Below are 229,403 nucleotides of genomic sequence, written 5' to 3' on the forward strand. Positions count from 1 at the left end.
GGATGGAGATTCTACCTGTGCCCTGGGCAGCCTGAGCCACAGCCTGACCACTCTTTCCATGAAGAAATTTTTCCCAATATCCAAACTAAACCTGCCTGGCACAGCTGGAGGCTGTTTCCTTTTGTCATGTCCCTGTTGCCTGGGAGCAGAGCCTGACCCCACCTGGCTGCCCCCTCGTGTCAGGGGGTTGTGCAGAGCCACAAGGTCCCCCCGAGCCTCCTTTTTCATCCCCTGAGAAGATCAGGCACAGGCATGATTTGCCTAAGACACTGTGACTGTCACAACAGGAAAGGTGTGATCAGATCAGGTCCTGTGGACCTGAGCCAACTCTCAGAGACTCATGCTCAGCTTCCCCTCTCGAAGGGTTGGCTGTGCATTTGTGAATAAAACAGAACAAAAAATCTAATTTACATAAGAGGCTGCACTGGGTTAACTATGAAGGGAAGTCGATTGGGCCCCTGGTTCTCTTTTTCCTCTCTTTCACTTTGTCTCACAAGTTCAGCTCCAGGAATAAGGTGGGATCTAAGGACTAGTGAGAGTCTGCTCTTGTTCTCTTCCTCCCTCTTTTCTGACTTTATTTCACAGAACCACAGAATGTCCTGTGTTGGAAAGGACCCACAAGAAGAGTCCAACTCCTGGCCCTGCACAGACACCCCAACAATCCCACCCTGGGCATCCCTGGCAGTGCTGCCCAAACACTCCTGGAGCTCTGGCAGCCTCGGGGCTGTGCCCATTCCCTGGGGAGCCTGGGCAGTGCCAGCACCCTCTAGGGGAAGAACCTTCCCCTTATACACAATCTAAACCTCTGCTGACACTCCAGGATCCAGCCATTCCCTCTGGTCCTTCCCTGGTCACCACAGAGACGAGATCAGTGTTTGTCTCTTCCCTTCACATGGAAATTGTAACTGTGATTAGTCTCCTGTTAGTCTCCTCCAGCTGAACAGAGCAGTTGCCCTCAGCTGCTCCTCATATGTCTTCTCCTCAAGGCTGTTTACCATCTTTGATTCCCTCCTTTGGATGCTCTCCAACAGCTTAATGTCTTTTTTATCTTGTGGTGGCCAAAACTGCTCCCAGCGCTCAAGGTGAGGACAGAGCAGAGCGGGACAATCCCCTCCATGCCCAGCCAACAATGCTGGGCCTGATTCCCCCCTGGACAGGGATGTCCCTCCTGGCTGCCAGGGCACTGCTGGCTCAGACCCAACTGGCCACTGACCAGGACCCCTGGGTCCCTTTCCAGGCGCTGCTTTCCAGCCTCCTATTCCCCATTCTGTCCATACATCCAGGTTTGCCCCATCCCAGCTGCAGAATCCAGCACTTTCCTTTGTTTAACTTCATACATTTGGTGATTGCCCACCTCTAATTTGTTGAGGTCTCTCTGCAGGGCTTCCCTGCCTTCGAGGGAGTCAACAGCTCCTTCACAGATTTGTATCATCTGTGAACTTGCTCAGTATCCCTTCCAGTCCTGCATCCAAGTCATTTATGAAGGTGTTGAAGAGCACAGAGCTCAGGTGGAGACCTGTAGAACCCCAACAGTGACAGGTCCCCAGTCTGATGTCACCTCAGTTACTGTTACCCTTTGTGCCTGACCCGTGAGCCAGTTGCTCACCCATTCCATGATGTTTTTATCCAGCTGTGGGCTGGACATTTTGTCTAGAAGGATCCTGGGAGAGACAGCGTTGAAAGCTTTATTGAAATCCAAAAATATTCCATCAACTGGCTTTCCTGGCTTTCCTGGGTCAGCCAGGTGGGTCACCTTGTCATGAAAGGAAATCACATTGATAAGCAGGATCTTCCTTTCATGAAGCCATTCTGGCTGTGACCAATGAAAAATTTTCCATACACAGTAACCTTCTCCATAACTTTACCAGGCACTGAAGTGACACTGGCAGGTCTGTAGTTTTCAGGGTGCTCTGGAGCTGCTCCCTTGCTTTGCCTGGGCAAAGCATGCTTTTCACATTCCATCCTGTGCTCTGTATGGAAGTTGGATGTGGGAGTTGGGAGATTGAGTAGTGGTACCATGGCTTGTGAGCCAGCTCCTCTGAGGAGTTTGTTGTGGGAGTTGACAACTCATTGAAGAAAAGGGCACAAAATTAAGGGCTTGTAGCCACCACTCCTGTGGAAGTGCATTGTCAATATTCAAGAGCTTGTTGGTCAACACCTTTGGAGTTTATACTCTAGACTGAGCTGGCTGGTTGCTGGAGCTGAGGCAACACTACAATAAAAGCACAAGAGCTCCTTGACCTTTGTTCAGTCTGATGAGGTTTTACAATGAGCCAACCAATGGGTCATGGCATCCCACAGCTCCCTCAGCTGCTCCTGGTGCTCCAGATCCTTCCCCAGCTCCATTCCCTCCCCTGGACATGCTCCAGCCCTTCGATGTTTCTCTTTCCAGGAGGGGCCCAGAACTGGACACAGCTTTACAGCTGCCTCACCAGAGCACCTTGTTCTACCCAGTCAAAAGTTTTTTCTCCTATTTCCTTATTTTCCCACCTGGTTCCTAAGCCTAAAAAATGAATGAGGTTAGGTGTCTGACTGAACTGGAAATACAGCATCCAGCACGTTCTGTACGTCACCTGTTCCAGCACAGACAGGTAAAGGCTTTGAGAATAAGTTTTTGCTATTTCCCAGGATCGCTATCTGCCAGCAGTATTTACTGCTGGTCCTTTTTAGCTAAAGAATGCTAGCTGGTCTCTTGGAAAATTCAAATTCATTCAGATTTGGGTAATTTTTGCTAAGTCTTTCAACTCTCTTGAATTGGCAAAGTCCTCCAGCCTCTGGAGGTCGATCTTTGCCTTCCTCATTTATGAGATGTCAGGCTAACAACTCCTCTTGGGTTTTTTTCATGGTCAGAAATTTTCCTCATGTTGAATCCAAACATGTTGAGCAAGGTCTAACTCAGCTTCCTCTAAATTCCTAACCACAGAGCCACAGGCTTCAAACAAACATTTTGGGGAAAAAATATTTCAGCTGACTGTCTCCTCTCCTGCCTGTTCATTTGGCATCATTTGGGTTTGACTTTGAGGTCTGGTGTCAGCAGAGACTTGTGTGCAGAGATGATTAGCTATTTATTTGTCAGATGTTGGTCCAGTCTGCTCTCAAGAGGGTCGCTTTGCTCCTTGGCCTGCAATTTCAGCTGGAAAAGCAGCCAGACAGATGCATCCACTGCCTGTCAATAGGGATGCTGTGAATACTTGCTCTTGTCAAACTTGGTGCCACTGAGATATCATGAGATGGAAAATTGAGCTGTAACAGAACTAATGCCAAAATTCATCTGGAGCCTTGAAAGCACCAAATGATACCATGCGCTCCCTATTCAATATGTATTACGTCAGTTATAAACTATTACAGTTCTCAGTGCAATATTTAGGACTGAGTCAACAAAGCCATACCTGTCCTACAAGGGCAGGGCTCCACCTCTTTGAGGACACATCTGAATTCATATTTTCCAGAACGTAAAGCAAATTTGTATATATAAAGTTGTAAGACTGGCTAAATTCACTGCCAGTTTTGCAGCTTGGAAAGGTAGAGTTGGCATAAGACGCACAAAAACATCATTCAGGGTTTTTAAACCATAAAAACTGGCTGAGGGCAGGGTTACATGGGATATTGGGAAGACATTCTTCCCTGTGAGGGTGCTGAGGCTCTGGCACAGGTTGTCCAGAGTAGCTGTGGCTGTCCCTGCACCCCTGGAAGTGTCCATGGCCAGGTAGGACAGGGCTTGGAGCAACCCGGGATAGTGGAAGGTGTCCCTGCCATGGCAGGGGTGGGACTGGATGGGCTTTAATGTCCCTTCCCACCCTAACCAGGCTGAGATTAGTTGATCCCATAATTTTAATTAAAATTGGACTTTATGGGAGTTCACAATAATTTTACATTCCACATCTGATTTCTACACATTAAGCAAATGAATGCTTGAAATTCTATTCAAGGCCCACCAAATCCTGTGTCATAGTGCTTATTGTGTTCAAGATATTTCTTTGTCCAATTCCACTCAACCACAAAGAATTAAAATTCAAAACTCATCCAAAGTCTGAAATGCCAATGGACTGTTTGAGGATCCATCACCATCATGCTTAAAGTTTTAGGATTAAGGAAAACCAGTTGAGTAAAAAAGGAAAGTTACAATTTTGACAGGACAATTTGGACCATGAAAAAAATTAATTGTGGGCAAAAGTCCCATTTGGGCAAAAGGCCCAATTGTGGGCCTGGGCTCCACTGCCTCCCACTGGTGTTTACTGCACAGAGGAGGGTAATTATTGTTCCTGTTAATGAACTGAATAAAATACGGAGTAAATTACTTGGAATTCAAAATCTCATTTTTAAAGTGATATCTCACTTAACCATGTAATGTAATGAAAAACATTAGGATACAGATTTCTGTGGTCTTGGAGTTTAGATATGGGAAAGGATTTAAATTTAGCTCAGACAGAACGATTAATACCCAGAACTTCTCCCATCAGCAGAAACCTGAGAAAACATAGTTTACTTATCCATAAAAACACAATCAGTCTAAAACTCATCTATTTCTCCCATAAACATCCATCCTAAACAAGACAGTGCTGACTGGAGGACAGGCAGGTTGTCCTTCCCTCTCTCCAGCTGGTGAAGGTTCAAGGGCAGCACAGAGGCACCAGCCCTGCTCAGCTGGAGCTGTGGCTCAGTGCATTGGGCTCACAGTGAACAGGTTTATTCTGAAAAGGATCATCCATGGGAGGCCTGGAGAGGTGGTTCTGGTTCAAGGGTCAGCTATGGCTTCGCGTCAAGCACCTCCCTGGAGGCTCTTGTCTTCCTCACTCCCGGCCAGGGAGGGCTGTTTGAGGCCCTGTTCTGCAGAAGGGAAGGTGTTGGGAAACAAATGCTCTAGCACTGGAAGTAGAGCACCACCAGGGTTGGTCAGAGCACAGCAGACCCTGTGACCTGGGGGGACCATATCGAGGTGAGGGGTGGGATTTCCTTCTGCTGTCACTGCCGGCAAAGTTCCAGCTGTCACCATACAGGAGCAAGCCCTCAGGGATAAGGTTACATAATTGTTCCTGTTTTTGGCCTGTGATTTCAGTCCTTCAACACAGCCAGTAGAATTGGCTGAGCTGGTGAATGTTTTTAATCATAGAATCAAAATATTTTGAGTTGGAAGGGACCTGTCAAGTCCAATTGCTATTTCTGCACAGGACACCCCTAAGAATCCCACCATGTTCCTGAGAGAAAAGGAACTTCCAGCAAGGGAAGAACCAGTCAGGTGGAGATGCAGCTGGGGCAGAGGGAGCAGGGCCATCATGGCATATCCCATCCTCAGGCACACCAAAGTGGAATACAGAGGTGCTGTGGAGCCAGTGCCACTCCAAAAGCTCTGCTGTCACCATCATGTGTGACATGGCAGGATGCAGAGAGAGCCCGGCTGCAGCTGCTCAGGGAGCAGCTGCTTTGATCACCTTCCTGTGCCAAAGGAATTGGGGCAATAGAATCACAGAATATCCTGAGCAGGAAGGGACCCACAGGGGTCATCCAGTCCAACCCCTGCCCTGCACAGACACCCCAACAATCCCACCCTGGGCATCCCTGGCAGCGCTGCCCAAACACTCCTGGAGCGCTGGCAGCCTCAGGGCTGTGCCCATTCCCTGGGGAGCCTGGGCAGTGCCAGCACCCTCTGGGGAAAGAACCTTTCCTGATCTCCAGCCTGACCCTGCCCTGACACAGCTCCAGCCCTTCCCTGGGGTCCTGTCCCTGCTCACAGAGAGCAGAGATCAGAGCTGCCCTTCAGGAGGAGCTGCAGCCCCCCAGGAGCTCTGCCCTGTTATGGGAAGTGAAAGTTTCGTCAATAGCCAGGAAGGCAGATAGCTCATCAACTCCACTGTTGGAAAAATACTAAATCAACTCTGAAAATGCTGAATTGGACAGGGCTTGGAGCAACCTGTCTAGTGGGAGGTGTCCTTAACCATGGCAAGGAGTGGAATGGGGTGAGCTTTAAGGTTCCTTCCAACCCAAACCAGTCTGGGATTCCATTAAAGGCTCCCTAGAACACAAGTGACCCAAAAAAGGTGACTTAATTCATGTCTCGCTCTCATTTCTGCCAACGGTGACTCAGGAAAGACACTTAAAGCCCTAACTCACAACTCCCAAATGAAAACTTTACAAGATAAATCTCATAAGGAAGCAAAAATGAAAAAGAATATCACCCAGGCATAGAGAGAAGCTTTGGGCATGTGGGTGAAGGGGTGAAGAAGCCAAAGAGGGGGGACAGGAGTGGTCAAAAAAAAAAAAAGATCAAACAAAATCAACACCATCAGACACATTTCCCTCTGTAAGTCTCTGTCTGAAGTTTCTCTCATCTGCCTCACGATTGTCATGAAAGGACAGCAACTGGGATGACCGAAAAACACCCTGGTTGGAATCCTGGTCTTGCTCGAGATGGTTGCTTGCCAAGATCCTGAGGCCTGAGCAGAGCTTCTGGCCTGCCAAGCTACTGTTTGCAAGTGTGTTTGCTGTATTGGAACACTGAACCTAGTGAAAGAAGGGGCACCTTGCTCTTTTTCGCCTACACTTGCTTTCCCAACAATAGCCCTGGAATTTCCCCATCTCTCAGCTTGGCTGGACTTTTCTGGGGTAACCTTTGGTGGTCCCCACAGAAGATCCTTCATCTGTTCTACAACCACAGTGACAGATGGACTGAGATGGGAGAAGCCTCTCCCTCAAGGACTGAGACTGAAACCCCTAACGTGGGGAGGTGTGCGAGGGAGCTGACCTGACCAAAGCGAGATATTTGCCTGCAGATGTGACCATTGGACCAAGAAGACAATGGTTCTTGCCTACTGCTGAGAATATGGGTACTGTGTGTACCCTTCTTCAATGCCTTCTCTCTCCTCAGAAATTTCAATAGACTATTCTTCATTGTACTTGATTCCCCCCAGTAATTCGAAGACCTGTTTTCCCCCTACCAAAAAAGGACTATAAAGAACCTTGACTTGACCAGTGTCTTCAAGACCTCCCTGACATGACCAGGCGAACTCCATCAACTGGACTTTGAAGGATTTTGTCATTCTATGTTTGGTAGCTATATGCCTTCCTTTCTCTTCCTCCCTCTCTTTTCCCTATTCTTTCCCTTTTCCCCAATCCCCCCCTAACACATTTTGCTGTGGTTGCTCAATAAAGGTGCATTTGTTCTTGATTATTACTGCAAATCCCCTCTCTGTGTCGGTTTTTTGCACTCTGAGATCAACTGACGAACCATCATGAATTCCCTTCGTAAGAACGGATCGTGACACCCTCCTATAATAAAAGCACCTAAGGCGAACCCAAATCCAGCTGGAGCGGCTTTGAATCATGCCAGAAATGCCCAGCAAAGATGCCATTACTTGTCTCCACACCCCAGAATTCAGAGTTGCATCAGGTTTTGTGGGTCAGTATCTGAATAATTCCACATCAAATCCTGCTGCCTCCAAAGTCAGATCACCTCAGCAGAGAAAAATGTGCAGAGACAGAAACACTCTGCTATTGCAGTCAAGTAGAAAAATTATAAAAGAAAGGCCTCATAAAATCAGACCTGCTCAGTTGGATGGATGGCTGGCCTGTCATTGCTTCTAAGTGCAGCTAGCACTTTGCAATTTCCCATGTGAAAACAATCCTTGTGTGAACAGTTCGTTAACATAACAATCTATTCCTGGGTGAAAAACAACTAACACTTCCATAAACATTAAGTCTATCACATGAGAACCAGTGAAGAAAATATGTAAACAATTTAAAAATAGAGAGATTTGATAGACAAGTAAATGCCTTTACCTTTTACTAACCAATAGAGCAATTGGCAAGAAAGCTATTAACCAATTAGCTATTAACCAGTTAAAGTTGCACATGAGGTCAGTAAAAACTGTATAAAAATGAGTTGTGTGAAAAAAGAATTGGCTTTTTCCTGCATGAAGAAATGGAGTCTCGCCTGATTCATTCTGGTACTCTTGCCAGTAATTCATTTTTACAGAGCAAGTCTCTTGGCCATGAGATCATAAACCAGCTCAGTCCTTCCAAGTGGCTGCTGGAGAAAAGGACCTGGGGATGCTTGTCTGGCCATGGTGTGTCCAACAGGACCATCCAGTGACTGTCCCCTCTATGGGTGAGGCCCCACCTCAAATCCTGGGGTCAGTTTTAAGCTCCTCACCCCCAAAAAGACCCTGAGGGACTGGAACATGTACCGGGGAATGGAAATGGAGCTGTGGAAGGGTCTGGAGAACCAGGAGCAGCTGAGGGAGCTGGGGGAGGGCTGGAGGAAAGGAGGCTCAGGGGGGACCTTCTGGCTCTGCACAACTCCCTGACAGGAGGGAGCAGCCAGCGGAGCTCAGGCTCTACTCCCAGGGAACAGGGACAAGACAAGAAGGTTCAGCACTGAAAATAAAGACTTTACAAGTGCCCCAGGGGAGATTTAGGTTGGATATTATGAAAAATTTCTTTCTGGAAAGGGTGGTCAGGCCATGGCAAGGCACCCCCTCACCTGTGGCAGTGGTGGAGTCACCACTCATTAAAGTGTTAAAAAAGTGTGTGGATGTGTCCCCTGGGAACATGGATTAGGGCGTAGATGGCAGTGCTGGGGAAACATTTGGACTTGGTGATCCTAGAGGGCTTTTCCAACCTCAAGGATTCTGTGACTCCATGATTTTACTTCTTTCAGAAACTTCTCCAATGCTACTTTGTCAGCCAGAAGCAGAGGTCAGACTCCAACTGCACTTGCTGTTTCTTGCTCAAACACAGCTCCTGCTCTCACAGCAGCTCCTTTGCAGGCCAAGTCCTGTTCCTTCCAACCACAGACCAGACCGTGAAACTGCTTTGCAACAACAGAAGTTCCAAAGAGGCCTTGAAAGGTTGGTGAGGTCCTAGCACAGGATGCCCAGAGCAGCTGTGGCTGCTGGAAGTGTCCAAGGCCATGTTGGACAGGGCTTGGAGTAACCTGGGATAGTGGAAGATGTCCCTGCCCGTGGCAAGGGGTGGGACAGGATGGGCTTTAATGTCTCTTCCCACCCAAACCAGTCTGGGATTTCACAATTCTGCTGTACTACACAGCCCCAGAATTCAGTGAAGCTCTGAACCAGGACACTCAGGTAGAGACTGCTACTTCAAGGTAGAAACATTCAGGAAAAAAGACCAGCCCCTTTAGGGCTTGAAGGCAAAGACTGTGCCTTGAAACCCGAGGCAGGAGCCAGATCTGCATTCCTGGAGCCCCTGCACTGGACCAGGCTGCAGACACAGAATCACAGAATAAACCAGGTTGGAAAAGACCTTTGAGATCGAGTTCAACCTGTGACCTACTACCTTACCAACTAAGCCATGGCATTGAGTGCCTCATCAAGTCTTTTTTTAAACACCTCCAGGGACAGTGAATACACCACTTGCCTGCGCAGCCCATTCCAATGCTGAACCACTCTTTCTGTGAATACTTTTTTTCTAATATCTAACCTAAACTTCCCATGGTGCAGCTTCAGGCTGTGACCTCTCATCCTGTCATTGGTCACCAAGGAGAAGAGACCAACCCCCATCTGGCCACAACCACCTTTCAGGGTGGTCACTAGAGAGTGATAAGGTCCCCCTGAGTCTCCTTTTCTCCAGGCTGAGCACCCCCATCTCCCTCAGTGGTTCCTCACAGGGTTTGTGTTCCAAGCCCCTCACTAGCCTTGTTGTGCTCCTTTGGACGCACTCAAGCATCTCATCCTTCCCAAACTGAGGGACCAGCACTGGACACAACACTCAAGGTTTGGCCTCACCAGTGCCAAGTACAGGGGAAGAGTGACTCCCTGCTCCTGCTGGCCACACCATTCCTCATCCAGGCCAGGAGCCACTGGCCTTCTGGGCCACCAGGGCACTCTGCTGGCTCATATTCAACCGGCTGTCACCAGCACCCCCAGGTCCCTTTCTGCCTGGGCACTGTCCAGCCGCACCGTCCCCAGCCTGTAGCATTGCAGGGGGTTATTGTGGCCAAAATGCAGGACTGGGCACTTGGACTTAATAAAATTCATCCTGTTAGATTAAACCCATCCATCCAGCCATTCCAGGTCTCTCTGCAGTGCCGTCCTACCCTCAAGCAGATCAACACATGCTCCCAGCTTGGTCTCATGTGCAAATTTACTGACAGTGGACTCAATTCCTTCATCCATGTAATCAATAAAGATATTAAATGGAACTGGCCCCAGTACAGATCCCTGAGGGACACCACTGGTGACTGGCTGTCAGCTGGATGCAGCCCCACTCACCATCACTCTCTGGGCCAGCCATGCAGCCAGTTCTGAACCCAGCACAGAGTGCTCCTGTCCCAGCCCTGGGCTGCAGCTTTTCCAGGAGTGTGCTGTGGGAGACAGTGCCAAAGGCCTTCCTGGAGTCCAGGCACACAACATCCACAGCCTTTCCTGCATCCAGCAGGCAGGTGACCTGGTCATAGAAGGAGACCAGGTTGGTCAGGCAGGACCTGCTCCTCCCAAACCCATACTGGCTGGGTCTGATCCCCTAGGCATCCTGTAGGTACCAGGTGATAGCACCCAAGATGATCTGTTCCATTATCCTACTGGGCACTGATGTCAGGCTGGCAGGCCTGGAGTCTCCCAGATGCTCCTTCCAGCCCTTCAGGGATGCTGTAAATCCCTTCAGGCACAGGAAGGAGCCCAATGACAGAGGGAAGGAATGCCAGGCAGCTTTGAAGCAACAGATCTCCCCAAAGAAACAAGCACCACCTTGGAATTCTACCTTCCATAAAGGGGGAGGCAGAAGGCCTTTCCTTCTGGCCATCCCTGCAAGTTATTACGTTTGCTGGAGGGCTGAAGTATCAGGGAATATGGGCATCTCCAGGAGCTTGATGCAGGCTTGGAGCAGCAGAAAGTTCCTTGCAGCTTTTTATTTACACCTCACTGTCCTGCTGCCAGCATGGTCTGTCCTGACAGTTTCTGCAGGTCTCTAGCAGCATTGAAAGATCCTGCAGTTACGGCCTCCTCCTGGTGCTCGTGGCTCCTGTGCTGCTCCTGCACTAGATCCTGGGATGCTTCCAAGGAGTTTGGATTGCTGCTGGAGCTGCTGTGCCACCAGGTTTCCCGAGAGGACCGATGGATATTGTGATGACAGATTGCTTCAGAGTCCTTGCATTGTTCATGTCAGAAATAAGTTTTATTTCTTTCCAAACCCAGAATACTACCTGCAGCCATGAAAACCCCACTGCACTTCCCCACCCCCAAACCCCCAATCATAATTGACTAATCCAGCCTTGCCAAACATCACAACAATACATTTCAGCGGAAGGAGAAATCTTTCCATGTGGTACATGATAGAATTAATCTCTGCCCTCCAGTTCTAGTTAGCCAAGGAAGAGAATTATGGTGACCAAGTTATATATTAGCCCTAATTCAGTGAGATATTTTCAACTTTGTCCTTAAAATCCATAATAATTCCTACTTATGACTTAAAACCTACACAGAAGCTACAAGGGGCTGCACTCTGTCTCCCCAAACTGGGGACTACAGTCATAAACTAGGAACTTAGAATAAATAATCTGAACATCCCTAAGTTTGTTTCTACAAGGCAAGCAAATCAAGGTCCTAATACTAATGTGCAACCACTTTAATGTGCACATGGTCTTCTGACATTAAGATATTTTTCACAAAATCTATTTATACATGTGCATGAATAACATGGACTTGAAGGATGCTGCAGCAGCAGGACCTGCCACAACCACGCACCACTTGCATTCACCCAACAGCTTCAACAAATGGTCCAGAAGCCACTCAAAGATAAACAATTCCATACAAAATAACTGCACTAAAACTACTCAAGATCCAACACATCTCCTGAGGTCAGGTCGCAAGCAAGAGGCACCATCAGCAGGGCAAAGTATGGAGGACAGTGGTTGGCCAACTCAGCTGGCCCCGGCTCTCCTCTCTTGCCTCTTTTGGTACCCAGCAGGTGACCCCTGAGGGAATTTTGGTTTATTCTGCTGTTCGGGCCACTTTTCCTTTTGAAATGTTTTCTTCTGAATGGTCACGTTTTACCTTTATTTCCATGGGGTCATCTGCATCATCTACAGCAAGAAATAAAGAAGGATTACAGTTTGCAAAGTCTTCGCCGACTTCAGTCAGATTAAGATACAAAGTATCGCAAAATGCTTCTGTTCATAGGCAACAAGAATAATGAAATCCCAGGATGGTTTGGGTTGGAAGGGGCCTTAAAGCTCATTTCATTCCACTCCACACCTTCCAGACTGTTCCAAGTCCCATCCTACTCCTTAGCCCTTACTCTATTCCAATATCTGCTCCCCTGTATGAGCTAGTTTTCATACTGAGATGGGCATTGGGATAACACTTGGAGTCAGGGACTCTCAAAATTTTGGCTTTCCCAACATTCAGTCCCTGGTACCACAGGGCTGCTGGAAGAACTGCCAGCATACAGTGGTTATATCTGTACTATTCCAGTGTGCAACATCATGGACACATTAATAGGTATCCATTCCAAGGTTTCGAAAAATTAATTCCCTCAGATTAGAGGGGTGAAGGAAAGAACAGTTAAGGTTCCCCTCAGCTGCTGCATGTTGGTTTTCTATAATATAGAGAGGCTGTTGTGGCCCACTCTTAAATAGAAAGGTATTCTGTCACCTAAATTCCATTATGGAGCCAGGCTGGGAGAACTGGGAATGTTCAGCCTAGAGAAGAGAAGGCTTCCAGGGAGACCTGACAGACCCTTCCTAAAGGGGCTCCAAGAGAGCTGGAGAGGGACATGGGACAAGGGCCTGGAGGGACAGAACAAATGGGAATGGCTTCCCATTGCTAGAGGGCAGAGTTAGGTGTGATACTGGGATGAAATTCTTCCCTGTGAGGTTGTTGAGGCCCTGGCAGAGGCTGCCCAGAGAAGCTGTGGCTGCACCTGGATCCCTAGAAGTGTCCAAGGCCAGGTTGGACAGGGTCTGGAAAAACATGGGATAGTGCAAGGTGTTCCTGCCCATGGCAGGGCGTGGAAACTGGATGAGCTTTAAAGTCCTTTTCCACCCAAACCAGGCTGAGATTCCATGTTTTACTGTGAAGGATTCCTCTGAGCTCAGCACAGGCCCTGGGACTTCAATTTTAAGAGCACAGGTGCCGTAAGTGACCCATCTGTGTGACTGGAAATACCTAATTAATTAAGTACTTCAGGCTTGGCACAGTTGGAGTGTTCTAGCCTTACCTGATAACTACCTGTTTGTTATCCACAGGGTTAAGCAATGCAGAAAACCATGCCAAAGGGTAAATTTCTTGGAACAACTCAACTCTCCAGAGCTTTATGCTCAGTGGGCATCTCAATTTCTGCTATGGCATAAGGCAGATCATGGTACTAAGGACAAGTAAGAATGTTCTGGTTTACAAGAGGCATGGGCAGAGCTGCAGAGATTTCTGCACCTTGGAGACACACTCAGCCAGCCTGGGGCTGGGGGGTCAGGGCAGGGGGAGAAGATCTGGTTTTGGGAAGGCATTTCTACAGCAGGCAGGAGGATGCTCCAAGGGGACAGGGAAGGAAGAAAAGGCTCACACTCTTGTTCTCGCACTTGAGACAGCATTTTAACAGTAACCAGAAGAGTTGCTCATGATGTTAGTATCCAACATGGAAAAGCATCCTGGAAAAGCACCCAAAGCCGAGCCCCAGAGCCCAGGTTCCTGAGGACAGTCTGTGTGTCACAGCACAGGGAATGTGGGTGCTGCAGCATCTCTCACCTCTCGTGAGCTGGACTGTTTTGTGCTGCTCTTCTCTGACCTGTTTCATCAACTGCAGGTTGTGGTCACTGGCTTCCTTGTGGTTCACCATGGGGAAGGGGTAATCCTGACCTGGTAATGTGGAGACAGAGCCTTTACCACACTCGGCAAAGACATTTTCCCTGGATTCGGAATACTTCCAGCTTTTCTTAAATGGAAGTGTCTAATCCTTTCCATCAAAGAGAACAGCTCCCACTTTGACCTAAGAGCCTTCAAAGATGTGTTAGACCAGGAGTAAAAGCACAAGATATTCTGATATTATTTAAAGCAGCCAAGCATCCAAGATAAATAAATTTAAAGGCAAAAGTATGGAGTGATCCAAGAGTTTTAGGACATAAAGATGAAGCAAAAATATGTACTGTGACATGAGACTCCTATAAAAAAATGTTAATGGAGAATGAACAGAAGGAAGGCTGTTGGATTCATCCATTTTCAGAAGATAAATGGCTTATGTTGGAAGCGTGATGCTTCCATCTCATACACATTTATTTTGGATAGTTAGCAGCAGAAAAATCCTTAGCAAGGAATGTGAATTAATTACCTATGATACATCCTGCTTGCTTCTGCTCCTCTTCAGATGCTGTCCAGGGCTCATAGATGTACTTGGAGGGAAAGTTCTTTAGTATGGGCAAGTATTTCCTAAAAATAGGGATAATAGGGGGGTTTATAATCCTGCAGGTAAATATTCATTCATTCAGAGAAGTGTAAGCCAACCTGTGCCATGTTAATATTGAGATTACAATCTGTGGGAAAGTTCTGATTAATTCTCCACAAAAAAATCAGGTTTATGTTCTCAAATCTCCATAGGTGGTATCTTCCAAAAGTTAACTTCACAGCGTAGAATAAATGGGGTGATTTAAACAGTACTTCGGTTTTGATTTCCTCCAAAGTATGTTTTTAACATTTTCACTGACATTTCATCCTAAACATTAATAAATTTTAAAAACAAACTAATCTTAAAAAATTATTGCAGAATGGCAAAGTAATTTTTGTCCCACTCTGAGGTACCTCAGCAAAGGCTTCTCCTTGGCAATACCCAAATCTAGACAAGATGCAAGGAAGAGATGTGGGGAAATTGAGCTGTGCTGGGGGTTGGGTTTTCTTTCCTTTTCTTTCCTCTACTCGCGGCGCGGCGGTATTTTTTCCCATTGTGTTGTTAAGTAGCACTGATGGCTGTGTGCTTGAGACTGCAGGAAGGGGGAACTCCTGATTTTTGGGAGCTTCTCTGGTAGGGACAGAGACACCCCGGGATTAGAAGCAGGTAAAGGACGGGGGCAGTTGCGGATCTCTCGCTCAATCTGGGCTTCGGAGGACAGTGGGACCCGCAGCCTGGGAAAAGGAATTCGCTGCCACGGCCACAAGCCAGCTGGGAGCTGCTTTTCTTCTGCTGCTGGGCCCCGCACCCCTGTGCGCTACTGGGACGTCCAGCAGTTCCAGCTCCTGCCGCAGATCTTGACACATCTCGCCCACCACGCGGGGATTTTTCACTCATTCCTGCTGTTCCAGCCTAGCGTTTCTCAGAGTCCTGTGGGGGCACCGGGACTGACTACCCCGGGGTTTGTGGAGCAAAGCCTCTCCTCCATCCCTCCCCGTCTGGGCCCAGCAGCCATTGCCGCGCGCTCGCCGCGCCGCCCCACAGCGCCCCCTGCAGCCCCGCGGGGATCACTGCACCGGCCCCGCCCGCCGGGAGCCAGCAGCGCCCCTGCTGGCCGTGCCCGGAACTGCATCAGAGGGAAAGCACCGCAGCCCCAAGGCTGGGACTGGGCTCCTGCTCTGTTATTGCTGATGCTGCAGTCGTTGTTGTTTGTTTGCCTTGTTATACATACTAGTAAAGAACTGTTATTCCTAATCTCATATATTTTTGCCTGAGAGCCCCTTAAGTTCAAAATTATAATAATTTGGAGGGAGGGGCTTCACATTCTCCATTCCAAGGGAGGCTCCCACCTTCCTCAGCGGACACCTGCCTTTCAAACCAAGACAAGCTGTTTGCTCAACACTAACACAGTGAGCCCAGTGCTTTGAGAAAGTCCATCAGCACATTATGGAGAGACAAAAAAATGAGACTCTGAAGCAAAGAGGACTTAGAGTGGAAAATAAAACCTATGTGTGGGCAACTAAAGAATGGCAGGGTTAGGTTGGATATTGGGATATTCCTCCCTGTGAGGGTGGTAAGGCCCTGGCACAGGTTGCCCAGAGAAGCTATGGCTGTTCCATCCCTGCAACTGTCCAAGGCCAGGCTTGGAGAAGCCTTAGGATAGTGGAAAGTGTCCCTGCCCATGGCAGGGAGTGGAACTGGATGAGGTTTAAGCTCCCTTCCAAGCATATCCCAGAATTCTATGAAAAGCAAGAAAAAAAAGTGCAGGGAGCAGAAGCAGGGAAGCGCAGTGGAGCAGGGAAGCTGTGGGAAGTTCTTCTCAAATCCTTTGGAAAGAGGAGCCAGCCTAGTGATCAAACATGGTACTGGACACAACAAGTGCTCACAAATGAACACAAGCCCTGCTCAGCCATCACTTGGAATAACAGATATCTCTCTGCTTCTCCATGCCTCAGTTTCCCCAAGTGTTCAATAAAACCATTGCTATGAGTCCTGTTTACCAGCTGTGTGTGTTTGAAACTGATCCAGTTCCTGCTGTTCCTTCTCAAGAGGAGCTTGAGAAGCTCTCAGGGAGGTGGTGAGGTGGGTGTCCCCTGACCTGATGTAGTCGCCTTGGGGGTCTGTGCGCTTCCCGAAGCGGACAGGGCAGAAGATCCGTGTGTACTGGTGGAAGAAGGCGCTGGCTGACAGCCACATCCAATTCCCAGCGTTGATGCTGTAGTCAGCATCTAAAAGCAGCTCTTCAAACACCTGCACATCAGGGATGGGAAGAGAAAAAGCCCTGAAATGGCTATATAGCAAAAACTAGGCAAAAGCAGACTGGGAGGCTGCTACTGGAAGCACAGCACTGTGGGGCCAGGGCTGCCTCCTCACAGGCACACTAGGAATGCTCTCCATAGACAAAAGACAGAGCAACCCAAAAACTCTGGGTTTGGAACCTGCTAGAGACTGAGCATGTCTCCACCAGTATCCTCGTTATCCAAAAATCACGAGGATTTGGGGAAGGGAATGAACCCTCACCACTGCACTGAGTGACAAACAAAGATATTCCATAAAGCCTGAGATCCACAGGAAGGGGCAGAACCAAACCCTGCTCTGTAGAACTGTCCACTGCTAGACTCAGGCTGTGCAGGGTTTCTCGGGGCTAGGCAGAACAGAGGAAAATAAAAGCCAGCAGTGAACCTTCATTCCCTCTTCCCAGCTGATCCAAAGGTCCCCTCGTGTCAGGAAGCAGGCGACAGCGTGCCGAGCCAGGTGATGGATCCAGCCTTCCTGGCGCAGCTGGGTCATAATGGCATCGATCCATGGGAACCCTGTCTGTGCCTGCAGCAGAACAGGAACATCAGCTCTCCCCCATACACTGCTTTCACAGAATTACAGACTGGTTTGGGTGGGAAGGGACATTAAAGCCCATTCCACTCCCTGCCATGGGCAGGGACACCTTCCACTAGCTGAGGTTGCTCCAAGCCCCATCCAACCTGGCCTTGGACACTTCCAGGGATCCAGAGGCAGCCACAGCTGCTCTGGGAAACCTAGGCCAGGGGCTCACCACTCTCACAGGGAAGAGCTTCGTCCCAGTATCCCATCTAACACTGCCCTCTGTCAGCTGGAAGCCATTCCCCTTGTCCTGTCACTCCACTCCTTGTCTCAAGTCCCTCTCCAGCTCCCCTGGAGCCCCTTTAGGCACTGGAAGGGTCTCTAAGGTCTCCCTGGAGCCTTCTTTTCTCCAGGCTCAACATTCCCAGCTCTCACAGCCTGTCACACCACTGCAAGATGCATTCAAACTGCCAGCAGGGACAGATCAAGGGAAGAGGAAAGCTCCAAGCTCCAATGCAGCTGCTGTGGCCATGAACCTCATTACCGTCTTCCATTTGTGGAGCCTCTCTGCATCCTTGTACCAGCAGATCTGGAGGCAGATGGGGTTCCCAGCCATCTGGGTGAAGTTGGGCGTTGCTGATGCTACTGTATAGAAGAATTCCCTCCACAACAGCTGCCCTTGGAGCGACACTGGAGGCAGAGAGTGATGCTTTGCCTGCAAAAGACACAAGGTGACAGCTTCAGTTCATACATATCATTGCAGCTTCACTCATTTTCTGAGTGTCAGGCCTATAAAATAAAGATTAATCTGACTAAAATACTAGTTTCAAGGTACTTTAGTGTTCAAGTCAAGGAAATCAAATATCTGAGGCAATGCTGTCTGGGCCAAAGCAAAACCAAACTGCCAGACTTCAGTGTTACCTCAAACATACTCTATCTACCTTGCAAAACTGTGTCACACTGGGATTTCTTACACCAAGCATATGTTTATTAATGTGTTAACTGAATTCAGGTGGCTCAGCCATGTCTCAAATTATAATCTTAAGGTGGAGGTAAAGGAGGTTGGTTTTCTTGGGCTGGTTTAAAGCTCACTTTTTCTTAAGAATCAAACAAGATTTCAGAAAGTGGTTTTTATTTATGCAACAATTAAAACTTGTCTAAGATAAAATCAGTTGATTTCCAGAAACAAAACTGTATAAACCAATCAGAAACTTCCCTTAACCACCAGACAGACAAACTAAATCCTTGAAATTTAGGAAGGTTTGCCTGGACTTCCATGCTGATCCTAGGTCTGCTGGTTCCCTATTCATAGAACCATGATTTGGGTTGGAAGGGACATTAAAGCCCATTTCACTCTACCCCCTGCCATGGGCAAGGCCACCTTCCACTAGCCCAGGTTGCTCCAAGCCCATCCAACCTGGCCTTGGACACTTCCAGGGACGGGACAGCCACAGCTTCTCTGGGGACCATGTGCCAGGGCCTCACCACCCTCATAGGAAAGAATTTCTTCCCAACATCTATTCCAAATCCGCTCTCTTTCAGTTTGAAGCCATTCCCTATTGCCCTGTCGCTACAGTTCCTGATGAAAACATGAATTTAGAATATTAATATCCTGTTTCTAAAACTTAATTGGGAAGAGCTGCAGACATTCTGTGGCTGTTTCACAGAACATGAAGCCACTCCACAGATTTCATGGGAAACTGTGAGAAGACACTAACAAAGCAGCATTTTTTGATACACCAAGTCTCTACCAAGATGATCCGAGTGTTAAATCCTGCCTCCCATGCCAGACTTGTCACAGTTTTGGATTTGCTTACTTAGGACCAATTATTGGCTTACCTGAGCATAAATGTTTGACAACCTATAAAAAAATGTCCGAACTGACAGACAGCCCATACTGAAATATGGGCTCAAGCCTGTGGTGCTTGGAAGCAGCGAGTTTGGGATTGTCCTTGGTTTAGTAAAACTTGTTACCCAGCCCTGAAATGAAAACAGAAATTTGGGTTCAGGCAGCACAAGATGACACACGGCCAGTAATAAACAGAGGAAAGCTCTTGGAACTGGCTTAACTATCAGAGGGGCTTGTTTGATGTCATGCCTGGAAAACACTCCCACTTCCCAGAAATCAAGGAGAACAAAACCCGAGCCCAAGCTGCCACCCTCCTCCAAGCCAAGCCGGGCACTGATCTCAGCCTGGGTTCCATCAGGGCTGACCTGGTCAGTCAAGTGTTGCTCCAGGCGCTGCAGCCCTTCAGTCTCCCCTCCTCTCCAAGGGGAAAGGCTCTCTGGGGAAATCTTCAAATCCACAGGGAGAGGCACCCTGTAACACTCAGCCAGGCCCGGGTCCGGGGCCCTACATCTCCTGAGGTGAGAGAGAAAACTCTTTGAAAGGAACAACAGGAGCCAGAAGATAGAGGCAGTCCCTGTCGATGCACATACCAAGTATCATCTATCACAGTCCAACCAGAGCACAGAGAATGAAAGCACAGTGAGAAATCCCAGGCTGTACTCTCCTGGGGGAGAAGAGTTCATCCTGCAATTGCTCCAGGGAATTCTAGCCAGAACTGGGGAAGAACAGTCCCACCAAGTTACAGTGCTCAGAACAGTCAGCTGCACCCCCAGCTCAGACCCCTTTCAGTTCCCATGCCCTACACAAGGCTCAGAGGCAGCTGCTCTCCAGTTCCTCCCAGCTGTCACATCCATCCCTAGGAGGGAACCAAGAGCCTCCTCAGACCCTAAACACAATTATGGCGCTGCCTCCAAATGCCACTCCAGCTCCTCTGAGTGCCTCTGAGGAGAGGTCACTCTGGAGCCACACAATCCCAGACTGGTTTGGGTTGGAAGGGACATTAAAGCCCATCCAGTTCCCCCTCCTGCCATGGGTAGGGTCACCTTCCCCAGGTTGCTCCAAGCCCCGGCCAACTTGGCCTTGGACACTTCCAGGCATGGGGCAGCCACAGCTTCTCTGGACAATCTGTGCTAGGGCCTCACTACTGCAGAATTTCTTCCCAACATCTAATCTAAACCTTCTCTCTTTCAGTTTCATAGGGAAGGAAGCAGGAGAGGGAAAGGAGGCAGGAGAGCTGGGCCACCCCAGCTACTCATTCTTAACCAAGCTGGGGCCCCCAAGCCCACACCCCTCAGCAGCCCCCCCCATCTCCTCAGCCTCAGTTGCTGAAGCTTCCCAAGGCCTCTGCTCCCCATATGGCTGGAAGAGCATCAGTTTGGTTTTTCTTCCATGCCATAAAACACAGATGAAGAGGCCCAAGGAAGTGCTGATGACACAGACACTTCTCACAACCCATGAATTAACTCAGACATCAACAGATCTTTGTACTTACCTGGACAAACCTGAGCTCAGCCCTGCTGCAGACACCTACAGAGGTGGGGCCAGTGCAGCTCTCAGAGCATTGACATAGCTCAGGCCTGCTGGGAAGCATGTGAACCTCTTATCTCTCATCAGCATTAATTTTAAAAGTCCAAACGAACAAATCAGGCAAGAAAGGGGGAAAAAAAGAACAGTGCTAGAAAAAAATACAGGAACTTATATATTCCAGTACTTAAATAAGTCTCGTTATCAGACTGTCTCAGGACAACATTCAGGAAGTAACACGATTCCCCCAAAATGGGAAGATCCAAGCCTGGGTTGGTGGCACTGAGCTGAGGCCATGCAGGAGGCACCTGATGTTGAATCCCAAGCACCTGCAGTCCCATTCCAGCTCTCTCCTGCTTGTCTTACCTCCCTTTGAATCACTAACCTCATGGAGAGCTAAACACAAGACATCCTTGACTCTGAGCTACTTCTCAAGTCCTGGGAGACAAGGGCTCAGTGTCTCTTTCCCATATAGCAGAGGGGAGCAGAGATTTAAAGCCAGGAGGGAACAGTAGGATCATTCCATCGAACTTCCTGCATAAAACAAGCTATTGTGGTTCATCTAATTCCTGTCCAAAATCTTGAGAGGAATACAGAGCATGCCTTTGAGTTAATTCCCCAGGCTTTCCTCTGCAGGAGTTTGACATCTCTTAAAAGCTTTTCTCAAGGTGTGTCTTAGGTTACAAGATATGGCTGGGGCTGTGTATCCTATTGCCATCTGTTAGAGGTGGGGCAGTTATCCTCTGTTCATTGGGCCACCTATTTAAAACCAGGTGGGGCAGTTTTCTTTGTATCTTCACACTCTCCCTCTGGGGAGATCTCTTCTGTTCATGGCCATTGAGTGTCCCTGCATGGCTGATAAAATTATATCATCCCATTGGGAGATGTTCCACCCAGGGGAGAAGCCAAGCATTCCTACCTGGGTACAATCTGAGGTTTGGAACAGCACAGTCAGCCCTTTCCCACTGCATTTCCAGAGGAGCAGCTTTCTGCTGCCCTGCATTGCCAGAGGGAGCCCAGGCCCATCTCCAGCAGCCCTGGAGCTGCAGAGGAAAACTCCCCCCTTGTGCAGGATCCCTGCTCCAGCAGAACCACAGCTGGCACTGCAGGAGGGCTGAGCCACCATGGGATGGGGCTGTGCCACCACCCTGACACACAGGGTGTCAGGTCATATTCTGACTCTGTCAGTGTGTTGGTTGTTTTTTGGGGTTTTTTTACTATTTTATTTGTATTTTTAATTTTCCTAGTAAAGAACTGCTATTCCTATTCCCATATCTTTGCCTGAGAGCCTCATAATTTCAAAATTATAATAATTTGGAGGGAGGGGGTTTACATTTTCCCTTTCAAGGGAGGTTCCTGCCTTCTTTAGCAGACACCTGTCTTTTCAAAGCAAGACAAAGTGCTTTGCAAAAGCTTAAGACTTTTATGGAATCATAGAATCATTAAGGTTGGAAAAAACCTTTAAGTCATTGAATCCAACCATTACTTTGTGAGGTGTCCCACATGGTGAGAAATCTGCACAAACACAAAAAGAGATGAGTATCAGACCATTCTGCCATCTGCTCTCCCCTCCCAACAACAGTTACATCCCCTGTATATAGAATCAATAACCCTCCATGCACAGAAATAAAACAAGAAAACATCTAAAATGCCTCATTATCATTTGGGCCTGGCTCTTCTTTTGGGCAGAGAAAGAGGACCAGCGATTCCTGCTCACAGGCTGGTACTTACTGGAAGTCTTCAGCTGTGAGGTTTCGGACAGGCACCTCAGGGTCACCAAGCAAAGACAGAATGTGAAGGAACCTCTTGTACGTTAATGGGGGACTCCCACCATTTAGGTCCAAAATCCTTAAAAAAAAAACCAAAACAACAAGATCTCTTCTCACATAACAGAAACCAAGGAAGAAGCTGGAATTGCCAGTGGACAGGAAGGTGACATCACAGGCTGTAACAACTCCATTAGTGCAACTGAATGTAGAAATTACAGATTTTACAAGTGAAACTCCCCTGGGTGAGTGTGCATCTATCCCAAGAGCAGTTTCTCAGGACCTAAGACAACAAAACCGGGATCAGGATTCCAGCCATGGCCTCACCTGCACAGCCACATACAGCCAGGACACACAGGGCAGGGCATGGGACACCTCTGGAGTCACAAAATATAGGTTCAGGGCAGTAAATAACTGTCCTCTCAGAGCAATGACCTGTGCAAACAGCTTGAATTCAAGACAGCAAGTTACACATGTCCATTCATTTACATAATTTAGGGGTTTTGCAAAATTGGAGTGTTAGGGCTGGTTTAGTTATTACTGCTTTCCTTCTTAATAATTTCAATATCTTCAGTCATTCAACACTGAGTAACAGCTTGGATCCAAGTGTATTCAAACACCAGTGAAAGCTGACTTGAAAGAGTTTGAAAAAATCTGACACCAAAAACTCTTACCATATTCAATAGAACTTTTACAAGTCCTACTAAAGGTGTTAGAGAATTTCTTCCACTCTGTTTAAAAGAGTAAGTTTTTAGGTGAATTAAACTGCCCAAAAGGAAAAAGTTAAGCAGCTGTTTGGGCTGAAATTCTAAAACCTGTGCACAATCTCTTCTGTTTCTTCCAAGGGAGCAACAAAGTTCTCCCAGCAAACAGCACCACGTTCACCTCAGACAGCTCAATTTCCTCCAAAGGAAAAACCAAGACACTTGGCCTTTCCTCTTCTAAAATGACCTCCCTGGAGACACTTGTGGGTTTGGGGCAGTCACGTACCGCTGGGTATTGTACAGGCTGTGGCTCACCAGGGAGAGCACCTCAAAGCCCAGCTCTGCCCCCAGGCGCTGGATGTTGGCCTCCATCTCCTTGTAAAACGGCTCCATCTCTGCATCCAGTGTCACTTGAGTGATATTCCACTTCTGGATGTGATCCCTGAGCACGAGCTCATACTCCCCTTGAATAACCAGCAAGCAGGAGCCCAGCTTGCCCAAGTTTTTGTGGAGATCCTCAAGGGACTGGAGCAGGAAATTCCAGCGCAGGGCCCCGATATGCATGGAGGAGGTCAGGAATGCTCTGTCCAGGATGTACACGGGGTACAGAGCCTCTGAGGACTCCAGGGCAGCCAGCAGCACTGGGTTGTCGTGGAGCCGGAGCTCCTTCCGGAAAAGGTGAATGGTGCGATGCAGCATCCTGGCTACAAGAGGAAGGGAACCCTTGGCTTCCAGGATACCAAATCCCTATAAAGAACAAGATCAATTAACAATTAGAAATAGAGCTCCAAAAAATCCTCTGCAGTTTTTAGAACAAACTTCTTGCTTTGATAAGTTTTCATAAGAGAGATATGCAGGAACAAGACCAAACCTCTCCTCTGACCCCATCATTCAGCAGCAGAATCACTACCCAGCTCCACAGAGAATGGCCTCTGCCCCAAATGAGTCAATCAAATGCTTAAATTAAATCCCTCAATGAAATCACATCCCAATAACACTCACCAGAAGGAAGGAATCAAAACAGATGGAGCTGCCAGAGCTCCATTTAGTGCACAAACACTTTTTAACCCCACAGATGTAGCTGTCAGCAAATCTTCTGGAAGTCATCAGCTGATTTCAAGGAGGTCCTCTGAGCAATCAGCTCATCAGAGACCTGGTGCAATACTCCGTCTGTCAGGCGATTTTAGGGGACATCTGAACTTATGGATTTCACAGAATCCCAGACTAGTTTGGGTTGGAAGGGACATTAAAGCCCATCCAGTTCTACCTCCTGCCATAGGCAGGGACACCTTCTTCTGTCCCAGGTTGCTCCAAGCGCCATCCAACCTGGCCTTGGACACTTCCAGGCATGGGGCAGCCACAGGTGCTATGGGCAACCTGGGCCAGAGCCTCACCACCCTCACAGGGAAGAATTTCTTCCAATATCCCATCTCATCCTGCCCTCCGGCAGTGGGAAACCATTCCCCCTTGTCTTGTTCCCCCAGACTCTTGTCCCAAGTCCCTCTCTAGTTCTCTTGAAGCCCCTTTAGGCACTGGAAGGGGCTCTGAAATCTCCCCTTTTCTTTTCTAAGCTGGGCATCCCCAGCTCTCCCAGCCTGCCTCCAGAGCAGAGCTGGGTGTGATAATGACACAAAACTACTCTTGATTTATACATTTATTCCCCTTTGAGCCACTTCAGCTGAGTTCAGAGGGTTAGCAGGAGTGCTGACCTTGCATCTGAGGCCGAAGCGTCTCAGGGTACAGTTTGGAAAGCAGCTCCCAAGCTCTGGCTGCCCTGTTCAGGACAATGGACACAGCAGATGCCAGGAAGCAAAGAAGGAGCCCAGCTGACACCTTGCCTGCACCAAGCCCAGCAGCACCTCCTAAACTCGCTTTCCCATGTAAAATTGGGAAAGTTCAACACCCACCTCCCAGGTGAGTTCCTACCTGATGCTAATTTCCAGCCTTACCCCCAAAGGAGATTAGAGATTAGCAAAGAACCAAATGACAACCCCTAATCCAGCTCAGCACTTCCAGCCAAACAGCTCCATTCACCCCCTCACAATGGCTGCACCAGGCAACTCAGCCCTTGCCCCTGCTCAACCCACATCCAGCAGCTTTTCCATAAATCTCATTTGCTCCATTCCCAAACACATGCACCAGCAGCACCCAGACAGGCCCATTTTGTTACAACTCCCCAGTAAGGCCCCAAACTCACAAGCAAAGGGTGCAGCCCAGTGCAGGGCTGGGCTGTGTGGTGTGCTCTGCCCTGCACCCACTTCCTGGGAGAACTGGAAAAACAAGGTGACTCTTGCTGCTCAGGGGAGCACCCAGATGGCATTTCTGAGTACTAAACCATGCAAAGTGTGCTGGAAGAGTCCCCTGCATCCTATGCACCAGCTAGGCTCACTGAGGGACCGCCCCAGTCAGGGGCTCCAAGGCCCCCACAGCCTTACAGCCTTTGGGGCTGTCCCAAGCCCTGTGGCCCCACATGGTCTGCAAGGTCACCCCAAATCCAGGGCCCTGCAGCCCCCTGATATCTGTGGGATCACACTCACCTCCATGCCCCTTCATCTCACACGCCTGGGACTGCTCTGAGCCCAGTGCCCCACACAGCCCATGGGATGGCCCCAAGATTCGTCCCTAGGCAGGACACATCCCTTCCAGTGATGGCATCCTTGCAGGAGCAGTGGGGAGCAGGACCACGCAACAACACGGACTGGGCACAGGGCAGGCGGGCCCCAGGCCAGGGCCTGGGTGGGCTGTAGGGTCTGGGAAAACAGCAGCTCTGGGGATGCTACTAAAGGGGACTGGGGGAATCAGAGCTGGGAAGACAAGGATTTCATTAAAACAGGCTGGGAGGAGCAGAGGCTCCATTAAAATGGGCTGAAGCTCACTGGGGAGGGTGGGAGCCCAGAGCCAAAGAGGTGTCAAAGCTGGGTGAAGAGCTGAGAGCCCCTACTGGATGGGAAAGAATGGGGAGGGGGATCACTTGAGCAGGCCATGGGTGGTGTCAGAAAGAAACTGAGCTCTTGGACACTCCTGTTGTGTCACAAGGAAAGGAAAGATGCTCTGGAATGTTGGAGAAGGCAGAGCAGGTGCTGTCTGTCATTGACATCATGTTGAGATTTATCTGCTGTTACTCTTCCACCTCTCCATGAACGAGCAGCTCGAGTCTGTTCACCCATCGAGTCTGTTCACTCCCCGTCATATCCAGATCACATCTGCTCCCCAAAAATCAACCAGGCAGGCAGAAAATACACCTCACACAGGATTCATCCCTGTACTTTGGGACAAGTACACCACGACAGAAAGCACAGAAATCTAGGCCTTACCTTGAGGGTTGCACAGCTGATGCTCCAGGGTCTTTACAACATATCACCCCAAAAAGAGGTCACATGGTCACTGATCCCAGCTCTCCTGCTGCTGAGCATTTCTCTCCACAAGCAGGAATGTGCTGGAGGGATGCAAAAGCTGTCAGTGGCACTTTACAAAACCCACTGTGCTGCCCCTGTTCCTACAGGCATCCAGAAATGAGTTGCCCAGTTTTAAACACCAGTAAATACCATAAATATCTGCACGGATGTGGATTCTGCATCAAAGATGGTCTAAGCCACACAAGCCTTTGTGTAATTCCCAAGAGTGAAGGAGGAGGATTGCAGGCAGCTCCTCTCTGGTCCCACTGGCCCTTGGAGCTGGCAGAGCCAGATGGGGCAGGGACAGACCAAGGCCTAAGGAACTGGGAAGAGAAATTTTTAACAGTTTAATTTCCTCTGTGGGACACTCTCCATTGTCAAATGCTCCTTTACTATATTTTGGCTGCTTCAGAGGCAGTAGTGAAACAGATAAACAACGGTTTATCTGGAGAGAGCAGCCTTACACCTGCTCTCTCAAACCACAGTCTGGGCTTGGGAAGTGGAATAACGATCACCATTAAGTTGTTTAATGTTATTCTGATTTGACAGGCTCGAGAACAATTCTTAATTGGGATCTAAGAATTAATTTTTTGCATAAATCTGGGTCCATAATCCCACTCTCCACACTGAGCCAGACCTGAGGCTACTGTTGATTCCAACTTCTAGGTTCTTTCCCCTGTTTGAATACTTTAGGTGATAAATACGGTGCTGGATATAGCTTTGATGCAAGAAAATGGCATATTGAGTCAGAGGAGGAATTAAGTCCCAAACACATCGAAGTGTAGGGGCTTGACTGGGGCTTCTCCGGCAACGGGTCGAGAACCACACCCGAGTCTCTACCCATGGGGGATGGGGCGGAGGGAGGACGGGCTGAGGCCCCAGGAGCCGCTGCCCGGGCCCCTAAGACGGACGGGAAGTGGCAAGGAGGCAACGGGGGAGGGCGGCCCCTGCGCCAGCCCCGCAGCAGCTGGGGGCGAACGGGCCAGCCTGGACTCCCACCGCCTCCCCGGGGGGCTCCCTGAGCCCGCCTTTACCTCCTTCCCCGCGGCCTGTGGTGGCGGCGGGCGCGGCAGCAGTTCCTCGCCCTACGGGGTCGGTTACACAACACCGGCTGGGACAGGGGGGTTATGTAAGGACCGCTCCCAGCGAAGCCCTGCCCGCTGTCCGCGGAGGTTTAACGCGGTTCAGGGTGGGAGGGTCCCAGGGCTGGAGCATCCTAGAGCCGGGGATCCGGGGGGGCTCCCGGTTGGTCCCGGAGCTCCTTCGGCCCCGCCCCCGCCTCCCCACCACAACCTCAGGCCACACCCCACGCGCGCACTTTAATGAGGGCGGGGCTTGGGTTCCCGCCCGCAGCGCTCGCTCAATGGCAGCGCTCCAATTCAATTGAGGGGGCGGGGCTGAGCGCCAGGACAGCTCAATCAGGGCCCGAACGGCGGCCCGGGGGGTCGGGCTGCCCGCCAGGAGCCCGCCCATTGCCAGGCGATAGCGGAAGTCCGGCCCCCGCCGCGCGCCGCCTCACGGTCTGTGCGGCGGGAGCCCGGGGATTGGTCGTTGTGGGGGAAACTTAATTAGTTAGAGTGAGGCGGTAATTAGTAAGCAGAGAGGGTGGAGGTCGTTCCGAAGGGATTGTGTGGGGGATCTTGGAGGGGTGAGGCTGTGGGTGGCCGTTCCCATCCTTGGGGAGTGGGGACTGGGAAGGGGGGCGCACCTCTTGTCCGTGTGCGGGGGTAATTAGGCTGAGGGGTATTTAGTTAGGCTGATGGAGGCGGATGGAACGCTCCTTCAGTGGGATAGTCAGGCTGGAGGTGTAGTGAAATTGAGGCGTGCTCGGGTGAGCAAGTCTGTGGGGTGTTTATGGTGCCTGAGGGAAAGGATAATCCCTGGAGGGGGCAGTTAGGCCTCGGGGGGTGTCCCCCATCCTCAGGGTGAGTGGTTAGGGCTGTGGTGGGTAATCGAGCCAGGTTCCTCTCAGGGTGTGCCTATGTCCCTGTCTGCGGGGACTGAGGGGCAGACCACTCCTTTGGGAGTGTCAGGAGCATTGCTGGGCTAGGGGGAGGCCCATCCTTGAAGCAGCTTTCAGGTCTCCCCCTGCACAGGAAGGGGAGATGGAGCCTTTGAGTAGGAAGGGGCATTGGTGGATGGCCCCAGCAGGGCAGTGGGTACCTTAACCATGTGGTGCCAGGGCAGATGTTACAGTCCCGTAAGGGGTTTGGAGCCTGGTTATGGCCTCCCAGTTTATTAGGGTTTGTTAAACCCCAGGGTTTATTAGACTCAGCTGGGGACTGAGGGGATGGGATGGACTATAAGGGGTCTCATGCCCCTGCCCCAGCTGGGTGCAAGAGCAGCTCCAGGAACTGGCTCAGCCTCTCTGTGACGCTGATATCACATCAGGCTAACAGCTCAAAACCCAGGTCCTTAACCAAAAAAAATCTCAATTTAAAGTGCTGTTTTTAAAACTCCAGGTTTGTCAGAAACAGAATTTGGTCTCAGAGCTCCAGCACCATGCAGAGAGCTTCACGGCTGGCAAGGGAGCTCTCGCTCCTGGCTACGGAGCCACCTCCGGGCATCACTTGCTGGCAGAACGGGCAGCTGGATGATCTACGGGCACGTACGTACCCTGGGGGTTCCCAAAGGCGGGGCTGGGCTGCAGTTTGCTGTTAGGTCTGTGATGCTTTGGGCTTTAAAGGCTGTGTTGAAATGTGAGATTGTAGTTTCCTTTAAACATAGCTTGGCCTGTGCTTTGGCTGGTCTACCCTTAGTTTTGATTGCTGGGGGGTGGAACTGGTCTTACATAAGAAGACATTTGATGACATTTTTTATTCCTGGATTCTCCCTAGTGAGGGAAGTGAGGCCCTGGCACAGGTTGCCCAGAGAAACTATGGCTGTCCCATCCCTGGGAGTATCCAGGTTAGATGAAGCTTGGAGCAACCTGGAATAATGGAAGGGGTTCCTGGAACTGGGTGGTATTTAAGGTCCCTCCCAACCCTTAACATTCTGTGATTCTGTCACCTGAACAGCTCTGTAACTGTGGGAGGTACGTGGGGACTGCTGGACAAGATGATCTTGAAGGTTCCTTCCAACCCAAACCATTCCATAATTCTGATTTTAAATGTAATTCTTGTATTTTCATCTTGCTCTTAAAGAAATTTTAGGAGGTGTGGACACTCCATATGAGAAAGGAATATTCAACCTGGAAATCATAGTTCCTGAAAGGTAGGTGGGCAATAGACTCTAGTTAGCTCAATTAAGGAGTTCTCCCCTGTGAGGGTGGGGAGGCCCTGGCACAGCTTGCCCAGAGCAGCTGTGGCTGCCCCATCCCTGGAAGTGTCCAAGGCCAGTTTGGATGGGGCTTGGATCATCTTGGGCTAGTGGAAGGTTCCTGCCCATGGCCGGGGGTAGAGTGAAATGTGCTTTAAGATCCCTTCTAATGTAAACTAGGCTGATTCTCTGATTAAATAGTTGGTATAGTCCTGCTTTAAGTATTAGTAAACTGATAGAAGGTATTTGCTGTAAATACTGACATGAGTCTTCATCCTCTCAACAAGGAATTGAGACCCTCTTTTTAAGGAATGCAATTTTTATAGTAGCTGATACTTATTTTGCATTGAACATCAAAGATGTGTGATTAAAAACCTAAAAGTGCAATGATAAGACTTTTGCCTCATCATACTGTCTCAAAGCTTTCTGGAAAGAGCTTGTTCATCTGTACAACATTTCTTATGTTCTTCCCCTTGTGGAAGGCTATCCAGGGAAGTGTTAGTCTGACACAGCTGGAAGCAGCATAGGCAGAGCACTGCCTCTGAAGATTTTTGGGGAAGGGTGTCATGTAGGCTGGGAGGAGGAAATTATGGCATTGCTTGGGTGACAAAACAGTTGGTCCTATAGATATAACAACTTTTGTTTCTTAATGCTTATCCCTTCAGGTACCCGTTTGAGCCGCCAAAGATTCGCTTCCTGACCCCCATCTACCATCCCAACATTGACTCTGCTGGAAGGATTTGCCTGGATGTTCTTAAGTTACCACCGAAGGTAAAACAGTGCTTGGGTGCGGGTAAGTGAGCCTGGGCAGGATAATGAACTCCTTATCTGCTTCTTGTAAAAGCCTGATTGAATGTCTCTTTGCTCCTGACTTATTTACAGGGAGCAGGGAATGAAGTTTTAAGTGGCATCTTCTTTATTTAGAGCCAGAACATGATGGTTTTTGTTCCATATAAGTTTCCAAGGCTTTAAAGATTGGAGTCAAAAGGCATTATGTCTGAAAATGAGTTGCCCCAACACAGCAGAGATGTGCAGGGTACAGCCCGTAGAATTATGGAATCCCTTGAATTGGAAGGATCATCAGGGCCACAAGCTGGATTTGCACAGGACAAGCCCAAAGTCCCACTGTGTGCCTGGGAGCTTTATCCAAATGTTCCATGAGCTCTGGCAGCCTTGGAGCCATGACCACTGCCCTGGTTGTCAGTTGGGCTTCCTTGGAGCCTTGTATTGAGAGTGGGTCTGGTGTGTTCCATGGGGCGTTAGGTGCTGGAAGTCCCAAGGCAACTGTGAGCAGGTTGTGTTGAAGTGCTGTAGGTTCTGAGGTGTTTCTGGGCTGCAGTGTGCTGGTTTCTTTCTCCGAGCTGCTGCTCTTGTCCTGTTTCCTTACAGGGTGCATGGAGGCCTTCCCTGAACATCTCCACCCTGCTGACCTCCATCCAGCTGCTGATGGCAGAGCCCAACCCTGACGATCCTCTCATGGCCAATATTGTACGTGAGCTCCCTCTCTCCTGGCCATGGACATGGGTGGGGAGGGAGTGGGGGGCTGGACTTAGGCTCAACTTCTGCTTCACTCACTCTGGATTGACACACTTGGAGCATGGCCTGACCTGGATCAGCTGGGGCATCCCTGGGCTTCCCTGAGGCAGCTGAGGCCAGAAGAGATGGTCATGGTCTTGTCTTCAAGCCACTATCTTCAGTGCAAATGGCAGCACAAGTTCTTCAAGCAAGCTAAATGAATTTTACACTTCATGCTTGTTGCAGTTTTAGTCTGGTTTAGGAGTCCTAAAGCCAGACTTGGTCCCAGCTTCTCAGTGACATGTATTCAATCAAATCTCTGTCTTTGTCTTGCTCTTCCCATTTAGTCCTCAGAGTACAAATACAACAAGCAGCTGTTCCTGCTCAATGCCAGGGAGTGGACCGAGAAATACGCAGGGCAGCCAAGGGTAAGGCTCATGTTCTGCTCACTTGGTATGGCTCCCTCTTGGTCTACAGTCCTTTTGTCTGTTTCCCTTTCACAGTTGCTTTGTTCTTTCCTTCCTCACCTTCTGCTCTGTGTTTTGGATCTGTATTTAATTTAATGATATTTTTTTAAGCTCATTACAGTCTCTCCTTCCAATTAAATGTGCTCATTCACTAATAACTGCCAGGCTGCTCAAGGAGGAGGAGGGACAGATGGATGAACCCTTCCTAGGGATGCTGTAGCCCTGTTCTCCTTCAGCTCTGTTCCCTGCCTACCTGTGCCTGATGCCCACCTGTGCCTGTTCTCCACCTGCTCATCCATTCACTGACCGGTCTCCCTATTCCCTGATGGAGTTCAGCCTTCCTCCCATCATCCTTCCTCTCCTCCTGCCTCCTTTTCTCACTGTCACCTCACCAATGAGTCTCATAAAAATAAAATCACACTTAAGCAGATCAAAGCCTCTGCCCAAAAATCAGTTACCTTTGGGCCTTCTCCCTTCCCTAGGTGCCTTTCCTCCCTTGCACCTGATTTGGGTAACACCCTTTCTGGGATGGGGATATCTTCCCTGTAGGATCCATGCTCACTGCTCCAGCTCTGAATGCATTTCCAAGTTAACTGTGGCTGTCAGGAGGGCACAGAGTGAAGCCATCCCTGCAACAACACACAGAGCCCTGGAGCAACCTGGCTCATCTATATGTGTTCTACTGCCCTGCTCAGCCATTATCTTGCTCTCCTGTCATCCCCCTTCCTAAAAATCCCAGCAGTGCGAGCAGAATAACAAAGGCTCACTGCGTAAGAGCCAGAGTACAATCGGCTCTGACCTTGGTGGAGCACAGGGCATTCCAATGGCTGTAAAATTAAATTATTCACAACTCTTTTATTTCTTGGGCTATCACAGGCTTCCAAGCCTTTGGAAGAGAAAATCAGCCAAAGTGAAACAAGCACCAGCAGTGAATCGACCATGCAGAAAAGAAAAGGGGTTGACATCAGTAGGAAGGAGAAGAAATCCCGCCCAGATTCCTGAGGGGTTTTTGTTCTCTTTGGGCTGTCACTGTCCCCTTCCCCTCACACATATAGAAGGAAAGAGTCTGCCTTTTAGAGGCTGCACCAGCTTTGGGTTTCTGTTTCGTTGGGTGTTATTTTTTTGTGAAAAGTTCCATTATATTAATAAAATATAAAGCTTTTATTTATATCTACTTTTCCATTTTGTTGAGTGGAGGTTTTGGAATATTCAAAAGAAAAGGTGAGTTGATGTGGTGCAGCATGGTTTCTGGTAGTGGGAGAGGGCCACAGGAGTAGCTTCTGTGAGAAGCTGCAAGAAGCTTCCACCATTTCTGAAAGAGCCAGCCTCTGATGGCTCTGAAGATGGACATGCAGGGCCCAGTTAGAGAGGTTGCTAATGCCTCTGTGATGACATTTAAGAAGAAAGTCAAAACAGCACACAGGGGCAGTTTTTCTCCAGTGGTGGCGAGGCACTGCCTTGCTGGTGTGGCCTGTGGTGAGCCTTGCCTGCCTGGGCACCCCTAGCCAACCAGTGCAGACAGAAGTGCAGGGGCAGTGTCTTCCCCTTCCCGATGCCCTGCATGAGGAGAGGTGTTAAATGGTGCCAGCGCTGTGGCGGCCACTGCCCACGCAATGACAGCCAGGCCAACTAGCCACTAAGGGAAACAGGGCAAGCAATTCCCTGATGTGGAACCTAGATCAGGGAACCTAGGAGATCAGCTTCTCTGCACTGCAGGATCTTGCAAGAATTAGAGGGACTTCTTGGCAAGAGTACCTACAAGTAGCAGGTTTTTCTAGTCAGAGAAGAGGAGGAAGTGAGAACATGTGAGAGAAAACAACATGGCAGCACCAAGGTCAGTGGGGGAGGAGGTGCTGCAAGTGTCGGAGCCAAGGTTCCTGTGCAAGCCATGGTGAGGACCATGGTGAAACTAACTGTCCCCCTGTAATGCGTGAAGTCCACAGGGGATGCAGAAATTCACTTACAGTCCATGAGAAAAGGGCTCACGCTGGAGCAGGTGGATGCCAGAGAAAGCTGTAATCCAGTGGGAGACCCGAATAGAGAGAGAGGGTCCTTGATTCCAAACTAGAGCAGCCTATCATTATAAGACTACATGCCCATGGATAAGTGAGCCACACCACAGCAGTTTTGGGAAGACTGTTTGCCTGTGGAAGGGACCACACAGCATAGCAGAGAAAAAACTCTGTTCCCTGGGCAAACAGAAGATCTCAAGTGAAAAACTGACCAAAACCTCCACACCTTGTCTCCTCACACTGTCAGTGGGAAAGAGGGAGGGGCTGAGGGAGGAAAAATGTGGTTTAAAGGCTTCTTTTAATTCTCATTCTCCTCTTCTGACTCTGTTTACTTTATACCTTTAAATTTAAACCTGTTTTGCCCTTAGTGGTTTTTTCCTCCCAGTCCTTATCTCAATTCATGAGCCCTTCATTTTTTCCCTCTCCTCTGCTCAACAGTAGCAGGAGAGGGTAAGCAAATGACTTTCAGGCCTGGCATTTGGCTAGTGTCAAACCATGACAAAAGGAAAACTGGAACCACTGCTTCAGCTTCCAGTTTCCAACTTTCAGAGATGTGGGAATAGTGCCAAGTAGTTCAGTTTCTATTTTCATGACCAACTGAGAGCAGGAGCTGAGCAGCAGACAGGTCAGAAACAGCTGGTGGGAATCCTTTCCCAGGAATGGCTTAGTTTTCCATGTAATCTTAAGGGCTAAGTCATTAAACTCAAGTCTTACAACTCTGGCTCTCCAGAGCAGTCTGTTAGGTTCCAGTTGGACCATTTAGGATAACCTGGATGGTGTCTTTGCTCTGTTGTGACTCCAAGAGGTAGGCAGTGACAAGAACCAGCTCACAGCAGGTGAGGAAGAGCCCAAAGGATTCCCAGGGATCTGGGAGGATGGATGTGGAAGAGCAGGATGTCAGCGATGTGATGTGCAGGGTGAAGAGCGCAAGAGGATTAGGCCAAGGAGGACAATTCTTGGTGCTTCCACAGACCCAAAGAAGAGGGCTGGCAGCAGATTGCAGTAGGAGCAAGTCAGGTGCTTGGCCTCTTGCTCTGCAGGTTCTCTGCTGGGAATTTAACCCATGTCCTGTCCTTGCTCCCAGAAAAGTGAGTCAGGCCCATCTCTGGAGCAGAGAGAGAACTCAGTGAGGTTCCCAATGCCTGGGAAGCAATGAAGCTCAGTGATGTTATGAATAAGGTGTAGTAATTGGCTCATGGAAATAAGGAGGAGTTATTAAGTATGGTGGGAAGAAGTTCTGTTAAGGTTTACAGTTCTTTTGACACATACTTTTGTTGTTCCAGTTTGGTTTTGAACAGTTTTCTGTTCACACCATCACACCAGAAGCTGTTTTAACTCTATTACAATATCTTTTATAAATTTCTTATCCAGTCAGCTATTTCCACAAAGCTCACTAGCATCTTCATAAAACAATCATTCCTTGCTGTTTTATATGATTTTGCTGCAATACGTCTCTTTTTATCCAATCAAATAACTCTACAGAAACTTATTGCTCTATCTTCTACTTTTTACTAACTCTATAACAAGCATAAAACATTTTTCTGATTAAACTACAAATCTTTATTCTTACTCTGTGTCTGTTTCACTTTTGTATTCTAAATCTTCAAACCTTCTCCAAAGTCTTAGGTTAAACACCCTATCCATCTGTCTCCAAGCTTGTATGTTCAAGGCTTTGGGAGCTCTCTGTGCTTGTATTCCCTACATCTCCCCCTTTCTGTCAAACCACAAATACTCCCTTAACAGCTTTATCGAACATCTGCCACACACATTGAAGCAAGCAAGGCACCATTATTAGCACAACTACTATGTCAATTAATATATACATGCCTATTTTTAGAAGTTGTTTCAGGCAAGGTGCGAAACTCCATCTCTTGAACAGATCATCTAACCAAGTTTTATCATCAACCCTAATTTTGGATACGCCTTCTTTCAATTGCTGTATGCTTTTATGGATGGATTCTGAATGATCAGACAGATTCATATAAGACATTCCATCAAAATCTCTGCATCCGTGACTATGTGCCAATAAGAGAAAATCAATTGCCCTGTTTTGCAGAGTTGCGTATCTTACACATTTGACAACTGCTAACAAATCATTTAATACGAGAGAAGTAGCATTGGTTTGTGATAGGTTTCTCCTTGAGCCAGGTCTTATGAGCTCTCAGAGAACCTATCACACCTGAGATAGCTCAGCTACCTCAAATGGCATAAAATTAGCAGGGTGGCTTCTGAGGTAGTGTTGGAAACAGAAAAGTTTTAATAAAAAGCAAAATAACAAAGCTCTTTCAGAGAAAAACTGAGCCAGGGGCAAGAGTGTTGTGTTGTGTCTGTGTAAGTTGGACTGTTCTGTTCCCCCTATCATGCAATGGTTCTGCCCTGGTTCTCCCTTCCCTCCTTTATGCTGCCAGTTATCCCAACTCCTCCCCAGTTGCCTTGGATATTAATGTACCCTTTCTCAAATCCCTCCCCAGTGCCCTGTCCGTCACTTGGCGCTCCCACCCTTCTCTCTAGAACTCTCTAGAAACTTCCAGCTAGAGGGTCGAGTGATTGGCTCAGGGGCCGGGCCCCGACCCCCAAGTTATCCCCATTGGGGTTTTCCCTAAGTCAATCTTTTGTATCCCACTCCCCTCTGAAACCTTATTCGTCCAAGGACTGACTCCTCCCCTGTGTCCCTCCCTCCTTATAAGCTGTTGCAACCCCTTCCTCTCTCTCTTCAGTTGTCGGTTTCCCTTGGGACTCAATAAATCTGGATTCACCACAGCTGGAGAGCACTCTCTTCTTATTTCTGCTGACTGCAGCCATAAGCCAAGCCACGTCCTACCACAAGGTCGCGCTGCTGTCATAGCACAGAGCCTTTGCCTTAGGTGCTGTCCCGAACCACGGAGATTGGGATAGTGCCCCCCTACTGCTAGCGGTGCTGGATAGCCAGCCAGGATGTCCGAGAAGGACAATCTTTCTCCAGCTGGACCGCTTCACAAGAGGTTCTTGCTCCTGCTAAAACACTCTACAATAGTGATTATTTCCTTTGTTCACTTCTTTTTCTAGTGAATTACCGAGGCAGGACCTTTTGGCCTCTGTCCAACTGGGCAGCCCCAGGTTTGAGGTGAAGTCCCAAAGGTCCTAAGAGGTGTCTTTTTAACAAATTGAGGAGAGAAACTTCTGGGCTTTTTTGCCTTTTTAAGCAGACAAAGAATAATTTGGTCACTCCGTCAACAGGGGGCACATTCCTACAGGTTTGTTTACTTAGCCAACAGCCTATTAGATCTAGTTGCTTTAACACTACTGCAGAGGCAAGTTGAGGTAAAAGTACAGATGCTGAAAACCTTTTTCCTAAACTCCAAGGGTTTAAAATAATCTTTACAATCTGATTCATATTGATGAACAAACTTCTTACCTCTGCATCTATTGTCAGTGATCATTTTCATACTTGGTGTTAGCAAAGTAAGTCTCCCCAAGCTACACGGGTCACCTATGATGTGTGATGGAATGGCAGGCCAGGCTCTATCTCGACAGATAAGAAACATCCCTTGGGGCAACTGTAAAGGTGTGTCAATAGACCTTTGTACTGGACAAGTATAATTTCCCCAAGAAATTGGGTTATACACTTGGTGACAGGGAGAAAAATCTTTAATCAGCCATGACTCTTTCCCTGTGTAGCTGAACTTAATAGAAAAATCCATTTTTACTGAGCCAAGGAGATCAATCTCCTGACACTCTAAGGATGTTTGAGAAAGTTCTCCTGCCCAATAATTCCAAGCGTCTACAGAGTTGTGATCCCAATCCCATGTGCTGCCAGCACTTTTACCTCTTAAAACACAAATAATTTTCTCTTTTATTGGCCCTATGTCCACGGGCAGCCTTACTAAGCAAGTTGAAAATGGATTTTCTGGGGTTGTAGTGGCTAAGCATATGGTGTCTAAGCCTGATGCATTAGCTAAAGTCACCCAAACATTTGTTTTGGGTTGCCTAATGGTAAAAGTTGCGCTATTAAAAGCAAACAAAATAAAAATACATAAGCATATCATTTGATTTAGCTCCACATTCCCCCAGTTAAAACAGTCACTTTCTTGCTTCCTATTGGCCTTCCTCGTGGTTTTCTTACTAGCTGTGTTTTTACGTCACCCTGTGGGATAATGGCTATGTTCCCACTATCTTCCTGTAGCTGTTTCTTTGGTCTCCCCCTCTTTTTCTTCTGGCCTTTGGTCAGTATAGATGAGACAGGATTCCCTGGTTCCTTGTTGCTCATGTATGCATTGCTAGATGTAGTCTCTGTTCCACTCATGTCTGCCTGCTTATTTCTCTGCTTGTGGGGTTGTCAGCGTGTTTTTGCACATGATATGGCTTTACGTTCTTTGCTGGAATCCACTTAGGTCCTCTACCTGTCAAAACACAAGCATACCCTTTGCCCCAGGTTATTAAAGGAAATGGACCCTCAATTTGTCCTGTTTCTAATTAAAACGAAAGGATTTTCTTTCAACTTTCCCTGTGGGCTATTAGAAAAATGATGAAAAAGCAGTGGGTCAGGTTCTGCAAGAGCTGTTTAAAAATTAAAGACATAAAGTTTATTCAATCGCATCTGTGGTGTTGCCTGTGTTACTCCCCCTTTTTGTTTATCCAAGATACGTTCCAAAGTGTGATGTGCTCTTTCACTTGAGCCGTGGGAGAGTAAGGAATACCAAAAGTATGGCAAACATCCCAATCCATCAAGAATGTGGCCAATTTTTGAGCTGTATGTGCAGGACCATTGTCTGGTTTTATTTCTTGAGGTACACCTAAGGAAGCAAATGCTTGCAAAAAATGTTGACAAACATAATTGGCAGTTTCTCCTGTATGTAAGGAAGCAAAAACTGCACCTGAAAAAGTGTCCACTGACATGAATGTTTTTATATTTCCCAAAAGATGGATATTTGATGATATCTGTCTGTCATAATTGCAAGCTTTGCAACCTTTGTGGGTTGACAGTTCTTGTGGACATGAGAAGCTGCACAAGTTTACGATCAGGGCAAGCATTTATAATAGCTTTTGCTTGATCTTTAGAAATACAAAACATTCACATAAGTGCTTGTGGATTTTGATGAAAAAAGGCATGACTCAATTTTGCTTGTTCAAAAATATTGGGTAAGGTATTTGCAACAACTGTTGTTAATTTGTCTGCTCTTGCGTTTCTTTCTGCTAAAAATCCTGGAAGCAAAGAATGTGCCCCAATACGGGAAACAAAATATTTGTTAGTTCTCTGTTGTAAAATTTAGTAAAGCCATGTGAGATAACGATACAGGTTATCATTATTAACAATTTTTAAAACTGATCCTTCTATTCTTCTGACCACAGTAGCAACATAAACAGAATCTGTAATCAAATTAAACAAACACCTGAATAATTTAGCAATGCAATTTGTAAGTCTTCTGAATGTTGTAAAGCCCAATCAAAATATTTCTTTTTCAAAGAAGGTAAATCACAAAAAAATCTTGTCTGCTGTAGTTAGCAATCATGCACCGGCTCTGATTATGATCTGAGCCATCATTTCTAATGTTGTAAAAAATTTTTAGGGACTTGTAAGGTAAAAAAAATCCACTCTATTATCAGCAAAAGATCTTTTTTCAGAAGTGTCCCATTGAAATATGAGACCATAAAACTGCATTTTTTCTCCTAATACTGCAAGAAAAAAGGGTTGTGGTATTACACAATAGTGTGCTTGTCTTTGTTGAAGAGCTTCAGTAACTTTTCAAAGGGCTTTTTGAGCTTCAGGTGTAAAAATTCTAGGAGATTTAATGTTACAGTTTCCTCTCAACAAATCAAGAAGTGGTACAAGTTCATCATTAGTAATCCCTAAGACAGGTCTAATCCAATTGATTTCTCTTAAAAGTTGCTGTAAATCTTGCAAAGTATTAACACTGGTCTGAAGTTGTATTTTTTGTGGCATAATTTACTGTCCTGCTATTTTCCATCCTAAATACTTTGATGGTGAGGATTCTTTTATCTTTAACGTAAGATTTTCTAGTCCAGCATTTTGACCTTCTGTGATTATGCAGTCATGAGCTTCTTCCATCTCCTTTTGTGTTGGTGCTGCAATAAGAAAATCATCCATATAATGTAAAATCATGGCTTGAGGATGCTTCTGTCAAGCTGGAGACAAGGCTCGTGCTACAAACCATTGGCAAATAGTGGGTGATTTCTTCATCCCTTGAGGGAGAACTACCCAGTGATATCTTTGCAAAGGCTCTTGTCTATTGATGCTTGGAACTGAAAAGGCAAAAAGAGGGGCATCTTCTGGATGAAGTGGAATATTGAAAAAATGATCTTTTAGACTGATGATAACAAGAGGGCAATCTCTTGAGATTGTTTAAAGAGAAGGAAGTCCCGGTTGTAGAGGTCCCATGTCTTCTATAATTTCATTAATTCTTCTAAGATCATGAAGCAATTTCCAAGAGTCAGAGTTTTTCTTGTGTATGACAAATACTGGTGAATTCCAGGGGCTGTTTTTTTGTTTGATGTGGCCCTTTTGCAGTTGTTCATCTACCAATTTTTTAAGAGCACTAAGTTTCTTATCTTCTAGGGGCCACAGGTCCACCCAAACAGGATTGTTGGTTTCCCACAACAGCTTTAGAGTGGTGAGTGCTGTCGTGGCCCCATCAAAAACTCATTTCTATTTTTGTTCCCCACTGGGACAGCAGGTCTCTTCGCCACACCATGATGGGTTTTTGTATGACAAAAGGACACATGGCTGCTGTTTTCCTTTCAGGCCCTGTAACAGTAATCATGTGTTCATTCTGTAATCGTATTTTGGCTCCCCCAATCACTGTGAGAGACTGTTATTAACTTCCAATCTCTCAGCCAAAACATGTGAGATATAATTGGAACATCTGTGCCAGTGTCTTGCAAGCCTGTAATTGTAATTGTCTGGTTATTATGCATCAGTAGCAGGTCATCTGTGGTTGATCATGGCCTATGCACTTTATCCAAAAGACATCAGTCTCCATGTCAGAGCTTTCAGGTGGTGACTGGCATTTTGTTAACCAAACTCACTCAGCCAGGTTAGAATAGCTGTTACCATTGGAGTCTTTTCTAGAATTACTGATGGTGGTTGATATGCTTGAGTTAAGACTGTAAGTTCTTCATTACAGTTAGCTGAAACAACGGTTGGATAAACAACAAGTCCTAGAAAGCAGTTTCTATCTTTCCCCATAATTAAAAAATCTTGTCTTTTCTGCAATTTTCCAGTAACTCCTGTGGGAACTGCAACATGAATCTCATTCATAAAAAGTATTAATTTGGAAGTTGCCAGTTCACGTTGTGCCTCTGGGGGCAACAACTTGGGGCTGCTTGCAAAATTACTGATAATTTTGTAAATGGTATCTGGCCGAAGTTTCCAGTTTGATTCGCCCTTATGAAGTTTTCGCGTTGTTGGGCTGCCACTACTGGTGTCGTCACGCAGTGCTACTGCGCGTTCACTTTTGAGTTTCCCAACGAAACTTCCAGAACTTTCCCAACAAAGGCTTCCCAGAATCATCAAACTTTGAGTGGCATTGACTTACATAGTATCTTCCTTTCCTGCACTTAGGGCAAAAAGTAAGTGTTTTTGTGCTTTCTGTGGGCTCTAAGCAGCTTTTTATTACGTGTCCAGGCTTTCCACATCAGTAACATACTTTTTTAACAGTCTCTGCTTGCATTACTGCCTTAAAAGTATTCTGTTGAGGTGTTAAGAGCAGTGAGGGTTTTTATAAGTTACTGGTCTATCACTTCTGCCTGTGGTGCAAAGGCTTCTTCAAGTCTCTTTCCTAAAGTGTCTGCTTGAATTGTAGCTATATGCTGTGGACTGCCTATTTTACTACAAACTTCAACCATCTGAGGCAGGTCTGGCTGTATATCAGCCAAGGTACAAGTGATCTTTTACATTCTTCATTAGCATTTGCAAAGGCAAGATTACAAAGCATACAAGCATACATGGAAGGACTAAATTGTCATCAGACTGCCTTTCAATGGCCTGTGTTAAGTGATCTATGAAGGTGGTTAATGGCTCAGACATTCCTTGCCTTCTTTGTGTGTAGACCCCTTCAGGGCTCCCTGCCAGCTGAACTTGCAGGATAGCCTTACCAGCAGCATCTTTAGTGTCAGCAAGCACAACCCTAGGTAATTCAACTGCTAGATCCTCTGCTCTGTTGTGAGGCCAACCTCCAGCCAGATGGGCAATTGTAAAAGCAGCATTTGCACCTCCTGCATAATTTTTTATCATCCTATTAAGAAGCCTTCTCCACTTTAAATCTCACAAAACATATTGCAAGTCCATTAGAATGATGGATGAGACATAATGACAATCATAAGGTGTTAAATCATAATTACCATAAATGCCTTTCAACAGCATTTTAAAATATGGTGAGCCTAAGCCATTGTCTTTAATAGCTTTTTGCAAGTCTTTAATCTTGTCATGTGTCATTGGCTTGGATTTATGTTCTGCCTGCCATACTTCACTGGCATAGCTAGGAGCCAGTCATGCGCTAAGTCAAAGTTTCTTTCTTTTATTGCTTTGCACCATGTTTCAGCCCAATCAGTCAACTTTAAATTGTTTTTTGAAAAATCCTTTGATTTGGAAAGGAACGGGGAGTCTCTAGGGTCAGGAGGGAACAAGTCAAGTTTTAAATCTGGGTCTGTGGGACCAGAGTCTAGCAGATCAATTTCTTCTTCAGAAGTATGATCATTTTCTGGCTCCTGCACCCCCATAATTTGTTTAAAAGTTCCAAGCTCCTTCTCATCTTTCCCTCCTCTGTGGTGTTAGAAGAAGCTAAGGGCAGCATAATTGGAGCTGCAGCTGCAGCACAGCTGCTGCCAGGGCAGCAGGAGCAGAGGCAGGAGGGAAGCACACACAAGGCAGGGGTGCAGCCAAGCAGGCACAGCCACAGTGGCCGGCAGTGGGCTCTGTGGAGCTGAAGGAGTTACAAAAGGTGCAGCTGGACTAGACTACTTGCTGAATATCTCAGTAAGCACATGACACACTGGGAGCAACTTAGCAGCCGTAAAATCTCAATGGGAGATTGCATCATAAAGTTTAACTCCAACAGCATCCCAAAGAGACATAGTAAAAGCGGACTCAAGATCTGCAATTGCAAAATTTTTTTGTACCCAGCTTAAAAGATCTTTTAAGTTCTTGCTTAGGTATGGCATGGGAATTAGATCTTATCAGGATTTTTAAACAGGTATAAACGTTTCTCTGTTCTTCGGACATCTCTTGTCCTGTTCCCCAGAGCTCACCTGTGCTCTCTTCGCAAGTGATCCAAGTGGAGCTCAGGCCGGGCTCGATCCAGCAAGCACAGTTATTCTTCTACCTCTCAGCAACCAAATAGGGCTCGACTCACCCTCATCTCAGGTGTACATATTCCACAGAATCTGCTTCCTTTCAGCAGCCTTTTAATTGTCCTCTGGGGTGGTCCCAAACTGAGACAAAAAGTGTTCTTCCTCACATGGTGGGCAACAATTATTTGGGATACAGAGTACACGGGGTCAGCTGATGAGGTGATTAAAAGATGGTTTATTGCAAAATCAGTCTCATGGAAGGTGAAACCATAACATTGTTGCATCCAACACCATCACACCAGAAGCTGTTTTAATTCTAGGTACAATGTCTTTTATAAATTTCTTATCCAATCAGCTACTTCCACAAAGCTCACTAGCATCTTCATAAAACAATCATTCGTTGCTACGTTTTATACTATTTTGCTGTAATACGTCTTTTTTTATCCAATCATATAACTCTAAGGAAACTTATTGCTCTATCTTCTACTATTTACTAACTCTATAACAAGTTCCATTACTAGACTAAAATTTTCTACTATCTTGCATAACATATTTATTCGCTTACATGAGGCATATTTCTCCTTGCATAAAACATTTTTCTGCTTAAACTACAAATCTTTATTCTTACTTTGTGTCTGTTTCAATTTTTTATTCTAAATCTTCAAGCCTTCTCCAAGGTCTTAGGTCAAACACTGTATCCATCTCTATCTCCGAGCTTGTATGTTTGAGGCTTTGGGAGCTCTCTGTGCTTGTATTCCCCACATCAGGGTAACATCTCACCACCAATCAAGATGCAAGAGGGGCTCCACCAAGGAGAGGCACAGAGGGCTAACAGACAGACCTTGGGAGGAGCCAAATCTACTTATAAGAATGAGGTCATGGACCCTAGGAGGAGCCAAGTATATATATATGGGCAAAGCCACGGGCTGTGGGAAGTGCTGGGAGGACATAGAAGGACTGTGTATGAATACTAATGTGGCTGATGCAACCTGGAGTGCATAAAAGGCAAAGATGCCATTTTGTGAGCTGAGCCTCTGGTGAGCAGAGAGAGTGTCACTATGCTCCTAGCGCTGTCCCCTCTTTGCTTTGTAACTTATCGGGTTCTAACTAAATTTTATTTAGTCATTCCCACCTGGGGTCTGAGTCATTTCTAACAATTTTGGGGGGACTCGTCAGGGATATTTCCACTGATTATGAAGACCCCTCAGGTCACTTAAGTGGGAAGGCCGGCCTCACTGATTTTGGGGGCCCATCCCACACCTCTGGTGGGCCCTTGGACTCTAGCTGGATAACTGGGAATGAGGAGAACCCATAAAGCAAAGGTAAAATTCCTCCTTTTTGCTGTGGTAATTTTTTTTTACATGCATGGAGACCTGACACGAGCAGACAGGAGAGGTTTGGCCAGTGCCCCTAATCCGGATGTGGGAGCCACAGCTCCAGTAGCCTCACACAGGACCTGTACCAGAGTCCATCGGAACAAGGGGACACTGGACAGTTGGGCAGGTAGCTGGAGAGGCAGGAGTCTCTGGCGCTAGGTAATAGGGAGGTGGGGAAGCCCTGGGCAGCAGGACAATTGGGATGAAGGCAGGGAGACCTGAGGAGGCAGGACACAAAGGACAAAGGTGGGGAAACCCTGGGAGGCAGGACACTCAGGAGGGAGGCAGGGAAACCCCAGGAGGCCAGAGGCAGAAGAGAGGGAGCAGGGAAACCCCCCCAGTGGTGGGGAGGCACGGAAGGCAAGGTGATGGCCACTACAGCAGGAACATGTGGGATGTGCGGAGGGCACAGACGCAGTGGAAGCGTGCAGGATGTGCAGAGCAAGCACAGTAGTGATTAAGCACACATCGGGAGGCAGAGGGGATACGACAAGCCACAGAGGGAGGAGTGCAGCCCCAGGGGAGCCCTGAAGAGGGGGCTTGGTTACCAGGCAAAGGGGCAGTGAGGGGGAGGAGGATCCCAAGGGGGAAATCTAACTGCTAGACAACAGGGCAGAGGCAGGAGGAGAAGCAGAAGGTAGTCCCAAAGTAATAACATGGGACAGGGAAAGAGCAGGGAAAAGCCTAAGGAAGAAATTAGGAGGGTACCTAGGAATATGCCATCAGATAGCCCCCTGGAATTAAAATGGGACCATCCCCCTGATACAAGGGGAAGGATAAGGTCAAAATTATACGGTACTGCATGATAGAGTGGACAAAGGAGGAAATACGACCCGATCATATCTTTTAGCCTCAGTGTGGGTCACTTGAGGGGTGGATTTGCCAAGCCCTGCAAATACATGTTAATGCCAAAGAACCATACAATCAGGAGGAAGGTGAATATGTGCCCTGCTGGAAAGGGGAGATTTTTTCCCTTAGAGGTCAAAACCTTTAGTCACAGAAAAAGGAATGGGATCCTCTAGATAACTTACCTCTGCCGTTTCCCATGGCTCTGAATGCACTGGTACTTCCAGCAGTACCAGCCTACCCTATTGCCCAAAGTGCACCAATATCCCCAGAAGTGCCAGTGTCCCCAGAGAAAGTGGTAACCCTAGATGAGCCTAGCCAGAATACCGGAAGTAAAGCAAAATCAAGGTGTGAGAATGAAAACAAGAATCATCAAGTCAGGGTATATCCCCTTAGAGAAGTACTGGTGGGTGGGGCGCAAGGGGAGGATGGGGTTTGTGAGTGCTCCTCTCAACTCTTCTGCAGTGCAGGCTTTTAAGAAAGAGTTTAAAGGATTGTTAGATGACCCTATTGGTTTGTTGGAACAGGTGGATCAGTTTTTAGGATCAAACACCTATACGTGGGACAAAATGCAATCCTAGGCATATTATTTACCCCACAGGAAAGGCAAATGATCAGGATAGCAGGTATAGGAATCTGGGATAGAGAGCACCAGAATGGACCACAGAATGGGGAGGAAAAGATGCCCATCCAACATCCCCCCTGGAACCACAACAACAAGGAGGGGAGATGAAATATGGAATATAGAACATTGATAATTAGAGGAATAAAGGAGGCTGCTCCACAAAATCAAAACATGAGTAAAGCTTTTGATGGAATGACAGTGGAAGGACGAAGCCCCCATGGAGGAAAGACTCGGAAGGAATGTGAGACAGTACTCTGGCATCAACTGGGAATCAGCAGCTGGCAAGACACTATTAAAGGTTAGTTTTGTCATGCATGCCTGGGCAGATATCCGAAGAAATTACAAAAGCTTGATGATTGGCAGGAACAAGGATTGAATGAACTGTTGAGAGAGGCTCAGAAGGCTTATGTGGGAAGAGAAGAGGAGAGGGCAAAGACAAAAGCCAAGGTTATGGTGGCAGCAATAAGAGAAGGAAGTCGATCTGTTAGGAGTAGGACTCCTCAAAAGGATGGAGGGGGATGTCAACCGAGGATATTCAGGGACAGTGATAGGCAGGGTGGAGCAGGAACAACAGAACAAGATCAAGGCTTCATGTGTTTTTATTGTAAGGGAAAAGGACATCTAAAGAGGGATTGTCCTCAAAGAAGTAGAGATTTGGATAGTGGAGTGAGAACAACTGTTGAAGATTGCAATGCAAGTTGTTTTCCATTACCATCTGTATGGCAGATTACCTTTGTCAAGTGGGCAGTTTGCTTTATCTCTCTCTTTGAGTGACCACAATCACACCTCCCTGGGGAGGGGACATCTGCTGATAACAGACTATTGAATGTCACTGCATGACTGATAAGAACTATAACATCCCATTGTGAGATGCTCCGCCCAGAGGGAGGAGCCAAGCATTGCTACCCAGATATAATCCAGAAATTTTTGAGACACCAGCATGGCTTTCTCCACGGGATTCCCCAGAGAAACAGCAGCTGCCTCTCCTTCCACTGGATCTTCAGAGGCAGAATACATCCTTCTCTACAGATTCCCCTTGCTCCAACAGAACCACACCTGATACTTCAGGAGGACTGCAGCCACATTTCCAATTGGACTGCCACCAGCCCTGACCTGTAGGGTGTCAGGTTGGGTTCTGACTCTGTCAGTGTTGTTCTAGTGGACTGCATTGTTTATTTTATCCTTTTTTTTTTCTTTTCCCTATTAAAGAACTGTTATTTCCTGCTCCCATATTTTTGCCTGAAAGCCCCCTTAATTTAAAATTTATAGCAATTCGGAGGGGTGGGGAGGGTTTACATTCTCCATGTCAGGGGAGGCTGCTGCCTTCCTTAGCAGACTCCTGTCTTTCCAAACCAAGACAACAACAAACCAAGATCAGAATTTCAGGTGTTCTTATTGTAGAACAAAGGAACATTTGAGGAGGGACATTTGAGGACAAAGGGACATTTGAGGAGGGATTGTCCTCAAAGTATAAGGAATTTAGACGTGTATAGAGAAGCACAAAATGAGACAGAGGACTAGGGGTGTCAGGGGCTCTATTTTCTGGGGACAAAATACCATCATGAGCCCTTGATAACCCTATACTTATTTCCCCCCAGAGAAGAAGTTTTTTGAGTTTTTAGTTGACACAGTAGCTGAGAGAACATGTGTACAGAAGATTCCAAAAGGATGTGAGGAGAGCCAAGAGTCTTTGCAGGTAACAGGAGCAAAAGGAGAAGGTTTTCAGGTGCCTGTTATCAAACAGGTAACCTTTGATGGGAGTCATAAAACAGGAATGGGAGACATATTATTGGTACTGGGAGCAGGATCATCTCCTTGGGAGGGATTTGCAAGTACAATTAGGAATTAGGGTGTTACCAATAGAAGGGGAAATGGTAGTGAAACTGTTCAAATTACAAGGAGATGATGAAAAGAAAATAAACTCAATTGTATGGGCAGGACCCAAGAATCAGGGAAAACTGGACATGATGCCCATTGCAATTACAATAACTGATTAAAGTTGCCCAATCCAAGTTCGTCAGTATCCTATCTCCTTGGAAGGGCAAGGAAGGTTACAACCCATTATTGACTGTAAGATCAGGATGCAACCCTGGAATCATGAATGTCTCCTCACATTACCCTGATTCTACCCATTAGGAAATCAAATGGTGTACCTACAGACTGGTACAGGATCTGAGAGAAGTGAATAAAAGGACTGTTGACTGATATCCCATGGTTCCTAACCTATACACTCTCTAAAGTAAGGTTCCACCTTCACATCAGTGGTTCAGTGTATTAGATCTTAAAGATGATTTTTGGGTTTGTCCTTTGGCTGAGGAGAGTCGGGACATCTTTTCTTTTCAGTGGGAGGATCCTACCATGGGAACAAAACAACAACTGAGTTGAATGAGGTTACCCCAAGGGTTTATGGAATGCCTGAATTTGTTTGGGCAGGCCGTAGAGGAGAGCTGGTGATCCTCTACCCTGAGTCCTGAGATTAAACTCATACAATACGTAGACGACTTGTTACTTTCCAGGACTGAGGAAGGAGAAGTTAAGGAAGCCACAATAGGCCTTTTAAATTTTCTAGGAACTCAGGGATTGAGGGTGTCAAAGAAAAAAATCCAATTTGTGGAGCAGATTTGGGTCATAGAATTAGTAATGGCAGCTGACAGTTACATCCAGGAAGGGAGAAAACCAAAAACAAAGAAAAGATAAGGCAGATTTTAGGATTACTAGGATATTGCTGATTGTGGATTGAGGGATACACCAAGGCTGTTAAGTTTTTGTATGACAAGTTAGTTGAAGAGGAGATAATCTGGACAGAGGAGGATGAAAACAGATTTGAAGGATTAAAACAAAAATTAGTAACTGCCCCCACCCTCAGCCTTCCTGCTCTTAAAAAGCCCTTTCACCCATTTGTGAATGTGGACCATGAGGTGGCCCATGGGGTCCTAACCCAGGACTGGGGAGGATCTAGAAACCTGTGGCATACTTGTCTAAATTGTTGGATCCTATTAGCAGGGGGTGGCCCTTGTGCATTCAAGCTGTAGCGGCTGCATCACTGAGGGTAGATGAGAACTGGAAATTAACCTTTGAGGAAAAGTTACGAGTACATATACTCCCCATTCAGTAAGAAATATCTTAAACGAAAAGGCTGAAAAGCGGCTTACAGACTCTTGGATACTCAAATATGAGGCCATATTAATAGATAGGGATGATTTGGAATAAGTTATAGATAGGTATTTAAACCCAGCTCAATTCCTGTATGGGGAGCCAGTCAGAGAATTAGAACATGACTGTCTGGACATAATTGAATAGCAAACCAAGGTGAGGGAGGACCTGACTGACCAGCCTCTCCAAGGAGGAAAGATCCTGTATATAGATGGCTCCTCAAAGTATATACAAGGGTGATGGAAATCCGGGTATGCCATCAAAAATGAACAAAAGATGATGGTAATTGTAAAAGGGAACTTGCCCTCTGACTAGTCCACTAGCCTAAGCTTGTGAGTTTTATGCTTCAGTCCAGGCTTTAAAACTACTAGACCATGAAAAAAGGACAATCTATACTGACTCAAAATATGCCTTTGGAGTAGTGCACACCTTCAGAGAAATAAGGGAAGAAAGAGGGCCGCTTAACTCATGGGGGAAGGGACTGATACATGAAAGGTTGATCCCGGAAGTCTCAGAAGCCCTGAGGTTACCAGAAGACATTGCTGTAGTCCATATTAAGGGGTCACCAGAGTCCTAACATCAAAAGACAAAGAATCAGGGATTCCAAGGTTTAGTAAACCATAAGAGGACAGATTGAGGGAGATAGGGGCAGAGAAGAACGATGCAGGTATCTGGAGGCTCCCAGACGGAAGGCAAATGTTAAATAGACCCCTTACCAAAGAAGTATTAGACAGACTACACCAAAAGACCCAGTGGGGTACCCAAGCCCTCTGTGATGAGTTTTTAAAGAATTATGGATGTATAGGAGTCTTTGGAATAGCAAAACAAGTAATTGGTAAATGTGGAGTTTGTCAAAAGGTGATCAAAAAGGCAATAAGAAAAGTAACCTCGGGAGGTCAGGAACTAGCCCTAGACCCTTTCAAAGTATACAAGTGGACTTTACTGAACTTCCCAGATCCAGTGATGGAAATACTTACTGGTCTTAGTGATCATTTGAGTTGCTGGGTTGAGGCTATACCTGGGTTGAGGCTGTGTGCTGTTGTATTGTCTCCAAGATGCTGTTAGAACAAATTACTCCCTGGTACGGGATGGTGAAGAGGATTGATTCAGATAGGGGGACACACTTCACTTCCAAGGTTTTACAACAGATAGTCCAAGCAGTGGGAATAAAAAGGGATTCACATACACTATGGCACCCACAAAGTTTTGGATGGATTGAGAGGATGAATCAGACCCATAAAATAACCTTGACTAACTTAATGGTAGAGACTCAAATGTCTTGGATAAGATGATAACCCCTAGCATTACTATGGGCTAGAATACAACCTTGGTCCAACCTAGGTGTATCCCCTTATGAGATGATGTTTGGGTTACCCTTTTTAGCTTCAACCCATGAAGCTGCAACCTATGAAGAGGGGGAAGTAAATGTCATGAAATATGTTAAGACCATAGCCCAAAATCTAGAGGACTTGGGAAAATGAGGAATGATTCTCCAAGTTTCCCTTCTAGACTTCAAGATACATAAAACCTGGGGATTGGGTGTTAATTAAATCCTGGAATGAACAACCATTGATACCATAATCGGAAGGTCCCTTTCAAGTGCTAATAACAACTGAGATGGGCGTCAGAACCACTGAACGAGGGTGGACCCAAGCCAAGTCAAAGGACCTGTGGAAGAACCCGAGGAGGGGACTTTAACATCTGAACCAGGTGGTAAAACTGACTCTTAAACAGGGATTAAGAGGGAATGAACTGAGGTGACCCAAATAATCCAGAGAATGTTCCAAGGAGCACAGAAAATGAGGAAGGACAGCCAAGTTTGTATGGTTTCTGAGACACCTTGATTTCACACCAGGGAAAGACACTTCAGCTCCCAGCAGAAAGACCAGGATTGTATTGGTCAAAAGGGAGAGGGTGTAATGTATTGACATTAGTATGTGGTGTATTACTGTGGTTCCATCTCTGGATGGAAACTACTAGACTCTGTTAAATGGGAAGGCTCAGAGCACCAGGAAAAGATCATAATGGAAAAAGTACTAAAGGCAGCTAAAATTGGAAGGTGGCAAAATTGGGAGAAGTAACAAAGGGATGGAGGGCAATACTGGGTTGGAAAATCATACACACCTGCTATAGGTAGCAACCCTATAAGGCATGGTGGGTGGAAGTAAAAGCCATACCAGACCTCTGTTACTCCCATTTTTGTCTGTCACTTGCCTTTTATTACAGAGGACTACCCATGTCATGAGAGCCATCAATCATTTTCTCAGGGAGACATAAGGTTTTTGCTGCCCTGAACCGTGTCAACAGATACTGTTAGGACTCATTCAAGTACAGTTTAAGTTGATCTAATCAGATATAAGGAGAAGAAGTTAAGAGAAGTTGATTTTCCTAGACAATATATGAATTGGATGTTGTAATATGGTTGATGTTGGGTTGGAAAATTTTAAGTAAATATGATTAATGTTGGGTTGGTCAATTTCAAGTATTGTAATGAAATTGGAAATGAGACTCATTTGCATGAGCCAAATAAATGAGGCATCAAGAGAAAAAGGGGGGATTGTAATGAATAAGGTGTAGTGATTGGCTCATGCAAACGAGGAGTTATTAAGTATGGTGAGAAGAAGTTCTGTTTAGGTTTACAGTTTTTTTGACATGTACTTTTGTTGTTCCAGTTTGGTTTTGAACCGTTTTCTGCTCTCCCTCCAATCCTCCCCTCCCACAGTGTGGTTGCTGCCTGGCAGCTTTGGCCAAAAATGCGGGGGAGGGCCACATGTATACCTGCCCCTTGCAAGAGGTGGCAGGGAGTGGGGGACACTTGTGGCTGGGACTCTTGTCAGGGTAACATCTCACCACCAATCAAGATGCAAGAGGGGCTCCACCAAGGAGAGGCACAGAGGGCTAACAGACAGACCTTGGGAGGAGCCAAATCTACTTATAAGAATGAGGTCATGGACCCTAGGAGGAGCCAAGTATATATATATGGGCAAAGCCACGGGCTGTGGGAAGTGCTGGGAGGACATAGAAGGACTGTGTATGAATACTAATGTGGCTGATGCAACCTGGAGTGCATAAAAGGCAAAGATGCCATTTTGTGAGCTGAGCCTCTGGTGAGCAGAGAGAGTGTCACTATGCTCCTAGCACCGTCCCCTCTTTGCTTTGTAACTTATCGGGTTCTAATTAAATTTTATTTAGTCATTCCCACCCGGGGTCTGAGTCGTTTATACAGTGATGAGCTGATCTGTGCTGGGTGATGAAAGGCTGTGTCCTCAGCTGCTCCCAAAGCCCTGGGCGTGTCCCTGTCCCACTCAGTCGAAGTTGTAGTAAAGGCAGAAGGCGAAGAACATGGCAAAGATCTGGAATGATGGAGATGGGAAAGGGTCAGCCCCATAGCAGGGCCGGGCCAGGCCAGGGGCAGAGAAGGGCTGGAGGATCCCTGTGTGCCCCTTGAGGGGCCTGGGCCAGCTCTCCTGGTGCTGCACAGGGACACCAGGGCAAGGAGACCCAGGGGGAGTAAAACAAACCCTTCCCTGTTCCTTCACCTGCCCTATCTGCAGCAGAGAGCAGGCTCTGTACCCCGGACAGAACTGAGCCCATTTGTGCTCTCTTTCCTCACTGAGCAACCCCCCTGCCACAAAGAGTGGACGTTCCTCCTGCCCTGTCCCTGGTCCCCCCTCATTACCTCAATGCCTAGCACGGCTAAGCTGCAGGTCCCAGGGAGGGAGATGTACCTCTGCAGGGTCTTGCCGAAGGTAGAGAAACAGCCCTGGGGCAGAGAGAGGAGGGAAGGGCTCTCTCATGTTCCTCATGGCCACAGGGAGCCCAGAGGAGGACTGGGTTGCAGGGGGATGTGGGGGGTCCCCTGTGGGGAAGGATGAGCTGAAGACTTTGGGAGCCACTGGACTGTTGAACCACAACCAGGCAATGTCCCTTGTTTCTGTCCCTCACGCTCTCCTCCGTGAGCCTGGCTGAGGCTGGGACACATACACAGACTCAGCAGAGTTGTGCCGTACCTGCTCATGGATGTAGCCAGGGCTTCTCTCCTGGCACTGCTCCCAGCCCAGCAATTCTCCCACCTGCAGAAGCCCATCCCGGGCACAGCATGCCCGTGGCCATGGCATCCCTGGGTGCAGCTCTTGGAAGCGGGAGCCATTCCCAAAATCCTCGGGTCCTAAAACACCACAGCACGAGAACTGGAACAGAAGGGAAACATCATCACCATGGTCACCCTTGGTGGATCCTGTGCGTGCCCCAGGAGCCTCCCAGCTGCTCACCGTGACCATGAGGGTGTTCCAGGCTGTGGAGAACACCTCAGCACCTTCGTCCCCACCGTAGTTCCTCTGCAGCTCAGACAGGAAGTGCTCGGGCTGGACCTGTGGAATTGGTGCCAGGGCTGGGACTGTTCCTCTGTTCCTCTCCCACTCTGCTCAGGACAAGCTCCCTTAGAGGGGAATTGGGCACCCAATGGATCCCCCCTACCTGCTTTGCAGTTTGTATTGTGGTGCTGATGATGGAGGTGAGGGGAAGGGTGTCCCTCCACCAGCCCCAGTTGCCTGGTGGACTCAGAGCCATGGCTATGGCATGACAGAGGGAGGATGGTGACACTGGGGATGGTGTTGGTACCTGTTTCCAGTGCACCAGGAAGAGAACGGCCCCAATGAGCTGCATGAGGAAGACGAGGCTGACGAGGATGAAGAACTGGAAGGCAGCAGGTGAAGGAGTCAGAGACAAGCCTGATCCCACCAGCAGCTTGCTCACGTTATCCCTGCCCTCCTCTGCACCAGCCCTGCCTGTGCCCTGTGTCCCCGAGACCAGGGACATGAGTACAGCTCCTGGGGACGGATGCCACATCTCTGACCACTGTGGCTGCAAGACAGGGGTTAAAAACAAGCAGTGTCTGCAAGAGACTGAGGATGCTGAAGAAATGGGGGTCTTGGTGCTCAAACAGGCATTTTTCTGCCCCTTACCAGCAGTGGGGTCATCTTGGAAATGCCATGTGAGAGAAGCCAGTGGCTTCAGAGAGAATTGACCCTACTTGGTGGCTTTATAAATCCTCTGGGCTCTAAATTGAGACTCACGAGGTGGGGAGTGGATGGCAGGACATGTTGAGGATGAGGAGCACCAGCTCCTCGCTCCCCCAGGAACACCTGCATCCCAGGAACACCACTGTTCAGCCCATGACTCCTGCCCCCAGTGCCCCCTGGCCATATCCTGTAGCCCCTTTCCACCCATCCTCCCTCCCTCCCTCACCAGCAGCAGGAGCGGGCGGCTCCGGCGCAGGGCCCCGCAGCAGCCCAGGAAGCCCAGCAGGGACAGGGCGATGCCCACGACCAGCAGCAGCCATGCGCCTGCGCTCAGCACGGCCCTGGTGGCCACGATGTCCTGGAAACCAGCCGGGTCCACGGCCACCCAGACTCCCATGCCTGCCAGGCACGTTCCCCCAGCCTGCAGGGGGAGGTCAGGAGATGATCATGGGCTCAGGGGATGTCCCAGGCTTGGTCCCCTCCCTGGGAATGGATGTCACCCACCCCTGAGCCAGACAGAAATGTCACCCCATGTGGATGGGGGATGCTTCAACCCTTGGTTCCCTCCCTGGGACTGGTGTCACCCACCCCTGAGCCAGCTGGAGTTACTGGTCCCCAGGCACAGGTTCCCTCCATCCCTGCACCCCACAGGGCCCAGGGGGACTCACAAACACCAGCATGTTGAAGATGAACATCAGGTACTTCATGCAGCTCAAGACACCCATGGGGACACCAGGAGGGGGGACACGGCAGTATTTGTCCCTATGGAGAGGAGAGCAGAGCCTGCCCACAGCCAACCCTGACTTGTCCTGGACCCCATGGCTCCAGCAGAATGTGGGGGGATGCAGCTTCCCAAAATTCCCAGATCATCTTCTATCCCCACCATCTCCCATAACACCCCAAAAAGCCCCAAACCTGTGTCCTCTCCAAATACGTGTCCCCTCCCAAACACATGTCCCCTTCAAACCCCATGTCTCCAGTCCTCTGTCCCTTCTAAACCCGGTGTCCCCTCCAAATCTTGTGTCCCCTATAAACCCATGTCCCCTCCAAACCCATGTCCCCGCTAAATCCTGTGTTCCTTTCAGCCCCCACACTACTCACCCTGCAGGGATAGTGGGCGACCCAGGTACCTCCAACCTTCCCTGGTGCTGCCAGCACCTATATAACATCATGAAGGTCGGAAAATCTCTCCCCCCTTGCTACTCCAGCAGTCCCCAAGAAATCTCTTCCAGCAGCAAGGCCATGAATGATTGATGGGGAACAGGATCCACCATTGTGCAGCCAGCGGCTGGGAGTCTCCTGCTCTTGTCAGCCAAGGAAATTAAACCTGTAGGCAGGGAAAGACGAGCCGCCCCACCAGGTCGGGGGTGACCTCGGCCATTGATAATTGCTGTGGCCGTTCAGGAAAGCCCTCAACGGCCACACGTGGGCGGGCAGGTGGTGCTGCAAGGGCTGTCAGCTGTTGGGACACTGGGACATCCCAGATGGATGACAGGGTCTGTTTCCTCTTGTTGCCTACTTTAGGAGCTCTCTAAACACAGAGTCACGATAGAAAGGAAACATTATTTATTCTGCACCCGGTACAAAGAGGAGGTTTCCACAAATCAAGCACACCGAGGGGCAAAAGGTTAAATACAGTAAAATTTACATGAACCCGCATATCTAAAGCATATTTTTTGCCTGCCTAATGAACCCGCATATCTAAAGCATATTCTTCGCCTGCCTAATGCATATTTGTTTTGGTGATGTAACTTTACTCAATGCTTGAAACACAAAGTTCTTCATTACAGCATCTTCTGATGGAGAAATTGAATTATGACAGTTACATTTGCAAAAGGTGAGAGAATTCATCCCGGGGGCCGATAATTCAGACGGACGGCGGTGTCGGTGTCACCGTGGTGTCACCCGGGGCGCTAGGGGCTCTGTCCCCCCGCAGTACACCGGGCTGCCACCAGGGGGCAACAGAGCGCGCAGCCACAAAGCTGCGCCGCGCGGCCAGAGCGGCTTCCGCCGGCACCCTAGCGGGGTAGCTCGGCCAATCGCAGTGGGCGGTGGCCGTTGGGGGGGGAGAAAAGAGAGACGGACAGTGATCTTGACCAATCATAGAGCGCTATTTTTCGGGGCGGGGCTCTGGCGGGGGCGTGGCCCCGAGGCCGGAACCAGCGCTGTGCGTTCCCGTTCTCTCAGCGTTGCTTCCGGTGCCGCTGCCGCCGCCCGCGGGATGTAGCGGCCGGTGAGGGACGGGCGGGGGAGCGGGGCGTCCGCTGTTTCCAGACCCTGGGGAGGACCCTGCCGCCGGCCCCCTCGGTCCCGGTAACTCTGCTTCTTTCCCCCCCAGCGCGGCGGCAGAAGGACGCGGAGGGACCTTCACCGGCTGCCTCGGAGCCGAACGCACCCGCCGCCCCGATGGCGTCCCGCAAGGCCCCCGCCGGGGCGGGCAGCGGGCTTGCGGCCGCCGGCCGAGACCGGGAGCGGGACCGGGAGCGGGAACGGGCGCACCTGGAGCTCGCCGAGCTGGGGCCGCTCCTAGAAGAGAAGGGGGACCAAGGACCCACCGGCGCGGCCAGCGTGAGCCCCTCCGAGACCCCCGGGCGGGAGGGGATCCCGAGCCTGGCTCAGTCTCCTCGCTCCGTCTTCGCGGATTATGCCGGGAATCCGCCTGTTATCCCATTAAGAGCTAGAGGAGAAGGGCTCCGTGTTGTTCCTCGGGCCGGTCCGTGTTCCGAGCCAGCCTAAACTGCTCCTGCCGTGCAGGCATGGAGCCGGGATAGTCCTTCACAGGGATGTCACCGGGATCGCTATGTCTGTACCGGCTGTTTCCAGTGCCCCAGCATTTCCACAGGGCCGGGAATCACTTTCCCGAACTCCTTCCCGGCTGAGGAGAGCGGGAGCTGTACCGGGACCCAGAGCGTTCCCAGCTCGGAGCCGCCTCTGCTTGGGTGGGCCAGCTCGGGTCTCCCGGCTGGGCCAAGCGGCAGTTCCAGCCTTGGTTGTAGGGATGAAAATCCCTGGTGCTAATCTCACTTTTCGACAGGATAAATCTGGGATTAGCATGCCCGGGATGGGTCAGGCAGCAGTGTGTTGCATAAACGAGGGTGACGGGCGGGTCCTGCCCATCCCGTCAGAGGGGTGAAGCCCCAGGTGCTCTCAGAAGGGCAGGGATGATTCCTCTCCCAGGGGCTGGAACGATTCCCTCCTGGCTCTTCTTGCTGCAGGCTGAGGACCCGCCATGCCCAGTGGCCCGCGAGGAGGAGGAGGAGGTGGTGCGGGTGCTGACCCTGCCTCTGCAGGCTCACCATGCCATGGAGAAGATGGAAGAGTTTGTGTACAAGGTACCGGAGCCTGTGGCGATCCCCCAGTCTTGATTTTGGAGCAGATTCTCCAGTCCCTGGGTTTAGGGTGACAGGATGTGTCCACATAAAGCTCCACGTGGCTGCAGCTGGCTCCAGCTCTGCTGGGCTACTTCCAGCAGCATCCCTGGAAATGGTGTGGGAAGGGGATGGCTGGATGGGGGTTGGCCCAGCCATGGTGGGTGGAAACCTGGGAGCAATTCAGATGTTCCTGCGGGTCTGGGTGGGGCCCAGGGGTCCAAGTGCCAGCTGGGGTGTCACCCAGTGCCTGCAGTCACTGTGGCTCCTGTGCTTCTTCCCTGATCAAATGGGAATTCCCACTGCAGGGAACAGTCTGTGGATGTGGAAGGGTTAAATCTGAGGGTATTAATCACCCCTGACTTCCTGGGGAGTCCTGGAATCGCTCCCTACTGGGAGTCAGTCTTTGTGGTAACTAAGGTGGGGGTACAATCACTCCCTGGGGCCACTAGGAATCACTCCCTGGGAAGTTATGGAGAGCAAAGGGCAGGATGTGGGTGAGTGCCTTACAGGGTCCCACAGGGCACCTGATGTCAGAGAAGCCAAACTTCCTAAGGAGCATCCCAGGGCTGGGCTGTTCCCATGGGTTTGGGGCTCTGGGCTGCCCTGATCCCCTGGTGTGTTGCAGGTGTGGGAAGGGCGCTGGCGGGTGATCCCGTACGACGTGCTGCCTGACTGGCTCAAGGACAACGATTACCTCCTGCACGGACACCGGCCCCCCATGCCCTCCTTCCGCGCCTGCTTCCGGAGCATTTTCCGCATTCACACCGAGACCGGCAACATCTGGACACACCTGCTGGGTGACTGTGGGGAAGGGGGAGCCCTGGGGCTGGAGGTACTCAGATCCTGCATTAGGGTCATAACGGGCTCGGTGCCGGTTCCTCTCAATGCCCAGGGCTCCCTGTGCAGATCCTGTGCATGCATGAGGATCAGACACGGAGTGCCTGGAGCTCCTGGAGCCCCTTGGGAGAGAGGGACCAGGGCTGGGCTCAGCCTCTGCAGGAGTGGGACAGGGAAATGTGTCCTGGGCAAAACAGGGGAGCCTCAGAGGATGTTCCTCTGAAATGAGTCAGAGGAGGCCACAGAGATGCTTTGAGGGCTAGAGCTCTTCTGTTTTGGAGTTGGGCTGGGAATGCTGGAAATACTTAGCCTGAAGAAAGCTCCAGGGAGACCTCGGAGCCCCTTCCAGTACCTAAAGGGGCTCCAGGAGAGATGGAGAGGGACTTTGGACAAGGGCCAGGAGTCACAGGACAAGGGGGAATGGCTTCCCACTGCCAGAGGGCAGGGATAGATGGGAGAGTGGAAGAAATTCTTCCCTCTGAGGGTGGTGAGGCCCTGGCCCAGGTTGCCCAGAGAAGCTGTGGCTGCCCCATCCCTGGAAGTGTCCACAGCCAGGTTGGACAGGGCTTGGAGCAACCAGGGATAGTGGAAGGTGTTCCTGCCATGGCAGGGGGTGGAATGTGATGAGCTTTAAAGTCCCTTCCCACCCAAACCAGTTTGTGATTCCATGACCCTGTGAAACAGCAGCTCAGCAGCTCTTTGCCCTGTGCCTGCCCCTTCCCCTGACCCCAGCCCTTCTTGTTTGCACAAACAAAGGCCTCAGCCAAGGACCCACTGTGGGTTACTGAGCACCCCTGGGATACATCCAGCACCTCCAGGAGCATGGCCAGGGCTGTTCTTATCCTAGCTTTGCTGAAATTCCCCACTGTCCCCCTGACTTCCCTCTCCATGTGTTCCTGCAGGGTTTGTTCTGTTCCTCTGCCTGGGGATCCTAACCATGCTGCGGCCCAACATGTACTTTATGGCTCCTCTCCAAGAGAAGGTGGTGTTCGGGATGTTCTTCCTGGGAGCAGTGCTGTGCCTCAGCTTCTCCTGGCTTTTCCACACTGTGTACTGTCACTCAGAGAAGGTCTCACGGACTTTTTCAAAGTGAGTCAGCATGAGTGTGGTTGTGTGGTCTCCTGGGAGGTTTTGGGTTTTTGCAGCACTTCCTCTTGGAAAGCACTGCATTCCCAAATGTTTTATCCCTGGGGGAAGAGAGCGAAAACCCAATCCAGCATGGAACTGAGGGGAACCATAACAGGGTTCTGGAAGGTTCTGCCTGAGCACCTGAAATGTGCCAGGTCAGGGGCCTCGAGTGCATGATAAAGATCCTGGGACCCTGCAGCTCCCAAGGGAACAGGATCTTGGCTCCCACAGGAATGGCCTCTGTGCTCCGAAGGGAACAGGCTCTATGCCCCTTATAGTAGTGAATTGAGGAGGGGTCTCGCTCTCATGGGGCAGCTGGGGGCCATGGCCAGTTTGGCAGGTTCCGGTTTACTGGGTGCTTTTAAAAACTTCTGGTTTGGATCCAGTTTGGACTGAAGCCAAATGGAAAGAAGAAACACAAACAGGATTCCCAGGAGAATGGGAAGGCTGGTCAGTGGTTTATGCCTGTTCCTGGGCTGCTCCAAGGGTCAAGCTCCCATCAGCCTTTGCAGTGAGGCTCTCAAGTGACATTCTGCTCCCATATGGCTGTTAAAGGCATTTATTTGGGTGCTGCTTGCTGGGAATCCTGCCCATCCCCTTTGCACAACTGCCAGAGATCCCATGGGATTCTGTCTCCAGAACAAATCCAGCAGGAATGCCCTTGTGTTGCTGGGAAGGCAATGGGGGCAGTTCAGGGGCTATGTTTCTGTGGTGAGATGAGTAGAGGATCACAGATCCATGTGCACAGGGATTTTCTCCCAGTGCTTTGAGCTCCATCCTCCTCTTGCACCCCCCCAGCATTCCCACTGTGCCCTGGCCTTTTCTCCTGTCACACCTGCCCAGCATACCCGTCCTGCCCAATGACTCCACTCAGGTGCAGGCTGGACAGTTCCCACACATGGAGGGGGTGGATTTTGGGGCTCACCTGTGGCTCTCTGTCATTGCACCCTGCCTGCAGGTTGGATTATTCGGGAATTGCACTGCTGATCATGGGGAGCTTCGTCCCATGGCTCTACTACTCGTTCTACTGCTCCCCACAGCCAAGACTCATCTACCTCTCCATCGTCTGTGTCTTGGGTATCTCTGCCATCATTGTGGCACAGTGGGACCGATTTGCTACCCCCAAGCACAGGCAGACCAGAGCAGGTAGGAGCTCCCTCCTCCCACGAGTCCTGGGTTGCACTTTGGGCCGATCCCATTTGGGAGAAGCTCTGGGCACCTGCAGGATTCATTCCCCCTGAGCAGCACACAGGACTGTAGGGAGTAGCCTCCTGTCTTCTCTTGCTGTGCTGGGGATTCATCTCCTGAGCAGAGCCTGAGGCTTGGAGTTTAAAAATAGCCCTGGGCAGGCTGGGGCTGTGCCTTTTCTGCCTTCTCTGGGAAGCAGTTTAGCAGCAGGAACCTGCAGCTGGGGTGGAGGAGAAAGGCATTCCTGAGCTCTTGCCTACCAGGCTGGCTGGTCCCTGCCTTCCTGGGAGTGGAGTGGGGGGCTGCCTCCAGCCCCACACCCCAATTTACCCCAATCTTAATGGCAGATCCCATCAGCCTTGCTGAGCACCAGGAAACACCTCCCTCCCCCAAGTCCCAGGGGTCCTGAAGCAAATGTCTCTCAGAACACTGTCCTGGCTACATGAGTGAGGAGGGACCATGCTGAGACAGAGGCCACTTGAGAGCCCTCAGATGAGGGCAGGGGACAGGCAGGACTCACATCCCCATGGCTCCTCTCCACTTCATCTTGTGCCCCCAGCATGAGCAGGATCCAGCCGAATGCCACCCAGAGCCTCCCCAGGCCAGTGTCACTATGGTGCCACTTGTTCTCTGCCAACTCATCAGATGCTAGAGTTGAACATTTCAGCTGCTGCTGAGCTCCTTCCTCAGGAGCTGCAAGAAATTACTTTCTTGGAAGGGGTGGCTGTGTTCCCAGTGCAATCCAAAAGGCTGGCACCTTCCAAAATGTCCATTCCCGTAGCCAGGAGTGGGAGCTGCTGCAGTCGTGCATAAGAAACACTGGGTGGGTTCTGCCCAGTGAGCATAGGGGCTGTTTACCTGGGATGTGGAGCTGTGGGCCCCTCATTTTGTGAAGGATAAGTGCCGTGAGGATTGGAGAGGTTTAAGTGCCTGGACAACGCTTTCAGGCACTGCGTCAGATTGTTTGGGGGTCTCCAGTGCAGGGCTAAGAGTTGGACACAATGATCCATATGGGTCCTATTCAGCTTGAGATACTCTATTAATTCAGTGAAGAAAAGATGCTTCCCTAGCACAGGATGAGGGATCAAGGGGAGTTTGTGGGAGGAGTGGCTCCCCCTCCACACTTGAGCTATTTTCCCTGACCTCCTCTCTGGGCCGCAGGCGTGTTCCTGGGGCTGGGACTGAGTGGGGTTGTGCCCACCATGCACTTCACCATTGCCGAGGGCTTTGTGAAGGCCACCACGGTGGGGCAGATGGGCTGGTTCTTCCTCATGGCTGTGATGTACATCACGGGCGCCGGGCTCTACGCTGCCCGCATCCCTGAGCGCTTCTTCCCGGGCAAGTTTGACATCTGGGTGAGTGTGGGGGTGAACAGGTTGTCTGGGGGCAGCTCTGGGGTCAGGGGAGGGGGCACTGAGGGGCTGGAGGCTGGGGGTGTCCGGCTGTGCCTCAGCACATGCTGGTAGCCAGACCTTGAACAGTTCTGTGCGTGGGCAGGGCAAAGTACAGGGTGGAAATCGCTGCTGGGTGCAAGAGTGGGGAGCAGAGCACAGAGGACAGTCCTGGAGCAGCGAAGCGGAAGAGGAGGTGTTGATAATGTTGCTGTCCCCTTTGATGTGGTCTAAAGGCTTTTTTGCTTCCCTGCAGTTCCAGTCTCATCAGATTTTCCACGTGCTGGTGGTGGCTGCAGCCTTTGTCCACTTCTATGGGGTGTCCAACCTGCAGGAATTCCGCTACGGCCTGGAAGGGGGGTGCACAGATGACTCTCTCCTCTGAGAGCGCCTGGTTTTAGTACAAGCTTCCTAAGTGCTTTTTAAACTCTTGTCTTTGCTAAAATCAAAGGAAGACTCAAAACCATTTGGGGTTGTTGGTTTGTTGTTTTTTTTTCTTAAAGAAACAAAAAAATAAGAATTGGATAAATCCTTTAGCAAAGTTGTTGACCAAATCCTCAGCCCCTTCCCCACGCAGTGTGCTGGGGCTGCAGGGGCACTCCCGACTCCTCCAGACAGTGTTTTAGCTGCACCGGGATCACCTGCTGCTCCGACAGCACAGGGAACAGCTTCCTGCTCCCACACAGCCAAGCACATCCTGCTCCTCACACACCAGGAGTTCTGCATATCCCCTACAGCAGTGCCTGGCTGGGGCGGCCCCAGGCATGGGCACACACTCACGTAATTTAAAGTTTTAATTGTCCTTTTTGTTTTGTTCTGTTTTCCTTGACAAAGTAATGTAAACATAAATGAAAGAATATTTAATATTTAATACTAAGCTTTAAGACAACGCGCTGCCACCGCAGTCCTCGGCTCCCTCACTGTCGGGAGGAAGGACAGTGTTGTAGGGAATGTAGAGCTGCTGTAGCTGATTGAAATAAAAAGGTCAATAGTTCAGTGTCACTGCTGTGTCTGTGTCCATTTTTGAGGTGGGGAAGAGAGGGCTCTGGACACCCCAGGAGCAGGGCAGGAGTGCCCCAGGGCAGTGGGATCCCTCCAGCTGCGGTCAACTCTGAACTGGGCTGGAATAAACCAGGAAACTGGGCATTGTGGTGGTGACAGGGCAGGAAATGGCCCTGGTTGGTGACAGCTACAGGACTGTGACTTCCCTTGGGGCTCAGTAGGGCAGGAGAGGTGTCACACACAGGTAGGGTGGGGGCAGTGCAGGACTATGCTCCAGGCAGAGGCTTCTCCTGGTGCACATTGGGACAGTGATTATCAGGGGGTTTGGAGAGGCAGAGGTCAGCACAGTAAAGCCCAGCTCAGGCAGTAGAAGGCCACTGCCTAACCTATGGGTGAAGGAGTGCAGGCAGAGCCGCTAGAGCCCCTGTGCCACCTGTCCCTGCCATCCCTCAGAGGTGAAGGTGTCCTTTTGCTGAGCAGTTTGGATGTAGCCCAGCTTTGGAAATCCCCCAGGCTCCATACTGTATCAGGAACTGCCAGCAAGCAACGGTGTCAATTAGTTAATTAACGAGTTACAACAAAAAAACTCACTGGATGTGATTCTGTAACTGCTGGCAAGAGGGAAGGGGTTTCTACAGCTGGAGTTTAAGAACAAAACCACAGAGCAGATATGGTCACTCTGCTCAGGCCAAGAAAAGCAGGAGGCCGTGCTGGCAGCAGGTACAATGCTTCTCCCACCAGCCCCATAACCTAAATCTAACAGGGAAAAGGCTACATTCCAGCTGTGTTCACTGCAGGCACAACATCCCAGAGGAGACTCCAAGACTTTCACTCCAGTTTGTGTCCAAAGGATGACAAGACTCCATTTGGTCCTTGTCTCAAACTTCCTTGTATTCTACCAGACATGTGTAACATGACAGCAATGGAATATATCAGGAATAAATAGATTTTCTTTTCTAAAAGTTCTCCTGAGCAGTTTGATGTTGAGAAATGCTGCAGGTCCTCCTCATGTGGTGTGTAAGGGACGACCACTGGTGTTAAGTATAAACCCCCTCCGCATCCTCCAGGTGGGACCACTCAGGGACAGGGAAGGAAGAGAAAAGAGGAGGAGGAGGGAGGAGGAGGAGGGGGGAGGAGGTGGTCGGGGACCATCATTGATACTGTCGGTAGTCGCTGAATGGGGGTGGCTGGAGCTGGGATGGATCCTCTGACAACTGTGGGCCTGGAGGAGGGACAGGGGAAAAGGCAAATAAATACCAAAATGCAGGCAATTCTTCCTATGAACAGAAATCACAGCTGGTTTGTTTATATAAATCCCTCTTAAAATGAATCATAAACCCTGGAATTGTTTGGGTTTCATAAAAAGTTTCAAAAGTTGCATAGAATCAAAGACTGGTTGGGCTTGGAAAAGACCTTAAAGCTTATCCAATTCTACCCCCTGCCATGGCAGGGACACCTTCCACTATCCCTGGTTGCTCCAAGCCCCAACCAACATGTCCTTGGACACTTCCAGCATTGGGGCAGCCACAGCTTCTCTGGAAAACCTGAGCCAGGGCCTCACCACCCTCAGAGGAAGAATTTCTTCCCAACATCCCATCTCACTGTGCCTTCTGGCAGTGGGAAGCCATTCCCCCTTGTCCTGTCCCTCCAGGACCTTGTCTGAAACCCCTCTTCAGCTCTCTTTTAGGAAGAGTACACTGTTCAAGCTGCTCCAAAGACAAACCACTTCTCTCCAAGTTTCATAGAATCCATGGAATTGTGGAATGATTTGGGTTGTCGCAGCTGGTGGGTGAGCCCACCAGGGGAGGGACTATGTTAGATCTATTATTTGCAAATAGAGATGGGTTGGTGGGAGATGTGGTGGTTGGAGGCCACTGGGGGCATAGTGATCAAGAAATTATAAAATTCTCAATATTTGGTGAAGTCAAGAGGAACATTAATAAGACTTTTACACTGGACTTTCGGAGGGCAGACTTTGGTCTATTCAGGAGACTTATTGAGAGTTCCTTGGGAAGTAGTCCTTAAAAATAAAGGAGTTCAGGAAGGGTGGGTGTGCTTCAAAATGGAGATCTTGAGGGCACAGGAACAGACTGTCCCTGTGTGCCAAAAGACAAGTCGACGAGGCAAATGCCCAGCCTGGATGGGCAAGGAGGTTTTGAAGGAACTCAGGAATCAAAAAAGGCTATATTATCTTTGGAAGGAGGGTCAGGTTTCTCAGGTAGTATTTAAGACGGCTGCTAGAGCATGTAGGAAAAAAATTAGAGACGCTAAAGCTCAGTTTGAACTTAAAATGGCGACTTTTGTAAAGGATAACAAAAAATGTTTTTATAAATATATTAGTGGTAAAAGGAAGAGTAAGAACTAATGTTTGTTCTTTATTAGATGCAGAAGGGAACTTAGGAATGCAGATGAGGAGAAGGCAGAGGTGCTTAACGCCTTCTTTGTCTCAGTTTTTAGTGAGAAGACTTGCCTTCAGGATAACTGTCCTCTTGGGTTGCTCAATCAGGGAGCAGAATGGTCCCCCCATTTTCCAAGAGGAGGCAGTCAGAGAACTGCTGAGCTGCTTGGATATTTATAAATCCCTGGGAGTAGATGGGATCCACCCCAGGGTGATGAGGGAGCTGGCAGCTGAGCTTGCCAAGCCAGTCTTTATCATTTACCAATAACCCTGGCTCACTGGTGAGGTTCCAGATGACTGGAAGCTGCCCAATGTGACACCCATTCACAACAAGGGTGGGAAGGAGGATCCTGGTAATTATAGGCCAGTCGGCCTGACCTCAGTACCCAGTTAGGTCATGGAACAGTTTACACTTAGTGTCATCACACAGCATTTATAGGATGGCCAGGGTATCAGACCCAGCCAGCAGGGATTTAGGAGGGTTGGGTCATGTTTGACCAACCTGGTCTCCTTCTATGACCAGGTGACCCTCCTGGTGGATGCAGGAAAGGCTGTGGATGTTGTGTGCCTGGACTCCAGGAAGGCCTTTGGCACTGTCTCCCACAGCACACTCCTGGAAAAGCTGCAGCCCAGGGCTGGGACAGGAGCACTCTGTGCTGGGCTCAGAACTGGCTGCATGGCTGGCCCAGAGAGTGGTGGTGAGTGGGGCTGCATCCAGCTGGCAGCCAGTCACCAGTGGTGTCCCTCAGGGGTCTGTGCTGGGGCCAGTTCTGTTTAATATCTTTATTGACAACATGGATGAGGGAATTGAGTCTTTCATTAGTAAATCTGCAGATGACACTAAGTTAGGATCATGTGTCCATCTGTTGGAAGGTAGGAGGGCTCTACAGAGAGACTTGGAATGAATGGATGGGAAGAGTCTAACAGGATGAAGTTTAATAAGTCCAAGTGCCCAGTCCTGCATTTTGGCCACAATAACCCCCTGCAATGCTACAGGCTGGGGACAGTGTGGCTGGACAGTGCCCAGGCAGAAAGGGACCTGGGGGTGCTGGTGACAGCCGGTTGAATATGAGCCAGCAGAGTGCCCTGGTGGCCCAGAAGGCCAGTGGCTCCTGGCCTGGATGAGGAATGGTGTGGCCAGCAGGAGCAGGGAGTCACTCTTCCCCTGTACTTGGCACTGGTGAGGCCAAACCCTGAGTGTTGTGTCCAGTGCTGGTCCCTCAGTTTGGGAAGGATGTTGAGACACTCAAGCATGTCCAGAGGAGGGGAATGAGGTTGGTGAGGGGCTTGGAACACAAACCCTGTGAGGAACAACTGAGGGAGCTGGGGTTGTCTAGCCTGGAGAAAAGGAGACTCAGAGGTGACCTTATCACTTCTCGACAACTTCCTGAAAGGTGGCTGTGGTCAGGTGGGGCTGGTCTCTTTCACCAGGCAGCAACTGGCAGAATGAGAGGTCACAGTCTCAAGCTGCATCAAGGCAAATATAGGTTGGATATTAGGAAAAAGTTTTTTACAGAAAGGGTGATAAAGTTCTGGAACGGCCTGTCCAAGGAGGTGGTGGAGTCACCATCCCTGGATGTGTTTAAAAAAAGACTGGATGTGGAACTGGGTGCCATGGTTTAGTTGAGGTGTTGGGGCATGGGTTGGACTCAATCTTTAAGGTATCTTCCAACCAGGTCATTCTGTGAATTCTGTGACCATAAAGCTCATCTTGCTCTACCCTCTGCCATGGGCAGGGATACCTAGCACTAGACAAAGTTTCTAACGGGGAAATCAACCAGAGGAGGGAGAGGGAAACCTTTCCAGTCATCTAAAGGAGCTGGAAACTTGCACATTAGTGCTTTTGACATGACCATGGCCCCTCTGGAAAGGTTTAACCATGGTGACTTGCCTGACAGTAAAGTAATCAGTGAAATGGAACAAGTGTGGAGTCAGCTTCCTGATCCACTGTGTGCTGCTGGAGGGAGCAACACAGCTGTGGTGGGACAATCCAGAGAGAATTAATTGTCATGGACAGATGATACACTTTCTCCAAGGCAAATTAATTTTCAAACATCTTTAAAAAACAGAAATTGTCATAGATTGGATGAAGAATATTGTTGAACAAACCCAGGAGAGGATTCACTTGGAAATTAGTGACTTGCTACTCATCCAACACTAGTGGTTTGTGTTCTTCCCAAAATAAGGTGGAGCATTTTCTCCTATGAGGAAAGGCTGGAAGAGCTGTCAATGTTAAACCTGGAGAGCAGAAGGCTTAGAGCCCCTTCCAGTGCCTGAAGAGGTTTCAAGAGAGCTGGAGAGGGACTTTGGACAAGGGCCTGGAATCCCCCAGAATAAGGAGGAATGGCTTCCAACTGACAGAGGGCAGGGTTAGATGGGATATTGGGACAGAATTCTTCCCTATGAAAGTGATGAGGCCCTGGCCCCGGCTGCCCAGAGAAGCTGTGGCTGCCCCATCCTTGGCTGTGTCCAAGCCTAGGTTGGAAAGAGCTTGGAGCAACCTGGGATAGTGGAAGGTGTCCCTACCTATGTCAGGAGGTAGAATGAGATGGGCTTTGAGGTCTCTGCCACCCCAAAGCAGTCTGGGATTCTTTGACAGAGGTATTTAGGATTTTCCACAGGAAGCATTCACACAACAGTCTGTGACTCAGTGAGATATTAAAGCAGTTTAGAAGAGAATCACCACCACCCTTTTTGGAAATCATGTATCTGTACCTGCCAGGTCTTCATCTTCTCATTTACGTGGGGTTCCCCACACAGACCACAGCCTGCCAGAACCACCCTCTTTTGCCTAATTTGCTGCCTGCCATTCCCTCAAACGATTGTGTCTCACCCCTGAGTAAAACCCTTCTGCCACTATGTGTGTGGCAGAAGCCAGGGACAGCAGGAATATCCCCGCTCTCAGCCATGCTACCTCCCATCTCCCAGCAGGAGATAATCTCATGTCATCAGCACCTGCAGCTCCTCCTTGGCTTTCCACAGCCACAGGAGCTGGCAGGGCAGTGCAGATTCACTCTAGGATAAGATGACTGCCAGGGGCACATCAGCAAAGCAAATCCTTGTGACACATCCTCTGCCGGCTCCTTACCATTTGGGAATTGTGTGGAGGCAAATCTAGTCAGCAGAATTCCAGCTCCTTCGATCAGGGCCAGGAGAATTCCTCCCATTGCAGCAGATCCAACCATGGCAACAGGGCCGTCTGGAAATGAAAAGCACAAACCAACACTTAATTTCTTTGCTGCATGTTAGAATCCATTGAATCCCAGGATGGTTTGGGCTGGAAGGGACCCTGAAGATCATTTTGTTCCACCCCCTCCATGGGCAGGGACACCTTCCACTATTCCAGGTTGCTTCAAGCCCCATCCAACCCAGCCTTGGACACTTCTAGGGATGGGACAGCCACAGCTGCCCTGGATAACCTGTGTCAGGGCCTCACCACCCTCTTCATGCCTTAAACTCTCCTAAAACAGACTCAGAGCAGTAATTTTGCGTCCATTAAGCTGCATTAAAGGATAATTACTGGGCAACTCCCCCCGTCCTTCCTTCAAGGAACACTGGGAACATTTGGGAGCCTGATTATTACTTTCCTAAGCACAGGAAAAAAGTTTCAGATTATTTTTCAGCATCTGAGACAGCAAATGCCAATTAGGGTGTCACAGACTGTTGCTTTGCTATACAATGAGAACTGAACGTTTAGAGAATAGGAGATTTTCAGTTGATATCCCCAGTTTCTTACTTCTTGCAGCTAAAATGGCTCCAGTCAGGGCTCCACTTGTGATGGAATTCCAGGGATCTTCCTTCCCTCTCATTCTGACCATACTGCAGTCAATCATGGAAAAGAGACCTCCCCAGACAGCAAAGCTCCCTGTTGCAAATCAAACCAAAGCCACTTTGGAGAGAGCAAAGAAGCCAGTTATGCTGCACAACAGATGCTGTGGTGTTACTGTGCTCCCTTTCAGACATGAAGTAAATTCATACTCATAAAGAGCCAAATACAGGTTAAAATCAATACAGGGAAATTTCCAACTTGACATATCATCATTGGCCTCTCGCCCCATTTTACATATGATCTCACTAATCTATAATTAACTACAGAAAATTTATCAAACTGTGATTATAAAGGAACTTTCATCCTAACAAAGTCAGATTAGCTAAGGGAACTTCCAGATTTATCCCCTTTTAACATACTTCCTTACAGACAATGATGGAGTGTCATGTCACACCTCACCCAACCCTGCTCCTGTGGCCTCAGGAGCTTGGCATTCTACAGCACATGCATGGATATCCCCAAGGTCTATTTTTCATCCAAGCTGGATCACTTCTTGTAATGAGTTAGTTTTATCTTAACCCCTTCCACACCATGAAGAGGCTCCAGGGAGCTCTGCTGTTTAAGATACGACCAGTTATTACAGCTGTCTTATCATTCCAGGAACATGGACTGTTTCCTCCCCATCCAAACCACTTTTGGATATATCAGAACTGTATTTACCCATTGCTTGGGCCAACAAACCTGCTGAGACTCAGCGCAGGTGTCAGTGTAGCTGCACCATGTTACATCCCCAAACTCTGTTATCTAACAACAGTCAATTCTGTGCAACAAAACCCCAAAATTCATTACCTCCCAGTTGTGGAGCTCTGGTTTTAATAGCCGTCAAACTGCCCCGCAGCCGGTGGTTTACACCCTAAAATAAGATAATTCAGTCAAAAGAAAACAGTAAAATCTTACAGCCAAGCTGAGTCTATATTGCAAAACCCTGCCACAGACCCAACACATTTCTGAGTGCCCTCAGCAGCTGTAAGGAGCTGAGACAAAGTGTACTTTACACTATTTCACTATTTATCATTCCCATACAATATTCCTGTCAGGTACAGATGGGAATTACAGTCACCAGGCAGGAAACAATCTGGGTTCACAGTCTCAGTGGGACTGAAGGAGGCATTACAGTAACATTTTATCAGGATAAGCAGTGATTTTTCACATGTACAATTTTTTCTTCCCAGATGCTGGGCAATCCCACTAGTTGTCCTATGTTTAGTCATTCCTGCAGGTGCAATTGTAGGTGTCTTTGTAGTCAAGAGAAACAAAGTCATGCTGAGCCTTCCAGAGTCCAATACTCAACATGTCACCCAGGACCCCACAGAACAACTGCACATTCTCCCAGACTTTAATACAGTTTAAAGAATATCCACCAAGTTTTATTTTTGTTACAATCACTCAGAAGTGGGGATAGGTACATTAAGCAAGTCTTAAGCAAAATTAAGACTCTAATTAAGCACATAGTCCTTTGCAAGTGAAGTGCCTGCAGGATCTGACTAGTTTGGAAACAGTTATTTATTAAACCCACCTCAAACCAACAGCTTACTGTCAGACTAATATCAAAAACACCTTATCTATGAAGTCAGAGAAATTTTAAAATTAATGTTCAAGCAGCAACTGAATCTTAATTTATCAAATGCCTCTGCAATGGGTTTATAGCCAAGATTTTGTAGCAGATATTCCAAAAGTGAAAACCGACTTGTATCAGCAAAACTTCACTTCCAAGTTTACTCACTCCTGCATTGAAACCAAATCTGAGCATTAGAAATAGAGCTAATAAAAATGGCAATGATTAAAAAGAGATTAATTAAAGAAAAATATACCCTTTAATATAAATCTGAAGGAGAAAAAGATTCTTTGAGTCATTCCATGTTTTAAAAGAAAGGGAAAGGCCAGGAGAGGAAGGAGAGCCTAGGCTTCATGTCCCTCCATGCAGACAGAATCACAGGCAGATGAATCTTTCCTGCTGCACTTCCTATCCTGAGGGAAATGATCATCAGTTAGAGAGGAACAAGCAACCAGTGTCCCACTGCGGACACCAGAGCAAACGGGGAAGCAGCAATTTTATCCCAAAAGATGAAGAAAGATCTTGAACCAGGACAGATTCTCATGGTGTGGATTAACAATGTAGAGGTCTTTAATTAGCCCTGCTCCCTGCACAGGGATTTATTCTCCTTCCCCTTCACTGCCACACTCCCTGGGGAAGGACAGTGGAGGCAGGACTGCAGTCAATGCACCTTCAGAGGATTTTACTCACCACTGGGGAATTTCGGAAGCCTTTGATAGCCTGGAAAATGCCCCCTCCTATGGCCCCCATGGTGAAGGCCCCTCCACAGTCATCCACTATCCTCCAGGGACTAGAATGAAAAATAGAGATGAAAATATTAAATCCCATCATGTTAAACCATTAAGTGAGTGGGATGGATCCAGCACTTCAGCACTGGTATAACTGGGGTGAAGATTGAGCCTGGTGGTTATACCATCTCACATCCAGCTAACTGAGCAGGCAGCAACAAAAAATCAAGAATATTACAGCAAAACAGACTCAACCTTTGCCAGAGTCTCCTGGCCCACTTCCCCGGAGTAGGAAGTACCAAATATATAGAAATGCCTGAACTCCTCACACAAGGCAGAGAGACATACTTCCATCATGGAAAACTCCTGAAGAATTCCAGCTCTGCCTTACACTATTTACATAGTGTAAATAGCTTTTAATTCCCTGATCCCATTCTTCTCTTGACCTACAGAGAACTGAGGTACCAAATTCCATGAGACGCAGCTCCCAGGTGGCACAAAACACTTTTTCTTGAATCACTCGTCCTTTTCATTAGCTCTGCCGATTTAAGTGAGACTTCAAAGTCATCTTTGCAGAGCTGGAAAGGTTTTTCCTGATGCATCCTGGATCTTTGAAGTCCATTCCAACAAAAGAGATCTCTCTTCAGAGGTATAGCACCCACAATTCCTGCTCCAACACCACAGAGCAGCCAGGAAAACCTTGCATAGAACCTTCCTGCAGCACAGGCTGTCAGTATCTGACAAGGGACCCTTATTTACAGGTTCAGAACCTCTGCCAAGAACTGGAGCATTGCAACTCTAAACCAAACTCTTGAATTAGGTGAGCTTTAAGATGCCATTAACTTCTGGTGTCACTGTGGGTAATTTCAGAGCACAGAATAACAAAGTTGTTCGGTTTCTTTCATCTTGTCTCTAGATCTTCCAGCCAAGCACTCAGGTGATTTAACTCCTACACTGCCAATCATCAGAAAATGCAAAAATCAGCCTACAACAGCATGCAGGTCACAAATCGGAGCACCATGGCAAGCTCAGTGTTTCTGTCAGGCAGGAGCATCAATGAGCACTTCCAATTTCACTTGTAATGTCATGTTTCTGTTCTTGAGGATCCCCTACAGCTTCCAGCTCCTGCACATGAGGACATCATCCCTGACCTGCCACTTCCCCGCCTTACAGACCTCCCCTAGCGAGGGGTGATAAATCCCCCTCATTGTGCTGCAGGCTTTGCCACAAGGTGTTTTCTTCCAGGAGAAAGTATCTCTAATTTTCAGTCCCTCTCCCTGAGTGTTCTCCCAGGCTCTTCATGTTCACAACCTACTTCCAAACCTCCTCCTCTGCAGCCAGCCCTGCCCCCTACAAAGAGAACCCCTGCGTGCACAGGTCACACTCAACGTTGGCTTCGCTTTTGTACCTTGGATCGCTGGGTTGTTCCCAAGATACCAGGACCACACCCAAGTGTCACCACTGAGTGTCCCCAGTGACAACTAATCCAGGTCCCAAACCCACAAGGCCTCAGGAAGCAGGGGGGGTGTATGTTACCCTCCACCACCTCCTGTTTGTCTGCCATATGCCTGCATATGGTCTCATCTTATCTCATTACAACCCCCTCAGCCCTAACTGCATTCAAGAATTCAACAATTTCTTTTCCTTCCACTTTTTCCTGCATAAGGAAAAGGTTCCAGACATACTCTCGTCCAATATGTCAAGATGAAAAGAAACTCACATCATTTTTCTCAGGGATTTTTTTTTGTTTTGTTCTTACATCTCCTGTGCAGATTATTATCTCCTCGCTATGAATAAAACATCCCAACCCTCTTCCTTTGTTAACTCTCTGAGAGTGATCTCGTTAAAAGGCTTTTTGGAAATCTAAATGGATTATATAAAGTGGGCTTCCCTTATGCATAAAGTCAAGGAATTCCAAACTCCAAATCATGGCTTCTTTATTCTTGAAACCTTGTTAATGAGACCCCAATCAGGGAATGCTTCCCTCTTTAACCTCATTAACTGTTACCTTCAGGGTTCCTAATTTTCCTTTTAAACTATTCTCCAAACTTTTCTGAGCAGCTTTTAAATGAGAGAACAACTTTGATGCCAGCACAGCCAGCATGTGTCAGCTCCTCCAAACTCCCTCAGAGCTGATGCAAAATACCTCTAGCCCTGGCACTGCCTGACCTCATAAAGAATTGGAGAAGAAAAGAGATTATTTCATTCTTAATCTGGCACTCATCTACAAGCAGAACATTACTGTTAATTGTTTCCCTGACTCGGAGGGGAGCCCTGACTATAGGGAAATGACAGGTGGAAGAGGTTGGGTTCCTGCTCCTGATGGCACCAGAAATTTCCCAAAGATGAGGAGAGCAGAGGGCAAGACTTCACTTTTCCCAGGGCTATGGGACAGCCACACACCAGCTCTGGCTGCCTGGGAGAGGGATGAGTCCTCCCTCCAAGCCCCACAGCATCCTGCAGCCCTCCTGAAGGCTGCATAACTACTGGAATCAGAGGCCGCCACAGTTTAAATGAACAAAGGGACCTTTTCTCTGTGCCAACGGTTCACAGGGACCCAGCCTGACCCCAGGACAGCAGCTCCAGGGCTGGGTAACAGAAGGACCACAGGGTGACCAGCAGCCAGAACAATGGGGGACACCAACAGCCCCACACGGCTTGGCAGCAAAACATCCCAACTGCACAGCATTAAGGACACAGCTTCATGCTGTACCTGGGGAGGGTGAGGACGATACCAGGAGGAATTTCTCAACAGAAAGGACTGTCAGGCAGTGGAAGGGACTGCCTAGGGAGGTGGTGGAATCCCCATCCCTGGAGGCGTTCAAGGAATGACTCGACACAGCACTCAATGCTCTGGTCTGGTTGACAAGGTGGGGTCACGGGTTGGCAATGGGTCACAGGTTGGACTTGATGGTCTGAGAGATCTTTTCCAACCTAAGTAATTCCGGGATTACCTGGAGTCCACAGCAATCTATTAATAAACACTATTTACTTTGCTCATGTCCCAGATGTTATGCTGTGAAAAGGCAAGGGTGATGTTTATGGACAAACTTAATGCATGTCAGCAGAGCCATCTGCAGAGTTTGGGAAAAGCCTCATGAACAGTCGCAGGTCTCTTGTCTGCAAAGGTGAGCAGAATCTCAGACTGGTTTGGGCTGGAAGAGACCTTGAAGCTCATCCTACTCCTCCCCCTGCCATGGGCAGGGACACCTTCCACCACCCCAGGTTGCTCCAAGCCCCAGTGTCCAACCTGGCCTTGGACACTGCCAGGGATGGGCCAGCCACAGCTTCTCTGGGCAACCTGGGCCAAGGCCTCATGACACAGAGAAGAATTTTTTCCCACAATCCCATCTAACCTTGCCCTCTGGCAGTGGAATGGCATTCCCCTCTGTCCTGCCTGTGACTCCAGGCCCTTGTCCCAAGTTCCTCACCATGATGAAAAACTTTGCCCATGATTCAGTAACCCTGCACCTGAGCTTGTGTTTAATCCTTTTACTACTACAAATACAACCTTAGACTTGCAACCAATGTGCCTGTGTAGGTCTACAAAGACAGTCCTGAACCATAACAGGATTCAGACATTGCCAGCTTGGCATGGAGCGGGCCAGGCTAGGCTTATGGAAATGGAGAGGGAGAAGGGCAGGGGCACGGGAGGCGTGAGGGGAGCCTGGGGGGCCAAAGATGAGGGAGGACTTGGGGACTGAAGGGAGGTTGAAGACGAATTAAGGATGAGAGAAGACTGAGGTGGGATGTGGGAGAGACTGAGAGTGAGGTGGGCTGTAGATGAAAGGAAGGCTGAGATGGGAGGCTGAAAATGGTAGCACTGAGAATTGGGAGGGCTTTGGATGAGAGGGAGGACTGAGGATGGGGGGACTGAGATGGTGGCTGAGGATAAACGGGGGACTGAGGACTGGAGGGGTGTACATCGTGGGGAGACAAGAGGCGAGCTGAGAATGAGAGGCGATTGAGGACAGATGATCTGAGATGGGGAGCAGAGGGGGAGGGGAGCAGCCTGTGGGGGATGAGGAAGAAACCGAGAATGTGAGGAGATGAGGATAAGGGGGAATTGAGGATAGGGAAGCCGATGATGTGGGACTGAGAATGAGGAGGCACTAAGGATAAGAGAAGGCTGGAAGGGAAGCTGAGGATGAGGGACGGAGGCAAGGCTGCGAGTAAGGGGCTGCTGAAGGACCAAACGTGGGACCGTCAGTGCAGGGCCCGCCGCCCCCGGAGGCGCGTGGGCCGTGCAGGCCGCAGGACCCCGCCGGCTCCTCGCCGCTCCGGGAGGCCGCGCGGGGCTCGGTAGCAGAGGAGTTTGGCTGCCCAGGCTCCGAACGGGCCCCGCGGCACGACCGGCACAGCCTCCCCCGCCTCCCTCAGGGGGCCCCACCAAGGTCAACCCCGCCCCCCCGACGGGGAGCGGCCCCGAGGAGCGGCCGCGGGTGCGCCCGCACCGCTCCCCCGCCCCGCCCCGCCCCGCCCCTCCCTGGCGCTCGCAGATCCCGATCCCGATCCCCATCCCGATCCCTGATCCCCGATCCTGATCCCCTCACCAGGGCTCGCGAGCGTACTCCTCCATCTTGCTCGGCCCCACCGCCTCCCCGCGCGCGATTGGCTGCGGCGGCCCCGCGCCGGCCAATGGCAGCGGAGGGCGGGACGAGGAGACGATTAGGGACGTGTCTGCGCATGCGCCATGCCCTGGCCCCGCCCCCGGCGCTGAGTGACAGGCGCAGTGACGGTGGGAGGGTTGCCGAACCATGAGGAGAGAAATGTCAGCGCGAGGGATGCGTTGGGTGCGATGGCCCTTAAATTCCATCCAGTGTCACGCCTCGCTATGGGCAAGGACACTTTTGCATTATTCCAGGGCGCTCCAAGCTCCGGCTATCCTGACCTTGGACATTGCCAGGCATGGGGCAGCCACAGCTTCTCTGGGCAACCTGGGCCAGGGCCTCGCCATCCTCACAAGGAGAGGAATTCCTTCCCAATAACCCCTCTAACCTTTGTCAGTGGGAAGCTCTTTGTCTTGTCACTCCAGGACTTTGTCCAAAGTCCCTCTCCAGCTCTTTTAGAAACTGTACCTGTGCAAATTGCTCCAAGGACAAGCAACTCTGCCCCAAATTTAATGGAATCAAGGAGTGGTTTGGATTTGAAGGGACCTTAAATCTCATCCCATTCCCCCCCCACCATGGGCGGGGACATCTTCCACTAGACCAGGTTGCTCCAAGCCTGTCCAGCCTGGCCTAGAACGTCAGGGTCCAAGCCCACATTATTCCTGATGCTGCTGCATGAGCTGAGCTGACCTCGCATGTCCCAGGGGATGTTCTTGTGGTCCTGCATGCAGCTGGAGCTGGGACTTGACATTCCTATCACCAGGTCAGTTTCCTGGGCAGGCAGAGCTGCAATCCAGGGAACAGTGTTTGTGCCAGCAGAAAATTCCTGGGCAGCTTGCAAAGCTCTCAGCACAAGATGAGGGTGTTCCCTCTTGTCCCATCACTTTTTCCCTGGAACCAGCTCTACCCCCACCTGGCTCCACCCTCCTGTCAGGGAGCTGTGGAGAGTGAGAAGGTCCCCCCTCAGCCTCTTTCTGCCTTGAAGCCTTGCCCAACCTAGTGGTTTGCAGCCTCTCTAAGTTGTAAAGTGCATATTCTTTTCCACTCCTAATTTAACAGTACACACTCTGCTCTCTTTGAAGGGCAGCAAATCATTCGGTAGCAAAAACTGAATGCAAAACAAGTTGCTCTCCAGCGACTTAATTGTTTTAATAAGTAATGGTCTGAAGCACCATGAAGGAGCTAGAATGCTCCACCTGCTGTGTTGGTTTTTGATGCTTTAAAAGACTCCTACTGTTTCATGAGCAGGTGTGTTTGCTTCACCTCCATTTAAGGTGGGGGAGTAGAAGTGATGCAATTTTGGAGATTCCTGGGAATCTCCAGGTATAGTGGTATTGTTGTTTCTGCTTTGGCCAAGAAGGAGAGATGGGAAAAGTAGGAAATATTGGCCTCTCTCAGCCACTGGAGCAACTCTCCCTACTCCTGTGTCCTCTGGCACTGCCGTGACTTGATCCCCCTGTGCAGGGCATTGGTGAGGCAACACCTCCAGTCCTGGGATCAGTTCTGGGCCCCTCAGTTCGGGAAGGACATTGAGGGGCTGGAGCATGTTTAGGGAAGGGAACAGAGCTGAGGAAGGGGCTGGAGAACCAGGAGCAGCTGAGGGAGCTGGGGAGATCAGCCTGGAGAAAAGGAGGCTCAGGGAGGACCTTCTTGTTCTGCACAACTCCCTGACAGGAGAGAGGAGGGAGGGAGGTGTCAGGTGTCAGGCTCTGCTGCCAGGGAACAAGGGACAGTCCAAGAGGAAATGGCCTTAAGCTGGGCCATTTTAGTCAGTTTGGATACTGGGGAAAATTTCTTCCTGGAAAGGTTGGTCAGGCACTGCACAGCTGCCCAGGACAGTGGTGTGATCACCACTCCTGGAGGGATTCAAAAAACATATGGATGTGGCACCTCGGGACATGGGCTAGTCGTGGCCTTGGCATTGCTGGGGAAATTTACAGGGCTTTTCCAAACTCAGCAATTCTATTATGTTGTGACTGATCCAACCCTTATCAGGGTGGCAATCCTTTGCTGTAGCCCATATTCTTTCCCCTTATGAGTGGTAGATTAAATCAGGCTAAATGGTCATTCTGGTCCCACCTTTCACAAGCTGTAGGAGAGCTGGAGAAACATGATGAGTCCCTGAGGTGCAGGAGCTCCTGCATCATCCAAGGGACTTTGTGCCACCCTCGGGCAGGCTCACAGAAGATATCCAAGGGCTTTCTGGGATTTCTGAGTTTCCCCATAGCCAGGATTTGGTTAGTTTCCCAAAATATATCACCTTCTCCACTCTTGTTGTCATGTAAGCATGTGTCTGGAGAGGAGGTTTTGGATAAAGATGCACTGGGTTTGGGAGAGAGGAGATTTCTCCCCTGGCCACAAGACATCCACCGCCTGTTGTGGCCAGGGGAAATGTCACTCTTCAGTGAACAGCTTAGAAAATGATAAAAAGATCAGTTTTCAGCCTCTCCTTCTGTGGGCTCTGAAAGAAAGAGAAAGATAACAGGCTAGAAAAATCCATTCAAAGTTCAGTTGTCCTTTATCAGCTAATAGGGAAGAATAAAAGCAGATGGATTGTCCCAGGTGGCGATGAGAGAGGTGTGGGCACAGAAAGTTTTCACAGCTCTACCAGAGTTTGTAAATATGCCTGGAAAAGCTGCTTAATCTGACTCTGTCTCTGTCCCTCCTCTTTAACGGCTTGTTGTGGTGCTTCAAAGCCAGTGGTTTGGAAATACTCATTAGTGCCCTCAAGGTGTTGTTTGCTATGGAGATGGGACTCCGATAAATCCAGGACTAATGGATTCAGAGCTGCCAAGAGGGCCTGTGTGCCAAGCCATACAGCATCCCAGTGCTCTGAACCACACAGGGCCTGGAATCTCTCTGATGAGGAAAGACTGCAGGAGCTGGGCCTGGTGAGTCCAGAGAACACTGAGAGGGGATCCCATCAATCCAGACAAATACCTCCAAGGGGTGTCAGAGGATAGTGATGGACTCTTTTCAGTGCTGCCCAGTGATAGGATGAGAAGCAATGGCCATAAACTAAACCCCAAGAAGTTCCACCTCAACATGAGGAAGAACTTCGCTGCACGGAGGAGGGCAGAGCACTGGAACAGCTGCCCAGGGAGGGTGTGAAGTCTCCTTCTCTGGAGATACCCCAAACCCACCTGGAAGTGTTCCTGTTTCACCAGGTGACCCTGCCTGGGCAAGGGGGCCAGACTGGATGATCTCCAGAGGTCCCTTCCAACCCCAGAAATTCTGGGGTTCTGGGATTCTGTATATCACTATTCCACTGTGGTGGCTGGAACCAGCTTCAGAGCATGGCCCAAGGGTCTGTAAACACATCCCCCTTCCCAGCTGTTGGTAGCCCATGAAGGACCAGTCAATGCAGACATATCCAAGCTTCTCTAATTCTGGGGTGAAAACACAATTTTTTTTTCTACTGTTTTCTTTATACAGCCCCAAGAACCCTGTGGAATATGGTCTAACAGAACTGTGCCAATATCCCAGTTAAAAAGGACTGTGTGACAGCCAACATAAATCACAGTGAGACCATCCACTCCGAACCATGACAAGTTTGAGGTGTCCCCTGCTTCTCTCCCTGACTTTCTGCTAATGTAGGAATATTTCCTCACAAAATTATGCTCTGTGCTACCTCTGCCTGGCTCTGCAGTGCAGGGGAGGAGTGGGTGATCTTTTCCTAGATCAGGAAAGGATGGGTGATCCTTCAGGAGAAACTTGGAGTCTCCCAGGCCACATTCACAGCTTCTTAGGGAATTTGGTGTGCGGTACCTCTCATCACAAGAATCAAGGTTTGGGAATGACAAAATAGAGATTTTATCAAGGTGTTGATAGCGATTATATTCTGTTGAAAACCTAGTTACAACACGGGAAAGTTTACAACAATTTACTATGAAGGAAAGGCAGACAGAGAAAATTCAAGATTTCCCTTTTAGCAGAAGGATTCTTTCTCTAGCTTAGCACTGCAGATTGTCCCTGGGGCTGTCTACATGTCCTGTCCCTTGAGCCAGGGATGGCACACCTGGGAATGCTTGGATTGTTCCAAGAAGAGGCCGACACAAAGATGTGATTCCTCACTACCTTTTTGTTGTGTGCTTTCCAGCTGGGAAATTAGCTTCCAGTTTGTTGCTCACCTCTTATAAGCACTTGATGACTGAGCACAACAATACCATAGAAATACTGGAAGGTTGGACATTTATAGAATACAATAATAGGCTTGTATATATTGGAAAAGCCTTCTAAGATCATCAAGTCCAGCTATTGCCCCAGGACTACCACTAACCCAGTAAATTCCTCCAAGGAATAGGGACTCCACCACTGCCCTGGGCAGCTGTGCCAAGACTGAGAAATCCTTTCAGGGAAGAAATTTTCGCAATATCCAACCTAAACCTCTGCTGGTGCAACTTGAGGCCATTTTCTTTTGTCCTGTCTCTTGTTCCCTGGGAGAAGAGCCTGACACCCACTGAGGTCCACCCTAGGTCAGTTAATTTCTTCCACCCCCAGACTCTGTAACTCAAATTTCTCTTCCAAAACACACAGTGTTAAAACATGTCCAGCCTTGTATCCTGAAAAGGGACCAGACAGGACCTTAAGAGAGATTCAGGGCTGTATTAAGGTGGAACAAAAAAGACACTCACCTGGCTTCTTCAGGCAAAGATGGCACCAAAAACCATCTTTCAGGTAAATTCAGGCAATTTCAGGCAAATTCAGGCAAAGACTAAATTCAGTGTGGTTTCTGTTGCCCTCAGCACTGCCACAGCTGTGGCAGCGTTGGGGTAGGAGAGTTGAAGGAGATGGAGAGGAACTTTTCATCAGGAACTGGAGGGACAGGGCAAGGAGGAATGGCTTCCCACTGCCAGAGGGCAGGGTTACATGGGATATTGGGAGGAAACTGTTCCCTGTGAGGGTGGTGAGGCCCTGGCACAGGTTGCCCAGGGAAGCTGGGTCTGCCCCTGGATCCCTGGAAGTGTCCAAAGTCAGGCTGGATGGGGCTTGGAGCAACCTGGGATAGGTGGAAGGTGTCCCTGCCTATAGTAGGGGCTGGAACATGGTGAGCTTTAAGGTCCCTTTCCAACCCAAACCATTCCATGACTCTGTGTGTGAAGCCAGCTGGGGAAGAGAATGCCTGCATCCCTCCTAGTGCAAGCAAGCACTAAGACCCCCTGGTTGCAGGATCAGGGAAACAGAAGTGAGGGAGATGGAATTCACCACAGCAGTGTTTAAGTTCGTGCACTTAGAAACTAAAACCAACAAGTTCTTTTACAATCTGGAAAAAATCTCAGCCGTGCTGATGAGTCATAGGAAGGATATGAGCACGACCTGGGCACTGCAGTGCTGGAGATAAAGGAAATTCTGGAATGCACCAAGAATGTACATTTCCTGTCAGGATGGGGAATGTCTAGTTTGTCACTAGGAGATTCATCTGGAGCACCTAGTGCCTGTGTGCAGGGTGGGATCTGGCCAGGAAGACAGGCAGAGGAGGTGATTAGGCTGAGGAAAATCCTAGGGGAGCCTGTTTTGTCAAAAAACACCAAAGGGTTCCTTGCTTGGATCAGCAGAGAGAGGCCTGGGAGCAGGCAGTAAATATTAGGAGGATGATAAAGGATGAAGAAAACCAGGATGAAGCTGGCAGGATAACAAATGTATACAAAATGCTGGACATGGGGTAAGGCTGCCTGTAAACTTGGAGAGAAAAGCCTGTCTCCTATCCCTGTGGGAGAACTGCCACGTGCCAGTTCAACTTCTGTATGGATTAGGGAAATGGAAAGGTGGTGCTGCCAGCTAAAGTCCAGGCTTAGGTCACTGCCTGGACCAGGAGCAGGGGAGATTCAGGAATTCCCTCTGTGCAGAAGGGATGTCTTTGGGGCTTGGTGAGGGCAGGTGGGAGTGTGTGAGGAAGAGCAGCTGCGGGAACAGCCCCTCAGGGTCTGCGGGTCGGTAGGAGCTCTGACAATCCCCGTGGAGTCAGGTATGCAGAGCCCGGAGCACTCGCTACCTGCTGCCTCCATCCCTCCGATGGAAGCAGTCTGCCTCACCGCCACCACCTCCAGCCCTTTCCTGTGGGGCAGAGCGCGTCGGCTAACAGCACCGATCCCATGCTGCAGCGGGAGAAAGAGGAAAACTTCCTCTGGAGTGGGTGCTTCCTTGCCGATTTTAGCCAAGAGCTGTCACTGTTACAGCAGAGGCTCCCCCCATCCCTTTGTAGCCACGCTGCCCACTTTAGTAGCCCCCTATCCTCCATGACACAGGCTGAGGCTGCCTCCTCCACCCCCCATTCCCGGCCTGCCAGCTCGTGCATTTTTCCCTGTTTTCTCACTAGGTTGGCCCATTGCCTTTAAAAGGCGAAATGCTCCGGACTAAATTTGGTCATGTAGCTCTGCACGGTTCCCTGGAATGTCCTCGGGTTTCAGGCTCCTCTGATAGCACCATTCCCCGCCTCCTGCCGGGCTCCATTGGCTTCCCAGCGCCCGAACCGCCACTGGATCCTGTTATTGGCCAACTCTTGGACCGAGGGGTGTCCCCTCTGGATAACCACCGTATCTCGGGCTGGAGAGCTGCTGAGATTTAACACTTCAGCACCTGCTGCCGTTCGGGAAGCAGCCTTGGAGCTTCGGCTTCTTTTTTTTCTCCTGCTTTGGGTACCACACAACCGCCACCGTGTCTCGCCAGAGAGCCAAGATGTCCAAAGTGGCCAAATACCGGCGACAAGTTAGTGAAGATCCAGATATAGACAATTTATTGTCTACTTTGTCTCCAGAGGAGATGGAGGAGCTGGAAAAGGAGCTGGATGTGGTGGATGCGGATGGGAGCATCCCCGTGGAGCGCAGTCAGACAAACCAATCAGAAAACTCCTTACCTGGCCCACAAAACTGTGACACGGCGCTCAACCACCACGACAAGGACACCAGGAGGCTCCTGCAGCGGGAGCACTCGATAGACGTAAGTCACGTCCCCCACTGCTGCTGCGGGAGCACACCTCAAACCCCCCCCTTCCCCCGGGCTGAGTGAGGGACGGGATGGAAAACACAAAACCTGAGAAAGGCGTGCACTTGCTGAGGAAGAATAGCTGTCCTGGAGAGACCAGGGAGCTGGTCCTGGCACTCCGGGAGGAAACAGGGTGTCCCATAAAATCCTGGTGATACTAGTAAAGCCAAAACCTGTGTTGGTGCCAGGGATTTTCTACCTGCCCCTTCTCTAACATCCCTGGGCAGGGCTGGGAGCAGAGCTGGGATTCGCAGGAGGCTGCTGTAGGGGCCGGTGCAGTGACAGCAATGCCACGGGCTGCATTTTTTCTTTTCTTTTTTTTTTCCCTCCCTCTCCTTTGGAGATCTCTGGACTCTTGATCCTTTCAGTTCTTCTTATGCAAAAGATTAAACAGTCTGTGGTTCTTGTGGAATAAAAATGTTTCCTGCTCTGTGGAAATCACATTGAGAAGCAAGTTTTACCCCGTGCCATTTGTTTTGCATTTATTGTTCACTTAAAATTCCTTCTTTTAGTTTGATTTGGGTATATTTATCTCCCTCTCTGCACCTGGCAAATCCTTTAAGAGTTTGCTTGGAGCTCAAGAGCTTCATGTCAGTCCTTTTCCTCTTTTTGTGTTGTGCCTTAGTGGGAGACAGTCCTGCTTTTCTGTAACATTTATTAACCACAGTACTAAGAGTATTTGCTATGTGCTTTGTGCGTGGAAGCCTGGGAAGTGTCTGGTTTCCCTAGTTTTCATGGCAGGCTGAACCAAAACATGAAAAACGGCAATTCTGCAGCAGCTGACCCATGTGGTCATGGGCTGGTTTCATGTCGCAGGCAGGATTCGCATCTGCTGTGCCAGAGCTGGAGAGTTTTGGCAGCACAAGCAGTGCCAAGTATTGTGGAGCACTGCTCTGCTCTGGCTCTGATTCCAGATCTATTCCAGGTCACCCAGCTGTACCCTGGGTCTTCCAGCTGGGTGATCAATCTGTAACTACCACAGAGCACTTGGATATTTCTCTTTCTGGATATTTGTGGAGTTTATATAGGAGGGTCCTCTCCTGACTGTGGCATAGATACCCTTATTCCCTTCTAAATATTGGGATGAGCGGGAATGAAAATTGCACCAGTAGGAAAAATAACTGAAGCTTGATTTTGGAGAGCTGAACAAGGGGTTAAATTGTTCCTTCCCACCCCTGTCCTGGGCAGCCTAGGACCTCACTCTGGCTCTGAGAATAAAGGAGCAGCTTTCACCTTCTATATGTGGTGCTTGACATGGGCTGGGGGACAGTGAGTGCCATGCCCCTCACCACAAGGGCTCTGCCTTGATTTCCTCACCAGTGGAAAATTTCCCTGTGGTGCGGAAGTGCAGGTGCTGCAGGACAAACCTGCCTGGAGAGGGAAATGCTTTTATGTAGGACCAGTCATCCCAGTGACCACTGTTTTGCAGGTGATCCCAAGAGGTGACACTAAAAAATTTGCTTTTTCAGGTGAGGGGGACATTTGGGTTTGACGTGATTTGTTGCTGTTTCAGTGTTAACTGTTGGAACATGAGGGCTTGCTTGGGAATTGGCATAGGGAAGTGTCCATGACCAGGAGGAAGGGAGGAAATTTGTGAAATTTGTTAAAAAGATTTTTTGTTAAAATCTGTCAAATTGCCTGATTTAACATAATGTTGTTTGGAAATGCCTGAGAGTGTGTGTGCAGTGGGAGAAGACTTGGGGTGTGGAAAGGGGTGGCCTGGGGAGGAGAGACACCTGGGTTATGGTGTAGGGCTCTGGCTGGAGGGGAGGGCAGCACAGGGGTCCTGGAAAATCTCCTGCTGCCCTCTGAGTTAAGGAGGTTCAGGCTGTGGAAGACAAAGCAAATTGGCAACAGGTCAAGTTTGTCAGTGAAAATGGCCCAGTTTAATTGTGTTGCAGTAACTGGATAGGACAGAACTGACTTTCATCTTCTATTTCAATCCCTGGAGGCCAAGGAAAAAAAGTATATCCTACACCCCTTCCTCCCTGCCATTGTTAGGATCTGGGATTAACACCTAGAAAATGCCAGTTTACAGCGCTGGCACAGCAGATCATGCTGGTGGTGGAGTAGGGCTGTCTTCTGCCATGGGGTGGGATGGGATGGGATGGGATGGGATGGGATCATCAGACCACAGGAACAGTCAGAAAAAACAGTGCAGGAGGCCAATGGTCCCCTCTGTCCAAGGAAGTCCCAGGGCTATGTTTTGCTGAAGGATGGAATAAAACATGGAGCCATCCAGAGCACCCCAGGCAGGTGTTGAACTCTCCCCCAGCTGTTCAGAGCTCTGAGGTCTCCAATGACAAATCCCTCTCATGTGTCAGCAGATTCCATGTTGTGCCAGCCAGCACAGGCATGGTGGCTGCCCTCCCACGGGCTTGGCAATCCCCCAGGGTGTGTAGGCATCACCCCATACATGTCCATCCCAGCCCCTCTCATCAACAGCTCTCAGTATTCTGAAGCAAATCCAGAGGAAGTCACAGAGATGCTCTGAGGGCTGGACCTCTGCTGATCTGGAGACAGGCTGGGAGAGTTGGGGATGTCCAGCCTGGAGAAGAGAGGGCTCCAAGGAGATCTCCTGAAGAGACATCACAGACACAGGATAAAATCTTCTACATGTGCACAGTGCAGATGGTCCCTGTATTTTTGTCTCATGAAGGCTGGACCGCCTTTGCACACGAGAAGCTGAGGTGGTTCAGTTATCTTCCAGCACCATTTCGCTTTCTCTCAGATATCCCATTCCTCTGCAGGCAAGACCTCCTCCTGTTCCATGCATCCTTATCCCTGCAGGCTCCTGGGAATGTCTCCGTGTCCCCAGGCTCTCTTCTTGGAGGCTGGACAGGCTCCTTATGGCCTGGTCTGGATGCAGAGGGAAAAGCAGTGAACTCAGAGAGTGTATTTAATCCAAATTCTGTGTATCTGAAGGATGCTGGTGCCAGAGGACAGCAGGTCCTGGAGAAGGATTTGTTTTTACAAGAGCTTGGGAAGGTCTTGTAAAAAGTCCTGCCTTCCTTTCTGACTCTCTCAGGCTTGGAACTTGCTGCTGGGTGATTTTTAATCCTATGGAAAGTGGAGTGATTTTTAATCCTCTATGGAAAGTGGGTGATTTTAATCCTGGGTGATTTTTAATCCTCTATGGAAAGTGGAGATCCTCAGCAGTGAGCCCTTCTTCAACACCACGGGCAAGCAAGTCAGGATTTAAATTTTTTCTTAATGCTCAAAGCTTGCCATCTTTTCATTAAAATATCTGGAGGGAAGAAAGGAGCTCTTTATTTAACTTGCTGGTTCAGACTTGAGGGAATTTGCAAATGAGGGTACAGCAGGAGTTATATCATTCCTTGAGCATCTTCCCAGTTTGTCCCTAACACACGTACTGAAACTCTGCTCTTCTGTTTATTAACCAGTTCTCAGTTCTCAGTTCTCTTGACTGCCAAGACTATTCCTGCTCCCTTCCAAGAGTCTTCACTAATTCTCAGCTCTTGCCTTTCTTTTAGCCATGTCCTGACCTGGTCTCTTTTCCCTCATCAGAGAATCTTTATGATTGGAAAAGGCCACTAAGATCATCAAGTTCAAAGAATCCCAGAATCCCAGACTGATTTGGGTGGAAAGGGACATTGAAGCTCATCCCATTCCACCCAGCCCTGCCATAGGTAGGGACACCTTCCACTATCCCAGGATGCTACAAGCCCTGTCCAGTCTGGCCTTGGACACTTCCAGGAATGGAACAGCCACAGCTGCTCTGGGCAACCTGTGCCAGGGTCTCATCTCTCTCACAGGAGAGAATGGACCATAATAAATTGTTCTGAACAGCTTCTGGCCCCCCAAAAGAGATGAAAGGGGTGGGTGACACTGGGACATCCATCCAGAGGCTTCTGCAGTGGCTTCCGGCCCATGGAATGAGCAGTGGGTAAAGCTGTGGGTACTTTCACTAGCACACAGAGAGGAATAGAGCTGGCAGCTTCCTGGGCTTTGCGTTCCTCCATGGATGATAGCCAGGATATCCAAACTAGTCACACATTTGGAAAGAAACCAAAGGTATTGAGCCGTTCCTATTTGGTCTTTAAAGGAGGCCAAAGATGATCCCTCCAGCTGCACAAGTCACTCTCCAACTCCCTGACAGGAGGGAGCAGCCAGGTGGGGGTCAGGCTCTGCTCCCAGGGTTCAAGTTGGACATCACAAGGAATTTCTCCATGGAAAGGGTGGTCATATATTGAACAGGACAGGACTGCCTAGGGCAGTGGTGGAGTCCCCTTTCCTGGAGGTGTGCAAGGAATGCCTGGATGTGGCACTCAGTGCTCTGGGCTGGGTTACAAGGTGGGGGGGATTGGTCACAGATCAGACTAGGTGATCTCAGAGGCCTTTTCCAACCAAATTGATTCTGTAATTCTGTGAAGTCCAGGAGATCCCTTTCATTGCTCAGAAATGAAAACTCTTGTCTGTGCTCTGTGTTTCATTCTGAGTTTCTGCAAAAGTCCCAACCCTGTCACAAGAGGGATGAGCAGCAGCAGCAGGAGCTGTTACCTGCAACAGATGATAAAACAACCCTCCAAGGTTAACATAGAAGCATGAACAATCCCATGACAGCTCCCAGAAGGATCTGCATTGTGGAGAACAGCTGAAAAATGGGAAGCGAGAACACAGGCATCTTTGAGCTGCATTCCTAAAAAAATGGTGTGAGAAAGACCTTCACAGCTGGATCAGTGTTTTTGTGATGCCCTTGGGGGCAGAAGCTTTGCTTTCCTTGTTTTTCCTTTTGTGACCAGGGTGAGTTGCAGCACAAAGCATTCCCAGTGACTTGGAGCTCATGCCAAAGGCACACACAAGTTTGGGAGATCCACGGTCCATCTAAGGGCACAAGCAGGGAAAGAAACCCATGGATTTCTAGTCAATTGGGAAAAAAAGAGTAAAAATCCAAGTTCTATGTTTACATAAAGCACAACAGGGATACAGATAAGTCCATGGAAGTGTTTGGAGTGTTTAGCTTATATGGGCTGAGCTGCCCAGGAGGTTTAATATGTGTTTATGTTGAGCTGATAAATAGACATGGAGGAGGAGAAGAGCTGGGTCCGTTATGTGTCCCTCTCTTTCGCAGCACTATGACATCACTTGTGTGCTAAAACCATCTCAGTGACTCAGCTTCCAGCAGGACGCTGGGATTAACCGGTCATATTGCTCCAGCCCACCCTTTGCTGTGTGGGAATCGTGGCAGGATGGAGCAAGAGGATCTCAGTGGCAGGGCATATGTTTTGAAGTCAAGGTGTGGCTTGCAGGATGGTGGACACACCTGGAGGGTGAAGGGTCCTGCTCTGTCCTTTCCTCTGCCCAGAATGTGGAGCAAACAGGGATGAAAACAGAAAGGAACTGGAGCTGTGGAAGCAACAAGAGCCTGTCCCATCCATGGTGTGGCAGCAGGACCAGGGCAGTGCCCATGCCCTGTGCTGGCACTACTGGTGTCACACCTTCAATCCCTGTAACAGTTTTGGGCTGCTCAGGAGAAGAAAGTCATTGAGGGGCTGGAGCAGGACCAGAGAAGGGAACAGAGCTGAGGAAGGGTCTGGAGCCCCAGACCCTTCAATCCCTGTAACAGTTTTGGGCTGCTCAGGAGAAGAAAGTCATTGAGGGGCTGGAGCAGGACCAGAAAAGGGAACAGAGCTGAGGAAGGGTCTGGAGCCCCAGAAGTGGCTGAAGGAGCTGGGGGTCTCAGCCTGGAGAAAAGGAGGCTCAGGGGGGACCTTCTGGCTCTGCACAACTCCTGACAGGAGGCTGCAGCCATGTGGGAGTCAGGCTCTGCTCCCAGGGAACAAGGGACAGGAGGAGAGGAGACGGCCTCAAGCTGTGCCAGGGAAGGTTCAAGTTGGAAACAGGGGGAAATTTCCCGCATGGAAAGTATTGTAAAGCACTGGCATAGGCTGTCTAGGGCAGAAGTGAAGTCACCATCCCTGGAGGGATTTAAGAGCTGTGTGGATATGGATGTGGCTGTTGTGGACGTGGGTTAGCAGCGAACATAGCAGTCCTGGGGGAATGGCTGGACATGATGAGCTTAGAGGGCTTCTCCAACCATAGTGATTCCATTATTCTGTGATTTCCTGAAACACAACTGGAGAGGCACCAGCCCAGGTCATAGAGGTGTCCTGTGCAACCCCTTGACCATGTGTTGAGCAGCCTAGGGCTTATGCACAGTATTTGGATCAGGATTTATGCTGCATGCTTCTGAGGGCTCCAAGGGTCCCTCCTCCTGACAGGGGCACCATGGCATATGTTGGACATGCCCAGCACAGGAATGAGCTCCTGCATAGCCATGGCAGCCTCTGCCAAGGAGAGTGATTTGCCATTTTCTTCCTTACAGGGAATTCCCCAGTTCCCAAGAACCAGAGATGGTGACCCCTGGCATGCCTGGCTGTATGCCTACTAAGTGCTCTGTCCTGGGATGCAGCTCCCATGTGGTGCCAGAGCCTGAGGAGCAGGTGCTCCTGTTTCCCACAAACTATTTAAGGGAATGACCAGCAAAACTGTCCAGATTTTCCAGGTAGGCACCTGGAGCTTGGCTCATCTCACCTGCTGCAAGAACCTGGGATCATCTTCCAGCACCAGGTGCCCACTGCCAGGGGGTATTTGTGATGGTTCCATGGGCTGCTGCATGGAATCCATTGGATACTTGCACCAGCAAGGGGCCCGGAGATGTGCCCATGTGTTGCCAAGAGGCTGGGAGCAGTGTCCTGTTCCTTGACCATCCAGCATTTATGACACAGAGGATGGAGATCGGATTAAGACTTGCTAGGGCTGAATTGCAATTCTGCTGTTCCTAAAAATCCAATGAATGCTTTATTTGGGCTTCCCACAAAGTGCGCTGGGCAGAAATCCAGCCTAGAGGTGTTTGTAGTGTTAATTGCTTGGATTCCCTGCTCTTTTCAATCCCTGATGAAGAGGAGACAACCAGGGAGAAGGTCTCATCTTGGAAATATCCAGTTCAGCCATGGCAGTGCCAGTAGAAGGGCTGGGAATACAGCAAATAGAAGAGAAAAACCTGGACTTCTAAAACTTGATTTTGTTAGATGAAAAAAAGTTTCCATTTGCATAGTATTCAGTGGCTTTACAGCTTTCTGGGAAATGGCTGCATCTCCATGGAAGGGCTGGAGCTCTTCTGTTAAAGGAAACCAAGTTAAAACATTTATTGCCTTAATTCAGGGGGAAAAAAGAGGCATAATCAGGGCCAGAAGCTGCCCAGTCTCTGGAGATCTGCATCTCAGAAAGGGGACTTTTTAAAAACATTGGCCTGAGACGTGCAAAGACACAGTGATATTTGAGGTCAGAGAGATCTGGGCAGAAGGGAAGGGGAAAAGCTGAACTCCTTGTGAAAATGACAGGATAATATGTGAAGCAGGACAGGGCAAGGAGTTGCTTACATCTCTCTGGGCTTTAGCACACAGAGCATGGCCAGGGGTCATGTATGTCCCAGTGCTGAAAGCTGAGGTCCTTTCAACCTTCCTTCCTGCCAAAAGAGCCCAAATGTGCCAAGAGAAACTCTTGGCTGCCTGATCCTCTCAAGAAGCCCCGTGGATGTGAGCAGGGTCTCCCACAAATCTTTCCATGGTATTTGCTGAGGAGCAGGAGGGTTGTCCAGGGTGTCCCAGAGCCAGCAGAAGCCTCACAATCCTGCTTCCTTTGCAGGTCACTGGCAATCCAGGTTCAGCAGCTCCCAGGACTCAGCCAAGGACACAGCATTCTTTCTGGAATGTCCTTGGCTCTGAGTTGTCCCTAGGCTACTCAAAACTGGCTGAGGAATGGAGGAAAAGAGCTTGGGCAACTTGTTGTGGTTTGGCTTGACTCTAGCAATCCTCTCCAGAAGTAGGTACCCAAATACCAGGAACATCAAACAACCTGCAACCCCCCTGCTTTTGCCCCCAGCCACCTCAATGGCTTCTCCATGCAGTGGGACAGTCTCAGAGGACATCCCTTTGGAGCTCACACAGGGCTCCTGCTCAGCCTCCTCAGCCCTAGGGTCACACTGAGGGGTGGAAGGATGCTGGTGCCTCGCTCATGGGCTCTGGCTGGGATTTGGGATAGGTGGGTGGGACAGAGGGAACATAGGAGTCTTCAGAGTCTGGCAGGTAGGCAGGTATCTCCAGAGAGTGATTCCCAAAGTTAGAGCTGCGGATTCAATCCTAGAGTCTTGTGGTAGCTTTGGAGACTTTATAGGGCTTGGCAGCAGTCCTATAAAGGGCTGTAGGACAGACTGAAACCCCCCAGGCAGTGAAAGAAGATTGGCTTGTTAGTCATGGATCATAATTATCCCTAAATCTGCTAATTTAAGTAACTCAACACAGTTTCCTTCCCTCACCAGTGTGGTCTAGGACCCTCACAGCTGACCAAGAGATTTTGGTGAATTGTCTGTCTGTGTATCAGAGATCCCACCTCATTCCTGGGCTTCCCCACTTCCCCATTTTTCCACCACCAAAAGCTACTCAGGATTTGTGTGGGACCAATGGAATTGTGCTGGTGTTGTCCAAGCCATGCCATGCCATGCCAAGAGATGATCTGGAAAATGTCTCATAGGCTGCAGGAGGAATTTATTATCCCAGCAAAGGCTGGGAGAGAGAACAACCCCTTGGCCTGGGTGTTATTCCCAAGTCTGCAGCTCTGGAGGGATTGCAGTTGCTTTGTAAGGAGCTTGGTTCTGGTGGGACAGTCTTTGTTGGTGGCCAAATCCACGTGCCAGACAGCCAGCATGGCCCTGCCTGGGAAGCTGCTGGAAAGGAGGGACGCAGTGGGTCCCCAGAGGAGGGTCGTGGTGGGCTGCAGTGCATGTGCAGAAACCACTATCAGCCACCTTGGAGCTGACCCTAGATTTCCCAGCAGTACAGATGATTGGGATGGACCCGATCCTGGCTCAAGCTTCCCCTGTTGTGCTCCTGAGGTTCTCATATCATCACAGGATGATGTCTCATATTCAGCTTCCAGAGGCCCCTAGAGCTGCAGGTGACATTAGAGACCGAGCCAGGGTCATGGCTGCAGGTTGAGTTGAGTTCACTGTTCCTGGAGCCACTTTCACAGGAGCTGCAAGTGCAGGTTTGGCCTTTCCTCATGGGGACCAGCATGATTCATGTCCCCAGCAGTCACCTGCACAGAGGAACCTGTGGACTCTTGAATCATGGCATGGTCTGGGTGGGGAGGGACCTTGAAGATCATACCATTCCAGCCCTGCCATGGGATGCCTTTCACTGTCCCAGGTTGCTCCAAGCCCTGTCCAACCTGGCCTTGGACTCTTCCATGGATGGGACAGCCCCAGCTTCTTTGGGCAGCCTGGGCCAGGGCCTCACCACCCTCACAGGGAGGAATTCCTTCCCAGTATCCCACCTATCCTTGCCCTCCAGCAGCGAGAAGCCATAGTCTGTTTCTCCAGACCCTTGTCCCAAGTCCCTCTCCAGCTCTCCTGGAGCCCCTTTAGGCACTGGAAGGGGTTCTAAGGTCTCCTCAAAGCCTTTTTTTCTCCAGGCTGGACACTCCCAGCTCTCCCAGTCTGTCTCCAGATAAGAGGAGCTCCAGCCCTCAGAGCATCTCTTGGCCTCCTCTGGACTCACTCCAAAAGCTCTGTGCCCTTCTGATCTTGGGAGTCTTCTGGCTTCCCAGCCAAGCCCTCCTTGAACCTCAATGGGGTACTCCTCCCTGGAGCCAGCACGGAGCTGCTCATGCTCCCAAGATTCCATCCTCACCTCTTGTTCTTTGCCTGAGCCAAGCACATCCTGTCGTGGTGAGACCATGAGGGGCCCTTCCCAGGACATACCTCTGAAAATAACTGCAGGCTGGGGAAAGCTGGCCCCTTACAAAGACTAAACTTGGGCAAATGCATTTCCATGTCTCCTCTGCCAGGGACTGATGTACCAGCAGCTGCCTCTCCTCTCCTCTCCTCTCCTCTCCTCTCCTCTCCTCTCCTCTCCTCTCCTCTCCTCTCCTCTCCTCTCCTCTCCTCTCCTCTCCTCTCCTCTCCTCTCCTCTCCTCTCCTCTCCTCTCCTCTCCTCTCCTCTCCTCTCCTCTCCTCTCCTCTCCTCTCCTCTCCTCTCCTCTCCTCTCCTCTCCTCTCCTCTCCTCTCCTCTCCTCTCCTCTCCTCTCCTCTCCTCTCCTCTCCCTTTTGTTTGGAATCTGCTCTGGGCACAGCAGGGTGACTGTGCCCACCTTCCGCCTGCTAAACAAGCAGCCAGATCAATAACTGCCATTAAACCAGCCATTTTCCACCCCAAAATGAGCTGTGGGGCTTTGGGGGCAGGAAGTGAGACCCTCACTCCACCTCCAGATTAATTTTCCCCATCCCCAGCTCTGTCCCCAGCCCCATCCCTTGCTCAGTGCTGGAGTGAGTGCTTGGATTCCAGGCAAGAAGCTCCCAGTCTCCTTTGCCTTTTAAGGCAACATTTGAGTGGGTTAGATGGTTACAAATGCTAACAAGCCATGGCAATGCTCATTTTAGTCTATTTAGAGGAAACGGGAAGGCATTTCAGTTCATCAAAACACTGGTGATTAATCAACCGACTACCAGGCTGTTTTCATTAGGCTTATTTTTAAAGGTCTGACATGCTGTGTAAAAATATTCCCCTAATAAATGTGCTTGTGGCAGAGGGAATGGCACAGAGTGCATGCAGCAGCACTGGTTTCCAGGTACCCAAGGTAAATATGCCTTGGTGGGCAGAGAGAAATGAGCAGGCAGGACTCAGGATAGCCATGAAGAGGGGACAGCTGGCCCTGGGCTGCAGGAGAAGCTGTGCTGGTGGCCATGGGGGCAGCCAGGGGTTCCAGAGCAAGGGAACGGTGCTTATCTCTCTCCTGAAACACAGCTCTGCCTCCGAGCTCCACTTCCAGTTGCACTTCCAGCCTGTAGGTGAGGACTTTGGAATTATCACCAGTGTGGGCTGGTGACACCTGAGGCTGGCTGCTGCAGCATGTGCTGGGCTGGTGGGACACACTGAGAGCCCTGGGATGGTGGAAAGGCAGGAGGAGACAAGGACATGTTCCCTCTTGGGCACCCATGCGGCCTCAGGCAGAGCCTGGAGCAGACCTGCTTTGGAGATGACCCCAGGCTCCAGCAAGGGATGGAGCTGGGCCACAGTGACCCTTGGTTTTAGAAACACAGATCTGGTTTCTTGCCTGAACATTTTTTTCCTCCCGATTCCTGTCCCTCTGCAGCCACTGGAGCTGGGTGCGTGCCAAGTGCTCTCCCAAGGCAGTTCCACAGGAGATGAAGCAACTTGAACCCCTCTCATCCCCTGCAACCATCCAGCACTTCTTCAATAACCTGCATCTCTTAGATGGGATCTTCTGATGCATCCCAAATTTGCTGTAAGCAAATGATCCCACAAGTGCTACGCACAGTGGCAGAAACACCCATGATGGTCTCTGCATATCTGTTGCATTCCTTTGTTCCTGTGCCTGGGGCCACAGCTGGCTCCTTTTCCCCCAGCTTCTTTCCCCTGACTTCTCCCAGCTCTCTTTCTCCTGATTCCTTTTCCCTCACCTCTTTTCCCACATCCCATTCTCTGGCTCCCGGTCTCTCCTCCCCCAAACTGCAGCACGTGGATATGTGGTCACACATCCATGAATGGAAGCTTGAACCACATAACAGTACATACCCAGCATGTGCTGCAGCACCTTTCCCAAGTAGGGATTTTCCATGGATTTAATTTTCTTCTATTTTAATTTGCTTGGAGTAAACCATCACCTTCTTCAAGCATGGGAGAGGTTGCTGGTCATTTTCACCAGGGTCTTTCTCTGTCTCTCCAAGTTCTGTTCATCCCTGGCCAAAGCCTTTGCTCCTCTTTGTCTTGGATGTGCCCAGGGTGCTCAGGGGAGATTCAGAGCTCACCAGTGTTAGGCTGGGTGAGCTTGGGCTGGGAAGGAGAAAGATTTCTGGAGCAGTTGGCATGGAGATGAGGCTGCTGGCTCTGACTCGATGGGTGCTCAGCCTGGGGTCACCAAAATGTCACAGAGCCCTGAGGAGGATAAATGTTCCTTCTCAGAGGAACCTGCAACCTGGGCACTCCCAAACACCTTGGGGAGGCCCTGTTGGGTACCAGCAGGGCAACACCAGTGTCCTCATCCCAGAGGCCTCCTGCCAGGGCTCTTCCTCCACTGAGGTGCTTCAGGATGTCACTGACCATCTGTGCACCATTCTGGTGCTGAGAATAGACCACAGCTTGGTGAGAAGGACCCCTGGCTCAGTGCCAGAGGAGGTGGCATCACCTGCTCCCTGCAGCACCTAGGACTGGGGTGCATGGGAGCCCCATCCCTGTTCCCTAGGGTGGCAGCAGTAGGGACTGTGGGGACTATGGGGCCCCCAGGCCGGGCCAGGCTCTGTAGGGGTCTGGCAAGAGCCTTCCTGTCCCTGCTCAGCCCTGCGCCAGGAGCCAAGAAATCGCTTAACTAAACAAACAGCTCTCTCGTCCCTGATGGCATCTGTTTATACACCAGGTACAAACAGTCCCCAGGACTGCCCATGCACAGCCAGTTCTTTCCACAAAAATCTGTCCCTGAGGGCTGGCAGTACTGCATGTGGGGAAAGTTCAGCCTTATGCTGCCCCAGCATGGACACTGTGGAGCACCAGGATGAAGAGGAGGAGGCCAGCCTGACTGCAGACTGTGGTGTCAGGATTCAGATCTGGGGGTTCCAGGCACTGGGTGAAGCCACAGTGCTGTCCTGATCATGAGAGGATCCAGGGAGATTGTAAAGGCATCACAGCTGCATCTCCCAGAGGCATCTTCTTTCCTCCTTTCCCTGGAGTCCTAAAATCCCTCCAGCAAAGGTGATGAGCCAGGCCAGTGCTGAGGACCTGTGTGTTCCCTAGCTGTGGAGGAGGGAGAAGGGCATTTAAATTGCCAAACCTTGATGTGAAATTTATGGTAGTATCCTCCACTATGCAGCAAACTTGGTCCCAGTGTCAAGTTCATCTCCCTTCAGCCACCTGAAGCATTGGTTCCTCTCCCTTGGGAATGGATGTGTTTCATGTCATGGAGTCCCAGACTAGTTTGGGTTGGAAGGAACCATAAAGTTAATCCCAGTCCACCCCCTGCCATGTGCAGGGACACCTTCCACTATCCCAGGTTGCTCTAAGCCCTGTCCAACCTGGCCTTGGATACTTCCAGGCATGGGGCAGCCCCAGCTTCTCTGGGCAGCCTGGGCCAGGGCCTCACCACCCTCACAGGGAAGAATTTCTTCCCAATATCCCATGTAACTCTGCCCTCTGGCAACTGCCAGAGAACCATATCAAAGGTTGTACCAATGCTGATGGAGACCCCTCCCAGCCCTTCAGCCTCGGTTGAAGGCTGCAACAAGGCATTGGCTGTGTCCCCAAGCTGCTGGAGTTGGCTATGGCCAGCAGCAATGCCCAGGACAGGCTGTACCAAGGGTAAGGGTCACATGCTTGTAAAAATGGCCAAAATTTCCTTCTGACCTTCCCCCAGACTCTCCAAGCCCTTCCTTCTTTTGATGTCTTTGGACACTGGGAGCAGATATGCTGGGAGTACCTCATGCATTAGAAAGCTATAAATGCCATTCTCTCATTTCCTCGGTTTTCTGCTCAAAAGTGCAAACTGCCATTGAAGGGAGAATGGTTTTGCAGAACCCAGGGTTGGAGTGACTGCTGGGTCAGCAGTGTCACTAAGGACACTGCTGTGGGCTCTCCCCTGCTTGCACACACATCCAGGACAGTGTGGAGAATGTTGGGCTACAGACTGGGAAAAGCCACCAAGCATCCAGCCGTTCCTAACCATTTAGGAAAGGTGGGAAAGCACCTGGGGCTCACAGGGAGACTGGCACTACCTCCATCCCTAGTTAGAAAAATGATTTAAAAATTGTAACTTAGAGGGGGTATCAGAGAAGGTGCTCCTACACCTTGTTAGTTTATGGCCTGTCAGGGAGGGTGTCCTGCAGACCTCCAGAGCCCTTTGGGAGGGGGGGCTGAGGCAGAAGGAGAGCAGAGCTGCCTTAGAGAGCTGCAGCAGGACCTCATCACACCTGGGTCCTGCAGGCTCTGCCTACATTCAAGGCACTCACATGCTGAACCCTTCCCTGGAGCTGGGACCTCAGCTGGGCCAAACATTCCTCTTCAAAGGCCAGCCACAGGCTGCAGGATGTTCCCATGTGACAGAGGTCAGTGACCGCAGGACTGGGGTGGCAAGTCTGTAGGTCAGAGGCACCTGTTTCTGTAATTCCCAGGTGTTTTTCTCCCACTAGGAAAGCAGGTTGAGCAAGAATGAGGGAGACAAAAATCAAGAAGAAAAAGGAAAAGAATCTCCTTCCAAAGAACTGGCCCAGAAACAAGATGCTAAAGTGGGGAAAGACTCGAAAAAGGAAGAAAGTGCTCAGAAAACAGACCTGAAAGGTAAAGCTGAGACTGAGACCAAGAGCAAAGAGAACAAAGCTATGAATGATAAAGTAAAGGCCATGGAAAAAAAGCTGATGGGGAAGGACAAGAAGGAGGAAGAGAAGGGTTCAGTGTTGAAGAAGGACACAGGGAAGAACAAAAAGGAGGAAGAGAAGAGCTCAGAGTTGAAGAAAGATGCAGGGGAGGATAAAAAGGAAGAAGAGAACAGCTCATGTTTTAAAAAGGAGGATGCAGGGAAGGATAAAAAGGAAAAAGAGAAGGTCTCAGCAGCAAAGGAGGAGACAGAGAAGGAAAAAAAGCAAGAAGAAAAGGATTCAGCATCAAAGGACACAGGGAAGGACAAAAAGGAGGAGAACAGATCAGAATCAAAGAAACAGGCAGAAAAAGACTTAAGAGGGGAAGGTAAAAAAGAAAATGATAAAAAAGAAGAGGAAAAGGCTTCAGCTGTGAAAAAATCCAAGGCAGATGAGAATGATAAATCCCAGACAGAAGCAGAAAAGGCAGAAAAGGTGGAGGAGAAACAGGAGGCCAAGGCAGCAGCCGGGAGCAGCCCTTCCAAGTCTTCCTCCAGCAGCTCTGCAGATCAAGCCAAGGATGATGAAGCCTCCAGCATCTTTGACGAGCTCATCGAGAAGGTGAAGAACAATGACGCTGAGGTGACCGAGGTCAACGTGAACAACTCTGACTGCATCAACAACGAGACCCTGGTGCGCTTCACTGAGGCCCTGGAGTTCAACACTGTGGTCAAGGTGTTTGCCCTGGCAAACACCCGCGCTGATGACCACGTGGCCTTTGCCATTGCCATAATGCTCAAGTCCAACAAGGTGCTGACAAGCATCAACTTGGACTCCAACCACATCACAGGCAAGGGTATCCTGGCCATTTTCCGGGCCCTGTTGCAGAACAACACACTGACAGAGCTACGTTTCCACAACCAGCGGCACATCTGTGGGGGGAAAACAGAGATGGAGATTGCCAAGCTCCTGAAAGAGAACACCACACTCCTGAAGCTGGGTTACCACTTCGAGCTGGCTGGGCCACGCATGACTGTCACCAACCTGCTGAGCCGAAACATGGACAGGCAGAGGCAGAAACGCCTCCAGGAGCAGAAACTGGCACAGGAACGGGGGGAGAAGAAAGACCTCCTGGAGGTGCCCAAGCCTGGAGCACTGCCAAAGGGGTCCCCCAAGGCATCCCCGCAGCCATCCCCCAAGGCTTCCCCCAAAAGCTCTCCCAAGAAAGGAGGGGCACCCACCATACCACCCCCACCTCCTCCTCCACTTGCCCCACCACTGATGATCAACGAGAACCTGAAGAACTCTCTCTCGCCAGCCACACAGAGGAAGTTGGGAGACCGGGCGTTGCCAGTCCAGGAGAAGAACTCTCGAGACCAGCTCCTGGCAGCCATTCGCTCCAGCAACCTCAAACAGCTCAAGAAGGCAAGTGCAGGGCCAGGTGGGGCCCATGCACAGGGTGGGGCTGGGGGCTGAGGTCATAGTGGCTGTCACTCAGGCAGTGTCCTTCTCTGGAGTGGGGTTGTGTCCAACTCCTGCACAGGGGCAGATCCATCCCTTTGCCAAGCATATGGGGAAGGAAGATCCATCCTTTAATGCCATCCTGCAGAGCAGATGAGGTCAGCAGGTCCATCCTTTGGCAGAGCATCCAACAGGAGATCCATCCCTTGGCAAAGAGCATGACAGGTGCAGATCTATCCCTTGGCAGAGCTCCTGTGTTGGGCAGATCCATCAGGATCCAGGGGCTGGGACACAAGGAAAAACCCATCCATAAGTTATAACTCACTGGGCTCTTGATATCTTGTTGTGGCTGAGCCCATGCCCCTGGGGTCGAAGGTGGCCCAGGATGGCTGGAGAGGTTTCATCTGCCTTTAAACAACTGAGACATTTCTTGGTGTCAGCCCCAGTCTGGACTTGACTAATCCTTTTGAACTCTTTACATATGAGTGAATGTTGATCTGAGGGTACTGATACAGCACTTGGGGACCAGCAGAGATGTGTGGCCAACTTCTCAAACAGCTAGACTTAGCCAAGGGTGGCCTGGATGCTTGAAAGCTGTGGCAGCAACTGCCCTCCTAATACAGGAGGCCCATAAATTCACCCTTGGGCAGCACATTGTCAAGTATGTACCCCATGCAGTAATAACTGCTGGAATAAAAGGGCCTAATGCTGGTCCCAGCATGGAGCCTTGAAACCTCTCACACACTCCAGGTGGTTTGTGTCCCTGCTGGGCTGTCCATGGGCAGCCTGGCCAAGAAAAAGAGGTCATTGAATGGTTTGGATTGGAAGAGACCTTGGGGATCATCTCTATCCTGTCATGGGCAGGGACACCTTCCACTAGCCCAGGTTGCTCCAAACCGCATCCAACCTGGCCTTGGGCACTTTCAGGGATGGGACAGCCCCAGCTTCTCTGGGCAATCTGTGCCAGGACCTCCTCACCTTCACAGGGAGGAATTTCTCCCCAGTAGCCCATCTAACCCTGTCGTGGATGTCCCTACACCATGTCAGTGACAGTCCTGCACCCCGTCCCATTGCTTGCCCAGTAATGGGGTGTGCTTCCCTGCAGGTGGAGTTGCCGAAGCTGCTGCAGTAGGGAGCGGGAGGATTTTTCCCCTGCAGCCCATGGCAGACCCCCAGACACTCACCTTTCTCGTGACAAGCCCTTTGGAACCTGCAGTGACCGACGCCAAGGAGCAGGGATCTCTCTGGGACACGGAGGATGGGCCGGGCCCAGCAGGACATGATGGAGGAGGTTGTATTTATTTTTTGATGGTTGTGAAGCCTTCAAGCTCACTCTTCTACCAACACTGTGCCCCACTGGAGATGCCAAGAATAGAGCAGGGGTCTGCAGAGCTGATCCTTATGGAAATCCCCCGTCAGAGCATAACAAAGGGGTTTGGCACCCCACTCTATCCAGGGTCCAGCCTGGGGTGAGCAAGAGTACCCCCAGCCATGGGGGGGAGCAGGGGATACCCAGACCATCATCACATCACCACAAGGTTTCTGGGTGGCCAGCAGAGTTTTGGGATTCAGGCACAGCAGTGGCTGCAGAGCTGGGGGTTCAGGCTTGACGTCAGGAGGAATGGGAGGGTGGGAGAAGGGAGCAGCCAGGGAGAGAGGGGGCATGGAAGTGGTGGGACACAGGGAGCCAGGCTGGGGCCAGGAGTTCAGGCATCTTGTACGCACCCACAGTACTGCAGGGGGACCCCCAGAACTCTCAGAGCATGGAAACCAAATCCACCTCAGAGAGAGCAAGGAAAGCACCAGCTCAAGGGGGGTAGTGGGTTTTGGGGTCATGTGATGCCCATCCTCCTCCCCCCATCCTTCCTGTCGTGACACCTTGATCACGATTTGTCTGACTGTGGCCACTGCATCAGCAATAAAGCTCACCCAAATGCTTCCTGTGCCTCTGGACAGGTCCATGCCCCCAGACCCCAAATTGAGGCGCAGGGGGTGTCTGGGAATGGACTCAGCAACCTCAGCCAGGGGCAGTTTTTCCCTCTCCCACACCCATAGCCCACCCTGAACTGGGCACCCTGGGACACCTGGACAACCTAACCTGGGTGTCCCTGGTCACCCACTCAGAACCCCTGCAAATGGGGCACCCAGGACCCCCCAAATGGGACAGCCAAACCCCGCAAATGGGGCACCCTGCTGCTGCTGGACACAGACAACCAGGCACCCAGAGCCATGCAGACACCCCAAAACTCTGGAGTCATGAAGAACTGAACACCCCAGGACCACCCCACAGTCACCTAAAACCCTTTGAGTACACCCAGAACTGGGAATCCTGGGGCTGCCCCAGGGTCACCCCGAACTCCAAGGTAATCCGAAACTGGGTGCCTCAGGATCACCCTAAAACTCCGGGGTGACCCCAAAACTGAGCACCCCAAATCCCCGGGGTCACCCAGAACTGTTCTCCCCCCTGGCACCACGGGGCGGGGGCCGTTTTGGGGATGCAGCAGCACACGGGTGTCCCCTGGGAGGCTCCCCCTGCTCCGGGACACCCACGTGCGTGGCTGAGAGGCGGCTCCCGGTACAGGTGAAACGCCGTTTTGGGGGGTATTTCTGCAGCCGCGCAGAGCCGTGGCCCCAGCGGGAGCAGTATCCGCACCACGGGGTCCTCATGCCCCTTGCCCCCGCACTCCTGCCCCTTGGGAGGCCCCTGCTAACGCGGGCACCACGGGGCCGTTGGGACATCCCACACCGAGAATCCGACCGGCCCCGGGGTGAGAGCACCAGGGGCGTCGCCCGAGCACCGACGGTGTCACTGAAACCGGGGGGCCGGGGCGGTGCGGGGCGGTGCAGCCCCCGATGGGGAGGGAGCGGGCCCGGCAGGGGGCGCCGTAACCGAGCCGGGGGCGCTGCTGTACGCGGCGGGGCCGGCAGGGGGCGCCGCTAATGCACCGGGGCCGCCGTTAACGCACCGGGGGCGGAGCGGCGCGCGGCGGGGCGGGCAGGGGCCCGGTGCAGCCCCGGCCCGTCCGGTCTCCGGTCCGTCCCGGATCCGGCTGCGGCAGCGCGGGGCGGGGGCTGTCGGGGGTGTCCGGCTCCGCTTCCCCCGCTCAGTACCGGGGAACCGGTGTAGGGCACACGGCGGCGGCGATGGACGGCCGGGCGGCGGCATGAGGCGGCGGAGGCGGCGGGGAGCATGGCGGCGGCGGGCGGCGGCGGGGCGCGGCGGGGGCTGCTGAAGCGGAAGCCGAACTTCACGTTGCAGGAGCTGGAGGTGCTGATGAGCGAAGTGCTCCGGTACGAGCCGCTGCTGTTCGGCGCCGCCGCCGGTACCGTGAACGCGTACGAGAAGCAGAAGATCTGGTGGCGGATCACGCACAAGGTGAACGCCGCCGGCCGCCACCAGCGCGACATCGGCGAGGTGAAGAACCGCTGGCGGGGGCTACGCCGCCGCGCCGGGGACAAGATCAGCCGGCACCGGCTGGAGCGGCAGGGCCCGGCCGGCAGGGCCGCCGCCAGGAACGGGAACACCGGGAGCACCGGGAATAACGGGAGCAACGGGAACGGCGCGGCCGAGCCCGGCCCGGGGCCCGCCCCCGCCCCCGTCTGGGGTCCTCGCGGCGCCGCCGGAACCGACCCTTCGATGCGCAGCGCCGAGGGGTCGGCACAGCACGGTGAATGTGCGGGCAGCGGCAGCGGGACGGGGCAGGGACACGGGGATGCTGGGCCGGGACGGAAGAGTGGAGAGACGTACACGGAGGACACGGACATGCGGGACCGGGACTAGGACAGGGGAGAGCGGGGCAGGGTCGCGGGGATGCTGGGACCGGGTTCCACTGGGACCGGGTTCCGGAGGGACCGGCACAGGTGTATGGTGGGACAGGGACATGAAGAACCAGGACACAGACATGGGGCAGGATGGGGGACGAAATAGGGGCCACGGATGAGTTGGAATGGGACCTGGAGAAATGGGTTTAGGAAGTGGGGACAAGCAACAGGTACATGGGGACGCTGGGACCAGGACATATGCATGGAGGAATTTCTCCCCAGTATGCCATCTAACCCTGGTTTCAAGAGAGACAAGGACGAGCACCAGAACATGCAGGACCAGGACATGGACATGGGAAACCAGGACACAGACACAGGGCCACTGGGACTGGGAGAGGTTGGGAGGAAGAGGGACACAAGGGGACCAGGAAGCAAGGGGATCAGGATACAGGAGACCACGATAGTGACATGGAGATACTGTGACCAAGATATGGGGGTCCAGGACACAGACATGAGTGACTGGGACTTGGATGCAAGAGAACTGAGACTGAAACAGGTCACTGGAACCAGGGGAGGTGCATGCAGGGACACAGGAGACCAGGACCAGCAAAGGGACACAGCCAGACCAGAACACAGGGGCAGGTGCATGGGGAGATGGGGATGGGGACTCAGGGGACCTGGATCAGCACCTGGAGAACCAGGATACAGGGCATCAGGACAGGGACATGAGGAACTGGGACAGGGACACAGAGGCACAGAGGCACTGGTCCCTCCAGTACAGGGACATGGAGTAACCAGGACACAGGGGACCAGGACAGAAACATGGTTCTGAGACAGGGACACAGGAGACCAGGACCAAGAGAACGGGATGAGGAGCAAGAAACTGGGAGCAAGACAGGTGTGTAGAGGGACCAGGACAGGAACACAGGAGATTAAGGCTAGGACAGGGACACTGGGACCATGCCATGGGGGACAGGGACATGGATACAGGGGACAATGGCAGGGACATGGAGGATTGGGATAGGAACATGAGGGATATGGAGGCATGCTAAGGCATCACTAGGCCTGGGAAGATACATGGAGGGACTGGGACACAGATCCAGGCAAAAAGAGCAGGGATGTGAAGGGACTGGGACCAAGATGTGGGAAAAACCAGGACCAGGACACTGGGACCACTACAGGTGAATGGAGGGACTGGGCAGGAACAGTGGGGCAGGGACACAGAGGGAACATAGAGTCAGGGCAAAGGGATACAAACGTGGAATATTGGGACAGGTGACAGGGATGTGGGAGGACCAGGACAGGGACACAGGAGACAGGGAGAGTAACAGGGGCACCTATACCAGGACAGAAGGGTACCGGGATCAGGACAAGGATATGGGTGACTGGGATTAGGGCAGGGACAAAAGGCACAGGCTACTGGGACCAGGACAGGGATAAGAAGGGGCTGGGAACAGGACAAAGATGTGGTGGGACTGGGACAGTGACATGGGGCAGGACCAAGACAGAGACAAAGAACATTCCATACTGGGACCAGAACAGGGACATGAGGGTTAGTGGGCTGAGAACTGGGACGTGGTGGTACCAGGACCAAACAAAGACATAGAGGCACCATGTTCAGGACAGGGATATGGGTGGACTGGGGCAGGGACGTGGGGGTACCAGGACCATACAGGCACATGGGGACACCACATTCAGGACAGGGGTATGGGAGTACTGGGGACAGGAGAGGGACAAGGGACAGGGGATGGGGTTGAACTATCATGAGGGACACGGAACTATGGAGATAAGTATAGATGGAACTGGGACTGGGTGCAGGAGATGGGATGTATGAGCACAGGGATGGAGACAACAGGGTCTGTCACTTGGTCCGTGGGGCACCGGGAACACGGGAGATCCCTGCAGCTGCCCTGTGCTCGCCCTCGGTCCCACAGGTGTAAAGGAGGAGCCGGTAAAGGAGGAGCCTTTGGAGGTGAAGACTGAGCCCTTCCACGGCCCCGCTGCCGACGGCGTTCCCGGCCGCCGCTCAGACTGTCGGCTGCCCCGCCCCGGCATCTGCCCGCCCAACGAGCTGTGCGAGGGCTGGAGCCGGAGCCCCCCGCGCTCCGCACCCTCCGAACTCTCCCTCGGCGACCTCCACGGGCAGCAGGAGCCGCTGGGCTCCGACTTCCCGAGTCTGCTGTTGGAGCAGGAGGCCGAGCAGCTCAGTCACTGCGGCGCGGGAGAGGCAGGGCCCCCCGGGGGGCTGGACGGGACCCCCGAGCGCCCGCAGCTCAGCCTCGTGCAGTCCAATGAGCGGCTGGTGCAGGAGATGCGGGCGTTCCGCCGGGAATACGCCGAGAGCCGTCGGGAGACCACGGCGGTGCTGCGCGGCATCGCCCAGGCGCTGGGCGGGCTCAGTCGCAGCCTGACCGAAATCCGTGACCTCTACCTCCGGGAGCGGGGGGTCCCCAAATCCTGAGCCTCCCACGCAGCTGGCTGTGTACACACACTCCAGAACCCACGTCGCTACTTTTATTATTATTTCTTTTCCTGTCCATCCCACTTCAATAAAACTCGGAGCTGCACCCCCATGGCTCCCCCCACTCCAGGCACCTCAGAGGGTTTTTGGGGATGATGCAGAGGGCTGGGAGATGGAACAGGATGGAACAGGGGTTTGTCCTTCCAGGTGGCTCTGCCTGGCTTTTCTTCTGGACTGATGGACTTTGGTCCCAAATTTAGCCAGCAGTGCTGGCAGGGATGAATCCCACCAGGAACAACCATCGAGGTAACACACCACCCACCCTCCCCCGCTTATTCCTGTCCAGGGGAGGGGGCATGGATAGAGGAATTGTTCACACGCCCACAGTCCCAATCCCGGCACAGAGTTTGCTGTTTTCTCACCCGAAAGAATCCAGGGGTGGTTTCACGCTCCGTTTTGAGTGATGGGGGCTGAGTGGGCAGCCAGCACTCCAGGCTGGCTCATCCAAGCGGCTGATTTGGTGGGAATTACCCATCCCAACACAATTTTGGGAGGGAGAAGTCTCGGGAGCAGAAGGGACAGAGCAGAATTCATGTTTCCTCACATTACAATTCGCGGGAAGGGTTTGGGGGCGTTGCCTTTCCTTTTTTCCCCATTAGAATCACCGAGACAACACCAGGCTGTGGGCACAAGACGTGGTTTAATGCCAACCCCGGAGGGAAGAGCCGGGGGTGAATCCAGGGGTAGTGTGCAGGGAGACAGCGGTGCACGGCCCTCGGAGGACCCCCTGGGAACCCCTCCGCGGGTGCTCGGGGCCACTGGCACCCAGAGCCAGGGGAGAAGGCGCCCACAAAGGGCCCAGTGTGTGGCACAAGGGCCACCCTGTTCTGCTGGCACCGGATCACCCCAGGATGGCTGGGAAGAGCCCGATCCAGCGCTGGCTAAGGCAGCCCCCCAGCGCCAGGGGGGGTCCCTGGGGTCCCCAGCCTGGGCCCGCTGGCCGGCGGCGGGTACGGGGGTCCCCGCGGGGACTCATGCTCCAGGGTAGCTGGGTTGCGCCGGGACATAGGGTGGTGGTGCTGCAGGGGGAGCAGATGCGGTGTCACCAGGCCACCAGGCCCCCCGGGGAATAGGGAGGGTTCCTGTTCCCCCCCAGTGCTCACCTGTGGGGTTGTAGACAGGGGGGCCGGAGGGGTACATGGGGTACTGGGCAGCAGGGCCAGGCGGGGGGTACATGGCCATGGGGGTGAAGCCAGGCTGGGGAGGTGTAGGGCCGGCTTTGGGGTCCACAGGGAAGGGAGCTGGTGGAGCTGCGGGGTGGTAGCTGGACAGGGGAATTTCCGGGCCTGTGGGAGAGATTGGGGAGGTCTGCAGCACCCCGACACAGGGACAGGGATGGTGCTTAAGAGTGGTGGTGGCCCTAAGGTTGGTGGCCACTGGGGTGTCATCCAGACCCTCACCACAGTGCCCAATTTTCCCCCCGCAATCCCTCCACCGTGTACCTCAGGATGTCTCCTTCTCCCCACCCCTGTACCCTACCCCTCCTCCTACACCTTCATTCCTGCAGTCCACCCCCCACCCTCCTGATCCCCCCCTTCATTCCAACAGCTCCCCTTCTCTTTGCCTCCCCTACCATTCCCCCCACCCCACACCTACAGGATTTTTCTGCTCCCTCTCATCTCTCATCCCTTCAGCTTCCACCTTTTACCCCAACACCCTCCTTGCCTCTTCCCAAACCCCTCCACTCTCTACCTACAGGACCCTCCTGCACCTCCCACCCGTATAGCCCCCACACACACAGCAATTCCCACAGGCCTCTGTCCAGGCCCCCCCAATCCCCCACCCTGTACCTACAGCATCATCATGCACCGAGCCTCCTCCTGCACCCCCCATCCGTGCATCCCCCATTCCTGCACCCTCCCATTCCCCCAGGTCCTCTTAACCCTGCACCTCCTTACCTGCAAGACCCTCTTGATCCTCTCCTCCTGCACACCCTGCATCCCCCCATCCCTACAGCCCCCCACCAGACCCCCCTTCCCCCTGAAATCCTCTAGGCCCCCTCAACCCCACTCCACCCTCTTTTCCTACAGGACCCTCCTGCACCCCCATCCCAGCCCCGCACCTTGCAGGGGTGTGCGGGAGTGCTGCCGGCGCTGGTACAAGTAGCAGCAGGAGCACATGAAGCAGCAGACGATAGTGGTGACGATGGCGATGAAAAGCACCACGGCTGAGGCGATGCCCGCGATGGTCTTGGGGCTGCGGGACCCCCGGGCGTGGGGAGCAGGGCCAGGGAGGCACCCGCAGCACACACCCCCAGCCAGCACCCACTGATAGTGCCCAGTGCCCCATGCCCAGCACCCAGTGACACTGCCCAGTGCCCAGAACCAATGCCCGGTGACATTGTCCAGCACTGCTATCAGCACCTAGTAGCAGTAGCAGTGACCACTGCCCAGCACCCAGTAGCATTGCCCACCCAGTAGCAGTGCCCAGTACCCAGTGCCAATGCCCTGTACTAGTGCCCTCTGCCCAGTGACTAGCATCCAGTGGGAGTAACCAGTGCCCAGCACCCAGTGCAAGTTTCCAGTACCAGCATCCAGCACCCAGTGCCAGCACCCAGTACCAGTGACCAATCTGCAGCATCCATCCCCCAATGTGCAGTGCCCAGTATCAGTGCCCAGTACCAGTGTCCAGCACCCAGAACCCAATACCAGCACCCAGTACCAATGCCAAGAGCCTGGCACCCAGTACCAGTACCAAGTGCACAGCACCTAGTAGGAGTCCCAACACCCACTGCAAAGCACCAATGCCCAGTACCACTGGCCAGAGACCAACAACCCAGTACCAGTACCCAACACCCAGTACCACTGCCCAGTGCCCAACAACCAGCACTCAATGCCCATCACCCAATGTTAGTGTCCAGCACCCAGAGCCAACAGCCTGGCAACCCAGTAGCACTGCCCAGTGCCCAGTATCACTCCCCAGTGCTCAGAACCGGTGCACATCCAGTAACAGTGCCCAGTGCCCAACACCCAGTGCCCCCAGCAAGTACCAGTGCAGAGCACCCAGCACCCGCTGCCACTGCTCAGTACCAATGTCCAACCCCCAGTAACAGTGCCTAGCACCCAGTACCAGTGACCAGCACCCACTACCCCACACCCACTGCAAGAGCCCAGATACCACTGCCCAGTACCCAATACCAGTGTCCAGCACTACTGCCGAGTGCAGAGCATACAGTGACCAGCACCCAGTACAACTGCCTATCCCCAGCACCCAGTACTAGTGCCTATCACCCAGTCCCAGCACCCAGGCTGCCCAGGAGAGCCCCCAGCCCCATCAGCCCCAGCTGTGGCACCTGAAGGCAAGGCAATGGCGCTGCTGGCGCTCGGTGAGCAGGCGCAGAGGGTCTCGGCAGCAGTACCGCTGGTGGCACGTGCCGCAGCAGAAGGTGAAGAACTCGCAGTCGAAGCCAGGGTGCCATGACCCGTTTCTGTCCACGTACCACAGGCAGTCTTCACCCCCGGCCACTGTGGATAGCCACCCACCACCAGGGCCTTGGAGCACCTCGCCATCACCACCCTCAGGGGCACCAGCAGCGCCCCATGCCCTTCCTCTCCCACATGAGCACAGCCTGTATCCCACTGTGTCCTATTCCCCTTGTACCCCAGTCCATCCTGCCCCATGGATCCCCAAAGTATGCCCCTATACACTCCCAAATACCCTGCTGCTTCCTGTCCCCCTGTCCCTCATACCCAGCCCCACATCTCCTATACCCTGCTGTGTCCTGCCCCATGGACCCACAAACGGTGTCCCTATGTACCCCCCAACCCCTGCTCTGCTCCAACCTGCCCCATATCCCTTAAAACCCTGCTCCATTCTGCCCCTGTGTACCCCCATATCCTGCCCCATCCCACTCGACTTCCTTCCAAACCCTGCCCCTATGTACCCCCATACTTGGCTCCATCCAACCCTACATCCTTGCAGACGCCACTCCATCCCACCCAGCTCTCCAACCCCTCCAGATTCCTCCAGATCTCCCCAGCTTCCCCTCCTTCCGCGTGTTCCAGTGGCACTTCCCACTCTATTTCTGTCCGGAGCCACCTGTCTTCCCAGAAATAGCCGCGGGCCGAGGTCCGGGGGCGGCCAGAGGCGCCGGAGCAGCTACGGAAATGGGCTTTGCGGGAATCTCACATGGCATTATTCACACATCCCAAAATGGGATCACGGCAGTTCAGGGACAAGTGGGGAAACTGAGGCACAGGGTTCGTGCATGGAAAGCCCCCAGACTCCCCGGGGCTGGGCATCCCGGCTCGGTCAGCCACCGTCTCCCTGCCTGCTGCTCCCGGGGTCACCCCGAAAGCGGCAAATGAGAGGCGGGTTTGGGGGGAGTAGACACAGTGCCCAGGGGGACACTTTGTTGCAAGCAACCCCCAGTCAAAGGGGCCGTGTGTGACACGACTCATAGTCACGGCTGGCGGCACTTAGTCCCTCCCACCCAGCGGGATCCCCGTGTCACAGATGGTGGCACCGTGTCCAGTCGCAGGGTGGCACCGGCTCCCCCGGCCCTCCCCGGTCCCCGTATATCTCTTACCCATCGAGGCGGCCACGGCCACCAGCAGGGTCCCGGCCAGGGGCCAGCCGCTCCCGGGGCCCCCGGGCCCCATCCCGGGGCCGGGCCCGGTGTCCCCGCTCAGAGCTGTCCGGGACAAGGGCGGCGGCTGCGCGGCGGCACCGGGACCGGGGCCGCTCCCGTGGCCGGTCCTGGTGCCGCCCGGTGCCGGTGCCGCGGGGCCGCTCCCTCTGCCGGTGTCTCCCGGTGCCGTTCGGTGCCGGTGCGGGGCCGGCGCAGGCCCGCAGTGACGCCGCAGCCCGGCGGCGCTCGGTTGCTGCCCGGTGTCCTCCCCTCTCCCGTCCCCCCGGCGCCGCCTCCCGCCGCAGCCACCGGCCCCCGCCCGCCCCCACCGGGAGGAGCGACGCCGCTGGCCCCGGGCACTGGCAGGGCCGGGCGGGAATGCGGGGACCAGAGTGTCTCTGGCACTGCCCACCCACCACTGCACCCCCCACCGGAAACCCTTATTTCCCCTCTTCTTGCACCCCATCTCTTCGCTCGTCCTTGCACCACTCCCCGCACCCCATCCCCGACATTCAATCCCTTCCCTACCCCCTGCTCCCCATCATTTCCCCTCCCAGCACCCCTTCTCCCACCTCATCCCACCCCTGCACTCCTTATTTGCCTACCCTGCACCCCATCCCTTCTCTGCACCCCATCACTTTGATTCACAGCACCCTTTCTCCAACCCCATCCTTTCCCAGAGCACCTTATTTTCCTCCCCCTGCACCCCATCCTTGCAGCCCTCCACTGCACCCTTCCTGCCCACCCTCATGCACCCCAACCCCGCACCCTTCACCTCCATTCCATCCTTCCTTTCTACTCCTTGCCCCTTTCCCAGCCTGGGTCACTGGGTGCCAGGGTTGCACAGCTGGATCTGGGGCACCCTCTTGCCACTGGGATCACCCCATTACTGCCCCGAGCACAGCCAGACCCCAAATCCACAGAGTCCCATCCTGGCAATGCCAACGGGACCCAAGGATGGGGGACCTCAGAGGGGACATGGAGGTGACACATCCTGAGAGTGACGTATCCCAAAAACCAGTTTTATTAGAGACCAGAACCTCAAATTCAGGGTCATGGCGACACCAAGGTCACCATAAGCACTGGGGTCACAGTGTCCCTATCAGCATTGCAGTGCCAGTGAGGGAACACAGGGTGGGGGCCAGCCCCTGCCACCCCACTGTGGCTCCCTCCTGTGCCCCACACTGGGGTGGGGAGGCATGAGACGTCCTTGCCGCCCCTGGGCCAGCCAGGATGTGCCCCCGCCCCGGGGTGAGGACACGGCACTCACACTTGGGTGACAATCTCGCCGTTCTCGGGCATGTAGACCTGCACGGGCACACCGGCTGCTGAGCGCCGCAGCACCTGCACCGGGGGACCCTGGGGGAACAAAGACCCTGTGGGTGTTGGCATCCTACCTTGTCGGAGGGGCACCACTGGGGGCACGTCCTGGCACAAGGGTTGAGCTGGAGGAGCTGTGGGGGCATGGCCACAGGTCCTCACTTGCCCAGCCTGTGTCCCAGCTGTGCCACAGGTGCATTTGTCCCAGTGAGACTGCCAGGTGGAAAGGGGGAGCTAGTCACTGAAATGCCTGCAGGGATCCTTCCCTGCTCAAGGGCACCCCAGTGCTACCACAGGGAACCACATGGATCCTGCCCTAGGGACCCCCCTGAAGTCCTGGTCCTTCCCATAGGACTCTCATGGGACCCCAGTTTTGCCCCAGTAATCCCCTTAAGGTTCTGGTCTTTCCCATGGGATCCCAGTTCTGTAACAAGAACCCCCATGGGGTCCTTGTCTTGCCCTTGGGATCTTCAAGAGAAAGCAGGGACCTACATGGAAATCCAGTCCTGCTCCAGAGACACCCTTAAGGTCCTGGCCCTACCCCAGGGACTCACATGGGACCCCAGTCCTGCCCCAGGGGGTCTTGGTTCTGCCCCTGGGACCTACACGGAACTCCAAACCTGTCCATGGGATCCTCAGCAGGTCCTCATCCTGCCCCGAAGGATCTTAAAAACCTTACTTCTGTTCCCAAGAACAGAAGACCCTGGTCCTGGCTGTTGGACTTCCTCAGGAACCCAGTCTTGCCCCAGGGACTCCTCTGGGACCCAAATTCTTCCTTTGTGATTCCCTCAGGACCCTAATCTCCCATGGGGATCCACTCAGGGTGCTGGTCCTGCCGCAGGAACTATCAGGGACCCTCCAGACCCAACCTATGGGACCTTGGACCTGCTCAGAGAACCCTCAGAAGGTCCCAATCCTGCCTCAAAGGATCTTAAAGGACCTTGATCCTCTCCTCAGGACCCTCCTGAGACCATGTTCCTGCCCCAGGCTCCTTTCTGGAATCCCAGTCCTGTCCCAACAACCCTCACAGTACCCCATGGACTCCCTCAGGACTTCACTCCTGCTCCAGAAATCCTCATGGGACCCCACCAGAGCTGCATGTCCCTACACTACCTCAGGGTAACAACTCTTGTCACCTGCAGGACAGCACCCAGGGGATCCCCCTTCTCCCACATGGCCACTCCCAGCCAGACCCCATGTCATACCTGAACCAGTGACAGGATTCCATGAGCAATGGGCACGTCCCTGGTGGTCCCACCATGGAGTCTCTGGAAAGCCCCTTGCCGGTCGAGGGAGTGGGGCCGGGCACTCCTCAGCCGGGCACGTTGGTGCCATGACTTGAGCTCCTCTGTGACGGCGGCCTTGGAGAGCCCCCGGGCCCCGGCGGGCGCGTAGTCTTTGAGCGAGGGGGTGCGCACGATGCGGCTACGGGAGGGCACCAGGCGCTGGTACCGCAGTGGGGCCAGATCCTGCTCGTACAGGAAAGTCAGGGGGCCAGCAGGTGGCAGGAGCTGGAGGGCACCCCGTGGGTAGTAACCAGGCTCGGCAAGGGGCAGCGGAACTGCGAAGGACATGTCAGGGTTGCTGCTGCCCAGGGAGGTGGCGTGGGAGATGCTGGAGAGGTCAGAGATGCTGTCATCGGAGCCAGAGCGGCACGCAGGGCCGGGGGTCAGGATGCAGGAGGTGGGCACAGTGACTGTGTAGTAGGTGGGGCGCCGGCGGGGTGCGGCACTGCGGCCCCGTGGCTCAGCTGGCTGCCAGCATGGGTCCACCCTGCAGGCAAGACACTGTGGCTGCAGGAGGACCCTTCCCCTCACCCTAAAGCCAGGGCAAGCCCTGGGAAAGGTGTACCCATGGGTACAGCCAGCCACCCCGTGGGGAGACATCTAACTTCCTCCCATGGGATTAGTTCCACCTTTCCTGAGGGGCAGTCGCCAGCCTCCTCCCAAGGGATTAGTTCACCCTCCCCATGAGGCTGACCTCTATAGTCTCCATAGGCTTACTTCCATCCTCTCCATGGGATCATCTCCAACCTCTTCCCAATGGACTTCTGTCCGTCCTCCCCACAGGATTTTCTCCCACATCCCCATAGGATTATCCTCATTCTGTCTCTGGGATTATCTCAATCCTCCCCATAATATTGTCTCCATCCTCCCAATGACTGAGCTCCATCATCTCCATGGGGTTAGTTCCATCCCCTCCCCATGGGATTATGTCCGTCCTCCCCAAAAGATTTTCTCCATCCTCCCCATAGAGTGAGGTCCACACTTCCCTTGGTGTTCTCTCCATTATCTTTTCCATAGGATTATCTCCATCCTCCTCCCCATGGGTTTAGCTCCATTATCTCCATGAGGTTCTCTTCATCCTCTCCCACAGGACTACTCCCATCCTCCTTCCCACAGGGTTAGCTCCATTTTACTGCCAGTGGGACTATCTCCATCCTTCCTATGGGATTATTTCCAACATCCTCCCCGTAAGCTGAGCTCCATCATCTTCACGGGGTCATTCCCATCCTCCTTCCCATGGACTGAGCTCCATCCTCCACATGGGATTATCTCCATCCCCCTCTCCATGGGGTTATCAACATCCTCCCTAGCAGAAACCCTTGTCTATCCTCCCCAAGCTCAGGACATACCTCAGAGATTGGGTCTGTCCCTGCCGTCCTGATGGCTCAGGGGTGCTGGGAGCACTGGAACCTGCCTGCCGGCACAGCACCAGGGTCCGGATGGGGACAAACCGGTAGGGAGGGTCCCCTGTCCTGGACTTTGGGGGACCTGCAGGGTCAGGGCTGCTGGGGGCCAAGGAGCTGGCAGGGGCAGCCATCAGGGACCCAAGACAGCATTGGGAGCTCTGGGTTTCCCCATCCTCAGGGTCGATGCTGGGATTTTTGGTCCTCTCGTAGGGTCTGTCCAGGCTGGTCTCCTGCCAGGTAATGGGTGGGGTCACCAGAAGCCCTGACTCCTCCTCCTCCTCCTCCTTGGTGGGGTCCTTGGGAGATGGGGACCTCTGTGGAGTGGCAAGTCCTGGTGGCCGTGTGTCCTCTGCTGGAGAGATGGAGGGTTGGGATGGAGGGGACATAAAGAGAGAGTTGGGATGGAGGGAACAGGTGGATAGTTGGTATGGAGGGGAGAGATGGAGGGTTGGGATGGAGGGGACATAAAGAGAGAGTTGAGATGGAGGGAACAGGTGGATAGTTGGTATGGAGGGGAGATATGGGGGGTTGGGATGGAAGAGACACACAGGGGAACAGCATGGAGGGGATAGACGGCAGCGGAACGGGATGGAGGCGACACAGGGAGAGTAGAGATAGAGGGGACACAGGAAGAGTTGGAATGGAGGGAACATACCAGGGATCTCCCCTGGTCCCCACAGCCCCCTCACCCTCCTCCAGCAGGCCAGTGTCAAACATGGAGCTCTTGTCAGAGGCACTGAGTTCTATGGGGCAGGGCCCTGTGAGAACAGAGCTGGGGCCGCCTCCAGGTGCCAAAGCGCTCCCACGGCCCCGCCACCACCCAGCACGTCCCCGCGGGCCTCCACTCCCCCCTCCCACGCCACCTGTCCCAACACGCTCCGGGACGGCAGCGGTACCGGCCAGGCCGGCTCTGCTGAGCCGTGTGCAGCTCCCAGCCTGCCTGGGATGGGCAGGCTGGGGGCACCAACAGGGAAGGAGACGCCACCACCATGGCCCGGTTCCTTGAAGGGGACAGGGATGGAGAGAATGGGAACTGCCTTGGATGGCTGCCACTGGGATGGGGACATAGCAGCTGGGCCACATCCTGTCCCCCTTTGGGGGCAGGTGCTGAGGACAGGTGACTGGGGATAGTTATGAGGTGCAAGCAGCAAGGGTGAACTATTAGGGTACTTTCAGAAGGGTGCAATCAACGGAAGTGAAGTATTGGAGTGGATTCAGTGGGGTACTGCTGGGGATGATTTATCAGGGTGCATGCACTATGGATGGACTTTTGGGGTGCATTCAGGGGGTACATATGCCAGGAATGGTTATTGGGTTGCATGCACTGGGGACTACTTTTTGGGGTGCACTCACAAGGGTACAACCACCAGATGAAGTATTGGGGTACCTTCAAAAGGGTGCATTGACAGTGAGAGCGTATCAAGGTGCATGTACCAGGGATGGCCTTCCAGGGGGCATCCAAGGGGTATATTCAGCAGGGATGGGAAATTGGGGTGCATTCACCAGGGGGTGTTGGGGGCGTGCATTTATTGGGGATGTAGAACCAGGTTGTATTCACAGGGGATGGGAAGTTGGAGTGCATCCAAGGGGTGTATTCACCAGGAATGGGAATTTGGGGTGCATCCAGGGAAGTGCATTCACCAGGGGACTAGGGTGCAGCATTTTGGATGGGATATTGGGAAGGGACACACAGGGGAATGATAGAGGGGCATGCATCCAGAGGGGTGCATGCACTTGGGATGAAGGACTGGGCAGCATCCAGTGGGGTGTATTCACAAGGAATGGGTAATTTAGATGCATTCCCCAGGGACATCCTACCAAGCAGCACCCCTCCCTGCTCTCCAGCATCCCCCCCCCATCATGGGGCTCAGAGGGACTCACCCTTGGCAGTACTGATGTCCCGCTGCCCTGCCAGGAGCCGCCGCTGACTCAGGACCTGCTCCAGATCCCGCAGCTTCTGCTCCTCCCGGAGTGCTGCTGTCTGCCGCCTCTTCCGCACCTGCCGGCCGATGTTCTCCTCGCGGCAGAGCCGGCGGGCGGCCTCGGCAATCTGCAGCTGCAGTGCCCGCTCCCGTTCCAGAGGGTCCTGGGGGCAGGGGGACACGCTCAGAAATGCACCTCAACACCCCCGAGTCCCCCATCATACTTAACATCCCAACACCACCCATAGCACTTGGGATCCCAACCCTTCCCAGTATCTCATCTGGGACCCCAACACCCAGCATCGCTTTTGGAACCCAACACCACCCATCATGCTCAGGACCCCACCACTAGCCATAACATTTGGAACTCACCTCCTCTCGTAATTCTGGCACCCTGATACACCTGGGACCCCCCCACACCCATCACCTTGGCACCCCAACCCCACACATTATGTTTAGGACTCCATGATAACCCCATTAACTCAACAGCCCAACACCACCTCATGCTTGAAAGCACCCCCCTGCCCCTCTCACCTACAGCACTTGGCACCCAACCACCACCCATGGGATGGGGATGGCAACATTTCCAGGTGACCCTCAGGCATCTTCTACAGCAGAGGGAATGGGATGGGATGGGATGGGATGGGATGGGATGGGATGGGATGGGATGGGATGGGATGGGATGGGATGGGATGGGATGGGATGGGATGGGTCCCCACCACCTCTGCACCCCAGGGACTGCCTCACCACCCCACGCAGAACGGCGATCTCATCCAGCTTGAAGGCAGCCCCGATCCTGCGACGGACCTTGGGGGGCTTCTCGCCAGCTTTCAGGGGGTACTCGCAGGGCAGGGTCCCCGTCAGCTCCTGAGGATGGCACACGGACACTGAGCAGAGCCATGGCAGTATATGAAGGTGGGCAGGGGGTCCTCATGCCCTGCTCACCGCCTCACGCAGGCACAGCTGTCGCAGCTCCTGGATGCAGCCATCAAGCTGGGCCTCCAGTGCCTGCTGCTGCCGCTGCCCCACCAGCACCCGCTCCTTCGGGGGGGACACCAGGCTGTCAGGGCCTGGAACAGATACATGGACATCTGGAGGGATGGGAGCACCCAGGTACCATCCTCCACCACTCCACAGCCTCCCTGCCTTAGTTTTCCCTCCACCGCAGGGGGAGGAAAAAGCAGCCATGACCCTCCCAGCAGCACCCATGGGCACTCCAGCTGCCCCAAAGCAGCTGTGCCTCCCTTCCCCCACAGCAGCATCCGTGGGTGTACTGACTCCCGTTGTAGGGAACACCTGTTTCCCCTACCCAGCAGCACCCATTGGTGTTCCAACCCCCCAGGGTATCCAGGAACTCCTCCCCTAGCAGCACCCATGGGTCCTCCAATGCCCCAGGGTATGCATGAAATTCCCCCAGCAGCACCATGGGTGCTTCAGCCCCCCCCCGGGACACGTGTGACGTCCCTGCTGGGGGTGGGAGGGGGGGCACAGGAGGAAGGTTTCAGTCTGACTCAGCCGTCCCAAGCCAAACCCATTTGAGTCAAATCCTGTCCACAGCACCCCCACTACACTTGGGATGCCTCCCGAAAAGCAGGGGAAGCCTCCATTCCTCCATCCCTTCATTTCCCCAAAGCTTTCTCCAGGCAGCTCATGTGTCCCTAGTGTGTCCCCATGCACCGAAGTGCTCCGTTCCCTGCCTAGGAAGGAGGGACACGTCTATCAGAGCACTCCTGGGCAACAGGGGCGTCCCAAAACCTCCCTCAGCCCCACACCCCATTCTCACCCGAGTGCAGCACGATCCCGCTGTCCATGTCACTGGCCTCCCCCATGCCGCGCCGAGAGCCTGCGGGCAACAGCGGGGACACAGCTCGTCCCCACGCTGCACCCATGGGTGCCCCCCACCCTGCACCCCTAAAATCCCTCATGTCACCCCGGGCGTGCCGCGATGGCGGTGGAGGGGAGGCGAGGCTGTGTTTGCTTTGCCTTCTTGTAGGTCCTACCATAAATAAAGGGTGCGGTGCGCCAGGCGGGGGGAGGGTGACACCCTCGAAAGGGGTCAAAGGTGGTCGGGGTGCGGTGGCGGGGAGGGCCGAGGGGCCCCTCGCTCCCGCCCCAGCTGGTTTCGCTGGGCACCTTTCCCAGTCTTCTTTTCCATCTGGGCTGGTGGCTGATCCAGGGGTGGGAGCGACCGCCGGCCTCGGAAAAGGGGGTCCCCAGCACCCCAAGACTCCCAAACTCTTGGGGAGGTAGTGAAAGGAGGGCAGTGGGACGGGGGGGAGGGGTTCACACCGCTTTTCCAGCGCCGTCGCCTGGCCATGCCTCAGTTTCCCCAGCCCGCTCCACGTCGCACTGGGCGGCCAGAGGCAGGACGGAGGCCCCGGGGGTCCCGGCGGGGTGGGAGAATCCCTTACCTGAGCCCGCCGCCGCTGCCGGCTCTGCTGCGCCGGGGCACGGACGGGTCTGGGCTTGAGCGGAGGGAGGAGCAGGGTGAGCAACATCTGCCCCAGTCCCCGCCCCGCCGGACGGCCCTGCAGCGTCTGCACCGCACGGCGCTGCACGGAATGGAACGGCACTGCACGGCATGGCACATTTGTGGCATGGCATGGAATGGCATGGTACGATATAGATGTGTCACAGCATGGCTAGCACATCACTGCAGGGGGTGGTGCAGTTCGGTGTGGTGTGGCACCACAGCCCAGCACAGCCTAGCACGGTGCTTGCTGAGGCTCCAGCCCTAGTGCCATGTAGGCATAGGCCAAGCGCAAGAACCACTGTCCCCGTCCTGGCCCTGGCCATGCACAGCAGGACAGTGCCGGGATGGTGCCACCATTGTCCCAGGATGATGTCAAGGCTCTCCCAGGCTGTGAGGCAATGATGCTGAAGACACTGTGGCCCCTCTGAGCTGGATTAGAGTTAGTTGGGCACATCCTGCATTGCTACACCTGCCAGGGTGGGGAAGAATCCTCATGGGATGGGGCTAGACAGGGTGGGCTGAGAAGGCAGGGAATAGGCAGGGTGGTGCAGGGGGCAGGCCAGGAGTGCAGGGAGCAGTCTGGGGTGCAGATTCCCCAGAACAATGGCCTGTTCCCTGCCTGGGTGCCCAGGGTGGTGCTGTCAGCCTGGGGCTGTTGGTGTGAGACCTATTCAAACCAGAGTCTCTTCATCCCTCCTGGTGCCTCCCAGCTGCAGGTGGAAAGGGCAGGGGTGAAACACATTTAACTGTGGAAATGGAAAAAAACACCAGGAGAAGACAGAGAAGAAAGGAGAGGGAGACTGAAGGAGTAAGCCACCAGGGGATGGCTGAAGGCCTTGGATGGACACCAACTGCAGTTGGGCTGGTGGCACCACTGGTAAAATGAGCCACTGGCCACCATGACCACCCTCCATCCCCACCATTCACCATTAGCCCAAGGCAATGCCACCCCATCCTTGTCTCTGTCCCATTTCCATCAAGAAAACCAGATAAAAGACTTTATTTGGTTGTTTTCTGGTTCATGGAGTCAGGGCAGGTGCAGGTCAGGGGGAGAGTGTTGCCTGCATCCCCCATATCACCCCTGGCACTGCCCTGTTGTTACCACCTCCTTCCAACCCTGGCATCTTGGTTGTCACCAGCATGGGGACACCAAGGCTCCAGGACTCACCCCCAACCACAAGCTCACTCAGAATGGCAGTGCCAGGTGATGTTCCCAGTGCCAGGATGTACTGGGGATGGGGGCAGCCCAGTGTGTGCCAGGGGGCTCAGGGAGCTCTGCTGGGCTGGCTTTGGCTTACATGTGTCAGGCGCCTGCCTCTGTCAGCTTCATCTTCTGCAGGCTGTCCCACACCTGCAGGAACCTGGGACGAGGGTCTGGCCCTAGCTCAGCCACCTCCTGCTCGTGCTGCAGGAGGGGCAGCCATGGGGTCTGGTTGGGATTCTCCCAGCCCTCCCCATGACCCAATTGTCTCCTGACACAGGCGTTCCCTCAGCTGTCACCATGACCAGGTCACTGCTGGCCACCCCTTAACCCATGTCCACCCTGTCCAGCTTCCTTCAGCCACTCCTCAATTTCCCTGGACGTTCCTCAGCTGAACTGCCCCAAGAGCCTGATCAGCACTTGGCTGTCCCCAGGGAAGGACATGGATATGTAGCTGGATGGACATGTGGAGGGTGGATGGATGGATGGATGGATGGATGGATGGATGGATGGATGGAGAATGGATGGATGGATGGATGGATGGATGGATGGATGGATGGATGGAGGGAGGGATGATGGATGGATGGATGGATGGATGGATGGATGGATGGATGATGGATGGCTGGATGGATGGATGGATGCGTGATGGATGATGGATGGATGGATGGACGGATGATGGATGGATGGATGGATGGATGGATGGATGGATGGATGGGTGATGGATGATGGATGGATGGATGGATGGATGGATGGATGGATGGATGGATGGTGGATGGATGGATGAATGAGGGATGGATGGATGATGGATGGATGGATGGATGGATGGATGGATGGATGGATGGATGGATACATGTATGGAGGTTGGATGGATGGATGGATGGATGGATGGATGGATGATGGATGGATGGATGATGGATGGATGGATGGATGGATGGATGGATGGATGGATGGATACATGTATGGAGGTTGGATGGATGGATGGATGGATGGATGGATGGATGGATGGATGATGGATGGATGGATGATGGATGGATGGATGGATGGATGGATGGATGGATGGATGGATACATGTATGGAGGTTGGATGGGGGGGGATGGATTCATGGGTACATGGATGGATGATGGATGGATTCATGCTTGTATGTATGGATACATGGGTGGATGAATGGACGGAAATGGTGAGGTGAAGGCAGGAGAACTGGCCTGGATACAGAGATGGAGGCTGGGACAGAGAGACAAGGACAAAGGATCATCACAGACCTCCTCAAGTCTGTGGTGGCACTTCCTCAGCTGCTGCTCCAGGTCAGGTGGGCATCCCTGCAGCTCCTCTTGCAGCTGCTTCAGCCACCAGCTCTCCAGCACCTTCAGGAGCTCAGCCCTGTGCCAGGGCAGGATCCCCCTGTGGTGATGGACAGGCTTCAGCAAGCCACCACACCCGGACACCCAGCTGGAGACAGGCCCATTCCCATGGGCCATTCCCCCCAGGCCCACCTGCTATGGCTGAAGAGTAGCTCCTAGTGCAGGTCCTGGTGGCTACAGGATTACCATATCAGGTTTGGCACCTTCTCAGGCTGAATAATGCTCCTGTGGCCATCAGGGGCCAGGTCCAGGGAGAGAACATCACTCCTGTCACCTTCTTGAGAGGTAGGGGATCAGCAGGGGATGGGAGCACCAGGGGATGAGTCACCAGAAGCATGGAGTCACCAGTGGGAAAGGGTCATCGGGGATGGGGTCACCACAAGGGATGGCACAACCTGGGACAGAGTCATCAGAGGATGGGGAGGAGCCACATGCCAGTATAGGGTGAGATCCTGGACATCAGCCCCTGTGTCCCCCAGCCCCTGTGGTCTTGTGGTGGCACAGCCCAGAGTCCTCACATGCTGCTCCCAGCACACTCAGGGTCCCTGTTTGCAAGTGTCCCTGTCCCAGGCCACCCTGTGGTCTCAGGCCACCCCATATCTTCCCATCTCTTCTTAGGGTCCTCATTATCCCTGAAGTACCCACCACCCATCAGGTGTCCATCACCTCTCAGGTCCCCATTGTCTCCTGGGGTCCTCATTATCCCTGGGGTCCCCATCACCCCTGGGGGGTTCACTATCCCTCAAGGTCCTCATTACTTCTTGGGGTCCCTCTCACTTTCAGGGTGCCTACTGTCCCTGGGGTCTCCCTCACTCCAATATCCCCATCACCACTGGTGTCCTGTTGTCCCTGTGTCCCCTTCATCCCCAGTGGGGTTCCCAACACCACTGGAGTCCCCATCAGTCCAGGTGTCACCACTGTGTGTCCTCATAACCTTCAAGTCCTCACTGTCCCTGGGATCCCCATCACCCCTGGGGTGTTAATCTTCCCTCAGGGTCCTCATTAGTCCTTGAAGTCTCCATTGCCTTCAGCATCCCCATTGTCCCTGTGTTCCCCGTTGCTCCTGAGGACCCCAGGTTCCCATCACCCTTAGGATTCCACCACCCGCTAGTCCCCATAACGTCCAGGTTCCTGTTGTCCCTGTGTCTCCATCACCCCTGGCATCCCCATTGTCCTTGGGATACCTATCACACCCCATCCCTGTTCCCCTGGGTCCCACAGCCCCATGCCCTAGTGCCAGCAGCCCCCCAGCACTGTGCTGCTCCTCAAGGCTTTGTTGTCACCCTGGCCAAGGCGTCACTAGTGGAGACCAAATAAATCAACCCCTGATGTCCCTCCTGCTGGGAGCTGTGGCTGGCCATGGTGGCTGGGTGCAAGGGAGCAGCAGGAGAATGGATGTTCTCCATGTTAGCTCTGGAACCCAAGGAGGGCAAAGGGTCCTCAGGCTGAACTCCAGGACAGGCACTGGAGTCTGCTGGGAGCACTGGGAGCACCAGACTCACTTGGGGAGCACTGGGTTGGCTGAGGGCACTGGGAACACTGGGGACATTGGGAGCACTGGGAGCACAGGGTTTGCTGGGAGCACTGTGACTGATGGGTGCCCTGGGAACACTGGGAGCACTCAGGATTGCTGGGGGCACCAGGACTACTGTGGGGACATTGGGGCCACTGGAGGCACTGGGAACACAGGGGCTACTGGGGTCACTGGGAAGACTGGGACAGCTTGGGGCACTGGGGTCCACTGGGGGCACTGGAAACACAGGGACCACTGGTGGGCACTGAGAACCCTGGGGGCCCAGGGGGTGCTGTGAGCACTGGGAACACTGATGCTGGCTGCACTGGGACCACTGGATTGTGTGTGTTACTGTGGGAGCTGAGGGTTACTGGAGAAACTGGGCTGGGGACTGGATGCACTGGGTGTTATGGGAGATACAGGGAGTTACTGGGTGCACTGGGGGTCAATTGGGAGACTTATGGGGGATACTGGGATGGGGATTGGGTGGCACATGATGTTACTGGGGAGACACTGGGATTTATTGGGGGACCTGGGGTTACTGGGGAGGACTGGCAAGTACTGGAAGAGCTGGGATGGGGACTGGGTGCTTGGAGAAGGGGCCTTAGGTTTAGACTGGGAGTTACAGGGGAGCCTGGGGGTCAGATTGTACTGGGAGCTTACTAGGATGACTGGAACTCACTGAGGGCTGGAATGGAGACTGGTTACACGTGGGTGGTACTGGGATACTGGGAGGACTGAGGGTTACTGGGAGTGCTGGTGGGTTACTGGGTTGCTGCCATGGGGACTGGTTGCACTGGGGAGGTACTGGGAGGATCGGGGGTTACTGGGAGTATTGGTGGGTTACTGGGACGACTGGAATGGGGACTGGGTGCACTGTGGGACACTGAGGGGTCACTGGGGACGGGATGGGGGCTATTCACACGCGGCTGGGTGCACTGCGGGATACTGAGGGGTCACTGGGGACGGGATGGGGGCTATTCACACGCGGCTGGGTGCACTGCGGGATACTGCGGGGTCACTGGGGACGGGATGGGGGCTATTCACACGCGGCTGGGCGCACCGGCAGCTCCTGCAGCGCTCGGGTCACTGAGGCTGCTGGGCCGGACTGGGGCGGCACATGCACCTCCCCGATAGGCGCTCCATTGAGGCTGCCTGCTCCTCAGGATGCGCGTCGCGCGGGTCGGCGCTCGGCTGGCCGTGCCTGTCGCCCGCTTCCGCTGTCGCGTCGGCGCCGCGGGGGCCGGGGGGGGTCCGGGGGCGCCATGACCAACGGTGGGAACGGGGGGCCAAGGGCTACCGAGGGGGGCCTAGGGAGAGCCGGGGCCGGCATAACCAATGCTGGGAACGGGGGAACGAGGGGTTGTGGGCGGAGGGTCCTGGGGCCACCATGGCTGGTGGTGGGAACTGGGGAGTGGAGGGGCCGGGGCGTCCGGGCGGGTTCGGGGCCTCAAGGACCATGGAGGGAGGGGGGTTTTGGGGGTTCCGAAGGCGGGGGGCCTGATGAGGCACCATGGGGAGAGCACTCAGGTACCGACAGGCGACGGGGCAGAAAGGGCTGATGTGGGGGAGGTACTGAGAGGAAGTTTTGGGAGGCGGCTGGGAGACTGTGACCCTTCGGGGGCGGGGTACTGGCAGTTCTGAGTGCCGTCGGTGGGGATACGGGCAGGTCTGAGTCCCTTTCCGGGGGATCTCGGGAAGTCTGCATCCCCTCATAGGGGCAGAGACGGGAGATTGTTCACACGGAGTGTGGGGGTCTCCTTGGAGAGGGTTGGGCAGGGGCCCGGAGTTTCCCCTGACCCCTCCCCAACCGATCTCCCCGCAGTTTATTCCCTGGACGGGCTCCTGGTGTTCGGGCTGCTCCTGGTTTGCACTTGTGCGTACCTGCGGAAGGTGCCTCGACTGCGCACCTGGCTCCTGTCTGAGCGCAGGGGCATCTGGGGAGTCTGCCACAAGGGTGAGGGGCACTTGGGACACTGGGGTATGGCGTGGGGGTGCTGGGAACACTGGGATGGGACACTTGGAACACTGGGGTACAGGATGGGGATGCTGGGATCTCTGGGGTCGGGTCTAGGACGGGAGCACTGGGTCCAGGTTGGGGACACAGAGATGTGGGATGGGGGTTTTGGGGTCTGGGATAGGAACACAGGGATTTGGAATGGGAACAGTGGGGTTTGGGATGGGAACATGGGGTCTGGGATGGGCTCACAGGGATTCAGGATGCATCTGGGATGGGGACATGGGGCCTCACCCCATCCTTGTCCCACCCACAGCTGCTGTGATTGGGACCCGCCTGCACGTGGCTGTGTCCATGTCCTGTCTTCTCATGGCCTTCTACGTCCTTGTGGGAAAGTGACCACATGGGGACCTGCTGGCAACCTGAGAGAGACTTGGGACCGACTAGAGATCCTGTGACTGAATCTGATGATCCCAGTATGGACCAGAGAGCCCGGTACTGACCCCAGTGTCCGAGTACCAACCAGAGACCCCATTGCTGACCCTGGAGACCCTGGTACTGATCCTGGAGACCCTGGTACTGACCCTGAACCACCCCTGGTCCTGCCCTTGGCAGCAACCTGGATCCTTTGTGTGGCAACCGAGGGACCATCATGGCCCATCACCCTCCTTGAGCCCACCAAGGGCAACTGTGAGGGCCAACAGGGCACCTTTAGACTGTTGGAAAAAGATTTCCTGTGAATTCTGAAGAGAAGTGGGTGAAGGGACCCCCAGGACTGGGGGACCCAGCTCTGCCCTGTGAGCCCCTTCTCTTGATGCTGAGCAGGGTCCTAGTGAGACCATGGCAGGCTCTGGGGGCCAGGCAGGGTACCCCCTGATCCGTGGGATCTTCCTATGCCCCTGCAGCGTGGGGGGCCCTCAGGGGGGTTTCCTTCTGCAGTGGGGGGTTGGTGACGCTCCCGGGTTGTAAATATTGGACCACCACATGCAAATAAAGTGGGGGTTCCTCTGTGGCAGTGATGGCCTGGGGGTCCTGTGGGGTTGGTGCCCTGCTTGGGTGTCCTGTGGTATGCGTTGAGGGTCCCACTGGGTGTGTGTGAGGAGGTCCTTGGAGGCTGCCTCCCATGGGGTGGAGGGCTCCTGTAGATATGGGTCCTGGAGTTAGGAGGATTTGTGCAAATAAAGTGGCGGGGGGCGGGGGGGGGCTGTGGGGTGGGGAATTGCTGACTGAAGCCTCCTTGCCCGGTTCGTCCAGCTCTCTGGGGCCGGGAGTGATGCAGCCCCGCAGCGAGGGGCACGGAGGGCTGTGCCCTGCCCGTGGTGAGTGCGCCCGGCCCCGCCTGCGCCCGTCGCTGTGCCGGCCGTGTGCCTGGGAGACGCGGTCGGTGCTCGGCGATGCTCGGCGGTCCTCCGATCGGCCGGGGGCGCACCAGAGCTCTGCGCTACCGTCCCGGCGTGCTCCGCGCGGCTACGGTAGATAAAGGGCCGGACCGGAAGTGGCTGTGGCTGTGCGCGTGTGTGTGTGCGCGCGTGTATGTGCGTGTGCGTGTATGTGCGTGTGTGCGCGCATGCATGCGTGTGTGTGTGTGTGTCTGTGTGTGTCAGTCAGGGGTGTCCGTGTCTGTGTGAGGCGCCAGCCACCCTCCCTCCCTACACGTTGATCTTATTCGATCGGCCGGGCCCCGCCGGGCCGAGGTGAGAAGAAAGCGCCGCGAAGCCCTCGGGCGCTGTGCGGCTGGGCCGGGCGGGATGAGTCGATCAGATAGGCGAGGCCACGGCCGCTGAGCGCCCTGCGATTCTGACCCGCGCCCACGTCTGCAGCCCCGGGGCCGACACCGAGCCGCTCCCGACAGCGGCGGAAGACGAAACGCCCCAGCCTCATCCCGGCCCAGCCATCCGGGCCACGCGGGGAGGCGGGAAATGCACCCTGCCGCAGGCTCCGTTCGCACTTTGCAGGGCTCCGTGCTGCCCTTGCGGGGCCTGCACGCTCCGTGCCGTGCCGTGCTGGCAGTGGTTCACCGGGCCCTGCAGCTGTGTGCGGCACAAAGGCTGTACACGGGGCTGTCTGTACACCGTGCCATGTCTGTGAGCTGAGCGCGGACCTTGCTGGCCCCGCGGGACACCGGGGACTCTCATTAGACCTACGAGCTTCATGCAACATGGCCTCTGTGTTTTATTGAGGGTGTGTGATGATGCCCATGGTGCTGACAAAGCTGTGATGGTAACCAGAGGACAGCCCCTGTGGAAAAGTACAGTTGTGCTGGTAACAGGATGGCCACGATCATAACAGGAGTACAGCTGTGGTGATAGCAAGAGGATGTCCGTGGTTATGCCAAGGGGACAGTAAGGGTGGGTGACCGAGGGGTGGCTACAGTGGTGACAAGAGGATGAGCCTGAGAGGACAGCCACAGAGGTGAAAAGGGGACGGCTGTGGTGGTGATGAGGGGACAGCAGTGATTCTGCCATTACTGGGAGAAGCAGCTGCGGTTGCTGCTGATGGTGGCCCTGCTGTGGGGACACTCGGAGAGGAGGTCACCAGCTTAATAGTGCCTGGCAGGCTTCATCTGCCAGGGTGACACTGTGGATGCCGTGGGGCATGGCTACCCCATGCCTCTGTCTCTAGCTGTGGCACAAGTAGGCGTGGGGTTTGTCCCCATGCTGCCATAGGGACAGGAATGTGTCCTTCCTGTGGCCGTGTCCCCCCTGCCCGTGGTACTTGCTGGCATCCCTGTGCCACCACAGATGGACATGTGTCACTAGTGTCCTCCAACCCACAGGGTGACCCTTTGCCACGAGAGTTGAGACCTCTGTATCACCTTAGCAGCTCTGTCCCTCATATTCTCTCGTGACTGTGGCCCCCATATGCCCGTGTTCCCCATCTCCCTGTGTCCTCCATGTCCCTGGTGTTCCCATGTTGTCTATATCCTTCATGTCCCCCTATGTCCCCCATCTCCCTGCGTTCCCGTGTCAGCTGTGTACCCAGTGTCCCTCTGCAGCCCCTTACCAGCTGTGTTCCTATGTCCCTCATGTTCAGATATCCCCTGTATCCTGTGTCCCTCTGTGTCCCCCATTCTCCCATGTCCCCTGTGTTCCCCGTGTCCCTGTATCAAGTGTGCCTGATGTTCCTGTGTCCCCCGTGTTCCTATATCCCCTGTACCCCCTCGGTCCCTCATGTCCTCCATGCCCAGAATATGCAGCCATGTATGTCTCCTGTGCTGTCCCCAGTGCAGTGGGACTGGCCCGGCTCCATGAGGACATGGCCTGAGGGGCACACGAGTGGCACCCAGTCTCCGGTGCGGTGGAGGCAGCTCCGGGGTGCGGGGGGCTCTCGACCCCCCCTCGCCGTGTCCCGGTCCTCCCCCAGCCCCGGGCGGCGGGAGGAGGGGCTGTTCCCGGGGGCGGGAGGCGAGGGCGTGATGCCCCGAGGCGGTCTCGGTGCTGTCCCTGGCGTAACATTCCCAAATCCGTTCCCAAGGATAAATTCCCGAGGCCGTTCCCGGGAACGCGTTCCGGGGATTACATTCCTAGTCCCGTTTCCGGGGATACACTCCCAAGGATGATGGGGTTCCCGGCGGCGTTCTCACGGATAACACTCTGGTCCCGGTGCCTGATGCCAATCTCAGGGTACCATTCCCGAGTGTAACCTTGGCCGTGCTGTTCCTGGGAGTTCCCTTCCCGTGTATCTATTCCCAATACCGATACGCGGTGCCATTCCCATGAATAACATTCTCGATACCGATTCCCGGTGCCGTTCTCATGGCAAGCTTTCCCGGAGGCGATGCCAGTTGTCGTTCCAAGGGAATCTATTCGTGATCCACTGCCCGTTCCCGTTCCCTGGGACGATGCCCCGTGCCATTCCCACCGTTCCCGGTGCCCGTTCTCGGAGGTGATGCCCGGTGCTGTTCCCGGGGGTTCCTCTCCTAGTGCCTATTCCCGTTCCCGGGGGGGATGCCGGGTGCCGTTCCCAGGGGTTCTGTTCCCGGTGCCTATTCCCGTTCCCGGGGGCGGGGGCAGGTAGCGGCAGGTGCGCGGAGGCCGGGCCGTTGGCGGGGGCGGGGCAGCGGCGCCGGTGCTCGCACCGGCCGAGCTGCCGCCGTTGCCACCGCCGTTGCCGCCGCCATGGCCGGTACCGGAGCCCGGTGGATGCCGCTGGCGCTGTGTCTGGCTGTTACCGTGTCACCGGCACGCACCGGAGAGCAGCTACACGTCTGCAAGGAGGTACCGGCACCGGGAATGGCGGGGGGGGATGGGGGGGTGGACAACCGGTAACACACCAGCACCGCTGCAACCACCCCCAAATTCCCCCCACACACCGATGAAACGGAGTCCCGGAGCATGGGGAGGGCGCTCCCTATGAGATGAGGGGGACAAGGAGGGGACAGGTGGGGGTCGGGCATCCCGGTGGCACCGGGGATGGGGTGTCTCCTATAGGGGGGAGGGACTGGCCGACCTCCTGGGGGCCCGGGGAGCAGTCTTTGCTCCCAGTGGCTCGGCCAGAGCCCGAGGGTCTCCTTTGGGACCCCAACTGGTGTCACCCCATCATCGTCCCTAAGTCCCTACTCCTCAGACACATTGGGGTCTCCCTGAGTGCTGCTGGGGGGTGACAAGGAGCGGGGGGGGGACAATCCCAATGGCCACGTGTCATTTCCAGCCCAGCACATGGTATTCTGTGAAGAAAAACTGTCACTCACCAGGATCTGTCCACCTTGGGGACAGCGGGTGAACCCCCAAACGCTCTCCCTGGGTTGTCTGTCTTGCCCCCCCTCCCCCCCAGTTTTCCTCCCCCCTCCTCAGACCTACGTCTGCTTTTAATCTGGGCCAGGATTTTTTTTTTCTCTGATCCAATTATTTTTGTCCGTGTTCCATGATCCAGAGCTGGAAACAATAGACTGGGGCTGGCACCTGCCCCAGGAGCAATCAGTCCCCCAGAGGGGGTGTCCCCTGTCCTTCACAAGGGACAGCCCTTCTCCCTCCCCTGGCCAGAGCAGAGTTACAGTGGCAGAAACTGTAACTGGGTGCCCTCCACCCCCAGAGCCACCCTGGGGCTGAATTAGGTCAATTTATGTAGATTTAATGAAAACATGGAAAAGTTTAGGAAGAGAGAAAAAATACCCTCTCCCCAGGGAAATCCCTCAGGACTGAGAGGAATGTGGTAGTTCAGGGCTGCTGAAAGTTGGAGTGACCTTCCGGGTACCCCCAGGGTGGTGGGGACCTTTCTCTGTGTCCCCATCTCAGGGCCAGGGGGGGTTCCATGCTGCCTGTACATGGGCAGGGCATGCTGCAGGCATCTCTCTGTCCTCAGTTTTCCTTTTCCACCCCCCTTTTACCTCTCCAATCCCTCTTTCCCCTTCACACCCCCCCATCCCCCTCTTCCCCCCCCCCCCATTGCTGTGTTTCCAGCTGATGGGAACATCAAAGCAGTTGTTTTCTCATCAACCTGCCACGCTCCAGCAGCCACTGGGACATGAAGCCACAGCACCGGCTCTGACACCTCAGTGCTGCTGCAGGGGGATGGGGAGCTCCCCTTGTACCCCAAACCACAACACCACCACCAGATGTGTCCTTCACCCTGCCCACGCTGTCTGTCCCTGGCGTCTCCTCACCAGCCTTAAGCCAGTCTCAACTTGGTGCAGCTGGGAGGATGGGGGGGGGGTCACGGTGCCTCTGCTGTCTCCAGCACTTCCTGGTTCCCCTTGGCCCCCCCTGCACTCCCGCCCTATGCCCGGGGTGCTCCCTGGCTGGATCCGGGTTGTGCCACAGCTGTTTGATGAGCAAAGTGTGTCACAGCCGCGCCAACGGGCGTGACGGTGCCATGTGATCCCAGGAGCATGGAGGGGGCGCAGGGGTTCCCCTTCACACCAGGGAGGGGTGCAGGGCTGCTGCTGCTCCAAGGCTCCTGGGCAACCCCAGCCAGATCATCCCCCCACCCACAGCAACCCCATTTCCCAGCATCTTCTCAAACTGCCCTCCCTCCCCCTGCCACAATGCTCCCCCACTCTGAGCATCCCCCTGGTCCTCAGCTCCCCTCAATCCAGAGCATCTCCCACCCAAATCACCCCCATTTTCCAGCATCCCCCCACACTGAACTCTCCCCTGCCCCAGTATCCCCCCACTCTGAGCACTCTCTCAGGCCCCTCTCTCCAGGCCCTGGGCACCACAGGACATTGCCACACCTTAACTCAAAACCATCCCTTGAAGGCACTGCAGGGCCGAGGGGCCAGCCCCTGTCAGGGAGCAAAGGGTGCCGGGGGCAGCCCGGGGTGCAGCTCCCTGCACGTTTCCTCTGTGTCTCCTGCAGTCCGAGTACCACTACGAGTACACAGCCTGTGACAGCTCAGGATCGCGCTGGAGGGTGGCTGTACCACACACACCTGGACTCTGCACTGGCCTGCCTGACCCTGTCAGGGGCACTGAATGCTGTAAGATTGCCACCAGGAATGGCATGGGGTTAGGCTAGGGGGTGGGAATGGCGGGGATGGGAAATGAGGGCGAGAGGAGGGAGAGAATGGGGAGACAAGCACAGCCATTGTTGGCTCCAGTGCAGGCAGGATGGAATGGGATCAGTGGGATGGTAGAAGAACTACAAGCACTGGGATGGGATGGAATAGGAATCACACAGCAACTCCCTGGGATGGGATGGGAGGGATGGGAACCACACACACGGAGGCAGTGGGACGGGATGAGACAGATGGGAATCACATGCACACACAGATAGGACGGGATGGGAATCACAGATAAAGTCATGGAATAGGATGAGAGGAATGGGAATCACACACTGGGATGGAAATCCCCTCATGCCACACATGCAACAGGACAGGATGAGCAAGATGAGCACTCACTCACCTGAATGGGATGAGAGAGATGGAAATCCCACACACACATGCACCAGGATGGGAGGGGAATCACACACACAGTCACCAAATGGAATGACAGCCATGGGAATCTCACCACACACACATGCACCAGGATGGCTGAGCAAGGTGAGAATCCCCCTCACACAAACTTACCAGGAGGGATGAGCAGGATGGGAATCCCAAACACATGCCCCCCAAAGCCTGGGGGTGTCCCAGTTCCATGGTAGAGTGTTACATCCTGCCTGGATTGGGCAGAGCTGGGCATCAGGTACCAAACCTCATGGATGGGGGGGTTGCCTTTGTGGAATGGTAAGAATTGGGGATCCCAGCACCTCCACCAGCTGGAGCACTTGGAAGTGCAGAGCTGAGGGTGATGAGGCTGTAGCAGCACCAGGAGGATTGGGGGTGACCCTCCACACCCTGTGCCCCTGTCTCCATTGGCAGCATTCTCCTGCAAGGCGGGTGAGTTCCTGGAGATGCAGACGCAGACGTGCCGGCCCTGCGCTGTGGGCACCTATTCGCTGGGCACTGGTGTCCGCTTCGATGAGTGGGACGAGGTGCCCCATGGCTTTGCCAATGTGGCCACCAACCTGGAGGTGGATGACGGCTTTGGCGATGCGGCAGAGAACTGCACCGCGTGAGTCACTGTGTCACTGGCTGTGATGCCAGCACATGAGCACTTGGCCTGTCAGGACTGGGTGCGGGGCACAGCGAGCAGGATGGGTGTGACACCCCTGTGCATCCATAGCGCCCCTGTGCATCCAGTTGCCCCGACACCCTTCTGTCATCCTGCCCTGGGAGGTGACACCAGCAGGGGCACCGTGGTCGCAGCAAGGGAACACCCAGCTATATCGCCCACCCCCCAGGTGTGGCAGGACCCCAACCCCACGGGACCTCCACATCAATATTCCTTGGAGACAGAGCACCCATGGAGGTCCCCAGAGCTCCTATGGGGGTCTCTACAGCACCCATGGGGATCTCCACACCCTGTGCCACCAGCAAGAGCCTTTACTGCCACAGCCCTTTGATCCTCACTGGCAACCTCTGAGCTCTTTTGGTTGTGCTGGCAGCCACCAGACCCTTCCAGTTGTTCCACAGCCACTAAACATCCCACTGGCGAGTTGTACCAGCAGCCACAAACCCCTCTTACTTGTACCACAGCCATCAAGGCCTCTCAGTTGTACCAGCAGCTGCCAAGCCCTCCCAGTTGTTCCACTGCCACTGAATTTCCCACCAACTGTTGTACCAGCAGCCACTGGTACACAGCAAATACCAACAGCCACCAAACCCTCCTGGTTGTACCACACCACTGAGCCTTCCCAGTTGTACCAACAACCAAGAAACCCTCCCAGATTTACCAACAACCACCAAACCCTCAGTTTTACTGGCACCACCACGCTGCTCCATTGATGCCCCTCTTAGGCATTCCCTACTCCCAGTAGCATGTTCTTCATCCAGCCACATTCCCAGAAGAGGGGGACCCCACTCTCTTCTTGCAGTCCACACGGCTCTCAGCAGGCCAGGGGAGTCTCCCGAGGGAGATGTGTCTAGCCATCACATCTTGACATGTCCCTAAGATGTGCCCAAGCCCTGTGCCCCCCATTTCTCCCCTGCTTCCTGGGGACCCTCCCAGCTAGCCCTACAATCCTTGTCCTGCCTGCTGAGAGTGGTGACAGGATATATCACTTGCCCCAGGTCAACGTGGGTGCCACTGGGGGACTACATCGCCTCCAACACAGATGAGTGCACAGCCACCCTCATGTATGCTGTGAGCCTCAAGCAGTCGGGGACTGTCACCTTCGAGTACATCTACCCTGACAGCAGCATCGTCTTCGAATTCTTCGTGGGTGACAGGGGCAGGGATGGAGGATGTGGGTCTCTGGGGACATGGGAGGGTCCTTGGGGGCATGGGAGGGGTCTCTTGGTACATGGAGGGGTCCATCGGGATATGGGAGAGGATCCTAGATGGCATTAAGGGTCCCTAGGTACATGGGAGATGTCCCTTGTGACCTGAGTGGGTCTGTGGGAACTCCTCAGGGGTCCCAAGGGACATGGAAGGAGTCCCTGAGAACATGATGTGTGTCCCTGGGGACATGGCAGGATCTCTGGTGGATGTGACAGTGGTCTCTGGGGACATGGGGAAGGGGACCCTGGATATATGGGAGGGGTCCCTGGGGACATCATGGGGATCCTTGCAGACATGGAGGGGTCCCTGGGGACATGAAAGTGGACCCTGATGACATGAAGGGAGCCCCATGGGATATAGCAGTGGTTCATGGAGACATGAGGAGGGGTCCCTAGGAATATGGAGGGTCCCTGGGAGCATGGGGGTGTGTCCCTGGGGACATGCAGGGTCCCTGTGAACATGGAGTCCCTGACACTCACCCTGCAGGTGCAGAACGACCAGTGCCAGCCCACGGTGGAGGAGTCCCGCTGGATGCGGACGACAGAGAAGGGCTGGGAATTCCACAGCGTGAGTGCTCGGTGGGAGGTGACACTGGGGGGGAGGTCCCTCGGTGCTGCCCCGGCGTTTCTTGTCCCTCCCGTGGGACGAAGATGCGCCACGAGGCTGAGGAGGGGGCAGTGGATGGTGACAGACGGGGGTGCCACACACACCCCTCCACTGGTGCCAGCCCCCTCCTCGGCAGCAGGATCCCCCACCCACGGTGCCAAACCCATCCCTGGCAGTGGGATTACCCAATCCCATGGGATCCTTCTCCCAGGTGGAGCTGAGCCGTGGGAACAACGTGCTCTACTGGCGGACCACCGCCTTCTCCGTCTGGTCCAAGGTGCCTAAACCGGTGCTGGTGAGGAACATCGGCATTACAGGTGGGTGGGGGCAGGAAGGAGGATCTCGGGGGTCGTGCACCCCCGTCCCCGCTACCTGAGACTCCTCCCGCTCCCAGGGGTGGCCTTCACTTCCGAGTGCTTCCCCTGCAAGCCCGGTACCTTCGCCCCCGCTGCCGGCTCAACCGCCTGCCAGCCCTGTCCCGCCGACACCTTCTCTGGCAAAGGGGCCACCGCCTGCCAGCCCTGCGACCCTGACACCTACGCCGGTGAGAGGGGACACCCGGGGCTCCCCCCGCCCAGAGCTGTCCCTCTAGTATTTGACCCTGGGAACGGAAGGGGTGATGTCGGGAGCAGGGGTGACCTGACATCCCCTGGTGGCGACAGTGTTGGCGCCCCTGACAAACCTGACACCTATGCTGGTGAGGGGGGACACCCTTAGGGGTCCCTTTGTCCCCGCAATCTGCACTGCAGGAGTGGCCCTGGGGGAGGGACAGATAATGTGGGGAGTAGGGAGCACCCACCACCCCTTGGTTGGGAGGGAAGACAAAGACACCCCACGTGGTGGGAACAGCGCTGGGGTCCCCGGGCTGTGCTGGCTCACCCGCCGTGTTCCCCCTCGGCAGAGCCCGGCTCGGGGTCCTGCAAGCCACGCCCGCCCTGCACGGACAAGGATTTCTTCTACACCCACACGGCCTGCGACGCCCGTGGGGAGGTAATGCAGGGGCAACCCGGGGTGGGCCCCCTGTCCCCGGTGTCCCCCCCAGCTCACTCGCTCCCCCGGCAGACCCAGCTGATGTACAAGTGGGCAGAGCCCAAGATCTGCAGTGAGGAGCTGCCACAGGCGACCCGGTTGCCATCCTCGGGGGTCAAGACACGATGCCCCCCCTGCAACCCTGGCTTCGCCAAAGGCAACAGCAGCACCTGCCAGCCCTGTCCCTATGGCTTCTATTCCAACGGCTCTGGTAAGGTGGCCCCGTCATTGTCCCCAAAGTGTGACTGGGGCACCCTGAGCTGATGGGGGAAGGTGGGTGCCACTCCAGTGCAGGGTTGTCCCCTCCTGTCCCCATGGCTCCAATAAGGACACCCCCACCACTGTCCCCAAGGAATAACTGGGGTCTCTGGGGCTACCAGGGGGAGATGAGTGCCACCTCAGTGCAGGATTGTCCCATCCTGTTCCCATCATTGTTCCAAAGTGGTGACCAAGGCACCCAAAGCTGACAGAGAGAAAAGTGGTACCACCCTGGTGCAGGGCTGTCCCTATGTATCCAGTAAGAACATCCCAGTTATTGTCCCCAGTAAGTAACTGGGATCCCTGGAGCTGCCTAGGGAAGGTGGGTGCCATCTCAGTACAGAGCTGTCCTCTCCTGTCTCCACCATTGTCCCCAAGAGGTGGTTACCAGGTCATCCCAAGCTGCAGGGAGGGGAATGTGGTACCACTCCAGTGCAGGGCTGTCCCCTCTTGTCCCCATCACGGGCCTCAAGGGGTAATCAGGGCACATCAAGCTGACAGAGGGGGAGGTGGGTGCCACCCCTGTACAGGGCTGTTGCCTTCTCTCGCCAGCCTGCCTCAGTTGCCCAGAGGGCACCGAGCCAGTGCTGGGCTTGGAGTACAAGTGGTGGAACGTGCTGCCCCCCAACATGGAGACCACTGTGCTCAGCGGCATCAACTTCGAGTACAAGGGCATTGCAGGTAGTGGCAGAGGGCTGTCCCTTCCCTGTCCCTTGCCGGGGCACTGCCAGGGACATCTCTGAGTGTCACTGCACCCCTGCAGGCTGGGAGGTAGCTGGGGACTACATTTACACAGCAGCTGGAGCCTCTGACAGCGACTTCATGATCCTCACGCTGGTGGTCCCTGGCTTCAGGTGAGGTGGGGGCCACCACCAGGGAGCAGGGGGGACACGGCCACGGAGCAGAGCTAGCAGTGTCCCCACACTGTCCCCAGCCCTCCAAGCCCAGTGCTGGAGGACACAGAGAGCAGAGAGGTGGCCAGGATCACCTTCGTTTTCGAGACGCTGTGCAGCGTTGGCTGTGAGCTCTACTTTATGGTGGTGAGTGGGGAGACACAGCAGTTTGGGGGGGCACAGTGAATTTGGATGGTGCCACCTCCCCCATCCCCACAGGGTGTCAACTCACACACCAACACTCCGGTGGAGACATGGACAGGCTCCACAGGGAAACAATCCTACACCTACCTGGTGGAGAAGAACGCAACCATGAGCTTCACTTGGGCCTTCCAGCGCACCCCCTACCACGAGGCGGTGAGGGACAGGGGACCCTGCTTTGAGAGGGCTGGAGGGTCCCCACTTTGGAGGGTCTGGTGGGGGGTGAGGGGCAGATGGTGATGGTGCTCTCGGTGCCAGGGCCGGCGGTTCACCAGTGATGTGGCCAAGCTGTACAGCATCAACGTCACCAATGTGCAGGGGGGGGTGGCCTCCTTCTGCCGCCGCTGTGCCCCGCAGCCCACTGGGTCCTGTGCCCCGTGTTCCCCTGGCAGTACTGTGGACCCCAGCTCGGGCATCTGCCAGCCCTGCCCATCTGGCACCTACCTGCGGGGCCACCCCTCCGACGGGACGCCCACCTGCCACCCCTGTGGCCCTGGCACACACAGCAACCAGGTGACTGGGGATGGCAGGGGGTCCAAGTGTCCATATGTGTCCCCATGGGTGATGCCAATGGGCCCCAGAGGAGTGACACCAGCCTCCCCCAGAGCCAGGATGTCCCAGATGGTGGCACTGGCTAGCACCAGGAGGGTGACACCATCACGGGTGGGTGACACGAGCCTCCCCCAGTCATCCTGGGTGCATGACACTGTGTCCCCATGGAGGTGACACCAGCACCTTACAGCCATTCTGGGTGGGTGACAGGATGGGTGGCAGTGTGGGTGACTGTCTGACCCAGAGTGGGTGATGCCTGCCCTCCTTGGCCACCTCCAGGGAGGTGACACCAGCCCTGTGGCAATCCTGGGTGGATGGCAAGGTGGGTGACAATGTCTAATCCTGGGTGGGTAATGCCAGTCCCCCAGCTGTCCCCAGAGAGATGACACCAGCCCCTCCCAGCCATCCCAGATGGGTGACAGTATCTGACAGTGGTGGGTGGCAGTGGGTGACCCTGGTGGGTGCCACTATGGCCCTGCTGTCTCTCAGGGGTGGTGCCAGCTCTCCAGAGTCTCCCACAAGGGTGTCCCCAGTGGGTGGCATGGCCATCCCTGAGCTCCCTGTCCTTGTTCCCAGCTGCGATCGCTATGCTACAACAACTGCAGCCTGGCACTGGCACTGCCAGGCCGGATGCTGCACTTCGAGTTCCCGTCGCTGGGCCAAGGTGCCGGGGTGGGCACTGGGCCCAGCTTCACCCCCAAAGGGCTGCGCTACAGCCATCACTTCCGCCTTAGCCTCTGTGGGCACCAGGTGAGAGCTGTGTGGGAAAACACACGTGCACACATGGGAACACACCCAGGGGGTGGGCACAGGCACACAAGTGCAAACACAGGCACGTGGGTGGGCACTCAGGACAGTAGGCACACATGGGCAGGAGGCCATGGAAACATGCATGCAGACATGGGAACGCACCTAGGAAGGCACACAAGGGCACACACAGGAGGGCAGAGGATCATGCATGAATGTATGGGAACACAACTGGGCTCATGGGTGGGTAGTCATAGGTACACAAGTGCAGACACGAGCACACAGGGGGGTGTGTGCACTCACAGGCACATGAGTACAAACACGAGCACACAGGTGGGCGTACAAGTGGGTGGGCACAAGCACAAGCGCAAAGATGGGCACAATGGGTGGGTACTCAGGAGGGTAGGCACAGGAACACAATTAGGAGGGCTCACAAATACACGTGCACACATGGGCATCTGGATGGGCGAACACGGGCACACACCTGGGCCCACAGATGGGACGGGGCATGCAGGTGGGCAGACACAGACACACACGTGCATATGTGCTCATAGTCATGCAAACACAAGGATGTGTATGCAAACACACATTCCCACATGCAGGTGTGCAAATACAGGTGTACATACTGTCACACCTGCACTTACACACCCACCCACTTGTGCAGTCACTTGTGCACAGTCACAGAAACACACCTGCAAAGTTGTGCAGACACATGTGAATACTCGTGTAAACACATATGGACACTTGTGCAGCCACACCTGTATACCTATGGCTCTGCACACACAAGTGCCAGTCCCTTGTACACACAGTCTCACTCCACACACGTGTGTCGTGTATGTCCCCACAGGGCAGGAAAATGGCCTCATGCGCTGACAATGTGACAGCCAGTCTGGGGGGCCCTGCCCGTGTGGTCACCTCTTATGTGTGCCAGGCCATTCTGGTGCCCCCTGATGTCACCGGTGCCCGTGCAGCTGTGTCTTCTCAGCCTGTCAGCTTGGGTGACCACTTGCTGGGTGAGCAGGGAGGGAGGGGGGCACCCTGGGGCACTGGGACACCCCAAGATCACTGAGACACATGGGCAGGACAGACACTGGAACATCTTGGTGGCACTGGCACACCAACACTGGGACTCCTCAGGGGGACTGGGACACATGTGTGGGACAGGAACTGGGACAACCTTGCGGCACTGAGAGTGGGACACCTTGTTGAGACTAGGACACCCTGGCGGCACAGGAACCAGGACATCCCAGTGGCACTGAGAGTAGGATACCCTGGTGGGATTGGAACACTCTGCTGGGACTAGGACACTGGCACTAGGACATTTCAGCAGCACTGGGATACCTTGATGCCATGGGGACACCCCAATGGGACTGAAATACACCCTGATGGGACTGGGACACTACAGAGCACCTTGTTTGGGATTGGGACATTGTCACTGGTGTATGTCACCAACAACCCCAGTGGGACTGGGACACCATGATGTGACTTGAGACACGCTGGTGGGACTGGGACACTGACACCAGGACACCCTGTTGGGATTGGGATAGCCTGGTGGCACTGGGACACCCTAGTAAGACTGGGACCCTCTGGTGGCACTAGGACACTGGGACTGGAACACACCCCAGTGGGACTGGAGACACCCCTCTCTCCCTGCAGGTGTCACCACCAGCTCCGTGCTGGACGGCATCGTGTCTCCCCCAGAGCTCTTCCCCCCCAGCCACCCTGACCTGCCTGACATCATCTTCTTCTTCAGGTGCAGGCAGGTGACAGGGGGTTGACAACCACACTGTACTCCCACTGTCCTCCTGACCTCCCATGTCCTCTGGCAGGTCCAACGACATGACACAGCCCTGCAGTGGTGGCCGGGCCACCACCATCCGCCTACGCTGTGACCCCCTGCGTGTCGGCACTGGCACCCTGGCTGTCCCCAGGTGGGGAGGGGACACGGGGAACCCCGAGGGGGGTTTTGGGTGACCCAAGCATCTCCTGCTGTCAGGGTTGGGCATATCCCTGGGGTGCTTCGCTTTGGAGACACCATAGTCACAGTGTCAGTGTCCCTCACTTTGAGGTGTCACCCCGGCTGTTCCCAGGTGGGGGGGGGGGTGGGGGGGGTGCGACACTGGGGACACCAAGGGGGGCTTAGGGGACTCCCAAAGTGACCCAAACAGCTCCTGCTGTCACGGGTGGGCATGTCCCTGAGGTGCTTTGTTTGGGGACGACAGTGACATGGTGTCAGATTCCCTCACCCTGAGGTGTCATCCTGGCTGTGTCACCGGCGCCCTGCGTGTATTCAGGTTGGCAGTGAAAGAAAGGAGTCCTCGGGGGAGGTTTGGGAACCTTCAAGATCCCCTGCTGTCATCGGTAGATACTTCTTTGGAGTGCTTCACTTTGGGGATACTGCTGTCATGCTGTCCCGACCCTGGGGTGTCACCTTAGCTGTAATCCCCACTTTGGAGTGTCACCGTCACCTGAGCCCCCCCTTTTTGTCCCTCCCCAGAAAATGCCCCGAGGGCACCTGCGACGGCTGCACCTTCCATTTCCTGTGGGTGACGGCCGAGGGATGTCCCCGCTGCTCCAGCTCCCACCGCCGCCCCATCGTCGGCGCCTGTATCGGCGGCGTTCAGGTACCGCCCCGTGCCCCGGGCTGGGCTGCGGCTCCTGCGGCCCCTGATCCCCCTTTTCCCCCCATCAGAAAACCACCTACGTGTGGCGGGAGCCCCGGCTGTGCCACGGCGGAGACGCCCTGCCGCCGCAGGTGATCCAGGCGTGCCGGAGCGTGGATTTTTGGCTAAAAGTGGGAATTTCCACTGGGACGTGCGTGGCCGTCTTGCTGGCCGCGCTCGCCGCTTATTTCTGGAAAAAGACTCAAAAGTGAGCAATTGGCAGCGGGATTTGGGGACACGGGGGCTAGCACTGTCACGGGGGGGTGATGGCACCGCCTGCGTTCCCAGGTTGGAATACAAGTATTCCAAGCTGGTGATGGACGCGGCGGCCCGGGAGACCGACGCGACGTCGCCCGATAGCTGCGCCATCATGGAGGGGGAGGACGCGGAGGACGAGCTGCTCTTTGCCACCGAAATGTCACTTTTTGGAAAACTTAAAGCCCTGACGGCCAAGGTGAGTGGTGGGGTGGGTAGCGGGGGTAGAAACAACCCTGGAGTAGCCACCGGACAAGCCGTGGTGGAGGTGGGATTTGAGGATGGTCCATGTCTCAATTCCCCACCCCGGGGGGGCTCCGTGTCTCAGTTTCCCTACTCCAAGGGGGGCTCTGTGCCTCAGTTCCCCACCCCGAGGGGCTCCGGGCCTCAGTTTCCCTACCCCACAGCGGATGCCGGATGGATTCGACTCGGTCCCGCTCAAGACCTCATCCAGCAGCACCCATCGGGAGCTGTAAGAGGACGGGGGGCACCCTCGCATCTCGCAGCCCTCCCAGGAGCTGTGACGGGCCAGAGGGGCACCCATGGACACCCCGGCCCCGGACAGCTGTGAAGGGAAGGGGGGGTACCCACGGCCCATCCCCCAACGTGGCCTTAGGGACCCGCTTCGGACCGGAGCCTCGTTACGGCTTTTGTACGTGTGTCCCCACCCGTGCCCCCCACCGTGTCCTCCCCATCCCAAGCACCTAAAAATGCCAAATACAGGAGTGGGGTTTGTATAAGGGCTCCATGTGTGTGGGCACATGGGGGCGGGGGGGTTTTGTATAAGGGCTCCATGTGTGTGGGCACACGGGGGCGGGGGGACACGCCTAGGGGATGCGGGGAGTTGAGCGTGGGCTCCAAAAATGGGTGGGGTGAGGATGTGGGGGTGTCCGCAGGGTGTCACACGCGTGGGAGTGGGTGCCTAGGGATGGAGTGAGGGAGCAGCGGAACTTTGACTTCTATCTGCACGGCCCCTCAAAGGGGGAACTGCTGTAGGGTCCCCCACATGGGTGGAGGCACCAGAACCCCGCCGGGACCCCTAAGGAGGGGACAGTGGGGTGACATGGGGTGACGTGGATGGCCACAGTCGTGCCATGGGGTGCTGTAGAGGGGCATAGGGTGGCTCTTGGGAGCCCCATGAGCAGAGGGGTGCGAGGTGTCCTCGGGTAGGAGATCCGCAGAGCCCACCAGTATGCCTGGGATGTGGCTGAGGAACCCCAGGAATCCTCGGGGTGCGAGGGCCAAGACCCCTCTGGCGGGGGGGGGGCTCAAGGATGCTCGGACCGCTCGGGCCCCTCCAGACCCCGCCATATCCTCCCCAAACCCTCTCAACACTTCCCGATACCCCCGTCGTGCCGCTCTGCCTGGGCCTCCCGGCCCGCCGGAAGCCCCTCGCGGCGGTCGGGGCTGCTTGGCCCCCGACGCTCCCCATCGCTGCCGCTCCGTGCCCCGCCCGCCCTGCTGCGCCGCCTCCAGGCCACCAAGAGGCGCTGCTGCGCCCCCGCCCGCATGGTCGAGGCCACGCCCCTTCCGCGCACGCGCGTGGACCAGCTGTCCCCGCCGGCGCTCCCGGTGCCACCGTCGCCATCACCGGTCATGGTGCTGGACCTGGACTTGTTCCGCGCCGACAAGGGCGGAGACCCCGCCATGGTGCGGGACATGCAGCGCAAGCGCTTCAAGGACCCCGGGCTGGTGGATGCGCTGGTGCGAGCGGACGGCGCCTGGAGGAGGTGTACGTGGGGGCGGGTGGGTGACTGGAGGCAACCTCCGGGATGGGGGACCCCCTTGTCACACGCGGGCATATCTCCCCTTCCCGGTGCCTTTCCGTCCACCCCGTCAGCCTGGTGCCCGGTCCGCAGGTGATAGGAACTCCCCACCATGGCCCCTCCTCGGGGATGGAGGATCCCCGATGAGATGGGGTGACCTTTCAGGAAGTCTTTCCCATCCTCCCCAGCTGTTTGTCTATTCATCCCCAACACTCGGGGATCGCCTCGGTGGATCACTGCCCTCTGGGACTGGATCCTGTGGGTAGGTCACAGCAGAGACCGAGGGCCTGTCCCTGGGTGGATCCCCCTCGTCCCTAATTCCAGGGGTTGAGGTGGGAAAAGTTCTCCCACTAGACCCGCCGTCTCTCCTCCCAGGCTGGAGGGCAGATCCCAGGTTCCCCTTAGCCGGACTTGGATCCCGTCCCATTGCGATCCCCAGGGATCCGCTCCCTACATTGCCGCAGAATGCAGCTGGGCGGGGGGGATCCCAGACAGTGCCACCCCCAGATTTGGGGTACACCCACACCTGGGCAGCTTAGGGGGGTGGGGGGCAGGAGCCTCCTCCTCGTGGCTCCCGGCGGGATATGGGGCAGCGGGAAGCGCATGCAGCTCCGTCAGTGGGTGCCGGATGTGGGGAGGAGCTGGAGGGCGGCGGGAGGAGTGGGTACCCCCAAACCCCGCCGTTCCTAGGGCACCCCAGCGTTCCATTGCTGCGGAATGAAAGCGGCGCTTGGGGCTCCCGTTTAATGCTCCCGTTCGCCTTGATGTCCAAGGGATCACCCGCTTCCCAGCCCCCTTCCCGCCCGCTCCGTGTCCCCAGGACGGCGGTGCTGGAGAATGGCGGGTGTCTGCAGGGTGAGGCAGGCTGGCGGGTCGTGCTGGCTGATGCAATCCCACGGCGCCGGTGCGTGGAGCCCGTGCTGTGCCATGCTGTGTTCTGTTGGTGTTCCCTGGCTCTGGATCCCCTGGGACTGATCCCTCCCGCTGATTAGGGTGGCGCGTTCTCAGCGTAGGTGCCCCCAGTTTGAGCTGCCCCGGGACCTGGGCTCTGCCCTTCCCAGCCCTGGGGTCACAAAGGGGGAACATCCATGCTCTCCTCATCCAACACCCCCTGAATCTTGTCATTGTGGCCTCAGATCCCAGGGTCTGCTCAGTCCTTAGAAATCCCATCCCGCTGAGGGAGGTGTCTCATCACAATGTGGGGTCCCAGCACAGTGCGGGGGCCCATCCTAACAGGGAGGTCCCAGCATGGGAGGCTCTGAGCCTGTGGAGGGAGGGATGTTATCCTGGCATGGGCATCCCAGTGCAGCGTGAGGAGGATCTCATCATGGTGTGGGGGTCCCAGCCCACCATGAGGGTCCTAGCCCAGCACTGGGGGGGTCCAAGTGAAGTATGGAGAGCCTGTGCTGATGTGGAGGGTCCCATCCTGGTGGAGGGATTCCCATTTTGGCAGGGTGGGGTTCCCAGTCCAGCATAGGGGTCACAGCCCAATGTGGGGGATCCTAGCATGGGGTGGGGATCCCATTCCAGTACATTGTTCCCAGCCAGGCATGGGACTTTCACCCCAGTGTGGGGAAACCTCATCCCCTCATGGGGGTCCCAGTGTGAAGGTCCTATCCCACTGCGGGGGTCCCAGCCCAGCACGGGGAATCTCAGTGTAGGGTGCTCATCTTAGAGTTGGGGTGTCCCATCCCAGCATGGTTTCAGCAAGTCATGGGGTTTTCCAGCCTGGCATGGAGCTCCCAGTGCAATGTCACTCCAGGTGTTTTCCAGTGACATCCCTACTCCTTGCAGCTCTGCTCCACACGATCAACCTCTGTCCTTCCAAAAACCCCAGGGATGGTGCCTGTGGGTATTCCAGGAACTGCCACCCCCCCTGCTGCTCCCATGGGGGCTCCATATCACCTCTCTGTACCAGATAGGGGCCCCAGCCCTTCTCTCAGTCCAGGTGACAGCGCCTACCTTCCTTTCCAGGCAGGTTTCGTGCCGACAACCTGAACAAGCTGAAGAACCTGTGCAGCAAAACCATTGGGGACAAGATGAAGGTGAGGCACGAGTGCCCTGGGTCACCTTATGGTGGGACATCACCAGCTGGTGGCATCTCTCCTTCTCCCAGCCCTCTAGTCTCTCCCTTGTGTCACTGAGGGATGTTTTCCCACTGGAATTTTACTCTTTAACTGTCCTGGGGTTCCTTTTTCCTCTTGCTGCAGAAAAAGGAGCCAGTAGGGACGGATGAATCTGTACCAGAGATTGCACAGAACCTGGATGAACTCACGGCTGATGTCCTGGGGGTGAGTGAGACCCCAACTCTCTCCACTGTGCCTACAGTTTGTCCAGAGCTTTGCCTGGAATTGCCCAAATTGGTGGCCTAAAGTGCCCACCAAATGAGGGGGGATTGCCTGTTGCCCCATCTGGGATGATCCTTTATCTCTCATTCCCACACCAGCAATAACTGACTCTTCCTCAGTGTCCTTGATCTCTCCAGCATCACCCTGTGTCAGTCAAGGGCTCATCCCTGGGAATTTGAGCAGTCTCAGTCCTTCTGTGTCCTCACTGTGTCCCTCCCTGCCTGCTTCCATCCCAGTTTGGTAGTCACCCTGGTTAATGAATGCAATGCTGGCTGCCATGGGAGCAGCTCAGGCCTTCCAGATTCCAGCTTGTCACCCCTTTATCCTTTCAGGCTGTTCTTGAGTGTGTCCAGCCCAGGGACTCACTCCAGAATATGTGGAGGGTCCAGAATTCACCATGCTGGGCCCAGGATTCCCTGTGCTGGATGAACAGGACCCTCTTCCCAGTGGTCTTCTCTCTCCCCCACCTCATCTGGAGGTCTCTCTGCAGTGTCTCCAGGTATCCCAGATAAAGAAAATTCGGCTGCTCATTGATGAGGCCATCCTGGAATGCGACTCTGAGCGTCTGCGGCTGGAGGCTGAACGCTTTGAGAGCCTCCGGGAGATTGGGAACCTCCTCCACCCCTCTGTGCCCATTAGCAACGACGAGGTGGGACACGGGGAAGGGAGGTGGGGCTGGGTCAGAGGGGCTAGGAAGCTCACAGTGGGAAGCAGGGGGCTCCCAGCAGGGGATCCCCCAAGCCTGTCTGGGTGGGCGGGTGAGGGAAATCTGCATGACAAGCCAGCATTTCCCACCCGGATCAGACAAAGAGCAGCTCAGACAACACTGGGCACACCATTGTTGGGGGAATTCATGGGAAAGTTGCTCACTGCCGTGAGGACAGGGTCTCCCTCTGCTGCCTCCATTCATCCCACGGGAATATTTTCCCGGAGGGAGCACAACTGGGCCAGGCTTGCTGCCAAGTGGCTGCACAATAAGCTACAGGCTGGAGTTTGAGCTCCCAAAGTGGGCCCAGTGTGGTTCAGGGACTGGTGTCACAGCATTCCAGGGCACTGAGGAGGTTATAGGCTCCTGCTTCTCTTTTCTCCGGGCTCCTGCAGGATGTGGACAACAAGGTGGAGCGGGTGTGGGGTGACTGCAGCTGCAGGAAGAAGTATTCTCATGTGGATCTGGTGGTGATGGTGGATGGCTATGAGGGGGAAAAGGGCGCCGTGGTGGCTGGCAGCCGTGGCTACTTCCTTAAGGTGAGAGCTGTGACCCTGGAATGATTGGGTTCAGAGAGGAACGAGGAGGGACAGGGGCCTTGGGTTCTCCTCCCCTGGGATTGATGATGAGAGCCTCCAGAGGCCTCCTGGACCCTCTGAGCAAGGAGGAGTGGCCCAACAGAGTGTGTATGTGACAGGCAGTGTGACCCTTGTTCCCAGGGCCCGCTGGTGTTCCTGGAGCAGGCACTGATCCAGTATGCACTGCAGAGCCTCCGTGCCCGGGGGTACACCCCGGTGTACACCCCCTTCTTCATGCGCAAGGAGGTGATGCAGGAGGTGGCCCAGCTCAGCCAGTTTGACGAGGAGCTTTACAAGGTAAGGGATCACTCCAGGTTTGGGACTTGGAAGCAAGCACCCCAATGGGACTGTGGAGAGGGAGGCAGCGGGGTCCCCTTTGCCCTGGCAAGCTTGTGGTGGTGGCAGCAATGGTAGCAGTGGTTCCTTCCCCTCTCCTTGGGATCCATCTCCACGTTGTGATGGTGATGATGTGACAGGGAGATGGCTTGTCTTGGGGGTCCACCTTTATGGGAAACACCTCCATGGGTGGCACTGCAATAACAAGGAGGTGGCTCATCTTGGGTCCATCTCCATGGGTGACACACTGGGATGGCCATGAAGGACAAGGAAATGGCTGGTCTCCCAAGTCCATCTCCATTGGTGACATGTGGTGACAAGGATGTAGCTTATCTCTGGGGTCCATGTTTATGGGTGCCACATGATGGTGATGAGGTGACAAGGAGGTGGCTCATCTTTGGGATCCGTTTGCACAGGTGACACATGATGGCAGTGCAGTGACAAGGAGGTGACATGCTCTGGGGGCCATCTCCATGGGTGACATAGGTGATAAGGAGGTGGCTTGTGATGGTGATGACGTGACAAGGAGGTGGCTCATCTCTGGAGTCCATCTCCACGGGTGATACAGGTGACTCGTCCTTGCCATCAGCCCCTTTGAATGACCAACAAACTCCCCCTGTGATGAATTCCCAAACCATCTGGCACTGGAAAACCTCCCTGCTGGTCTCTGGAGGTGCAGGAGCAGCTAGAAGAAGGCCAGTGGCTCATGTCCCCTGCAGGTGATTGGGAAGGGCAGTGAGCGGGCGGAGGACAGTTCCATCGATGAGAAGTACCTGATCGCCACATCAGAGCAGCCAATCGCCGCCCTGCACCGCGATGAGTGGCTGCGGCCGGAGGACCTGCCCCTCAAGTACGCGGGGCTCAGCACCTGCTTCCGCCAGGAGGTGGGATCCCACGGCCGGGACACCCGCGGCATCTTCCGTGTCCACCAGTTTGAGAAGGTGAAGGAGCGGTCCTGGGAGGAATTTGGGGTGTACTGAGGGTTGCTGTGGGGTTCCAGTGGGAATTCAGCATGTTCCAGTGGAAATTCATGGTGTATCTGGTACCACTGCAGCATACCCAGCAGGAATTCAGGGTGTACCCATTGTCACCATGGTATGCACCCTAGTAAGTTGGGGTGTATACCCCATGTCACTGTGGGGTTCCAGTGGGAATTCAGGGTGTACCTGGTATCACTGTGGGGTTCTGATGGGAACTTCAGCTATACTCAGTGTCACTGCAGGTATCCAGTGGGAATTTGAGGTGTACTGGGTGTCACTGTGGGGTTCCAGTTGGAATTCAGGCTGTACCTGGTGTCACCGTGGGGTTCCCGTGGGAATTGGAGCTATACCTGGTGTCACTGGAATTCCTTCTCCTGCAGATTGAGCAGTTCGTCTACTCCTCCCCCCATGACAACAAATCCTGGGAGATATTTGAGGAGATGATGGCCACAGCTGAGGAATTCTACCAGTCCCTCGGGATTCCCTACCACATCGTCAACATCGTCTCAGGTAGGGGCTCCTGTGCCACAGGAGGGTTGAGGGGGGCCCTGACCTGCTTCCTGCATGGCAATTTCTTGTCTCTGGCTCATTGCTGTCCCCAGCCTGAGACAGAGGAAGAGAAGGGGACCTTTTGCTTTCTGTGGAATCCTCAGCCTTGCTCTGGGTCCATGGGAACGGGTGTGAACACTGCTGTGATGGATTGTCCCTGCTGTCCCTTCCAGAGGGACAGTTGGAGTGTCCCAGCTCCTCCTGGAAATGCTCACAGGAAAAAGATCTGGTTGAAAAGCTCCCTGTGGCTGAACTTTATCCCCTTTATCCCATTGGCAGAGCGAGAACCCCACATCCCCACTGTTGAGCAGAAATCCCTCGTTCCTGTGTCCAAGCAGGAATCCCAGATCCCCATAGCATAATCCTACCTTCCCATAGTCAAGTGGGAAGCCCATGTCCTTGTGGCTGAGAAAGAGCCCTGTGTTTCCATAGCTGAGTGGGAATCTCACATCCACAAAGCTGAGAGAGGCCCCCACATTCCTGTGAGTAAGCGGAATCCCCATATCCCCATGGCACAGCAGGAACCCAGTGTCCTGTGGCTGAGCAGGAGTTCCCCGTTCCCCGTGTCTGGGCAGGTATCCCACACCCCCATGTCCCCATGACCAAACAGCTTGTGGCTTGTTGACCCTGTGGCCAAGTGGGTACCCCACATTTCCATGGCTGAGATGTAACCCCACATCACTATGGCAGAGCAGAAATCTATGTTGGATCAGCACCAAGCTGCTGGAATGACTTTGGAGGCTTCACCCTACGCTCTGCCCCAAGAAAGGAAAATTCAGGATGGCAGTGGGACCCCCCACTCAGCACTGTTCCGTCTCTAGGCTCCCTGAACCATGCAGCCAGCAAAAAACTGGATCTGGAGGCTTGGTTCCCTGGCTCTGGCGCCTTCCGTGAGCTTGTCTCCTGTTCCAACTGCACTGACTACCAGGCCCGGCGCCTGCGCATCCGCTATGGCCAGACAAAGAAGATGATGGACAAGGTGAGGCTAGTGGGCATAGGGGAGTTCTTCCTCTGTTCCTTTGCTTTCCCCATGTCACAGGTGTCCCCTATGTCCCCCTGCCACAGGTAGAGTTTGTGCACATGCTGAATGCCACCATGTGTGCTACCACCCGCACCATCTGTGCCATCCTGGAGAACCACCAGACTCCTGAGGGCATCCGCATCCCTGAAAAGCTCCAAAACTTCATGCCTCCAGGTAACATCCCCCTGTGCCTTCCCCATCCCCTGCTTCTTGGCGGGGGGGGGGGGGGTGACAGTGGTCCCTTGTCCCCCCCAGACCTGCGGGAGCTGATTCCATTCATCAAGCCGGCACCCATTGAGCAGGAGCTCTCCAAGAAGCAAAAGAAGCAGCAGGAAGGAGGGGGCAAGAAGAAGGCAGGGGGGGGACGCGACCAGGTGCTGGAGGATCAGATGAAGAACATGGAGGTCTGAGGGTGTCCCCCTGCACCCCAAGGACTTTGAGGGCCTCCCAAGTCATCTCACCTTCATTGCCAGGCTGTGCCCTTCATCATCATCTTTGCTTGGAGGGGAGTCACCGTCTGTCCCCCCTGTTCCACAAAGAACTGACACTGTTAGGGCGCTGCCCCTCTCCCTTGTGTGTCCCCCTTACCCTGCTGAGTCGGGCTGCGATCCCCCATGTGTCCCCCTCACTCTGAGTGGTGCTGGGGACCCCCGTGCCCACATAACATGACCCTCCTCCGTCCAAAATAAAGCCAAGAGCTGCTGAGCTGTGTGTTCTTGGAGGCTTCCGAGGAAAGAATGGGGGGGGGTCCAGCCCGGGGAGGTGTATCCGTTGCACACCACCCTTCCCCTCCCCCCGCACCTCCCTCCTCCTCGTTCTCCCTCCCTCCTGCCAGCCCCACACAAAGCTCCAGACAAAGCCCCTTTGTGATGCTAAGTGGGGCCGAGGGCCCCTAGCCTCAGCCTCAGCTGCTGCTCGCCCCCCGCTCCGGGGTGGGGTGATGCACGGGAGGGTTGCCCCCTTTGCCCCGTTCCATCGCCATGCAGGGAGGCCTGGCTGCCGCCCGCTGCTCTGCGTGGGAAACCCCCGGCAGGCCTCGGCTGTCGGGTGGAACCGGCGGGGAGCGGCCCAGTGAGTCACCGGAGCCCCCGGCGGAGGCGCGGGGGTTCCGGCGCTCCAAGCGCCTCCCCGGCGCTGGGGGGCCCCTCCCTGGTACCCGTCGGACCCGTTCCGCCGGGGGGGGGACGCGGCTCCGCGCCGCCTGCCTGCACCCACGCGACCGGCGCCGGATTGGGCGGCGGGGGGGGAGCAGCAACCACAGACCGCGCGGATCCGCCCCCGTCTAGCTTCTCCAGTCTCTCTCCGTCTGTTCCAGCGCCCCCGACATCCCCAGTCTCTCCCAGTTTGTCCCAGTGCCCCCCAGCATCTCCAGTCCTCCTCAGCCTGGTTCAGTCGCTCCCAGTCTGTTCTATTGCCCCCGGTCTTGGTGCGGTGGGACGAGGGATCTGGGGGTGGGGGGAATGTGCCACGGAGTGAGGGGAGATGGACGTTCGTGTGTGGAGTCACGGCCGGCAGTGGGGACAAGGGGGCCTTGGGGGACGTATGTCACACGTGCTGTATGTGCCACACATGTGCTGGGCGTTTACGCACATGATCTCTGTGCTGTGTGACACACGTGCTCTCTGTCTCACATGTGTATGCTCCCTGTGTGTTTCACATGTGCTGTGTGTGTCACATACATGGTTCCCATGTCATATGTGATCGCTGATGCCTGTGTGCCCTCCGTGTGCAACACGCATGCCTGCAATGCACAGGTGCGTGCAAGGCCCTCCACATCTGTGTATGTACGTGTGTGCGCGCAGGGCGCACGTGTGCACCTCACACGAGCGTGCACAACCTGCGCACCTCGTGTGTGCGCAACCTGCGCGTAGTGCGCGCTCGCTGCCCCCGCGCTGACGGTGCCGCTGCGGCTGCGGGTGCCGCCGGCGAGTGCCGGGGGCGGCGGCGGCGGCTCCTTTAAGAGCGGCCGGGCCGGTGAATTGGCGGCTCCGCCCCTGCGGGCGCGCGCGGGCCAGGGCGGGGCGCAGGCGGCGGAGCGGGTCGCTGCGGGCACCGGCATCGGCACCGGGGGCACCGGGGGGCAGCGGCCATGGGCCCTCCGTCCACCCGCCGGGCCACACTCCGGTTGCTGCCGCTGTTGCTGCTGCTGCCGCTGCTCGCACCGGAACCCGCCATCGCCACCGGCATCGGCGTCGGCACCGGCACCCGCACCCGTCCGTCCAGCACGCTAACGACGCCACTCCAGCTCCGCGACGGCACCGGGGACAGCGGCGGCGCATGGCCCCCGCCAAGCACCGGGGACAGCGGCGACAGCTCTGGGCCCGCACCGGCTGCGGGCGGCAGCGATGGGACTGCACCAGGCACTGGTTCCAGCGGCGGTGCGTGGACTCCGCCGAGCACCGGGGACATCGGCGACAGCGCTGGACCCGCACCGGACGCGACCGGCAGCGATGGAATGGCGCCAGGCACCGGCTCTTCCAGTGGGGACAGCGGCGGTGGCATTAGGAGGTCCCCAGGTATCGGTGGTTCCAGGATTACCGGGGACGCTGGAGGCACCGTGAATGCTGGAGACACCTGGAAGCCTGGAGGCACTGGGGGCGTTGGAAGCACCAAGGACGCTGGAGGCACCCGAGATAGTGGAGGCACCGGGGTTACTGGAGGAACTGGAGACACTGGAAGCACCCATGTCCTCAGGGGCACCAGGAGTGGTGGGAATACTGGACACACTGGGGACACCAGCATCCCCACGGAGGACTCTGGGAGCACTGGGAACATGCTGAGCACTGGGGGTGTTTGGGGCACTGGGAGCACTCCAGTCCCCAGGGGCATCAGGAATTCTGTACTCACTGGGGAGACTGGGAGGTTCTCCAGAGCTGCTGGCAAGACTAGGAAAGTCCCCAGGGATACTGGGAACATCAGAGATACTGAACATAATGGGGAGACTGGGAAGGTCCCTAGCAATGTCAAGAACACTGTGGACACTGGACATGCTGGGAACACCAATATCCCCAGGGAGACCAGTGGCACTGGGGATGCGATAGACACTGGGGATGTTGTGGAGCTCCAGACCACAGCAGTCCCCAGGCCCCCCATACCTCACCACCGTCCCTGCCGCAGCCCCAACACAGCACCACAGTTCCAGCCCTCCAGCTACCAGGCCACAGTGGAGGAGAACCGGCCAGCAGGCACTCCAGTGACACAGGTGACAGCACAGGACCCTGATGAGGGGGATGCAGGCCGGCTGCACTACTCTATGGCTGCGCTCTTTGACAGCCGCTCCGATGACCTCTTCACCGTGGACCCTGTCACTGGTGCCATCAGCACCGCTGCACTGCTGGACCGTGAGAGCAAGAGCACTCATGTGTTCCGTGTGACAGCAGTGGACCACGGGACACCCCGGCGCAGTGCCATGGCCACACTGACAGTGACAGTGAGCGACACCAATGACCACGACCCGGCCTTTGAGCAACCAGAATACCGGGAGAGTGTGCGAGAGAATCTGGAGGTGGGCTATGAGGTATTGACAGTGCGGGCCACTGATGGTGACGCTGGTCCCAATGCCAACGTCCTCTACCGCCTCCTCAATGCCGGTGATGCCAATGAGGTCTTTGAGATCGATTCCCGCTCAGGCGTCATCCGCACCCGTGGCCCTGTGGACCGGGAAGTAGTGGATGCCTTTGAGCTGTTGGTGGAGGCCACAGACCAGGGCCAGGATCCAGGTCCCCGGAGTGCCACAGCCACTGTCCGCATCGCTGTGGAGGACGACAATGACAATGCGCCGCAGTTCAGTGAGCGACGTTACGTGGCACAGGTCCCTGAGGATGTGGTGCCCAATGTGGCAATTTTGCAGGTGATGGCCACCGACCGTGACAAAGGCAGCAATGCACTGGTGCACTACAGCATTGTCAGCGGCAACACTCGTGGGCACTTCTACATTGATGCACAGACAGGCACGCTGGATGTCGTTACCCCTCTGGACTACGAGGTCACCAAGGAGTTCACCCTGAGGATCCGGGCGCAGGACGGTGGCCGCCCACCTCTCTCCAACATCAGCGGTTTGGTTACCATCCAGGTGTTGGATGTCAATGACAATGCACCCATCTTTGTCAGCACACCCTTCCAGGCCACTGTGCTGGAGAATGTCCCTGTGGGCTACTCCGTCATCCATGTACAAGCCATTGATGCCGATTCAGGTGACAACAGCCGGTTAGTTTACACCCTGCTGAAGACTGGCACCAGTTTCCCCTTTACCATCAACAACAGCACCGGGTGGATTGTGGTGGCCTCTGAGCTGGATCGGGAGGTAGTTGACTTCTACAGTTTTGGGGTGGAGGCGCAGGACCATGGCACCCCCCCAATGGCCTCCACAGCCAGCGTCAGTGTCACCATCCTGGATGTCAATGACAACAGCCCTGAGTTCACCCAGCGGGAGTATGGCGCCCGCCTGAACGAGGATGCGGCAGTGGGCACCAGTGTCCTGACTGTCTCTGCTGTCGATCGTGACGCTTACAGCGTCATCACATACCAGATCTCCAGCGGCAACACCCGCAACCGGTTCTCCATCACCAGCCAGAGCGGTGGTGGGCTCATCTCCCTTGCCCTGCCCCTGGACTACAAGCTGGAGCGGCAGTACCTGCTCACCATTGCTGCCTCTGATGGCACCCGCCAGGACACTGCCCAGGTGGTTGTCAATGTCACTGATGCCAACACCCACCGCCCTGTCTTCCAGAGCTCCCACTACACCATCAACATCAATGAGGATCGGCCAGTGGGCACAACAGTGGTGGTCATCAGTGCCACAGACGAGGACACGGGGGAGAACGCCCGCATCACCTACCTGATGGAGGACAGCATACCCCAGTTCAGTATTGCTGCTGATACTGGTGCTGTGACCACCCAGATGGAGCTGGACTATGAGGACCAGGTGTCCTACACCTTGGCCATCACGGCGCGGGACAATGGTATTCCGCAGAAATCTGACACAACTTACCTGGAGATCCTGGTGAGTGATGTCAATGACAACGCACCCCAGTTCCTCCGTCATTCCTACCAGGGATCCATCTATGAGGATGTCCCCACCTTCACCAGCGTCCTCCAGGTCTCTGCAACTGACCGTGACTCTGGGCTCAATGGCAGGGTCTTCTACACCTTCCAAGGGGGTGATGATGGTGATGGTGACTTCATCATTGAGTCTACCTCAGGCATTGTCCGCACCTTGCGCCGTCTGGACCGGGAGAATGTGCCGCTGTATTCCCTGCAGGCATTTGCTGTGGATAAGGGGGTCCCAGCCCGGCGGACGCCAGTAGAGATCCAGGTGACAGTGTTGGATGTCAATGACAACCCGCCTGTGTTCGAGCAGGACGAGTTTGACATCTTTGTGGAGGAGAACAGCCCCATTGGGCTGGTGGTGGCCCGGATCACTGCCACCGACCCTGACGAGGGCACCAATGCCCAGATCATGTACCAGATCGTTGAGGGCAACATCCCTGAGGTCTTCCAACTGGATATCTTCTCTGGAGAGCTCACCGCCCTGGCTGACCTGGACTATGAAACCAAGGCTGAATACATCATGGTGGTCCAGGCAACCTCGGCACCACTAGTGAGTCGGGCCACCATCCATGTGCGCCTGCGTGACACCAACGACAACAGCCCCCAGCTCAAGAACTTCGAGATCCTCTTCAACAACTACATCACCAACCGCTCTGGCAGCTTCCCTGGGGGTGTCATTGGCCGCATCCCTGCCTATGACCCTGATGTCTCTGACCACCTCACTTATGCTTTTGAACAGGGCAATGAGCTCAACCTCGTGCTGCTGGACCCACACAGTGGGGACCTGCGCCTCAGCCCGGCCCTGGACAACAACCGCCCACTTGAGGCCATCATGAGGGTGTCTGTCTCTGGTAAGACCCCCACCCATAGAGGCACCTTGCAGGGGGAGTGAAATTTGTGGGTATATCAACCTCTATTTCTGCATGGAGGCAAGGTGTTATGGGGTCTCACTACCCTGTTTTGGCTGCCCCCACCCTCCAGATCAGAAGGGATGATGCGTTGTGGGGTCCCATGACCCCACTGAGGTGTTTTGGAGTTCCGCCACCCCGTCCTGGTTGCCTCCACCCTCCAAATATATGGGAAGGGGGAATAATGGGATGCTGTGCCCCCCTCACACCCCAGACATCCAAGCTGGAGGCTATCGGGGTCCCTAGCACCCCCTTTGCTTTCCCCACCCCCTTGGGCTGTCGTGCTGTCCAGAGGTGGTCCTGGCACTTCTCTGTCTGTCACTGAGCAGGGTGGGGCAGGACCCAGTGCATGTATTGGGGGAGCAGAGGCTGGTGTGGGCCAGCAGGGTCCTGGTACCCTTGGGGGCTTGTTATGAGAGTGTGATGGGTGAATCTGGGAAGGCTCAGGGTGCAGTGCAATATTGGGGGAGTCCTGGCACTGCCATGCTTGTGTTTCCAGGAGACTCCACTTGAATGAATTCAGTGCAGGAGACACAAGGCCTGGTGTGTGTATTCGGGGGGACAACCTGGCCTCCACTGAGAGGTCCCCAAACCCAGTGTGGGGGGGGATCATCACAAGATAAGGGAGGTTGTGCCATCAATTGTCATCACCATTTGGGTGGTGGGGTGTCCAGGAGGTGTTTCTGGGGGATGGGAGTCACCCCAAGGTGGATGAACACTTCCTTAGTCACCCCCAGGTCAAGGGGAAACTGGGTCACAGGCCATGCCTGATGTCCATTGTCCTCAGCCACATGGCCCCCATCACCCCACAGCTTCCCCTGGCAGGGGTCCCTGCTCTGGCCACAAAAAGCAGGGGGCCCAGGGCACAAAGGGTGGGGGCAGGGAGTCCCCCGTGTCCCCCCGCAAGCGCAGGGGCAGGCGGGAGGGAAACAAAAGGTCCAGCCATAGCTGGGCCCTCGCGGCCGCAGCCATGGTAACCTTCCCCCTCCCGCCAGCCACTGGCTACCAGTCACTGGCCATGGGCCACTGGGCAGCCCTGGCCCATGCCATCCCCTGCAGCACTTCCTTCTGCCTGCTTGGCCCCCCACCTGTCCCCATGTTCCCTTCATCCATCTGTCTGCCTGCTCCCCATCTGTCCTGCATCCCACTGCCCTCAGCCAGGGGGAGGGCAAAGAAGAGGAGACAGGTGGGTGCCCCAGTGCTTAGCAGAGATTTTGCTGCCCCAGCCCCACAACCAGCACCAGCTCCACAACCAACACCAACCCCACAATCAGCACCAGCCCCTTAACCAGCACCATCCCCATACCAGCTCCAGCCTCAGAAACAGCTCCAACCCCAGAAACCAGCACCAACCCCATAACCAGTGCTGACTCCATAACCAGCCTCCGCCTCATAGACAGAACCAGCCCCATAACCAGTCCCAACCCCATAACCAACCACCAACCCCATTTACATGCCCCACCCCACAGTGTCCAGGCAGGATGGGCACCCCATGACCCACACTGTCCCCATTCCATGGTTGCCAAGTGGAATGGGCACCCACCACCAGCACCAGCCCCATAACCAGCGCTGTCCCCATTCAATAGTGGCCAGGTGGGATAGGAGCCTTGTAACCAGTTCCAGCCCTATTGCCATCACCATCCCCATCCTGCTGTCCCTACCCTGGGTAGGTGGTATGGGCACTCCAAAAACAGTACCAGCCCCATAACTAGCACCAACCCTATAACCATCACCGTCTCCATGCCTTGGTGGCTGAGTAGGAAAGGTCCCCCATAGCCTGCACTGTCCCCACCTGATGGTATCCATTCCATGCTGGTCAAGCAGGATGGGCACCTCATAGCCAGTATTGTCCCCATTCCACAGTGGCTACATGGGCCAGGTGTTTCATGGCCAGTGCTGTCCCCATTCTATGGTGGTCAAGCGGGTCAAGCCCCATAGCACCGTCTCCGTCCAACAGCAGCTGATTTGCTTGGTTGCCCCATAACTGGCACAATTCCCAGTGTTGTCCATTGTCCAGAGCACATATCTCGCACCATCCTTTCCCAGAGTTGTCCATTGCTGTCACTGACTACCTCCTGTGTCCCCCCTTTGTCTCCAGATGGCGTTTACAGTGCAACAGCACAGTGCACGCTGCGGGTGACGGTGATCACAGATGAGATGCTCAGCAACAGCATCACCCTGCGTTTGGCCGACATGTCCCAAGAACGCTTCTTGTCTCCGCTACTCAGCCGCTTCCTGGAGGGAGTGGCCGCTGTCCTGGCCACCCCCCGCCACCGCGTCGTCCTCTTCAACATCCAGGCGGACACAGACGTGGGGCCGGCGCGGATCCTCAATGTCAGCCTCTCGGCACTGCTGCCGGCGGCGGTGCCGGGCGCATCGCGGTTCTTCTCGTCGGAGGAGCTGCAGGAGCGGCTGTACCTTAACCGATCGCTCCTGGCAGCTACCACGGCCCAGCGAGTCCTGCCCTTTGATGACAACGTGTGTCTGCGCGAGCCCTGCGAGAACTACATGCGCTGTGTCTCTGTCCTGCAGTTCGACAGCTCCGCGCCCTTCCTCGCCTCCGACACGATCCTTTTTCGCCCCATCCACCCCGTCACGGGCCTGCGCTGCCGCTGCCCGCCTGGCTTCACCGGCGACTACTGCGAGACCGAGATCGACCTCTGCTACTCCAGCCCCTGCGGCAACAACGGGCGGTGCCGGAGTCGTGAGGGTGGATACACTTGCGAGTGCCACGAAGACTTCACTGGTTAGAGTCACTGGCCAGCCCTTCCTCGTGGTGTCCATCCTCATATTTCCTCATCCGGCTCCTCTTCAGCCCTCCTTCCCTCCGTCCCTCTGCCAGTAGACTGATGGCACTGGGGCCATACCCCCTGCGCCCACCCTGGGACTCCAGCCCCCACGGGACCCCTGGTGGGGGGTGCCAGCCAGGTGGGGGAGGGCATATGAGAGGAGGAGGTGTCTTTGGGTTTCCACGGTAATGGGAGATGGTTGCCATGGTAATAGAGCTGGGGATAAAGATACTGGGGGGCAGGGAGGGAGAGGGGATCTCCACCCTCCCATTTAGGGCGCTTGGTGTCACACTGGGGAGCCCTGTGAGTGGCTGGGGGGAGAACTCAGGGGTTACTGGGGGATGGGGAGGAGAGAGGACCCCCGCTCCCCATTTCTGGTGCCATTGGGGTATCACACAGGGGAACCCTGCAAGCTGAGCACCTGAGGGGGGCCACTCTGGGTTTAATAGGGAGGTGTGGGGGGGAAGATGGGACTCCTTATCCCAGGTTTGGGGTTCTGGATGTCACACAGGGGAGCACTGTGAGCTGAGTGCCCGAGGGGGCCGCTGCACCCCAGGGGTCTGCCGGAATGGGGGCACCTGCCTGAACCTGCTGGTGGGGGGATTCCGGTGTCAGTGCCCCCCCGGGCACTATGAGAAACCCTTCTGCACCATGAGCACCCGCAGCTTCCCCCCGCACTCCTTCCTCACCTTTCGTGGCCTCCGCCAGCGCTTCCACTTCACCTTGGGCCTCACGTGAGCCTGGGGGAATCTGGGGAGGTGGGGGGTGATGTCTGCCCCTATGGGTGTCACATGGAGTGTGGGTTAGATGGTGATGTTTGTCCTGTTGGCATGAGATGAGGTGATAGGGTGTGAGGTGATGGGTGTCTTGGGGACACTGCATGGGTGCCCTCATTGGCATAATTCGGGATGTGGGATGGTGGGTGTCACAAGGGCATCAGACAGGGTGGGGATACCTCATTGGCATCATGTGGGATGGGTGGTGATCAGTACTCCGTGTGCATCATGTGGGCTGTGGGGTGATTGTGTGTTGGGTGATGGGCACCCTGAGGGCACAGAGTAGGAGCAAAGGGTGTGGGTGACCCCTTGGCATGGAGGGCAGTGGGATGGGGGACACCTTGTGAGGGCAGGGGCTGATGCGTATGAGCATCTCACAGTGGATACAAGGTCATGGGATAGGGCGTGGGGGTGTGCCTTGGGGCATGGCAGGGTCAGGGGGTGTTGGGGAGTGCCAGGGAGGCACGTGGTTTTGCAGGGTATTGGGGCCTGGCACTGCACTTGTGTCCCCCAGGTTTGCCACGCAGGAGCGGGATGGGCTCTTGCTGTATAATGGGCGCTTCAATGAACGGCATGACTTCGTGGCACTGGAGATTGTGGACGAGCAGCTGCAGCTCACCTTCTCAGCAGGTACATGCTGCCCCTGACGTGCCCTGGCCCTGTACCCTGACACCCTTGTGGGCCCTGTATCCTTCACTGCATCCCTCACTTCATCCCAGAGATCCCATCTTGCACTGCCTGGCACTGCATCCTGGGCATCATATTCCTGGCACTGCATCTCTCATTGCATTCCTCACTGCATTCCTCACTGCATCCCTGGCTTGCCATTCTTTGTGCTGCCCAACACTGCATCCCCAGCATCCCATGCCTGACACTGCATCCCTGGCACTACATCCTGGACATTCCCTTGCTAGCTGCAACCCCTGCATCATGTCCCCAACACTGCATCCCTGGCACTGCATACTGGGCATGCCATTCCTGGCACCATCACCCCTCCTTGCCTCTGGCTGTGTTGCCCTGACGCTGTGCCCACAGGTGAGACCACCACCACGGTGTCACCCTTCGTGCCAGGAGGAGTCAGCGATGGGCAGTGGCACCGGGTGCAGCTGCACTACTACAACAAGGTGGGGGAAGGGGGTCATGGGGGGCACAGTTGGGGGGGAGTGTTTGGGGCAGACAGAGGAAAGGAAGATGGAGGGGAAGGGTGGGGGAATGGAGAGATGGGGTGGGTCAGGTAGGGGATTTGTGGCACCTAAAGGACCCCTAAGGGATGTGCCCACCCATGGGGGTCCTAAGGGATGGAGATGGGAGACGGAGGAAGAGAAAGGAGTGGAGGGCAAGAGGGTGTTGGAGGGATGAGAATAGAGAGGAAATTTGGGGAACTCCAAGGGACTGTCAAGAGATGCCCCCATCCATGAGGATCCCAAGGGATCACCCACTTCCTCACCCATTGGTCCCCTGAAGAATCCCATGTACTTTCCTCACCTGTAGGGACCCCTGAGGAATTGGAATGGGGGGATGGAGGAAGAGGAGGTCAAAGGGATGGAGGCTTGGGGGGGATGAAGGGGACCATTGAGGGGTTTAAGGGGGGCTGAAGGGATGAAGGGGAGTGTTGGGGGGTCTGAAGGGTGGGGGGCTGGTGGGCTGGAGGGACATGGGAGTGCAGTAAGGGTTGAGGGGTCAGAGGGCAGTGGGAGAATGAGGAGCAGGACAGAGGCTGCAGGATGGGGGTCCTGGGCCCTCCTGCCTAATACGGGGCCCCCCAGCCGGTTGTGGGGCGCTCAGGGGTCCCACAGGGCCCCTCAGAGCAGAAGGTGGCTGTGGTGACTGTGGACGACTGTGACACAGCCATGGCCCTGCGCTTCGGGCCCCGCCTTGGCAACTACTCCTGCGCTGCCCAGGGCACCCAGACTGGCAGCAAGAAGTGAGAGGGGCCTGGGGATCCCATGGGTGGGGTCCCTTGGGGTACCCATAGAGGGGTCCCTTGTAGGTGAATGGTCCCTAAGGGTGTGCTACCTTTGAAGTCTTCACTGGTGAAAGGTCCCTTGGGGGTGACAGATCCCTATGGATGGGGGAGTCACTGGAGGTCCCCATGGGTTTGGGGGGTTCTCTTGGGGTCCCCATGGCACTGGGGAGAAGTGGGGACTCCCTTGGGAGTCTGTTGAGTTTCCCATGGGGGAACACCCTTCGGGTTGTCCCTCAGGTCCCCATAGGTTTTGGGGTGAGTGGGTGTTCTTTGGGGTCCCCTTGTGACTCCCATGGGATGGGGGATGGCTGGGTGTCCCTTGAGGTTCCATCAGGGTCCCCATGGGTTGTGGGTCCTTCGGGAGTTTCTTGAGTCCCTGAGGTGATGGTGTGCTCTGCAGGTCGCTGGACCTGACGGGGCCACTGCTGCTGGGGGGGGTCCCAACACTGCCCGAGAGTTTCCCAATCCGCAGCCGGCACTTTGTGGGGTGCATGCGGCACCTCCACGTTGACCAGCGCCCCGTGGACATGGCAGCCTTCATTGCTAACAATGGCACCCTGCCCGGTGGGCTCCGGGATCAGGACGCTGGCGAGGGGCTGGGGAGGGGCTGTGCTGCTTCCAGCAGGGGCAGATGGGGTGGGGGGTTAAGGGGTACCTGAGAAGTGTGGCTGTGTCCCCTGAATGATGGGAGGGGGTTCCAGAGCTGGAGGGATGGATGAGGGTCCAGGGGTGTGGGGGATGCTGTGCTCCCTGGGTGTTGGATGGGAGTGAAGGGAGTGCAGGTGTGGGTTGAGGGGTACCAGGACAACGGTGCTGTGCCCCCTGGGTGTGGGGAGGAGGTGCCAGAGTAATGGGGCTGGATGGGGGTCCACGGGACACAGAGCAGAGCTGTAGGGAGGGCGTGAGGGGATGCCAGGGCCATGGGGCTAAAGAGAGGTCCAGGGAACGGGCTGGGACTCCCCAGGGTGTGGGATGGGAAATCAGGGGGTGCAGGTTTGAGTTCAGGGTTGCCAGGGCCACAGGGTGGGGGGTATAGAGTAGGGGTTGGTGGGGCTTGAGGGCTGGCTGGGGGCCCAGGTCTGGGCAGTGCTTGGGCATCTCTATGTCCCGTGGGTGTGGGGAGGGGGTGCCAGGCTCATGGGGCTGGATGGGGGTCCAGGGACACAGTGGTAGAGCATTCTGTGTCTCCTGGTTTTGGGGTGGGGGGTGAGGGGCTGCCAAGGCCATCAAGCTGGAGTGGGTGGCACAGACAAGGCTGTGTCCCCTGGGGGTGGAGTGAGGAGGTGCCAGGACTGGGGAGCTGGATGGGGCGGTATCCCCTTAGGGGTTGGGGATGTGGGGTGGGAGCTCAGGGGGTACTAGGACTATGGGGTTGGATGAGGGTTCAAGGACGTGGGGATGTCTGTGCCCCATGGGACTGGCGGTCCCAAGTCATGTGTGGCATGTGACCCCTGTGCCCCCTCACAGGTTGTCCTCCCAAGAAGACCCTGTGTGACACCAACACATGCCACAACGGTGGCACCTGCGTGCATGAATGGGGGGGGTTCAGCTGCCGCTGCCCACTGGGCTTTGGGGGAAAAACCTGCCAGGAGGGTACTGGGGGGCCTGGGGGGACATTGTGGTGGGGTTGTGTGGCATCCATAGGCTTGTTTTGGGGCCATGGGGGGCATGGGGAGGGTCTCTGGGTGGGTGTGAGGGGTGTGGGAAGGGGGTGAGGGGCATTCCTGCTTGTGTTTGGGGGTCCATGGGGTTGTTTTGGGCTCATGCGGGGGTATGGGGGATCTGTGGGTGGGTGCAGGAGATCTGTGGGAGGAAGTGTTGGCATCTGGGAGATGTGCATGGGGTCCGCATGTGGGTGCTGGGGATCTGAGATTGGGTATGTGAGAGGCCACATGGGGTTGTGGGGGGTCCTGGGTGGGGTGCGGGGAGTCCATGGATGGGTGTGGGTGGTCTGTGGTGCATGGCCATGTCATGGCACGGGCGTCCCTGGGGTGGGCTTGTGGGGGGTCATGGAGTTGCCCCCTGTCCCATGTGCATGCCCCGCAGAAATGGTGGGCCCGCAGCGGTTCATGGGCAGCAGCCGCGTGGCGTGGAATGGGCTGGCACTGCCCCTCTCCCTGCCCTGGCCAGTCCGCATCATGTTCCGCACCCGGCACCCCCGCGGGGTTCTGCTGCGGGCGGGGGCCGGAGGTCGCCTGACCCTCATCCTTCAGGTGGGCACGGGGGAGGCATGGGGAAGGCACGGGGAGGCGAATAGGGGAGTTTTCCTGAGGAAGGGGCTGGGGAGGAGAGGTGGTTGCCATGGGGGTGTTATTGATTTGAGTGAGGATCATTGCCACGGGAGGTATTGGTTTTGGTGTCATTGGCATGGGGGAGGTCATAGCTTTGGAGGGAGGTTGTTGCCCTGGGAGGGTATTGACTTGAGCAGGAGTATAGGGGGGTCGGCACTGGGGCAGTGCCAGGGGTTATTGCTCTGAGGACGGAGGTGTTATTGGCATTGGGGAGTTGTTGGCACAGGGTTTATTACCCTGGGGGGGTCATTGGAATAGGAGGTGTTGCTGGGGGGTTATATATGGCCACGGGGAGGTAGTGGCATAGGAAGTTGGAATAGGGGAGTTACCCTGCGCCAGGGTAACTCCCCTATTCTATTGCCCTGGGGGGGTCTGTTGGCATTGGCGGTATTGCTGTGGGGGGGGAACAGTGCAAGGGGGTGCCACTCCTTGAGGGGGCATTACCTGAGGGGTTGTCTTACTGTCCCAGGGGAAATCGTATTTCCCAGTGGGCAGTGCCTGGTGCCCATCAGGTTTTTGGGGTCCTTGACATGTCTACCCCCACAGCTGAGCGAGGGGCAGGTGGAGGCTGGTGCCTGGCAAGGGGGGGCCCGTTTGGCCACCCTGCGTCTGCCCCAGGCCAAAGTCAATGATGGTGCCTGGCACCACGTGGAGCTGGAGCTGCGGGGGGGCCCTGGCCACAGCCCCTCTGCCACCCTCCTCCTTCTCACCCTCGACTATGGCCGCCACCAGGTATGGGGAGACTGAGGCACAGGGGGCATCCACTCTGATGATCCCCGTGTGCCACCATGGCACCCCCTGTGGCACCCCAAGGCACCCACGGGGGTCCCTGTGCCCCCCAGGCGCTGGGCGATGTCCCTGGAGAGCTGCAGGGATTGCGGCTGCGCACACTGAGCCTCGGGGGGCTGCTGGGGGACAGTGGCACCGTGGAGGAGGGGTTCCAGGGGTGTCTGCAGGTATGGAGGTGCGGGCACCGAGGGTGTGGGGAGCATGGGGTGGAGGGTGTAGGGGAAGGAGGGTGGGCTTGGGGATGTGGAAGAGGAGATAAGGACATGGTCACAATGGGAGGGCGGCACAGGGACATGAACACAGGGACATAGCATAGGGCTTGGGGGAATGGGCACAGGGATGTGCGCACAGATGCTGGTGATGTGGCACAGGGTGAGGACAGGGCACAATGAAGCAGGGCCTTACCTTGGGGATGAGGACAAGGGTATGATGAAGAGGGGCACAGGGACATGGGTACAGTGCTTGGGGACCTGGCACTGGCTTGGGGACATGGGATTTGGGAACATGACAGAGAGAAGTGGGGGCATGGCAGGATAGTACGGGGCACAGGGATGTGCACCAGGACAGGGGGACATGGGGACTTCCCCCAATAGCCCAGAATGGGTGGGAGGCACAGGGACGTGTCACAGGATTTGGGGACGTGGAGTGGGGCATAGCACAGGACATGGGGACATGGGCAGGATGGAGAAGGGCGCAGGGATGTGGGTACAGGGAGATGACGCAGGACAAGGAGACATCGGCTGTGTGGGCAGGACATTGGGGATGCACTGCATAGTGACATGGGGCCTGGGCAGGATGGGGACATGGCTGTGGGGACACGGGTGTGACTGGGGAGGTCATGGGTTGTACAGGGGGTACCAGCTGGTGTTGGGGCCACTGAAGCACCCAGAGGTGACGTGACTGGAGAGGGGGTCTGGAGTGACATAGTGGGTCCTGGTGTGGGGTTCAGGGTGTCATGTCTTGTGGGGACAGACTGAACAGGGTGACACAAAAGGGTGACACAAAAGGTCCTGGGTGGTAGTGAGGGACATTGAGAGTGGGCATGGCACTAGGGCAGGAGGGGTCATGGTGGCTGGGGCATCACTGGGGTCACTGTCAGGTGACCCCACACAAGGAAGTTGGGTTGGGGTGAAGGGGTGTCCCAGGTCACTGAGAGGTCACTGCAGGTAACACGAGGGTGTCACCAGGTGGCGCTGAGGTACGATGACAGGTGACATGACGCAGGGGCTTTAGGGTGGCACAGTGGGTCCAGTGTCATGGTGGGGGAAACTGAGGAGGGGGTGACACTGCAGGGTGGTCCAGGTTGTCCTGGGGTGTCCTGTGTTGTGGCAGGGGACACTAAGGTAGAGATGGCAGTGGGGCAGTGGATTTTAGGGTGACATGGTGGGTCCTGTGTGGTGGTGAGATCACACTGATGGTGACACTGTGTAGGGAATTCTCATGGTGTCGCTGGGGAATGGTGAGGGAAACTGAGGCATGGAGTGGATTGTGTTGGGGGGTCCAGGGTGGCTCAGGGGTCTTAGTGAAGACATTGATGAGTGACCGTGCAGGGCCTGCGTGTTGGGGACCCTGTGGTGACTGCGGATGCCCTGAGCCTGGCACAGGCGGCGCAGGTGAATGTGGAGGGGGGCTGTGCCCTGCCCGATCCCTGCGACTCGGGGCCCTGCCCCCCCCACAGCTACTGCAGTGACGACTGGGACAGTTTCTCATGCCGCTGCCACCCCGGTGAGCAGGGATCCCCCAGACCCCTGAAACCCCTTCAACACACCCCAGACTTCCCCCAATAGCCCTGGAACTAACACCCATGTAACAACCCCCTCTGCCACCCCAGTGAATGGGGACACCCTGAGACCTCTGAGACCCCCCCAGCAGCCTCCCAACACTCCCTGACACTCTCCTGACACAGACTGACACCACCAGGATGCTGACACCCCTGTGACACTCCTCATTTCTACACCTTTGAATGGAGACACCCTGACATCCCCTGATACCCCGTGGGACACTGACACCACTGAGACACCCCTGTGACACCCCATACTGCTACCCTCGTGACCAGAGACCTCCTGGAACCTCCGACAAATCCCAACACCCCCTGAGACACTGTCACCCCTCTGACACCCCCACTGCCACCCGCATGAGTGGAAACCCCCCCAGCACCTCCTGACAACCCTGAGACACTGCCATCCCCAGCACTGCCACCCTGTGACATGCCCCAACAACACCACCCTTTCTGGGCACCACCCCTCCACCCCTGTCCCCAAGGCACTGCCACCCTCCCTTCTCACTGCCACTCCTTATCACTGTCACCCCTGGGCACTGCCCCTCACCTCCATCCCTGTCCCCTGTCAGTGTCCCCCGTTGTTGTCTCCAATCCTGTCCTGTGCCCAGGGTACTTTGGTGACAGCTGTGTCAGTGCTTGTGCCCTGGACCCCTGCGAGCCTCCAGGCACCTGTACTCGCCATCCAGGCACGGCCCCCGGCTATGCTTGTCACTGTCCCCCAGGCACCTTTGGGGCCCTCTGCCAGCACCGGTTGGTGACACTGTGGGGCACACACGTGTTCTGGGGGGGGCATGGAGCACCTGGGGGAGCGGGGCCACAGTGAGGGCCATCGGGGGCAGGGTGTGGGGTGAGAGGAGGGTGGGCATATGGGGCAGGGTGGGTGTGCAAAGGGCATAGTGCATGTGCGAGAGCTGTGGGAGGTGTGCAAAAGGCAGGGGGAGCATGGAAAGTGCAATGGCTGTGCAAGAGCTGTGGTGAGTATGCAGGGGTCACTGTGGATGAAAAGTGGTACTGTGGGTGTAGAAGTGGCACAGTAGGGGTGCAAGGAGCACTGTGGGGGTACAGGTGGCACTGTGAGGGTACAAGTGGCCATGTGGGTATGCAAGGGACAGTGAGGGTGTACAAGGAGCCATGTGAGTTTACAAGTGGCATTGTGGGAGTACTCTGGCATGGTGCTTGAGTGCCAGCTCCATTGTCCCCAGGGAGGCGCAGCCATGCCCACGGGGGTGGTGGGGACACCCCACGTGCGGCCCCTGCAGCTGTGACGTCGCCCATGGCTTTGACCCAGACTGCAACAAGACCACGGGCGAGTGTCGCTGCAAGGTGGGACCTGCCAGCCCTTGTCACCTCCCCTGCCAATCCCTGCCATCCTCCTGTCACCTCTCTGTTTCTCCCTGCCACCCCACTGTCACCCTGTCACCTCCCTGTCATGCCCTCTCATGCCCCCGACAACCTCCGTGTCAGCCCCCTGTCACCCCATCCCCGTGCCTGCAGTGACCCTGTGTCTCCCCAGGACAACCACTACCGCCCACCAGGAGGGGACACGTGCCACCCCTGTGAGTGTTACCCCACTGGGTCACTGTCGCGCCGCTGTGATGCCAACACTGGACAGTGCCCCTGCAAAGCTGGTGTCATCGGCCGTCACTGTGACCGCTGTGACAATCCCTTTGCTGAGGTGACAGCCAGCGGCTGTGAAGGTAAGGGACTGTCAACTTGTGTCACCCTGTGTCACCCTGAGTGCCCACTGTCACCCTGCTGTAACCCTCCATTACTCTCTGTGACCTTGTGCCACCTTGTGTCATCCTGTGTCACTCTGAGTGCTAGTGACCAGGTATTACTGTCACTCTGCTGTCACCCTACTGACCCCATTGTCATCTTGTGTCATCCCACTGTCACTGTGTCACACTGGTGTCACCCTGCTGTCATCCTGTGTCACCCTACACCACCCTATGCCATCCTGATGTTCACCTGCTCTGCCACAGCTGTCATCCTGGGTGCCAGAGAGTGCCATTGTCACCCTGTATCACCCTGTGTCACCCTACTCTGCCCTGTTACAACCCTGTGTCACCCTGTGTTACTCCAAGTGCCAGTGACTGGATGCTACTGTCACCCTGCTGTCACCCTGTGCTACCCTGCATCACCGCCTGGTTGCTTTGTGTCACCTGCTGTCACCCTGGCTGCTGGCAAATGAGTTCCACCAACACCCTGGTTGTTGGTGCAATCCCATTGACACCTTGTGTCACCCCACTGTCACCCTGTGTCACACTGCTGTCACTTTGCTATCACCCTGTGCCACTATGTCACCCTACTTTTACCCTTTGTTATCCTTTTGTCATTCTGCTCTGCCACTGCTGTCACCATGCTGTTAGCCTGTGTCACACTGTGTTACCCTGGGTTCCAGTGACCAGGTGCCACTGCTGCCCTACTGTCACCCTGTGTCCCCCATTTTGATGCCCTGTTGTGTCTTGCAGTGAACTATGACAGCTGTCCCCGGGCCATCGAGGCCAACATCTGGTGGCCCCGCACTCGGTTTGGGCTGCCAGCTGCAGCCCCGTGCCCCAAGGGCTCTGTCGGTACGTGGGAACGTGGGGACAGGACGGGGGTGGCACTGGGCACACTGCCAGAATGCGGCTGGGGGTGACACAGTGGTGACATCACTGGGATGGGGCTTAGAGGGGTGGCATTGCTTGGGTGGTACAGGGAGGTGACACTGTGATTGCACTGCTGAGACATGGTGGGGAGAGAGGACACCATGGTGTCACTTCAGGGTGGTGATATGGTGGTGGCACTGCTATGGGATGTTGACACCAGTGGGACAAGGCTGGGGTGTATCTTGGTGGTAGCACCAGTTGGATGGAGCTAGGGTGGGGTGGCGCCATGGGGCATCACTGGGACAGGGCAGGGGGGTGATGCTGTAGTGGTGTTATTGGGTTGGTACCGGGAGGTGACACTGGGGTGGCACTGCTAGGATGGGTTAGGGGTGGTGACACCTTGGTGGTGACTACCAAGATGGAGTAGGGGTGACCTAAGTGTGGACTTGCTGAGATGAGGCTGTGATGTCACTGCAAAGAGTGTGACACTGGTGGCATCAGGACTGGTGACTGTCATGGTGGTGTCACTGGGGGGTGGCACAGGAGTGTGACACTGTGGTGGCACAGCTGAAACAGGGCCTGGCACCACTGGGACAAGGCTGGGGGCACCGCTCTGGCATCACTGCAGGGTGGAGCAGGAGTGTGACACTGGCAGCACTGCTAGCGTGCTGTGAGGTGAGGCTGCCGCATTGTCCCCATGGTGCACTCAGTGTCCCCATCCCACAGGCACAGCACTGCGCCACTGTGATGAGCACAAGGGCTGGTTGCCCCCCAACCTCTTCAACTGCAGCACGCTGGCCTTTGCTGCCCTTCGCCCCTGGGTGAGCTGGGGAACACCAGCAGCAGCCATGCGACAGTGCCACTGGGGCTTCCCTCATTCTGTATGTGTCCCCCCAAGGCGGAGCAGTTGGTGGGCAATGAGTCCCGGTGGGATGCAGGGCAGTCCCGGCGCGTGGCGCTGGCACTGCGCGAAGCAACGCGTGAGGCCCGCGGGTACTTCGGCAGTGACGTGCACCTGGCATACCGCCTGGCAGGGGCCCTGCTGCGCCACGAGAGCCGCCAGCGCGGCTTCCGCCTCGCTGCCACCCAGGATGTGCACTTCACTGAGGTGGGCCTGAGATCACAGAGATGGGGACATGCCTGGAGGGAGAATGGGCAAAGCGGAAAAGAGGTTGGGATGATGAGCGCTCTCATGGTGGGGGATGTGGGTGCATAAGCCCAGACACCAGGGTGATGGGCAGCCTGTTGGGGAGGGATATTGGGGCAGGAGAGCAGATACCCGGGTGACAGGCATTGCGGAGGGAGGTTGAGGGAGAAGGAAGAGAGGTAGGAGTTACGGGGACCCCTTTGGGGAGGGCCGTATTTGGGCAGAGGGTCAAACACTGGGGTGATGGGCATCTGCAGGGGGAGGGGGGAGGTGTTGGTGCAGGAATCTGGGTGCCAGGGTGAATGGCACCCATTTGGGAAGGGTACTGATAAGGGATCCCATGCACCAGGGTGATGGGCACCCACCTAGAGAGGAATGCTGGTGTAGGAGGTTTGATACCAGGGTGGTGGGCAGCCCTGAGCAGCGGGTGTTGGTGTGGCTCAGGGTGCAGCCTCAACTTTGTGGGGGTTCAGCACCCCCATTCCCCACTGCCAGTGCCAGGGTGCCCCAGCCATAGAGTCCTGCAGGGGAGGTTAGGGACCCCCTGCCCAGACCCTAAAGTGCCAGCTCCCAGTGCCACTACCTCTGCCTTGCCCCCAGAACCTGCTGCGGGTCGGCAGTGCGCTGCTGGACATGGGGAACAAGCGTCACTGGGAGCTGATCCAGCAGACAGAGGGTGGCACAGCCCAGCTGCTGCAGCACTTTGAGGAGTATGCACGAGCTCTGGCACGGAATATGCCCCAGACTTACCTCAGCCCCTTCACCATTGTCACCCCTAACATCGGTCAGTGGGGACGTGTGTGGCCAGAGGGCTGTGGTGGGCGGCATCTGCCTGGAAACATAGGCTTGCTGGGAACATGTGTCTGCCTGGGGACACACGTGCTCTTGGTGTGGTGCTGGGCACATGGGTATGGATATGCCTGGGGGATGTATGTGCTGGGGACAATGGACATGTGTGTGCTCAGGGAATGTGTGTGTGTTGGGGACATGGATGTGTGTCTGGGAACACAAACATGTATATACCTGGAGTATGTGTGCACAAGGACATGTGAGCTGGGAGCATGCATGCATGTCTGATGGGTACCTGGGAACATGCTGGGGACATGACATTTGTGTGGCTGGGGAATGTGTCCTGGGGAACATGGGTATGCCTAGAGGCATGTGTGTGTGTCCCTGGGGACATGGGCTGTGGTCTGTGTGCCCTGGGGTCAGTGGGTGATGAGTATAGAGTGTGCTGTGTTCTGTGTGTTCGAGGGTAGGTGGGTGCTGGGGTCAGTGGGTGCTGGGGTCCATGTGCCCAGGGACATGGGAGGGTTGGTGGCTGCTAGTGTCTTTGGGTGTATGGATTCATTGCTCCAGGGCTGTTGGATGCCAGGGTCAGTGGGTGCTGGGCTCACTGGGTTCTGGAGTCTGTGTGCCACAGGATTAGTGGGTGATGGGATCTATGGTCCTGGGCTCTGTGTGCCCCAGGATCCATGGCTCTGGGGTTCGTGGGTGCCAGGGTCGGTGAGTGCTGGGGTCAGTGTGCCCCAGGGTCAGTGGGTGCTGGCATTGGTTTGTGCTGGGCTTGGTGTGCCCTGGGATTAGTGAATGCAGAGGATAGTGTATCCTGGTGTCAGTGGGTGCCAAGGTCCATGTTCCCCAGGCTTGGTGGGTATCAGGATTGGTGGGTGCTGGTATTGGTGTGTACTGGGTCTGGTGCGCCCTGGGATCAGTGGATCAGTGAATGCTGGGGTCGGTGTGCGCTGGGGTTGGTGGGTGCTGGGTCTCTGTGCCTCAGGGTTGGTGGGGCCATGCTGGGCCGTGGGTGACGTGGTGCCACAGTGGTGTCAGTGGTGCGGCTGGACAAGAGCAGCTTTGCGGGTGCCCGCCTGCCACGGTATGAGGCGCTGCGGGGGGAGAAACTCCCAGATCTGGAGACGACCGTCATCCTGCCTGACAACATCTTCTGGCCCCTCAAGGACAGGCGTGAGTCTGGGGCATAGGGGGAACAGGGGGCAGGGTTGGGGACCCATTTGCATCCATGGGGCTGGCAGAGCTCGGGGGACTCTCCATTTGGCCATGGAGACATGGCACAGCTGGGGACCCTGGCTGGGTGCTGGCAGGGATGGGGGAACCCCAAATACCCATGGGCTGACAGGGCTGGGAATCCCAGTGCCACCATGGGGAGTCCAGTGTGGCCACAGGGCTGGGAGATTTGGGACCCCAGGATGGTACTGGCATGGCTGGGGACCCTGGTAAGGATGCAAAGACCAGGGACCCCAGGATGGCATCAGAGATCCTGGTGTGGCCGTGGCGGGGGGCAGGGTTAGGGACACAAATGTGACCATGGGGACCTCATTGTGGTCATAGAGCTGACAGGGTTGGGGACCCTGGTGTGGACATGGGGACCCCTGGAGCTGGAAGTGTTGGGGGAACCTTGTTGTGGTCATGGCACTGGCAGAGCTGGGGACTCCAGGGTGGCCATAGGGACCCCAATGAGGTCTCAGAGCATTATGCTGCCCCCTGTCCATGGCCCCCCAGGCTCCTCAACCGGGCATGGGCAGGCACCACAGGCCACAGGTGGGCAGGAGGAGGAGGAAGAAGATGAAGCAGGCGAAGAGGAGAAAGTGGAAGAGGAGGAGGCAGGGATGACGGTGGTGACCCGGCACAAGCGCCACCCATCCCTGGGTGAGGGCCAGGCCATCGTCAGTGTCATCATCTACCGTACCTTGGCTGGTCTCCTGCCCCAGCACTTCGACGCCGACAAGCGCAGCCTCCGGTGCCACTGGGGATGGGGGCCTGGAGGGCTGGGGGTGGCACATGGGGTGTGAGGGCAAAACCAAGCATCTAGGGGGCAAGGGAGATGGGGCCAGGGGTGTCTGGAGGGTTCCCAGGGGAGGAATGGTAAAGGGGACACATGGGGTACCCAAGGCTGGGAGGCACAGAGAGTGCCTGAGGATGGGGGACAGAGGGTTGGGGAGGGGGCTCAAGGGATGCCCAAGGATGGTGCACATGGGGTGCCCAAAAAAGAGGGCACAGGGGAGAAAGGAGTGCCCAAAAAAGAGGACAGGGTAGAAAGAGGTGCCCTCACAGTGTCTGTGTGGTGCCAGGACACTCTGTGGCACCAAGGTGGGTTTTGGGGCACCCTGAGTGGGCTCCCTGACACCAATGTCCCCCAGGGTGCCCAAGCGCCCCGTTATCAACACACCGGTGGTGAGCATCAGCGTGCACACGGGGGGTACAGATGGCGTGGGGGGCATGGGGACCCCCCAGGTGCTGGCCAAGCCCATCACCCTCCAGTTCCGGCTGTTGGAGACCCAGGAGCGCTCCAAGCCCATCTGCGTCTTCTGGAACCACTCTCTGTGGTGAGAGCAGGACAGGGGACACCACAGGGGTGACAGGAGCGCCCTGGGGGCACTGGGACATCCCAGCAGAGAGGGACATGGGATTGGGGATGGGAACACCTTGGGGAAGATGGGTACACTCCAGAGGGACAAGGGATCTCCCCAGGGAGACAGGAGATCTGGGTGTAGCAACATCCTGGGGAACAGAGGATATCACAAGGAACACCCTGGAGGGATGGGAATATCTTGGGGAGTCAGGGACAACATGGGAGGACACAGACATGCTGAGGTAACAGGGGACATAGCACACACCAGGGCAACAGGAAACACTGTGGGGGGAGAGGGGCCATGGAAATAGGGACACCCCAGGGAGATGAGGACACCTCAGAGGGGACAGCAGATGTGGAATGGGGACACCCTAAGGAGATGGGGACACTCTGCAGGTACAGGGAGCATGGAGAAGGGGACATCCCATGGAGACAGGGGACATAATAACAGGGATAAGGACACCTTGAGGCGACAGGGGATGTGGGAATAGGGGACAGGGCAGGATGGATGCCCTAATAACCCTGTGGGTCATGGGTGAGTAACATGGGAGCAGGATGTGAGGGGGCAGTTCTAACCCTGGTGGGTGAGTGTCCCCAGGTGGCAGCAGTTGTCTCTGCTGGGTGGATGGATATCCCAGTGGGTGGGTGTATGTTGTCTGTGGATGTACCTGGTGGGTGTGAGTCCCTGTGGGAGGCTGACACCAGCGGGTGTCCCCAGTGCGTGTGTCCCTGGTGGATTTAAAGGAGTGGAGCTCCACAGTGTGGGTGGGGTTTTGAGGGGCATGGTTGAAGTGCTGTGAATGCTGGTGGGTGTCCAAGTGTGTGATGCCTTGGATGGATGTCCTGGGTTGGGTGCATGTCCCTGGGTGGGAGTGGATGTTCCCGGTGGGTGTCCCTCGTGGGTGTCCCCAGTGGGTGAGTGGGTGTCCCTGGTGGGTGTCGCAGTGTGCGTGTATGTGTTTGTCCCGGTGGGTGTCCTGGCAGGTTTCGCGGCTCATGTCACTTTCTGGTGCTGCGCAGGGCGGGCAGTGTAGGTGGCTGGTCCGCACGAGGCTGCGAAGTCGCCTTCCGCAACCAGAGCCACGTCAGCTGCCAGTGCCACCATCTGACCAGCTTTGCCGTCCTCATGGACATCTCCCGCCGAGAGGTGGGGACATAGGGGGACACGGAGGGGTGCATGGGGGCACAGGGTGACAGATGTGACACATGGGATGTGAAGGGACACAGTGACCCTGGGGAAATGGAATGACTCGGGGTGAGGGCCCTGATGGGGACATGGGGCTGGATGGAGACACATGCAGAAATAGGCACAGGGTGTCAGGTCGTGCCAGGCACAGGGGCAGGGCTTTATGGACAAGGGCGGGGATTTTGATAAAAGGGGAGGGACAGGGATAGGAGGGGCAGGGTCAGGGTGGAGGTGAGAGTGCTCATGGAGGTGGAACTGAGGGAAGTGTGGGGTTTAAATGGGATGGCGCTAAATCCAAGGGGTATGGCTAAATCCAGTGGGTGGGGCTCCCTTGAGGCAGAACTAAGTGGGATGGGCGGGGCTATGTCAGTTCTGGCAGAGCTCCCCCAGGTGCTGGTCCAGTCGGCCTGAGTGGGATTCCAGTGGGTGCAGCTGAGCAGGGTGGGCCGGTTGGTCTCCAAGGGGCAGAGCTGATGTGGGTGGGGTTACAAGAGGTGTCGTTTAGTGATGCAGGCATGTTTTCAGGGGCTGTGGCTGAATAATGTGGGCAGGGTTTCCTGGGGCGGGGTTGAAAACTGTGGGTGGGACATAAGGAGGTGCAGTCAGTGTTGTGGGTGCGGCTTCAGGGGGCAGGGTCCAGTGCAGGTGGGGTTGAAAGGGGCAGAGCTGAGAGATGTGGGTGGGGTTTTGAGGGCTGGGGCTTAGTGGTATGGGAGAGGTTTAAAAGGGTGGAGCTACAAGATGTGGGTGGGGTTTTGAGGGGCATGGTTGAAGTGCTGTGATAGGGGTTTCAAAGGGTGGGGTTACCAGGGGCGGGGCTGAATAATGTGGGCAGGGCTTCCTATTGGGCTATGCATTGTGGGCGGGACTTCCCAGGCCCAGGGACTGATTGTTTTGTATGACGGGGATGTCTGGGGGTGCGTGCCACTGAGCACATGCCTGACATATGCCGATCCTGGTGCTGCAGAACGGGGAGGTGCTGCCGCTGGCAGCACTCACCTACGGCTCACTGGGCGTGGGGCTGGCGGGGCTGGCGCTGGTGGTCCTGGCCCTGGGGACCCTGAGGCGGCTGCACTCCAACCGCCACAGCATCCGCCGGCATGGCACAGCTGCACTGTTCCTTGCACAGCTTGTCTTCCTGCTTGGCATCAACCAGGCCGATGTCCCGGTGTGTGGGAAAAGGGGGCTGGGAAAGGAGGGAAGGAGTGGGGATCACTGGGAAGGGGTGGTTGGGTCAGGGGATCTGTTGCCTTTGAATTGTTTGGGTTGGTGGGGCTGAAATGGGTGGGGCTAAGGAGTGGGCATGGCCATGGTGGGCTGGGCCTAAGGGGTGGCAGCTAAAAGACATGAGGACTATAATGGGTGGGGCCTGTCAAAGGGGTAGTGATCTGAAGGGGTGGAGTCTGTATAAAGGGGTGGGGCTTGCAAAGCAGAGGGTCTGATAAATGGGGTGAGGCTCCCTAAGGAATACATCTTATCTCAAAGGGGTTGGCTGTCAAGGGGGTGGGGCCCATCAAAGGGGTGGGGCACTCAAGGGGTGAGGCCCATAAAAGGAATGGGACCTTTTAGAGGAGTGTGACCTCAACAGGGGAATGATGTCTCAAAGGGGGAGCTCGGGAGGTTGTGCATATGGTTGGATGGGTGAGGCTGTGGGCACGGCCAGGGTACAGGCTGTGGGCTGGCACTGATGGGGCGGGTGCAGCTGGCGTGCACGGTGGTGGCCATCCTGCTGCAGTTCCTGTACCTGAGTGCGGTAGGCTGGGCGCTGCTGGAGGCCCTGCACCTGTACCGGTGCCGTAGTGAACCCCGTCATGTCGACCGTGGTCCCATGCGCTTCTACCATGTACTGGGCTGGGGACTGCCTGCCTTCATCACCGGTGAGCCCTGCTGTGAAACCCTGCTCTCATTCTCACCCCGTGCCCTGGACCACCAGCTGCCCACCTCCACCTGGGTCAACAATTTTTGGTGGCTACACACCTTCTAGGCTATGGCCTGCTGCCTGAATCTCACTCCTGCAATCAATTTGATGCATGGTGGGGTCCTATTTCCATGTGTAACCCTACATCCAGAATATAGGCCCACCCCCAAATCCATCTTTACCATCATAGCCACACCCCTGGATATAACCCTGCGTCCAGCAGAATAGTCATGCCCAATCCAAAACAGCCCCACTCCAAGAGTTTAGCTCCACCCTTAACCACCATAGCCCCACCCTGATACATAGGCAGAGTCATAGCTATGCCCTTGTGTCTTGGTTTGGAAAGACGGGAGTCTGCTAAGGAAGGCAGCAGCCTCCCCTGACATGGAGAATGTAAACCCTCCCCACCCCTCCGAATTGCTATAAATTTTAAATTAAGGGGCTCTCAGGCAAAAAATATGGGAGCAGGAAATAACAGTTCTTTAATAGGGAAAAGAAAAAAAAAAAAAGATAAAATAAAATATGCAGTCCACTAGAACAACAATGACCAAGTGAGAACCCAACCTGACACCCTACAGGTCAGGGTTGGTGGCAGTCCAATTGGAAATGTGGCTGCAGTCCTCCTGAAGTATCAGGTGTGGTTCTGTTGGAGCAAGGGGAATCTGTAGAGAAGGATGTATTCTGCCTCTGAAGATCCAGTGGAAGGAGAGGCAGCTGCTGTTTCTCTGGGGAATCCCGTGGAGAAAGCCATGCTGGTGTCTCAAAAATTTCTGGATTATATCTGGGTAGCAATGCTTGGCTCCTCCCTCTGGGCGGAGCATCTCACAATGGGATGTTATAGTTCTTATCAGTCATGCAGTGACATTCAATAGTCTGTTATCAGCAGATGTCCCCTCCCCAGGGAGGTGTGATTGTGGTCACTCAAAGAGATAAAGCAAACTGCCCACTTGACAAAGGTAATCTGCCATACAGATGGTAATGGAAAACAACTTGCATTGCAATCTTCAACACCTTGTCTATCAGACCCAGTCCCCAAGATTTTACAGGCCCCTGGGTCCATAATCCTACCCTCATTGATCATAGCTCTGCCTCCAAACTTTCACACACACCCCTGGGGTCATAGCCCCCTCCCAAAGAGTATAACCCTGGCGAACATTTTATCCTCACCGCAAGAGTTTAGCCCCACCCTCATCCATCATATCTCCACCCCAAGAGCATCTTTCCCAATGTCTTCAATATGCTCCCAGGGCCATAGCCTTTCTCCATCAATCGTAGTCAGATACTCCCCCGGGATCTTAGCCCTGCCCTCATCAGCATAACCCCACCTCCAGAGACTAGATCTGTATTAACCTCTTAGACAAGCCCCCTGTGCCATATCCCTGCTCTCACCAACACTGCCACATGTCCAAGAGCTTAGGCAAATCTCATTTGCATAGCGTTGTTTCTACCCAGCATAGCCACACCCCCAAGAGCAGCACCTTCTCGCCAGTCCTGTGCTGCCCATGAGCCATTCCCTGCCATTCCACGAGCCCCATCCTGCCATAGCTTCACAATGTTTAGCCCCGCTCCTCCCACCTTAGCCCCGTCTACTTTTATAGCCCCATCCACTGAATTGGCCCCACTCCTGATCTCTCCTTTGCAGGGCTGGCGGTGGGGTTGGACCCCGAGGGCTACGGGAACCCCGACTTCTGCTGGCTGGCCCTGCACGACAGCCTGGTGTGGAGCCTGGCTGGGCCTTGCGCTGCCGCCCTTGCTGTGTGTACAGGGCTGGGGGCTGGGGAGGGCATGGGACCCCTTATCACCCTCCTCACTCCCTGCACCCCCAGGTCGGCATCTTCTTCTTGGTGCTGGCAGCCAGGGCCACCTGTGCCACCCCCCAAGGCTTCCAGAAAAAGGGCTCAGCGTGAGTCACCCAGGCGGGGTCACCTGCAGGGGGCAGGGGACACAGCGGGGATGGGGTTACCTAAGAGGGGCATGAGAGGTTGGGGCACCCATAGAGGTTGCGGTGCCCTGGGGGCTGGGGGGCACACATAGGGAGCTGGCCTTTTGGGGAACCTGGAGAGGGCAGGGAGGCACAGGATGGACTGCGGCATCCATGGGGGGCAGGAGGGTACTGGGGACTGGGCTGCCTATGGGGCAGGGGTAGGAGGGGACAGTGGCGTCTGGGGTATCTATGGGCGCAGAGCAGCCGTGGGGAGGCAAAGGGGGGGCATGGGGGGCAGGGGGGTACGGGGGGCTAGAGCCAATGGGGGCATGGGGGCACGGGAGGTTGGGGCGACTGTGGAGGGCAGGGGGGCACAGGAAGGACTAGGACACCCATGGTGGGTTGGGGGATAGAGAGGTCTGGGGCATCTGTTGAGGGCAGGGGGGCACAGGAGGTTGGGGCACCTGTGGAGGTCAGGGGGGCATCAAGGGCAGAGGCCCCCATGGGGGACTGAGGGGGTCAGGGGAGATTGGGGCATCTAGGGGGGCAGGGGGTTACAGAGCACCCATGGGGAGGCAGAAGGGCATTGGGGCAAGGGGCACAGGGGGCTGGGGTTAGGCTGGGCCCACAGGGAACAGGGGAGCTCAGGGGGCTGGAGCACCCATGGATGGCAGAGTGGGTCAGGGGGAAGTTGGGGCATCTGGAGGGGGAGGGGGCCATGAGGGGCTGGGGCAACCCCAGGGATCAGAAGTACAGAGGGCTATGACATGTCATTGTGGTAACACTGGGTGCCATTGGGGTGCTCAGGTCTGGGGTGCGCACAGCTGCAGTCCTGCTGGCCATGCCTAGCCTGGCCTGGCTTCTGGCCCTGCTCTCAGTCAACAGTGACACGTTGCTCTGTCACTACCTGTTCGCCGCCTCCAACTGCCTCCAGGTCAGTGGGAACCACCTGAGACTCCACTCGTGGAACCTCCAGAGCCACCGCCCCTGGGACCCCCAAAGACTCCAGAACCCCAAAGCCTCTGCCCCAATGACCATGACCCCTGGGACTCCCAGAGATCCCAGAGCCCCCTGAAACTCACACCCTTGGCACCTCCAGAGTCCCACACCTATTTGTAGGGCACCCAGTGGGCACAGAGAGGTCCTTTGCCATATCCAGGGCACTAATGGGAGGTATCCAGTGTGTACGGGAGCACCTCAACCACTCCGTGGTGCCCATGGAGGGCACCCAGTGCATATGGGGGTCCCTCATCCAATTTGAGATATCAGTGGTGGGCATGCTCATTCTCTTTGAGGTGCCAATGGGATGCACCCAGTCTGGATGGTGACCCCTTGACTGGTCCAGAGTGCTGCTGGTATCCTCCCAGGCTGTACACACCCTTCCTTGTCCCCCCGCCCCCTTTCTGCCCAGGGCCCCCTCATCTTCCTGTCCTGTGTGGTGCTGAGCAAGGAGGTGCGAAGGAGCCTTCGTCTGAGCTGTGCCCGCTGCCACCACCCACCGCTGGCCACCAAGGCCACCCTCACTCCCGTGAGTGCTGGGCCACATGGGGGGTGCCAGGAACAGAAGGGCAACCTGTGCCATGGCCATGACATCCTTGTGCCCTTGGCAGGCCTATGGTAGGGACAGCACATACGTGGCAGGGAGACTGTACCCCCCTCCAGGTGGTGGGTCCTCGGGGTCCCTGCACAGCACTGCACGCTCGGGCAAGAGCCACCACAGCTACATCCCCTTTGTGCGGCGGTACTGGGCACAGCTGGGACCGGGGCATGGGTTTTTGTGGGGTCCTGAGCTGGTGTGGCACTGGGATGACAAGATGGAATGGTGATGGGATGGTGGGGTAGCGGGGTGCTGGGGTGGTTGAGTGGTGGGTTGTTGGGGTGGCAATATGGCATTGCATGGCATTGGAGTATTGGGATGGTGGGTGGTGGGGTGACATAGTTGTGGGGGTGTTGGGATTGGTGGATGGTGGGGTGGCGTGCTTGTGGGGGTATTGGGATGGCTGGGTGGTGGGGCAGTGGCATGGGTGCCCAGCACTACAGTGGCAGGGTGTCATGCACGTGGAGTGGTGAGGTGGCAGGGTGGTCACAGAGTGGGGGCTTGAGAGGGTGTTGGGGTGAAGAGGTGGCAGGAGTAGGTGTCAGGGTGATGGGTGTCAGTAGATATTGGGGTGTTGGCAGTGTCAGTGGATGGATATTGTGTCAGTGGGTTGGTGTCAGTCAGTGGGTGACAGTGGATGGTAGGTGTTTGTGAGTGGGGATCAGGTATTGATGGGTATTGTGTCTCCACAGGGAGGACTCAGGTCTGGCAGGCAGCCCGGGGCCAGTTCCGCTGCCCGAGCCTGGGGGGCTCTTCCTTGACGCCCAGGACCAGCCCGAGGGTATGGCCTCACCCATGGGGCAAGTGCCCCTAGCCTCAGCCCAGGGGGCAGGAGGTGTCTCTGGGCACCTCCTGACCTGTGACCCCCCCCAGAGCACGACACAGAGTCGGACAGTGACCTGTCCCTGGATGACCCGAGTGGATCCTATGGCTCCACACATTCCTCCGACAGCGAGGATGAGGCCCCACGTGGCTGGGACCCCCTGCCCGGGGCTCTGACAAGTCCCCCCGGCCCTGGTAACACCCCCAGGGGGCACCCCATGGAGATGGGGGACCTTCAGCCTGGCTGGGTGCTGATGGGGGGCACCCAATGGGTTGGGGGAGGTCCCTCGCCTTATCCAGGACAGTGATGGGGAGCACCTGGTGGGGGTAGGGGTCCCTTGTCCAGTCTGGAGTGGTGATAGGGCCATTGAATAGATTTGGGGGGGTGGGAGGAGGTCTCTCATCTTGCCTGATGCAGGAGGCACACAGTGGACAAAGGATCCCTGGTCCAGCCTGGAGTTCTGATAAACACATAGTGGGTATAGTGGGTAGGAGGGAGAGGGTCCCTTGTCCGGTCTGGTGTGGTGATGGGAGACATCTAAAAGGTTTGAGGGTTCCTCATGCAGTCAGAGGTGCTGACTGGGGCTCCCAGGGGGGAAAGATGGCCCCTTGTCCAGTCTGAGGTGTGGATGGGACTGATGCAATGGGTTTGGGTGCATTTCTCACACTGACTATGTGGTGATGGGGGCACCCAGTGAGGATGGGAGGGGTCCCTGGTCCTGCCTGTCCCAGCTTCCTTCCTTCCCCGCAGGTGACCCCCTAGTGCCCCCGGGATGCCCATACTGGCCAGGGGAGTTTGTGACAACAGCGAGCGAGAGTGAGGGCCCAGGAGGTAGCGAGGGGCTGCGAGTGCAGCCAGCAGGGGGGCAGGGACACCCCTGCGGTGACTCCCCGCGGCCCAACGGCGAGGCACTCTCCAGGGACCCCCTGCTGCTGCCCCTGCCTCACCCCCACAAAGGTATGGGCTGCCATGGCATGGGTGGGCACTCCAAATCTGGCCTCCCCACCCATGAGTGATACTGCTCCTGCAGGGATACTGAAGAAGAAGTGCCTGCCCCCCATCAGTGAGCGGGGCAGTGCCCAGCGCCCTGGGCCACCCCCACCGCCTCCTGCTTGCACGGCTGCCTCCTCAGGCAGTGATGTGGCCCCCCCCCCCGTCCCCCGGCCTCGGCAGAGCCTCCAGGAGCAGCTCAGCGGCCTCACCCCCATTGCCATGAGCATCCGCACAGGCACTGCAGACGAGGACTCCTCTGGCTCTGAGTGAGTGCCCACCACATCTGAGGGGTGCTCACTGGGAGTTATTTGGGTGCCAGGATTCCCTCTGGGCACCTGTTGGGTTTGAGGGTGCCCTTGGGGTGCCAGGGTTCCTGTTGGGTGGACAAGCAGTCAAACACCACTTGTTGGGTACCCTTTGGGTGCCTATCAGATGCAAGGATAGCTGGGTACCAGGGTGCCAAGGTTCCTGTTGCACTCTCATTTGGTGCCAGGGTTTCTCTCAGGTGCCATCCATTGGGCACACATTGGATCCAACACTGCTTGTTGGCTGCTCATCAGGTGCCACAGTACTGACTGGACACCCATTGGGTACAACATTACCTGTCGGATATCCATCAGGTTCCAGGGTTCCCTTTGGGTGTCCAATGGGTGTCAGGGTGCCCAACAGTTGCCCTTTGGATGCCCATCAGGTGCCAGGGTTCCTTCTTGGGTGCTCATCAGGTCCCAGCAGTCCCTTTGGATCCAATGAATATTGGGTGCCAGATCCAATGAATATTGGGTGCCAGGTTGCGCGTTGGTGCCCATCACATGTAGGGTGTTTGCTGGGTGTCTGTAGGGTGCCAGGGTAACCAACGGGTGACCATTGAGTGCCAGGATTCCTCTTGGGTGCCCATGGGGTGCAAAGGTGGTGTTGGTTTTCCACTAGATTCCTAGTGGGTGCCCATTGAGGGTTGGGGAACCCACAGAATACCCATTGGATACCCATTGAATACTCACTGGGTGTTCATCAGGTCTAAGTGCACCCGTTGGATGCCAGTTGACTGTTCATGGGTCCCTATCGGATGCCCATTGTGCATCCATTGACCATTATGTATCCATTTGGTGTCCACTGACTGCCCATTGGGTGCCTAATGACTTCTGTGTGCACACTGGGTGCCCCTTGGGTCTAACAACACCTGTTGGGTGTGCGTTAATTATTTGTGAGTGTCCACTGACCACTGGGTGCCCCTTCGGTCTAACAGTGCCCATTGGGTGTTGGAGTGCATGTTGGGTGCCCACTGACTGTCCAAAGGTGCCCGTTGACCACTGGGTGCTCACTAGGTGTCAGGGTGCCCATTGGAGTGTTCACTGGGGGCTGGGGTGCCCACTGGGTACCCCTGACCACCCACAAATGCCTAGGGCAGAGATGGCACAGCAGAACTAACCCTACTCTTTTCTCCCCCTCTACCCCCCAGATTTCTGTTTTTTAATTTTCTCCATTAACCCAAGGGGGCTGGGGGCTCCCCCCCAAACCCCACCCCACCATCTCGTCCCAGGGGTTGGCGCTGGGTGCTGGGGGGCACAGAGGGCACCCTGGCGTCCACCTCCTCCATCAAGCATCTGTCTGTCTTGTTTTTTATTCTCCCCCCATCCTGCACTTTGTATCCATTCCCCCCCCCCTCCCCCCATCTGTCTGTCCCCCCACCAGGAGCGACGAGACCTCGATCTAATGGGGACCCATCCAGCAGGCAGCCCACCCACTGTGCCAGGGACACCAGGACAGGGAGGGCACCAGCATGGTGGGGGCAGGGGGTAGAACACACCAGGACTGGGGGTGCACAAGGACTGGGAGGACATCAGGAAGGAGCAGGGAGCCACAACCATCCCCCCAGTGCACTTTGCATCATTGCAGGGATTGACACCTTGGGAAGGTGGCACAGGGTGCCCCTGTTGTCCCCCCATGATCACCCCCAGCACCTTTGCCCAGCAGAGTGTTTTATTTAAAAAATACATGAAAATACAAAAAAAGGAATTTATAACCAACTTCCCCCGTTGTGCCAACCCCCCTTTGCCCCCCAAGGTGCCAACTCCCATAAAGGTGTCCCATGGTGACAACTCCCCCAGGTGGGGAGCATATGGAGGGGGGATCAGCTAGGGGTTAGAGGGAAATCCGGGACCCCCCTGCCCAGGGGTGAGGCTCAGGTGGGGGAACGCAGGGATGGGTGTTGGGGGGATGAGAGGACCCTGGTTGCTGGGGAATGTGGGGGGTTTCCTACTGCTGATGAGACATTTTGTAATTAAAGCAAAACTCAATGAGTGCCACGGCTCATCCCTGGGGACGCCCCTGGCTCTGCCACCCCAACCTCAGCTGGTCCCTGGGGGTTCCAGCTCTGCAACCTGTCCAACCTGTCAACCCAACGGGTGCCTTGGCTGCTCCCTGGGGGTCCTGGTGCTGCCTGCCTCCTTCCAAAACCCAGTGGATGTCTCAACTCATCCCTGGGGTGGCCTTGGCTCTGCCCCCCACCAGCCTAGGTACCTTAGCTGGTACCTAGGGGGGGTCTGGGTGCACCCAGGGCCTCTGGGTGGGTGTGGGGTGGTTTGGGGGTGTCACCTCGGGGTGCTGCTCACCGCCGTCTTGCGGGAGGGCCGCAGGCGGGTGGGAGGGGGTCCTGGTTTGCACCCCGAGGCACCAGTTGTGGGGGCTGCCCGTGCTGCCCCTGCACCTGCAAAGGAGAGAGAAGCCACAGGGAAACTGAGGCATGGGGGATGGGGCATCCCCTGCGCCCCCCGAACCCCGTTACATCCTTACCTCTGGGGGTGGGGGTCCTCCCACCACCTGCTGGAGTCCGAGGGGACACCTTGGGGAGGGCAGTGGGTGCCGGGGAACAGCCGGAGGGGACAGGGATGGTGGTGGTCCTGGTGTGGGGCTGGCGGGTTGGGGGGGGGCAGGAGACTGTGCCCCCCCTCACCTTAGCCTGGCCTGGGGAGAGAGGGGGGGTTGGGGTACGGCCCAGGAGCCCCCATGGCCATGGTGTCCCCATTCCCTTGCCATAACTACCTGCTGTCCCCGCCTGGGGGGGCTCTGACCTGCCCCGGGCACCAGCCCTCTGCCCCTGGGGAGGGCATGGCCGGGGCGGGCCCGCGCGGCTTGCGGGGAGCCCCCTGCCACCCAAGGGTCCCTTTGCTGCTGCTGTGGAATTACGGCTGGGGGTTGCCTGAAAATAGAGTGGGGGACATCACTCAGTGAGTGCTCCCCCACCCACAGAGCTGGGGGGTTCACGATGCCCCTTGGAGAAAGGGGGGCACTCACTGCCCCCATCCAGGATGGGTTTGGGGGGGATCTGGGTGTTCAGTCCAGGTGGGACACAGCCACACTGGGAACCCTACCCCCGGGTCTCACCTACCTTGGGGACACTGGTGGTAGCAGAGGCCCCCCGGGGCTTGGCGGGGGGGCGGGGGATGGGGGCAGGTCCCTGAGACTCCACGGTGGGCAGGAGCGCCCGCACCGGGCTGTCCTTCACCACGAAGGTCTGGCGGCGGGGGCTGCGGGGTGTGCTGGGGGACGTGGTGCCGGGTCCGGGGGGGTCTCCAGGAGCGGGAGGGGGCAGGTGACACCCCTCCAACTGTGCCGCCAGGCGCGTGGCCTCCCGCACCATCTCTTCCAGACGGGCCCCACTCAGGGGACTCCAGCGCCCGTTGCTGCCCCCGTGCCGGCACCCCCTGCCCGGGCTATCCTCATCCTCCTCTTCCTCCTGGCTGCGGATAGGAAGGGGGGAGGGAGAATGGCTGTGTCAGCCCCCCAAACACCGCTGCCAAGAAGAACACCCCCCCATGCCACCCAGGACTCCATTCATTGTGTGACATGTCCCCCAGGACCCCCAGAACCACATCTATGATGGGGACATATCCACAGGACCCTCAGAACTGTGTTCATGGGGTGACCCATGAGAACACCATCTTTGGGGTGTGATATCCCTCATGGCCCCCAGAACTCCAGCTAAGAGTTGCCACATCCCCCACAACGCCATCCATGGGGTGACATGTCCCCTAGGACATTGACAATGAGGTTCCCTGTCCTCCATGTCCCATCCTATTCCCCACGTTTCCAACTACAAGGTGCCCTGTCCCCCCTGTTCCCATCCATGGGGTGCCCTTGTCCCCACTACCCTCCCATACCTGTCAGACGGCGACAGCACACCGAAGTCGAAGCTCTCCTCGGTGACAAATCGAACATCTAGGGGGACACTGGGGGTGAGCCCCGGCCCCCCGCCCCAGGGGGGAAACACGGGGGACATGCAGCACTGGTGCTGCCGTACCTCGGTCCTCGGCCATCGCCTCGGGGCACCGGGGCCACCTGCGGGAGCTGGGGGGGGTCACCACCGACCCCATCGGGGTTCCCCACCCGTGCCCCTACCCGCCCCTCGCCGTGTCCCCAACCCCCCGCGGGGGGCCGGTGGCACCAGCCAGCGCGCGGATGACACGGCCAGTGCCAGGCACCGCTGGGCTCGGTGCCACTGGGATGGGGACAGGGATGGCTCCGCCAGCGCCAGTAGGCGGGGGTGACACTGGCGACCCCTGCCCGGGAAACCCACAGCCAGCACCCCCAGCCCGGGTGTCCTCAGTGCCACGATGGGAAGTCCCAGCCCCGCACCCTGATCCGTGTGAGTCCCCAGTGCCACAATGGTGGTTCCCAGTCCCTATCGGGGACCCCAGCCCAACACTGAGTGGGCCCAACCCCGCTGGGAGGTCGCAGCCCCACACCCAGGGGAGCCCCAGTTCCACACCCAGAGGGTCCCAGCCCCACACCCACACCCCGATCCCGGGGGACCCCCAGCCCCACACCCCGATTCCGGAGGATCCCCAGCCCCACATCTTGATCCTCAGGGGGTCCCATCCCCATGCAAGAGGACCCCATTCCCGTACCTAGAGATCCCAGCCCTTCACCCCCAGTCCCTCAGGGACCCCAGCCCCACACTGAGGGGTCCCAGCTCTGCGTCTCGATCCCGAGGGAGGCCCATCCACATTCCTAGGCCTCCCAGCTCCCATACCGGCGGAGGTCTCAGACCCAAACTCCGACCCTGGGGGTCCCATTCCCACTCCTAGGCCTCCCAGCCGCACACTGTGGGGTCTCAGCCCCATAATGGGGCGATCCCTCCCCCACACCTGTGGAATCCCCTAGCCACTCAGCCCCAGCCCAGGAGACCCCAGTCCCACACTGGGGGGTCCCAACTCCAGACTAAGAGGGTTCCAGCCCCACCGACGAGTCCCAGCCGCGCACCCCAATCCCTTGGTGACCCCAGCCCCACACTGAGAAGGTCCCAGCCCCCACCGGGGGCCACAGTCCCAGCCCTGGGGGTCCTCAGCCCCTACCAGGGGGTCCCAGCCCCTCACCCCGACCCCACGTCTCCCCATCTCCGCATGGGGTGGTTTACCCGGCGCTCCGTGGCCCACCCGATCTCCCCGCCGGTTTCCCCTCTCCCCGGGGGTTTCGGTCTGCCCTCGTCCCCCCTCTCCCCCGCCACCTCACCGCCCCCGGCTCCCGCTCGTCGCGCGCGCCGAGAAGGCGTGGCCTAACGAAAGGGGCGTGGTCTCGTTCGAATTCCCCCTCCCCTTGCGGCTCAAACGCGGCGCGCCCGCCCCGGGTTCCGATTGGCCTGCTCCCTTTAAGTGTGCATCCTGATTGGCCAGTCTCCTCGCCTTTCGTCTCGATGATTGGCTCTTCCCCTCCCCCACGCCCCGCCCCCAACAGCTGGGGGTGTGGCCCGGAAGCGCGGCGCCTGAGGGTCGTTCCGCCATCGGTTCCTCCGCAGCATGGCCGCCGTCCCGCCCGACTCCTGGCAGCCCCCCACCGTTTCCATGGAGACCACGTAAGGGGCGGGGCATCGCCCCGGTACCGGCACCGGTACCGGCACGGGAGGCCCTGCCCACCCCTTGTCCCGCCCCCTTCCGCGGCACTGGCGGTAAATCGGTGTCCGCTCCCTCTCTCCCCGGCTTCCGTGCAGCCCCGGTGTTCTTGAGTCCCTGATCCTCCCGGTACGGGGCAGTCCCCGGTGTCCGTGAGCCCCCGGTGTCAGGCAGACCCTGAACTCCACAGGTGCTAAGAAACTCCTAGTGTCTCCAGAACGGGACAGCTCCGTTATCCCCCAGTATGAACCAGTCCTGGTTTCCGCCCCGATACTAGAGAGCCCCTGGTTCTCTCGGTGTCCCCCCTGGTGTTCGTAACCCCCAGGCCCTTCGGTACCAGGCAGATCCCAGTGATCCCGTGGTATCCCGTTAGCCCCAGTGTCTCCCGATACTGCACAGAACCAGGCAGTCCTGCTTATTTCCCCTGTTACCAAGAGCCATCCATGTCCTCCTGGTGTCCCATTGCCCCCCATCCTCTCTCACCCCTGTGGTCCCTGTCCCTGACTGACCCTGGGGGATATGAGGGGGGAGTGGGGGATCACGTTGAGGTGTTTCCTGTTACCCGTCCTGTTCTTGTTCCCATTCCCATTCCCAGTATTCCTATTTCCCATTCCCTGGATGGGCGTGCTTGGTGCTGGAGCTGTACTAACAGCACAGCCCCCTGATTTTGGTCTTAAACCGGGGTTGGGGGTCACAGTGGGATGACCCTGCCCTGCAGCTGCAAGAATTGACCCTATAGGTGGAAGAGTTCACAGCAGGGTGACCCACCCCATCTCCTGTTCCCATTCCTGGTGCTGTTCCCCATTCTCAGTGTCATTCCTGTTCTTGGTTTTCCCGTTCTCAGGGTGGGCTCTCCAGTACTGGAGCTGTACTGGCAGAAAAAGCCCATAGCTCTGGTCTGAAACTGGGTGTGGGAATCACAGTGTGATGACCCTGTCTCCAGTTCCCATTCCCATTCCCATTCCTGCTGTTTCCATTCACAGAATGAGCCTACTGGTGCTGGAGCTGCACTGGCAACACAACCCCTGGCTTTGATCTGAAGCTGGGGATGTGGGTACCACTTTGGGATGTGGGGATTACTTCCCTGTTTCTGATGCCTTTCCCGTTCCCATTCCCTGTGTTCCCATCCCAGGATGGGCCCAATTGTGCTGGAACTGTACTGGCAACATGCCCCCCGCACCTGCAAGAACTTTGCTGAGCTGAGCCGCCGTGGGTACTACAATGGCACCAAGTTCCACCGCATCATCAAGGACTTCATGGTGCAGGGAGGGGACCCCACGGGTACTGGTGAGCACAGGCCTCTGAAATCTTCCTGGGACTCGCCCTGGGGTGCCAGGGGTTCCTGCTGACCCCCAAATCCTCCTGCAGGCCGTGGTGGTGCCTCCATCTATGGGAAACAGTTCGAGGATGAGCTGCACCCGGACCTGAAGTTCACTGGTGAGTGGGGCCAGCACTGGGAGAACACTGGAGGGACATCCCTGGGACCCCAGGACCCCACCTATAGAGGGCCAGAACCCCTGAGAACACACCTGTGGAATGGGATGGGATGTCCCCTGTGTCCTCATCCCAGGAGTGACATGACTCCCAGGGCTCCAGTCATGGGGTGGGCATGTCTCAAGGAGGCTAGTCATGGAGTATGTCCTCCAGGACTCTGGCCATGAGGTGGCATGTCTCCCCTGTCCCCCGAGATCCTGTCTATAGGGTGACAAGTTCTCTGTGTCCCCAAAACCCCATCCATGGAGTGACATGACCCCAAGGAGCTTTGCCATGGGATGCCCTGTCCTCTATTTCCGCATTCCTGATGTGACATGTCCCTGTGTCCCACAGACACCAGGATCCTGGCGATGGCCAACATGAGGCTGGACACTAACAGGAGCCAATTCTTCCTCATGTTCCCCTAAGACCTCTCCATTGGATGACATTTTCCCCATGACACCAGAACCTCAGCCAGGGGATGACATGTCCCTGAGACCCCATCCATGGGGTGGCATGTCCTCCATATCCCCTGGGACCCCATCCCTGAAATGGCATGTCCTCCAAGACCCTGGCCATAGCATGGCATGTCCCTCAGGGTGCCAGGATCCTTGGCCCATGTCCCACAGGCACTAGGATCCTGGTGATGGCCAGTATGGGGCTGGACACCAATGGGAGCAAGTTGTTACTGATGTCCATTAAGACCCCTCTGTCAGGTGACAGGTTCACCTGCAGCCTGTCCATGGAGTGACATGTCCCAGGGATCGTAGCCATAGGATGACACCCTCCAGGATCCCAATCTTGGAGTGACATGTTTCCCATGATACCGGGATCTTGGCCATGAGATGACATACTACCATGGGATGACATGTCCCCTATCATGCTGGAACCTTGGCTGTGGGGTGGCATGTTCCCTGTATCCCCATCCATGATGTGACACGTCCCCATGTCTCACAGGCGCCGGGATTCTGGCAATGGCCAATGCAGGGCCGGACACCAATGGAAGCCAATTTTTCCTGACACTGGGCCCAGCACAGTGGCTGGATGGGAAGCACAGCATTTTTGGGAGGGTGTGCCAAGGAATGGGGGTGCTGGGGCGCCTAGCCATGGTGGAGACCAACTCCCAGGACCGACCCCTCGATGATGTAAAGGTCATCAAGGCATATCCCTCGGGATAGGGGTGTGGGGTGCCCTCCCTCCAAATTGTACTGCTCATTTGTAATAAAGGAGGCTGGATGTGGTGGGCTCCCTCACAGAGTGGTGGTTTTAGGGGGAGGTGGGGGAAATGTCTTTGGCATAGTGGGGTCTGGAAGGTTGTGAGCCCCCCCGAAAAGGGTTTGTGGGTGCCCTTGGAGGGGTGGGTGTCTCTCCCTGGGGACATGGAGCTCCCAGTGGCCCCAGTTCCTGGGCATGCAGAGTGGATGCCAGAGACCCAAATTTACCCCTATTGTGTTGTGTCTGTGTCTCCTCAAAGTTTCCTGGGACACCCCAGAGTGTCCCTCTACTATGGATCCATTGGATCACTGAGCTTTGGGTGGAAAGGGGGGGTTGGTGCTGTCCCCCCAGAGTGGGCTCCCCACACAGCACTGGGGAGCCTCGAACTGGCAGTGGAGTCCTCAAGCCAGCACACACTGGCTTTCCCCCCCAGCACTGGGTAACCCCCCCCCCCAGCAATGGGTGCCCCCTCTGGCTCTTGATGTCACCCCCCTTGCTCCCATTGCAGGACCCGGGACAGTACTGGGAGCTGCTGGATGTTACCAGAATGGTGCAGGGGAGGTACTGGGACCTACTGAAGGATAGGAGAGGACTGGGGGACTCTGCATCTGCAGTTGCAGGGGCTGTGGGGATACTGGGAAGGTTCTGAGTAAGGGAGAACTAGGGGGATTGGGACTTCATTCTGTGGAGTGGGTGGTATCGAGAGTGTCACTATGGCACAGGGGGGCGCACTAGGAGTGTCAGAGGGGTGCTGGGGCTACTGGGGAGGGAGCACCGGGGGTCCGGTCTGGGGGTGATCCCGGGGGGTAGTACCAATGGTCCGTGGTGTACCGGCGTCTGGAGGCAGCCTCGGGGGCAATCCCAGGGCAGTAGCAGTGGTCTCGGGATGATCCCGGGGCTGATCCTTGGTACCCGCGTCCGGGGGGCACTGAGGACGGGGAGGTGGCACTGGGGACGATGCAGGGAAAGGCACCGGACTTCCTCGGACTGATGCCGGGGATCTGGAGGTGATGCCGAGGATCTGAGAGCTATCCTGGGGACAGTACCGGTGGTCCGAGGCGGTCCCGAGAATGGTGAGGCAGCCCGGCGGGGCGATGCGGGGGAGGCGGCAGTGGTCAGGGGAGGTACAAGGGATTTGGCGTTGATCCCGGAGCGATCCCGGGAATCTGGGGTGGATCCCGGAGCAGTACCAGGCTTCCAGGGGGGAACCGGGCTGTGGAGGAGGCGCTGGGGTTGATGGGGGGGCCATCCCGGAGATCTGGGGGCGTTTCCGAGGCGGAGGGGGAGGGGTCCCCCGGGCCCGGGAGGTACCGGGGATTTGGAAGCAGGCCTGGAGGCGGTGTGACGGTAGATCGTAGGAATCTGGGGGTGATTCCGAAAATTTCGGGGCGATCCCGGGGGCAGTATCGACAGTCCGTGGTGGTACCGGGGAAGGGGAGGCGGCCCCGGGGGCGATCCCGGAGGCGGTACCGCGCATCTGGGGACGATCCCGGGGGCGGTCCCGAGCCGGTCCCGGTCTCCCCGCTGGCGGTCGCGAAGAAGACTCCGGGGCACTCCCTCGGTGCGCGGCCGGGGCCGGTGCCGGGAGCCCCGGGCGGTGCCAAAGGCGGTCCCGGTCTCCCGGCGGGTGGTCCCGAAGAAGACCCCGGGGCAGTCCTTCGGTGAGGGGCCGGAGCCGGTGCCGGGAGCCCCGGGCGGTGCCAAGGGCGGTCCCGGGGCGGAGCCGATCGCTGTGCTGGTGCCGGTGTCGGGGCAGCGACGGAGCTCGGGGCATGGCGGGCCTGGGCGCCTCGGAACCGGGCACCGGATCCAGTCCCGTCCCGGCCACTCGCGTGGAACTCACGGTGTCCTGCAGGTAGCGGGGCCGCGGCGGGAGCCGGCACCGGGCGGCGGGGGCGCGGGGAGGCGCTGATGCTGGCGTTGGAAGGTGCTGGGAGGCACTGGGTTGCACTGTGATGTAGGGGTAGCTGCCGTTGGAGGGTGCTGGGATGCACAGAGAGGCACGGGGAAGCACTGGGGAGCTGCGTTGGAGGGTGCTGAGGTACACTGGGAGGCATTGAGATCCCGTGGGATGCACTGGGAAGCATTGGAGAGCTGGGAGCAGCTGGCGTTGTAGGTCACTGGGTTGCACTGGAACGCAATGAGACGCCTTGGGAGGTACGGGAGTGCCACAGCAGCTGGCGTCGAAGGATGCCGGGGTTCACTGTGATGTATTGAGATCCCGTGGGATGCTCTGGGAGGCACTGGAATGCACCGGAGAGTGGGAGCAGTTGGTGGTGTGAATTGCTGAGATGTACTGGAATGCACTGAAATACTCTGGAAGTCACCGGGAGACACTAGGGAACAGGGTGCAGTCGGCAATGAAGAGCACTGGGAGGCACGGGGAAGCACGGGGAAGCACTGGGAAGCAGGGCAGCTGGCGCCGGAGGCACTGAAGTGCATTAGGAGGCACTGAGATTCACTGGAAGACACTGGAATGTGAATGTGCTGGTAGGCGTGGGGGAGCGTGGGGAGTACAGGGAGTGTTTGGTGTGGGGACAGAAGGGCACTGGGTAAGCCAAAGGTGCTGAGGGTGTGGGGTATGAGGGGAGTGGGGGGCATGCGGGGGCATTTGGGGGTCTCTGGGACTGGGAGTGCAAGAAGGTTGGGTTTGGGGGATTCTGGGGATGCAGGGGGGTCTGGTTGGACCCTGTATCCCCTGCACCCCCGGTATCCCTTGCCCACCCTGAAACTCCTGAATCCTCCGGCTGGGCTGCACTGCACCATTGCATCCCTTGTACCCCCTGCCCACCCTGCAGTCCCTGTACCCTCCCTCTGCAACCTGAGGCCTTTTTTTGGTGTCCTGACACATAACTGTACCCCTGACATTTGGCACTCTTAACATGTGTCATGCTGTGCACCCTGTGCAGATGTGTCTGTGCACCCCAACGTGTCAGACATGCTTTGCACGCCAATCCCTGTCCTGGGGCACACCTGGCTGCGCACACCCTGCCACCCACCCTGTCACAACAGGGCACGACCTGTGGTTGTGTACCTCAATGTGTGCTCTGGGGCACATCTTACTGCACAACGGGTACACACAGTCATAGACACAGCCAGGTGCTCACACTCACATTCACACTCACACTCACACTCACATTCACACACACACACACACACACACACACACGCATACTCTCTCACTCACTCCTCTCTGCCCCCCAGGCAGCTCCTGGACAGGGACACCTTCTCTAAGTCGGACCCAAGTGAGTGAGGCAGGGGGGATGGGGTGTGTTTTGGCTCTTAGGTGTTTTGGGGAGTTTCTGGGGTGCTTGGGGTTTCTGGGGGGCTTGGGGGTGTCTGGGGGTTGGGGGGGGTGTCTGTGAGGTGTTTTGGGAGTATCTGGGGTTTCTGGGGGGTCTCTGGGAGCATCGGTGTCTCTGGGGAGTGTTGTGGTCTCTGGGGGTTTTTGGGGTCTCTGACATGTTTGGGAGGTCTCTGGGATTGTTGTGGTTCTATGAGGGTTTGGGAGTCTCAAGGACATTTTGGAGGGTTCTGGGGGTTTTGGGAACACTGGGGAGTGTTGGGGTCTCTGGGGGTTTTGGGTGGTCTTTTGGGTTTTGGAGATCTCTGGGGGATTTGGGGAGCCTCTGAGGTATTTTGGGGGTGTCTGGGGGAGTTTAGGGGGATTTGGGGGGGTTCAGGGGTGTCTCTGAGGTGTTTTGGGGGCTCTCTGGGGAGTTTTGGGAATTCTCTGGGAATGGTGGTGTCTCTAAGAGTTTTGGGGGTCTCTGGGGGTGCCTGCCTCCCCTGACCCCTCCCCCTGCAGTCTGTGTGCTGTACACTCAGCGCCCTGGCAGCCACCAATGGCGGGAGGTGAGTGACCCGATTGGTGGGGGACAGCCAATCAGCATGTTGGGCTGTGCTCAGCTGGCCAGTTGACATGTTAGTGTGTACTCAGCCAGCCAATCAAGATGTTGGGGTGCTAGCTGGCCAACCAATCATCAGCATGCTGGGGCAATGAATAGTCAGCATGTCTGTGTGCCAACCAGATGGCAAATCAGCATGTCAGGGGTAATGGCAGCCAGCCAGCCAGCCAAGTAGCATGTAAAATTCTGGCCTATCAGCATGTTGGGGCGATGGCCAGGTGGCCAATCAGTGTGTTGGGGTGCCAACCAGTTGGCCAGTCACCAGTGAGCAATCAGCATCTTCGGATGCAGCACCTGGACAATCAGCATTCTGGGATGCAGCAGCCATCCAATCAATGCCTGGGGGCAGAGCGATAAGCCAACCAGCATCCTGGGGATCTGGGGAGCATGTCGAGGTGCGGGCAGCCAGCCAATCAGCTGTCAGCATGCAGCCAGGCCCCCTGTAATTAACAGTGTGTTAATTGCGGGGTAATGAGCAGGGGGTGGGACAGCCCCGAGGCACAAAGCGGCACCTGGGCCCTCCCCGCCCCTGCCCACCCCTTTCCCACACGTGGCCCGCCCCGGGCCTGCTGCCCACCCTTGCCCCACTTCCTCTGCCCACGTGTCCTCATGTCCCCAGTCTCATGTCCTCATGTCCCTGTGTCCCCATGTTGCTATGTCCCCATATCCTCATGTTCCCATGTCCCCAGCCCCACGTCCACATGTTGTCATGTCCCTGTGTCTCCATGTCACTGTGTCCCCATATCTGTATGTCCCCATGTCTACATTCTCAGGTCCCACTGCCCCCATCGTATGCCCCACCCTCATGCCCATACTCCTGTTTTCTGGTGCTGTTCACACATCCCTGTGTTCCCATGTCTTCATGTCCCTGTGTCTTCATCCCTATGCCCCCATGACTTCGCATCTCCATGTCCCGATATCCCTGTATCCCTATCCCCCCTGCCCATGTTCTCATGTTCCCATCCCTATGCCCCCATGTCTCATCATCTCTATGTCCCCATGTCCCAGTGTCCAAATCACCACATCCCCATGTCCCTCTGTCTCCATGTCCCTGTCCCCACCCCATGTTTTCCTGTCACTCCCTTATCCCCACTGTCCCTATATCCCCCAGTTTGGCCGGACTGAGGTCATCGACAATTCCCTGAATCCTGACTTCCTGCACAAGTTTGTCCTTGATTATTGCTTTGAGGAGCGGCAGAATCTGCGCTTTGACCTGTGAGTGGCCCCTGTGGTTCCAGTGTCACCCCCAGTGTCAACCCCCTTTCCCCCCAGGGTCACCCTCTGGCCACCCTGGCACAGCCCCTCAGGGTGTCCTTGTCCCCATCCTTGTTCTGTCCCCATTCCTGGACCATTACCACCCTTGTTCACATCCCTGTCCCCATCCTTGTCCCGTCCCATTGTCATCCTTATCCTGGACTGGATAGTCCCCATTATGTTCCTGTCCCATCCTGTCCCTAGCCACATCTCATCCCTGTCCATTCTATTGTCCCCATCCCATCCCATCCCATCCCATCCCATCCCATCCCATCCCATCCCATCCCATCCCATTCCTTTACCTCTCCTTGTCCCATCCTATCGCTATTCTTTTCCCCATCCCATCCCCACACCTAATCCATCCCTATTTGTGTACCATCCCTTTCTAATTCCATCCCTCCCACTCCCTGTCTCCCTCCCATCCCATCCCTGTCTCCATCCCTGTTCCCATCCCTGTCCCATCCAAGGCCCCTCCTTCCTGTTCCATGCCTACATGTTCCCTCTGCCCCCAGGTATGATGTGGACTCCAAGAGCCCTGACCTCTCCAAGCATGTAAGTGCAGGATCAGTCAGCCCTGCTCCCCTGGCCTCCCTGGGATGGGCATCCCCCTGGTGACACCCAGTATTCCTGATCCTGCAGGATTTCCTGGGCCAGGCATTCTGCACCCTGGGGGAGATCGTGGGCTCAGCTGGCAGCCGCCTGGAGAAGCCCCTGACGTGAGCCCCCCCCCCCTTTCCCCAAGTGTCCCCATGTCCCACCCCAGTAAAGCCCCTGATGTGACCCCTCTTGTGCCCCAGTATGCCCATGTTCTTCCTAGAGAAGCCCCTGACATGAACCCCAGAGTCCCCATGTCTCTGCCCCCACCCACCTCCCTCCCCCCTCCCTCCCCCCTCCCTTTCCCCAAGAAACCCCTCATTTGAGCCTCCACTGTGGTCCAGTGTCTCCCCCGGAGTCCTCAGGGTCCCCATGCCCTGCACTGGAGAAACTCCTGATGGTAGCCCCCCTTGTCCCCAGTGTCCCATGGTCCCTATGTCTCTGCCCCAGGGAAGCCCCCAATGTGAGCTGCCGCCCCCACTGATCCCAATGTCCCCATGACCTCTCCCATGGAGAAGCTCCTGACATGAGTCCTGCTTGTGCCCCAGTGTCCCTGAGGTCACTATGTTCTCTTTGGAGAAAATCCTGGGTTTCTCCAAAACCAGTGTTTTGGAGAAAAGTGGGAAACTCAGTGTCCCCATGTCCCCCTGGAGAAGCCCTTGACATGAACCCCCATGGTCCCAGTGTCCTCATGTCTCCCTAGGTCCCTTTTGGTGTGCCCAGGATGGACTCAGACCCCAGAGCCAACAGTGGCATTTTTTGGTGGGGTTTGATGGGTCTGGCTTTTTCTTGGGAAAAAAAGAAGGATCCTTTTGAAGGATCTGGCTTTTAGGGGGGCTCTGGCTTTTGGAAGGGTCTGACTTTTTGGGGTTGGCTTTTTCAGGGGCAGTTTGTTTTGTGGGAATTGACTATTTGGGGGGGCTGAATGTCTTTTGGGGACTGGCTTTTTTGAGGGGAGAAACAGCTTCTTTTTAGGGTGCTGGAATCTGGGAGGGAGCTGGGTTTTTTTTTTGTAGACTTCCTTTTTTGGGAATGGGGGGCTTTTTATTGGGTGGGGATCCCCTCCATCACCCTTCAGCATGTGTCCCTGCAGGATGGGGACAGCCACCATGCACCCCCGGGGCAGAAGACCTGTCCCGGCTGCCTCCCATGTGTAAGTTTTGGGGTGCTCAGTGCGCGGGGGACCCCCCCAGGGCACCATGTGTGCCCCCACTCTGCTCACATCTCATCCCGGCAGTGGCATTCCGGGGAAGAAGTGCGGCACCATCATACTCCTCGCTGAAGAGTTGGGAAACTGCCGGGTGAGCTGCGGCGGGGCAGGGGAGGGGGCGTAGCTTGGGAACCCCGGAATATCGGGGTTGGCTGAGACACACTAGCCCGCAGATGAGAGTGTGGGCTGTTTATCCTCACGCTGTATCCCGCCTGTCCTGGATCCCTCCTTCCCTCATGGAGCAGCTGCCCCAAAGGATCCCACCCCTGAGGGGAGTGCAGGGTGGATGATCCCCCCCGATTCCACCCCCCAGGACGTGGCCACACTCCAGTTCTGCGCCAACAAGCTGGATAAGAAGGATTTCTTCGGAAAATCTGACCCCTTCATGGTCTTCTACCGCAGCAACGAAGACGGGACGTGAGCGACCCCCCTTCAAAACTGCAGTGACCCTCCCACACCTCATGGGAGGGCTCAGCCCCAGCACAGGACACCCTTACGTCCCCATGGGCTGGCATTGGCAGGAGTATCTAAAAATCCTCACTGCACTGTGGGGGTGACAGATTGGGGGGCTGTTGGGCTGGGGGAGTGACTCCCTTTTACTCCTTGTCTTTCCCCCAGTTTCACCATCTGCCACAAGACGGAAGTGGTGCGGAACACACTGAACCCCGTCTGGGCAGCCTTTGCCATTCCTGTGCGTGCCCTCTGCAACGGGGACCATGACCGGTGAGTGTCAGGGGACTGCTACCCCCTGCACCCCCTCTTTGGCCCCAAAGACCTCCTTCTCCCTCTTCCCCCCATCTCTAGGGTCCACTAGGACCCCTGAACCCCCTTCTCCCCTCTCTGTCATACCCGGGGACACCCTGCACTCCCATCTTTGTGGTCTTCTGAGACCCCCAGAACCCCCTTCCTCCCATCTCTATGGGCCCTCAGGACCCCCTTTTCCTTCTTTCTCCCATCTCCAAGGTCCTCCAGGAATCCCTGCACCCCATGTCCCCATCTGTGTGGTACCTCTGGACTCTCAGAGCCTCTCTCACTCCATGTCCATGGTACCCCTGGATCCCCTTCCCCTCTCTCTGCAGTACCCCAGAATCCCTTCCCCTGTGCCTGTGGTACCTCAGGACCCTCTTTACCCCCTTCTCCTCATATCTGTGGTACCTCGGGACCCCCTGCTGTCCATCCACCTTCTCTGTGGCCCCATGAGACACCCTCTGTGGCCACCTCAACTCCCAGAACCCCTTCCCCTGTCTCTGTGGTACCAGTAGCACACCCCCGCCCCCCCTGCCCCCCCAGTGTTACCCGCTTTTGCCCTTTTGCCTCAGTTTACCCATCTGAGCAATCGGCATCGCAGCTGTCACCAAGCTATTCCTTCCCCCCCCAATCCCAAACCAGTGTCATCAGCTACTGTCCTGGCAAAAATCTCTTCACATTGCTTTGGCCCCATGTTGAATGTTGCTGTGGCAACGATGGATAAAAATATCCTGAGGAGGAGAAGGAAGCAGGAAAAAGCCCACAGAGGCGTCAAAACAAATCCCACAGGGAGCGGGGGGTTGTGTGTGACGGGTGCCCAGGGGAGGGGGGGGAGGAGGTTGGGATTTGGGGGTGTCGGTGACCCCCCCTCTGCCTTGCAGAGCCATCAAGGTGGAAGTATATGACTGGGACCGTGACGGCAGGTGAGCTGTGTGTGGTCCTGGCGACCCTCCACACCCTGCACCTGCCCCCCTCAGGTGACAGGGACCCCCCACCACCCCTGCATCCCCGGGGAGATGGAGCCCCCCCCCCCCAGTTGATGGGAATCCCCCCTGGCTATTCGGGACTCTCTGGCTGATGGGAAACCTCCTGGGCAATGGGAAGCCCCCCATCCCCACACCACTGACTGGTGGGGATCCCCCGGGTAATGGGAACCTCCCAAACCGGACTGATGGAGATTCACTGGCTGTGCAGCCACGACTTCATCGGGGAGTTCACCACCAGTTATCGGGAGCTGGCACGAGGCCAGAGCCACTTCAACGTGTATGAGGTGAGGGGGGATGGGTACATGGGCATGGGGGTCCTGCACCACCCCCCATGGGGGTCATGGTCCCACTGCTGCACCCCCAGATGTTACGGTGCCCAGGGACCCTGTGCTGCACCTCTGTGTGTTGGGGTCTTAACACTGCACTCCTTGGGTGTTATGGTCCCCAGGGTCCGTCTCTGCTGCACCTCTGTGTGCCGGTGTCTCTGTGTAGGTGCTACATACCCCTGGATCCCCGTGATGCAATCCCGGGATGTTGTGGTCCCCAGGGTCCCTCCCAATCCTGCACCTTGGTGTGCCATATACCCAAGGGTCCCTCTCCTGCACTCTGAGGTGCAGTGATGCCCAGGGTGCTCATGCTGCAGCCATAGAGGTTTATAGTCCCCATGATTCCCTGTGCCTAGGGTGTTGGGATCCCCACACTGCACCCCTGGGGTGTTATGGTTTCCATGCTGCACCCTGGGGTGCAGCATCCACAGCTGCTCCCTTGAGGGTCCCCAGCCCCCACCATGGATCTCCAGCTGCACTACAATCCCCAGGGTCCCCACATGCACCCGTGGGTGTCACAGCCTACCATGTGCTTCTCAAGGTCCCTCTCTGCACCTCAGTACAGTGCTCCCACTGCTGCCTCCCAGAGTATTCTGTGCCCCCCTGTCCCCCTAGATGTGACAGTCCATTACACTGCTCCCTGGAGCCTCCTGTCCCTGTGAGAAGCAGACCCCTTCGCTCTCCTCTCATCCCTGCAGGTGGTGAACCCCCGGAAGAAGATGAAGAAGAAGAAGTACCTGAACTCAGGGACAGTGAGGATGGGGATGTGCAGAGGGGGAGGACACAGGGGGAGTGGGCACTTCTCCCCTGAGTCCCATGTCCCCACAGGTGACACTGCTGTCCTTCACTGTGGAGGCTGAGCACACCTTCCTGGACTACATCAGGGGCGGGTGAGGAGGGGGTCCCCAGCACCTCCAGCTGCATTTTTGAGGGTCCCGAACACCCCCAGCTCCTTCCTTGGGAGTACCCAGCACTCTGAGCTGCTCCCTCAAGGGCAGAGAATCCCCAACATCCCCAGCCTCTATTTCACTGGCAGGGCAGTCCCCAGGACTGCCATCTCCTCCCTTGGAGGTCCCCAGTACCCACTAATGCTCCCTCGGGGATGGGGGGGAGGGGTGGATGGTGTTCCTGCTGTCCTCAGCTCCTCCCTGTGGGATCCCCAACACCCCCAGTTGCTCCACTGGGGGGTCCTCAGCACACCTAGCTCCTCCATTGGGGGTCTCAGCACTCCCACCCAGATGCCTCCTTGCAGGCAGGCTGTCCCCATCACTGACAGCTGCTTCACAGGTAGTCCCCAGCACCCACAATTGCTCCCTTTAGAAGTCTCCAGCACTTCCAACAGCTTTGGGGTCCCCAACACCCACAGTTGCTCCTTTGGGAAAAGAGGATCCCCACCACTCCCATCTTCTCCATTGTGAATCCTCAGCACCCCACCCAGATGCTCCCTCATGGGCAGGGGCTCCCCAGCACTCCCAAATTGGTCATTTGGGGCTCCTCAGCACCCGCAGCCACTCCTTTAGGTGCAGCACTGACACCTCAGTGCAGGGATACTTGGGGGTGCTCTGAATTGTGATATGGGTGCACCCAGTCCAGCCTGTGGCCAGAGGGGTGCCCCACCCCAAACCCACAAGTTACCCCCCAGATCACCCCAAGGCCACTTTAACCCCCCAGGACCCAACTCAACTTCACAGTGGCTATAGACTTCACGGCATCCAATGGTGAGTGGCAACTGTGTTCCCCCTGAGGGATTTATTTGGGACAGTTGTAACCAGTTTGGTGGTGTCATCCTTGTCACCAGCTTGGGGACATGGTGTTGTTCTCCTTGTAGTTGTGTTGGGAACATGGTCACATGGTTGGGGACCCAGTGGCGTCTCCCTTGTCACTCCCTTGGGTTGGGGTCATGATGGCATTGTCCTTATTGTGGGTTTGGGGCCATGGCGGTGTTATATTTGTCACTGTATTGGTACTACAGTGGTGTCATACTTGTCACCAGTTGTCTCTGGGTTGGGGATTTGGTGCCATCATCACCACTGAGTTTGGTGGTGCCATTCTTGTCACTGGCTTGGGGTCATGGCAATGTCTTCCTTGTCACTGTTGGTTCCATGGTGGTGTCATCCGTGTCACCAGCTGTCACCAGGTTGGGGACGTGGTGGCATCACCTTTGTTACCAAATTGGGAATATGGTGGTGTCACCCTTGTGACTGGGTTGGGGATGTGGTGGCATTTGGAGACATGGTGGGATCATCCTTGTCCTTGTCACCGTGTTGGGAATGACATCATCCTTGCCACTGGGTTGGGGCCATAGTGGTGCCATGGTTGTGGGAATGCTGGGGGTGTTATGGGGGTGCTGGGGGGGCTGTGGGGGTGCTGAGCCCCATGCCTGTGCAGGGAACCCCTCACAGCCCACGTCCCTGCACTACCTGAGCCCCTTCCAGCTGAATGCCTACAGCCTGGCACTGAGGGCTGTGGGGGACATCATCCAGGACTACGACAGTGACAAAATGTTCCCAGCCCTTGGCTTTGGTGCCAAGGTCCCCCCGGATGGGCACGTGTCCCACGAGTTCCCACTGGTGAGGGGCCAAGGCGGGACAGGACTGTGGATGAAGGGTGGTGTCCTTGTCACGAAGTTGGGGCCATGGTGGAATCATCCTGTCACGTTGTTTGGGACATGGAGGGACATTGTCCTTGGGTTGGGGCTGTGGTGGTGTGAGCCTTGTCACTGGTCTGGGGCCATGGCAGTGTCATCCCTATCACCAGGTTAGGAAGGGGCTTGGTGTTGTCACTAGTTTGGGGTCATAGTGGTCTCATCCTTGATCACCAAGTTGGGTATATGGTGTGTTTGGATTGGATCTGGACTGGGGATGTGGTGGTGTCATCCTTATTCTTGGGCTGGGAACATAGTGGCATCATCATTTTGTGACTGGTTTGGGGTCATGGCAGTGTCACCAGGTTGGAGACATAGTAGTATCATCCTCGTCACCAGGTTCAGGATGTGGTGGTGTGGTCTTTGTCACTGTGCTGGGCATATGATGATGTTGTCCTTGTCACCTATTCTCACTGTGTTGGGGACATAGTGGTATCATTCTTGTCACTGGGTTGGGGATGTGGTGGTGTCATCCTTGTCTTGGGTTGGGAACATAGTGGCATCATCATTTTGTCACTGGGTTGGGGCCATGGCAGTATCATCCTTGACACTGAGTTGGGAACATGTTGGTGTCTCCCTTGTTATCACATTGTGGACATTGTGGGATCGTCCTTGTTAGCATTTGGGGGCCACGGCAATGCCATCTTTGTCTGTGGGTGGGGTGCATGGTGTCATCCTGTCCATGGGGGGGGGGCTGTGGTGTCACCGTGCTCCTGGTGACCCTGCGGCAGAATGGGGATGCATCAAACCCGGCGTGCCATGGCATTGCGGGGGTGCTGGAGGCGTATCAGCGCAGCCTGCGCCATGTCCAGCTCTACGGCCCCACCAACTTTGCCCCTGTTGTCAACCATGTTGCCCGGTAAGGGGGGCCCCATGCCCTGGGGTGGGGTCCCTGTGTCCTTGGCGTCACGCAGGGTCCCCCTAGCTCAGCGGCCACGGTGCTGGACGGATCCCAGTACTTTGTCCTCCTCATCATCACCGATGGTGTCATCTCTGACATGGCCCAGACCAAGGAGGCCATTGTCAATGTGAGACCCTCATAGTGGCATTGGGGTGGGTGGTGGCACCCCTGGGTGCTGGGGACTTGGGACCCTTGGGTGATGGGGGCAGTGGAGAGGGATTGGGACCCTTGAAGGGGATAGGAAAGGATGGAGACCCCTGGGTGCTGGGGGGTTGAGGAGGAGCTAGAAGGGGGATAGGAAGGGGCTTGAACTCCTGGGTTCTGAGGGGTTGGGGGTAGTTGGGACCCTTTGGGTGATGGGATGGGTGAAGAGGAGCTGGGACCCTGAAGCTGAGAGGGAAGGGGTGGGTTGGCACCCTTGCATATTGGAGGGATGGGGAAGGGGCTGGGAGCCCTGGGTGCTGGGGGGGGTGTGGACCCCTGGGTGCTGGAGGCAGTGAGGAGGGACTGGGACCAGTGAGAGGTGGGAAAGGGCTTGGACCCCCAGGGTTCGATGTGCAGGGGTGTCTGGAACCCCTGGGTGCTGCAAGGGGACTGGGAAGTTCCTGGAACCCCCTGGTGCCATTGGGGAGGTCTGAGACCTTTGGGTGATGGGGGGGTGGTAAGGGACTGGAATCCTTGGGGGAGGGGGTGTTGGCACCCCTGGGTGCTGCAGGGAGGGGGGCGGTGGCTCATTTGGTGGCAGCATCATTAAATTTCATGGCTCTGCCTTTACCCCCTGGCTCCTTCAGGCTGCCAAATTGCCCATGTCCATTATCATCGTGGGGGTTGGCCAGGCCGAGTTTGATGGTAAGATCTGGGGGCTGGGGGGAACTAGGGGAAGGCTGAGGGGATGGGGGCGGGGTCCTTTGGCCACTGAACTATGAGTTAAATGTGTCAGCATATGAATGGACTCAGCACACCCCAGCTTGGGGGTTCTGGCTGTGAGGTTGAGAGGGACATAATGGGATCCCATCCTGGGATGGGAGGCACTGGGGTGCTGCTGACCTCCCCCCTACATTGCTCCCAGCCATGGTGGAGCTAGATGGGGATGACATCCGCATCTCTTCCCGTGGCAAAGTGGCTGAGCGTGATATCGTCCAGGTAACCAACCTCACCAATGAGGAATTTGGGGACCCCCTCCCAGCCCACCCAGCAGGGTGGTGGTGAGGGGGTGCCCTGGGGAGCTCAAATCAGCCCCATCACTCCTGGAGAGCACTTGGTGGGACTGGTATGGAGGAATGATAAGGTGGACTGGGACATGGGGGGCACTGGGACATGGGGATGCAATGGGTTTGGGATGCACCTAGATGGGGGGATGCACTGGGATTTGGGGGTGCACTGGCACATGGTAGGGGCACTTCACTGGGAAAAGAAGGTGCCCTGGGACTTGGGATGTACCTTGGAATGAGGGTGCACTGCGACATGGGAGCGTATTAGGATATGGGAAGCACTGAGCCATGAAGGAGACGATAGCACGTGAAAGGAAGTTTACTGGGAAATAGTGGGGGGGTTGCAATTGAGATGTCAGGGATGTGCTGGGACACAGAAGCAGTGCACTGTGACATGGGAGGGATGCACTGGGAAAAAGGAATGGAATGGGGTTTGGAATGTACCTCAGTGGAGGGAGACACTGGGACATTGGGTGCACTGGGTACATGTTGGAGGCCTTCACTGGGAAAAGTGGGTACACTGAGATTTGGAATGTAACTTGGAATGGGGGGGCAGTGGGACATGGAGGTCTATCAGGATATGGGGGGCACTTTGGCATGAAGGGGGTTGGTACTGGGAAAGGGGGGGACACTGGGATGTGGGGGGCACTGGGACATGGAGGGGCATATACTGGGATATGTAGTTTCACTGGGACATGAAGAGGACGTGTACTAAGACATTCTGGGGGGGGCTGTGCTGTGAAAAAAGAGTGCAGTGAGACTTAGGATATTCCTGGATGTGGGGGGAAGCCCAGATCATTAGCAGGCAGGAACACTGAGACATTGGAGGGAGGCAATGGGATATGGGATGCACCTGGATGTGGGGGGCACTGGGACATGAGGAGGGTGCGCTGGCAAATGAAGGGGGCACTGGGCACCAGGATGGACCCGGATGGGGGGAGCATTGGGACATGGGGTGTATTGGGAAATAGGAAGAGGCACTGGGACATGGGGTGTATTGGGAAATAGGAAGAGACACTGGGATGTGGGGGCTGTGGGAAATGGGAGGCACTGGGATATGGAGGGGCATTGGGGCTTGGGATGCGCATGGATGTGGGGGTGCCCTGGGACATGAAGAGGGCTGTATTGGGAAATGGGGAACACTGGGATGTGGGAGTACATTAGGACATGGAGGGGGGGGGGGTACCAGGATGGGGGGGGGGGGGGGGGGGAGCACTGGGTCTTAGTATGTACCTGGATGTGAGGGACACTGAGACATCAGGAATGGGGAGGGGACACTGGAGCTGCTGTGTGTAGGGCACACAGTTCCGGGGCCTTCCCGGTCCTGGACCCCCTCAGTCGCTGTGCCCCCCTCCAGTTTGTTCCATTTCGTGACTACATGACGGGGGGTCCCGGTGCGGGGCTGAGCATGGCAGGGCTGGCACGAGAAGTCCTCGCTGAGATTCCCGACCAGCTCCTCTCTTACATGAAGGCACGGGGCATAAAACCACACCCCCATCCCTCCCATGTCCCCTGAAACCCTCCCATCCTGACTGTCCACTCCCAACACACCATGTCCCTTCATCCTACCCCAGAACCCTCTATCCAGGCATACTCTTGTCAGGGACCTGGGACTGGAGGTCCTTCTCCTCCTTTCCACAATCTTGGGGTCCCCTCCCCAATCCGGGTTCCCACCACCACACCCATAAACCAGCTTTTGGGTTTCTCGGGGGAATTGGGATGGTGTTGCCTGAGCATTCTTGGCTATGGGACTGTCCCCTATACCCATCCAGGACTGTCCTTTCCCCTAGAAAAGTAGTAGGGGGTCTTCAGCAGCCTGACCAGAAAGCTGGGGTGCACAGGAGCCTCCACCAAATGTGGAGTGCCCCCCTAGCATGATGCATGACCCCTCCTCACCTCACCAGCCTCCCCAAATCCATGGTTCTCCTGCATTACCTGGGCTGATCCTACTGGGGTCCCCAGTGTTTTGATGTTCTCCCTTGCTGTGTTGCCTGTGTCCATGTGGGTTTGTATTGAGTTGCCTTAAATCGCAATAAATTATTGTGGCTTTAATTACAGCCCCCTCCCCTGGGATGCTCAAGCATCTCCCCTAAAAGGGGCCCTGTCCTGGCTGTATGTGTAACCCCCCAATGTGTGACCCTCCCCAGCTGTGGGACACCTCCCAGGACTGTGACAACTCCCCTGCACAGCTGTGTGACTCCCCCGCTCCAGCTATGACCCCCCCTAGCTCTGCCCCCTCTGCACCTGTGATCCCCTCCAAGCTGTGACAGCCCAGCCCTGACCCCTCCCCAGCTGTGTGATCCCCCACACACCATGTGAACCCCCTCAAAGGTATGACCTCCCTGGCTGTGTGACCCTCCCCCTAGCTCTGACAGCCCCCAGCAGTGCAATGGCCCCCATGTCTGATATGCCCTGGCTGTGCGTGATGCCTCCACACGCTGTAACCCCCCTCAGACTTTGGCATCCCCCCAGGTCTAACTCCTCACCAGGTGTGTGTGACACCCCTTCAGTGTGTGACACCTCCTGACTCTGCGTGACCCTGCCCTCACTGTGTGACTCCCAAAATTGCAAATACACAGAAACTGCCTGGGGCAGGGGAGAGTTGGGTTATTTACAGGACTCTGCTCCCCTGCACCCCAAAAATGTTTCAAGAGGGCCCTGGGAAGTCAGGGGGGCTCACAGAGACCCCATACTCCAATTCAGGGGGTCATAAAGCTTCTGAAACTCAACTGGGGATCGAAGAGACCTCATATCCCACTGCGGGGTTCACAAAGCATCCACACCCCAGTTATAGTGGTCACAAAGTCCTCACACTCTACTTTAGGGTAACAAAGCACACCCCAACTGTGTTTGTGGGGTCTCATAAAGCCCCCCACCCCAAAGGGGAGGAGGGGTCACAAAGTGCCTACACTCCAACTTGGGAGAGATAATAAAACCCCTGCACCCAAATTGAGGGGGTCACAGACATCCCAGCTGGGTGAGGTCACAAAGTGCCTGCCCATCCCCCAGCTTGAGGGTCACAAAGCCCCTCCACTCCAATGGGGAGGTGAAAAGGCTTCCTCCCCCTGGCTGGGAGGTGGGGGTTGTTTTAGGCCCCTGTGTCCTCCCCAAAAGAAGTGGCTTTCCAATGTAAGGGGATTGTACTAGTGCTGAGACCAAACTGGTTGGCAGGTACTAGGGGGGAAACCCCATGTTGGGCTGGCTGCTCTCACTCCCCCCTTCCTGCACCCCTTCAGGCTGCGGGGGCCCTCCAGATCTGCTTCAAGATTCCATTCTTTATTGCTGCATTTCCCTCGGCCAAGGTCAGCCCCAGGGGAAACCAGCACAGATCCCAGGGGGCACAGACCCTAAATGGCACACCAAAACACGGGGAGCCTCCCTCACATCAGGCAGTGTGAAAGGCCTCATGTTGTTGTGGAGAGGAACAGGAGGGGAGAAAGGGCCTGAGACCCCCATAGCATGGCTGACACGAGGGGTGTCATCTTTCACCCAAGGGATGTCAGGGGTTGCTAATGGAAATGAAACACTCCAAATCAAGGGGGAGGAGGGGCAGATGAAGCCCTGCATGTATGTCCCCCTGCAGAAGAGCAAGGAGAAGATCCTTGACTGTTTGGGGGAGCTCACCTTGTTTTGTGAGGAGGCCCTGTCAGTTTGGAGCCTGACTGTTTGGGAAGGTCTTTGCCCGTCTGGGTGAACCCACTGTGAGGGGGGAGGGCCCAGCAAGGCATCTGAAAGGCTGCTGCTCCAGGAAATCCTGAGGAGAGACATGATTGTCATACACTCGGGTTCCTCCACGTTTATCCATTGGGCCTTCCCCAAACACTAACCTCTTTAGAATCAACGTGGAAAACAACTTGGGTTAGGATTAGGATTGGGGATTACGGTTAGGGATTAGGGTTAGTGTGAGGGTTAATTCTCCATTCAGATTTCTGTCTAGAACTTATTCAGAAATGTTCCACTGGGGGTTGTCCGTTTCCTTCAGTCACCACCGTACCACAACAGCCTCGGATCGGGGGTGGGATGTGTGCCGGAGTAAACCCTGCAGCAAAAGCCTTCCTCCTAAAAGACGGCAGAATCTTAAAAACCTCTCAAGGCCATCTCTGCTAATGAATTGCTGAAAGTCGAAACGTGTGCTTCATCTCAGCCGAGTACATAAGATACGGCAAACTCGTGCCACAAAACACAGGCCCACTCAGCCCCATGCCGGTCGCCCCCGTGCCGCCCTTAAGCCTTGCCCGACGCCTTCGCGCGCTGCCCCCGCGGCCGTGCCGCGCCTGCTGCCGGCGCTGCGCCTGCCTACGGCCCTGGAACCACTGCGTTCTGCTGTGCCTGCAGGCCGCTGCTGCCGACAGTCGAAAGGGACTCTGCATGTCCGGCCGCCCTTGGCCGCCTGACCCTGCTCTTGGCCCCGCGCCAAATCCGCCCCGCGCCCGGACCCGGCGGCACCTCCCCGCCGCCCGCCCCTCTCCTCCTTGCTGTGTTTGGATTGATCCGAAGCTGCCGGAGCTCCAGGAGCCTTTGGACACCGCTCCCAGGGATGCACAGGCTGCCATTGTTGGGCTGTCTGTGCAGGGCCAGGGGCTACACCCCATGATTCTGCTGGCTCCCTCCCATCTTAGCCCTTTCTGCAATTCTCACCCTTTGGCTCAGCCTTTGTGTCCCCTCGAGGCACTGGCAGAGCTATTGGTGACAGGGCAGGAGCAGGGCAGCCCCAGCGTTCCCCTGTGTGTGACACCCCAGCGGTGACAGCCCCAGCATTCCCTCCCCGGAGACGCTTCAAGGGACGCGCCCACAGCCACAGCCAGTCAATGGAACTGACCGGCCAATGAACACCCTGGCCTGGGCTCAGGGAAGGTCCCCCTGGCCACCTCCACAGTGCCACCGGCAAGTGTCAGATACAGTTACATAGCTCTGCCCAGAGCTGACAGGGAAGGTACATTAAAAAGAAAAAAACACCAAAAAAAGCCAACTCCACCCTTCAGAGCTGCTCCCTCCTTCCCTAATTTCACCTGCACTCACACAGGACCTGAGACTAAAAGCAATGAGCACTCCTCAGGCAGATATGCAGCAAAAGCAGGTTGAGGACAGCCTTGCAGCAGGACTCTTCTCATCCCAGTGAAAAAGACCCCTTGGCAGGCAGCTCTAGGGCCTTTGGAAAGGGCAAGGGTCAGAGCATCAGCCTACAGGGAAAGAAAAGGGCTCTGAATTGCCCCCACCTGGCATATAAACCCTGCTCAAAGGCTGCTTCACACACAGGATTTTTCTGGAGGACTGCAGAGAGCTGAGACTCAGCTCTGGCTTTTCTGTGTTCCGTGTCCTAAAGCTTGCCTGGGAGAAGAAATTTAGGGTCAGCTCTCCTGGCACAATCTCTTCTGGCCAAGGGCAGAGTTCCAGGAAAGTCTTTCCATGCTGAGGCTTTGCTGCAGTCAAGGAAAGCTCCTGGCTCAGGATCACCTTTCCTGCTCAGCCAGACCCTTTGAGTGCCCCAGCATCAGGAAATTGCCAGGTCTGGGTGGTACCGGTGCCAGACTTGGGCGGTGCCAGCACTGGCAATTTGCCGGATCTGGAGCCTGACACCAGCAAATTATCAGATCTGGGCACTGGTGGTGCCAGCAAACACCAGATTCCTTCCTTCCTTCCTTCCTTCCTTCCTTCCTTCCTTCCTTCCTTCCTTCCTTCCTTCCTTCCTTCCTTCCTTCCTTCCTTCCTTCCTTCCGCCACTTCCGCCACTTCCGCCACTTCCGCCACTTCCGCCACTTCCGCCACTTCCGCCACTTCCGCCACTTCCGCCACTTCCGCCACTTCCTTCCTTCCGCCACTTCCTTCCGCCACTTCCTTCCTTCCTTCCTTCCTTCCTTCCTTCCTTCCTTCCTTCCTTCCTTCCTTCCTTCCTTCCTTCCTTCCTTCCTTCCTTCCTTCCTTCCTTCCTTCCTTCCTTCCTTCCTTCCTTCCTTCCTTCCTTCCGCCACTTCCTTCCTTCCGCCACTTCCTTCCTTCCGCCACTTCCTTCCTTCCGCCACTTCCTTCCTTCCGCCACTTCCTTCCTTCCGCCACTTCCTTCCTTCCTTCCTTCCTTCCGCCACTTCCTTCCTTCCGCCACTTCCTTCCTTCCGCCACTTCCTTCCTTCCGCCACTTCCTTCCGCCACTTCCTTCCTTCCGCCACTTCCTTCCTTCCTTCCTTCCGCCACTTCCTTCCTTCCGCCACTTCCTTCCTTCCTTCCGCCACTTCCTTCCGCCACTTCCTTCCGCCACTTCCTTCCGCCACTTCCTTCCTTCCGCCACTTCCTTCCTTCCGCCACTTCCTTCCGCCACTTCCTTCCTTCCTTCCTTCCTTCCTTCCTTCCTTCCTTCCTTCCTTCCTTCCTTCCTTCCTTCCTTCCTTCCTTCCGCCACTTCCGCCACTTCCGCCACTTCCGCCACTTCCGCCACTTCCTTCCGCCACTTCCTTCCTTCCGCCACTTCCTTCCTTCCGCCACTTCCTTCCGCCACTTCCTTCCTTCCGCCACTTCCTTCCTTCCTTCCGCCACTTCCTTCCTTCCGCCACTTCCTTCCTTCCTTCCGCCACTTCCTTCCTTCCGCCACTTCCTTCCGCCACTTCCTTCCTTCCGCCACTTCCTTCCTTCCTTCCGCCACTTCCTTCCTTCCGCCACTTCCTTCCGCCACTTCCTTCCTTCTGCCACTTCCTTTCTTCCCTCCTTCCCTCTCTTTGGACACTGCTCTAAGGGATGTACTGGCTGGGTTTGTTGATGTCTGTGCAGGGCCAGGTAATGGACTCGACGATTCTGCTGGGTCATCCTTCCAGCTCAGCCCTTCTGCAATTCTCAGCCTTTCACTCAGGTGCTGGGTCCCCATGAGGTGCTGGCAGAGCTAATGGGGGCTCGGCAGGAGAGGGCAGCCCCAGCTTTCCCCTATTTGTGACACCTCAGCAGTGGCAGCCCCATTGTCCCTCTCTCTGTGACACAACAATGGTGGGAGTAGGTAATACTTAGGGTTGAATAGGTAAGAGCATGGCCTGAGCATCTTTTGGCAGAAACACTTTGCTGGAGCCCTCGGCTTCAGGAGGATTGTTCCTTGCAAGAAAGAGACAATGATTCTCCTCCAGGAGAATAAAAGAGAGATAGGTTCCAAAGGCGAGGAATGAATAGGAGAGGACCGGGGAGAACACCTTGGTAAATTCAGCTGAAAACAGATACAGAGAGTGCATTTATGTGGCTTATGTGCGGCAACGGGAAGGTGCAGCTCTTCATTGGCTTTTACTTTTCAAGCCTTAATCTGTAGGCACAAATGCTGGACGTTTGCAACAAAGAGATAAGAATGAAAAAAGTGACAACAGGTCTAGCTGGAAAATAAGATACACAGCAGCAGTTCATGCTGTTAAGAGAAGGGGATACATTAAGAGCATCTTCTGTCCTAGCACTTCTGTAGGATCTCTAGCTGCCTGGACTCAGCCACACTTGAAAGTGTGTGAAAGTGATTGAGCTGCAGATATTGTGTTTCATGGGGAGGCGGGTAGGGCAACAAGTACTTTCTGTCCTGGCACTTCTCTCAATCTGAACTGCAGCTGGAAATGCTTTGTTGTAAAGATGAACTCTGCCACTTTGAGAAAACATGTTGATGCTATATATATACTTGGGAAGGAAAGTGTGAATCACTAGTGTGTTTTGTGTAGTTTACAGACTGCAAAGGGACTATGAAAGTTAGCACTGGCTTTTTGTTGTAGGACTTTTTCTTTGCAAAGCAGCTGCTGGATGCTTTGAAAGGGTTTGAGATCTGTGAAACTGACAGGGTAGGATGGTACTTTAGGATAGAGCTTTAGAGAAAGCATATATCTCCAGGGAGGTGCACGTAGTTCAGTGCATGTGAGTTACATGTTGAGCAGCTGATCACACAGAAAACGTTCTAAAAGGAAGACACAATGTTGCAATTGCATTATTTTTGCAGCTTACAAACTGCTCAGCCAAGAATGAAACGATTCCTCTTCCTTCCCTCCTACGTGCAGAAACCCATTCTGTCAGTCTCCAAGAGCCAGGAAGGACAGTGGAGCTCTTCCCCGAGCTGCTCCTAATACGAATGGGCTCGAGCTAGGAGAGCGCTTGTCTTTTTCCTGGGCACTGTCAGAGCTCACCAAAACAACCACACAATGGCGCTGTCGGCTGGGAAAAGAAGGAAACGGATCGAAACCCGCGAGCGCAGAGCCAAGTTGGGAACGTCCCTGCTCTCAAATCCACTGTGCTGCACAAAAAGATTTCCCTGATCTTCCCCTTCTGACTGCACACTCTTCTTTAGACCACACTCAAAGGGAAACACGAGTTCCTATGCCTTAACAAAACTTTTCGCTCTCTCAGAGTCTACTAACAAACTTGAAAACATCTGGCAAAAAGAGTACCAATAAGTGCCAGCTGAGAAAGATCTTGCTGCCTACAATTTCAACTGCACCATCAAACTATGAGCATGCACCCTGTTATGGGCACTTTCCTTCTCAGCGCTAGGTACTGCCCTAAGCCTTCAGTTTCACCAAGTGAGTATCCAAACAGAACAGCACCAGAGACTACTCACACATTAAAGCTTTATTCTTTGACTTATCTGATCCGGACAGGGCAGAAGCACAGCCATGTCTCTCCGATCTTTAGTCCTGTGAAGCTGAATTGTGAGTGGTAGTACATAGATTAGAGAAGCGGTGACCCGGTGGCAATTTACAGATGGAAAAGGAAATAGTACTGCTGATTGAATGTGGTGCCAGTAGAAGTTTCCACAAATTTTAGGGGAAAGCTACAGGCAAGTTTCAGCAGGAGCAGTATGTAGGAGCTCTCCACTGTCGGCCCAGTGTTCTGTGCTTAAAGTAGATGACAGTTTGCCTCCAGGAGAATGAAAGAGCCACAGGTCTCAAAAGGTGTAGAAAGAAGCTGCAGAACATGAGCCTGGTGGGCACAGCGGGCTGGCTGCCAGAGGAGCGTCGCTTCTGAATCCACATTGGCAGAAGTAAGGGGGCAACTCACCAAGAGCTACTTGTGCTGCTACCTGTTCTTCCAGACCTCTGTGGGAACAATTGTGCTTACTTTACACAACAAGACTGAGGCAAAACAATCATAGATTCAATGGAGAAGGGTAGGAATAAGCTCCATCTGTGAGTTTGATGCAGTTTATGTGTGGCAAGTGGATGGTGCAGCCCTCCACTTGCTTTTACTTCTAGAGCATCCTTCTATGAAAGGATCTCCTGAAAGCTGGTAACAGAGCTGCAAGAGTGGAAAATATGAGGGTATGTCTATCTGAGAAGGAAGGTACAAACCCACACTATTTTGTGCTCAGTTCCATGGCTGCTTAAAGAAGGGCTGCTTCAAAAACACTTTCTGTTTTGGTGCATCTTTTTGGGTAATCTATGGACTGGGTGATCAGAGACTCGGCTATAATAAGAGTTTAAAAAAGAACTAATCTCTAAGTCGTGTGATTAATTCCACTGACAACACATTATTTTTCAAGCAGCAAGAGCATTCTTAGCTGACTCTGTGAATGAGCTGTTGCTAGACTTTTCCAATTTGGTAGGCTATGCTGAGCGTAGCCTGGTGCTCGGCTCTTTGTTCTTCTCCTTTTGTAACCTGTTATGCTTACATCCTCACGGAGGTGAATCGTCCTCTACTTGACACACAAAACACTCAGCTGGCAGGGAAGCATTCCAGTGAACTGCTTCTGCTGGAGGACACTTGAGTGATGTACTTAACAGTTAAAAAGAGGTGCCTCCTTAGTTTAGTTCTCTTGTCAGAAATTAACGGAAAGATTCTCAGTTATGTTTTGAGCAGAGAACTCTTTCAGGAAAACAAGGTTTCCCTGAGCTTGCCAGACAAAAAGATTTCTTTGATCTTCCTCTTCTGACTGCACTCTTCTTTGCATCACACTCAAAGGGAATCAGAGAATTCTTTGCCTTACAAAAGATTTTCACACTCTCAGAGTCTGATAACAAACTTGAGAACATCTGGAAAAAACAGAGTACAAAAAAGAGACACCAGCTGAGAAAGATCGTTCTATGTACAATTTCAACTGTACTCATCAAACTACAAGCATGCACCCTGTTATGGGCACTTTCCTTCTCAGCTCTAAGTATCATCCTAAGCTTTCAGTTTCACAGAGTCAGGATCCAAATGGAACGGCACCAGTGACTGCTTGCACACTAAAGGACAAAAAGCTTGGTGTCTGCATTCCCACTGAAAATTCAACAAGTTTAATCCAGAGAACTGCCTATTAGGAAAAGCCTTTAAATTTGCTAAGACCACCAAAAGTGTGGATCCAAACTTGCTTTCTTGGCCAGAGAGATGAACAAGAAGCCCATCTCAAAAGAAATGGCATTCCCTCCTCCAAAATACAAAACATCTGGGGACTGATTCACTTCCAGGGTTGAATATATCCAACAAATGTGCCTACAGAAGGAGCTAGGAATATCTTGCTGGATTATTCCTCGCCCCAGTACCTTTAACATCTTCTTCAAAAACAGTGGCACTATATCTTTTGCTTCCCAAGGAAAGGCACACCAAGTCACTTGGCCTTGCCTTGCCTTCAGTGGCATTCCTAACTTTTCCTAGTCCACCCTTGCTTTGCTTGCCTTGCCTATGTCTGCCTTGCCTGGCCCTACCTACAGCTTCCTTCCTTTGTTTTGTCTTGCCTATCATGCTTTGCCTTGCCTTCCATGCAGGCAAGGCAATGCAAACCACGTGTAGGCAGTTGCAGGCAAGTCGAGTGCTTGGCAAGGCCAGAGCAGAGACGGGAAAGCAAATGAAATGGTAGGTGAGAGAAGGCTCAGAAGTTCTAGGCAAAGTTGGGGATAGGAGGGTAAAGCCAGTGATGGGTAGGCCGGGCAGAAACAGGAGGGGCTAGGCAAGGCCCTGGAGGAAAACAGTAGCAGGTCAAGGGTGGGGCATGGGCATGCAAGGGAATGCAAGGCTAGGAAGGCTTAGAAGGGCAAGGCAAGGAAACTGTTGGGTTGCCAAGGCAAGGCAAGGCAAGGCAGGTGAGAGGTACATTCAAAGATTGCTGGTACTCGAAAGCGGCCAGGACAGACCACTCTGTCCTGCCTTGATCTCACATGGGCCATCTCTAATCTACACCTAAGACACTTGGGCTACCTGCTTTCCTTCATATGGAAAAGAACTGTCATTGTGGCTCCGGAGCCCAAGGGCAAAATTTGAACTGCCTGTCCAAAAATTAAGACATGCTTGGATTGGTGCCAGACAAAAGCTGAGACAAAGCCAGATGAGTCTGGCAGCATGTGTCCTCCCCTAGGCTTTCTCTCATGTGTTCCCGAAGCACTCGGGGCACATGAGAGCTTTGAGAGTCTTAGGAGGAGCAGACAGGGCAGGCCAAGGCCAGGAAATGTCACTACAAAAGGGTCTTGAATTCCAGGTGGGGGAGAGGGGAGGAAGGGAATGCAAGGCAAGGAAGGGGTTCAAGGGCATGGCAAGGCAAGTAGTGGCTTTCTAAGGCAAGGTGATGCAAGTGCTTGAAGGATAAGCAAAGACCAGACCTGGACAAATGGGTCAGGAAGTCAAGTGGGGGATGGGTGAGCAAGTCAATCCAAGGCAATGGAGAAAATCCTGCATGTGTGTGGAGGGTTGTGTGCAAGTTGCGTGGGGTAAGTTTATGTGAGTGGGAGGGTGGTGTGGGACTCGTGTGTGGGGTGTGGTGGCAGTGGCAGCCACTCCACCACTGAGATTGTGTGGGAGAGAAAGGAGTCAGGTGAATGTGTCTTTACAAACGGACCATGTGAATCTGCTTGTAGATAAGGCCAGGAACTTGCAGACAATGAAGTAACAGAAGAAATTCTTAGTTCTAGAAACTGTTACTAAGCAACACAGACTGTTGCTCAGCAAAAGCTGTGTTAATCTCCTGAACCTAGAGCAAGAGAAGACAGACATATAGAATTAGGAAGAGTTTCTTTTTCTTTCTTTTGTATAACAAAAGGAGGGTGCATATTAGAGTGGTGTGGGGGGATAGAATATAAGAGAATAGAGATAGTGCAGAAGGCAATCTCACCCCTGAAAAGTTGCAGCTGTACTAATGACCAAAGATTAGGAACAGGCCTGCCCTTAATAGGCCACAGCTGTATCCAATAAGGATGAGTGCTATAAAAGAGTGGGTGGGTTAGCTAGTTCTGAAGAGAGCTAGTTTGTTAGCTGTGCTGCAAAGAAGAAGGGAGAAGAAGAAGAAAGAGGAAGAAGACAGAGGAAGAGGAAGAAGAAGCAGCAAGAAGAAGAAGAAAGAGGAAGAAGAAGCAAGAGGAAGAAGAAGGAGGAAGAGGAGGAAGAAGAAGAAAGAGGAAGAAAAAGAAAGAGGAGGAAGAAGGAGGAAGAGGAAGAAGAAGGAAGAAGAAGGAAGAGGAGGAAGAAGAAAGAGGAAGAAGAAGAAAGAAGAAGAAGCAAGAGGAGGAAGAAGAAAGAAGAAGAAGAAAGAGGAAGAAGAAGCAGAAAGGAAGAAGAAGAAGAAGAAGGAGGAAGAGGAAGCAGAAGAAAGAGGAAGAAGAAGGAGGAAGAAGCAGAAGAAAGAGGAAGCAGAAGAAGAAAGAGGAAGAAGAAGGAGGAAGAAAGAGGAGGAAGAAAGAGGAAGAAGAAGGAGGAAGAAAGAGGAGGAAGAAAGAGGAGGAAGAGGAAGAAGAAGGAGGAAGAAAGAGGAAGAAGAGGAAGAAGAAGGAGGAAGAAAGAGGAGGAAGAAAGAGGAGGAAGAAAGAGGAAGAAAGAGGAAGAAGAAGGAGGAAGAAAGAGGAAGAAGAGGAAGAGGAGGAAGAAAGAGGAAGAGCAAGAAGAAGGAGGAAGAGGAAGAAAGAGGAAGAAGAAGAAGAAAGAGGAAGAAGAAGCAAGAGGAAGAAGAAGAAGGAAGAAGAAGGAAGAGGAAGAAGGAAGAAGAAGCAAGAGGAAGAAGCAGAAGAAGCAAGAGGAAGAAGCAGCAAGAGGAAGAAGAAGAAGAAGCAGCAAGAGGAAGAAGCAGCAAGAGGAAGAAGCAGCAAGAGGAAGAAGAGGAAGAAAGAGGAAGAAAGAGGAAGAAGAGGAAGAAAGAAGAAGGAAGAAGAAGAAAGAGGAAGAAGAAGAAGAAGCAGCAAGAGGAAGAGGAAGAAAGAGGAAGAAGAAGAAGAAAGAGGAAGAAGGAAGAAGAAGAAGAAAGGGGACGAAGAGGAAGAAGAAGAAAGAGGACGAAGAGGAAGAAGAAGAAAGAGGAAGAAGAAAGAGGAAGACGAGGAAGAAGAAGAAAGAGGACGAAGAGGAAGAAGAAGAAAGAGGAAGAAGAAAGAGGAAGACGAGGAAGAAGAAGCAAGAGGAAGAGGAAGCAAGAAGCAAGAGGAAGAAGAAGAAGGAAGAAGAGGAAGAAGGAGGAAGAAGAAAGGAGGAGAAGAAGGAGGAAGAAGAGGAAGAAGAAGAAGAAAGAGGAAGAAGAAGAAAGGAGGAGAAGAAGAACGAGGAAGAAGGAGGAAGAACGAGGAAGAAGGAGGAAGAAGAAGAAAAGAGGAGAAGAAGAAGAACGAGGAAGAAGAGGAAGAAGAACGAGGAAGAAGAGGAAGAGGAAGGAGAAGAATACGAAAGAAGAAGAAGAAAGAGGAAGGAGAAGAAAGAGGAGGAAGAAGAAGAAGGAAAAGGAAGAAGAGGAAGAAGCAAGAGGAAGAAGAAGAAGAAGGAAGAGCAAGAAGAAGGAAGAAGAAAGAGGAAGAAGAAAGAGGAAGAAGAGGAAGAAAGAGGAAGAGGAAGAAGAAGAAGAAAGCGGAAGAAGAAGAAAGCGGAAGAAGAGGAAGAAAGAGGAAGAAAGTGGCAGAAGAGGAAGAAGAAGAAGAAAGTGGCAGAAGAGGAAGAAGAAGATAGAGGAAGAAGAGGAGGAAGAAGAAGAAAGTGGAAGAAGAGGAAGAAGAAGGAGGAAGAGGAAGAAGAAGAAAGAGGTAGAAGAGGAAGAAGAAGAAAGTGGAAGAAGAAGAAGGAAGAGGAAGAAGAAGGAAGAGGAAGAAGAAGGAAGAGGAAGAAGAAGAAGAAAGAATAAGAATAAGATAGAGGAAGAAGAAGAAAGAAGAAGAAGAAGAAGAGGATGAAAGAGGAGGAAGAAGAAGAAAGAGGAAGAAGAAGAAGAGGATGAAAGAGGAAGAAGAAGAAGAAAGAAAGAAGAAGAAGAAAGAGGAAAAAGACAGAGGAAGAAGAAGAAGGAAGAAAGAGGAAGAAGAGGAAGAAGAAGAAGGAAGAAAGAAGAAGAAGAAGAAAGAGGAAGAAGAAGAAAGAGGAAGAAGAAGAAGAAAGTGGAAGAAGAGGAAGAAGAGGAAGAAGAGGAAGAAAGAGGAAGAAGAAAGTGGAAGAAGAGGAAGAAGAGGAAGAAAGAGGAAGAAGAAGGAGGAAGAGGAAGAAGGAGGAAGAGGAAGAAGAAGAAAGAGGTAGAAGAAGAAAGTGGCAGAAGAGGAAGAAGAAGAAAGAGGAAGAAGAAGAAGGAAACGAAGAAGAGGAAGAAGAGGAAAGAGGAAGAAAGAGGAAGAAGGAGGAAGAGGAAGAAGCAAGAGGAAGAGGAAGAAGCAAGAGGAAGAAGGAAGAGGAAGAAGAAAGAATAAGAATAAGATAGAGGAAGAAGAAGAAAGAAGAAGAAGAAGCAGAAAGAGGAAGAAGCAAGAGGAAGAAGAAGCAAGAAGAAGAAGAAAAGAGGGGAAGAAGAAGAAGAAAAGAGGGGAAGAGGATGAAAGAGGAAGAAGAGGATGAAAGAGGAAGAAGAGGATGAAAGAGGAAGAAGAGGAAGAAGACGAAAGAGGAAGAAGAAAGAAAGAAGACGAAGAAAGAAAGAAGAAGAAGAAAGAGGAAGAAGAAAGAGGAAGAGGAAGAAAGAGGAAGAAGAGGAAGAAAGAGGAAGAAAGAGAAAGAGGAAGAAGAAAGAGGAAGAGGAAGAAGAAAGAGGAAGAAGAAGAAGGAAGAGGAAGAAAGAGGATGGAAGAGGAAGGAAGAGGAAGAGGAAGGAAGAGGAAGAAGAAGAAAGAGGAAGGAAGAGGAGGAAGAAGGAGAAAGAAGAAGAAGGAGGAAGAAGAGGAAGAAGAGGAAGAAGCAGAAGCAAGAGGAAGAAGCGGAAGAAAAAAGAGGAAGAAGCGGAAGAGGAAGAAAAAAGAGGAAGAAGAGGAAGAAGAAGATGGAAGAGGAAGAAGAAGAAGGAAGAGGAAAGAAGGAAGAGGAAGAAGAAGAAGGAAGAGGAAGAAGAAGAAGGAAGAGGAAGAAGAAAGAGGAAGAAGAGGAAGAAGAAGAAGAAGAGGAAGAAGAAGAAGGAAGAGGAAGAAGAAGAAGGCAGAGGAAGAAGAAGGCAGAGGAAGAAGAAGAAGAAGGAAGAGGACGAAGAAGAAGAAGGAAGAGGACGAAGAGGACGAAGAAGAAGAAGGAAGAGGACGAAGAAGAAGAAGGAAGAGGACGAAGAGGACGAAGAAGAAGAAGGAAGAGGACGAAGAAGAAGAAGGAAGAGGACGAAGAGGACGAAGAAGGAAGGAGAAGAAGAAGAAGGAAGGAGAAGAAGAAGAAGGAAGGAGAAGAAGAAGGAAGGAGAAGAAGAAGAAGGAAGGAGAAGAAGAAGAAGGAAGGAGAAGAAGAAGAAGGAAGGAGAAGAAGAAGAAGGAAGGAGAAGAAGAAAGAGGAAGGAGAAGAAAGAGGAAGGAGACGAAAGAGGAAGGAGACGAAAGAGGAAGGAGACGAAAGAGGAAGGAGACGAAAGAGGAAGGAGACGAAAGAAGAAGAAGAAGAAAGAGGAAGGAGACGAAAGAAGAAGAAGAAGAAAGAGGAAGGAGACGAAAGAGGAAGGAGAAGAAAGAGGAAGGAGAAGGAGACGAAAGAGGAAGGAGAAGAAAGAGGAAGGAGAAGAAGACGAAAGAAGAAGACGAAGAAAGAGGAAGGAGAAGAAGACGAAAGAAGAAGACGAAGAAAGAGGAAGGAGAAGAAGACGAAAGAAGAAGACGAAGAAAGAGGAAGGAGAAGAAGACGAAAGAGGACGAAGAAGACGAAAGAGGACGAAGAAGAAGAAAAACAAAGAAGAAGAAGAGGAAGAAAGAGGAAGAAGAAGAAGAAGGAAGAAGAAGAAAGAGGAAGAAGAAGAAGAAAGAGGAAGGAGGAAGAAGGAGAAGGGGAAGAAGGAAGAGGAGGAAGAAGAAGAAGGGGAGAAGGAAGAAGAAGGGGAAGAAGGAGGAAGAAGGAGGAAGAAGGAAGAAGAGGAAGGGGAAGAAGGAAGAAGAAGAAAGGAAGAAGAAGGCGGAAGAAGGAAGAAGGAAAGAAGAAGAAGAAAGAAAAAGAAAGAAGAAGAAGAATCTTCATCTTCTTGTTCTTTCTTGTTCTTCTTCTTTCTTCTTCTTTCTTCTTCTTCTTCTTTCTTCTTTCTACTTTCTTCTTTTTTCTTCTTTTTCTTTCTTCTTCTTCTTTCTTTTTCTTTCTTCTATCTTTTTCTTCTTCATTCTTCTTCTTTGTTCTTCTTTCTTCTTCCTTCTTTTTTTCTTCTTTTTCTTATTTCTTCTTCGTTCTTCTTTATTCTTCGTTCTTCTTCTTTCTTCCTTCTTCTTCTTCTTTTTCTTCTTTCTTCTTCATTCTTCTCTTTCGTCTTCTTTCGTCTTCTTTCATCTTCCTTTCTTCTTTATCATTTTCTTCTTCTTCTTTCTTCTTCTTTCTTCTCCTTCTTTTTTCTTTCTTCTCCTCCTTTCTTCTTTCTTCTACTCCTTTCTTCTTCTTATTTCTTCTGTTTCTTCTTTCTTCTTTCTTCTTCTTCTTTCTTTTTCATTTTCTTCTTCTTCTTTCATCTTCCTCTTTCCTCTTTCCTCTTTCCTCTTTTTCCTCTTCTTCTTCCTTCTTCTTCCTTCTTCTTCCTTCTTCTTCCTTCTTCTTCCTTCTTCTTCCTTCTTCTTCCTTCTTCTTCCTTCTTCTTCCTTCTTCTTCCTTCTTCTTCCTTCTTCTTCCTTCTTCTTCCTTCTTCTTCCTTCTTCTTCCTTCTTCTTCCTTCTTTCGATTTCTTTTGATTTCTTTCGTCTTCTCTTCTTCCTCTTTCCTCTTTCCTCTTTCCTCTTTCTTCATCTTCTTTCTTTCTTCATCTTCTTTCTTTTTCATTTTCTTCTTCTTCTTTCTTCTCCTTTTTCTTCTTCTTTGTTCTTCCTTCTTCTTTCTTCTTCTTTTTCTTCTTTCTTCTTTCTTCTCCTTTTTCTTCTTTCTTCTCATTTTGCCCCTCATAAGCTTTGAATCAACAGGTGGAAGAACATCCTTGGCTATCAAAACAACCTGTAGAAGGCCTCACAGTTTTTACTGATGCCAGTTGAAAAACTTCTAAAGCAGCCCTTACTTGGTAGGACAGAGGCAAATGGCTCAGTGAAATCCTTGAGGGACCAGGAGACTCTTTACAGGTTCTTGAGTTATGTGCTGTTATTAGAGTATTTGAAAAATAGCCCAATGGTCCTGTTAACATTGTTTCTGATTCTCTCTACATAGTACATGTTGTTGAGCGCATGGAGCAAGCATTGCTAAAGGAAATTCAAAACTGGTGGTTGTGGCAAATCTTTTTGCAACTATAACAGTTACTCAATTCTCACAAACAAGATTATTTTATTACCCATATATAGAGTCACTCTGGATTGACAGAAGGCCTGGCCTTAGGAAAGAACAAGGCTGGCCAATTAATGGCACCACTTTGGGCCTCTGCTTCTCCTAATATTGATAAGTTTGGCTGAGCCAGAAGGGCTCATGAATTTTTTCACCAAAGTGCAAAAGTTTTACCCAAACAATTTGGAATATCGCTCCAGGATGCTCAAGGAATTGTCACAACCCATCCAGAATGCCAGGGTATGATTGGCGGATTGGGTCCTGGAGTCAACCCCTATGGCCTGGGGCCTTTGCAGTTGTAGCAAATGGATGTAACTATCTATGTCTCTTTTAGTAATTTTAAATGCATTCATGTAACCATAGACAACTTCTCTGCCATGGTTTGGGCCATTTCTATGACAAGTGAAGGGTCTCATTTTGCATTCGACACTTATGAGACTGCTTTGCCATCATGGGTTTGCCTCAGAAAATTAAAACAGACAATGGGTCAGGACATATAGCCTGACAGACCCAGGATTTCTTAGCTTGTTGTAGGATGAAGCATAACACAGATATTCCAGGGAACTCCACAGGACAAGCTATCATTGAAAGGATAAATCAAGTACTGAAAGGACTGCCTGATAAACAAAAAAAAAGGGGAGGACGGGCTGAGCTCACAGGATAGAGTGCTGAAAGCAGTCTGTGTTATGAATGATCTATGGTTTGTAGGTAATCATAGTGAACCCCCAGCAATAACACATTACTCAGGTTTGCAGCAAGATTCTGAATTGATACAGCACTGATCAAAAGTTAGTTCTAAAAATCCTATGACAGGCTTATGGGAAGGACCTGCAGATTTACTGATGTGGGGAAGGGTTTATGTTTATATCATTAGAGACAAAGAACCTTGATGGATACCAGTGAAATGGGTTAATCCTTGGTTTGAGAAGGACACTGATCCCAAATATCAACAATGAACCAACAACTCAGCGCTACCTGAAAACATCAATTGCCCTCAGAAATGTGAATGCTTTTGTTATCCTTAGGTGAGATTAGACTTTGTGAGGTGTGGATTAGATAGGTGGTGTGAGTTTAAAGGAAAGAGCTTCCCAAGGTGTATAGAGTGTAGACATCGACACTCCCGAAAATTTAATACCTGGGTGTTGTTATCCCAAATGACAGGAATAATGGTTCATTCCCCTGCCACCTGTCAAGAAGTGCTGAATTTGAGTCTAGGGAGCAATTGGGACAGGCTATTCAGTGGTATCGTAATGAATTTTGGAAGCTCAAGAGAAAGGAGAGAGAGAATAAGATCAAGGCCATTGAATGTGGAAAAGGAATATTTATTCCTGGAACATGGGGAGTTAGACCTAAGCAGTGGGAACAAACAAAGTGAAGGTGAGAGGAAAAGAACCAAAGGAGATGGAATAGGAGAAGAGCACAAAGGGCAAGAGGCACAGTCAGTTTGGATTATTTCCCTAACCTCATAGGTGAAGGGTTCTTTGCCGATGTTAAGGATGAAGAATAGTCTTAAATTAGATGTGCAGGTTTTTTGGAGGTTTCTCTCTGTTACTTGCGATATGTGGCAACATCTGTAATGTGGAAGATGTTAACCTGCCGGGATGGCATCCACAGAATATGTGGCTACTTGGGCCAATGCTGCTGGGTAGATTTCTTTTGTTTATCTTTAGCCATGCCAGGAGATCCTTTCTGCACATTTTAATTGGTATCTCAATAAGTAACTTTACTGGTTTTGTGAAATGGGTGGGAGCTGGAGGAAAACCATAGGTGGAAGCAAATAAACCAAGCATGGAGGATCGCTGGTGTAACATAGCCAGTGGTGGTACAAAACTGGACATATGCTAAAGGTTGGGGATTAAGGCAAAAGGTGAGGACTTCCAAGCAGGTATAATAACACAATCACAGAATGAAAGCGGACCAGAACCCCAAGAATTATATTTGTTAGGATCAGTACCTGGAAATTAAGCCAAAAATCAACTTATATGAGCAATGTCCTAGTCCCAAGACCCAAAAATAATAGTGTCATCCTTAATCCCAATTCTCCATGGTATCAGAACATGACCAAATATTGCCACAATTGGACTTATCCTGGAAGTGCTGGTGCAAATGCAACTGTAAGAAAGCTTCCACCAGGTGTCTTTTTAATCTGTGGGGATAGGGCATGGCCAGCAATTCCAAGTAATTAGTTTGGTGGTCCTTGTTACTTAGGAAAACTAACCATGTTTGCTCCTAACATGGAAATTCTGAATCAGACTATTTGGAGAGTGGGACATAGCAAGAGAACTAAAAGAGCAATCACAAGCTTAAGACCTGATTGTGACAATCGTGTAGAGTTTTAGGGTGCTCCAGCATGAATAATAGCATCATTCCTTACTCCAGGTGTTGCTGCTGCTCAAGCTTTGGCTACACTTAATCAGTTGGGATGCTGGATGGTCAAACAACTAAAGGTAACTTCAGCTATTTCAAATCAGATGCTCACTGACGTAGATAGTATGAGACATGGCAGACTGCAAAATAGAGCTGGTATAGATTTGTTGTTGTTAGGCACATGGGCACAAGTGTGAGGAGTTTGAAGGAATGTGTTGTATAAACCTCTCTGACCATTGTGTATCCATTCACAGGAAACTCAAACAACAATAACATGAAGAAATTGACTGGGAATGACTGGGGTTTGGATGAATGGTTTGAGAGATGGGGAATAACTGGATGGTTGAAAGATATCATAAAGGGAGCTTTGTCATTACTAGTAGTCATTATTATATTGCTTTGTGTTATTCCATGCATCATAAAATTGGTGAGCCTCTTGGAAGAAAATATGGTGGAAAGGGTCTGGCTGGTGCAAGAAGAAGAAGAAGAAGGGGGAATTGAAGCAATGTATCTGAACCACTTGGACTACAGTGTGCACCAGCCATCCAGCTTGGAACTGTTCTTATCAGAATTTTCTCAGGGCCCTCTGGGATTCATCAAAGTTTCTAAGACATAAACTGTGCTAAAATAAGAAAGAAGAAGCTGAGAAACCAAATTCCAAGACCACAAGAACTTGATAACAGGGGGCAGTAAAGCACCTGGACTGTAACCAAACACATCTGAGAAGTGCACACAGAATGCATGGACAAGACAAAGGCACCAATAAGAAATGCGGGACTAGCATGTGCAGAGAGTTAGAATGTGTAAGTGCATCATGTCAACAATCAACGGCTTCTGCTTAATCCTCTTGGTCTGTTGTCCTGGAGTCCTGAATTTCCCACAAGTGATACTTACTAAAAGGGCTCTGATTTTAATGATAGAGTTACTGTCTAGATGATGATTAATGGGAATAGTTCTTTCAAATCCTTCCCTCGCTGACATCAGTAAGTTTCATCTTTTCCTGATTGTACTGGTGGCTATACATTAGTTATGAATAGGAGGGAATGAGTTTTAGGGATATGTTGCAAGGAAATAGATTGCTTCCATTTCCATTGTCTAAGAAGAACTCCGATTATTTTTGGACCTTTCATAGACCTCTAACTAGATTAGCATTTGTCTTTGATTGAGCCCGTAAATTTTAGGCTACTAGGCTTGACCAATGAATGAAAAAGGGAAAGTCACAGAGCTTAGGTGGTTCCTGTGTGAGCAATTTCTCAGTAATAGGGGGATTTCTGTCCTCAAGTTTGTTACTTCAGCTAGCAGATTATGCTCACTCCAAAAGGTGAGAAGTTTGCTTCCCTAAATGGTCCAATAATTCTTCCTGCTTCTTTGTGACTCTTTTGTATGACTGGATTTTGTATTACTGGAGTTTGTTACAAAAAGTTGGACTAAATTGCATGCGTCCGCTCTTGGGGGAAAGAGAGTATTTAGCCAATAGCATCTAGGCTTTTATCAACCTGAGATTGTCTGAACAGACTGGATGCTTAAAACACAGTAATTCCTGCTAGTTCCAATTCTATTTTTAGGCTCAACAAACCAAATGCTAAACCTCCACGAGTAGGGAGGGAAATTTAATTGGACTTTCAACTTTCTAGAGAGAAGCTAATTAAAAAGTTTCACCAGAATCAGAGCAGGCTGTAAAACAAGATGAGTGTCATGAAAAGAGGGCAATCCTAGCCCCTTAGTATTACTATTTGTGATTGGACATGAATGAAATGTGTCAAATCTGTGTTCCTGGGTATCACATTAGTAATAGGTACTTCAGCTGCAGTACTTCTCTCCTAAAGCTAAGAATAGAATCCAAATAATCGTGACTCCATGGTCACAATTCACCCTGTGATGTTGAGAGGTGAAAAAAGAGTGGAAGGTGCACAGGTAAATTAACCTGAATGGCCTATCTAAATCAGCAGCCACTGATTTCCTGAAGGCTTAAACAGGTCAGTTGCCCATATATTTCAGAATTTTTGGTCATGTTTGTCTTAGGATTCTTTAAATCCTTCCCTATTTGTTCAGCCTTTGCTCTCAATCCTTTGCTGACATTTCAAGTATCTTGATAGCCTGGAAATGTGTTGTTTCTATTTATCATGTCATTATTCCCTTCAAAGGGTTGTTTGCCTCAAGTCTCATTTTTGCTGATTTTCTGCTAGTTCACTGTCAGATGGCAGCAGGTGTTTTGTAATAGCAAGTACATAATCCTATAGCTTGCTTTTCTTTTTATTTGGTCTGTCAAGAAAATGGAATGACTGAACATCCCTGACAGGATTTTCTCTCCACAGTATGTTTCACTTGAAGATGCAAATCATCTACCTAAACTCTTGGCACAGAAGAAACTAGTGGTTTGCTGTTGCATATAGGGAAAACCTTACCAAAGGAAGGTCTTGTAAAACCACAGCTGAGGCTTGTTACATTGGCTAAGTAGAAAAGGACTATGGGAAAGTGATGGAGCTGAATTAGAGGTAGAAAAACAAGTTATATAACCATCGCATCTTACCATCATGGTGTATGGGGGTTGGTTGAATGATGTTTGTTATAATTTAAAGCTATGTAACTGATAAAGGCCTGAGTGCTTCAAAAGCCTGGTTTTTGCAATAAAGCAGCTCTCCTCTGCACCTGCCTGGGGACTCTGCATCACTACAGACCCTCACTCCCAGTTTGCCAAGGACATGATCAGTAGGAATGTTGCAGAGCTGCTGTGTCCATATGAACGGAATGGCAGAGAGTGAAGTGGTGGACATTTCTGGGGTTTAGTACAATGCATTGGTGCCAGTTTAGTCGGTTTTCCATCAGTGGCCTTTCTGTCTAGAAGAACACTTCCCAGAGTCTTTCTAGCATGTGATGCCATTTCCTTCCTGTTTTAATACCTTCCTTCAGTTGAAAGGATGATACAATCTTTACATTTTGACGATCCCTGTTAGGAAACACTATGCCAGAGCAGTCATCGTTCCCTTTTCTTTTGCCTTGTTTGTAATTTTCATAGACTCATTTCAAATTTCTACTAATGTCAATAATAATACTGAGAGTACTTAACAGAGTTGATGCAGTACCCACCAGCAGACAGCCGCCCACGTTGGGGGGAGGCTGTGGGTGAGGCCTGTGCCTCGCCTCCCTCTTGCCCTCTCTCTTGGCCTTCAGTGGCGCTTTCTTCACTGTCCCTCCCCCTCCCCAGCCACCACCACCACACTGCAGTGCAGTCCCGGCAAGGATGAGCTCTGCCCCAGAGGCTCGCTCACGGAGTGGGGAGCTACAGAGAGCTCCCCGAGTCTGCATTTAGGCAGACAAAGTCCCTGTGCAGCAATGACGACGATGGCCACAACAATAACAACACCCGCTGGGCTGCAGGGAAAGAATCGAGGACACCGAGGGAAACGCTTCCCTCGCTGAGCCCCTACACCTTTCCTCTGGGCACCAGCTGGCTACCTCCGGCTCCAGGGCATTATGAGACTGTGAACTTCCTCCTGCTCCAGGGTTGTCAGGGTTGGTGTGGCACCTGGGCAGCGGGCAGTGATTGGGGGACAACAGGTCTACCCCAGCTTTGGGGGACAACAGGTTTACCCAGGCTCCAGGCTGGCCCCAGTTTATCAGGTCTACCTGGCTCCTGGGCTGCCGCAGGTTGGTGTGGCGCTCAGGTGGCAGGGGCTGACAGGGGACAACAGGTCTACCTCGCTACTCTGGTGGGACTTAGTCATATTTCGGCAGGTGCTGGGTAGACCTGTTGCAGCCAGCTCTGGAAGTTCATTAATAGAACACTGTTTTCGGCTGCCTCCACTTACGTCATTGTAGGAGGGGACCTGCAGTGGCGCACATTCTCAGTCGAGTTCCATTGGTCCTTTTGGAGGTGTCCACCGCCTTGGACTCATCTGTCTGTACTATGGGAGCGAGGTCATGGGCTGCATCCCTTCAGGCTGACATTGTGCCTGTGTCTGAGGCAGAAAAGGGTGGCCAGGCTTGTAGTTGCCAGGGCAAAGAAAGTGCCGCCTAGCCGGGACAAGTCATGTGGCTTCGTCCTGGTTCCTGTCCTGCCCAGGGAAGTGGGTACAGTTTGAGAGGCGAGAGAGAGAGGCAAAAGACAATACTGAGAGGTGACAGAGAGATGAAAGATGATACTGCTAGGTGAGAGTGAGAGAGATGAAAGACAATACGAGAGCCACTTGCTGGCTGAGGCAAGGTGGAGAGAAAAGCTGCAAGTATGTCCTGCTACAACCTGGCTTCTGCCAGCATTGTAAGGGGGGGTGGCCCCCCCGGGCACGGCTGGTGGGTGAGGCGGTGTCACCTCATCCCTTTTCTGCCTGGCCTTAAGCTGGGGCCCGCTCAGTGGACACAGTTTTCAGCCATTGGTCTGCCAGCAGCCAGGGGTGGGCGCAGCCGAGGCTTTCCCTGGCCCTTGCCTGAGAGCCCCAAGGATGGCCCACTTGGCTGAGGTGGCAGCGTCCCATTCCCAACTCCCAACCTGTTTGCCAATGTGTCCAGCGTGTTGGAAGGTCATCGGGGATGTGCGGTGTGGCACGCGACTAGCCTCAGCCTGCCACCTTGCTTGAGGGGCTCACTGAACCAGTCACCCAATGAGCTGCAGAGCGGGGTTGGCAGCACCCTTGTCCCCAGCCTGTGCTGTTGAAGTCGTCCCCGTTCCTCAGCCTTAAGTTAGAGACCCGCGTGGCGGGCAGAATTTTTCAGGGATAGAGCCCAGCTGTGGTGGTTGGCTGCCCTACCATGGACTGGAACCTGACAGAGAGCCCCCGGAATGTCTGGGCGAGGCGGTAGCACCCTGCCCTTCCTTGGTCGTGGGTGGAGCCATCAAGTCGCTTATGCTGGGCGGCCTGTGGTGTCTGGTCTCTCCTGGTTGCTGTGGTTGTCGGTAGGCTGGGTTGCCAGCTGGGTCTGGTTTTTTGTTTTTTTTTTTTTTTAGGCATGCTGGCGTGCGGGTGGAGTGGGGGCACCCACCCAGCCTCCGTGGATCTTCTCTCGCAGCCCTAAGCCACGACACCAAGAAGCACGTGACAAAGGTGCAAAGGCCACAAAAGCGAAGGTGGAGAGAGAGAGAGTGAGATGCTGGTGGGTTTGTGGGGGAGTGAGAGGCATGTGCCTCGCCCCCTGGCCCAGGCCTGTGGCCCCCCATGGCTAGCATGGGTCACTGCAAACGCACCATGAGCCTTTTTGTCGTGTCGTCCTCTGGCTTTTTTTTGGAGGGAAAGCCAACCCATGGAACAGTCGGTGGCACTTTCTCGCACGCTTGGATGGGTTCCCTGGCTGAAGGGGCCAAGTCCCCCAGTCCAGTGGTCCTGTCCTGCTGTTGTCTTGCTGAAGGTAACCACTGTCCATGGCCATGGGCGGGTGGTGGCACCCCCCGCTCTCCTCTGCCGTAACTGATCTGCAAGCGGCTCCCTGGTGTCAGCGGCCTTGGGCGCATCAGGGAGGCTTGGCGGCGCCAAGCCGCAGGGAGGGCCTCTCGGGGATGTGTCCTCAAAACCATGTGATGTGCTGGTGCTGGTCCTGGTCCAGGTAGCACCCGTAGGTGCCAGCTGCAAGCAGCACTGGGTGGCAGTGCGTCTGGAGCTGAGTGCTCAGTGGGCCACTTTTGGTGAGCAGAACTGGTGCTGAGGGATGAACCAAACGCCAGGCTAAGGTGCCCAATGCCGACATGCATCAGAGCCCAGAAAAGGTGTTGGTTGATCTAGACAGCAGGACGGTGGCCATGGAAGTTGGAATCCGCTAAGGAGTGTGTAACAACTCACCTGCCGAATCAACTAGCTCTGAAAATGGATGTGCTGGAATGTCAGGCCCATACCCGGCCGTCACTGGCAGTGCAATGCCTGCGGGGGCTAGGCTGCGATGAGTAGAAGGGCTGCTGAGGTGCGCCTCGAAGCCTGAGGCATGGGCCCAGGTGGAGCTGCTGCAGGTGCAGATCTTGGTGGTAGTAGCAAATATTCAAACGAGAGCTTTGAAGGCCCAAGTGGAGCAGGGTTCCATGTGAATAGCAGTTGAACATGGGTCAGTCAGTCATAAGCAATAGGCAAGTACCATCCCGAAAGGGCGAGTGATGGCCTCCGTTGCCCTCAGCTGATGGAAAGGGAGTCGGGTTCAGATCCCCGAATCTGGAGTGGCAGAGATGGGTACTGCGAGGTGCCTAGTGTGGTGACGCATCTGATCCAGGAGAAGCCAGCAGGACCCCTGGGGAGAGTTTTCTTTTCTTTGTGAAGGGCCGGGTGCCCTGGAATGGGTTTGCTCCAAGAGAGGGGCCTGCACCTTGGAAAGTGTCGCGGTTCTGGTGGCGTCTGGTGAGCTATCGCTGGCCCATGAAAATCCAGGGGAGACGGTGTAAGTCTTGCACTGGGCCATATCCATATCCGCAGCAGGTCTCAAAAGTGAACAGCCTCTGGCATGTTGGAACAATGTAGGTAAGGGAAGTCAGCAAGCCAGATCCATAACTTTGGGATAAGGATTGGCTCTAAGGTCTGGGTCAGGCGGGCTGGGATGTGAAGCAGGGCTGGGTGTTCACCGTGGCAGGATGAGGTACTGCTCACAGGTGAGTGAATTCCGCATGGCCCACCCAGGCACCAGGACATGTTCGTGTGCGCGGCAGCAACTCTGGACGCACGCCGGGCCCTTCCCATGGATTGCCCTGGCTGTGGCGGGTGCTGCCCGCCTGTCGCTATAGGACACAAAAGAACACATGCTCACACCGTTCTCAAGGTGAAAGAGAAAAAAGGGCCGTTTATTTTCTGACTCTAACATTTATAGTTTTCCAAAAGTGACAGTGGATTGGAGGGTGACAGTGGCACCTCTCTAATGCCACTGGTTAAACTAACAGTCTATCAACTCTCTCTTTTTCTATAAAGGAATGCAAAACAATGAGTTATTTAC

At 54.4% G+C, this 229,403-nt stretch overlaps 16 protein-coding genes and 1 non-coding gene across 45 annotated transcripts; 11 read left to right on the plus strand and 6 right to left on the minus strand.

The window, feature by feature from the left end:
* Positions 1-11,169: 11,169 nt before the first annotated feature.
* On the minus strand, positions 11,170-27,656 carry LOC129130304 (cryptochrome-1-like). Of its 2 annotated transcripts, XM_054648681.2 has the most exons (12): positions 27,418-27,653; positions 26,303-26,424; positions 23,275-23,735; positions 22,250-22,366; positions 19,360-19,507; positions 18,985-19,125; positions 17,690-17,860; positions 17,011-17,151; positions 16,427-16,578; positions 14,275-14,372; positions 13,695-13,805; positions 11,170-12,034 (listed from the first exon to the last, which is right to left on the minus strand). In XM_054648681.2, exons 3-12 carry the CDS (start codon positions 23,685-23,687, stop codon positions 11,943-11,945), a joined length of 1,584 nt encoding a protein of 527 aa, XP_054504656.1. In that variant the 5' UTR covers positions 23,688-23,735; positions 26,303-26,424; positions 27,418-27,653; the 3' UTR covers positions 11,170-11,942. The 2 variants fall into 2 exon arrangements, 1 of the variants encoding a protein (XP_054504656.1); XR_013185174.1 differs by lacking the exon at positions 11,170-12,034 and having other exon boundaries at positions 16,329-16,578; positions 27,418-27,656.
* Positions 27,657-27,783: 127 nt separating this feature from the next.
* Positions 27,784-32,791, plus strand: UBE2T (ubiquitin conjugating enzyme E2 T). Of its 8 annotated transcripts, none has more exons than XM_077190564.1 (7): positions 27,784-27,903; positions 28,846-28,991; positions 29,527-29,596; positions 30,307-30,412; positions 31,031-31,129; positions 31,504-31,584; positions 32,500-32,791. In XM_077190564.1, the coding sequence occupies exons 2-7, from the start codon at positions 28,886-28,888 to the stop codon at positions 32,623-32,625; spliced, it is 588 nt and encodes a 195-aa protein (XP_077046679.1). In that variant the 5' UTR covers positions 27,784-27,903; positions 28,846-28,885; the 3' UTR covers positions 32,626-32,791. The 8 variants fall into 8 exon arrangements, 7 of the variants coding, with proteins under 7 accessions (XP_077046679.1, XP_054504789.1, XP_077046678.1 ...); XM_054648814.2 differs by having other exon boundaries at positions 27,892-27,975; XM_077190563.1 differs by having other exon boundaries at positions 27,892-27,968.
* Positions 32,792-52,225: 19,434 nt separating this feature from the next.
* LOC129130211 (tetraspanin-18-like) lies at positions 52,226-54,666 on the minus strand. The gene is made up of 7 exons (XM_054648524.1): positions 54,610-54,666; positions 54,168-54,362; positions 53,541-53,615; positions 53,192-53,290; positions 52,931-53,110; positions 52,600-52,683; positions 52,226-52,273 (listed from the first exon to the last, which is right to left on the minus strand). Exons 1-7 carry the CDS (start codon positions 54,664-54,666, stop codon positions 52,226-52,228), a joined length of 738 nt encoding a protein of 245 aa, XP_054504499.1.
* A 1,406-nt stretch (positions 54,667-56,072) lies between these two features.
* Positions 56,073-62,858, plus strand: ADIPOR1 (adiponectin receptor 1). Of its 2 annotated transcripts, none has more exons than XM_054648611.2 (8): positions 56,073-56,174; positions 56,280-56,509; positions 57,157-57,273; positions 57,938-58,109; positions 59,052-59,238; positions 60,236-60,423; positions 61,627-61,820; positions 62,113-62,858. In XM_054648611.2, the coding sequence occupies exons 2-8, from the start codon at positions 56,348-56,350 to the stop codon at positions 62,239-62,241; spliced, it is 1,149 nt and encodes a 382-aa protein (XP_054504586.1). In that variant the 5' UTR covers positions 56,073-56,174; positions 56,280-56,347; the 3' UTR covers positions 62,242-62,858. The 2 variants fall into 2 exon arrangements, with proteins under 2 accessions (XP_054504586.1, XP_077046570.1); XM_077190455.1 differs by having other exon boundaries at positions 60,236-60,354.
* An 865-nt stretch (positions 62,859-63,723) lies between these two features.
* Positions 63,724-76,069, minus strand: TIMM17A (translocase of inner mitochondrial membrane 17A). Its single transcript, XM_054648612.2, has 6 exons — positions 75,922-76,069; positions 71,331-71,430; positions 69,875-69,938; positions 68,993-69,121; positions 68,345-68,455; positions 63,724-64,080 (listed from the first exon to the last, which is right to left on the minus strand). Exons 1-6 carry the CDS (start codon positions 75,945-75,947, stop codon positions 64,010-64,012), a joined length of 501 nt encoding a protein of 166 aa, XP_054504587.1. The 5' UTR covers positions 75,948-76,069; the 3' UTR covers positions 63,724-64,009.
* Positions 76,070-82,521: 6,452 nt separating this feature from the next.
* Positions 82,522-99,934, plus strand: LMOD1 (leiomodin 1). The gene is made up of 3 exons (XM_054648951.2): positions 82,522-82,914; positions 97,177-98,766; positions 99,908-99,934. Exons 1-3 carry the CDS (start codon positions 82,654-82,656, stop codon positions 99,932-99,934), a joined length of 1,878 nt encoding a protein of 625 aa, XP_054504926.1. The 5' UTR covers positions 82,522-82,653.
* Positions 99,935-101,749: 1,815 nt separating this feature from the next.
* LOC129130450 (uncharacterized) lies at positions 101,750-105,150 on the plus strand. Of its 2 annotated transcripts, none has more exons than XM_054648896.2 (2): positions 101,750-102,476; positions 104,499-105,150. In XM_054648896.2, the coding sequence occupies exons 1-2, from the start codon at positions 101,993-101,995 to the stop codon at positions 105,023-105,025; spliced, it is 1,011 nt and encodes a 336-aa protein (XP_054504871.2). In that variant the 5' UTR covers positions 101,750-101,992; the 3' UTR covers positions 105,026-105,150. The 2 variants fall into 2 exon arrangements, with proteins under 2 accessions (XP_054504871.2, XP_054504872.2); XM_054648897.2 differs by having other exon boundaries at positions 101,750-102,470.
* Positions 105,151-105,706: 556 nt separating this feature from the next.
* Positions 105,707-110,022, minus strand: SHISA4 (shisa family member 4). The gene is made up of 5 exons (XM_054648843.2): positions 109,614-110,022; positions 108,378-108,549; positions 107,148-107,281; positions 106,189-106,371; positions 105,707-106,104 (listed from the first exon to the last, which is right to left on the minus strand). Exons 1-5 carry the CDS (start codon positions 109,684-109,686, stop codon positions 106,058-106,060), a joined length of 609 nt encoding a protein of 202 aa, XP_054504818.1. The 5' UTR covers positions 109,687-110,022; the 3' UTR covers positions 105,707-106,057.
* An 899-nt stretch (positions 110,023-110,921) lies between these two features.
* On the minus strand, positions 110,922-117,418 carry INAVA (innate immunity activator). The gene is made up of 7 exons (XM_054648950.2): positions 117,373-117,418; positions 116,535-116,659; positions 116,337-116,456; positions 115,549-115,753; positions 113,611-114,016; positions 112,181-112,748; positions 110,922-111,014 (listed from the first exon to the last, which is right to left on the minus strand). Exons 1-7 carry the CDS (start codon positions 117,416-117,418, stop codon positions 110,922-110,924), a joined length of 1,563 nt encoding a protein of 520 aa, XP_054504925.1.
* Positions 117,419-123,276: 5,858 nt separating this feature from the next.
* TMEM167B (transmembrane protein 167B) lies at positions 123,277-125,106 on the plus strand. Its single transcript, XM_054648767.2, has 3 exons — positions 123,277-123,409; positions 123,960-124,091; positions 124,408-125,106. The coding sequence occupies exons 1-3, from the start codon at positions 123,400-123,402 to the stop codon at positions 124,488-124,490; spliced, it is 225 nt and encodes a 74-aa protein (XP_054504742.1). The 5' UTR covers positions 123,277-123,399; the 3' UTR covers positions 124,491-125,106.
* Positions 125,107-125,368: 262 nt separating this feature from the next.
* On the plus strand, positions 125,369-140,794 carry ELAPOR1 (endosome-lysosome associated apoptosis and autophagy regulator 1). The gene is made up of 22 exons (XM_054648776.2): positions 125,369-128,308; positions 130,389-130,509; positions 131,389-131,581; positions 132,640-132,787; positions 133,337-133,417; positions 133,668-133,773; positions 133,851-134,000; positions 134,358-134,446; positions 134,519-134,696; positions 135,296-135,424; positions 135,507-135,597; positions 135,678-135,783; positions 135,856-135,993; positions 136,096-136,350; positions 136,966-137,139; positions 137,984-138,149; positions 138,793-138,889; positions 138,966-139,067; positions 139,634-139,760; positions 139,829-140,007; positions 140,088-140,253; positions 140,462-140,794. Exons 1-22 carry the CDS (start codon positions 128,039-128,041, stop codon positions 140,528-140,530), a joined length of 3,135 nt encoding a protein of 1,044 aa, XP_054504751.2. The 5' UTR covers positions 125,369-128,038; the 3' UTR covers positions 140,531-140,794.
* Positions 125,599-125,897, plus strand: LOC129130517 (small Cajal body-specific RNA 2). Its single transcript, XR_008535546.2, has one exon.
* Positions 140,795-141,583: 789 nt separating the features above from the next.
* Positions 141,584-149,043, plus strand: SARS1 (seryl-tRNA synthetase 1). Of its 2 annotated transcripts, none has more exons than XM_077190532.1 (11): positions 141,584-141,786; positions 143,795-143,865; positions 144,031-144,111; positions 144,659-144,817; positions 145,270-145,413; positions 145,594-145,749; positions 146,508-146,729; positions 147,149-147,278; positions 148,013-148,296; positions 148,383-148,512; positions 148,594-149,043. In XM_077190532.1, exons 1-11 carry the CDS (start codon positions 141,651-141,653, stop codon positions 148,746-148,748), a joined length of 1,668 nt encoding a protein of 555 aa, XP_077046647.1. In that variant the 5' UTR covers positions 141,584-141,650; the 3' UTR covers positions 148,749-149,043. The 2 variants fall into 2 exon arrangements, with proteins under 2 accessions (XP_077046647.1, XP_054504661.1); XM_054648686.2 differs by having other exon boundaries at positions 141,585-141,786; positions 148,139-148,296.
* A 1,188-nt stretch (positions 149,044-150,231) lies between these two features.
* CELSR2 (cadherin EGF LAG seven-pass G-type receptor 2) lies at positions 150,232-182,537 on the plus strand. 4 transcript variants are annotated; one of them, XM_077190568.1, is made up of 35 exons: positions 150,232-154,238; positions 156,394-157,041; positions 157,596-157,818; positions 158,375-158,490; positions 158,896-158,984; positions 159,627-159,784; positions 160,227-160,390; positions 161,294-161,419; positions 161,873-162,039; positions 162,664-162,849; positions 162,960-163,073; positions 164,457-164,631; positions 165,256-165,436; positions 165,889-166,009; positions 166,200-166,383; positions 167,158-167,259; positions 168,004-168,098; positions 168,176-168,385; positions 169,025-169,208; positions 170,249-170,392; positions 170,948-171,185; positions 171,586-171,771; positions 172,818-172,944; positions 173,951-174,151; positions 174,686-174,860; positions 176,544-176,656; positions 176,728-176,804; positions 177,633-177,759; positions 178,237-178,353; positions 178,436-178,566; positions 179,115-179,203; positions 179,296-179,439; positions 179,996-180,202; positions 180,276-180,504; positions 181,695-182,537. In XM_077190568.1, exons 1-35 carry the CDS (start codon positions 150,428-150,430, stop codon positions 181,720-181,722), a joined length of 9,387 nt encoding a protein of 3,128 aa, XP_077046683.1. In that variant the 5' UTR covers positions 150,232-150,427; the 3' UTR covers positions 181,723-182,537. The 4 variants fall into 4 exon arrangements, with proteins under 4 accessions (XP_077046683.1, XP_077046684.1, XP_077046685.1 ...); XM_077190569.1 differs by having other exon boundaries at positions 181,928-182,537; XM_077190570.1 differs by having other exon boundaries at positions 150,233-154,238; positions 165,295-165,436.
* Positions 182,198-186,075, minus strand: PSRC1 (proline and serine rich coiled-coil 1). 6 transcript variants are annotated; one of them, XM_054648891.2, is made up of 7 exons: positions 185,747-186,075; positions 184,536-184,582; positions 184,396-184,453; positions 183,624-183,975; positions 183,278-183,434; positions 183,029-183,199; positions 182,198-182,942 (listed from the first exon to the last, which is right to left on the minus strand). In XM_054648891.2, exons 1-7 carry the CDS (start codon positions 186,013-186,015, stop codon positions 182,827-182,829), a joined length of 1,170 nt encoding a protein of 389 aa, XP_054504866.2. In that variant the 5' UTR covers positions 186,016-186,075; the 3' UTR covers positions 182,198-182,826. The 6 variants fall into 6 exon arrangements, with proteins under 6 accessions (XP_054504866.2, XP_077046688.1, XP_077046687.1 ...); XM_077190573.1 differs by having other exon boundaries at positions 183,029-183,434; positions 184,536-184,573; positions 185,747-186,015; XM_077190572.1 differs by having other exon boundaries at positions 183,029-183,434; positions 185,747-186,015.
* Positions 185,955-188,837, plus strand: PPIL1 (peptidylprolyl isomerase like 1). Of its 3 annotated transcripts, none has more exons than XM_054648768.2 (4): positions 185,955-186,086; positions 187,256-187,410; positions 187,492-187,560; positions 188,554-188,837. In XM_054648768.2, the coding sequence occupies exons 1-4, from the start codon at positions 186,031-186,033 to the stop codon at positions 188,772-188,774; spliced, it is 501 nt and encodes a 166-aa protein (XP_054504743.1). In that variant the 5' UTR covers positions 185,955-186,030; the 3' UTR covers positions 188,775-188,837. The 3 variants fall into 3 exon arrangements, with proteins under 3 accessions (XP_054504743.1, XP_077046693.1, XP_077046692.1); XM_077190578.1 differs by having other exon boundaries at positions 186,043-186,179; XM_077190577.1 differs by lacking the exon at positions 185,955-186,086 and adding an exon at positions 186,201-187,173.
* Positions 188,838-189,836: 999 nt separating this feature from the next.
* LOC129130306 (copine-5-like) lies at positions 189,837-204,649 on the plus strand. 8 transcript variants are annotated; one of them, XM_077190462.1, is made up of 21 exons: positions 189,837-189,884; positions 192,016-192,056; positions 192,620-192,666; positions 193,831-193,934; positions 194,486-194,525; positions 194,613-194,689; positions 195,661-195,720; positions 195,805-195,868; positions 196,091-196,194; positions 196,396-196,500; positions 197,406-197,447; positions 197,719-197,794; positions 198,535-198,588; positions 198,665-198,726; positions 199,508-199,554; positions 200,225-200,406; positions 201,212-201,339; positions 201,406-201,508; positions 202,173-202,230; positions 202,451-202,524; positions 203,950-204,649. In XM_077190462.1, the coding sequence occupies exons 7-21, from the start codon at positions 195,662-195,664 to the stop codon at positions 204,106-204,108; spliced, it is 1,317 nt and encodes a 438-aa protein (XP_077046577.1). In that variant the 5' UTR covers positions 189,837-189,884; positions 192,016-192,056; positions 192,620-192,666; positions 193,831-193,934; positions 194,486-194,525; positions 194,613-194,689; position 195,661; the 3' UTR covers positions 204,109-204,649. The 8 variants fall into 8 exon arrangements, with proteins under 8 accessions (XP_077046577.1, XP_077046572.1, XP_077046571.1 ...); XM_077190456.1 differs by lacking the exon at positions 189,837-189,884 and adding an exon at positions 190,095-190,472; XM_077190458.1 differs by lacking the exon at positions 189,837-189,884 and adding an exon at positions 190,330-190,666.
* Positions 204,650-229,403: the final 24,754 nt, after the last annotated feature.

The sequence above is a fragment of the Agelaius phoeniceus genome, chromosome 25 (genome assembly GCF_051311805.1).
Source record: "Agelaius phoeniceus isolate bAgePho1 chromosome 25, bAgePho1.hap1, whole genome shotgun sequence".
Classification (NCBI taxonomy): domain Eukaryota; kingdom Metazoa; phylum Chordata; class Aves; order Passeriformes; family Icteridae; genus Agelaius; species Agelaius phoeniceus.

What these genes read in the sequence shown, in the direction of transcription:
- LOC129130304 (XM_054648681.2), bottom strand. Translation starts at nt 23,687, where the DNA reads ATGCTGCATCGCACCATTCACCTTTTCCGGAAGGAGCTCCGGCTCCAC. An exon ending in AGCCTGTACAATACCCAGCG is followed by an intron (nt 22,367 to 23,274) that starts GTACGTGACTGC and finishes TTTTTTTTTAAG; the next exon opens with GATTTTGGACCTAAATGGTG. An exon ending in AGCAACACTTGACTGACCAG is followed by an intron (nt 19,126 to 19,359) that starts GTCAGCCCTGAT and finishes TTTTCATTTCAG; the next exon opens with GGCTGGGTAACAAGTTTTAC.
- UBE2T (XM_054648815.2), top strand. Translation starts at nt 28,238, where the DNA reads ATGGTGCCTGAGGGAAAGGATAATCCCTGGAGGGGGCAGTTAGGCCTC. An exon ending in GAAATCATAGTTCCTGAAAG is followed by an intron (nt 29,597 to 30,306) that starts GTAGGTGGGCAA and finishes TTATCCCTTCAG; the next exon opens with GTACCCGTTTGAGCCGCCAA. An exon ending in ATCCTCTCATGGCCAATATT is followed by an intron (nt 31,130 to 31,503) that starts GTACGTGAGCTC and finishes CTTCCCATTTAG; the next exon opens with TCCTCAGAGTACAAATACAA.
- LOC129130211 (XM_054648524.1), bottom strand. Translation starts at nt 54,666, where the DNA reads ATGGGTGTCTTGAGCTGCATGAAGTACCTGATGTTCATCTTCAACATG. An exon ending in TCCTGGTGCACTGGAAACAG is followed by an intron (nt 53,291 to 53,540) that starts GTACCAACACCA and finishes CCAATTCCACAG; the next exon opens with GTCCAGCCCGAGCACTTCCT. An exon ending in CTGGCTACATCCATGAGCAG is followed by an intron (nt 52,684 to 52,930) that starts GTACGGCACAAC and finishes TCTCTGCCCCAG; the next exon opens with GGCTGTTTCTCTACCTTCGG.
- ADIPOR1 (XM_054648611.2), top strand. Translation starts at nt 56,348, where the DNA reads ATGGCGTCCCGCAAGGCCCCCGCCGGGGCGGGCAGCGGGCTTGCGGCC. An exon ending in CATCTGGACACACCTGCTGG is followed by an intron (nt 58,110 to 59,051) that starts GTGACTGTGGGG and finishes GTGTTCCTGCAG; the next exon opens with GGTTTGTTCTGTTCCTCTGC. An exon ending in CGGGCAAGTTTGACATCTGG is followed by an intron (nt 61,821 to 62,112) that starts GTGAGTGTGGGG and finishes GCTTCCCTGCAG; the next exon opens with TTCCAGTCTCATCAGATTTT.
- TIMM17A (XM_054648612.2), bottom strand. Translation starts at nt 75,947, where the DNA reads ATGGAGGAGTACGCTCGCGAGCCCTG. An exon ending in GCTTCCGAAATTCCCCAGTG is followed by an intron (nt 69,939 to 71,330) that starts GTGAGTAAAATC and finishes ATCTTATTTTAG; the next exon opens with GGTGTAAACCACCGGCTGCG. An exon ending in AGCCATTTTAGCTGCAAGAA is followed by an intron (nt 68,456 to 68,992) that starts GTAAGAAACTGG and finishes TTTCATTTCCAG; the next exon opens with ACGGCCCTGTTGCCATGGTT.
- LMOD1 (XM_054648951.2), top strand. Translation starts at nt 82,654, where the DNA reads ATGTCCAAAGTGGCCAAATACCGGCGACAAGTTAGTGAAGATCCAGAT. An exon ending in AGCGGGAGCACTCGATAGAC is followed by an intron (nt 82,915 to 97,176) that starts GTAAGTCACGTC and finishes TTCTCCCACTAG; the next exon opens with GAAAGCAGGTTGAGCAAGAA. An exon ending in ACCTCAAACAGCTCAAGAAG is followed by an intron (nt 98,767 to 99,907) that starts GCAAGTGCAGGG and finishes GCTTCCCTGCAG; the next exon opens with GTGGAGTTGCCGAAGCTGCT.
- LOC129130450 (XM_054648896.2), top strand. Translation starts at nt 101,993, where the DNA reads ATGGCGGCGGCGGGCGGCGGCGGGGCGCGGCGGGGGCTGCTGAAGCGG. An exon ending in GTCGGCACAGCACGGTGAAT is followed by an intron (nt 102,477 to 104,498) that starts GTGCGGGCAGCG and finishes TCGGTCCCACAG; the next exon opens with GTGTAAAGGAGGAGCCGGTA.
- SHISA4 (XM_054648843.2), bottom strand. Translation starts at nt 109,686, where the DNA reads ATGGGGCCCGGGGGCCCCGGGAGCGGCTGGCCCCTGGCCGGGACCCTG. An exon ending in GGCCGTGGCCGCCTCGATGG is followed by an intron (nt 108,550 to 109,613) that starts GTAAGAGATATA and finishes GGCTATCCACAG; the next exon opens with TGGCCGGGGGTGAAGACTGC. An exon ending in CGCCATTGCCTTGCCTTCAG is followed by an intron (nt 107,282 to 108,377) that starts GTGCCACAGCTG and finishes GGGGTCCCGCAG; the next exon opens with CCCCAAGACCATCGCGGGCA.
- INAVA (XM_054648950.2), bottom strand. Translation starts at nt 117,418, where the DNA reads ATGGGGGAGGCCAGTGACATGGACAGCGGGATCGTGCTGCACTCGG. An exon ending in GGACATCAGTACTGCCAAGG is followed by an intron (nt 114,017 to 115,548) that starts GTGAGTCCCTCT and finishes TCTCTCCAGCAG; the next exon opens with AGGACACACGGCCACCAGGA. An exon ending in GAATCCTGTCACTGGTTCAG is followed by an intron (nt 111,015 to 112,180) that starts GTATGACATGGG and finishes TTGTTCCCCCAG; the next exon opens with GGTCCCCCGGTGCAGGTGCT.
- TMEM167B (XM_054648767.2), top strand. An exon ending in CTGGGGAGTCTGCCACAAGG is followed by an intron (nt 124,092 to 124,407) that starts GTGAGGGGCACT and finishes TCCCACCCACAG; the next exon opens with CTGCTGTGATTGGGACCCGC.
- ELAPOR1 (XM_054648776.2), top strand. Translation starts at nt 128,039, where the DNA reads ATGCCGGGTGCCGTTCCCAGGGGTTCTGTTCCCGGTGCCTATTCCCGT. An exon ending in CCTGCGACGCCCGTGGGGAG is followed by an intron (nt 134,447 to 134,518) that starts GTAATGCAGGGG and finishes CTCCCCCGGCAG; the next exon opens with ACCCAGCTGATGTACAAGTG. An exon ending in CTGGTGGTCCCTGGCTTCAG is followed by an intron (nt 135,598 to 135,677) that starts GTGAGGTGGGGG and finishes CACTGTCCCCAG; the next exon opens with CCCTCCAAGCCCAGTGCTGG.
- SARS1 (XM_077190532.1), top strand. Translation starts at nt 141,651, where the DNA reads ATGGTGCTGGACCTGGACTTGTTCCGCGCCGACAAGGGCGGAGACCCC. An exon ending in GGACGGCGCCTGGAGGAGGT is followed by an intron (nt 141,787 to 143,794) that starts GTACGTGGGGGC and finishes CTTCCTTTCCAG; the next exon opens with GCAGGTTTCGTGCCGACAAC. An exon ending in GTGTCCACCAGTTTGAGAAG is followed by an intron (nt 146,730 to 147,148) that starts GTGAAGGAGCGG and finishes CTTCTCCTGCAG; the next exon opens with ATTGAGCAGTTCGTCTACTC.
- CELSR2 (XM_077190568.1), top strand. Translation starts at nt 150,428, where the DNA reads ATGGGCCCTCCGTCCACCCGCCGGGCCACACTCCGGTTGCTGCCGCTG. An exon ending in GGGGCCCTCTGCCAGCACCG is followed by an intron (nt 165,437 to 165,888) that starts GTTGGTGACACT and finishes CATTGTCCCCAG; the next exon opens with GGAGGCGCAGCCATGCCCAC. An exon ending in TTCTGGAACCACTCTCTGTG is followed by an intron (nt 171,772 to 172,817) that starts GTGAGAGCAGGA and finishes GGTGCTGCGCAG; the next exon opens with GGCGGGCAGTGTAGGTGGCT.
- PSRC1 (XM_077190572.1), bottom strand. Translation starts at nt 186,015, where the DNA reads ATGGCGGAACGACCCTCAGGCGCCGCGCTTCCGGGCCACACCCCCAGC. An exon ending in ACGAGCGGGAGCCGGGGGCG is followed by an intron (nt 184,583 to 185,746) that starts GTGAGGTGGCGG and finishes GACCCCCCCCAG; the next exon opens with CTCCCGCAGGTGGCCCCGGT. An exon ending in GAGGACCCCCACCCCCAGAG is followed by an intron (nt 182,943 to 183,028) that starts GTAAGGATGTAA and finishes TCTCCTTTGCAG; the next exon opens with GTGCAGGGGCAGCACGGGCA.
- PPIL1 (XM_054648768.2), top strand. Translation starts at nt 186,031, where the DNA reads ATGGCCGCCGTCCCGCCCGACTCCTGGCAGCCCCCCACCGTTTCCATG. An exon ending in ACCGTTTCCATGGAGACCAC is followed by an intron (nt 186,087 to 187,255) that starts GTAAGGGGCGGG and finishes TTCCCATCCCAG; the next exon opens with GATGGGCCCAATTGTGCTGG. An exon ending in AGGGGACCCCACGGGTACTG is followed by an intron (nt 187,411 to 187,491) that starts GTGAGCACAGGC and finishes ATCCTCCTGCAG; the next exon opens with GCCGTGGTGGTGCCTCCATC.
- LOC129130306 (XM_077190457.1), top strand. Translation starts at nt 190,048, where the DNA reads ATGGGGGGGCCATCCCGGAGATCTGGGGGCGTTTCCGAGGCGGAGGGG. An exon ending in GCAGCCACCAATGGCGGGAG is followed by an intron (nt 192,667 to 193,830) that starts GTGAGTGACCCG and finishes TATATCCCCCAG; the next exon opens with TTTGGCCGGACTGAGGTCAT. An exon ending in GTTGTCAACCATGTTGCCCG is followed by an intron (nt 201,340 to 201,405) that starts GTAAGGGGGGCC and finishes GGGTCCCCCTAG; the next exon opens with CTCAGCGGCCACGGTGCTGG.